At 37.6% G+C, this 288,358-nt stretch overlaps 1 protein-coding gene across 3 annotated transcripts; it reads left to right on the forward strand.

Annotated features, from left to right (window-relative positions):
- The first annotated feature begins 91,242 nt into the window (after positions 1-91,242).
- Positions 91,243-236,795, forward strand: efemp1 (EGF containing fibulin extracellular matrix protein 1). Of its 3 annotated transcripts, none has more exons than XM_028820153.2 (11): positions 91,244-91,499; positions 92,169-92,256; positions 92,999-93,044; positions 99,365-99,580; positions 193,492-193,614; positions 199,016-199,135; positions 206,641-206,760; positions 220,079-220,198; positions 232,193-232,322; positions 232,581-232,776; positions 233,466-236,795. In XM_028820153.2, exons 2-11 carry the CDS (start codon positions 92,179-92,181, stop codon positions 233,625-233,627), a joined length of 1,311 nt encoding a protein of 436 aa, XP_028675986.1. In that variant the 5' UTR covers positions 91,244-91,499; positions 92,169-92,178; the 3' UTR covers positions 233,628-236,795. The 3 variants fall into 3 exon arrangements, with proteins under 3 accessions (XP_051775583.1, XP_028675986.1, XP_028675984.1); XM_028820151.2 differs by having other exon boundaries at positions 91,246-91,499; positions 92,996-93,044; XM_051919623.1 differs by lacking the exon at positions 206,641-206,760 and having other exon boundaries at positions 91,243-91,499; positions 92,996-93,044.
- Positions 236,796-288,358: the final 51,563 nt, after the last annotated feature.

The raw sequence follows: 288,358 nt of genomic DNA on the forward strand, positions 1-288,358 counted from the left end.
ACCCATAAAGCGGATAGTAGACGTGACGTATTATATGTGTACCGCATTTCAAGTGTATAGGTGAAACGGTTTGCGAGCTACAGGTCATTTAAAATCCTGGACAGACACACAAATTGCCACGGTAGCAAATTACAGAAGAAGATTTTACTGTTTAATAATTTATATTTATATGAAATGTGCTTCTTATATATTACTTCATATTCTCATATGATAATGATGTTAATGTTTATATTGATTTCTGTGTTATTAAAACTGCATGTATGTGTGTATATGTATATATATATATATATATATATATACTAGCAAAATACCCGCGCTTCGCAGCGGAGAAGTACTGTGTTAAAGAGGTTATGAAAAAAAAAGGAAACATTTTAAAAATAACGGAACATGATTGTCAATGAAAGCCCGTTTCAGTCAGTAAGTCTTATGTGTGTGTTTATGTATGTGTGTATATAAATGTAGATGTGTATATGTAGATATGTATATATATGTATATGTATATATATGTTTATGTGTGTGTGTATATTATATATATATAATATATATATATATATATATATATATATATATATATATATATATATATATATATATATATATATATATAAAAAGACAGCAACAGTTATAACAATGACAACACAATTACATTGACAATCATGTTACGTTATTTTTAAAATGTTTCCTTTTTTTTTCATAACCTCTTTAACACACTACTTCTCCGCTGCGAAGCGCGGGTATTTTGCTAGTATGTAATATACGGTGGATGCTGTAAGTGGCATAGGGGAGTAGCTGTTTTTGTGACGCCCTATTCTTTTTTCTTTTTGGTTATGAAAGGAAAATTAAAAAAAACTTCTGTGTCGCCCCTACGTGCCTCTGACTTGACTGTCCTTGACACGATATGGATAAAGACAGATTCCAGTCAGGTACATAGTACAGCCACTAACACAGTTTCCACTTCTACTCTTAGCCTCAAAGACATTGCTCCTGGTGAAAACTGCCAATGTCATCTCTACCCTACCACAACTTCTCATTTCCTGGCATCATTAGTTGACAACAAGAGGACACAGGAAGTCAGCATCAGTTTTTGATTAGCACAATAAAAGACACAAAGGTGCCATCAATGCATTTGCTTTGTTGTTGTAACCTTTTTATGCCTCTTATAGACACATAGACATAACAATTAAATGGGGTTATTCCAGATTGGACCCCAACTCTTTTACAGGCCTTTTGTTTATTTACAACAGTTACAATGAACAACAGAAACACCAACATATACAAATATAGTTGGTGTATAGTATGAATATAGTTTTGAACTTTTTATGCATTTTACTTGTGGCACTGTTTGCATTTTGTTTAAGTCACCGGTTAAATTTTCTGCTGCTTGTACTTCAGGACAGTTCCTTTCAGTTCCAGTTTCTCAATCACACTCTCTCATTATCTATTTGTCATAATCTGGTACTCTCTTCAGGCCATAGGAGAATTGTTTTACCCCCTTTATGTGTGACTTTCTTGGAAACATCTCTATTTCCACTTTGAGACAACATAATAATAAAGACAAAGCCAGTACTGGAGCACAATTCCACATATTCATTACAACTGAATGGAGTAATAGCCCTAAATCCTTGCTGGGGAACATACTGGGCCCAAGTGATGCAAAGGAATGTTTTAGATTCTTTGTTCTATCCCTTGCCATGGAGAAAACAATGATGAAAAATGACAAGAGTAGCAGTAAAACATAGCATTTCCTCCATAGCCGAAAAGCAGGACAAATTCTCCTTTAGCAGGTAAATGGCATAGAATTGGTGTTTCAAAAGCTGGAGGTGCATTCCAGCCCAGCAAAAAAAAGTGAACAACACTCAGTGCTCATCCATTCATCAGGTACTGTGAAAACAATAGGATGCTCCTGCAAAGCTGACCAGGAAACATTGTGCAGCCACACCACTGTGAATTTGTGATAAGTACAGCCAGGTTTTGTAATTTTCACAACACATAATGTTGTCTAAATAACATTTGTTTGGGTGTGGGTAGTTAGTTACCAGTATACTGAGCAAAACTTTAAAGGTGTAATGTAAGTTTCGATAAGAAAGTTGATTAAACAGAAAGATGGAAGTTGTGATCATTTAGGCATATTTACTTTGCTTGTCATATAAATGCCTTTTGCAAGTGTTTTTGCTTTCAAAACACAGCTCAAGTCAGAAAGGCCTCAAACATCCATCATTTCCTTCTTGATTTTATTTACTATTGGGAGGCTCAATCAAGCCAGCTGTGGTCAGGGCACCAACCCAAAGGATAGCACACACAAGTATCTTGGCCAGTTTAGAACTGCATGACTTTCAGATGTAAAAAAAAAATAATACACAATAATAAGGAAAGAACATGCAAACACTACTTACTGTTTGAGTCAAACACAGGAATTTGCAGTAGTGACGCTATCCTTGCTTGATTTTTGGTGAGTGGTACAAAGCTGGCAAACCACTGGAACACCATTTTTCTACATACCTTTACTCTGTGCTTCCTTAGAATAAGGACATCATAATCAATTATTTAGATTATTTAAGGTTTTGTAAACAATTAGCAGTATTTTAAAGTCAATTCTGAAAGGCAATGTAACAACATCAAAACTGGAGAGATGTGCTCAGATTTTCTTTTCCTAGTTAAGATTCTGGCAGCTGCATTATGCACTATTTGCAATTGATTGATGTCTTTTTTGGGTAGTCCTGAGAGGAGTGCGTTGCAGTAATCAAGCCGACTGAAAACAAAAACTTGAGCTAATTTTTCAGCATCTTGCAAAGTTATAAGGGATCTAAATTTTGCTATGTTTCTTAAGTGAAAAAATGCAGTCCTAGTAATCTGAATAATATGTGATTTAAAATTTAGGTCAGAGTCAATAATTACCCCTAAATTCTTTACCTCTGACTTGACTTTTAAGCCTAATGGATTAATTTTATTTCTAATACCCTCATTATATTCATTTTTCCCAATGATTAAGATTTCTGTTTTCTCTTTATTTAGTTTGAGAAAGTTACTACTCATCCATTCAGAAAGATAAATAAAACATTGGGTCAGTGAACAAAGAGAGTCAGGGTCATCAGGTGCTATTCATAAATACAGTTGTGTGGTATCGGCTTAGCTGTGGTAGCTCATGTTATGACTTGATATAATCTAACTTATGAAAGCATAGCGATCGAAAAGAGCAGGGGACCCAGGAGAAATCCTTGTTGAACATCATGTAGAATATCATGTGTCTTTGAAGTATAATTAGCATAGCTAACAAAAAAGATTGCAATATATCTTAGTTCTATGTATTTTCCTTTTAGCTGTATTTTGAACTAACCCCAGAGTAGTAATCAATTACTCTAGAGAGTATCAACCGCAAAACAACATGTCATATAGCCTCTTTGGTCTATTTATTGATTAATATTTTAAATATGATTGAGCAACTACCTTATGTGAAAATTAATTAGATGACCACTGAATCTGACGTTACCAGCAAAGAATTCTCAATTTAATCCTTTGACCTCCCTGCATCCTGTGAGCCATCACCCAAACTCACTTCTAAACATTAGACTTTCTCGATAAGTAATACTTTCTACCTTCTTCCTCTGGCCAGTTTCAGCTCAGGCTCCAGAATCATTTACAGGGACATGGATGGTTCTCTTTGGCAGTAGGATTAGAACCCCATACTGACCTACACAACCTTGTCATGTGCAGCTCTTAAAGGACCAGGTCTGTCACATTTTTGTTTGCATAAAAGTATGATTTTTTTAGGCAGGAAGTGTGGTTAAGATTTTGGACTTTGAACATTGATTTTTGTGGGTTCAAATCCCACCATTGACACTGTGTGAACAAAAGCAAGTCACTTCAACTGGCTGAGCTTCAACTGGAAAAACAAACGAAACTTAACCAACTGTATCAAATATTGTAAGCCAACTTGCCTAAAAATGTAAGCCAAATAACTAAAAAAAAATAAGATTTCACTCATCCCATTGAAAACCTGTGTTGTCATCTAACAGCCTGGTAGTCATCCAAACGCCCATTGTCTCTCTCTCTGAGTAGAAGGCCCGTGGCATATAGTGATGAGTCTGTTGACTGATGATATCAGCTTGCTGTCCTCTAGCATCCTTTGACACTTTCTTTGGGTGTTAGGATGTCTTTTTCACTTTTTCACATTTCCATGATGTAAATTTTGATTGTCTAAATATAGTATTAAAAAGTGTTTACCTGGAATTACAATAATAACAGATACCTACTTATATCTAAAAGGCAGACACAGGCATAAAATTATTGAATCAATATTATGTATAAGAGGAAAATAAAGGATAGCTACACTATACACAGTAAGTGAATGTAAATGTTTAAAGGACATTAAATAAAAACACAGATGAAAATGAAACTTGTAAATTTGACTTTCAAATGTCATAGAAACTGAAAAATGTATTCACAGCAAAAATACTAATGAGAATATGGAGGTGTTCAAATTCTTAACACATTACAAACTTAAAAACATATAGATTAATGAATGAGCCATCAAGAGGGGATCCTCGTCTTGATTACTATATTCTATAATACAGAAAATTTCTAAAAAAAAAACTATTACATTTATATTCAAAAAGCAAAATTGTAAGTAGATGTGGGTGTAAATTGAAATAAACTTTTGGATGTATAGAAGTGGCAGCTGAGGACCAATGAGTTGGAAATATTAGATTCTAAACCTGCAAAATGACTGTAGCATGGTACATTGTCAGATGCTGCATGTAATGTCATGGAGGCTTGCAGTTTTGACATTGTGGTGGACAGCCAGGATCCCCTGATTATGGAAGGACTGGGGGGGGGAGAGTTTTTGCAAGACTGTTTTTCCTCCGGACCAACAGAGGGCAGCCCCCCTGGCTTACAGCAGGGCCACGGGTTATAAGCATGGAAGCTCAACCCTGCTGGGGCTCATGGCCACCGCCAGGGGTCACCTGGACGTTTGTGTGAATTAGAGTGCAAAGTTATAATTTTGACAGATTTAGTGCAAACTGAAAATTGGACTGGATCTGCCTGTTTAGATTTTTCTGTCATTTCTGATTTAAGTCCTTCAAGTGACCTCTGACTGGACAAATAGAACAGCAACACCAATTCAACCGCATAATGAGCAGATCCACTCAGATGGGCTCCCAAGTCCTCAAAAATCAAACTTCCTACATCCAGTTCAATGATTTGGACCCAAAATAAGCATTAACCATTCTGCAACTTGTCTCTTGATGCTGAAAATAAATCTCTCATAAATTGTGATTTCATAGTTGTGTCTGTTTGGGTTCCTAACTATGACAACCCAGCAATGCAAGTTAAATCTTTTCCAGGAGACAGAGTCCCTGACATTGAAAATAAATTCTATTCATGATCAAAACAGACTGAACTTGCCAATGATGAAGTAGCTACTTTGATATTTCCTGTGGGCGCTAATTACATTTCTTTTAGACAAATGGGTATTAAAGAATAATGTTGTTTTCTTTTGCACACAAACTAAAAGACAATGTCTTGGGAAAATCCTGGACTATTCAAGAAAGAATCTCTCCATCCTGACTTGAGAGGATCATTTATTTTTCTGGAAATACAGTAGCACAACTAACTAGTTGACCAATACACTATCCACGCTCCAGCTCTATTTTTCTGTTCCAGTTTCACAATCTGTGAATAATTTTATCCCAAATTGGGGCAAAAAAAAACTTAAAAACATTTAATTAGCTGGTTTCTTTTTTCTCTTCACCAATGCGGCATTCAGAAAAGCTGAGACTTGAAATTTTTGCATATATAAGACATTTCAAAATATCTGTACTTTTGTTATAGCTTTCAATGCTTAAGTATGTTTTGTTGTTTACCTATTCATTTGTATTTTTTCTGTACAGTTTTCTCCTTTAATTGTAACTTAATAATGTCAATTAACAATAAGCAAAACAGACAGAATTTGACCTTCCCATCAAGTAAGACTTCTGATTTTTTAAGTATCTTTTATGTATTTGTTAGTATATTGTTTTGAGCACAATGCCTTATATCTGTTTCCTTATCGAAAAATGAGTTATCCAATAGATAAAGATACCACTCATCTAGTTGAGTCCTCTCCTGATGGTTCACCTACCTTTATATTTATAAATCACAAATTAGAAGCAGTAGTTCTTTGAATGGCTATTAGTGATTTATTCTGAATATCACCAGAAAGAGTAGATACATCTATGGAAGTTCTGATGTTATGCATGAAAACAGAAATAACCATAATTACAGTGTACTCCTAGTTTACAGACTTTTAAATTCTTATGCCACATTCTTTATTGAGATAACCAATCTTTTATCAAAATTAGCTATTACTTACAAAAAACTTAATCATGTTGTGTAAGTTAACATTCCCTTAGACGTATAAACTGATTTTCTCTCTCTCAAATAGTTTCTGCTGGATTTTCCAAATTATGTTACATTATAATCATACTTTATTTATCAACCTTAAGGATAACAGTCAGAAAATAATAATCTTTCCTTTTAATGAAATCCAATTCCACCTAATTTGTTGAAAAACTCACTTGCGCAACTATTACTTTACATAATTAATTAATCATTATTAAATGGCACTAGCCCTTACTCGTCTAAAGTACCCTTTGTTCATTCTTTCTTATAAAGATTACTTTCATATCCAAATACTCTTAAGAATTGAAAATTAATTTCTAAAATACTTTTTCACTCAAAAGTGTTAGTGAAAATACTCCTAATACAACTTAAATGTTCAAAGCACATCCTTAATGAGAAATTTCAATCTTTTGACCCAATAAGATTCATGTTTATACTACTGATGTTAACTGTATAGCCTGAGAATTTAATTGAACTATTGGGCACTGTTCTTTTTGGGATTAATTCATATTTATTAAACTGTTTACATCATATGCAAAAGTTTTAAGTTAGTAATCAGTCTTTTCCAAAATTAGGAATGGTGTACCTTAGGTGCCCTGTTCAATTTCTATAGATTGTTTCTTCAGTTACACTGATAATTATCTTTTTCATTGATGTAAAATAATTGAAGAAAATTTAGATGAACTGCAGATGGTAAGGCAATATTAAATTCTCTTAGGTGTTATTTTTGACACTGATTTCACCTTCAGTCTTTCCATTTCTGTGCTTTCTAATATTTTCTTTCTTGAGTTTAGACATAAATCCAAAGGTACTTCATTCATCTCAATCAGAACATATGATTGTAATGGATTCAAAATTTAGAAGTGGTTTATCTAGAGAAACTGAAGGTGACCTAACATGTCAGACTGGGGTTAAACAAAATACAACTGATGCAACTTATTAATTCGAAAGAGCACCACTGATGGAGACCTTTCATGTTAGTTCCTTGTTTTTAGTCTGGTGCTAAAATCAGTAGGAAATGATGCCAAATGGTCATGTGTATGCAAAATTTAAATAGATGATTATGCTTATGTTAAGAAAACAAAGTACAAAATAGTAATTGGTCTCTAGAGCTAATGTATAAAAGGCGTCACACTTGAAATATTAGATATTTAAACTATTATTGTCAGGAGTTCTGTTTTGGGCAGGTGGAATAACCAAAATCAGCCTTCATTGACTTGGGTGTAATATATTCATTCTGGTTATTCAGAATAATGGAGTAGTATACATACTGTACTGTATTAGGCCTTTGTACATTTTAAATAATAGCCTTAGATGAAGTAGACTTTTCTTATTTATCAACTACCAAATATTCTTGGGTGCCATGGCTGAAACAATCTAAATCATTAACTAACTGATAATAGAAGGCAATAAATTCTTGTAGAAAAAGTGGAATCTGGTGCACAACAAAATTTAATATAAATATTATCTGACATTGCTTCAACAAGCACACATTCTGTCTCCATACCCATTAATTTATAACAATGCTCACAACTGCCCAAGGGTTACATTTATATCCTGTCATTTTTGTTGGATAAAAGTACAGAGCTTTAGAATTGCTTTGTTTGTTAAGGAGAAATATAGCAATTTTAAATTATGTATTAATTATTGGCTACTCAATAAAATCACAGTTATGAATAACTGCTGATCACACTGCTGCGCAAGTAAATTATGCAGTAAAACTATATTTATGTAATGTTCATAATTTAATATGTAAACAGGAAGGGAGCTAAAGTTTTCTTTAAGGCAATTACATGCACAAGATAAAGATGTTTTGCCTTGTTAATGCACAATAAAATTTATGTTGTGTGAAATAATCAGACTTGACACACACAAAAAGGTTTGGGGCAGCCACCCGTATATTATCCCTGGCTGCAAAAAGGGTGTGAAAAGTCACACTGAAGTGAATTGTTTGGAGTCTAAGATTGAACTGAGCAGAGAAGGAAGTGGTCTGCTATTTAAGGCAGGGGACTGGAAGTGATGTCATTGAGGGCCGGAGCCGGAAGTGATGTTCTTGAGGCTGGAACCAGAGATGACATCAGTCTTGGGGCCGGAAACCAGAAGTGACATCAGTCTTGGGGATGGAACCGGAAGTAGTGTCTTCAAGGTTAAATCAGGTAGAATTTCCCGTATTTGGTCTGTAGAGACAACAGAGAAAGGTTTACTGCGCACTGCCAGCCCCTGGCCTGGCGTGCAGTTACCTTTACTTGGTCCATTCATCTTCCACTTATGCGCACGTGTGTGACAGTTGTTATCTGCTGGAAATTTAAAAATATATAAAAAAATGTATAAAAATATATTGTGGCTGATGACCAGGACATTTGTCTGGCTGGGATGCCTTCTTACAGGAAGGACCAGGGGGGAGAGAGCATACACATTATGTCCCTCAGAGTGCTAGATGGCATCCCTCCTGGGTTATAGCAGTGCCACAAATTCCTAGTGGGCTCCATGGGAGCTTGACACATTCCTTTTGGGTTATGTTGGTGCCTCCCCAGGGTGCTGCAGGGACTGAAGAGCCCTACTTTGTCAGGCTTTTGCCTCACCTGGAAGTGCTTCTGGACCACGCTAGTGGGCCATTGGAAGTACTCCCAGGTACAGCATAAAAGAAGCCTTCATTAACAGAGCCAGGGTAGGGAGGGAGAAGACGAAGTTTGCCAAAGGAGTGGAGCTGGAGAGAGAGAGAGAGAGAAAGAGAAAGAAGATGAGAGGAGAAAAAAAGGCAAAGTAATAATAATAATAATAATTCATTACATTTATATAGCGTGGTATTATTGTTCTTTTGTACTGTGTGCAGGCTGGAAACTAAAAGTAAGTGTTACCTACAGCAGAAATAAGGCATTTCTTATACTGCAACTTTTATAAATATATATACTAGCAAAATACCCGCGCTTCACAGCGGAGAGGTAGTGTGTTAAAGAGGTTATGTAAACATATATATACATATACATATATACATACAGTATATATACATATCTACATATACATATATATACATATATACATATATATATATACATATACACATCCACATATATATATATATAAATATATATATATTATATATATATATATATACACACACATATTAACATATATATACACATACATATACACACATACATACACACACACATACACATATATACATATACACATACATACATAGTGCGTTGTAACACGGGCTGTGATTGTTACATGGGAGGGAGACGACAAATCACAGCTTCCCGCTTTCTAATCGGGCCTGTGATTGGTGCTTTGACGGATGCCCAGATCCCACAGTATGTCCCCTTAGGAGAGGCGTTAGGCAAGTGTAATTGAATAGCGGTGCTGCAAGTTTAGCTTTACACCTGTTTTTAAGGCTTATTGACTGAAAGGGGCTTTCATGAAAAAAGTTAGGGCTTTGCTACAGGATACACCCTCCACAAGTTAAGGAAGAAAAAATAAAGGTATATATTTCTGTTTTATTTAAACCTTTTAAGTTTGTATGCGTTTCAGTCAATAAGTCTTAAAAAGAGTTGTAAAGATATTGACAATAAGCTACGCAAACCCACCAAGACATGCAATCGTTTAAATTAAGGCGCGAGTCGAAAAACTCCATCCCATACTATTAGTTAACGATTAACACATTTCTATATGTATTGTAAGCATACAATACAACTGATAATATGTTGCGCTTATTTATCTGGTGTACCGACATTTTTGCGCGTTTAACAGCTGAAATCTAACGTGGTTTGTGCCCTTCAGAATGAAAACAGTTTGCATTTACCTTTTTAATAAAAGGCGAGCTTTTAAGCCTGAGAAATCACCCCATAAATGCACACGTTTAATTGCACATGTGTTAATATGTATGCTTACACAGTATTAAAAGACACTCAACAATTAACGTCATTTACCTTCGTTCCCGCGTTTGAGTCATGCTGTAAATCTCTTCCTTGTTTTCAGTTCACGTGATTACATAGGAGGCGTGATGACGCGATACGTGTCTCCGCCTCTTCTATTACAGTATATGGACAAAAAAGAGGTTCCAGTTATGACCATTACGCGTAGAATTTTGAAATGAAACCTGCCTAACTTTTATAAGTAAGCTGTAAGGAATGAGCCTGCCAAATTTCAGCCTTCCACCTACACGGGAAGTTGGACAATTAGTGATGAGTGAGTCAGTGAGTCAGTGAGTCAGTCAGTCAACCCCCTTAAAATTCAGACCTGTGGTCAACCTAACAGATGGACCAACTTACAACTTACTGTATCTAAAAGACATTTTTATATACTCAAACATTTAACATATGACTCAGATTATTCTGTTAATAGTGATGAGATGGAATTACAGTGCCTGAGAAATGTATCCATTGCTGGTCTCTTTTGATGTTGTGTCTGACAAAACTAAACAACGACCTCACCATAACGGCACGAACAAAGGTGACCACTAAAGATATTAATGCATTTAATATCACTCTGCCAAAATACCCACTTCCATTTTAACGGAAAATACTATACACAGAAAGGAGGCATGCCAATGGGATCTCCGTTATCAGGACTCTTAGCTAAACTGGTTATGCAGTAATTTGAAAGCGCGGCTTTAACTCAGTTCAGACTTAAACTCTGGATACGCTATGTCAATGACACATTTGTCATATTAAAAAGTAATAAGCTGAATGAATTCAATAGCCACATCAGTTCAGTATTCCCTGCAATCCAATGCACGATGAAAAAAGAAATGAACAGATGCATCAATTTCCTTGATATTTCTATCGAAAGAGGTAACCATGCCGGTTTAATTATGAGTGTTTATCGCAAGGAATGTTATGCAGAGAAAATACTACACTTTTCCAGCAACCACCCTTCATCACATAAACGGAGTTGTGTTAGGAGTTTGTTCAAAATGATTAACATCCGTTGTAACAAAATGGACACAAAAAAGTATGAAAGATGTTATCTGTAAACATCAAACAGTTACCCCAAGGCATTTATTAACCAATGCCTATATAGGAGACATCCCAGACCTCAGCAAACAGTTGACTCCAAATCAGTCCTCACTGTACCTACCACACCCTCCCTTATCATTGTGGAGTGTCAGAAAGTACAGCATGTGTCCAGTCCAGATCTGGGATCAAGATAACACACAAACTGGAAAACACTTTATGGACTGTCCTTTTCAATACCAAAAGCAAAAAGCCGACCACAGATGCATGGAACACAGTTTACAGCATTCCATGCTGTTCATGCCCAGCAGTATACGTGGGACAAATGTCAGAAAGACTTGCAACATGTATACAGGAACATCACAATGCCGTCAGAAGGAAAGACCCACAGTCTCTGATTTACACACATACAAGTACCACTGGACACAGTGACACTGGGACACAGTGAAAGTAAAATTCAGGCCCAAGACTAAGAGTGCCACAGAGCAGGCTGAATCGTGGTTCTCTAATGAAAATGCCATTAACTGACACTTGGACTTGAACCCAGCATACACATGCTTAAAATGAAGAACATCCAAATAATAAAAAGATTTTATGACCAACACCTTCCAAACTCCACCTTATTAATCCACAACCCCATCTTACAATCTCCCCTTCCATCCCCACCTTTCACCTGTTATATATTACCTTTGATTCCTGCATTTCTAATAATTTTCCTCTGATGATGACATCAGAAGGTTGTAAAAAGATTAGGAATAAAAAACTTTTTTAAGATACGTGACTCATTTTTCTCCCTTTGTGTATTTCTAGATAAAAATATGCAAACCATATCACAGACCTTTGCTTCCTTATATCTATATATATATATCTATATATCTATATATATATATATATATATATATATATATATATATATATATATATATATATATATATATATATATATATATATATAGGTACTCCTCACTTTACGACTGAGTTTTGTTCCGACGATTACGTTGTTAAGCGAATTGGTAGATAAGCGAGGAGCTTGCGCCGGGAATATAGGATCGTTGTAAAATTATAAAATTATATAAAATTATGCAACAAACTTCAAATTTATTCATAAAAAGACATGTATATGTACATATTATCATTTGTAAATGATTCTGGCGATTTTTTGCCTTCAAAGTCTCAAAGATACTGCGTGCCATAGCTTGAATTATTAAAAGACTTATCGGCATATTATTTTGCATCTGGTTGTCAAACCAGATCGCCAATAATTTCTCCATCTCATTAATAAGACCTTTTCGTAGCCTAGTTATTATGGCTTTAAATCCTGTTGATGATTTCACTGCCTCTTTCACTCTAACTTTATCCTTTAAAATCGTTGAAATTGTCGAATGCGCCAATTTCAAGTCACATGCTATTTCATCCATACATCCATCCATCCATCCTCTTCCGCTTATCTGAGATCGGGTCTCGGGGGCAGCAGCTTGAGCAGAGATGCCCAGACTTCCCTCTCCCCAGCCACTTCTTCTAGCTTTTCCGGGTGAAACCCAAGGCGTTCCCAGGCCAGCCGAGAGACATAGTCCCTCCAGCATGTCCTGGGTCTTCCCTGGGGCCTCCTCCCGGTTAGACGTGCACGGAACACCTCACCAGGGAAGCGTCCTGGAGGCATCCTGATCAGATGCCCGTGCCACCTCATCTGACTCATCTCGATGCAGAGGAGCAGTGGCTCTACTCTGAGCCCCTCTCGGATGACTGAGCTTCTCACTCTATCTTTAAGGGAAAGCCCAGACACAATACGGAGGAAACACATTTCAGCCGCTTGTATTCGTGATCTCGTTCTTTCGGTCACTACCCATAGCTCATGACCATAGGTGAGGGTAGGAACATAGATTGACTGGTAAATTGAGAGCTTTGCCTTGCGGCTCAGCTCCTTTTTCACCACGACAGACCGATGCAGAGCCCGCATCACTGCGGATGCCGCACCGATCCGCCTGTCGATCTCCCGCTCCATTCTTCCCTCACTCGTGAACAACATCCCGAGATACTTGAACTCCTCCACTTGGGGCAGGATCCCGTTTTACCAGCTTCGTAGTCTTGTATGATTTTTATTTTCATTTCAAGGTTGATAGCTTTCCTTCGTTTCTTAACAATTTCTCCAGATGATGCCATACTTTTTCTTTTTGTCGACATCTGTACTATTTTGGGGTTACAAATATGTAAAAAAAAAACAAGGTTACACAGTGACTGCTTGCAGGAATGAAACTGACTGAAAAAGCGCATAGCAAGCCTATAGTATGCTCAGTGCGCATGTCACCATTCGCCACTGACCGACACTCAAGCTGAGAAAGGGGATTCCCCAAATTGCAGGTCAAAACTCGATTGGTCATAAATACGAGTGGTTGTTAAGCAAATAGGTCGTAAAGTGAGGAGTACCTGTATATATATATATATGTATATATCGTGAACGCTAGGTGGCACTATTGCCCTGTTATACCCAACAGACAGACACACAGGACACAGGTTAAAAGCACCAAGAAGTTGTTTAATTCTTTTCTTCTTCTTGTACAGTGCTCCGCAATCACCACAGTCACACTATACAATCACATAACACAATAACACTAAACAATTCTCTCTATACTTTCTCCTCAGACGGAGAATTAAAGTTTTTAATCAGCCTGGAAGTAATTCGGGGATTCTGTTCTTGTGATCTATTAGTACTTCTGGGCTAGGTGAGGATTTATTCTCCCACCATCTTCCCACAGCGTTCCCTGGCAGTCCTTGAAAAGTTGCCTTCCCCTATCCTTCCATCTCAGGGGCATCCCAGCTGGGTTGAGCTGCCGGCCGTCCCTTACAAAATATATATATATTTATATATATATATATATATATATATATATATATATATATAGAGATAGAGAGAGAGAGAGAGAGAGAGAGAGAGAGAGAGAGAGAGAGAGAGAGAGAGAGAGAGACAGAGTAAAATAAGACATAGATACATAGACAAATATGACGATGACATTAGAGATGTTAAGGTTGTCAGTTTTCCAGTCTGCCCAGAGAGGAAGAGAAAGGGTATCAATTAACAGTACCCCCTGTTTTTCTGGTGGGAAATTACTATTATATGAACCTTTAAGTTGCCCCCAATGTGCTTGCATGTGACATGTTCCTTCATTCAGCCCAGACCAGTTGAGTCTGGCATTCCAAACTGTGAGGTCATGAACCCGGGAGAGAACATTGGCACTGGCATGGAGAAAACCTCGATGAGGAAGGACTTTGAACTGAAAAGGTTGCAGAACCAAGAACCACCTGCTCACACGAGGATTCGACTCCTTGTGAAGAGCCATCCACTGTAATGGATAATGGTCAGTCACAAGAGTGAACTCACGATCTAGAAGGTAGTAACGCAACTGGTTAATAGCCCATTTTATTGCCAAGGCCACTCTTTCCACTGCTACATACCTGGTTTCCCGATATAGCAGTTTCTGGCTCAGGAACATAATGGGGTGTTCTACACTGCTGATGCTTTTGCTCAGCATGGCACTAAGACCTATGTCCGAAGCGTCAGTCTGTAAGACCTGTAAAGGAGAAGAAAAGTGTTATCAATACTGGTGCTGATGTAAGGGCCCGTTTTAAGTCACGGAATACAGCCTCTGTTTTACCATTTTATACCAACATGTTAGGTGCCATCTTCTTTGTAAGATCAGACAGGGGCACAGCTGTTGCAGAAAAATCTCTAACTCTGCTAATCCTCAGGAAGCCTGTGCCCATTTCTTCTAATGTGATGTGCAATATTTTGGAATGACAAATGACAGAGACATAGCAACTGGTCAGACACTGTAATAAGTGTATAAGTTTAATATGTCACTGTGCTCTGTGCAAATATATTTTATAAATCTGCCTTTTTCTACTCACATGCACAGTTGACACAGGGCCAGTCAGCATGAAATTGTATCCTCTGTTGCCTTGTTTGGAATGGCATGATTCACCTAAGTGGGGGCTTGCACATGAAGAAAGAGTATAAAGCCTTGGAATATTGTCCGGCACACCTTTGAAGCCGATGGACGGATGGAAGCTAATGTCATCTGATCCTAAAAATCCTTCCAAAGCAGCGGCGAAAATGGCAGACTTTACACATCGGGCCCCCACTCCCGAACTGGGTTCTTGTCATTGGCTTCTTTCGTCTGTTATGCAGCATAAGCCGTCATTAAACAAAGGTACGTAAGTTATTTCTCCTATGTGATTTCTTTCCGCCGTATCACTAAGGGAGGGGTATCACCTTTTAATATCATATCTATATTGATTCGGGTTATGTAACACGCCGCAATTACAAAAGAACTCATTCCAACAAGGGAGCTAACGCCCCCTGCTGGATACAGACACACACATATACCCACATTTTATTAAGGTGGATATATACTAGCCACATGACCTGTAATGCATCTCTTACCATCTGTTTACTTTCAGCACTTTTCCTCAGTATCCTTGTATTCTGAACCTCTCTGGCATGTTCCCATAAAGCCTGCTTCTCAGTCTGTCATTTCAAAGTGGCTTGCTCACCTCGTTTCTGCTTTTTTACTTCTCATCTCCATGTGTCTCCTCTATCTTTACTCCTCCTCATGTATTGCACACTCACACTTCCGCTTTAAATTGCACCACCAAAGCTGAACTAACTATTCAGACTATTCTGAAAGACCAGACACACTCACAGTTCTTAGCGTTTTATTATATAGTAGATAGTTCAACAAGTACATAAAAAGTTGTAGGCTTCTTTACATTTTATTTTTTTACATATAAGGAATAACTAAACCAGCTGCCATGAAGACCCTTCTTTATTGTTTGTTTTTTCCATTCCACCTTCCACTATACAGGTTTTGTCACTTTCTTTACATCTCGTTATTTAATTAACAATATAAAATATATAATTTTATGTTTAACACTAAAATCACATTTCCCTCCCTAAAAATATAACCATTTTATGCACAATGTAAATTAACATCCAGGTTCACCTACACTACGGAAAGGTTACCAGCACTTCACTTCTTCCATTGTTCATAAACACTTGATCAGGCACTGCATATCATTCAAACAAGATTTCTGTTATGACTGTTTTGCTTATAGTTGTAGACAAAGTCCCTTAATTGACCAAACTGGCACATTTGCTAAAAGTGATCAGCGTTGTTAGATACTGATCAAACCTTTCACCTTTTTTCTGAGGGGGCTGGGCAGTCTCATGGTCTGGAACCCCTGCAGATTTTATTTCTTTTCTCCAGCCGTCTAGAGTTTTTTTGTTTTTTCTGTCCTCCCTGGCCATCGGACCTTACTCTTATTCTATGTTAATTAGTGTTGTCTTATTTTAATTCTTACTTTGTCTTTTTTTTTTCTTTTCTTCATCATGTAAAGCACTTTGAGCTACATTATTTGTATGAAAATGTGCTATATAAATAAATGTTGTTGTTGTTCTGCACACAAGAAAAAAATATGTTATCGTTCATACTGTAAATCTTGTTTTTCTTTGGAACAACGTACTCTTCAAACTTTTTAAATCCATATTTATAATTAAAATAATAAATTAAAAATAATTATAGGCCTATTTCAAATTTACCCTTTCTCTCTAAAATACTAGAAAAAGTAGTCGCCAATCAGCTTCAGTCACACCTTACGCATTACAATTTATTTGAGAAATTCCAGTCTGGATTCCGCACTGGTCATAGTAAAGAAACGGCACTAACGCGGGTTGTAAATGACATTCTGATATCATCTGATGAAGGAAACTCCACTGTAATTATGTTGTTAGACTTAAGTGCAGCATTTGACACCATCGACCACTCTATTTTACTGCACAGGCTAGAAAATGATGTTGGGCTTACAGGCACCGTGCTCGCTTGGTTTAGTTCTTACTTATCAAATCGATTCCAATTTGTACAGAAAAATGTGCTGACAGTACTCCATCATTATACACAGAAGTTCAAAATGGTGTCCCGCAGGGCTCAGTACTGGGACCTTTACTGTTTTCACTTTACATGCTTCCACTGGGATCTATCATTAAGAAACATGATGTTAATTTTCATTCGTATGCAGATGACACCCAATTATACCTTTCATTTAAATCAAATGAAGTTTCTCCAATGCTGTCTTTAATTAGTTGTGTTAGTGAATTAAAGGAGTGGATGGATGAGAACTACTTGTCTTTAAACACAGATAAAACAGAGATGTTAATTGTTGGAGGGAATGACGCTGACCACAACAATATTTTGTCATCGTTTAACTCAGTTGGAATCACCATTAATTTTACAGAATCAGCCCACAATCTAGGAGTTATCTTTGACTCTAGCATGTCATTTAAAGCGCATATTACAAAGATGTCCAAATCATGTTTCTTCCATCTTAAAAATGTTGGGAAATTAAGGTGCTTTTTAAATAAACAGGATTCTGAGAAATTAATTCATGCATTTATTTCTAGTAGGATTGACTACTGAAATGCAGTGTTCACTGGACGTTCAAACTATTCTTTATATAGCCTCCAATTAATCCGAAATGATGCTGCAAGACTTATTACAAGAACAAGAAAGTATGAACACATAAGTCCAGTTCTTAAATCCTTACACTTAAGTTTAGGGCAGATTTCAAAGTCCTCCTTTTAATATATAAAGCATTAAATGGCCAAGGTCCAGCTTACTTGTCTGAACTTATCATGACTTACAAACCAGAGCGCACATTAAGATCTCAAGATGCCGGTCTGCTTATGATTCCAAGGATTAATAAAATAACAGTGGGAGGTCGAGCTTTTAGTTACAGGGCCCCTAAACTGTGGAATGGTCTGCCTGCTACTATAAGAGATGCCCCATCATTCTCAGCTTTTAAGTCCCGACTGAAGACTCACTACTTCAGTTTAGCATATCCTGACTAGAGCTGCTGATTAACTGTACAGACTGCATCTCTGTTGTTAGTCATTAGCACTAAAACATAAGTAACATGATAGTTAGAATTTGTTACTAACTCTCACCTATTCTGTTTCTCTTCTCGGTACTCAAACATGGCACTTGGTGCCAAGGCCCACCTGCCAAGTTGTTTTGCCTGCCTAAGGAAAAGTCATCCCTGATGGAGGATCGCAGGAATTGTGGGGTAGAGGGGTCCTTTCATTGGATTGGCTGGCCAAGCAATGTTTCAGCTGTGGAATGGTCAAATGGGCGAGGCAGCTTGATGGTTGAGGTCTCAAGGACTCTAAACAAATCCAAATCATATTATGTGATATCATCTACTGTTAAATTCTGGTCCGTACTTGTAAAATTTTTATTTTTATACTGAATTGAGGATTTGTTCTGTTCTGTGTATTGTATTGTATTGACCCCCTTCTTTTGACACCCACTGCATGCCCAACCTACCTGGAAAGGGGTCTCTCTTTTTGAACTGCCTTTCCCAAGGTTTCTTCCATTTTTTTCCCTACAAGGGTTTTTTTGGGAGTTTTTCCTTGTCTTCTTAGAGAGTCAAGGTTGAGGGGCTGTCAAGAGGCAGGGCCTGTTAAAGCCCGGTGCGGCACTTCTTGTGTGATTTTGGGATATACAAAAATAAATTGTATTGTATTGTATTGTATTGCATTGTATATTTACACCTTCTCTGAACTGAAAGGAATTATATTTATCCAGTGTTTCCTCATCATTTGCATGAAGGAAAAGAGAAGCCTTTGGTTTATAGTCTGCAGCTTAATTCCACTCGCAATCAAGAAGACTGAAAATCTTTGCTTAAACATTTTCCAGTTTTTAGATGGATCATTTTTTACACACATTGCTGCTAGTGGACTCTGATGAACGTTGTCCATTTTCTCAGAATAACTAGTGTACTCACAGCAAGCTTCTTGAAAGTTCCACTACTCCAAGCTTCTCCAGCAGCAGAAAAAAAAATGTTTTTGTGGAAAATTCACCATATATTTTAAACACTACACCAGTGCTTCTGATACCTAGCTATGCCTCCTATATATATTTCATGAGGCAAATAAACTGTCATTTTTTTTTCATTTTATTTATTAACATAAACAATAAGCAAACCAATTGCCAACAAAACCTTTCCCTATTCTGCCTTTTTTCAGTCCTTCCTCTGCTATGTATCCTACATCATTACATATTCCTATGTAATTAACAATATAAAGTGTTATGTTTAACAATAACACCACATATGCAAAATCAATTCTTTGTTCTCAAAACTTAAAACCAATATTAACGTAATACAAGTGGTGTGAATTTTACATAATGCCTTCTGAAGTTTCTCATATGGAATCTTGTAAAGCAGAAGTTATAGAAAAACTTGTAGTGCCTTCTTATTTGAACAAACTGAGAAAGGTCTGGGGTTTGCTATTAATGGATAATAAACAGGGGCCTCATGTATAAACGGTGCCTATGCACAAAAATGTTGCGTATGCCCGTTTCCATGCTCACATTGCGATGTATAAAAATTAAATTTGCCATAAAGCCACACACATTTTCACGCCAGGTCAATCCCTTGCATATGCAAGTTCTCCGCTCGGTTTTGCATCCTGCTCATTTGGTTAATATAGATAGTCAGTGTGTATGTATAGTATCAGTATAGTAAAGTATAGTATCTGTAGCAATATAACAGTAAGTATGCATGATGCTATAGACGTTTTAGTGTCGGGCGATATGTCTCATCAATGTCGTAACAGCCGCGATACATTCTGCTGTATCTGTGGCGAATATAAACTTGTGCCTCAGAGACGTTGGATGACTGCTCTTGTGAAGAAAGCTTATCATCTGTATTTCGGCTGCAAAATTGGTGATCAAGACAAGGTATGGGTGCCTCACATTTGCTCTGCGACATGTGCTGTCAGTCTGAGAGCCTGGCCCAGAGGCACTCGAAAGACAATGCCATTTGCTGTACCGATGATATAGCGAGAACAGAAAGACCATGTGATGGACTGTTACTTCTGTTTGACTAATGTGTCTGGTTTCTCTGCCAAAAACAAGAAATCAATTGAATATCCTAATCTGCCGTCAGCAATGAGACCTGTGCCATATGACAACAATCTTCCAATTCCTAAATTCATCAGAGGATTGGATATTAGATGAACCAGAGAATAAACTGCAATGCAGGGTACTGACAGTGACATTGGCCCAAATTTTGAACTGTACTCATCAGGCGATCCACATCTGATAACACAGTCCGAATTGAACGATTTGGTCAGAGACTTGGGTCTGTCAAAAGCAAAAGCCTAGCTGCTGGGTTCAAAACTGCAGGAATGGTGTTTGCTGTCACCAGGTACAAAAATTTCTGTGTTACGAGGCCGACATCATGATATGACCAAATTTTTTGCACAAGTCGACAGTCTTTGTTTCTGTTGTGACATTGAAGGATTATTCTCGGCCTTGGGTTGTGATCACAACCCGGAAGAGTGGCGTCTCTTCATTGATTCGTCAATGTTAAGCCTGAAAGCTGTTCTGCTACACAATGGCAATGTTTATCCTTCAGTACCTGTTGGCTATGCAGCACACATGAAAGAAACGTATGGAACTGTTGCTGAAGCACGTCCTGTATAGCAGGTACAACTAGAATATCTGTGGAGATCTTAAAGTCGTTGCTGTTACTAGGACTGCAGCTCGGCTATACAAAGTACTGTTGTTTCATCTGTGAATGGGACAGCCGTGCCAAAGAGTCGCACTATTCTCAACAGAACTGGCCCATGAATCGCTTGTTGACCCGGCAAAGATATTTTTGCCTCCTCTTCACATAAAACTAAGACTCATGAAGAATTTCGTGAAAGCACTGAATAAGGAAGGCAAAGGTTTTCATTATTTAAGACAGATGAGCTTAGAGGAGTTTACTGTGTTAAATACTGAACTAAAGTATAAGCAGCATTTGCACATAATTCCCTCTCCTGTTGTCCATGTCGGACAGTACTACATGTAGGATCAATGTGATGGCATCATTAGTGGATCTACTGGAGCAATATGCAGACTGAAATGAAAGCAGGTCTTTGGGTAGTGAAGATCATATGTTATTCTTAACTAGCCTTTCAAAACACTTCATTGCTATCGGCACTAGTGTAACAAGATGGTAGTCACTCAGGAAGGTTGGATGTGATTTCTTAGGAGCAGGGACAATGCTGAAACTTTTGAAGCATGTTGGTGCACGAGTGATCACCATGAACACTGGTGCAAGCTGATCGGCACAGATTTTAAAAATACAATACATCCGGGAATGCCATGTAGTCCTGCTTTAGCACTTCACAGCTAGCACTCTTAGCACACTGATAATGCTGTTAGTCCAAAAAGTATGTTAGATGGAAAAGCGGAGGGTTGTCCCTATCAGGTTTTGATGTAATCAAAGTTGTGGTTCCAATGCCATTTTGAACAAAGAGCAAGGGGGATCCCCATGGGTTTTTATGCAGTCAGACATGCCAGTCAGAATGCCGAATGGGAGGAAGAGGGAGCAGGGCTCTCGAAGATAAGGGTCTAATAACACCGCTGACTTGCTGTCTTCCTAGTGTTCAAATTCATAAACAATCTCATAAGATTGTGTGCTGACAAAGTGAATGCTGGTTCCTTAGTGGGCAGAGCTCTTGTTGCAGATGTGTTGTACCGCTGACCGGCTTTAAGGACATGCATATTGAAGTGTGCATAGAAATCATTAAGCCTGTCTTCTAGAGAGGTGTTTGTACCCTCACATTGGTGAGGATAGTTGATTTATAGTTGTTGGAAGGGCTACCTTATTCTAGTGATCACAGGCTTCACAAAGGCTAAATTCATTTGCCTTACTTACACAAGCAAAGATAAATTATTATATAAGCAATTGTGAATTGCTGCCAGTCAAGCTGGCACTCAAAGATTGGTGACATTGATTAAAACTGGCTTAACATTCTTTTCAAGTCAAGTCAAGTTTATTGTTAAGTACATAGTGCATAGAGTACTATGTTCTTAACAAAGGGCCTTCAGCATAGGGTCTGAATACTTATATGAATATAGTGATTTCAGTCTTTGATTTTTAACATTTCTGAAAACATGATTTCACTTTGACATTATGGATTATTGAGTGTTGATTGATGGACAACAGTGGTAAATTTATCAATTTAAAATTAAATATACAACATGATAAACTTCAGAAGCTGAAGGGGTTAAGAACTGTATGAATCCACTGTTTATGCTCCATGCTAAGTATAGTTTTTATTTATTTATTACTTTTTTGTATTGTATCTTTGTCAACTGTCCTGATTAGACATGCAAGTATGAATTTCATGGTACTGTGTATGTATGATAATAAACTTGACTGGAACTCACAAATAGTGTGCTGATGGTTAATGAAATTCATATTGTTCTAACTGGCATACAACTACTTTGCTCTTAATCACACTTCTCTCATGTGTATAATATAACTAGTTAACTCAGGAGAAACAAAGTGAAATGCCGCCTACTCAGTATACAGAAAGAAACTAGAAAACAGCTGATGCATTACCATATGGTGACGATGAAATAATCATAATGTCTAGTAAACTCGGCTGCATTCATCGATTGTAAAATAAAATTACATGCAATTTAATAAGTACACTGGTTTCACGGATGTGATATAGCAAGGGAGCAATCAAATGTAGAGAGTAATTGTTTTAAATTGTAAAATTTTAAAATTCTCCATAACTGACATATTGATAAACATAATCACTTTTTTCTTGCAAAACAGAAATGACTATAGCACCAACTGGAGTAATTGAAGGCTATAATGTTAAGGATATTAGGGAAAAAACAACCATTTATTAGATTAAATGTCTGTTCACTATGGCCAGGACAGAAGGAGAGGTGCTAGGTAGGCACTGGTCTGTTACACATAATCAGAACACCTCTTTACTAAAATTCTACATGCTAAAGCAAGTCATTGCCTAACTAAACCTTGTTTTCGTTTCTTTTTTTTTGTTGTTGCTCTAGCTCTTGATATTAGTTTAATTAATGTTCTAAAAATCAGAGTTAAGGCAATGTGCCACCATCTTTTGTACCAGTGGCATGTTGACATCACATGCAGCACCGATGCAAGCCCATAAGGCTAATGGGCATTGTTCCTAGCAATAGCATGGCAACACCCATAAAAATAATATCCAACTAGCAGTTAAAAAATCTGTCACCAAATGATAAAAGTGAAATACAGAAAATCAAGATATTGTAAAGCAAGAATTTGTTAAATAAAAATAACAATAACTTGAAATGCTGATGTGAAAAAAAATTAATGAATTTGAATATATATTAATGAGATCTTAATGTATTAAAAAAAGGTTCCCAAAATTTCATTAATTTATTGCCAATTGGCTTAGTCTCAAGATTACGCAATGGATATAAGTATCTCTTAAGGAGAGGCAGGTGGTCTACAGGATCTTTGTGACCTGGAAACTCCAGTGCTTGTTTGTTTGTTATAAGCACCTTGATAGCCAAGAGTTCTTGAGGCAAAGACTGCTGTAATTGCCGCAAAATTTTGGTTTAATTGATTCTAAACAGAATTTGAAACAATGCTCCAATTATGATTGTAAAGCTTTAGTATCCCAGTTAATCCTGGGATTATACTCATACAAACCAGCATAATTGAGAACAATCTAATGAACTGACAAGTCAACAATGAACCAAGGTCTTGTCACCCTTTGTCTGGTCCGGTAGCTTGACTTTCCGTCAATAACTTGATGTTCTCCCTCTGTTTAGTTACTTTTAGGTCCACACTCACATGGATAAATTTGAAAACACACTGTTGCACATTTCGCTTGTCTATCAAGTAATAAGGACGCAGGAGAAAGCAGTGTTATTTTTAGGTCCACATTCACAGATAAATTTGAAAACACCTTTTTTATTTGTTTTGCCCATAAATCCAGACTGAAATAGCATTTTCAACCACTGAAAATTAATCATCTTAAAAATGCTGTCAAAGAGTATAATCCAAAAACAGCAGGTCTCGCGTGTTGAGAAAACGGAGCTTTTCAAAATCACACTGACGTTTGATTGTCATGTCACCAGATGCTAACTTCAGTTTTGTTGAGGTGGTTATGTCTGGGATTTCCTCTTTAATGTGGGGTCCTTTCCTAACTTGTATCAGTCACCATTCACTGCACAGTGAAACACCCAGACTTTAAGAAACATGCTGTATACTCGTTTGTAACCTTTAAATGAACTACAACTTCAGTGTCCATTGACACAAAGAAATTTACTTTGCTTTTTACTTGTTCTTTCAGCATTTTGATTTACTTTAGGTTGGCTTCTCAAGCAAACAGCTCTCTTGGCTGATAAACCATGCTTTCCCAATAAAAGAGCTTTATACCTTTTTTTGATGTTTGAGTGATAAACCTCTAGAAAATAATATGAAAGCACCAATGTGGACAGAAAATGCTTAAAAAGAAAACTGCACTTTTTTATCCATATTAGTGTGGACTGAGACATTCTATCATAAAATTTGAATTAATTAATTAATTACTAACGGCTATATGCTTCGGGCTGCAAATAATACATATAGCTGAATGACCTCTTCTAGTGAACCGCCTGCATCAAGCACAAAGAATCTCAATAGCTTCAGGAAAAACCATGCATAAACAAACACATATATCTGACTTCATTCTACAAAGTTTCAACTGCCTGTGATCATTGCTAACATTTCATCATTTTTTTGCACAAATTCCTGTTTAATTATTGACAAATCGTGTATGCTTTATAAGGTTTTGAGACACAGGAAATAAAATATTAATGTTTAGTTTTGTGTAGAGTACTCCTTGACAAGTTTAATATTTAATAACACCTTATTGCAACAGGATTGTGTTTTGCATAGTTGACACCAAGGGCGGCACGGTGGCGCAGTGGGTAGCGCTGCTGCCTCGCAGTTGGGAGACCTGGGGACCCGGGTTCGCTTCCCGGGTCCTCCCTGTGTGGAGTTTGCATGTTCTCCCCGTGTCTGCGTGGGTTTCCTCCGGGCGCTCCGGTTTCCTCCCACAGTCCAAAGACATGCCGGTTAGGTGGATTGGCGATTCTAAATTGTCCCTAGTGTGTGCTTGGTGTGTGGGTGTGTTTGTGTGTGTCCTGCGGTGGGTTGGCACCCTGCCCTGGATTGGTTCCCTGCCTTGTGCCCTGTGTTGGCTGGGATTGGCTCCAGCAGACCCCCGTGACCCTGTGTTTGGATTCAGCGGGTTGGAAAATGGATGGATGGATGGATAGTTGACACCATTTTAGGCATTTGTGTCAGCTGAGGTCATGGTGATCTTCCAAGAGTTCCTAGGATGTGCTTTAATTATAAAATATATATATAAAGATTATATAAGGATTATAAAGATTAACACTTATTTCACTGTGTTAAAAGAATATTTATTTCATTCTTCCTGGTTTTTGAATTTCTGCTCTTGTTTTTGTCTCTGAATGTTTGATTGTGTATTGGTTTTGATGAAAGATCTCTTTGTCTCCCAACTTTGACCTTTGGCGTCTTCTTTGACTTACGAATCTCCAAGTCATTTTCATCTTTCTTTTACCATTTCTTGTGAGTCACTTTACTGCCAAGTTTTTAAAGTCTTCTATATACTAAATTCCCCTTTCTTGGCCTCTGAAAATGGATTATTGTTAATGTTTTGCCAGTCAGGTACATCACACACACACTGCATGAAACTCATGCAAAAATCCCAATTATGAATCTGCATACTGGTAACAGTTGATCCAACACTACTGTTGTACAGTTCACTTGTCTATCAAGTAATAGGGAAACAGTGAGCATTATGTACCATGTCAGTGAGTAAAAAAGTGTAGCGAATGAATAAATAACTGACATCGCTGTCATATTGACCGCTACCATAATAAGGAGTTTAATATTTATTTTAAATTTAATTAAATTAAATTAATTTAATTTAATTAAGCACCAGAGGTGGCTTACATATTTTCAAATGTTGAACCGTAATGCTTATTGAATTCACCTGATGCTGAGATACTTGATCACAGTCTACATTTAATCCAGCCAAGTGAAAATATATTGTCACCAGATCTCTCATAATTATACTCCTATGCTACCAAAAAAGAAGTATTAATAGACTGGTACCAACATGCTACCATGTTGCCAAGGTTTTAGTAGTGACAGACAAAAGACACTATGTGATGTAAAATCCCAGCAAGATTAAAAAATAGGAAGCTGAATGACAGTACTATGTGTAGTTCCTCACAAGAAACTGCACAGTCAGAGTGGGCATACACCTAAAAGGAACAAAAAGACCTAAAATGAAAATCCAAAGACCAGTCCATAAAAGAGAAAATAGATCACAAAAACTAAGAAATCCAAAGAAATGACAATACTCACAAAAAGACTCCTGCAACTTTCACTGATCCACTGCTGCGATTCTCTCACTGTCTCAATAAATAGTCAGAGACCCAGCAGCAGTGATGCCAGGGTGCTCCCACCTCCTGGGACTCCACCCACAAAGTACACAGAATAGCGTCACATTTAAAGTTACAGTACACAATTACTAAATTATCCATCCATCCATCCATTTTCCAACCCGTTGAATCCGAACACAGGGTCACGGGGGTCTGCTGGAGCCAATCCCAGCCAACACAGGGCACAAGGCAGGCAACCAATCCCGGGCAGGGTGCCAACCCACCACAGATTACTAAATTATACACAAACATATTAGAATGTAAATAAAAACATTAAACTGAATAATTCACAAAATCAATGAAAAGAAAAAAAAAATAATAATAATAAAATAAATACAAGCCAGGGAAAAAACTCTGGCTGTATAGCGCAAACATTCCCTATTTGGTGTAACCACTACAGTGCAGAAAAAGAAAAAAGACAAACTGCTTTAAACAAACAAAAGGAGCACTAAAACTAAACATGCCCAGAAAGAATTTTTATGACTTAAAGTTATTCTTCAAGCAACATAATATTTTTTCTATAGGAACTCTATCCAAAGCCTGCTGAACTTCCCTCGTGTTCCAGTACTGTCCTCATGTTCCATTATTTTCGGTCCCTGAAGTGTTACTGACCAGTTTTAATGTGCAGGTGAAATTTCTAGATTCTACCAGCAAATTAAAAAAATGTACCCCTAGGAACTATACAAAAAAGGATCTCTCAAATAAAATTTCTTATAAGGAATGGACTTTAATCATCAGAAGAACACATTCTGCTTTAGCTTGTCTGTAGCTTACACACATATGTGATTTAAAGCTGTCTAGAATGTATCCAGGACACAATTCAAATTGCAAACAATCTCTTATCAAGTGTAAGACTAGTTTGGGTTTTAATATTCAAATGTATCTCAGTAAATCAGTTTAGGGTTTGTTTCTGCCTTGCTCCCTGTGCTAGCTGGGATAGAATCCAGCAGACCCCCGCGACCCTATCCAGGACTAAGTGGGTTAGACAATGACTGACTGACTACTTTAACAGCAAAATCTGAAGTAACAGTAGATATAATGAAAAGATATATTATGATATTATACACTATATTACATCCAAAACTAAACGAGAAAACGATGATTAATACCACCTAAACTGAAAAAAATACAAGTTACCTTGTGAGTAATGGTTCAAGGTATTTTAGAATTTGGTCCAAAATCACTAATAGTGTTCTAAAACAAGTATGCTGGGTCTCTGCTAAACCTATTCTGTTTCCTTAATGTATGTGTGGAATTACATAGACTGGGATCTCTTGCCATATAGCTGCCTGAACTGGGTAATGAAACTCAGTGTCTATGTCAGTCAGTCAGTCATTATCCAACCCGCTATATCCTAACACAGGGTCACGGGGGTTTGCTGGAGCCAATCCCAGCCAACACAGGGCACAAGACAGGAACAAATCCCAACCCACCACAGGGCACACACACACACACACACCAAGCATGCACTTGGGACAATTTAGGATCACCAATGCATCTAATCTGCATGTCTTTGGACTGTGGGAGGAAACTGGAGCACCTGGAGAAAACCCACGCAGACATGAGGAGAACATGCAAATTCCACGCATGGAGGACCCGGGAAGCGAACGCAGGTCTCCTAACTGTGAGACAGCAGCGCTACCACTGCACCACCGTGCCGCCCCAGTGTCTATGTTCCTGTCTTAATTGTAGCTTTGCTTAACTGTTCTTTACTGTTTATATTATATTCTCTTAGCATACTGACTACATTTTGTTATTGAGCAAACCTCACAATAAAAACAATGTTATTGATGGAATAATATTTGTAACAAATCCAGTATGTCAGATGATCGCTCCATCTATGTTACAGTTTTTGGCCACAAGGAAAATGAAACTCTGCAACATCTATGATTTGGGTATGTTACAGTCATCCATTTCTTGAATTCTCCACCCTTACAACACATGATTTATACATTTCTCCCCCTCTCTACATAAGGCAATGTTAAAGAATGCTACATTCATATAAACCAGCATGTAAAGATCAGTGTTCTAAGTGTGGATTGCCATGCATATGTGAATCACCAGCTGTATCACGGTATAAACATACAGGTGTACATGGATGTAAACTGTAATGTGGTAGTCAGCATACTACCCTGAAAATAACCAGGGATGAATGGGTGATTGACAGCAAAATGTCACACTGCATTCCACAAACCTCTGGAATTTCTGTGTTACAGTTTACATGCCCTGGGGCAATGGATATACAGTATAGTGCCTTACTGAAGATATGAGCAGAAATACAGCATGCAACTCTTGAAGATGATCAGGAACATTGGAAGAAGAGAATGTTACTTAAGAAATTGCCAGAACAGTTTTAGCAACTACTATTTATGAGGCGTTTTCTATGTCCATAACAGCAGGAAAATTATTCTTTTGAAACTGTGAATGTTTCATTGTTAAATAAACATGTCCATTACTGTTATTTGGTGTGTGTGTCACTGTCTTTTGATCTCAGTGCTCATTGCAGTACTATTCTTGATGCTGTTACAAAGTGACGACAATTCCATGCAGCTTTGTATTACCTTCTTCTTCTCCTTCATATTATCTTTGCTGTGAAGCCTTATTGTTAATATCAGAAAACTACAAAATATCATATTGAGTATCATTTTGTGGCTTGGGTTGCCATAAAATCATTACATCATTTATTCTCAAATGTAATCTTCTATTCTTTGTTAGAAGTTGGTGTAGGACACTTCATAGCTACTTCTCATGTCCTACTCTGAGGAAGGACAAATTGTTATCCTAGTCAGGCTTTTCGTGTAATTCCTAGGAATAACTCGGACATGCTTGATGAATATGGGCACACATCTCAATCCAGCAGAGAATTTTAGCAGGACTTGAAAAAGGCTGTTCAGTCATGGTTCCCACATAACCTGACAAAGCTTGACCAGTTTTACAAAGAAGAATTGAGAAAAGTGCAGTATCCAGATGTGCAAAGCTGGTAGAGACTCTTGCACATAAACCCAATGCTGTCATGGTTGCCAAAGGTGCATCTACTGAATACTGACTTAAAGGGGGTGAATACTTCTCTGATCAGTTGGTTAATGTTTTATATTTGTAATTAATTTAGACCACTTTGCAGAGATCTGTGTTCAGTTTTACAGTAGAGTCATTTTTGTTGAGCAATCTCAAAAAAGCCAAATTAAATCCAATGTGATTCAATGCTCTTTAATAAACTGTGAAAACTTCCAAGGGGGTGAATACTTTTTATAGGCACTGTAATCTTAACAAAATAACTGAGACAGTTCTGTAAAGTGTAGTAATAAAGGGGTAATGACCATAAATAAGCTTTATTCCCACTTCATATCTGCTCATTTAGGTATACAGATAAAGCAATAATGAATACATCTTGCAAATTAATGTTGAACATAATGTCCTGAACTTCTTCTTTCCTTTCATCTTTTCCCACTTCTTTGTGAGGGCGATGTGCTTGATGAAACTTTTTCAAACTGCTTTTCCTTCAGATCAATAGCTCTACCAGCAGCCTAACTTCTGAATCCTGATCCTCATTAAACCTCATATATTCTGCCTTCTTCCTATTTATCTTCAATCCTCTATAGTCCAACCATTCTCCATTCTTCTAACTTCATCCACTCTTCCTCTTTTCTTGTGTTACACAACATAATGTCATCAGCAAAAAGCCTTCACCAGGAAGATAGACCTTTCATCCATTGAATCAACAATCCATAACCAGATCAAAGAGGTAAGGACTTGAAGAAGACCTCTGGTGCAGACGTACTGTAATTGGAACCTTGACTGTTACCCCGGCATTGCTTTTAACTCAAGTCCTCAGTACCTCATACATATTCTGGACAATCTGCACATACTCCTCTGGTACTCCTTTCTCTCTCAGGTGTTGTCAGACCAGGCCAGTTTGTTGTTCATTTGAACCCCAGGTCCTTGTAGCTCTGTACAACTTTCATGTTCTTCCCCTACATGGTGTCTGGTCTCAATGTCTCCTTGGCTTGGTGGACATCCACCACCATAACTTTTGTCTTGCTGATGTTGAAGACAAAGTCCTCCACAACTTCATGTACTCTGATTCGTTTCCATTGTTAATGCAGCCTATGATGGACAAGTCATCTGAAAATTTCTGTAGATGGCAATCACTGGTATTGTACTAGAAGTCTGTTCTTTAGAAATTAAACAGAAAGGGAGATAGAACAGTTCCCTGAGGTGTCCCGTACTACACACAACCATTTCTGTCACGCAGACCCTCAGCCTCATAAACTGCTGTCTGTTTACCACGATGCTTCTCTATGAGCTGTCTCAGTGCAAAGAAAATGTTTTGAACATCCTTCTAAAATAAAACCCAATGAAAGACACCATGAGGGCAGCCAAAGTTATACATTAATGAAAGGAAAAGACATGAATCAAGAATGAGACAAGAGCAGAAAGACCTTCTGGACTGTGTCCATTTTAGGACATTGTATCAGCATTAGCTCCTGCCATTTCTCACTTTTCAATCTCCAAATTTCATTCTGTATTTTTTTTAGTCATAGTTGCACTTTGGAAAACTTGATGTGTAATTTGATTTGATAACTTAACATATTAATGCCTTGGGTCTTCCTTGAGGCAAAATACCAATGAATGCTAACACACTGAAAATTATTCAGGCATTTTTGTGTGTGTGAATACTTTCCTGAGTGTCACTGTTAACTGAGGGGTTTCCTTGTGGAAACAGTAAATCTATAGGGTAGAGAACAAAAAAACTGAAAGGAAATACTGTATGTTGATTGAAATGCCAAACTGTTAATAAGCAAATTGTAATGTGTGCTGTTGTTGCTGTTCTGTTTTCAAGAGTCAGGTGCTAGGCATGATAAAAACTATTGGTGTCTCCGTTCACAGCAAATGTTGCAAGGTAGAAGGCTGTTCAGATAACACATTTTCACTATTTAGAGGTAACAATAAGCCTGAGTGTACATTTATGATAAGACTGAAATTACTGGACGTACTGATGCATAGAAATTAAAACTCTTAGCCGGAACCAAATTTCAGAAAACTCGGGGTACAATACTGAATGCTGAATATGTTTTTTCATTTATTTTTCTGCCCATTTGTTGTGGATCCATTGCATAAGGCCTAAATTAAATAATTTCCCTTTTGATTGATGCATTTCAAGTCAGTTTGGAGAGCATGTACTGGTGTAGTGCATTGCTGCACCCACCACACGACAAAATAGCTTGGAATCCTGGTTGGCATCCCGCCAGGCAGACCCACGGTCCAGTCCCACCCCCTAGAAATGACCATCTATCTGCTGTAACCAGCTGTTATACATTTCCAAAGGGGCTCACAGATTTCAAATTCTTGCCCCCATTCCAACTTCATGATCACCAGAGGCCTTTTGGGATGGATAATGTCATTGATGGTAGAAGACATCTGTATTAGTTTGTATTAGTTTAGCATGAGTAGGTTGCTACACATTGGTAAACACATGGTCCTTGGAAAGATAGAATACCCAATAGAATGCTGTGACTCTTCTGCCTTTATAGACAACTAGCAAAATACCCGCGCTTCGCAGCGGAGAAGTAGTGTGTTAAAGAGGTTATGTAAACATATATATACATAAACATATATACTTATATACATATCTACATATACACATATCTACATATATATATATATATATATATATATATATATATATATATATATATATATATATATATACATATAGACATCCACATATATATACATATATCAACATATATATACACATACATATACACACATACATACATACACACATATATATATATATATATATATAAATATATATATATATATATATATATATATACACATACAGACACATATATATATACATATAGCAAAATACCCGCGCTTTGCAGCAGAGAAGTAGTGTGTTAAAGAGGTTATGTAACCATATATATACATAAACATATATACATATATATACATATCTACATATACATATATATACATATACACATCCACATATACATATATATATATATATATATATATATATACATATACAAATTTACATATCTACATATATATATATATATATATATATAGATATAAATATAGACATACATATATACATACATACATTCACATATATATATATATATATATATATATATATATATATATATATATAATAGCAAAATACCCGCGCTTCGCAGCGGCGAAGTACTGCTTTAAAATTTTAAATAATAAACTGAGGGAAATTATACCAATAATTATTTGTTAAGGATCTCTTTGTATACCATGTTGTCAGTTCGCCCCTCCGGTTGTAATATGACGAAGTTGTGCGCTGAGCTTACTCTTGAGCATGCAACGTATACTTGGCCATGTGAAAAGCAAATCAAGAACAGCAAGACCGCGCCAGCTGCGGAGCTCAGCTCGGAGCGAAATGAAGTGAATGAAATGAGGTGAATGGGAGGGGAGATGATCACGTGATGAACACCCGCCTTAACTCTCCATCCCTGCACAAACACACAAACACAGTCTCTCGGATCCCAACTCTCCTTTATATATATAGATAAATAGCAAAATACCCGCGCTTCGCAGCGGAGAAGTAGTGTGTTAAAGAGGTTATGAAAAAGAAAAGGAAACATTTTAAAAATAACGTAACATGATTGTCAATGTAATTGTGTTGTCATTGTTATGAGTGTTGCTGTCTTTTATATATATAATATACACACACACACACACATAAACATATATATACATATACATATATATACATATCTACATATACACATATGTACATATACATACGTATATACACATCCAGATAAACATATATATACATATACAAATTTACATATCTACATATATATATATATAATTATATAGACATACATATATACATACATACATTCACATATATATATATATATGGAAGAGAAGGTCTGTGATACGGTTTGCATATTTGCAGTTGGGGATCCACAAAGGGAGAAAAAACGAATCACGTATCATAAAATAGTTTTATTCCTGAGCTTTCAACCCCTGTCAGGGGTCTTCATCAGAGGATAATGCTTAGACTTACAAGAATCAAAGGCAATATATAGCAACACATTCAGGGGGGGGGTGGGTGGAGGTGACTAAGTCCGTACACCCCCCCCCTTTTGATCATACGGACTTAGTCACCTCCACCCACCCCCCCCTGAATGTGTTGCTATATATTGCCTTTGATTCTTGTAAGTCTAAGCATTATCCTCTGATGAAGACCCCTGATAGGGGTTGAAAGCTCAGGAATAAAAACTATTTTATGATACGTGATTCGTTTTTTTCTCCCTTTGTGGATCCCCAACTGCAAATATATATATATATATATACTGTATATATACATATCTACTTATTGGCTCCTGTATTTAGGATATGGCAGATTGGATAATGGACGGATGGACATTTGTATGCATAGCCCCATTTGCCCGTTTTCGTTTTTTTTTTCTTTCTTCAGTAATATTTCAGTAAACCCGGAGCTTGTCAGTTCAAATCCTGGTACTGACACCACTGTGTGACCCTGAGGAAGTCACTTCACCTGCCTGTGCTGCAAAAAACAAAAGTAATGTAACAAATTGTACCTCAGATGTTGTAAGTTGGTGGAATAAAGGCATAAGTAAAATAGATAAATATGTATTATACACATAGGAACTATTCATTTATTTTCAGTTAAGTCATCTGCAGCAAACTTTTATAAATGAGGGTTTCTGAATTTTAGATAGTGCAAACTGTTTCTTCTTCGTTGACATTTTCTCTTGGAGAGCTTTTTTCATTTCATTGAAAATGAAAGCAGCAGCTGCCAAAATATGTAGCTTTCTTATTAATTTTTCAACATTGTGTAAAATAAATGTATAAAGTAACATAAAAGGTTTAAATACTGGTTATTCTTTTACAGTAAAATATTACTAAAGAGATACAAAAAAAGTAAAATGGATATGTTCTTTTTCTTTAAGGAGATTAAATATTACTGAAGAAAGAAAAAAAAAATTAAACAGCCAAATGGGGCTATGCATATGAACTTAAAAGGTTTAAATAAAACAGAAATATATATTTTATTTTTACTTGCTTAACTTGTGGAGGGTGTATCCTGTAGCAAAGCCCTAACTTTTTTCGTGAAAGCCCGTTTCAGTCAATAAGTCTTATGTGTGTGTTTATGTATGTGTGTGTATATATATATGTAGATATGTGTATATGTAGATATGTATATATATGTATATGTATATAAATGTTTATGTGTGTGTGTATATTATATATATAATATATATATATATATAAAAGACAGCAACACTTATAACAATGACAACACAATTACATTGACAATCATGTTACGTTATTTTTAAAATGTTTCCTTTTTTTTCATAACCTCTTTAACACACTACTTCTCCGCTGCGAAGCGCGGGTATTTTGCTAGTATATATATATATATATACATACATATACACATATACATGCAGTTTCAATAACATAGAAATCAATATAAACATTAACATCATTATCATATGAGAATATGAAGTAATATATAAGTAGCACATTTCATATAAATATAAATTATTAAACAGTAAAATCTTCTTCTGTAATTTGCTACCGTGGCAATTTGTGTGTCTGTCCAGGATTTTAAATCACCTGTAGCTCGCAAACCGTTTCACCTATTGACTTGAAATCTGGTACACAAATAGTACGTCACGTCTACTATCCGCTTTATGGGTGATGATTGTATTACTCTTTTTATCTTTATTTTATTTTATTGTAGAATCAACTCCTATCTGCGCACACCAGGGCGGCCATGGGCGGATGCGTATGGTGTATTCACTCCATGTTATCGTGCATTGCGCTGTCACTGGTATTTTGATAAAAGAATTTGAACAACATATAAGAAGCATATAAATTATTAAACAGTAAAACATTAACATTTAAGAAGTAAAGTTACATTAAGTACTACTGCAGTGCTTTCGGGTATACCTCATTTTTTGTTTGCCTATTACATGCTTAAATGTATACATTTTTTGGTGTACCTACCCGAGAACACGCGACATATAACCGAGCGTGGGAGAAGCATGGATTTTAAACACGCGTTGAGTTCATCTGCTGGTCTCCCTCGTGGAATAACTGGTAATGTTTGACTAAAATCTACAGCGAGTAAAACGACATTACCTCCTTTTTTTTTTTTTTACGATCTCTGAGATCTTGCTTTTTTTGGTTCAAGGCTTCATAAGCTCTTTTATGTTGTATGGTGTACTTATCCCAAACCATCATTTTTGAATGTTGCAAGACTTTCGCCTTGTATGTAGATCGGGGTAATTACATTCATTGCATTCCTAGTCTGAATCACAATCTGATTGTATGGGTGGTTACCTGGCACTGTAGGGTTGCCACCCGTCCTTTAAAATACGGAATCGTGCCACATTTGAGAATGAAATTGCGCGTCCCGTTTTGAATCAATACGGGACGGGATTTGTCCCGTATTTTTTTTATCATTTTTTTTTAAAGCAGCGTCTCATGCAAATCATCCCACACGCATTTTATGAAGATGCCTCCTTCCCTACTTTTGATTGGGTAATACTTGATGTCATCGTTAGTTTGATTGGTCTTTTTAACTGTCCAGTGAGGAGGGCGGGTCTTTTAAGTAGAGTCTGCAAACTATTGGCACTGAGATGTGGCACCCGCTGCAGTATGCGTCCCTTATTTTTTTGTATTAAAAGTGGTAACCCTACCTGGCAGGTAACACTTAAGTTTGGTCATGAAGTCGTCTAAAATCCGCCACGTGCCCTCTTTTAATTGCGAGAAGCAGATATATATAGCCAAATTCTCGCGGTTCGTTGCGGCGAAGTACTGCTTTTAATTTTTTAATAAGAAAAGAAAACCTTTTTAAACGGATCGAAAATATACCAATAACAATTTGTTAAGGATCTGTTTTTTTCTGAACCTCGCTTTTCACAGCTGTCGCGCTACGGCGTGTGTTTCGTTTATTTGACAGTATGTAGATCGTGGTAATTACATTCATGGCATTCGTTTTCTGAATCACAATCTGACTGTATGGGTGGTTACCTGCCAGGTAACGCTTGTGGTTGGTCAGGAAGTCGCCTTACATCCGCCACGTGCCCTCTTTCTGTTTCCAGAAGCTGATCATAGAATGGTTTTAATAGTTTACTTTCAAATAATGCAAAGAGTATGCGACACGTGTTTCTCCCTAATTCTGGGCTCATCAGGCATACACACTCACTAAATCCCCTCTCGTGAATCGAATCTCTATCGTCAGCGCCAGAGTTGAAGCCCCTAACGTTGCGGTCAGCAAGTCGGCTAACATCCGCCATGTGCCGTCTTTCAGTTGCGAGAAGCAGATCATAGAAAGGTTGAAACTGTAGCCCCTAACGTTGCGCCACGGCGTGTGGTTCGTTTATACCTCGTGTCTTCTCATTAAACTTTTATCTCGCGAATATGTTATTGCAATCCGCAGCGGGAGCGTTTCTATAAACTTAATTTAAACTTACGTTTTACACCGTGCTTTGTTTCCCTTATGAACATGCTTGTATGCTTCACTCGCTCCCTTCTCAATTGTTTAATGAATTTTTTGCTCTTCGCTGTTTGCGGGTCTTCCTTCATTTCCCCCTACTTCGTTCTTTTATCTCGCGAATATGTTATTGCAATCCTTAACGGGAGCGTTTCAATAAACTGATTGAAAATAGTTTTGCATTTACCTTTTTAGTAAAAGGCGAGCTTTTAAGCCTGAAAAATCACCCCGTAAATGCACACGTTTAATTGCACATGTGTTAATATGTATGGTTACACAGTATTAAAAGACAGTGAACAACGTCAGTTACCTTTGTTCCCGCGTTTGATAAAAGGCGAGCTTTTATGCCTGAGAAATCACCCCATAAATGCACACGTTTAATTGCACATGTGTTAATATGTATGCTTACACAGTATTAAAAGACAGTCAAAAATTAACGTCATTTACCTTCGTTCCCGTGTTTGACTCGTGCTGTAAATCTCTTCCTTGTTTTTAGTTCACGTGATTACGTAGGAGGCGTGATGACGCAATATGTGACTCCGCCTCCTCCATTACAGTATATGGACAAAAAATATGTTCCAGTTATGACCATTACGCGTAGAATTTCGAAATGAAACCTGCCTAACTTTTGTAAGTAAGCTGTAAGGAATGAGCCTGCCAAATTTCAGCCTTCCACCTACACGGGAAGTTCGAGAATTAGTGATGAGTGAGTCAGTCAGTCAGTCAATCAGTCAGTCAGTCAGTCAGTGAGTCAGTGAGTCAGTGAGGGCTTTGCCTTTTATTAATATGTATAGATTAGGAGGTTACTCCTTCCAAGCTTAGTTTGCCATTGAGAACGTAGTAACTACTCATTCCACTGGCAGCAGATGCTACCTTATAGAAGAGGTTGTACACCCGAAGCCTATAGCCCCTTTCAGGCAGGTACTTCGTTGACTGGAATCTGATGGGTCACATACCCCATAGTCTATGACTACTCCAGGCACACAACTCTGGCCAGTTTGAAGAGAGTAATTTCACTGCTACTGTAATGATTTAGATGATACTGCCAGCTATTGCATTAGCACACTGCCTAATGTCTACAACTGATTGATACAAGCACACAAGTTGCTGTTACATTGTTCTAAAGTTGAATGCATGGTGGGAAATGAGCCTTTTACTTAATTGTGTTTATTCTATGAGTGACAAGTTTTAAGATCATACAGTTTTCAGACTGTATGTAGTAATGTAGTAACATAAAGAAATTTAATAAAGACACAGAAGCCTGAAATTGAAACATCACAGAAAGAAATGTATTTTTCTGTGTATTAAAATTTCTCATCAATTTTTTGTGGCTTGTTTCTGCTTTGAATATTAGGAAAAGTTAAAAAGTGAACTGTGGAATTTCTTGTATTATACATCATGTTTTTTGCTTGAATCTTTGCCTTATCAGTATCAGTACAGTTTGGAAACACCACTACAATGCATGAAGCCCAAGACACCACTGTCAGGTTCTACATTCATTTTCATTTGATTTTTTTTGTTTGCTAGTATTCTCATGCTGTTTTCCTTGATCCAAGATGGCTACCACATAACTGTAGTATTTGATACCCTTTTGTACAAATGTTTCTTGAGGAATCTTTTGCCAATATTTTACCTTTTTTCTTTCAGTTATAAATGCTGATTTTCATTAATATCTTGGATTTTTTTTTTACGCAACTCCATTTTTGCAGATCACTTGACCGTGTTCAATGCGCAGATAACATAACGTGCATTACTCTATTAATATGGCAGAGCTGACCATACACATTACTTATCAGTGGACAAAACAACTTCAGGAGAAACGTTTGTGTCATTTAGCTTAATTCACAAATAAACCCTTGTGGTAGGATTTTGGTTTTTGTTTTCAGCTTTAATTTTATGTTTGACCCTCGAGTTTTCACCTTGTCCTTTTGTTCTTAGTAGACATACAGTAGTTTAGTTTTGATCTCACAGTTGTGGTCCTAGCACTGCCCAGTCATGTTGTTTGTCCTTGTGTTTTTTTTAGAACTCACAATAATCTCTGAGGACTTTAATGTGTTTTTAACTTACATGACATAATTATGGGGCATAGTCTCGTGGAATGTTGGTTGCAACTGTGTGGTAAGCCTGTTATTTCCCAAAACAGTTATTTATATAGTGATTAGACTTTACCCAGGACATTTTATCATGTTATAGACAGTGATTTGGGGAAATACATAAGCTGCATTTGAAGCATATCATATTGCTGGGTCTGTTGAGGTTGTTATTTTAGCTGTGTTGAGAATGAGCTATTATCATGGCAGGGTTCACTTTAGACAGAAAACCATGAAAATGTTGCTTTCTGTTAGAAAAGACCAGGAGTTGGTAAGGCCAAAATAATAGTCAAAAGAATAGCTGAGGTCAAAACATAAATCAAAACAAAACTGAAGGTGAACTAAGCCCAATACATAAATCAAAAATCAAAGTAGAAAATAACAAGCGAAAAGGATTTTACCCTGAAAAATCTTTTACAAAGCAAACTCTGATCTACTAACACCACATGTAGTTGTTTTTTTTGGAAATCTCCTTATGAACCTCTTGGAAAAGACAACATAACATGCAACTTCTAGCATCATGTGATGGCAATGGGGATACGTTCCTATGCACAAAATGGCTCAGAAACCAAACAGAATCTACAAGACGAAATGTTACAAAAATATCAAAAAAGTAATATTACTAAATGTCCAAACATACAAAATTAAGAACTAAATTCAAAATCTTAAAAAATTGTTACAGGCGTGAAGTTTAGACTGGGAGATTAGTAATGGTATGGACTAAAGTTTAGTTTACAGTATCCAAATTAGTTATTGACAATGCAAACAATACCGATCATGGCCAAATATAATGTCTTATCACAAGACTTAGCATTTACAAAATGAAAGGAAATTAGCATTGTGTTAGTTATGCTAGTTAAGTAGGAAGTGTTCATGGTGTCTGCGTTAAAAGAGTATGGGATAAGGAAAGCTTGTCTAAGCTCTGTTTACTACTACTGTTAGCACATTTTAAGATTTGGCACCACATGTCATTTTTCCATTAATTCTTATGTCTGCCTGTTGCTTCTAAAATCCAAGCATATTTTTTAAGTATGTTAATTTTTGATTTTTATATACAAGATGGTTGTGACAATTAATAGGCATAATGTTTGACCCAAACTAAAACATTTTGTAAATCGTGCTGATATTGAAAAATGTGAAAAAAACTTATGCATAATGACACATTTCACTATTGTTTTTCTTCTAGTCTGTGTCCAATAGAGATGATCAAGAAAAGTTTTCAAAGCGTTTTTCACAGCAAATATGCTGTGTTCACTGGTGACCTTGACTGACAAATATATTCTTGAAAATTCACTGTGTGAAATTCGACACCTTAGGTGAACATTTTTTTCCAAGTGCCCCATGATGCTTTACAAGGCCAGTGTGACATAATACATGTCTATTAGCCATGCACAGAACTTTCATTCATGCTCAGTGTAAGATTGTTGCTGATAGGGCCATCTGTGACTTGCAAAAATACAGGGAAATACAAATTCCATTTCAGCTACTGAGATGTGCCTAAACCAAAGCTTTCTGGACCCTATCCACTGAAGCTCTTGGCAGTGGTATGCAATATCTTCCCCAATTTCTAACTGCACTCATTTCTTCTTTGCAGTTTCTGTATGTGGGTTGTCAATGAATTTAGAAAGGTAAAAATTGTCCTGAAGTCACAAAGAGTGAGAAGCTCTGTCAGATATTCATCCTACATCCATTTAAAAAAAAATAATTAATTAAGAGTACTGCTCCAGATGTATAACACTTATCCCTGTGCAAAGTCAGCTTAGCACTGCATGGCTAATTATGCATGCAGACTAGCCATGTGCCCATCAACAATCTCAAAGCAAGCCTTAAAGGAACCGTCTCTCTCCTCCTCCTCTCATCAAAAAACACAAAACACGCTGTGAGAAATTAAAAACAAAAGATTTATTACTATTTACAAGGCGATTTTTCTTCTTGATAGAAATGAAAGTGTCAGACATTAGCACAGATACTTATGAAATAAAAAAGATGTTCCTGCTGTGCCCGGACAATGGAACAAGCCAATCTCAAGCTGCCACTTTATGGCAAGACCAAAGTGTACCCAAAATTTAACTCTGTGAGTGCAATGATTTATATTGCTATTTTGTGGCCATTTGTTGCATCTTTTTTTGAGGTTGAGCAACAAAAGGAAACTGATGGAGTGGCACTGAACATCGAAATGTCAACATTAGTCTTAAAATTTCCACTTTAATCTTGTAGTTTATTTTGTCATTAGAGTAGAACATTAAAAACAAATTGATGTTTAATTTACTACAGTTTCTCAAATCCCATCGTAATTAAAGTAGCACATTAAATGCTTTGTATTCTGTGTTCCCAACCTAGTTGTTAATTGCTATGTGCTTCTTAAACTGGCTTTCTCTTACACCGTCAGGACCACACAGGCAGTGATTGCCACACAGAATACATTATATTCATGATATTACAGCTCTCTGAACATTTTAGAATATAAGATGTATACTCAATATAATTTTCATAATGTGCGACCCTGGATGGAATAATTTATTGCAGCAGTACTGTGTCTGTCAAATGTACCAACCCAATTTATACTCCCAAATTGGTAAGTGCTAGCTCTCTGAACTTGAGCTCTCAAAGAATTGCTCATGAGCAAAAAACATGACTTTAAAACAAATATGGCAAATGATAGTTAAGTTCAACTTGTTGTGATACTCTGTGTATTATTGGGGTAGTGAAAAATCAAAGAGAAAAAAGTCTACCTTTTTTATTTAAGTTCTGCTTATTTCCCATTGGCTATTGGTTTAAGATCTGCTCATTTCTGATTGGCTTCTCTCTATGGTGCTTTCAGGGTACAATGACAAAAGACTTGTCATGCACATATCATGTAATGGATATCACTGTTTACGTTGATACGTAAAATTGTTTTGAATGTATTGATAAATAAAATTAAAAATATTATTGATACGTAACAGTTAAAGCTTGCCTTTTCTCTTCAAAAATGTGCTAAGGAGTTTTGTCCTTATTCTTGGTAATCAGATAGCAAAATGGTATAATGATTCATCCAACTATGCAATACACAATTTCATCCACATGTTATCAGTCCCAAGAAAAAGGTGTGCAGATCATCACAGCAGACAATCTGTTCATGCCAGGTCATCCATAAAGCACCACAAACTGGTAGAAATAAACAATAGGGTTCAGTGGAGTGAACACTATACTTTTCTCCTTGAGGGCATGCAGGTGGTGTCAGAATTCTTCCACAAGAATGTATTGAAGATGGGAGTCATTGATTTTGAAGGGCTGACATAATGTGGGCGAACAAAGACAGTCATATGCAGTCTGTCATGAGGAGGATTTGAAGGAGGTGTACCAGGAGGAGTGGAGGCAGGTGACTGGAGGCTGGAAACTCCATAAAAACTCAGAATGTGCTGGGTTAAGTTGAACAGTGATGTATCAGCAGTTTGATGATTTTGAGCAGATGCTGGAAAATGTTGATAAAACGATTAAAGGCTCATCATTTAACTCAAAAGGAGTTTTCCTCTTCTTCTTGAATGTCATGTTTTAAGATTTTAAGATGTTAATTGTTATTCAAAACATTTGTGATTCTTGTCTAAATTAACAGTCATGCTCACCTCATTATGCAGTTAAGAAATATTTTCCATTCTGCAGTTTTATTTAACATTTATATTCATGTTGTATTTTTTTGCCCTCATTTCTTGCATCTTTACTGTTAATTTTGTTTTTCTTTTTCCTTTTCAACTATTTGAATGCCTATTTTTATTGTGCATAACTATTTTAATGTTTAAATTATGTTTGATATTACAAGAATGGGAAAAATAGCAGTAACTGGTTGTAAATTATGTTCTCAATTACCAGTATTAATCTCATTCTAAAAATCTAGCATATAAGTATTACATATGTTCATCATGCACATTTCAATTTCTTATTGTTTACTAGGTTACTGCTTTATAGTGATGTTTTTAGGACCTTTTAAAATTCTTATTTGTGTATTGTTTTTTCAAAATATGGTTATTTTTTTCTAGTAAACAGTATGTTTATTTAATATAGGTATTTCAAGAGGCTGTTGTAACTTTACATATAGAAATATAAACATACATTTAGTACTTCACTAAAAAATGCAAATGTAGCATTAAATGACTTCTTTTTCTCTATAAATATTCTAAACCTGCTTTTTTCCAGTCAGTATTTTTTTATATAGTCAAACACTCAAAATGTACAGTCTGCTTCTGCTGATAAAACACAGGATGTTTATACCACTTCTGAATTAAGGAATCTGCTTTGAAAGTATTTGCCTTTGTTGAGGGGAAGTATTTGGAAGTGGCTAGTGTTTGCCACAGGGCAGACTAGTTAGGAAAACTTTCTTTTCAGTGCACACTAAATTACGTAATGGTATCTATGAAAACATTTCCGTATCTGAATTGCAACCTCTGGAAAAAATGTTACATGAAATAACAGGAATTGCATGGGCAGTAAGGCCACAAGTGCAGAAAAGCTCTGTACAAGTGTCAGCTGTCAACACAGCATGTTGTTAATAAGTTGTTGCTAAACAATTTTGATATAAAACACTGGTTTCTGGAAAATGTGAATTTGAAATGAACACACCAGTCTTATGAACATTCTCAAATGTTCTTAGAGTTTGGAAAATAAAATTTTACATTACAGTCTACAAATATTTGAAGATAAAGTTTACTGTAATATATGTCTTTCTTACTACTGGCTCTCAATTTAAATTACAGTGCATCTGAAAGTATTCACAGCGCATCACTTTTTCCACATTTTGTTATGTTACAGCCTTATTCCAAAATGGATTAAATTAATTTTTTTCCTCAGAATTCTACACACAACAATGACATAATGACAACGTGAAAAAAGTTTACTTAAGATTTTTGCAAATTTATTAAAAATAAAAAAATTGAGAAAGCACATGTACATAAGTATTCACAGCCTTTGCCATGAAGCTCAAAATTGAGCTCTGGTGCATCCTGTTTCCCCTGATCATCCTTGAGATGTTTCTGCAGCTTCATTGGAGTCCACCTGTGGTAAATTCAGTTGATTGGACATGATTTGGAAAGGCACACACACTGTCTATATAAGGTCCCACAGTTGACAATTCATGTCAGAGCACAAACCAAGCATGAAGTCAAAGGAATTGTCTGCAGACCTCTGAGACAGGATTGTCTCGAGGCACAAATCTGGGGAAGGTTACAGAAAAATTTCTGCTGCTTTAAAGGTCCCAATGAGCACAGTGGCCTTCATCATCCGTAAGTAGAAGAAGTTCGAAACCACCAGGACTCTTCCTAGAGCTGGTCGGCCATCTAAACTGAGCGATCGGGGGAGAAGGGCCTTAGTCAGGGAGGTGACCAAGAACCCGATGGTCACTCTGTTAGAGCTCCAGAGGTCCTCTGTGGAGAGAGGAGAACCTTCCAGAAAGACAAACATTTCTGCAGCAATCCACCATTCAGGCCTGTATGGTAGAGTGGCCAGACGGAAGCCACTTCTTAGTAAAAGGCACATGGCAGCTAGCCTGGAGTTTGCCAAAAGGCACCAGAAGGACTCTCAGACCTTGAGAAAGAAAATTCTCTGGTCTGATGAGACAAAGATTGAACTCTTTGGTGTGAATCCCAGGCGTCACGTTTGGAGGAAACTAGGCACCGCTCATCACCAGGCCAATACCATCCCTACAGTGAAGCATGGTGGTGGCAGCATCATGCTGTGGGGATGTTTATCAGCGACAGAGACTGAGAGACTAGTCAGGATAAAGGGAAAGATGACTGCAGCAATGTACAGAGACATCCTGGATGAAAATCTGCTCCAGAGCGCTCTTGACCTCAGACTGGGGCGACGGTTCATCTTTCAGCAGGACAACGACCCTAAGCACACAGCCAAGATATCAAAGGAGTGGCTTCAGGACAACTCTGTGAATGTCCTTGAGTGGCCCAGCCAGAGCCCAGACTTGAATCCGATTGAACATCTCTGGAGAGATCTTAAAATGGCTGTGCACCGATGCTTCCGATCCAACCTGATGGAACTTGAGAGGTGCTGCAAAGAGGAATGGGTGAAACTGGCCAAGGATAGGTGTGCCAAGCTTGTGGCATCATATTCAAAAAAGACTTGAGGCTGTAATTGCTGCCAAAGGTGCATCGACAAAATATTGAGCAAAGGCTGTGAATACTTATGTACATGTGATTTCTTAGTTTTTTTATTTTTAATAAATTTGCAGAAACCTAGAGTAAACTTTTTTCACGTTGTCATTATGGGGTGTTGTTTGTAGAATTCTGCGGAAAAAAATGAATTTAATCCATTTTGGAATAAGGCTGTAGCATAACAAAATGTGGAAAAAGTGATGCACTGTGAATACTTTCCGGATGCACTGTATGCCTTCAACATTTAAAGATTCATATAACCTCTGTTAACTTTCTAACAAACTTGATAGGCTTGTGAAATGTTTAATACTTAATTGTATAAAACATAAGTGAGGAAAATACTGTATGGTCAACAGTTACCAAACAGTTTTATAACTCCCTTTGAAATTACAGCTTTCATTATGTCATTGCAAAACAGAAAAGCAAGTGATCTACTTACTTGTCAGAACTGAATAAAGAAATTTTTCAGCTGAACTATTACTCTCAATGCTAGCTATTATCCATGAAGCTAACAAGAAATGGATCCTGACTAAAACTTGACGTTAAATATCCATATCTGTTACTCTCAAGGAAAGTAAAATTCTTCAAAATATTAATCTTATAGACCGGTTTCACTTTTAAACATGGATGTCAAGATATTTACAAAGGAACTATTTACGAGAACATAGAAAGTACTCCTCTCCATTATACTCACACAAACAAACCCACTTTTTAAAGAGCAGTGTGGTGTAGGATGCCTTTACATAGTAAAGCATGCATCATGTAATAGAGTCGCTTGAAGTATTTAATTTCTGGAAACAAAAGTGCAACTTATTAAGCTGCACTGTATATATTTGGCTTCTGATTGTAAAATAACCCTTATGTAACAGCTTATTTAAACAGAGCAAGACACCCAGCAACACTTCTCTGTGCTGCCAGTTCTGTACACATCCACCAGGTAACACGTTGGATGTTTAAAAGTTAAAATTACACTTTATCACAAACCAAGCATTTATTTCCTATCTAGCTAATCCATAGTATTTAATATGCCTTTATGCTTAACTTTTTACTGTCAGTGCTTGAAGCGGGCTGCACCAGTACTGACCTATTCCAATTTCATCACAGATTTCATGCACCATTTCTTAGCATACTGTATATATACAGTATTTCTCCTCTTAACAGTTGGCTTTTGGTTGCTGATAAGAGGCCTGTGCAGCTCAAGTTATTTTTGCTACTTTTTTCAGCTGCAAAGGAGCAATTGATGCACATGTGAGTGAGAACAGCTAAAGAGGTTTGTTTTTGCTTCATCACATGTGTAAGAAGTAGCGACAGCCAGCAGGACTGAAACTTAAGTACTTCACGGTCATCATCACCCCGTATACTAAAAAAATAACAAAAAAGAAAGAATTGTAAAAAAAAAAAAAATGTTATAAAGGTGGTGCAGTGGTAGCGCTGCTGCCTCGCAGTTAGGAGACCCAGGTTCGCTTCCCGGGTCCACCCTGCGTGGAGTTTGCATGTTCTCCCTGTGTCTGCGTGGGTTTCCTCAGGGCGCTCCGGTTTCCTCCCACAGTCCAAAGACATGCAGGTTAGGTGGAATGGTGATTCTAAATTGGCCCTAGTGTGTGCTTGGTGTGTGGGTGTGTTTGTGTGTGTCCTGCGGTGGGTTGGCACCCTGCCTGGGATTGGTTCCTGCCTTGTGCCCAGTGTTGGCTGGGATTGGCTCCAGCAGACTCCCGTTACCCTGTGTTCGGATTCAGCGGGTTGGAAAATGGATGGATGGATGGATATAGGGTGTGAAGGTAAAGTTTTAATTCTGAGGAGGGGGACAGATTTAGACAATGATGTTTGCACAAGAAGACAAGACAGAGCAAAACAGAGGTAAAGATGCTATCAGAAAAAAATGTTGTAACAGGGGTGAAGGTCCTGAGGCGGTTAAAAGTAACAGGGTGGACTTAGATTGCAGTGGACTAATATTAAAGATTTTTGTGTGATTTTTATTTCACTTATGAGCAGAAGGCAGCAGAAGTTGTTGGGACAGGGAAGCACTATTTCTTCTTCCACTGGCTACATTTGCTGCCAAAAAACACTTTCTAAGGGTTTTAAATCTATTGTGTGAGTGATCAACTGATACTGATTGATAACTGGTATTACCCTTTCTCTGAAGGACGATGTCTTTCTCTGAATGTAGTATCTGTTATTTAGATTATTCCAGAGGACATGTGTCAATCTCATCACGCTATAGGAGTGCAGTTCTGACAATGTCTTACATTGAATTCTAGTGAATGAGGCAATACATTTTCTAACAATTACCAAGCAGTTTTTTTTTTTTACGATTTTAAGTTGTTTTGGAAACTCCACAATTCTTCTGCCAGTTCTCAAATAAAGTTTGATTTACATTGATTTGCCTGCAAGTTATCTGTGTAACACAGAGCCTCAGAATATAATAAGTGGTACCAAGAACAGGGTGTTGCATAATGGGAGCAGCAACAATGCTATGTGCACAAAGTTTCTATTCCCTGGAATCCAATAAATGTTTAAGCTAAAGGTCTCCAATATGCACTAGACATTTGCTCCAGAATATTTACATCCAAAACGTGCTTCTTTCTAACCTTTTAGAGGGCTGTTGGGTAAATGTGCTGGGACTGTGGTGGGTGGGTACCCTCTCCTCGCTGCATTGTGGACTAGACTAGACATGTACAATAGTCTTTCTAAATATTGCTTTTGACAGGGTTGAAAATGATAATTTCTTCAAACAGTAGATCCTGCCTTGTACCTTGTTGAGAATCCTGCCACACATGTCCAATTTGTGTCCAAGCCCAAGATGTTGTGATTCGTGTTTACTGTTGATGGTGAGATAATACCATCTATGGAGAAGTGGTGTTGAATGGTGTTTTGTTGTCTTGGCTCCTATGGTTACAGTGATTTCCCATTTATATTCTTTATTGTGTAGATCTTAACAAAATGTTTTAAATCCCATAAACTTATCATTCTGTGGTCAGGGACTTAAGCACTTCCTCCCATCATCCCTTGTATGTTTGTAACCTCTGGCAATTAAACAGAGTAAAGGAAAAGGTAGGAATTAAGTTACACATTAGTTACGCATTACAGATAATATTTCAAAAAATGTTAAAGAAGCAGCATACAATATGAATGTTGGCACACTATATCATTTTGGCCTAAGTAGAAGTATATCTTACGTCTACATGGCCATTGAATGGACTATTAAAACAGGCCACCTGCCTATCTCAATATGGCTGCCAGGTTGAGTTACCTTCATCATGGCCTTCTCTTCGTGGCCAAATGGTGAGAGAGAGAGAGAGAGAGAGAGGTAAAGGCAAAGTGACCAACTTTATACCATTCTTACCACAAAACACAAACCTATGGGCTATTGTGGTAGAGAACGGGCCCCGATTCAAAACCAATCATAAATAGCCACACTTCAGACCAACAGAATTAGTTTACCTGACTCTTCCTGGGGCAGTTACCAATGAAAGCGCTCAGGTACAATTCATCAACCAGTTACTTTGTTTATGCAGTTTATAGCTTTACTGCCAGGGATGTCTTATTAGCTATTATAGGTTCTTGTTAGCTCAAGTCGCCTTTTTCAAGCTGGTTTGATACATGCTCAATTCTCTCTTAACTCTCCATAAATTTAGTAACCTCAGTCAAAACACCTTGCGGGGGGATGGTTTGGGGGGCGCGGGTGTGGTTTAACAGGGACGGGACAGGTTGGTTAGTTAAACATCAGAGCACGGCTTTTCTCATGAATAAAGTAAAACATGCCTCCTGAAACTCTATCTAAAGTAACATTTGTTTTGTCTAGCTTACAAATATTTATGGATTTTTATGCTAGATATCGCTCTACCACAAAGGGATTAGTAACGAAATCCACGAAGAAATACTCACAGCTTCTTACCTGTTGATTTGGTGTGTGATTAGGTACAGAAGCCATAAGGGGTTTTCCAGGCTTGAATCGATTTATTTATGATGACTTGGTGCTTTTGCTTAATGGGGTCCAATAGTTTGCCATACACACAGTGGGACGCATACAACTTAAAAATTCTACATTTTAATTTAAAATTTTTTTTTGTAGTGTGTGATTTTTGGACTGCAAGGAGGCGATCTTGCACCCTGCTGCCTCACAGGTGGATATATGTAGACTGAAAAAAATGAGAGAGGGGATTTTTTTAACATTTCCATTGTGTATACCTTGCTAAAGCAGCAGAATAGTTTTTAAAGTCCTTTCCTGACTGTCAAACAGAATATGCCCATTAACGTCCATGGTCTCCACTTATACCTATGCTGATAAAAGATGTCCCCTTTGAAAGGGTGGGGATGGATACTGTGGACCCATTGCCCAGGAGTAAACATGGTTGCAAGTACAAACTGGTAATACAGTAATCCCTCCTCCATCGCGGGGGTTGCGTTCCAGAGCCACCCGCGAAATAAGAAAATCCGCGAAGTAGAAACCATATGTTTATATGGTTATTTTTATATTGTCATGCTTGGGTCACAGATTTGCGCAGAAACACAGGAGGTTGTAGAGAGACAGGAACGTTATTCAAACACTGCAAACAAACATTTGTCTCTTTTTCAAAAGTTTAAACTGTGCTCCATGACAAGACAGAGATGACAGTTCCGTCTCACAATTAAAAGAATGCAAACATATCTTCCTCTTCAAAGGAGTGCGCGTCAGGAGCAGAGCATGTCAGAGAGATAGAGAAAAGCAAACAAATCAATAGGGCTGTTTGGCTTTTAAGTATGCGAAGCACCGCGGCACAAAGCTGTTGAAGGCGGCAGCTCACACCCCCTCCGTCAGGAGCAGGGAGAGAGAGAGAGAGAGAGAGATAGAGAGAGACAGAGTTTGTTTTTCAATCAAAAATCAATACGTGACCTTCGAGCTTTTAAGTATGCGAAGCACCGTGCAGCATGTCGCTTCAGGAAGCAGCTGCACAGAAGGTAGCAACGTGAAGATAATCTTTCAGCATTTTTAGACGAACGTCCTTATCGTCTAGGTGTGCAAATAGCCCCCCTGCTCAACCCCCTACGTCAGGATCAGAGAAAGTCAGCGCAAGAGAGAGAGAAAAGTAAGTTGGGTAGCTTCTCAACCATCTGCCAATAGCGTCCCTTGTATGAAATCAACTGGGCAAACCAACTGAGGAAGCATGTACCAGAAATTAAAGGACCCATTGTCCGCAGAAATCCGCGAACCAGCAAAAAATCCGTGATATATATTTAAATATGCTTACATATAAAATCCGCAATGGAGTGAAGCCGCGAAAGGCGAAGCGCGATATAGCGAGGGATTACTGTATTGAATTATGTAATAAGAGATCCAGAGATGGTCACATGACGCAAGGCAAACCTGGCCAGTGTTGTGGAAGTATTGGCTGAGGTTTTCATTTGCATTGAGAGAATCTGGACCAATCAGAGTACACCTTTTATTTCAAAGATCATAAGAGAGTTGTATAAGATCACTTGCTATTAAGAAGTCAACCACTACTGTCTATCATCCACAAACTAATGGTTTGAATGAAAGATTAAATAATCTTTGATTATATGCATTGCTTATGGATACTGTTTTACCATTTCTTACGTATACAGTGAGGGAGTGACCAAAGGCATCTACTAGTCTCAGTACATTTGTATTACTTGACCTGACGCTTTTAAGGGAGAGCATTGGAAGACAGTTTTCTAGATGACCATGAGCCCAGATTAAGCACTGAGGTTGTAAGTGTGCATGAAAAATCTAAAGTCCTCAGATTCATTCTAGGGCTACAACTGTGGCTGTAGGTTTTCATTCCTGCAATGGGTCAGCCTTTCTTGTAATTGACCACATTGTGTAATTAGCTAGGTCTTTCCTTCTCTTATTCTACATTTAGAACAATTTGGTAGTATGATATTTACATGTGAAAGATATTCAGAAATTTCCCCTCATAAAAATCTAAAGCCCCCTGCTAATGTTTTTTGGTGCTGACACTGATTTCAATTCATCACAATTACTATAAGGGGATCTACAGCAACTGTAAACACTTGAATTTTAAATGTTATTTTACATCAAGGGTACAAACATTTTCAAAACATTGTAGTAGAAAGGCAATGTACCATTAAATAGCTTCAGACAAATGCATGATTTTGTGATATTTTACTTTCTTATTTATAAAAACACTCCACCGATGACAGCCACTGTATACATACAAGTGAACAGAAATGTATCTTTATCTCAGCATAAATAGGGCTACGAAATTGGTGATAAAATATATTACTTCCAATGTCCTTCTGTTGTCATAGGCATATCTCAGAAACATGGAAGACTGGTTTTCTGAAATCGAAACCTTTGCTGCTTTAAATGGGATATATTTATTAAGTTTTAAGGCTTTTTTCCATATTTGGACTAGTGCCCTGCAGACTCCATTTTGAAACCAAGAAAAAAGGCATGGTAATTTTAAATGCTTACTTAAGAATACAACTTCAAATGGCAAATTAATGTATACCATGATTGAAAAACATATTAATTTGAAAATTAAAATGCCAATCCTATCCCTTAATATGAAACCCACTGGAATATTTCTGTCCAGTTTTTGCTTTTGGCATGCCATTTACAGTCATCTGCTTCCTAATGATTGTTATTAGAAGTCCAGTGTCTGATGCCCACACGCTACTGCAGATTTAATCACCCCCTATCAATTACGTATTCTTTAAATTTTTTAACTTTTCAGATTACATGAATAATTATCTAGATGATATCTAACTAGGACCATTAATTATTCTAAAAAAGTAAAAAATAGTGCCAGAAATTGTTTTTAAGCGAGATAACCAAGGTACACAAAATGGTGTTCCTGTGGCCAACTGATTAGATGTTGGATGAAGAATGGCCACAAAGCACACTTCACAGTATTTACCCTTTTGTTGTTCTGATGCATTTCTGGAAGACTGACTACCTGTGTGTTTCAATGGGCCTCAAACCGTTTGATCACTGAAGCCCTTTTTAGATACTGGCTCAAATTGGTCTGATAGAAAAACCGGTCTCTATAATTGTTTCATTTTTTCTAATAAACTTGACATAATGTGCCTAGACTGTATATGCAGGCACCAGTGAAAGCACACCCTAAACCAGATCTGCTCAGTTATAGTCCTGGAGGTCCACACTGGCTGCAAGTCTCTTAATTAGAACATGTTTTGCTTACTGATAATGCAATATTTTTCGGGGCTTTGTTTTAGTTCACTTACTTGTTACAACTAAGAACATTTAATTGCCTTTTTTAGTTTTAAATTGCTGCATTCAGGTTTTAATTGATGCTTCTTTTCTTTACCAACCATCAGTTAATAATGAGGTGCAAATGACAAAAGAACCACCAGCTCTCCAACTAACGTGCTTCCATTTAAACCTGTGTACATATATCATGAAGTATCTGTGTTAATAAAATGTGAGAGAGAAGGGAAGGGACACAAAACATATGGATAACGTTCTCAAAAAATAAAAATATATACAGTTTTTGTCTTGAAAGAATGAAATCACTAACAAGCTAAAATAATTATAATTTCATTATCTGTTGGATCTGGCTTCTAATTACAAAACTGGTTGGAACAAAAAATTGCTGCCACTGCCGACCTCCAGGACAGTAATTGAGTACCCCTGCCCTAAACTCACATCTGCTGACAATAAAAGGCAAAAAGTTAAAAGAATATATTTTCTTCTGTTCAGATATTTAACTTTATGGTGTCCAAAAACATTTGGATTTAGAAAGAAACACAAAAATCAAACCCAGCTCAGATTTTAATTTAGAATAAAAAGCTTTATAATTGAAGCTAAAATGAACGTAGACATACCAACCTGTCTGATCATCAATCAAGATGAACTAAAACCAGAAAAAATATTCACTGACACCATCCTTAATAATCAAGGCTGTCTTTGAAGGTCACAGTCTAGCTCTCCAATTTCAAGGTAAATTTCCCAGCACAGATTTTATTAAGGGTCAATTATGAGGCTGTATATTTTCCTGAAGTGTTAAGAATTTCATGTTGAAGAAAACTGAGAAATGAACCAAATGTAAAATGAATGCTACTAAGGTAAAAAAAGCTACTAAGGTAAAAAAAAAAAATAATATATGAATTATGCTTCATCAAAAAAAAAAAGACTTGGATACAATAAAATTGGAAAAAATACAATCAATGCATTAATACATAATTTCTATAATAGAAGCAACAGATTACAGTTTGAGGAAGTTTCCCTGAGTTAGGCGATGATGAAAGTGTCCCTCAGCCATCAGTGCTGGGAAGCACATCAACTTAATAAATGAACTTCATAAAATGTGACTCCAAAGCTGGTCCTTATCCTATAGTCGTAAAATATTGAAGTGGGACAAAAATCAAACTTGACCAGATATGTGGCAGATGAAATATAATATATTGGACATAAATAGAAAATTGATGTAATTACATAATTTGTGATTAAGGTGTAAATATTAAAGTACACTTTGTGAGAAGCGGTTAAGAGTTGTTGTAGGGCCATGACTTTCTTCATCTAAAGCAGGAAAGAAGACTAATAGGGTTTAAGGATTTATAGTATAGCCAGCTGTGGGTAGTGCATGTCAAGAGATGTTATTGACAACACACTTTGTGACATGATCTTTAATATTAGAACAATCTAGACAAGAACATACCATTCAGTCCAGCAAAGCTCACCAGTCCAATCCACTTAATTCTTCTAAAATAACATCAAGTCTAGCTTTGAAACCCCGTAAAGTCTTTCTGTCTACTACACTACTAGTTAGCTTATTTCAGGTGTCTATGGTTCTCTGTGTAAAGAAAAACTTTCTAATGTTTGTGTGAAATTTACCTTTAACAAGTTTCTAGCTGTGTCCTGTGTTCTTGATGAACTCCTATTAAGACAACACTCTTGATCAACTGTTCTAATCACCTTCATAATTTTAAACACTTCAATCATCTTAATCTTAATCTTAACCTCTTAATCTTCTTTTGCTCAAACTGAAAAGGCTCAGCTCTTTTAGTCATTCCTCATAACTCATCAACTACAGTCCTGGAATCAACCTAGCCAATCTTTTCTGGACTTTTTGTACCACTGCTATGTCCTTTTTATGCCTTCGCTACATACAACTCCAATTCACATATTTTAGTTTTGCTACTTCTTTTTAATGGGCTATTTATTTTACTTTTGCATTTAAATATTGGGTTAGAATTTACATTACTATTCATTTTTACACTATTGTTTGTTCCTTCATGTGTAGTTCTAAACTTGGCCTGTCCTAAAGTCCCTGCCCCCCTATACTCTAATCCCTGAGCTCAAAGATGCTGGATCAGCTGGCATCTTCTGCAGATGTAACACTCATAAAAGACTGCCTCCTCCAATCCATCCTCTAAAAAGTCCAACATCCAAGAGGACTTGCATTGCACTGGCCTCATTATTAAAATTTGACTTTGAATTACTAAAACTGCTCAGCGTTTTTAATTAAAATTAAACGACTTAATTTAAAGTGGTAAAACTAAAAAAATTTAAGCCAAAAAAATTTGATTAAAGAACAGCTACAGTTATTTTATATCTTCTGACTCCTTACGCTCCTGTAATATTCCCCTGCTGGATTGCTGGATGTTTGTCCTTCTATGAGGCAAACTTTACTTTTCTTTGCTAGCTTAACTTTGTGTTCCTCTTATTCCTTACTTAAAAGCTCTCCACTCACACTTCCTAGTAATGAACCCTTATGCTGTCACCCTCTTAACTGCTCTGTATTTCTGAGTGCTTATTTTAGTTAATTTCTCAAAGACTTGTCTGCTCCTAAATCAAATCAGCACCTAGTCGCCTGCCTATGTACCAAAGAACCCTTCTCTTTACTGCTTTGAAGTCAGCCACTGCCTTTTTTTCCCTCTAAGGAACTGTTGTTTCGTTGTTCTTTTTGCTGGTTATTTACTGCACTTACAGAGATACCGGTGTCACTTACTGCTGTTTACAGTCCTGCCTTAGTTTCAATACAAATAACAAGAACAAGTACAAGTAACTTTTCTAAAAACTCAACTACTTTTGCTCCTGTGTGGACAAGAAAAAAACAAAAAACTCTTCTAAAGGGAAAAAAGCTTAAAAAATTCATGCACAACTCCTTAGTGGCATCTAATACTCAAAGTTATTAGCAGCAAAGTATATTTTTTAATTAACTCTCACACCACAGAACACAAAAAATCTCAGCCACTACACTTTTATTTGCAAGGGTGACGTCAGCAGGTCAATATGTCTCAGTCTCCAAGCAAAGAGAAAAATATATTGTGTGCAGGATATAACAGAGAAAGACTCCACACAAGAGCTGCTAAATGTATTTGAAGACTGTGGGATATGAGCAAAATCCATATCATAGTATAATTAAAAATTCTAAAAATTTCAGTGGATATCACCATTATGTATTTGTATATATTGTTCAGATTATAACATAATTTATTTTAACAAACAACAACCGTTTTGATGATTGAGTGTGCACACAGGAGAGCTTCTTGTCTGTCAAAGTGCTTGGTAATACTCTGCTGCTCAAAATGGTTTAACAGAAGATTTTCAGCTCTCTAGCTTGAACCAATAAAAAAGCGGCTTTTTTCATTCACTCATTCACCACCATCAAGCTAGCACAGTATAGGTTGTCTTATCCAACCTCCCTGTTTCAAATCGCCTGCTTTATATATATAAATAAATTGTGAAACTCGCTTATTCCAATAAAGAGCTGCAGGGGACTTGAGCCAGAATTGACTTACCAATTTGGCCGAACTGCACATCACTCTGGGCAGTAATCCTAGCAGGTGGGCCCACTTACTACACACAGTTCACAGAAAAGTCTGTACACAAAGACGTTACATTTAAGACACTAATACACTGACAAAAAGTCACATCTACCATTTACTTTTGCATGTACAGCCAATGGTAATAGAAATTGTTTTATGTTTAAATGTGTTTGCATAATGGTAAAATGATTTTTTTCCTGAAATCCACATCAGAAGAATTTCACCCACTGTACCAGATCAACAAGTTTATCACCCACTTTTAGGCTAAACAACCTGTTCTTGTCAAACTTTTTCTTATCTACACACAGTACCTTAATAAACACACTAGTAAATGTAATCATTGTCACAGTTTCATACAGTCAGTATATACTAAATATGAAGCAGTATTTCAAAACTGAAACCACCTATTTAATTTTCTTAGACTGCTTTATACAGCAATAATCAGGGTAATGGAAACAAGGCAGGAGTCCAATCTAGATGGAATGTCAGTCTATCAAATGCAGTATACACAAATATTATGAATTAAAATCACATTAACACTGGAGCAGAGTATGTTTAACCAATTCAATTACAAAATTTAAACTCATTGGAATTCATGTAACACAGAGACTGCATTCTCACCTCACTAGAAATGCAGACTGGTTTTCACTCTTAAAATTCAAGTTCTGGCAATCTGTAGTGCCCCCCTACCACATCATTAATTGATCTCAAAATAATAACTAACTTATTTTAAGTTATGAGGAATGATGAAGGTCTAGTCTAACACATACTATTTGTTCCTCAGAAATGTCAGAGGTTTTCCTACTGCCCATTACCTAGCTTTTTATTCATTTTCTAAACGTCTTTCTTCATGTATACTGTAATGTTGAGAAGACTAAGTGAAGACTAAGTATAGTCCTATACTATATATTATTATATATGAATAAAGCGGTCCAAAAAAAATAACACATTTCTGAAATAATATGACAGTCGATCACTAAATATGCTGTTGTTGTGCATGCCTTTCATTCTTTAATTGGTCCTGAAAGATATGAAAGTCTGTGTGTGAAATTCAATCTGTTCTCATTGAACGTACTTCCGCTTCAGGAGCCCAGAACGTTATGCATTAAACACAAAATTATTGTCAAGCATGCAGGTCTGAGGATTACCTTGCTGGCTCTGACCAGGTATGTGGTACCACCCCAGAGCAACAGGGGGCACCATTGTTAACAGTCTTGTATCTTCCCTCCACAGCACATAGGAGGCAACCCAGGAAGCTGACTGACCACACCCCCATCCCTTCCTCAACCCCACCCTTTCCAGTCTGAAACATATAAAAATGCCATCTCACTTTGATCCGAATCTGCAAGAGGATGGAGCTCCAGGTCATATGAAGATGAAGGCACTCATGTGCAACTGTTTATTTAACTGCGGCTTTTTGATTTTGTAAGTAATATTAAACATGGTGGCCCAGTTGGCACCCCAACTATTTTTGGGATTCTGCAATTTCAGTCATTCTCCACAACAAAAATGTGACAATAATGACCCTGTAAAGAAATATATATAGTATACCATGCATACATAAGAGAGTATATATAAGTATTCAATTGCCATAGGTCAGCTGTTTTGTGAAATGGATAACTCCTTAAGATTTTCGATTTAAGTGTTCAGGATTGCATTACAGTTTAAGAGTTAAAATTGTGTATCTGAATTACATTTTGTCATGGAAAAGTAAGCAAAGAAAAGGAAATTGATTCTAGTACTGAACCTGTCATAATTTGTGCATTTTTAGGAAATGAAGAATTTAATTCTGATATTTTCATATTATCATTTTGAAAATGCTATTTTTTCATATGACTTCATTTGTGGCCATTTGTGGTAGTGGCCATGTTATCAAGTCTATTGCCATATGTACTGTACATACTACAAAGATATTATTACATTCATGTCTCTGCAGGGGCAGCACGGTGGCGCAGTGTGTAGCGCTGCTGCCTCGCAGTTTGGGAGACCTGGGGACCTGGGTTCACTTCCCGGGTCCTCCCTGCGTGGAGTTTGCATGTTCTCCCCGTGTCTGCGTGGGTTTCCTCTGGGCGCTCCGGTTTCCTCCCACAGTCCAAAGACATGCAGGTTAGGTGGATTGGCGATTCTACATTGGCCCTAGTGTATGCTTGGTGTGTGGGTGTGTTTGTGTGTGTCCTGTGGTGGGTTGGCACCCTGCCTGGGATTGGTTCCTGCCTTGTGCCCTGTGTTGGCTGGGATTGGCTCCAGCAGACCCCTGTGACCCTGTGTTCGGATTCAGCAGGTTGGAAAATGGATGGATGGATGGATGTCTCTGCAGAATAAAGACTATAATGCTATACCAACAAAGACACACACACACACAAATAATCATACATTGTGTGCAGCATACATAAGTACAATTACAATATACAGTATGTTATTATGATTTGTTGTTTACAACAACATTTATTTAAATAGCACATTTTCATACAAAAAGTAGCTCAAAGTGCTTTACATAATGAAGAAAAGAAAAATAAAAGACAAAATAAGAAATTAAAATAAGACAACATTAATTAACATAGAAAAGAGTAAGGTCCAATGGCCAGGGGGGACAGAAAAAACAAAAAAAAACTCCAGGCGGCTGGAGAAAAAAATAAAATCTGCAGGGGTTCCAGGCCACGAGATCGCCCAGTCCCCTCTTTAGCAACCTTATGTTGTGTGGAGAGAAAGTGCCCCAGAATCTTCTGGTGTGCCAATAATGGCTCTGTACCTTTTGCCAGAAGGAAACAGTAAGAAAAGCAACTGTGCAGGATGGCTAATGTCTTTAATGATCCTGTTTGCCTTGCTAAGGTAACAAGTGCTGTACATGATATGCCCTGAACAAAAGGCAGCTGGGTGCGAGTAATCGTCTGTGCCACATTCACCACCCCCTACAGAATCTTGAGCTGAGCAGGTGCCGAAGCGGGTTGTAATGCTGCCAGTGAGGATGGTCTCCACTGTTCACCTGTAGAAATTGGTGAGTGCAGATGGAAAAATCCAATCTGTGCAGATGGAAGAGAGGTCTGCCTTTTGCTTTCTTAAGTCTATGGGTAGCTCATGGGTTTTGCTAAAATTAAGGGTGAGATTATTGTTCCAGTTGTTCTTCCTGAGTCAGGAGGTAGACCTCTTCTCTGTTAGCTATCTAATCCTTGTTGATGATCTGGCTAATTAGGTTGATGATGGAACTGAAGTTGTGTCTAAAACACAGTCAGAGATGAACAAAGAGTACAGAGGAGGGCTCATCAAACTTCCCCGTAGAGTGCCTGTGTTTAGAGTCAGTGTTGAGGATGATCCAATCCATACATGCAGAGGTTTGTTGCTCTGAAAGACCAAAATCCAACTGCACATGGTGGCCCTAAGCCCTTAAATGAAGAGCTTGGTGGTCAGATTGAATGGTACAACAGTGATAAATTCTGAGCTGCAGTCTATTTAAAAGGACTATGGCATAACACTTTTTATTATCCAGTTGGCATGGAATACAAGGGATATGATGATATGCAAACTGGACTATTCTGTTTAATGCATCCCAGTTCTAGTCTCTCAAACCTCTCCATCACAACTGGAGTGAATGCCACTAATCTCTAGTCATTTATGCAGGAGACTTTTTTTCTTTGGGACAGGAATAATTGCTGTCCTTTTGAAGCAAGGTGGCATCACATATTCTCTCTGTGAAATATTAAAGATGTCAAAGAAGACATTAGGACAGCATGGTGCTGTGGTAGACACAGTAAAGAGACCAGGGTTTGCATTCCGGGTGCTTCCTGCATGGAGTTTGCATGTTCTCCATGTGTCTGCATGGGTTTCCTCCAAATGCTCAGGTTTCCCCCGACAGTCCAAGAACATGCAGGTTAGGTGGATTCACAATACTAAATTGGCCATAGCATGTGGTTGATGTGTGTGTGTGTGTGTGTTCACCCTGTGATGGACTGGTACTCTGTCCACAGTTTTTTCCTGCCTCATGCCCTATTCTATCTGGGACAGGGTCCAGCACCCCCCGTGACCCTGTTCAGGACTAAGCGGGTAAGAAAATAGAAAATGATGTCATTACCTATTTTTTTATTAATATTATGACTTTTGCTGGTCAGGTTGACATTGTTGTCACATGACAATTTGAGTCCTCATTCCCTGCCTATAAAAGATAGCACTGCTAGGCTTTTTCCAACTTTCCAGTGTGGGGACATAAATCAGACAATGATACACTCATAAAGGTTTGGGATGGAAGCCCCATATAGTGAAAAGGTCCAAGTAATCTGTTTAGACTGATACACCAGAATGGAATCATAACAAGGACAACATCATCGTGAAATGACCAGATTTATATACGGAAAGGACAGGAAATGATGTACAGAGGGGATGATGGGTAAATCCAGAAAACCCTGGAGATGACATGGAAATTCGAGGCCGGAAGTGATATCATCAGGTCAGGTCGGAAGAAAGGTAGTTATTGTGAGTATGGAAGTGGAATCATCTGTGAATCTTCCGAAAGGTGCATTTATTTGTCTGGTTTTCTGCTAAATAAGAGAGAGAGGTGTTAGTACTCTGTTCCAAACCCACTTTCTTTGTACTATCGTGCTTCGTTGAGCCCGTCAACTGCTCCCTAATCACGTGCATGTGACACCGGATACACTGTGAAGTTTCATGGTAATATTTAGTTATTTCAGTTTTGTTCAGAAAGTTTTTGCGCATTCTCTTTGACTTTGATTTTTGGTTTGCATATTAGGTTTTGCTGTTTTGGCTCCAAACTCCCATTTTATCTGCACTTATCTACTGGTTCTTGTGGCTTCTTCTGATTTACTCCTTTCTTCCATTGTGGCAGAACAGAACCTTAAGCCTTACCATGTCCATCTTCAGACAGGAATGAGGAATGAGGAAGTCTGTCTTCAGACTTCTTCACATTGTGAAAATTATTTTATAAGTATGATGTAAAAAAAAAACTAAGATTATGCCCATGATAGGGAAAGCCTGTGTAGTGAAATGCTGTGATCAATATGCTGAAAAGCAGCTCATAAGTCTAGAAGCATAATAATGGCTGCATATCCTGCATTGGAATATCATTTATAACATCGGTAATAGCTGTTTCTGTGTTATGACCAAATAAAAATCCTGGCTTGAGCTCCATAAGAATTTAACTTTTTAAAATAAGATTCTAGATAAAATGGAAAATGGTTTAATGAAAGTGATTTTTTAACACAATACTTGAATTTTTATCCAAAAGAATTATTGTAACCATAATTCTTGAAATTAAACATGATATCGCCTATCCTGTTATGCATCTAAATTAGCTAAGGTAGTAGTTTTAATTATAAAATAAATTTTGAAATTCTATTGTTATTGAAATATCTTATAGTTTTAGTTCTAAATTGAGTATTTACTACAAGAGAAATGACCAAATCAAAGGTAACTCAATAATAATCTGAAGTGGTTACATTGACAGGAGGCATTCTGAATGTGTACCCCATGGATAAGAATTAAATCTAAAGTACGATTATGTGAGTGTATCAGACTTTTATAATTTGGAGAATCTCAACCAAATGAATTTAACTTATGCTGAATGTGTCAATTTGCCCATCTATAAGAATATTAAGTTATCCTACAACAATCAATCACTAATCTGAATAAAGGGACCTATAGGTCTACTTGACTAATAGTGTAGAATAAAGCCATAAAGATCTGTGAATTATTATTATGCTGTTACTATAAAATTAAGAGATCAAAAGATATCAAATCATCTAGAGTTTTGGGGACATTTAAAGCCCATCAACAAAAATAAGGTGGCACAGTTGGAACAGTTTACCTCACAAATTCAGATTTCTGGGTTCAAATCTCATAGCTAATCACTCTCTGTATGCAATTTGCACATATTTCTTTTAGCTATGGGTGCCTTTTAACAGGGTACTTCATTTTTTCTCTTACATGGAAAGGCATACATGTTATGTTAACTGAAGATTCTACTGTATGCAAATGTAAATTTGGTTCTGTAATGGATGGGCATCCTGTCAGGATGTGTTTCTTTCTTCTGCCTCATACTGCCATATTCAATAGGTCTGGTCCTGTGCCCAAGATCCTGAAATTGATTAAGAAAGATTTTAAAATGTTATGTTATGTTGTGGTACAATTAAAAATCCCTCCAAAGTCTATTCATAACATCCGATTTATGAATATAAGGAAAACCATCAGGAGAAATCTCAACTAAAGCAAAGGTGTCTATATGCTTAAACTGTGTTTCAGTAACAAAACAAATATCAGACAGTGCTCAAAAATAATACAATCAACTAAAACTGCTTTATTTCCTAATGTTTTTTATTTTTATTTTTTTTATGTTATGCCTTAATATTTAACCAAACATTCCTCTAATGGGAATAGAAGACCTGAATTTAATTTAAGTTCATGGTATGGTTTTTGTATTTTGGCTCTTCTTTTTTTACATAGAGACTATGGGTATAGATAAATAATAATGCATTTTATTTATAGGGACACTTTACATTAGCAGTAAATCTCAACGTGCAACATAAAAAGTTTAAACAAAGGCAAGGCAAGATAAAAACACAGATAAAACAACAATAATTATAGCATTCTTGTTAATAAGCTTTCCTGAATAGAAAAGTCTTTAGCTGTTTTTAAAACAGCCCACAATCTGCTGTGTTCTCAGGCTCTCTGGTAGGGCATTCCAGAGCCGTGGAGCAGCAGCTGCAAAGGTTCAGTCACCCATTGTATGAAGTTTGGTCACAGGGGGGCGAAGGCGGTAGGTATTTGTAAAACGGAGGTTTCTTGTAGTGGATTGTAATAAAAGGAGTTCTTTAAGATATTGTGGAGCATTTCCATGGATACACTGGTGAGTAAACAAACAGAGTTTGTATTCGATATGGAGATGGATAGGGAGCCAATGAAGTGATCGAAGGATTTGTGAAATGTGTTCATATTTCCGCACCCTCATCAGGATTCTTGCAGCACTATTTTGAATATGTTTTAGGTTTTGAAGGCTCTTGTTGGGTATCCCGATGAGGAGTGCATTACAATAGTCCAGCCCGGATGAGACAAAGGCATGAACCAGCTTTTCAGCATCACAGAGGGAGAGGTAGGGATAGAGTTTGCCTATGTTTCGGAGATGAAGGAATGCAATTTTACAAAGGTGATGGATATGTATATCAAATAACAGATGGGAGTCTAACTTGACACCCAGATTTGTAACAGAAGGGTAGAGGGTAATGGTACAGTCAGAAAAGGAAATACAATTTACAGAGGAACGAAGTTGATGGGGGGGTGCCAATTAAAAGAGCTTCAGTTTTGGTGCTGTCCAGCTTGAGGAAGTTCTTGGACATCCAGGCCTCAATCTCATCCAAGCAAGAGGAAAAAGTTGATGGAGGTGTAAGAGAAGTCAAGTCCACTCTCACATAGAGCTGCATATCATCGGCATAGCAATGGAATGAAACTTCATGCTTGCAGATGATGTGACCCAGGGGTAGTATATAGATATTAAAGAGGGTCGGCCCAAGGACTGGTCCTTGTGGGACCCCACAGGTGACAGTGTGGGTATGAGATTTAGCATCTCCCAAGGCCACATACTCAGTCCTGTCTGTAAGATAGGACTCGACCCACTCCAAAGCTGTGCCAGAAAGTCCAATTGTATAGTGAAGATGATGAAGGAGAATATTATGATCTACCGTATCAAATGCAGCTGGAAGGTCCAGGAGGATAAGGAGTGATGGAGAGCCATGGTCAGCAGCCATCAGGAGGTCATTGGTGACTCTGACCAGGGCTGTCTCTGTGCTGTGAGGAGTTAAGAAACTAGACTTCAAAAGATTGATTTTTTTTTGAGGTGATCCTGAAGCTGAACCAACACAACCTTTTCCAAAACCTTAGACAAAAATGGAAGGTTGGAGATCAGACAATAGTTTGCTATCACTTCAGGATCCAAAGAGGATTTTTTTAAATGAGGTCTAATTTTTAAAAGGCCAGTGGGACTAAGCCACTCTGGAGAGAGTGATTAATGATATCAGCAATAAGAGGGCTTATATCTGATACATTAGCTTTTACCAGAGGAGTAGGAAAAGGGTCCAATGAACACGTTGAAGGTCTCATCCTCTGTATGATGTCCTCAACTTCTTTAACTGTGGTACAGAGGAACTGGGGAAGGCAGCCCATTGGCTTTGATGTAGAAACATCCACTGATGGAGGGCTGGAGGCAGACAATGAGGAATGGATGCTGTCCACCTTAGAGGTGAAATATTTAATAAAATTATTGCACTGCTCCTCTGTGAAATTATTACAGGCTTAGGTGTGAGGATTGAGTAAATGGTTTATCACGGAAAAAAGTTGTTTGGAATTTCCAGGACTGTTGTTGATTAAATTTGAATTGTATTGAGATCTGGCAGTGGTCAGTGCCCTGGTGTAATTTTTTTGGTGTTCCCGATAAGCTAATTTGTGGACCGTTGAACTGGTTGCAACAAAACACCACTTGAGGGCTCGCCCAGCTGTTTTCATCTGTCGAAGCTCACTTGTAAACCACGGGGCAGATTTTACAAAAGAGACCACTCGTGATTTAACTGGGGCATGGGTCTCAAGGATGTTGTGAAGCCCATTGTTGTAGTAATCGACTAATTCACTGACAGAAGAAAGGTGGGGAGCAATGGAGAAGATCTTAATGTCAGCATTTAAATCAGCCAAATTAATTTTTTTCAGGTTCCTGAAGTGGATACAGCGCTGTGGTTTAGAGTATAGTGAATTTGTGGGTAAATCCATTGAGACAATTTTGCGATCGGAAACACCCAGATCAAGTACTTGGAGGTCTGAGATGAGGACTGAATCAGTAATGACTAAATCGAGGGTATGGCCCTTGTTGTGAGTGGGGACCTCTAAGAGCTGGGCAGCAGAATAATTAGAGGGAGTGTCAACATGAATGTTCAGATCTCTAAGAATCAGTACATTTGATGATGTTGTACAGAAAGATCAGAGCAGCTATTCATTTCCGTAATGAAATCAGGGTGTTGTTTTGGTGGTCGGTAAATAAGAAATATTTATAAATAAAGAGTAATTACAACGACTTTGCTTTTAAATACTGCTCAAGTCTATAACTAACAGTGGAAAGGGAAGCAATCTGCTATAGACTCCTTTATGTAATTTTGAAAGAGACCATCCACAATTAAATTCCAAGATTGTGCTCTTGCTTGGGTGCATGTATATGACCAGCCACTTTATTACCTTTAACTGCTAAAAGTAAATATAAACAATAAAAATATGCAACATCGTGCTAGTAACCTTACATTAGACAAGTTCAGTCTTTTTTTCTTTAATGGCAGGAACCCTTGTACCTGGAAAATATTAAATGTGCACTATTGGGCTTTTATAGATAGCAGATATCTGTGTAATTGCCAATTAGGGGATATTGAGTGCTGAATACCTATACATTCTTGTAAATGGCATATGCTTTTTTTTGCCATTTGCTTCTCTATTTTGTTTTTGCACTAATAGCTGCTGTACTGACTGCACTAGGTGACAGCTGTATGAATTTACTAATCAACTCAGGAGCAAATTCACAAACAGGTCTATAGCATTATTAAGAAGTTAGATAAATTCTATTTAATAAAACCAAAGATGTGAAGCAAAAGTCATTGTGAAAAAAGTGTAGCGAGTGGGTCAAAAGATTTAAGTTTTTACAAGTGACCAAAGCTGAAATAAATGACGTAATTCACAGTGGAAAACAGCATGGATTTGCAGTCAGTAAATCAGGTACAACTAATAAATAAATGCTAACAGTTTTTCTTTGAAAATATCCAAAAACATGGATAACCAAGAAGTGCACAATGCTGATATTCATACTATAGTGGCATTGATGTCATATGTTGCACACACCCAGTTAAGCAACATGCTGGCAACCAGATTAATCTAAACTGATAGAATGACAGCACCCATATCATAAACAAAATATTGCTGTAGACAAACATATTTAATCTCTAATCTAGTTTAATTTGTGGCCAAACAAAAAAAAACCCGATATAACTATTGGATTCCTTGGTCTCCAAAACCTGGAAAATGATGATCATGACTGTATATAAGAAACATCACCTGGATGCACTAGGACACATCATCAGTGATGTATCCTGAGCTCATCGGGCGTTTCGGGTCTCGCAACATCATACACCCTCGCTCAGGTGACCCAGCCGGGGTTGATCAATCCTCAGCTTGTATCCCAGTAGCGACCCATGGATCAGCCCTCTTCATCCAAAGCCACCTTGAGGCTTTCTCTACGGCTTCACTTACGGATTTAATGGCCCTCTTCAGTAGTATTGTATTTAAATACAACATTCAGACCTGGAAGTGTGACCATCAGCATTGCAACAGCTAAAGTCATGGCACAGTTGTAGGATGGCAACATATTACATCTGAAAACTAAGCATTAAATCAATTTTGTTCTTTTTTAGCGAAGTAAAACTTAAGTGCTTCTGTAGTGGGATCTTTTCTTGTTTTACACTCTGACTTTGGTTTCGTTTTTGGGCATATGATAATTGATTTGGGTTTTTCCTTTGGGTTTGTAACTACTGTCTGCCAGCAACAACATTACCACTTCCCTTCTGTGCTTTCCATCTTCAGGTCATTTCCCACGGGTTCTCTATCCCTTTGAACACCTGTCCATGACAGGCAGGCATAACAAAAAAAAAAAGATTTCAGGCATGTGAACTTGTTTGTATTTTCATAGTTTAAGTAGTTAAGATGAACATACCATAAGACATATACATCACACATGTGTCCAACAGAAGATGGGACTTACATTAACCTGAAATCTGCAATCTATCCCACAATATTGTAACCAATACACATAAAGAGTGGGTTGCTGGAAGATTATAAATATTCTGATCTTTGGTGTCAAGTGAAGTTGCAGTCTTCTGGAAACTCTTAACACATCTCTTTTGTCAGAGATCATAAATGCTGACTCTCCTGTGGATTTTTACTGAGGTAATTTCAGATTCAATGATATTACAAAGTGTTGAAGTGTATCTCAGTTGGGAAAGTTTTATTGAAGATTATTTATAATACATAGAAAAAAAGAGCTGCTTCTGTTGGAGCTAATAAGCATCATAACTTCATAAAAGTAAACTGATGTTCCATTAGAAATGCTGAGTCATTTTAGCTCATCTTCAAATCTAATTATTGCTCAATACAAGTACATAAGTTCTATACTTTTATTATACAATGCACAACGGGAGAGAATGATTTTTAAATACTTTTAAGAACTCTGACTGACCATAGCCCTCCATTAATAGTGTTTAACATCATCCTTTTATCTACTTTGTACAGTAACATCACTAATTAAGCTATCCAGGTTGACCCTTTTTATTTAACTATACTAATTATCAGAGCATACAGACAGTGAAATGAATTTAGTTTGGTTTACATTCAGTATTAATTTAAAGTCCATAAATTAACTCTGTATATACGTAAGACAAAACCTACAACTTGCAGTTACGTATTTAAAGATGGGGTACACTACAGTTATATGTACCAAGCCAACAATCTGCACCTCTATGGGTGTCTAATTTGATATGTCCTTTCCCACCTCCTTTGGATTTACTGGTAAAGATTCTACTATTATCACCTATTCTGGCAAATATTAAATGGTGGTATTATAGACATAATGGATGGTCTGGCATCTCGATTAGGGTAGCGAGTGGAGTCTTACCCAGCAGGAGGGCCAATATGGTAAGACAATGGAGATGGATGAACATCTTGGCTGAGATGATTGCTATTCCTTTTCCACTTTGGGAGAAGATGTAATGGATGGACTTGGGGAGACTGCCAGGCAAGAATAGGTGTACAACCAGTTTGATAGATGGCAGTGCTCCTCTGGTCTGACTCCATTGCCCATGCACAGGGATGCTTGGGATTTTAATTTTGAGAAGGCAGCCCTGTTGGATTCTTCAAGGGCCACTAGAAGTCTTCTTCATTCTATGGCAGTTCGTCCTGACCCAGAAGTGATTTCTGGGCATGATATTCTGGCACCAGAAGTAATCCCTGGTTCACCATGTAGGCAGCTGACCTGCTTCACTCACGTGAGTTGGAGGCAGAAGGAGGGGGACAACGATTGTCTATGAGGAGAGGAGTAAAGAAAGAAAGTAAGTAAGTAAAGTCAATGAACTGTGCATTGTGAGTGTGACGACTTTGGGAAGAGATGCCTGTGTAAGGCATATGTTTTCAAAAGCAAATGGCCATTTGAACGTGAGACTGAGTCTGTGTCGTTATATACAGGATTAGGGGCTCTGCTATGCCCCCTATAGGCCACAGTAGTAATGCAACATGCTGTGCCACCTCAAGTAGACATTTTTTTAAATAATGTTTATTTTCTTAAAGACTGAACCCACACATATATAAACAAAAATATCATGATTTAAAAAAGTAAAATTAAACTGATAATGTACTGTATACATTTAGTACAGTTAGTAATTTAAACTTTATCTGCAGTACTGATTTCATTAAAAATATATGTTCCAATATTCAGTATGGTTGTTAAAATAATGAAAGTAAATATTAATCAAGAGAAAAAGACATACTGAAGTTCACAAATGATTAATAAATTATACACTAAATATTAATGAGTAATTAGAACTAATTATTTTGTTCTATTGCAGCACTGAAAAAGGTCCTATCCCTTCAGGCCTTCTAATAGTAACTGTTAGATTGTCTCTGTAACACATTCTTTTTTTAATTAGTGTTCATGGCCAATTTTGAAATTGGAGGTAAAAAATGTGGGTTGCTTTTGAAAAAGAAAAAAAAACACCTAGAGAAGAAATAAAAAAGTTAAACATTATTAAATGATAACATATAAATATATTCATGCATTTTAAGAAGTTTCATGGAGTGGTTAGGGTACTGAACTTTAAATCACAGTCTCCATTTCAGACTCAAAGTGTAACTATGATCCAAGAATTTTATCTGCAAGACCTGAATATGTAAAATAAAATAAACAATTCTAAAATATAATCTTTTATGTTATCATTGCTAAAGATATCTTCCAAATATATTTGGCATAGTGCCTAAGTCTTTGGACATCAGACCTTGAGGGTGGGGGTTCAAATCCTGCTGCTGACACTGTGTGACCATGAGCAAGTCAGTTCACATACCTGTGCTCCAATTAGATAAACAGAACATATGTAACCAATTGTATCTCGTCTTGGATAAAGGCATCAGCCAAATAAGTAAATGTAAATAATAATAATGAGCTGTCAACTTTGTGACATCACTCTGATAACTGTACTCCATTCAACACTGTGCTAATAAAACTGTCAATGTTCTGTTAGTCACAGTGGCTATTGTAAATAAGTTGGTAAATTGCAGTAAATCCAATATGACATTATTACCAGATGTTCAGCAACTTTTTTAAGGCTACAGTGAACAGATTGTTGCTTATTGGAAGTGATCAGGACTTTATTACTGTGGAGAGAACACACAGGTAGCTTAAACATACATGCTGAGGCTCTGTACCTTAATGGGTTCCCTTGAAATTCTTCCCTGTACAAGTCACATTGTGATCACACTCCTGACAACATACAGTAAATGTATGTTATCTCCACTTACCTTTATCTTTTGATTATTTGTATTATATAAAGAAATATTAGTCTTGATTTAAAATGCAAATCATTTTGCTGCCACTTTTATACTCTGAAAAGAGATATTTATGTAATATAATGCTGATTTTCCTTTGAATTTGCCTTTAAACATAATCATTTTCATGCAGTTTAGATATGAGAGAAGAACACTGACCTTTCCTATTTATGGCATAAAGTGACTAGAAATTACAGGACAGGATTTTTACGTGTTGTCAATCCATCTTCATTTTTTTAGAGATCATTTTTGGAGTAGTCAAAAAAACGTGCCTCATAGCTATACCCCATGGGGCTTAATTAGTTAACTGAGACAATAGGCAAAAATGTAAAAAAAAAAAATCTGTAAAGCAAAGATGCTTTATAAAACAATGACAAATTTTTCAAGATGAAACTTCATAAAGAAGAACTATAAAGAGCCATGAACAGTAAAAATTTAAATCAGTATTTGATTAGACTTCCATTTGCTATTAAAACTGCTTCACTTAGGTCCACTGGTGTGCACATTCATACAAAGGTTGGCTGGTAGTTTGTTACAAGCATCCTGGAGAACCTGCCCCAGTTCTTCTGTAGACTTTGCTTATGTCTCTTGAGGTAATCCCAGATGGCCTTAATGATGCTGAGGTCAGGGTACTTTGGTGGCCATATTATCTATTGCAGAATTACTTGTTATTTTTGCAGGTTAGTTCTTTATGACCTTGGCCATGTATGTGGGTCGCTTCCCTGCTGCAGAATGAAACCGATCAAGCACCTCCCTGAAGGTATTGCATGATGGATGAGCATTTCCTTGCACTTCTCAACATTGAGGATTCCATTAATTCTGAACAGATTTCCAAATTTATTTATAAAAATACAGCCCCAAATCTACAGGGAACCTCCACCTTGCTTTGTTGTTGGTTGCTAACACTCATTCATGTAGTGCTTTCCAGCTCTTATATAGACAAACCTTCTCCTTTTTGGGCCAACAATTTCAAATCTAGGCTTGTCCATTTAGGACATTTGCTGCTATTGCTCAGCACCTAAATCCTTGTGTTTATGTGCATAAGTGAATCTCTTAGCTTTGTTTCCACATCAGAGCAGTAGCTTTTTGGGAGACACACTCCCATGAAAAGGCATCTTCAGACAGTAGTGTTGTACTTGGTTTCCAATGGTTTCTGTGGGTTCAGATTTGATAGCAGTGATGGACTTCCTTCAGTTTTAGAAGGGCATCACTTTGATTTATTTTCTGTTTGTTGCATTCAATTTCTGCAGCCAACCACTGCATTTCTGGTCCTCAGCCCTGCCCATTTCCTACTGCTTCTTCACATGAGCAGCACATTTTGAAATACCTGTCTGTTTGGGAGAGACCTTGCCAATAGAGGATGACAACTTTGTGTCTTCTTGATAGGCTCACTATTGTCATGGTGTATGAATTGATGATATGAGTGTTAAACTGTCACATCTGCCACACACTTACTTTTTAGATTGGTTGTCCTTCATTCAGTTTGATTCTTTTCACACCTGTTTCAGTTAATCAGTTTGTTCCAATCAACTTATCATGTCATAGATCATTAGCCCTTGTTTGTTTTCTTTGATTAATCATGCACAGTGTTATAGACCTACAAAGTAATCACATTTTTATGTGAAAAGATATGTTACTGTCTGTAATGAAATTCAAAATTTTCTTGAAAAAGAATGTTTTAAAGGCTGAAATTTGCCTTTTTCTAGTGACATTAATGTAGAAGGAAAAAAATAAAATATATTTTTGGTTCCTAAGATTGTTTTCATAGAACTATAAATGCATTGACTGAAAACTTCTGGAGAAGATCATTAAGACATGTTGGAAAGTTTAAGAAGCAGGTTATGGTTGCTTCCAAATGCAGCTGTGGAATTACACAGAAATAATCCAAGGATAAGACCACAACAGGTAGGAGAAGGTTGAAAGTCTGTGTATACTATTTTAAACAAAATCAGTCAACGGTTAGGATGCAGCTATATATACTGTACATATACTGGCAAGGAAGAAGTTATCATTAGCAGAATGTACAAATTACTGGACAATAAAAAAGTATTTGACCATCAAAAGCCAATGGAAGAAAGGTGATCTCCACTCCTGCTCCAATAATTACAGCACTATTCACTTTCTAGTTTTGTGATTGTAAATTGTAGACTGTTTAGCTTACCATATTTAATTTTGTTTTGACATATACCCTTAGTTTTTATGTGAAAAAATTGTAGATGACATATGGAAAACATAATTCAACCTCAGATTAATGTCAGATCTAGATGTGCCTGTTTAAACAATTCGTTATATACTAAGGTTAGTCTCACAATTCCATAAATAGTTATTTATAAACAAGATTCTGAGGTTAATACTTGAGGGAGCTGCCCACCCCTTGTCCACAGGGATGAAGCTGCTTTTTTCTGGGAAAAGAATTATGAATTCAGATTTGGAGGTGTTAATTCTAATTCTAAATGAATTCAGCTGCAAAATGTTCCAGTGCCCTTAAGAGATCACAGTCTGATGAGTTTATGAGGACACCATCCACAAACAACAGAAAGGCAACCCTTACGTTCCTAAACCATCAAAATCACAAATTAGGCAAGAAAATAAGATGCACTCTTATTTGAGCCCCATGGCTATACTGAATGGACTTGACTTAAAGGCAAATATGCAAACACAACTCTTGCTTCTCTCATTTTCACTTCACAACAATATACCTTGTTGAGGTAATTTCATTTACCATTCTTGAAGTTTCAGATGAATTGCCAAAATCTCTTCCAGGCTCTCCAAACTCCATTTATACATGAACCTTTAGTTTCTACGTCTGGGTCTTTTTATTACTTCTCAGTCAAACACTGAAACTGTCCTGTTAACACTGCATGTAAAGCCATCGTCTTAACTATTTCCCTTACAACTTATCTCTGCTAGAGGACTTATGATTGCCACTTTGACAGACTGCAATAGCCTTTTGGCTGCAACTCCTGTTAGCTGCCTCTACTATTGAGACTGTGAACAGGGTCTTTTCAATCTATTAGCTACTGACCCCTCTCATGATGCAGAAAAAACATCTTCCAGAGGTGAGGGTTAAACTTATCCCACACAGATGCATCCATAAGTCAATCCCTGCAAACCTTCTCACTCATTTCAGTCTCCCAGATGGGTTCAGTCTTCTTCTTCCCTGTGAGTTAGTTCACTTCAAGTAGGAGAGATAGAATTGTCTATACTAAGCTCTACATACATACAGCATCAGGGGCTAGGATAAAAGAATCTTTTTTAAAGCAAACCTAAAGGCAATATGAGAAAAGAGTGTTTGCTTTCAGCTTTGCTATTCTTGATGAAGTTAGAAATGATTGATTTAATTGACTGAGAATGCTGAAAAAGGAATCAGTGTAGTAGGTGGGCTATGGAAAGACGTGTAAATTGCACATGATTAAGCACTCTTACAAATTCTATGGAAGAATAATAATGTTTGATAAATACATTCACTGCAGGCAAGAGAGGGTAACACAAGGAAAACTGAGTTTACCCATTTTAGGCAAAGAAAGAGAAAAAGGCGATATTAAGGCCAATGTCCAAAAGGTATTTTCAACAAGACAAAAGGTCTGATAACTAAACGTATTATCTGAGAGCTGCAAAACAAGATCATTAAAACTGGTTTGGTGCAAAGCATTACAGAGTTCAGAGCCATAAATGTCGAAGTAATCTTAACAAACAAGTTAGAGTTGCTTCACATATACTGTAGATATTAAGTACTTTGGAGGGACTCAAATGATATGACCATAACAGGTACAGTAGGTGAAAACAGAAAGATTTTGTAGACTAATATAGACAAAGTGAACGCAGGATTGGTTTGCAGCTGTATGTTGCTGCCTGGCAAGCAAGAACTCCTCAGGTGCAGAAAGTATATTTGATTGGCACAGTAATAAATAGTGGCCCACCAGAGACCTAGGAAGAGAAATTGACTAAAATAAGTGACTGGATAACACCTCCATGTGCCAGTCTGTAAGAGTCAGGAGTAGTTACTTAAAAAAAGTAATAAGTTACAAATTACTAACTACTTTTGATAAATTGTAACCTGATTACTTTATTCATCGTTTCTTGAAAATGTATTCTCATTACTGATTAATTTACTTTAATTTTACTCTCTAAACCCATGCAAATATGTGCCAATAATAAAATACAAGGATGACACCCAATTATCCTTTCAGCATTTTAATAATGAGGAAATAATCCATATCTTTAAACATGAACTGCACAGTTAAAAAAAGTAAATGATATGACTAACATTAGTATTGTGCCATTTCTAAAATATGAGTCAGCAATGTAAGAGATCTTTGGTTCTCAAAAGGAATTATTAATAAAAAATAAATCACTATAGCACTTGCAAACCCGACATCAATATTAAATTAAATTATTGCTATTGCAATGGCTAATAGATGAGAGCAATTGTAGATTTGGGGGCTCAGTTACCTCAACTGTTTATTGGGCAAACAACTAATACATCCATATCTCTGTGTCTCTCATGTTCTTGCTGTTTTCTGAATGGCATGTGGCAATGAAGAATGAAGAATTTAGATAGATACAGTTGATTTAGAAAGTATGCAGATACCCTTCACTGGGCTGTACAAAAATAAACTATTGAATTTCTAAGCAATTTACTATGTTACAAATTCAATTTTGAATGGATAAACTTGCCATTTTTCTCATCAATATACACTCAATAAACCAGCTGATCAGAGTGGTTAGGATGGATATGGTGGAAGCGAAGCCTGCATTATTTCAATAGTGAAGTAAATGACAGTAGAAAAGCCCACTTTAGGTCACATGGAAGTTAGCTGTGAATCAAAAGAGTGAGTCAACCCACAAAATATCAAAGATGGCTTCACTTATATTGATGTTTTGGTTTTAGACATCAACAGAGGGCAATGTGGCCTGGCAGTACAGGAATTAGGTGATGATGGGCAGTTGTAGTGATTTTGGACCCCATGAAAAAGTATTACATTAAGCTCCCACTCTAACCAAACCAACCATGTGTCATGGCTATATCACCACCACAACCTCCACCCCAACCAAAAGTACTCAATTGATGCTTTTGATACCTATGCAGGCTGGTATAGCTTTAGTTGAGTCCCGTACTTGCTAGGGCTGTCAAATTAGCCGAAAAATAAAGTTTGAATAGTCTAATAAAAAATAAATAAATGTTCAAATTGAAATTAGGTTATTGATAGTCTAGGTGTTACTTGTACATACACACTTTTTTATAAGTTATAATGGTAATGGCAACAACATCAAGAACAAACGACATCAGAAAAAATTAATAGCGATACTCAGGCAACAGTTCTTTAAATATAAGAGTCATCAAAATCCTATGCAGGTGCACTATATAAAAGTGAAGCATTTACACAGTTGTCTTGTGTTCAGTGTAGAACTGACAGCTGAGTAAGCATTGACAACTATTTACACTACATTTACTTATTTGGCTGATGCCTTTATTGAAGGTGACTTACAGCATTTATGATATGATTGGTTACTTTTTTTTTTTTGATTTTCCAATTGGAGCACAAGCAGGTCAAGTGACTTGCTCCTGGTCACACACTGTCAGTACCAAGATTTGAACCAACAACCACGGGGTTTGAAGTCCGTTAAAGCCATGCACGCTACATTATTTTTAAGGTTTTTATTAGTGGTATGTCTGCAAAGTATGAAGTGCTTATGATAATGTTGCATGGACACTGCAGCCTTTAACACAAGAATCCCTGAAGCATGCAAAAAAAATTTGTAATGCCGGGCCACATTAAATTCCTTCACACCTCTTCATCAGCGTCTTTGTTTTGAAAATGTGTCAATCAGCACAAACAGCAAGCAGCCTGCTATCCCATCTCCCACTCAGCTGAAGTCATTCACAAAGTTCACCCAGCTCAAGTCTGTTTATCATGGTGTGAGGTGCCTTGAGTTGTATAGGGTAAATAATATATTGTTAGTTGGAATACATACATTTCATGGGTGTTCCGTGTCTACAACAATCTGGGTAAATGTAGGATGACAGGAAATGCGAGGCAAGAAATGTTGAACACATAACTAAAACAGAAACCTTTTTCATTTTCTACCAATAATTGGTATATGCTGACGTTAAGTGTATAATCTGTGAAGACTGAAGTCCAAATATCAAATAAACACTTTCAAAAAAGGTATAACAAAATAAGTGCACTTTTGTTCAAGAATACAACCAAAGAAAAATAAATTATTCAATGTACATGTTGCTGTCAAAGAGTAAAAACCGAAGCTCAAATATCAACTGACAGAAAGTTGACTGTCTGCTTGGCTAGTGTAAAGATAAGAGCTGCTGCCACATAAGCAAAAGTTTGCAGGTTCGAGACTGGGCTTTCCTTGTTTTGAGTAGTGAGCTGCTATTATAATTATTACTATAATATAATAAAAACATACATTTGATTTGAGTCTGTAACATCCGGTGTAAATTTTTGCTATATGTAAAAGTTAGCATTTTTTTTATTCAGTTTTATTCTTTCAGTCACATTCACGTGTTACAATGAACTTGCCTTGCATTTATCTCCATTTTTTTCACAAGAGCAATGATGACTGCAGGTGTTGCTGTGGTTGATGCCTGCTCAGAACTATTTGTTGTTCAGGCAATCAAAGATATAATGCCCCATTACTGCTTTCAGACTATAATTCGGCATTTGAGATTGGGCAAGATCAGAAAAAGACCATGTTCAAATGATAACTCATGTTCAAATGATATAGCATTTTCAAATAGTGATGTTTTCATGCATGAATGTGTGAGTGCATGCACAAAAGAGGCAGAGACAGATTTAATGTCATTCAAGTGGTTACTGGAATGCAAAATAAACACTTTCACAAAGGTATAATGAAACAAGTGTGTTTTTATTGAAGAATAAAACTGAATAACAAAAAATTAAAGTGACAACAAGATACCAAAAAGACATGATTCACCAGCGTTTGTGTGTCTGCTTATATCCTTTTTACAGGTAGCAAAAACCAGATGTTACAGACTTAAATTAAATGTATGTAAATATGAATAATTTATTTTTCTTTGGTTATATTTTTGAATAAAAAAGCACTTGTTTTGTTAGACCTTTCTTGAAAGTGTTTATGTGATATTTGGACTTTACACTCACACACATTATACACTTCATGTCAGCATTTTGCCAATTATTAGTAGAACATGAAAAAAGTTTCCTTTTTATTTATGTGTTCAACATTTCTTGCCTCATATTTTCTGTCATCCTAAATTTACCCAGATCATTGTAGACACGGAACACATGTATGTATTCCAACTAACAATATATTATTTACCCTATACAATTCAAGGCACCCCACACCCATTTGCAAAACAAACACTGATGAAGAGGTGCAAGGGAATTTAAGGTGGCCCAGCATTACGACTTTTTTTGTAGACTTCAGGGATTCTAGTGCTAACTGTAAAGGGCGCTTGAAAAGATCTGCACATACTAAGTGCCGTGATCGAATAGAAATTTATACATATACGCATTACTGCCTGTAATGCACATATAAAGTCCAGACAAAATCCCTCAGGATTGCTTAAAGACGTAAATACCATCCCTATATTATTTTTCCCCAGCTAAGTGGCTTTTTGCTCCTAAAGGTAAGTAGCTGATCTCTTTCATATAAACTGAGGTCCTGTGACTCAATTGGTTAAGATGTCTGTGTTTGTTTCCCACAAATGAAGTATATACTAAATTTTGCATTGTAATAATCTGTACACGGCTAGTCCTCATCATAAATTTTATTTAGCACATGTTTTCAAATCAACTTAAGTTGTGTAAAATTAGTGTAAGTGTTTAATAGGAAAGTACTAAGTTAACAAACATTAAATTTCTGTCTAGCATTAAAATGTTTAGCCACAGAAATGTGTTGTTTTCTATTTACTGCAATAGAGCAAATTTATTGTGGATCACTTATTAATAAGCGTATGCCTGCATGGATTATTCAAACTGGCTCCTAATTACATTTTTTTTTTTTATCTTTTGGTTGCTGGGTTAGACTGAGCAATCCTGTAAAACTGATGTGTTTGCACCATGTATTGAGAATGGACTAACATTAATAAACTGACCATTTTTGAGACAAATTGGGTAACCAACTGCCACTCTCTCTTCTATCGTTCAAGCTTTTCTTGCCATTTTTTCTGGAACCTGAAATTTGGCTTTGTCATTTCAAATTAAGCAAAACAAAACTCATCTAAACCATTGGCTAGCAAGTGTGAGGATTACTTCTCTGTGATTCAAGTTTGTGAGGACCAGGTTGATCCATTCTGGCTAAATCAGCAAGGGGAAACACAATGTACAGATAGCCTGGAGTGCCACTTTTGGGACCAAAACATCCATCCATCCATTTTCCAACCCGCTGAATCCGAACACAGGGTCACGGGGGTCTGCTGGAGCCAATCCCAGCCAACACAGGGCACAAGGCAGGAACCAATCCCGGGCAGGGTGCCAACCCACTGCAGTGGACCAAAACATTTGTTTCTAAATTTTAAGTAAATTATTATTTTAAATTTACTTTCAATAACTGGGTAAAATTATGTTTCAATGTTTTTGAAGGTCCCTGTCAGTCACAGGCCCATGGAACAGATATAATTTTTCCACTTTACGGCACCCCAGTCTGTTATTCTAGGATGAACAAATCAAATTTTGTCAACTAAATACAAAAACAATACTGAAGTGAGTCTGTTACTTCCAAAACCCCTAAAACATAACAGAGAATTATGCCTTAAAATTATTTTATTAAAAGGAACACATACATTAACATTGAGTAAATGCCTGGAAAGAGAGGAATGGAGAATTAGAATAATGATGTACAGGATTTAATACTCTGTTTTTGTTTCAGTCTATTCTCTAGGGTGTTGGCTAAAAGATGTTATTCAGCTTATTAAAATGTTCAAGATTTTGCAACATATTTTAAGTTTTTGGATAGATTTTTAATGGGATGCTTGAGGAGGCTGCCAGTTATTTTTGTCAACACTTAAATATATTTTTTAAAAATTTCCATTTAAGACAAAGTAAGAAGAATTGTGTAACTTAATTGGTGGCAAAAAAGAATTAAGACAATATATAAATCAGATCATAACCATCCCACTTCCAACCACAGTGGCAGAGTAAGGAAAACCTAAAATCCATGGTTAAATTAACCTTTGCTAGACAGATAAACAAAAAAGAATATACTGTAAAATACAGAACAAAAATTAAATGTTTCTTCTTACAAATATCATTTGTATCTGATTTACATTTAAATGTGTACAGACTGAATATTACCTGTTCTTTCACAAAGTTAATTACAAATTTAAAAACTAACAAATAGATGCTATGTGTAATAAAAGTATATCAAAGAACATGGTGTGAACTTTAAAAATACTTTGGAAAACCTATTGATTAAAATAAATGAATCATATTTTGTTATTTGAGGGATGTCCAAGAGGATGTTTTTTCTTGCACTATGCCAGTTGTTTCCTGACACATTGAGAAATGACAGATTTATAACTATCAACCTCAATATGTCCTTTGGTTGCCTTGGCAAAGTTCCTATTAAAAAAACACTGTAAGGCCTGTGAATGTGAGTCCCTTACAAGTGTGCAGCAGTCAAGTAGACAACAACATTGCGTTTATCTTTTACCTGGAAAAGTATGGTTCATTGTGGTGATCACATAATATTATGTACTGCCTGTAAATTCAGTACTGAGTTTCCATTAAGTTGAACTGACTTATTTGATCTGTTTCTATTCATTGCAACAGAAAACCAAGGAATAAAAAATATTTGTTTTACACCTTAGATTTTTGAATATGCACAAACTACTACTAGGAACAGATTGTTGTATTCTACTCTGGTAATCTGAGAAGATGATATATGTTTTACCTGCATCTGCATTTTCAAGTGTTCAATTTTAAACATTTAAGTAACAACATAACTATTACATTCTGTATTTCAAATTGTGTAATGGTTTAAATAGCTTACATGTAAGAACTCAATAAGACATACAGCTCTTAGTAAACCAACAAGACCTAGAAAAGCAGCTTAATTTGTTAAGTATTCATCCTAAAAGGATAGATATTAAGTTTATTTTATCTGAATAGACTATACAGTATATTGCTTATGTTTCAGTTAGAGCCGCCTCATCACTCCAGACTCCTGGGTTCAGTACAATGTCAGGGCAGTGACCATATGAAGTTATCACATTAGGCTGATGCATAGGCTGTAAGTAAGGCTTTTCAACAGACAGGACTGGTTCCTCTTTTTCAGCTAACAGTGTCAGAACAGGCTTAGGCTTCTGACCCACCTACCAAAGACTAAATGAGTTTGAAAGATGAATGAATCAATGAATGAATCAATGAATGAATATTACAGAGCAGAGTGGTGAAGCAGATAGCATTTCCTTCTGAGAAATTCATTCATTCATATTCTAGTTGTACTCATGTTCCAACTCTTCTAAAGACTCTGATTTTATCCTACAGTCCAGTCTTTATTAAAGCTTTACTCTGTGATATTCATTCATTCATTCATTTTCCACTGCTTACCTGGGTCTCAGGAGTAACAGTCTTAGCAATGAAGCCCGCGTGCCCCTTTCCTCAACCACACTTGCCAGCTTATACTCTGGGATCTTAAGGCATTTTCAGGCCATCTGGGAGATATAATCCTCCCAGAAAACCCAGGGTCTTCCCAAGGGTCTCCTCCCAAATGGTCATGCCAATTAGACCTCCACAGGGATGTGTTAGGGAGGCATTTGTATCAGATGCCGGAACCACCTCAGTTGGCTCTTCTTGATGTGGAGGGTCAGCAGCTTTACTCCAAGCCTCTCCCAGATGTCTATGATTCTTACCCTTATTCTTACTCTCTTAGGGAGAGCCACTTGTACCCAGCCTCTCATTGTTTTAGTTATTACCCAAAGCTCATGACCATCGATCACGTTAGGGACATAGATTGAATGTAAAATCAAGAGCTTCACCATCTGGCTCAGCTCCTTCTTCACCACTATGGATCGGAATTGTGACCTTATAACTGTGCTCGCAGCCCCAATTCATCTATCGATCTCACCATCCCTTTCTCCTCAATTGTAAACAAGACCCCAAGGTACTTAAACTCCTCCACTTGAGGCAGTAACTCACCTCCCACTCAGAGAGGACGGTCTACCTTTTTTCTTCTTTTCACACTGATAGATGACATTAAATTGCTCTAATGTGTGTGAGTGTATCATGCTGTGGTTGGGGGGATATTGATACAAAATATAAATATAAAAATAAAAGATTATTGCTGGGTGAGATAAACACTTGTGACATCTGACCATCTATTTTTGTAACTTTTTATTAAATTACAGGTTAGTGGCGAGCTGCAGCTTATCCTGACTGAATCGGGAATATACAAAGACCAGCCCAGGGCAAGACACAAATTCTTCACAGGACTCACACATATACTTAATGGAGATGTTGATTTACTTTGTCTTGTAGATTTTTAAAATGTCAAAAGTAAAATGCAAAGTTCGATAACCAGAATGTCAACTGATTCTTAACCAAACCCAAAACAAAACCAAAACTCAAAGTCAAACGTCTTTTACCAGAGACATCAAAAATAGGAAAATACTATTACAGATTTTTAAGGATTTAATCGCAAAATTAGATAAAATTATTTTAATAATGTTAAATACATTCAGGGGCGGCACGGTGGCGCAGTGGGTAGCGCTGCTGCCTCGCAGTTAGGAGACCCAGGTTCGATTCCCGGGTCCTCCCTGCGTGGAGTTTGCATGTTCTCCCCGTGTCTGCGTGGGTTTCCTCCGGGCACTCCGGTTTCCTCCCACAGTCCAAAGACATGCAGGTTAGGTGGATTGGTGATTCCAAATTGGCCCTAGTGTGTGCTTGGTGTGTGGGTGTGTTTGTGTGTGTCCTGCGGTGGGTTGGCACTCTGCCCGGGATTGGTTCCTGCCTTGTGCCCTGTGTTGGCTGGGATTGGCTCCAGCAGACCCCTGTGACCCTGTGTTCGGATTCAGCGGGTTGGAGAATGGATGAATGGATGGATAAATACATTCAAAAACTGATGGAATTTTTTAAACAATATTGCAATTTAACTCATGTCTATAGATCATATGTCATAACTAAAAGTAAAGCAAAAGTATTGCATTTTGCTTAGGGGCTGCTTCAAGCATATTGCATTTTGAGTCAAGACCATGCATTAATCATTCCAAAACTGAATTTATTTAACTTTTGCATGAATAATCTTCTGTACTTAAACAAAATTAGAATTTTGCATAATTCAAACCTCCACAAAGAGACAAAAATTACAGAAAAAATGTGTATTCAAGTAAAGAAAACTTAAAAACAAGATGGGCTCACAACACACACAGTGGTCTTCAAGGGTGAACTTTTCTTGTAGCTTTAGGGTGGTGATAGTGTTGAATGCCGAGCTTATGTTAATAATCAGTGTTCTGCAAACCACTTCCTTATACTTGCTGTAGGTTAGAAATCTGCATCAACCCTATTCATAATGTGTCAATCAGGATCCAGCAATATTGTGTTTCATATCAAGAAACCTCACTAAAAGTATCAAATCAATAACATTTTAGAATAAACATTTAAACTGAGGAAGCAGATTCTTTCCCCTTTTTATTATATTTATTTTTATTCATTTAATAATTTATCTAATTACTTATTTTTACTAGCTTAAAGTTTTACTCTGTTGGCCTAGCTCTCTTTCTCATTGTGGGTGTTGATTTGTTTTGAACCTAGTTTTGTTAAACTTGACTTGCTTGTATGGAATATTAGTTAATTTTAATAAAATCAATAAATGCTTAAAAAAAAGAAAAAGTATCGATTTGTGTCAGCCTGGCATCAACACACAGATCATCTCATTACTGCCTGGACTGGAGACAGACATGATAATGCTTCTCCCTCTGGTCCTTTGATTTAAAAAGATTGCACACATTAGATGATGGTACTCCACACACTTGTATCATGTTTGGCCAAGTTCAGATAAACTTCATCATCAAGTATTGTTTGTACTGAGTAGTATTACACTCTATGAAGAAACATTTGACTTTGCTTTTTCATGTTAATTAGTTATACAGTATAAACAAGATGACATTTACCTTTACAATCTTCATGGGTCCTAAGACCTTCTAGCAAGGCAGAAGGCCTGTAGAACAAAAAATGTCAACTTTCCAAAATAGTTTTCCCCAAACTTGCTTAAAAGTTGAAGTGAAAAAAATGGAGCTTCCTCAATAAGATTAAGGTACCAATATGTGCTTGATACATGTGGTAACAACTGAAAAGTTACACCTGGTAAAAGGCTTATGCATTAGAGAAAGACATACACACTTGTTGTAAATTTCACCAGGCATCCAAAAAACTTAGCTCAAAAACAATAACTGAATACTTGCACTAGTGATGGTTGGTTAGTTAAATTTTGAGTGCCTCCCAGAATATAGACTGTCATCCAATAGAAGTAATGAAATATTTTGCTTTAAAAATCCATGCTGAGAGGTAATCTACACTCTTTGTCAGAAAGACACAATGGTAACGAGAAAGAAGCCAGCCATTCTGTTGATCCACACGAGGAAAGGTGTGCTAGACTCTACAACAGTGGGATACTGCCTAGTGGAACTTGATGTGGAATTAAATATGGCACATATCACACCGACAAAGAAAAGTGATGGTGCACAAAAGGAAGAAAACTGTACAAAAGGAACACATTTGCCATGGTGAACAAGAGGGCCTCTGAATAACCAAGTGAAAAGAGAGGGCCAGATACAATGAAAGGAAAGGCTGATCCTTAAAGTTAGACTTCTGGAAATGCTTGAAAAAATACTAAAAGCTTTCCTGCTTTGTGCTGGCTAGAGAAAAAAGAAACCCTTATAATGGTGTTTACAAGAACATGGATGTGATTGATCCAAATTTAAAGGGCAATGAGAGCTTAGAAGATTCTGCTCTCCTACATATTTTGATAGACACTTTGTTGGCAGGATGAACTGCAAGGAATTCAACATCCCAGACTGGGTGTTAAGTGGAGCAGTTCCTGGATGGGAAGATAAATTAATGAAGAAACAGCATTAGTAGTAATTGTGTTTAGTTCCCCAGCCCAATTGAAGGCATCAACAATCTGACATGATTATGGATCAGACTTCCATGAGGTTGTCTGACAGCTGTAGTTCCTGTAGGCAACCATAGTGTCAGCCATGCTTTTTTACACTGAAAGGCACTCACATGGAAATGGTCTCATTACTTTTGTGAGGATTCAGCTGTTCCTGAAATGATTGTTAGGTATTTAAATATGGCAGTGGAAGTAGTTCCAGGTATCCACTCCCACACAGAGAGTTTGGAGTTGGGTGGAAGATGAAGGCAAGAGAAGCTTGTCTTATGTGGTCGAGAAGGAGTCTAGAATCAGAGAAGGAGGGTTAGAATATAAGCACTTGTTTAGGGAATCTTTGCCTACAGTTAGGACCAAGTGGCACAGTGTTTGTTGTTTCCTTTTTATGTTGTCCTGTTTACTGTCCTTCTGCAATCCACCCTGTGTACTTCCTTACTTTCATTAATTAAACCCTCTATCTGGATTTGCTTGTTTGTGCTCCTGGATATTGGGTTTTCTCATAATGTCCGCTTTACATGTATATGAGCATATATTTTTGTTATATAATGACCTCATTTATGACTAAAAAGGAATTAATTTACCTCCCTTGTTTCTCTAAATGAGTGTGGCTGAGATACTCATGGTAAAGTCTATACGACTAAGATCTCAAGAGCCAATGAATGTTACATTTTAGTGTGGATTCAAATAAAGACAATAAATGTACAATTTTTTTCCAAAAACAGGGTACAATAATCAGAGTAGCTGATATGACATTAGTCAAATAATTATTAGTAAAGTAATTAAAAAATAATCCAACTATAAACAATGAAAAGGGAAAACTGTTAAAATACTGAAGTCTCTAAATGTCTTGTCTTGTCCTATGCTGATAACACTCTGCCCTAGAAATAAAAATTTTCTACCATTCTATAATTGCTCTCTATTTCAAGACATTCTCAAGAAGATAACCTTCATTTCAGTTTATCCTAAAGTCCACCATCTCTAATTGTGGACTATGCACAGAGGACACCCTGGATTTAAAATGTTGTTTTACCATGTTTGGCTTAAACATGTATCTCAAGTGCTCATAATAAAAGCAATGTTTCTTATAATAATGATTTAAAAATAAATACATAAGAATCCAAAACTAAATAAAAAGCAGTGTCCCATTGGTGAGGACACAGAGAGGGAAAATGGTCAGGAGAAAAGCATAGGCAGAAACAGGCAGAAGACAAAACCAGAACATCAAGTGAATCAAACCATCAAAATATAGAGCACAAGATGGGAATCAGAAACCAAGCAATGAAAGCACAAATTCAAATACCGGGAGATCAGAAATAATTAAATTGCAAAGACATGGCACAGAAAGAGATTTGGAATCCTAAATTTGGATGCCATAACTTCTTTTTGGATGATCTTTAAACCTATTGACAATTGAGATGTCATCAGCCCTACATTTCCTATGGAATGCTGGGATTGTTCCCATGGATATTGGAGATGCAGACAACACAAAATCATGGCTCTTTTTGTGATTTAAGATGGTGTTGTGGTAAACAAAAGTAAATAATTAGCTTTAAAATTAGGTGTTACATTAGAAAACAGATGGAATCCTTAATCTAGAAACCCCCCAAAGCAATGTATAAATTGTGGCTAGGGATTTTGCAAAGTCAAAGAAAAATAAACAAGAATAACAAGCTTAACAAGAGTATTCAAAAATAATTGCAAAATACTTCTTAAGAAAGAAATCCAAAAGCAAAATGTGTCCAAATTCAAAACTAAAATCAATATCCTAAACAAGAACAAAATAATCAAAAATAACAATTTACAATGCACAAAGGGAATCCAAGAAGATGAGCCAAACAAACACAAGCAGGAAAGCAAATGTCTTGGCAGTGAAATGAGGACTCTTCAGGCTTTATATAGGTCAATGGTGGTCCCCAGGGAGCTCTATTCCCATCAACTAAAAGACAGGGAATATTACACACACAATAACTAACAGAATTAGCATAAAATATACAGTAACACAATTGATAACCAAGCCAATGTTAATTAAAGAACTATACAAAACAAAAAGAAATATAGGGTGAGTCAAAATTATGTCAACATTTGAATGGCGGAAACAATTTATTCACAAAACATACTTGTGTGCAAGATGATTTACAGGAATGTTTCAACCTGTTCGCCATCATCTTCAACACATGTACCATATGTGGCACATAAATTGTCCACAAAAATTGTATATAAGTATATATACTGTGGTGGTCGGCTGGGGTTGTGCCCAGTCGCCATGCCTGGATGGACCAGGAGAGAGACTGTGCCTTCCCAGGACCACTAGAGGGCAGCCGCCCCGCCTGGTATGGGGGCCACGGGGTTCGAGCATAGAAACTCAACCCTATCAGGGCCCGTGGTCACCGCCAGGGGGCACCCGGAGAATTGTGTGGTCTCGGACATCAGCACTTCCGCCACACTCGGAGGTGCTGGTGGAAGGACTACCGGGGACACCCGGAGTGCTTCTGGGTGCTCAGGCAGCACTTCCACCACACCAGGAAGTGCCGCAGGAGGTCAATCAGGGGGCACCTGGAGCATGTCTGAGTGAGAATAAAAGGGGCTGCCTCCCTCTAGTTCTGGAGCTGCAGTTGAGAGGAAGAGGACAGAGCTCGGTAGAGAGGAGAAGGAGGCGGTGCAGGACCGTTGGAGGGCCCTTAAAGAGGGTGTGTGGTTCAGGGGCACCGTGAGCTGTGTGGACTTTGTGTAAATAAACGTGTGCTTTTTGTAGACATTCAGGTGTCTGTCTGTCTGTCTGTGCTCGGGGCTGGCTTCCACAATACATAGCAGTACTATTAGTGTTAACATAATTTTGACTCACCCTGTAAATCCAAAATATGTTCAATCACATTGGAACACCAAGATTTCCTGAAAATTAACAACATATTGCAATGGCATTAACTCTTGCATCAGCAGGGGATGTCATCAGTTCTACGTCAGCAGTAAAATAAGCTGGCAGTTCACGTTCAAACAAGTGACTTCAGCTGCAAGGGAGCCTATAAAAAAGGATGTGTCTGCCAAAGACCCATAATCTTTATTTTATTAGTGCTAGGATAGTCATAGACAGAGTACAAGTTGAACCAGAACAACTGCAAGTAATATACTACAGAACTGTTTGAATATACTCATATGATAACTAGATGTACTTTCTGCACTCCTCGTTTTTGTACATACATTTGTGCTGTCTCAGCAAGATACCATAAAAATATTTTAAAGGATCAAGAGATGAAATGTGCTCAAATATATATAATTGTTGTCAATACCAAAATGACAAACCAATCTTACTTCAAGCCAGAAATGCAGGGCAAGTATCAGAACCTGTTGAACATAAAGAAAGTCAGAATGCATGTAAAGTATTTCTGTCCAAAACATAGATAAATGAGAATCACACGGGCTGGAACTTACAAGTCATGCTGATGATGACATGCATTGCTCACTCCAGTAGAACTCTGATAGTGTTGCCTAGGGAATGGCTGATGCTCCTACAACAAAATTGCAGTGGTGTAAGCAATCCAATATGCTGAGGCAAGAAGACAATAAACATAATTTGTTTTAAAAGATGTCAGACAGAGAAAATCAGATGTCAAAATTAGATGCCTTGGGTATAAAAACCCCATCTTAGTTGCATAGATCACCAAAAAAACACAAAGGGAAAGGCACAAAAAACAATAAAATGTACCAATCATAACAACAATAGTCAGCCACAACAGCCTTGAATGAGCGAGAACCAAGTTCATGTAACAGTTTCAAGAACGAGTTGGAATCTTGCACTCACAAATCCCTCCTTCACTAAACACTTAAAACTTGTCTATTGGATGGCATCTTTGAGATCTTCAAGACTTTTAAGAGATCTTTTTTAACCGCCCATATATGTTCATTATGGATACCTACATAAGGATACATAATACATAAGAATTTCAGCATTGAATTTCATTACAAGGGCTAATCATTGCACATTGCCATTTTAAGGCAAAGCTGCTCAAGCGCTAAATCAATTGGCTTTCAGGTGAAATAGGAAAAACCACAATAACATGGAAAGAATAAGCAAATTACATGCACACACTCTAAAAAGAGAAAAAGGGCTCTTTTTGAATTAAGGTAATTTTAGTAGTTGTAATGAACTATATTAATATGTTTGTTCACCTAACATAATTTTTTGCTTTACTTCAAATTGAAAAACCTTGCTGGCGCTTAATGTAACTTCTTCGATTTAGTCTAAAGCAAAAAATCGCTTTGGAGACTTTGCCAGCTCCAACCCCTGTGATGTCACGTCCGGGCTTGCACCAATGGCAGAAGACCTACATGAGCCCGACCCCTTTGACTTCACTTCCTGTCTCCCCCTTTAAAAGCCTCCACCTTTTCCCTATTCCCTCAGTTCTATTTGGACTTGGTTTTGTGCACATCAGTGCTGTATTATTTTGAAAAGCAACTTTGCAGCCAGGAAACCAAATTATACGGGTGGCTGCCCCAAACCTTTATATGACTCTGCCTCGAGTTTGTGAATATATATATATATATATAATTTAAGTTGGCATTACAGTGAATAGGGCGGCACGGTGGCGCAGTGGGTAGCGCTGCTGCCTCGCAGTTGGGAGATCTGGGGACCTGGGTTCGCTTCCCGGGTCATCCCTGCATGGAGTTTGCATGTTCTCCCCGTGTCTGCGTGGGTTTCCTCCGGGCGCTCCGGTTTCCTCCCACAGTCCAAAGACATGCAGGTTAGGTGGATTGGTGATTCTAAATTGGCCCTAGTGTGTGCTTGGTGTGTGGGTGTGTTTGTGTGTGTCCTGCGGTGGGTTGGCACCCTGCCCAGGATTGGTTCCCTGCCTTGTGCCCTGTGTTGGCTGGGATTGGCTCTAGCAGACCCCCGTGACCCTGTGTTCGGATTCAGCGGGTTGGAAAATGGATGGATGGATGGATTACAGTGAATACAATAATGGACAAAATTTTAATTTGAGTTCATCCATCCATTATCCAACCCACTATATCCTAACTACAGGGTGACGGGGGTCTGCTGTAGCCAATCCCAGCCAACACAGGGCGTAAGGCAGGAAACAAACCCTGGGCAGGGCGCCAGCCCACCACAGTTAATTTGAGTTTTTAAAGAAATTTGGTTTGAGCTAAATACATTTTTTGCTTTTATTCAAGTTTTTGAAAAGGTTAAAACAAACTCAAATGAATTAAGTTTACTCAAATATTTTTTTAAATTTGAAAGAAATCAATTAAATTGCTTGTTACCTTGCAAAGTAATTTATTTAGGTTGATCCAACAAAACATTTTTTACAGTGCAGCACAACCCGAACTGCACACTGGCACCAGCACTGATTACCAGGTAGTTGCTAAACTTTAATGGTGTGTACTGCTCAATTGGGAAAATCTCAAACTAGAAGTGCAAGTGTGGAAAAAAATCAACAACAGGTGGCACTTATTTTAATATGAACAATGACCTTCTCTAAACAGGAAACTTCAGATTGCCCATGCACATGCATCCCTACAAAAGTGTATAGTGAACACTGCAGGGTCAATTGTTCTACCCAGCATATAGACAATTTTACATACTACAAAAAGCAATACCTTTTTGAAAATATGATAGATTCTTTTTAAAAAAATGCTCCAGAACACAAGGCTAATGTTTGTTATAAACATTATATCAAAAAGTTACAATTTTGAAATAATCTTGTTACTTATTATGCACAACGTCTCACTGGGCTGTGCTCCACTGGCACTTAACCTAGAAACGCCACTGAAAGATACAAGATTCCTTAGCAGTATGCACAAGTTACATACTTACATTTACAATTCTCTGCTTAAGTAATTTGATTTATATAGCTCAATAAAGTGTAATCAGGTGTGTGATCTATCTATCTATCTATCTATCTATCTATCTATCTATCTATCTATCTATCTATCTATCTATCTATCTATCTATCATTTATGTAAAAATTAGTTATATGATTTAGCAAGATTATGTTTATTTTTGGTTTTATATACAACAGGGAAAATAAGCATAAGGTTCAATTATGTTTATTATGTTAGGTGAAATCAAACTAGCCATGCTCAAAAGTAATAAAAATAAGTAATGTGGAAAAACACTAACTTTTTGATTTTGAAAAGGAATGCAGATGTTATTTGCTTTTTACAAAGAAATACGTAAAACTGAAGAATTTGAATAAGTGTGGAAGGGGGTAAAAAGGGGTGTTTTGATCTGTTAATAAAGAAATATGAATGGCTAACTTCTGAACTCTATTGTCATACAGTAATGAACTGTAACTGAGAGTTGATGCTCAGGCGTAATATTGGATAAGATAAGGGTTAATCCAAAAATAGGGAGTTGTTCAAATGTTTTTGTTTATATGGCATTTACCACATATATTTAGGTACAAGGCAATTCGGATAATTTAAATACGATAAGCAAATTAAATTGCCTAGTAGAGATGTCGACTTTCGCAGATGTATTTCATAATGATCAAATACATTAACAACCATGGCAAATTAGTTAAAAACAGCAATAATCAAAAGGCACCATATCCTGCCCTTTACCTCGACCATTCAATACAGGTGCATCCTTGCCACGGTTGTCTTTCTCTCGCTTCCTGTTTTCTCTTATTTTAACTCTTAGTTGGTGGTTATAGATGTCCAAAACTAGAGCTTGTTTTTGAATGATGTCTGATCTTTCGGTAGAAAAACTGGAGTAATCAAGACTGACAATCATACCCTACAGGTACAGTAGATGAAGTAATACATTTAGAAAAAACATACGAATGACATACTATTGTTTTCTTGATGGCAATGAGGCAATTATAACGGATGAAACAGAGTTAAACAAAAAGTCCCTCAACTAAAAACTAAACTGCAGTCACCACCACCGAATCTGTTTACTGTAGAAACATTTATTTCACAAGCGTCATCTTACGAAGAGACTGATCTAGTTATACAAATAATACCCCTAGTCTGTTGTGCAACACAGTAATATTACATACCTACAAAAATGTAGAGTTTTAAGTGCAGTACTGCGTTCTTGAGCCGTCGATGTGATTCACCTTATCCAGGTTAAAAACATCCGTGTTCACGGTACACTTAAAGGCTTAATAACATCAGACACTTTCCAGTTTTTAGGATCACATAAAAAATTAAATTGGACTTTATTAGGTCTTTTCCTAAAATAAATGTTCCTTTCTAGATAAGTTTGCACTTTTTCTGAGTTCTTTCGTTGTAAAAGTTATGTTCCTTGTTATTCGGCCTGTAGAGGGCGATCCTGCTTACGTTTTAACGAGAGGCCCGAACGCTGTAAATTCATTCAGGTTCAAAGATGACACAAGTGATCCTCGCGTGTAACCTGCAGGGAGCGCCGCCCCCCGCATACCAGAGAAACCGCATGTTCGCCGCGATTGTAGTGGGTAATAAGCCTTGAAATTAAAGCGCACATCAGTGTATTGCTGTGCCGAGACGAGAGGTGCGGAACCAAGGCAGCAAGCACTCTTATTCCAGTGCCTTCTGAGACGGCAGCGGGACAGACTGGCGCTTGGAATAAGGCGGCATTAATAAAGTGTGTCGTGCAGGTATTGGTGTTTACGTTTGTTACTTCAGTATAAGGGGGGCGTGCGGTGCAGCGGCGGGCTCGAGCCGCGCTCTCACACGCAGACCGATCAGACACTTACTGAATTGTCTTAAGAGCTTGAGCAGATCAACAATGCTTAGTGCTGTTATATTTCGGGCAATGGGAGCACATGTCTTGGAGAGGATCAGTGGGGTGCTTATACATCTCGTTGTGTGTAAGTGTATCGTTGAGAGTAACATAAAGAAACTACGGAATTATGCCGAGAAAAACGTTGGAGCATCAAGAGCAACACTCGGGTCATTCCGTTTTATTGAGCTGTAATCCAACGTCTTCGTTTTCCTTCAAATTGTATATTATTGTTTATGCTTCTTTTATTATCCCCTTGCATTCCTGCTTCTCTGCTTTCTTTTAATTCCTTCCTACATTTTCTTGCGTATTTATTCATTAAATTACATATTGTCAATAAAAGAGTATTTCGAGCTCAAAAGGCAGCCGTTCTCATAAAACCAGCCAATCAGCAGAGAGGCAGCCTAATACTAAAAGTCCACTAGCGCAGACCAGCCACTCTTAAATGCCGTGTATTTGTTTTCACTTGCTTACCTTGGATCCTAATTCATTGCCTTCAAATGTGGTTATCTATAAACCAATGATATTTTTTCCTTTTTATTAGAATTGCAGAAATGAAGACATACATAATCTTTAGTGTGATTCTGAGATGTGTTTTCTCACAAGAAGGAGATGAATCCATCACATATACAGTGAGTCGCCTTAAAAAATAAAAGTATGTCACTGGTGTGAACAATGGGGTGATGTTTAAAGATTAATATTGTTTTGTGAAGTTTTCACTTCACTCACATTTATAGTGTACCATACACTGAAGTGTTTATTTTTGATTGACTGTTATGGTATGAATGTGCGGATGAGTGACCATAATTGCAAAGATGTATTGGTAATTAGTTTTAGTTTAATTACAGAGCTGGTCTCAGACTTCTCCACCACCTTGCACTGGATAAGTAGATTAAGAAAATGGATGGATGGTTGGAAGGATGGATATATAGCTCATGTTATGTAATTTGCTGGCATTACATCTGTGCCTTATCATTCTTTGTGATAAGAATTAAGTATTAATTAAGAATTATTTATTATGCTATCATTTAATAATACAAGACATTTGACAGTGGCAGTAGTTTAGACACTTTGAATAAAGGCGGCTTTCCATTAAATTTGATGTGTCCTACAATTTAAATTATGCAGTTCATAAAAATATTTGTTTCAAAATAATTTTTAATAATATTTTGAATACTACACTATGTACTTTTACAGAAAAATGAATAACAAATATGAAGAGATAGCAATTCATAGAGATTTATTGAGTTTTTATTTTTATCACTTTTATTTCTAAATTAATTCACATTAGCCATATTTATTGAGACAGGCAGTGTGGTAATAATATACAAAAACTGTGTTTTATTTTTTTGTTCTTTTGAAAATAAACAGCAGTGCACTGATGGGTATGAATATGATCCAGTCAGACAGCAATGTAAAGGTAAGGCAACAAAAATATGCATTGTAGCATAACTATATTACTTAAAAATAATTACTAAGTATTTTTTTATTGTTAATTAGAAATGTTATATGACAAAAAGAGGTAATAGAAAACATTTTAAAATATTTGATATTTAATATCTTTTGCCTTACATGAACTGTCAGTGTTTGTCCTACAACTTTCTTTGTATCCTTGTATGTCTCAGCCTGTCATGTTTGGTGCTTCAACACTTGATCACGTTCCTGTAAAGTCTTTTTCTCAGACTATTGTCATTTTGAGGTACATTTCCTGCTTCCTGTCTGCTTTTTGACTACCACCAATGGTAGATGGACCACCATTATCCACTGTGAAAACATATTTTCTTGCAAATACTTCCTGTATTTGAAGGCAACTCTTAGCATTACTCCTACACCTTTCCTTGGTATCCTCATCTGTGTCAACCTCTATTGACTGGTGGTTCCTGTGTCAATCGCAAAGTAACAGTGACCAATCAACCCAAAGCCAAACTGATCAATCAAATTGCTTGGAGGGACTGGACACACACACACAAACATACACATACACAGAGTAGTGTTTTATTATATAGTCAATTTATTCTAAAATAATTACATTTCTAATAGAAAACATGCAAAAAGTGTGTCAAAAAAAGAACTGGGGCCTCATGCATAACGGCGTGCATAGAATTTGCACTATAACATGATGTAAGCACAAAAGCAGAAATGTGCTTACGCACAAAAAAATCCAGATGCATAAATCTGTGCAATCGCCAATTTCCAGGTTCTTCCGCTCCATCCCAGTAAGTAATGCATGTGCACGCGCCTTCTGTCCCGCTTCAACTCCTTCCAGAATTACGCCTCTTTGAATATGCAAATCAATATAAATAGCCCTTAAGCTCAGCCTTCTATGAAAAGGCAATGGCAAAAGCAAGAGGGAAAATAGAAGAATTTCAGCGAGTACCAAGTGGAGGCAAAGAAAAACGTATTATTTGTTGGTTTAAACAGTGGTGTAAACAACAAAAGGAAGTTGCTTGATTGACATAGAGTGTCAGAGAAACTCGAAAGCTCAAGTTCACAAAGTCACACAGTGCCCAAAATAAAAAAGAAGTTGTCATATATCAAAGTCGCTTTGAAAAGGTGAGTCGTAGCCCACTTTAATCACGTAGTTTATTTTGTCATTAAAGTAGAACATCATAAACTTCATCTTAGAATCGTTTAGTTTACTAGTAACTAAAGTAGCACGTTAAATTCTTTTTTTTGTATTTGATCTTCTATGTGCTCTATGCGTGTGAATCACTACGTGCTTCCAGGCTTTCTCTTCCTCCGACAGGACACAGAATCCATTACATTCATGATATTACAGCTCTTTGAATAATTAAAATACTGAGATGTATACATGATATCATTTTCATGATGATAGTAGTTAAAGCATGTTATTAAACATGGGAACACGGTGGTGCAGTGATTGTTCATGTCACATGCAAGATGCTTGCTGCGCCATGTGCGACCTTCGATGAAACAGTTTATTACAGAAGTACTGTCTCTTTCAAAAGTACTAACCCCCAATTCCTGTCTTTACTTTTCTTTCTCCAAATACCCAATCGCCACACAATCAGCTCTGTAATAGACATTAAGCCATCTGTAAGCTTATAACGCCGATTCTTCAAAACTTTTAAGGAACATTGAAATATCTTCGTAGTAGGTGTTTAATTATTCTATCCATCTGTCATTCCAGTGTCGCGCCAGCACCAGCAAGAATACAGCGCGAGGCAGGAACAATCTGTGAACGGGGCACTAGCGGCTCGCTTGCGCTGCGGCACCGTGTAGTTAAAGTTTTATCAGTATAATATAATAAACATATTTTGCTGCATTTCATCTTAAAAATGATATCATCATCATATGTAAATACGGGCTTTATAAAGTGGCTCAGTTTGTGCAATATTATAACTGTATCGCAAGTTTAACAGTGAGCTAATTGTACTTATAAGTACAGACAGTTCTACAAGGAGCACTTGATGGACTGATTGAGTGCGTTTAGAGTTCTTGGGATGAAACTGTTTCTGAACAGCGAGGTCAGTACAGGAAAGACCCTGAAAAATTTGTCGGATGAGGGCAGTTCAAATACCGAATGGCTGAGGCAGCGTGTGCTTGATGCTGTATACCAATAATTCTCTTTCCGATCAGATGCTGTACAGCTGTGATTCACACTCAGATACAATGATATAATTACTTCGAGTGGTACAGTGAGAGTAATATGGAAAAAGTTGATCCGATGTGGCAACACCTAACGTGAGCAACTGAAAGAAGAAGAAGAAGGTGCAGTAAGAGTAACAACGCTAAAGCAGTTATGTTATTTGGAATAGTTTGACCATTCTGTGTACCATTATATTGTTACAGGTTAATTACAATCAGATGCATTAAACTAGTAAACAATATGCGGTTAATTTCAGTGTATTTATAAAGCCGCGTCAGGGATGTGAATCTAAAAAAGAATGGGTAACCACACAGGAACAGTAGCACTGCTTTGACACTGGGTGCTGCCAGTCTGCAAAACCGAGCAGAGAACTTGTGTACGACAGGGTATGAGCTACTGTGGAAATGTGCGTGGCTTTACATCAAGTTTAGGTTTTATACATCGCGATTTGAATGTGGAAACGTTGTTACGCAACATTTTTGTGTGTACGCACCGTTTATACATGAGGCCCCTGAAGCCTACTTCATATTGAATTCATTGAGAATGAAAAATCCCTGGAAATAGTTAGGTTAAATTTACATAACTGCAGCAACAACAACAATAATAATAATCCATATTTACAGAACATATTTCAGTCTGTTACAAAACAAAGTGATTCAAATAAACAATGAACCAGTTAATTTCACTGTATATTCATAAAACTGAAATATAAAACCTTTTTCATCTCCTTATTTTTATCAATACTCTCAAAAACATTAACCAGTCTTACATACAACATCCTTATGAAGTGCTCAAACTACCTTCCATGGCTTTTCCTAATGTAGAACAATAGTGGCACTTCTCTGAGGTCCTTCTCTTAGAAGAACAAGCTATTCAACCCTGAGGAATCTCATTTTGGCTAAATGTAAATAAAATCTCATTGCTTTGATCACTACCGAAATCTTGTGACCATACTTGCATTAGAAAGTGGGCCACTTGTTCTATACTCTTAAGCGGACGTAGCCACCAGTGTGAGGATCAAATGAGACATACCAAAGGTCCCAGAATATACTCTTACAGTCCCTAATGCTATACATAGTAATAAGCCTTATTTAGGGCTATAAAACACATTATCTTATGTTTGCTTCTCCTCAATCCGAGGTTTGACTGTGTATTTTAGTGTTTTTTTTCCAGCACCCTGATTTAGATCTGCTTGAAAGGTGTGTGAAGTGTGTGATTTCTGGGCAACTGGAACATACCCTCTAGTTCCCAGACATCCGTTCAGCAGTAACCAAGACACTCCCACCAGTATGCAGTGTCTTCAGCATTTATTACCAAATATCCAGCTCCACCTCTTTCTGCAGTTCCTAACTACTACACTGACATATGATGTCTGTCGCTACTTGTTCTGAAAATAACACATTTAGTCATTTTCCTTAGTAATTGTCCATTTTTCTTCAGCTTTCTCATCTGGGTGAAGTCCAGTCCTGACCCTTCTAATGTTTTTTTAGGATCTGAAATGTACAACGTATATGTAATCTCTCACGAGACTTTTCTCATCCCAAGGCCTTCACTTAGGCTACTGTCACAGTAGCTATACCAAAGATTCAAATATCCAGACATTCTCATACTGATACTGCATGGAAGGCTTTGATTTTTCACTTGATGACTTTGCTTATAGCTGGTGTCCATCCATAGGTGTTAGGATTGTCTTAAGTATAATAACCAACCACATTTCAGTTATAGAGTTTGCAAACACATACTCTGCTGAGGTCTTAAATTAATACTGCACCCAAAAATAGTATTTTTTAATGTTATTTACCCCATGTGATTGCAGAATTTTTTTATAATCTAATGGTTTAATGTAGAGCAGAGCTAACAAAGTTTATGCTTCAATGGAGGGAGGAAGTGACAAATGCTGCACAACAGTAAACAATATCAAAAATGTCCATGAAAATAAATGTCACGTTACTCATGTAGCATACAGTAATCTATTCCAAGTCATCCAGTCCTATACTCAAAATGTACAAAATGTATATATTTTTTTAAAAAAACATTGTTAAATTGATTCCTCTAATAAAATGAAAGTAGCTCACAACCGGAAAGCCCTTTCACACAGGGTCGCAGTTTTGAATTGAAGACCAAACTCTCTCCCGATACATTGCCCAAGAGTCCTGTCTTCTATTCAGAGCTTTGAGCCAAACACCGTACACCAGCATAATTTAAATATCAGTGTCAAATCTGTGATTTTTGGTGCTCTCTATTCTAATTGTCTGAGGCATGTTTTCTATGATATGCTTGTGAACAGTGTTGGGGCCATCCTACAATAAATTCTTTCTATGTGAGCTTCTTTTCTATCATGCAGCAAGTATATTTACAACACCATTAACAGATAATATAGAAATAATTGTCAATGCCAATGTCAATTTATTTATATAGCACATTTAAAACAAAATATAGTAATGCTGTGGCCAAAGTGCTTTATAATAATGGAATAAAAGAAAAACAAAACAATTAACATAAAACATGAATAGAAATAAAATATATGAACATAAAATAAAATACATAATAAATAGAAGTAATGTTATATACATAAAAAATAGAAGTAATGTTATATAATCACAAAGAGGAAACCATCAGTATTACTGAAGGTCACGGAATGCAAGTGAATAGAAATAAGTCTTTAGTCTTGTTTTGAACAGTTCAATTGTAGACGACTCCTTTATATGATGAGGTAAAGAGTTCCACAGGCAAGGAGCAGCAGCTGCAAAAGCCCTGTCCCCATTGGTTTTACACTTGGTACGAGGGACAACCAGAGACAGCTGACCAGAAGATCTAAGCACTCTAGATAGCTGATGTAAAACACACAGTTCAGATAAATAGGCAGGAGCAAGCTCATGTAAAGATATAAAAACTAGCAGCAAGATTTTAAAATCAATTCGAAAACTGACAGGCAGCCAGTGTAAAGAAGCTAAAATAGGAGAAACAAATTGTATCAAATGATGCAACTGAAGCTTCAAAAGGATTTTTTTAACATTTATACTGTTAAAACATGTCAGTTCACCATTAATAACATCCAAATTATAATTAAAGATTCCCCATTTTTTAGGTCAATAACTCTGCAATTTTTTCTATCAGGATATAAAATTTTGATTTAGAGCATATGTTTTTTATTGCATTTAAGCTTTTACAGTTAAATCTCAAAAGTCTTTTATTTATATTACTTTTTCCTTGTGACTTATTGCACTTTTACATGTGAGAAACATTGCCATATTGTAAAAAAATGAATAATGAGAAGCAGTAAAATTATCAAATGTACAGAACACAGTAAAATTCTTACCTACATGTGTGACCAAAATGCTTCCTGGCAATAAAATTTAAAATAACTTGCTAAATATAGTCAGTCAGTCAGTCATTGTCCAACCCGCTATATCCTAACACAGGGTCACGGGGGTCTGCTGGAGCCAATCCCAGCCAGCACACGGTGCAAGGCAGGAACAAAACCCGGGCAGGGTGCCAGCCCACCGCAGGGCACACACACACACACGCACACCCACACACCAAGCACACACTAGGGACAATTTAGGATCACCAGTGCACCTAACCTGCATGTCTTTGGATTGTGGGAGGAAACCGGAGCACCTGGAGGAAACCCACGCAGACACGGGGAAAACATCCATACTCCACACAGGGAGGACCCGGGAAGCGAACCCAGGTCTCCTTAGTGCAAGGTGGCAGTGCTACCACTGTGCCAGTATTATTTATCTCTAGAATTATTATTTCACTTTTCATTAAGCTTGCCAGTATCACTGAACATAAATATTATGCAAAAATTAATCTGAACATCATTTTAATCTTTAATGAAGAGCGTCCTACACTTGATATCTAAGTTTAAAAAAATAGGTGCAAATACATAACACCAAAATAATAACCACTTTTAAAACCTTTTTTGTTACATGAATGACATCAAAGCAAATCTCTTGTTGTTTTTTCAAATTATTTTTTTGATATCCACAAATGTGGTCACCTTATGTTAATTCCATGTATTGGATTGGTCTGATGATACAGAATATGGATTTGTGAATTCTAGTTATATTTTATCTATTTTACTTGCATAGAAATCTAAATTTTAATTGTTTTCTTAATTTCAGACATTGATGAATGTGGCATATTTGTGGATTCTTGCAAAGGAGGATTGAAGTGCTATAACCATTATGGTGGATATCTCTGCCTCCCAAAAACAGCAAACATAATTGTGTCACCACCACCAGCACCTGCAGACACTACCACTACAAGGAACCCAAACTTACCAAGGCCTGTGCCATGCGCAGTAGGGTTTGCTCTAGATGAACAGAACAAGTGCCAAGGTAGGTCTCATAGTGTTAATCTCAATATAGCAGCATTTTGCTTTGAAGCTATGGAACCGAATCAGAGACTTGACATGTAAGCTATCATTCAATAAATAGTTATGCTGTTTGTGCAGTGATAATGCAGTTGAAGATCTAGACTGAGAGGGCAGAACAATTTGTCTTTAGAGAAGAGAAAAGCTTGTAAATATCTCGCCTGAAGAAGAGGCCTGAGTTGCCTCAAAAGCTTGCATATTGTAATCTTTTTAGTTAGCCAATAAAAGGTGTCATTTTGCTTGGCTTTTCTCTACATTCATAATGGCTAACACGGTACAACACTATAGTTCTTTAGAAAAGGAAATAAAGTAGGTGAAGAATTTTGTCCCTTAATATCTAGCAGTTATTTTTTTAACAAAGTTAATCCTTGAAGTATAATGGTGAAATTGTAATATACTGTATTAATAAATGTTTAGTGTGTTACCCTAAATCCTGTCAAACATAGTATATTCATATCTTGAATATTTTGTTTTTTTTCTCCTACAATGAACAGGTTTTATGGTTTTCTGTTTAATGTATCTACAGTATGTTTATGAGTGAATGTTATTTCATGATTAGTTTTAGTTTTTAATAAAATAATAATAGTTAATTCTAGAATTAAAATGTATAATAAATTTGTTTACACACCATTTCAGCTATCAGATCTATGGGTACAATAAAGGTTAAGTAGTGAGGAGTTTGTGGCAAATGTTTGGGATCCTGATAGAATAGAAAGTAACATCGGATTAAGAAAGTAATACTTTTAGTCTTCAGATCAATATCTTTGCTTGTGCCTAAGTATGTCCTTTTGCTGATGCTAAAGTTCTGAATCTAATTTCTGGTAAAGAGCACAATCTTGCATACTATACATGCCAAATAAAATAACTTATGATACTTATGACTTATGTTTTGTCACTTTTTAAGCAAGATATAATAAATTGATATTTGCGTGTTTTGCAAGAAAGACGAGACAGAGACAATTGGAGTTGTTGTTGAATGTTTGTAGAGTTGTATGTTGTTAGTTGGTGTTAGAATGTCCCAAAAGTGAAGGTCAAAACTATATATACAAATCTCCCCAAAACCAAAAACACAGTTTTTCAAATAAAAGTATTGAACAGTGATTAAATAAACAAAACTATAGAATACTGAATCAAAATTAACAAAAAAATGGATAGATTGTTTATTTCCATTTTTAAAAATAAACTAATTTTAAAAAGGTAAGACATAAAGAAAATGTGTCAATTAATAAAGTGAAATCAAATGCCTAAATACAAAGTCAGAATTCAAAAAGGTCAAATAACATCCAAATTTTGAAGAGTAAAAATTAGTTGCAAAAATCCAACCAGAACTACTAAGACAAAAACCCAGGAAATGAGCCATAAGTCAAACCAGTAAATTCTTGCTTAACAAGATATGGCTAATTTAAAAAATACTTAATTAACCAATTCTGAGAGATGTGGGCCACCTGTTTGGACCCCACAGCACATGATTCAAGGGACCTTAATGAATAGCCCTAAGAAACCGATGATTGTATTGTTGAAGCAATTTTGTCAACATGTTCTGCAGAATACATATATACACTACTTGTAAAATCTTAATTTATAAGCATCTTTTACTGGTAAATGTGAATTACTCTGAAAGTCAAAACATAAAAGCTATTTTTTAAGGTTGTATTTCAGTTTCCTTTATAATAAAGAATTAAGAAAGTAAAGTCTTATTTAAGGTGTATTTCTTTCATGTAATTAATAGTGTCAGGCTCAAACTTGCTGAAACCACCTTGAAATCCTATCATATCTCAATGCAATGCTTTAAAAATGGTTCCTGTCAGATCTTTGTTGGGGGACAGTGATCTGGCACCCTTCCAAACACTCCTAGTTGCATGAGACTTCACGAGGCAAATCAGCATGGGCTATATGTAGAAATCTAGGGGGATGAACCATGTTGTAAAAAATGGACAGACACAAAAGTAAAACTACACCAAGCAGATTATAAATAATTTTCTCAACAATCAAAGTTAGGAATAAAATCCAAAATAGAGGCAGATGGACAAAAACAAGCAAATGTAGACAAAACATGATTCCTTGTCAAGATTCAAAAGTGCTTGGTAAAAAGCCCACACACAAAAAAGAAAACCTAAAACCTTAATATAGTTCTAAATATTCTTTACAGAGGTATTGAGGTATTTTGCTGAAGCACTCCCTTTGGGGTATGATTCCTCATTTTCCCTTCATCTTCTATCAAGTACCTGCCACATAATTTACATTAAGTATATAGATTCTTAAGTGTCTGTGTATTAGAACACTACCATAATAAATTAAGAATGGGAAATAAAATGGGACAGAGCTAGTATTATGACATGCATGGTGCCAAGGATTATTGTGGGCATAGAAAAATAAGCAAGAGATGATCAGATGTAGGCGGCACGGTAGCGCAGTGGTAGCGCTGCTGCCTCGCAGTAAGGAGGCCTGGTTTCGCTTCCCAGGTCCTCCCTGCATGGAGTTTGCATGTTCTCCCCGTGTCTGCGTGGGTTTCCTCCGGGTGCTACAGTTTCCTCCCACAGTCCAAAGACATGCAGGTTAGGTGCATTGGCGATCCTAAATTGTCCCTAGTGTGTGCATGGTGTGTGTGTGTGTGTTTCCTGTGGTGGGCTTGCGCCTTGCCTGGGATTTGTTCCTGCCTTGTGGCTTGTGTTGGCCGGGATTGGCTCCAGCAGACCCCCGTGACCCTGTGTTAGGATATAGCAGGTTGGAGAATGACTGACTGACTGATCAAATGTAAGAAAAATCGTAACAGTATCAAATGGAGCAAAACAAAGTCAAAAATACTGAAGAGAGGTTAAACACGAATACCACAACCTAATTCTAGGGCCTACTTAAATGTAAAGTTGACTAGAGAGATGTGAAGACTTGACCATCTATTGGCATCTTGTTCAGTACTTTCCATTAAACTACCAAAGCTGTGTTTAAAGAAATCTGTAAGCATTTTGTAACTGTAATTCTCAAATATTGGAGCTATTCTGAAAGACTCATTGGATAGACATCTAATATACTGTTAAGTGCTAACAAGTTACTGGGAAAACATGTTTTTTCCTAATTCATTTTAAATTAATAGATTTTGTAAAGGTCATTTAGTACATTTAATAAGATCAGCAGTGATGCAGTTTTGTCAGGGATATACATAACTATATTGTTCACACAGATAGATATTTTTATACCAATCATTCCCTACTAATTACTTTTATTTCAGAATTTTCCCAAAGACAAAGAGCCAGTGGTTCCATTGCAATTGTAAATAGCATTGGACACAGTGAACAGAATTGTTGTGCTTCACATTCATATATGAAATAATCTGAGTTTATGCGGTTTACCCACCCAATCGAGGTGATAACTTCTGGATCACACAGATGTTTGCACAAAAATCAAAGGGATATCCCCATTCTACTGTAACAAAAGCTTTTTTTTTGCATCTAGAGACACTTAAAACCTCTGGGAGTTCGGTTACTGAGGGAGTATATTGTATGTCCAATAAGCACTGCACATTTGATGATAGCTCTTATGATGCAATCATAAAGAGAATTGTTTTCAATTCTTTTTACTAGAACTTTGGCCAATACCTTGACATCATTATTCAGCAGTGAGACTGGTCTTATCTATATGATGCACATTCCAAAAGGTCTTTATTTTTCATTGAAAAGAAAGTGATTGATACTAAGGTATTGTGTGGCATTAAAAGTGTTCTCTTTTGCTTCTTCAAACATGGCTAGCATTAAAAGAGCAAGATTTGTAAAATTCTACTGGATAACAATCTGGATGTATAGCCTTCCCACTTTGTAAGGAATTTAAAACATCCTGAATTTAAATAAACCTTAGTGGTTTGTAAAGGTCCACTGCAAGCAGTATTCTATTCTAATTCTTTTTTTAGCAAGGACAATATTAATATGAACTTCTACTTCATTACAGTCTGATAAGTATAAAGACTTGTAATATTTGTTGACTATGTTGGTCATTGCTTTATGCTCATTAAGTTTAGTTTTATATATATATATATATATATATATATATATATATATATATATATATATATATATATATATATATATATATATACATATATATATATATATACAGTACTGTGCAAAAGTTTTAGGCAAGTGTGAAAAAATGCTGTAAACAAAAAATGCTTTCAGAAATATAAATAATGATTGTTCATTGTTATCAATTTACAAAATGCAAAGTGAGCGAACAAAAGAAAAATCTAAATCAAATCGATATTTGGTGTTACTACCTTTTGCCTTCAAACCAGCATCAATTCTTATAGTACACTTGCACAAAGTCAGGGATTTTGTAGGATTATAGTCAGGTGTATGATCAACCAATTATACCAAACAGGTGCTAATGATCATCAATGTCACACGTAGGTTGAAACACAGTCATTAACTGAAACAGAAACAGCTGTGTAGGAGGCTTAAAACTGGGTGAGGAACAGCCAATGTCTGCTACCAAGGTGAGGTTGTGGAAGACAGTTTCATGTCATGGCAAGATTGAGCACTGCAACAGGACACAAGGTAGTTATACTACATCAGCAAGGTCTCTCCCAGACAAAGATTACAAAGCAGACTGGGGTTTCAAGATGTGCTGTTCAAGCTCTTTTGAAGAAGCACAAAGAAACGGGCAACGTTGAGGATCGTAGACGCAGTGGTCAGCCAAGGAAACTTAGTGCAGCAGATGAAAGACACATCAACCTAATTACCCTTCGAAATCGGAAGATGTCCAGCAGTGCCATCAGCTCAGAACTGGCAGAAACCAGTGGGACCCAGGTACACCCATCTACTGTCCGGAGAAGTCTGGCCAGAAGTGGTCTTCATGGAAGAGTTGCAGCCAAAAAGCCATACCTCCGACTTGGAAACAATGCCAAGCGACTCAAGTCAACTCAAAACTCATCTGTTCAGGAAGGCTTTTAGCTCTACTTGACTTTATTACCTTTCTCTCAGTTTACTTCTCTGTCAAGATGCTCATGTAACCTGTATGTGTGTGTGCTAGACCATCAATTATGTTGTCTGTTTTTTTTTCAGAATTTACTGTCTTAATCTTCTTTATTTATTTATGTGGTTTGTACAATGCTATATACTGTATATTCTGCCGTTCTTTATTATATTCTGTAAGTGCCTTGAGCATGGGAAAGGCACTATATAAATAAAATGTATTATTATTATTATTATTAAGTATGCACGAAAACATAGGAACTGGGGTGCAGAAAAATGGCAGCAGGTGCTCTGGACTGATGAGTCAAAATTTGAAATATTTGGCTGTAGCAGAAGGCAGTTTGTTTGTTGAAGGGCTGGAGAGCGGTACAATAATGAGTGTCTCCTGGCAACAGTGAAGCATGGTGGAGGTTCCTTGAACGTTTGGGGCTGCATTTCTGCAAATGGAGTTGGAGATTTGGTCAGGATTAATGGTGTTCTCAATGCTGAGAAATACAGGCAGATACTTATCCATCATGCAATACCATCAGGGAGGCGTATGATTGGCCCCAAATTTATTCTGCAGCAGGACAATGACCCCAAACATACAGCCAAAGTTATTAAGAACTGTCTTCAGCGTAAAGAAGAACAAGAAGTCCTGGAAGTGATGGTATGGCCCCCACAGAGCCCTGATCTCAACATCATTGAGTGTGTCTGGGATTACATGAAGAGACAGAAGGATGTGAGGAAGCCTACATCCACAGAAGATCTGTGGTTAGTTCTCCAAGATGTTTGGAACAACCTACCAGCCGAGTTCCTTCAAAAACCGTGTACAAGTGAACCTAGAAGAATTGATGCTGTTTTGAAGGCAAAGTGTGGTCACACCAAATATTGATTTGATTTAGATTTCTCTTTTGTTCATTCACTGCATTTTGTTGATTGATGAAAATAAATGATTAACACTTCCATTTTTGAAAGCATTCTTTGTTTTCAGCATTTTTTCACACCTGCCTAAAACTTTTGCACAGTATTGTATATATATATTTATATCTCTCTATTATAGTAAAAAAATCCTGGGATGAGACGTGACTTTTTCAGAAAGATACTTTCACGTCCCACGAGATGAGACGTTGTGCCAAGAGATTTAACCAGGCCTGGGGCCAGAAATAAAAGACAAAGAGTAGATAACAAAGTAGAACGTCGTAAAGATACACATGCAGAGGAGGTTAGAAATAATGAAAGTACTAAAATTTGAAAGTCTCAAAAAAATGAAAGTAAAGATCTCATTAGCGCAAACAAACGGAAAATATTACTTGGTGAAATAACAGAACAGTGAAAAGAGATTGAATATATTGTTTGGATTTAAACTTTAAGTGGGAGACTTGTAAATTGTCTAATTCGTGTTGCCATCATGGAAAAGTAGTGTTTCTTCCCAATGAAGAGGCGTATTCACTGAATCAAAAGATTTGTGGTTTGGTGAAAGCGAAATCCACATATGCAAGCGGCAGAGACGTGAAGTGGCTGGCGCGAAGTGCAGGCTGGGTGGGTTGGTGAGCGAAGCGAGCAGGGGGCACAGCCCCCTAGTATTTTATATATATTTAATCTCTGCTATTCTGTACTACATTTCTTTTTTATGTATCTGTTGATCTAAAATCTTGTTTACTTTTTCTGCATGCTCGTAACAAGAGTCCTGTGAATTGAAGATTAACTGCTCTGCTTCTCCTGTAGTCAAAAGATTAAATTTTGTTTGTAGTGACAACCATTTCTATGTGGTCTGTCATTAAGTGAGCATGCATTTTCTTGTCAACTTTGAAAATACCAATGCTAATGTACATCTTGTTTTCAGGTTATTTTTATGCAACATGAATGATATAGTTTGCCCCTTAATATACTGTATGCTTTCAGTACCCTCCAAAGTGTTTCCCCAGATACATTGTGGTTTGCATTGGTCTCCATTACAAAAGTCAATATAATATTTAATAAATTACTTCCTTATAAAGAAAGCCTTCATTGCACGGAATTAAAGGGTTTAGTCACAAACAATAGAGCCTAGTAATATAATTCCATACCCTCAGAAGTAAGTTTTCTTGAAAAGAAGACACATAGGTGAACTTAATCTTTATCCAAATATTTTTGTGACAGCCTTGCCTCCATCCCAATACTGAATGTGGCCACTTGAAATTAATTGATTGGCAGGGTTAGGGTGTCTCAGAATGAAGACTGAAGTGAATAGGGATTGTAGTTTACCAAAAGCTTCCTATGCTTCTGGGATTCAGGCAAACCTTATTTTTAGTGAAGCGATAGATGAAATAACCAAACTGGAACTGAATTTCTATAGTAATTTGCAAACTCTTTGGTGTTGCCCAATGTAGAATTGCTGACACTTTAGCCTGATCCATAGCTAAATTATGTAATTTACTAACTCAAGAATAACAGTCAATTCATAAGAAATTTACATTTTTGTAAGTTTTACAAAAAGGTGAATAGCTCTGAAGCATTTCAGTTGATCACAGATATATTGAATATGTGTTTCCATATCTTTAGAGAAGACTAAAATGTCATCAGTATACACCATCATATATAAACCAGTAATATCCCTGAATATGTCAGATGCAAAAGACCATCGGTGTGTTGGCAAGCCCATATGGCATTACTTTATAATGTTTTCCACTGATCTGCTTTCCGTATCCTAATTAAGTTGTAAGCGCTTCAGAGATATCATTTGGCAAAGATTGTGGCACCTGTAACTTGATTAAGAAAGGATGAGATGAGTGGAAGAGGCTAATTGTTTTTAACCTTAATTTGGAGATTTCTGTAATCAATGCACAGTCTTAACCCTGCGTCTTTTTCCTCAACAAAAAAAAGCCCGCCCTCACTGGACTACAGGACAGAAAATAAATCCATTCTGAACATTTTCTTTATTATACTGTGGTCTCAAATTTCTTTAGCTTCAGGATGGGTTAGAGCATAATTTTTTCCCTTTGGAAAAAGAGGATTGTGTAGAACATCAATAGCACAGTCATATGCGTGACATGGGAGAAGAATTATATTCAGTACCTCTTGAAATTCAGACCGCTTGTTAGGAAGGATACTAATTTGAGCATACAGAAAAGGAGCTCATAATTGAATGTCAAGACATCTCTCTCTCTTTACATTTTCATTCTCAACCCTTTATATCTTAATTTCCCCAATCGATAAAGGATTATGTTTGCTCAACTTGGGGAGATCCAAAATAAGTAGTGAAATCAATGATAGTATTACTAAAAAGGAAAACATTTCTTTATTAAATTATCCCACCTTTAACTGTAGAGGTGGAGATATGCAATCCTAAAACCGTCTACTCACACGTCTACTAATCAGTGGACAATTTGCATATCACTGATTAACTGGCCCTTTGTCAATGGTGCTAGTCTCTGTGATTAAGCAAAGGTACTGTTTATAAGGTTGGGGAAACCTGTAGTCAATTGAGACTGAGGAAGAGACTTGGATAAGTCTCGAAATATTTCTCCCACTTAAAAACTTTGTCCAGATGAACAGAATCAAATTTCTAGGAATCCTAAAACCCATTTCCAATAGTCTTCACATCAACTGAAACAACTCTTAGTTTCACCTGTAAGGATATAAAATACATCCACTTGCTCTTTTAATAACATAATGGATTTAATTTCTGCCAGACATTCAAGATAAAGTACTCAATTATTATTTAATTCAACCAGAGGATTTTTGTTACCTCATTCCAATCCAGTGCGAACCACATTCCTTCTTAAACGCGAGATGCTGCTTTTCTCATAGTAGTGTTCAGTCTTAGTTCTTTCCTGTTGACATTATATCTCTGTATTGCTGCAGACACTGTTATCTGTCTTGGCCATGAAACTCTGCAATTCTGGTGGTGGTGGTCATTCGATTCTGTTGTCAATTCTTTTACCAAGGTATTTCTTTACAATATGATTACTCTGGGACGATAGTGCCCCAGTGGCATAGGAATATGGTTGACTTCATGCATGAGGTAGGAAACTCCATACAGACACAGGAAGAGCATGTTATTCACTCAGCAGTCGGACAAGGGTTTTGAACACAGGCTGCTAGATCAATAAGGGAGACTGCTAACCCATGTAATCTGTTATTTATTTATTTATTTTTCTCTATTTGTTGTAGTTTAACAATGTATCTTTGTTGAACCCTTTGTTTTCTGTGATGCATATTATGTGTATTTTTGGGATTACTGACAGTCTGGCCTGTTGCCTATAATTTAACTTTAACCATTTAATTTGGCCTTTTTGACAATGATAAACAGAAAAAGACTCTTTAATGTCAATGTGAAAATAAAACTTGCAAAGTAATCTAAATTAATTACAAATGTAAAAAACAAACAGTGGCTCTCATATGATAATATGATACACCTAAATCACCACTGTTATAGGCAGCTGGTATTCCATGTCAATAATTAGTTAAGTAGAGATCAACTGTCTGTATTCAAGGGATTCAGTTGATTGCAGTATTAATGCATCTGTATCTGGAAGGTTCTGGAAGTGGTGAATCAGTACCATGGCCTAACCTACACAATGAGGACAAGACATTTCACATTGACATTAAAAAGCCTTCTGTTATCAGTGTCAAAAAAAGTCAAATCCACTGTGATTCAATATTGTATATTAATGAAATGTGAAAACTTCAAGGGGGATAAATACTTTTTACAGCCACCTACCAGCTTACGCAGTTATTGCAAGGTACCCCGGGCACATCTGTGCCTAGACTGGAGCTTGTATAGTGTATATAGTATGCTGTATATGATTAACACAGCCATGCTTAATAAAGACTTTGTTGTGATTTCATTTTGTAAAAAAAAAAAAAAAAGATTCTCTGAATGCATTTTCATATAAAATGTAATAAAAAGAAAGAAATTAGCATAACATTTTAGGGCACCAAAGGGAGAACCCTGTTTAATGGCAGGATGTTTTGCCAAGAAATTAAATGAACAAAAATAAAGTATGACCAGGTCACTGGTCAAGCATATCAATAAGTGGTCAAAATGTTGAAAAACATGCATCTTTTCCAGACTTGAGTTCAGAATGACTGATTACTTCCAGTGTGAGCAATTCTTAAGTAGGACCCAGTCCAGAAGAAGCAGAGGTTCCAGTTATTTGGCAGAAGTGATGTCAGAGCTCCTTTAGCCTGCAATCTTCAGATCTGAGGGCAAAGGAGAAAAAAATATAAATAAAAACGTCAACCCATGGGCCTGGGTTGAATTTCTTTGCAGTTGTTACAAAAGCCCCAAAGATTCCCTCTATGCAAGGGTGCCTAAAAAATCTGTATATAGGAACTTCATTAATTCAATGTTATTTTTATTTATTTTAATGTTTTAAAACCTACAGTAATAGCAGTCAATCATGATTATAATATGTTTGTGTATATTAGAAATTCAGAAATATAGTGTATGATTTCATTGTAGCACACCAAAAATTGAATAATTTTTACTATGTCATCTTTTTCTTTGTTTTATTCTAGCATTTCATTTGAGTTCATTAAATCTTCTTCCATTTATTAAACTACAAATTATGTAGCAGGTTAACAACAGCAAGTCATTCCATTTTCAAAGCCACACTACAAATTATATTCACAAGCCATTAATATTTAAAAGCTGTCTTAGCACTCATTTCCAGATGTCATAACACAGCATTTTGTTTTGTGTTAACAAAAATCCTATCCAAACGGCAACCAGTGGAAGTTGTGTCAACCACCTGCCGACCCCATTTGTAAGAGTTTATTAGAAACAGGGATTCCTGGTGGAGTTGTTAGTAATGAATGGCAAAATAAAAAGAAGGTACTTTTGACTTCTGTAGTTTTCTAATATTGAATGCCAAACAGCACTGACTCAGATCTGTTCCAGTAAGATATTGTTGGCTGGTGTGCTGTTTCCTTTGACAACATGAGCATAAAATTACTCTAAATCTTTTGAAGATCTGTTACATGGGTATGATTCACAGTTTCCATTTCAGAACACCTCTAACATGAAGGAAACTCTGTGCTTGCAATAAATTCAGCTGGAATCAAGATTTTTTTTTACTAAAGTGGATTTCATATTCCATGAGTACAAATTATGATTATATCTATTCAATGTAATGTCAATATGTAGGTTTTAAACATGCTGCTTAAATATTGGAAAACCTCACGTGAAATCTACACCCATGCACAATATGTAAATTTAGAAGAAATGAATGTCTTTAAAATGTGTTCTGTTCGTTTTGATTTAGATGTGTGTGTTTTTTGAGATTAAATAATAGTTTTAATATTGGAAACAGGTTTAAAAATTTTACTAAGGGTTTTGATGCCCAGTTCTAACATGATTCCGTCTGATCGTCGATATGGATGTGTGCGTGCAATGGACTGCCACTTTTTTCAGAGGTGGCTCCTGCATTGCACCTGATACTACCTGAATAAGCCTATGTGACCATAAATTAGATAGATAGATAGATAGATAGATAGATAGATAGATAGATAGATAGATAGATAGATAGATAGATAGATAGATAGATAGATAGATAGATAGATAGATAGATAGATAGATAGATAGATAGATAGATAGATAGATAGATAGATAGCAGTTTGTCATTAAATTAAAGATTGATAACAAATGCAGGTAAAACAGACAATAACTTTGTATAATGGGGAGTCTGTCAGTGGAGCAGGACATTGACAGCAGTCTGTCGCTGAAGCTGAATGAATGAGCAGGAGAATGCTACTGCATGTTTTGTTACTGAATTGCTCACACATGTTGTTTATTGTTTACAAGCAGACTGCAATGCTTATAATTGTGATAAAAGTGGTTAGATTAACTCAAGTTTCTTAAAGGTTGATGTCAATAAGCACACTCTACTGCTGAATATGCACACCAAGCTCATCTACTGTGGGATATGTGTGCGTCAGTGCATGAAGTTAATTAATTGACAAAGATGTACACAAATCAACCTTCACTTTCTGTTTGTGCTTTGAAAGTAGTGATAAACTATTTTCAAAAAATAATCCAAACATGCTTGCTATATAAAAAAAAGTATTTTATTCATCACACAAGGCTAACATATATGCCATAATTGTTGTCTAAAATATAGGTTAAGGAGACATTATTCATTCAGAACAGGCTTTTAAAAGCTTTTGTAAGAGTTCTGCTTTTTTAGCTGGTTAGATAAATCAGCATTTGTCTAGTTACAGATTTCTCATCATCTTCCTGTCTTCATAATGGTATTGATTTTGTTCACAGCTCTCCTGCACTTGTTCTCCTCACGTACCACAGCTACTCTTTGGATATCTGTTTATATGTGTGTGTGTCACAGACTGAGTAAAGCTGTTGCATGATTGTTTGAATGCTTAGTTGCTCTGAATTTAGTTTCCTATTAAATTCAGGAGAAGAAAATTATGACAGCTAAAGAATAATAATCCTATAGAAAAGATATTACTTTTTGTTACAGAACACCCATTACCAGAAATTCATGTGCTTATCCATTTCTTAGCTTTACCCTAAACAACAACAACAACAACAACATTTATTTATATAGCACATTTTCATACAAAAAGTAGCTCAGAGTGCTTTACATAATGAAGAGAAGAAAAATAAAAGACAAAATAAGAAATTAAAATAAGACATTAATTAACATAGAAAGGAGTAAGGTCCGATGGCCAGGGTGGACAGAAAAAACAAAAAAAACTCCAGAAGGCTGGAAAAAAAATAAAATCTGTAGGGGTTCCAGGCCACGAGACCGCCCAGTCCCCCCTGGGCATTCTACCTAACATAAATGAAATAGTCCTCTTTGTAGTGCGGGTTTTTCACGGAGTCACTTGATGCTGATGGTCATACAGACTTCTGGCTTTTAATCCATCCATCATTGTTGGAACATCATGGTGCTTTGGGTAGATGGTGGTGGCGCACGCCACCACCAACAGGACACCGGAAAAGGAAACAGAAGAGAGAGTAGGGGTTAGTAGAGATTTTGAATTAATAATTATTATAATGAATTGGATATACAGTGTATCAGGATTAAATTACTGTGAAGTTATGAGAAGGCCATGTTAAAATAATGTGTTTTCAGTAGTTTTTTAAAGTGCTCCACTGTATTAGCCTGGCGAATTCCTACTGGCAGGCTATTCCAGATTTTAAACCCAAAGGAATAAACAATTCAATCTCAGAACCGAAAGTATTTAAAGCAGTTTACTACGTCTTTGTTTAGTTCCTTCTGTCTTAGCAGATTGATGCAATGCTTGATCTGGTTTCTTGAGAATCCACAAAACGCTTTCTCTGAAAATCGAGGGTGTGTTGTCCTTTTTTATCCATATGCTTTTCTCTCAGTTGGCTTTGGTTAAATCCTGTGGTTGCTGGTTGTACTACAATTACAGTCTTTGACGTTTTACATACAGTGGTGCCTTTTTGCTATCAGGGAGTTATTGATCAGGCAACACCTTTCTTCAATGAGATGGACACGTTACTTTTAGATAAAGTCACTTTTGCTTGTGCACCTTTTTGTCTTTAAGCAAGGATGGACTAGAAAGGGCAACCTCAGTCAGCTCCATTGTGGACAGCCTTCCTTTCTTATGGTCTAGCACTAAATTACGATTTGGAGCAGAAAGATCACTCCAGTCTTTGTTATTGTCACACCCTAGACAATAGAGTTCCTGCTTTGCTTGTCAAAGCAGAGAATAGGCAGAGAGTCCGAACTAGTACTTACACATTACTATAAAGGAAAAAGTGGACATTTTGTCATTGGTATCTTGGAAGTACACAAGTCCAGGCTTTTGGTTGATAATTAGCGCAAAGTTTTCTGAATCCAGATTGGAAAAAGGTATGATTGTCGTATTTATGTGCCATAGTAGTAAACTGAGCAAAACTGAGACATCTTTTTGCCTTGCATATAACATTACCAGTGTCACTTGATTCTGATTGATGTAGTTTTATGAAATGGACAGCTAGATGCTGAATTCCAATGGGAAGCACTTTGTATAGCAATTCTGTAAAATTCTGGTTGACATTGGTTAACTGTTACTTGACAGTAAAGGGGAGCTGACGCTTTAAGTCTCATGCCATGCCAAAGAAAACTGCCTACATAACAAGGTAGTTCTCACAGCACATTAGAATAAAGTACATTACATGTTACAAAATTGTGTAGCAGTTGGTATATTAGTAATGCCAACATAAATATCTATATGTGTTTTGCATATTTAAAGTAGAATATAAAAATAATTAAGGAAAGATGTCTGTCTTACACTGGCTCCAAGAAATTGATTTTTCAACACTGTATACAGTATTTAACATACTGCTCAGAAGGATTTATACAAGTATTTTCAGTTTATTTTAAACAGGTTTAAAACATTAAAAAACTAAGATACGTTTTACAGATATCCAAAAATAACCATTTGTAACCATCAAGTGAAGTGTTCAACTAAAAAGAATCATTGTAAATATTCAATTGTTTTATATATCTAAAACTTTACTTATTTTTTCTAGTTTTTCGGCATTATTCTATATTATAAAAGCCAAACACAACTGACTCACTCATCACAAAATCTCCCGAACCACGAGGACTTGGGACTTGAAATTTAGAATGTAGGTTACCCTTGGCCCATAGGTGCTCGCTAAGAAACAGTTTTAAAAATTTTGTGGTCCAAGCGCGTTCTGTCTGTATGTCTGTCCGCTTTTCACAAGAGCATTACTTAACAGATTTAGATGTGGTTGTTTTCTATAATTTGTTTAAAATTTCCAGTTGATTTTACGACTTCTCTCATCGCACTAAGTACCATAGTTCGCTTGCGGTACCGATGTATTTATGCAAATCCAACAGAGTGGCTGTGAGCAGAGAGCAGGGGGGGCGGGGCCTTCCTCATTCACTCGCCAACTCTGTTCAAGTTGGTCTACGTCTCGCCACATGTTGGAGTGCACCTTGCCTCCACTTAGCTAGCGATACCTGTTTGTTCAACAGACATTATCATCTACAGATTGTTAAGGAGCAACGTTTGATGTTTTTGAGAGAGAGAGATCAGAGCTCAATGTGTTTTACAGGGTAGATGCTGATTGCCAGAGATATCATGGGTATGTGCTTTTCTCCTCAACCAGGGAACGCTCTCCCGTCAGACCTGAACATGATCAGATATAGTGACATCTATTGATTTTTAAAGTTTGTCCTGTTTCATTACTATGTGGACACAGCCACGGGGTACAGCTAGTATACAATAAGTGTGTCTTCATTTTATTGCATATATAATATGTTTAGAGCCCTTGTGATAACTGGGCTACTTATTTATGGTTCAGTGGTTCTTTAGAACATGTTCCTAAGAATTTAACAATCAGAGAAGTCAAGCAAATTGTACAATTCAAACTAATTGCAAGTTACAGTGGTGTGAAAAACTATTTGCCCCCTTCCTGATTTCTTACTCTTTTGCATGTTTGTCACACAAAATGTTTCTGATCATCAAACACATTTAACCATTAGTCAAATATAACACAAGTAAACACAAAATGCAGTTTTTAAATGATGGTTTTTATTATTTAGGGAGAAAAAAAATCCAAACCTACATGGCCCTGTGTGAAAAAGTAATTGCCCCCTTGTTAAAAAATAACCTAACTGTGGTGTATCACACCTGAGTTCAATTTCCGTAGCCACCCCCTGGCCTGATTACTGCCACACCTGTTTCAATCAAGAAATCACTTAAATAGGAGCTGCCTGACACAGAGAAGTAGACCAAAAGCACCTCAAAAGCTAGACATCATGCCAAGATCCAAAGAAATTCAGGAACAAATTAGAACAGAAGTAATTGAGATCTATCAGTCTGGTAAAGGTTGTAAAGCCATTTCTAAAGCTTTGGGACTCCAGCGAACCACAGTGAGAGCCATTATCCACAAATGGCAATAACATGGAACAGTGGTGAACCTTCCAAAGAGTGGCCGGCCGACCAAAATTACCCCAAGAGCGCAGAGACGACTCATCCGAGAGGTCACAAAAGACCCCAGGACAACGTCTAAAGAACTGCAGGCCTCACTTGCCTCAATTAAGGTCAGTGTTCACGACTCCACCATAAGAAAGAGACTGGGCAAAAACGGCCTGCATGGCAGATTTCCAAGACGCAAACCACTGTTAAGCAAAAAGAACATTAGGGCTCGTCTCAATTTTGCTAAGAAACATCTCAATGATTGCCAAGACTTTTGGGAAAATACCTTGTGGACTGATGAGTCAAAAGTTGAACTTTTTGGAAGGCAAATGTCCCGTTACATCTGGCGTAAAAGGAACACAGCATTTCAGAAAAAGAACATCATACCAACAGTAAAATATAGTGGTGGTAGTGTGATGGTCTGGGGTTGTTTTGCTGCTTCAGGACCTGGAAGGCTTGCTATGATAGATGGAACCATGAATTCTACTGTCTACCAAAAAATCCTTAAGGAGAATGTCCGGCCATCTGTTCGTCAACTCAAGCTGAAGCGATCTTGGGTGCTGCAACAGGACAATGACCCAAAACACACCAGCAAATCCACCTCTGAATGGCTGAAGAAAAACAAAATGAAGACTTTGGAGTGGCCTAGTCAAAGTCCTGACCTGAATCCAATTGAGATGCTATGGCATGACCTTAAAAAGGCGGTTCATGCTAGAAAACCCTCAAATAAAGCTGAATTACAACAATTTTGCAAAGATGAGTGGGCCAAAATTCCTCCAGAGCGCTGTCAAAGACTCATTGCAAGTTATCGCAAACGCTTGATTGCAGTTATTGCTGCTAAAGGTGGCCCAACCAGTTATTAGGTTCAGGGGGCAATTACTTTTTCACACAGGGCCATGTAGGTTTGGATTTTTTTTTCTCCCTAAATAATAAAAACCACCATTTACAAACTGCATTTTGTGTTTACTTGTGTTATATTTGACTAATGGTTAAATGTGTTTGATGATCAGAAACATTTTGTGTGACAAACATGCAAAAGAATAAGAAATCAGGAAGGGGGCAAATAGTTTTTCACACCACTGTATATGGCAGAGTACCACTTCCAGATACAGAAACTTGTTCTCTGGCAAGAAACATATCATGTGGCCTGAAACTTTTCTTGATCCAGAATTTTCCAGAATATATGTAGCAAATTTCACGTGTCTAGACTCTTCTCTGTTACTAAAATAGCCCTGTGAACACTGTAAAATGTATCGAGCTCCTTAGTGTTCTGACACAGTCAATGTCTTAGTCCAGACTTGAGTCATAGTCACAGTTTCATCACTTCATTTTAGGCAAGCCAGTTGACTTCATTGTCACAGCAGTATTGCCACATTAAGAATAAACTTCAGCCACAACATGTTTCTTTTGAAATAAATTAGCAATGTGTTATTTTTTTAACCTGTTCATTGGCTATTTCAAGTAACTTAAAAAATTGGAAGACAAGTTGTTTGTCTCTTCTCTTGTTTTTTTATTATTTTTGACAGTTTCATTGGCAACATTAAAGCCTTGCTTCTAATATAAATGACCACTCTTATAATCCAGCACAAAGAGAAGCCAGCTGTGGAAAAAAATCAATCACCATTTAATAATTGCTTTGAACATAACTATTAATTTTAATTTTTTTTCCAGTGCACCTGATTTGAGGTGTTTGGAGAATCTTTTTATGTTGACATTATTCAGTGGCATAGTGGTTACCACTGCTGTCTTAAACCCTTAATTTCAACTTTAAGTTTAAATATTATCTCCCAGCACCTATTTCTTTTTCTAGGAACCTTCTTTCAGGGGTTATTATTGCATATGGCAGTCGTATATAAATTGCTCACCCACCCTTTATAACATCATTGGACTGACAGAATAGAGTTCTTACATATTATCGTGACAGGTGACTCTTATTTGGGCCAATATCTCTGTGGGTGTCTGTGTAATGGACATGAGTATGGGTGAGGGGGGTGAGTTGGTTTAAATATGTTTTGGCTTATTTTGATATTTGTTTTGCCCTTTCCACATATCCTAGTGCCCTCCGAAAAATTACATTCTAGTAATGCATCTGGTCAGAGTGTTGTGTCATTTCATCCAGTGACAGCTTTCAGGAACAAGTCAGTCCTGTAATCAAAACAAGTTATGTGGGAATTTTATGGATAAATGGGATCTTTTAAGTTATTTAGATATTTTTCTATGTTTCCATGGTCCTGTAATTCGTGACATCAGTGTTAATGTCAGGATAACCATGAACCTACAGAAATATGGCTTCATTCTAAAGATTCTGGTAAGGTATTTTTGCACAAGTACACGATAAGTGATTTGTTCTGAATTCTAAAATATTTATTTACCTTTAATGATGATATGAGTAAGAGCTTGTTCGCATGTGTGTCGATTAAATACAAAGGCTTCACAAAATCCTACTAATTTAGAAAGACTCTGTCTCTTTTTAAGATGGTCATTTAAATTCTGTAGTTGTGAAAAAATGAGTGGTGAGACATTATACTCTTAAAAGTTATTGATACTTGCTCATATCTTCTGATTAACTTTGGATTTTAGATTTAGGAATTTAATTCCTTGATAGTTTTGAACAAATCGTGTTATTTCTTTTACTCAGTAGGTTATTTTAATGTGCATCTGGAGGATTTAACATTTATTGTGCAACAAACTACATTGCTGCCTAACACCCTAGTTTAATTCCTAGCTGAGGTGCTTTCTGTGTAAATTTTGCATGTTTGCCTCATGTTCACATAGGCTTCGCTAAGCAATCTGCTTTCTTCCCACAATTCAAAGACATGATTTAATGTTGATTGGCTGTCCAAATCTGGCCAGTTGTGCGGTTAGTGAGTGTTACCTGTAAAGGGTTGTGATATTATTGTGCTCTCCATGATCATGAACTGTTAAAATATGTTCACAAACATGATGGACAGAGGAGTGGAAGAAATCAGCATAAAGTTACTATACGATCCCCATGTTTCTTAAAGAGGACCAGTCACCTTTTTCATGGTGGTTAGGGGATGGACTGTCCATGTATGGCATAGCTTAAACTACTGTGGTGATTCTTGGGATCTGAGTTCTTGCACCAACTAAATACTAGAATAGTTTTGACACCAGTCCACTCTTCTCTGTCTAATTATACATAAACGGCTGAACTGTGCCACACTGTGATTTTCTCTAAAGCCAAAGGACTAATCACTGGTCACCTTCACTCCTTTCCAGCATTCAGCAAGTCAGCACTTCCAAAGGCAACTCCACCATTACCCCATGAACTGATTCTGTTTTTCCTAATGTGCCTATGTATAAAAATAGAATTAAAAAATGAAGAACTTATATACAATAATGATAAATGAGAGATATCATTGAAATTAAAACAGCCTTTCTAAACAGTTTCACATCTGTTGGTCTGACAGTCTCTACTTCTTTCTTTGTATACATATGCCACTTTAATTTTCCTAATATATACTTGTTGAAAAAAAGACAGTGAATAACAACTCAGCAGAAATGTCAGCTTTAATGTGCTATATATACATTATCATTGTACCTGCAGATTTGACTTTTATGTCTATTGACTTTTTATAAATAATACCCATACCACAGATTTGCTTCAGTTTGCTTTACTTATTAGTTACCAAAACATGCAGCTCAGCCTATTCCATAATTACTTGCAGATGTTCTTCATTTTCTTTCCGGTCAAGCAATGTTGAACTCCCTGGAGACTTTTTTTTTTTTTGAAAGCATATTTTACTACAAAATGTTACATTTAAAAATCACTGCTCAAAACAGAATGATACTCTAAGGACCTGTGACGCTGACTTCATTTTGGAGGTCATTGAGCCTTCTGTGTTAATATGCAGTAGATGTCCCTTTGGAATCGTGACACCATAATACAGTCACATTTATTTTGGCCTTATAGAATAGTATACATGCTGCCTAGGTATGAGTCACATGTACAGCTGTCTTTAGACTTGGTAGATACTGTTGTTTATGCTCAGTTGAGATACATTAACGGCATTCTGTTTTCTAAGAAGATTTTGTTATTAAGGTTACAAAACGTTTCACTGTTTAAATGGCTAAAATTAGGTCTTTTTTGCAGATTTTACTTTGGAACATATTTGCAACATGGTAGGGCACGGTATAGCTGTGCTTCTTCACAAGCTTATGCCTGTGCTGATTTTCTCTTGACCACTTCAGTTTTCTTTGACACCTTGAATATGGTATATTACAGTAGATTAACGGGAATCTTTAATTGGGCCTGTTTGAGTGACTATGGGTGTGAGTGTGCCTTGTGAGGGACTGGTGTGCTATCAAGGTTTAATTTCTATGTTCTGTGTGACATTCTGTGTACCTAATGTGTCAGAAAAACCTCCTTCCAACTCTGTTATGTACAAAGATGACTCTGAAGGTAGATGGATCTTTCAATGCCCATAGTCTTGCTTTTTCGATATTATAGTATAAAGATTAAAAAGCACTTCATTTTTTTTACTTATTATTGTTTTACCTTGCAATTAGATTACCTGTGACATGCACCTAACACTAAAAGTACCAACCAACCCTTTAGGTTATTTTCTTAATCGGGATAAGAAGAAATGTCAAAACCTGCTAAACAACTGTTTCCTGCATCCTCTTACCTGTCTAACTCTGTCTAAATATGACTCAGTGTATTGAACCATAAAGGTCTCTGTCATCAGGCTGCTTGCTGACTGAGAGTGTCTTTACCTTCAATACTTTACTTCAATCCAGTTTACCATCAGTGGAGGACTTCACAAAGGCATCCCCTTGTGCCCCCAAGAGACAACGAATGATCACTCTTACTGTCGACCATGCTAGTAGTAATTCAGACAGAGACATTGATTTCAGCATTCACTTAAAACTAAAATTGCATCAAAACCAATATTATCAAATATAAGGAATACAAAGAATTATGTGCAACATGAACAACATGGGTGGGTCACAGGTGACAATTCACAGATTATTTTTTTTCTTTGGTTGGAAATTATATATCCTTAATTGGAAAATTTAAAGAAAAGGATTTCTTGTCTAAGAGAGAGCTCCATGAAAATGTCTGTAGCTACAAAAGATAGAAAGCTGTATGAAAGTGTCCATTTCAGGTGACGCATTATTGGTTATGTTTTTTCTATCATCGTGGCTGCCGTTTTGTGTAACTATCATTAGTGCCACTTCCTGCTTTCCTAGGGGCTTGGTCTCCTAGGTTGTGACCTGCGATTAATCGGCTGAAGGTTCCTTTTTCTGTTCAATTTGTATTTAAAAAAGCTTTCTAAAAGAAATTACAATTACTATTCATACTTCTCAAGAGCTTTGTTCAGCTTGAACTATTTCTTTGTCCTTGACTTAGATGCTAGTCTCTCATTTGAAGTTGACTGCTATTTTTTCAGTTTTGTTTTGGTTTCCATTTTACAAATATCTCCTAGTTTACTCAGTGAAATTTTACCTGCCCTTTCATTGGCGGTACATTTTCAAGTGTCCATTTTTGTGATCTGAAATGAAGATAAACTTTTTAAAAAATGTCTAATATAAAGGCAGTCACTCTTCCCCTCCATTCTCAGCTGAAACATCTGATTTACTTGTATTCATGTCTCTTTACATTTTACAGTTTCTTAAAACACACAGAAAATGTAACAAAGTATTTATCACTAAGCTCAAGATTATTTTCTTATGGGAATCAAAAGCAAAGTATTCTTTATCCTGCTTTGTCTTTAATCTTTCCCCAAATACACTGCACTCCTGTTCAGCATGGCAAGAGTTTCAGGTCTGAAGTCTATCACCTGAAATATGATGAAAAGGTTAAAGTATCCCTTATACCAGGCATGTCAAACTCACTACCATTGGTATGGTACCATCAGCGGGCCCCACTGTAACAAATACTATTATACTATTATACAAAGTTACTGTAGCTTTCTTTCCAATACTGAAAACTTTAAAAAATGTAACACTTAAAGTTTAAAGTTTAAAGAAAAGCAATTTATTTCCATACAGTCTCCATACAACAGTGTAGAATTAGAGTCTTAGCCTCTTAGCTAGGTCCTTATTATATTCATTATATTATATTCATTGCTTATATAGGAGCCTTACAGTGTGAGATTTATTTCTTTTGTCCCGACACTTGGCATCTCTTGTTAGTAACCAGTTCGTCAATATCAGGCTTGAAATCTTGTGCAGCTGCAACTTTTATGAGGGATGAAAGGTGCTCAACGGTAAGTCTTGAGCAATGTGGGGTTTTTGTAGCTTTCATTAATGAAACCAATTGCTCATAAATGTAAGTGCTTCAGAACATACAGTACTCTCGATGCCAGCTTACGGATCTTCACATACGAGGGTGGCAGGTAAGCATACAAGCCTGGCACACCAACTTCGTTGTATTTTGCCTTCAGAATAGAATCTGATTGCACTTCAATCAATTCTATTTGGATATTCTCAGACGCATTCTCAACATTGTAAGAGAACAGCGCAATGCCCTGTTTGTGTGAACTGAAATCATGAAAATGCTCACTGAATTCATTGCTCAGTAATTTAAGTTGGAAAACAAATCCTCCAAAAATCAAATTTTACTTTACTAAGTTTACTTCAAAGTTTATATTGTAAAATAAGCCAATATGCAAAAAGCCACCTGACCTACAATAATTTTACAAACTCAAAATCACAAAAATATGTTAATAAACAACTCACCAACTTCTCGCGTCCACTTCAGATCTTAAGCTGTAGTCTGCACTAACTGTTCGTTACAATACTAGTACAAAATGACATGAAACTAGAGCAAAAAAACGTGAAAATATGCAGGCTATATTCTGCCCAGTGGCCAGTCTCAGCAGCCCAGTCAGTAGTGTAGCCTTAGCAGGGGCGGCTCTAGGCTTGTGGCGGCCCTGAGCAGAGAAAGAATCGGTGGCCCCTTCGCCTGGCAATGTCAATACGGTATCTTATGCACGGCGGATGGCCACATCCGTTGCGGACACTGCATAGCCGCCTTGTGCTCATGACACGCTTCTATATGCGCGTGTACATAACTTGAAAACCAAGTGGTGGCCCATGATATTCTCATTACAGCAGAACGTTATAATACTACATGTCGCTTGAGTCGGAGCAGTAAGCTATATTAGTAAATACAGCATACTAATTAACAAGAAACACAATGTTTTTCGGCCACATTGCCGTCAGCTGTGTCGTTATTTTCTCTTTGTTTTATATTCAATATATATTGGCGTGGCGGCCCCTGGGATTTGGCGGCACTGTGCAGGTGCACAGTTTGCACATGCCTAAGGCCACCCCTGCTGCAGCCTAGTACTTCAGTTGTGACGCTGTGGCTCATTAACTTTGGTCAAGGCTTGTGGCTATACTAGCAGATGACGTTTCCGGTGCCATAATGCCATAGGAAAACGCGCTTTTGTCAGAAGGCAGAAGAAAGAAAAGTCAATAAGTAACACCGAAGATGCAGAATGATTCAATCACAAACAATAGTAATCATTTTGTACAAGTTCAGTGCTAACTAGGATCTGTCATGCGGGCCGCACAGATTTCTGTTGCGGGCCGCATGCGGCCTGGGGGCCGCGTGTTTGACATGCCTGCCTTATACAATTAACAACTAGAAATGCCTGAGTTAATGCAAGTTTAGACAACTGCAACTTTCTTTTATTTTGCATCCACTTCAGTAAGACCTGGTTTCAGAATATTTTGCTTAGTTAAAAAGTGCAGCGTTTGGTTCCAATGGGAATTGACCGTGAGCTTGGTGATAATGCAGTAATACAATTTTACGTGTTTTGAGAAACTGCCAGCTTTGATAATGGAAAGAAAGCCAAATGTGTGCACTTAATTTGCACAAGAAGGGGAGAGGAGAGTGGATGCTTTTTATAAGACTTTTTTTTTAAAGAGTTCAGTTGTTCAGTTTAGTTTGTGCTTTGTTACAAAAATGGAGTGTTTCTTACAGTACCTTGCTAACACTTTTGTAAAGAGCACAGCTCACTGGCAAAAAACGGACATTTTGGAAAACGCTGTGGACAGATAAAAGGAGCTTGCTATCTGCTTGGCTGTTCAATACTTCCCAAGGAGCTCTGTGTCCAGCAATAAATCTTTCATTTTTTTTCAATTAAGGATGTATAGTCTGCAACTAAGAAACAGGACCACTCGGAGCATCTTACTGATATGAAAACTACATGAACCAACACAAGTTGTATGATTCTTTGTACTACATATATTCTGTGCTGTTGGTTATTATGAAAATATGATTTTATAAGTAAACACTGGAAACCAGTCTGTCTCTGAATTCCTTCTAGCAAGTGCAGACTTTAAGATTAATCATTCCTTGTCTCTTAGGGGTTCAATGGGATGTCTTTGAAAGTAAGGACTTAAACTTAAAGACAGTCCAAGTCAGCTACACAACCTGCTAATAGATGTTCCTAGGGTTGAATATGAGGGGTACAGCTTGAACTGTGAGACAGGTAAGAGATTACAGGTAACAGTTGTATAGCCAGTTTTCACATGTCTTCCTATGTCCCATCTACAAAAAAACCTAAGAAGGTAGTTGGTACCTTTCTTGTTAGGTGCATGTCATTGGTGATCAGACCGGAGAATAAGTTAAATAGGCCTAACCAATTGGTTATGCCATAACTGTTGTTGATTTATTGCTAATTGCAAGATCTTACACACCCAACAGTGACTGCGCAAAGCAAAAATAAAAGCAGATTAAGTGTATTTTTCCAAAATGTATTCTGAGTTAATTAACTTAAAAAACCTCTCTGAAAATCAAATCAGCAGTAGATTTGGAGTCTATTAAATGATGTAGAATGATTTTTGTATCGCTTCAGGCTCATTTTTCAGTAAAAGGATTATTTAGATTCTAATCTTAATTTTATTTAAAACTTAGATAAATAGAGTGTATTTTCATATTGACAAAAATAGCAAAGACATTACACTTTATATTATGAATTCAACTATATATAGATAGATAATACCCACAGAGATATTTTTTCTCTAGATTACTGCAATGTTTAGATGAAAGACTACTATTAAAATTCTAATTATTTTAATGTATTTTTAAATAAACATTTGTGGGAAGCACAAAGCATGCAGCATTCTAGATATTTATAAATCTCATTATCACTAGATGACATCCAAGAGAAGTAGTCAGCTACCGTATAGCTTATATTACAGCTATGACTAAAAACGGAGGGAGCATCTAATAACATAACTGCCAATTGTGGTCTTGTATATTTAAGTAAGAATTAAGTTTCAAAACTGTTTCCTGACTAAATCAAAAACCTCAGTTATTATGTGTATGCCAATGAGTGTAACAAGAACCTATGCACTGAATTGAACGAGGCTATCAGTGAGCCCCAAAACACAAACACACAAATAGTCCTGGGTTCAAATAATGGAAGGTTTGTTCCACACAATACCTCCAAAAGTTGCAAAACCACAAACAAAAGTTTTACTTTCTCTCTCTCTCTCTCTCTTTCCACAATACTCTCTTCTCACCAACGCACTACCCCCCTCTATTGGAGTGTTGCTCCACGTGCTCCCAGCTCTGACTCACCTGGATAAGGGAGTGCGGTCCCTTTTATTAAGGACCTGGGAGTACTACCGGTGCTTCCAGGTCATATGAAAGTCCGATTTATTAGGGAGCACAACTCTCTGCAGCACCCCCTTGTGCACCCATGGACCCCAGCAGGGCTGTGTTGCCGGACTACACTTCCAAACATGCCCTAATGGGCACCAATATCCAGGGTCACTGCCATCTAGTGTCTTGGAGGAATAAAGAGTCTCCAGCAATATCTTCTGGTGGGCTGTCCATCTACACACTCCAGCCAACACTTCAGGGTCTGGTTCCTTCCTCTCTCCTGGTCAGGAAGCCCATCTGCCTGCTTGAAGCTTCCCATCTGGGTAAGGAACCATCCCCTTTTCTGGTCAGGATGTCCGTTCAACTCATGTGGTATTTACAGCACTGAAAGTACTGATTCCCTTTTGCCAACAGTTTTTTTGCTTTTTGTTATTTTTATGCTGTCCTTTAACCATATACAGTGGTGTGAAAAACTATTTGCCCCCTTCCTGATTTCTTATTCTTTTGCATGTTTGTCACACAAAATGTTTCTGATCATCAAACACATTTAACCATTAGTCAAATATAACACAAGTAAACACAAAATGCAGTTTGTAAATGGTGGTTTTTATTATTTAGGGAGAAAAAAAAATCCAAACCTACATGGCCCTGTGTGAAAAAGTAATTGCCCCCTGAACCTAATAACTGGTTGGGCCACCCTTAGCAGCAATAACTGCAATCAAGCGTTTGCGATAACTTGCAATGAGTCTTTTACAGCGCTCTGGAGGAATTTTGGCCCACTCATCTTTGCAAAATTGTTGTAATTCAGCTTTATTTGAGGGTTTTCTAGCATGAACCGCCTTTTTAAGGTCATGCCATAGCATCTCAATTGGATTCAGGTCAGGACTTTGACTAGGCCACTCCAAAGTCTTCATTTTGTTTTTCTTCAGCCATTCAGAGGTGGATTTGCTGGTGTGTTTTGGGTCATTGTCCTGTTGCAGCACCCAAGATCGCTTCAGCTTGAGTTGACGAACAGATGGCCGGACATTCTCCTTCAGGATTTTTTGGTAGACAGTAGAATTCATGGTTCCATCTATCACAGCAAGCCTTCCAGGTCCTGAAGCAGCAAAACAACCCCAGACCATCACACTACCACCACCATATTTTACTGTTGGTATGATGTTCTTTTTCTGAAATGCTGTGTTCCTTTTACGCCAGATGTAACGGGACATTTGCCTTCCAAAAAGTTCAACTTTTGTCTCATCAGTCCACAAGGTATTTTCCCAAAAGTCTTGGCAATCATTGAGATGTTTCTTAGCAAAATTGAGACGAGCCCTAATGTTCTTTTTGCTTAACAGTGGTTTGCGTCTTGGACATCTGCCATGCAGGCCATTTTTGCCCAGTCTCTTTCTTATGGTGGAGTCGTGAACACTGACCTTAATTGAGGCAAGTGAGGCCTGAAGTTCTTTAGAAGTTGTCCTGGGGTCTTTTGTGACCTCTCGGATGAGTCGTCTCTGCGCTCTTGGGGTAATTTTGGTCGGCCGGCCACTCCTGGGAAGGTTCACCACTGTTCCATGTTTTTGCCATTTGTGGATAATGGCTCTCACTGTGGTTCGCTGGAGTCCCAAAGCTTTAGAAATGGCTTTATAACCTTTACCAGACTGATAGATCTCAATTACTTCTGTTCTCATTTGTTCCTGAAGTTCTTTGGATCTTGGCATGATGTCTAGCTTTTGAGGTGCTTTTGGTCTACTTCTCTGTGTCAGGCAGCTCCTATTTAAGTGATTTCTTGATTGAAACAGGTGTGGCAGTAATCAGGCCTGGGGGTGGCTACGGAAATTGAACTCAGGTGTGATACACCACAGTTAGGTTATTTTTTAACAAGGGGGCAATTACTTTTTCACACAGGGCCATGTAGGTTTGGATTTTTTTTCTCCCTAAATAATAAAAACCATCATTTAAAAACTGCATTTTGTGTTTACTTGTGTTATATTTGACTAATGGTTAAATGTGTTTGATGATCAGAAACATTTTGTGTGACAAACATGCAAAAGAATAAGAAATCAGGAAGGGGGCAAATAGTTTTTCACACCACTGTATTACTTGATACCAAAAGTTTTTGTAGAACTACAATGTGCATTAATAGGTGTATTGTATTTTATGTTTATAAATATCTTATATAATTAAGTTGTTATTCCCATCTGAAGGATTAATCTAATTTGATCATTGGAATGTTTCCAGTTCCTCCTCTCTTGTTGTGTTTGAATTTATTTTCATGAATATATCATCAATGTCAAATAGAATAGATCATGTATTGTTTTTTGTTATGGTGGCCTGTCCTTGGTTAGAAAAGAAAGTAAGCCAGTGGGAGCCACAGTACCCAATTAAACTTGTTGATGAACTAAAAAGGGTGTCCATGAAAAGTAAAAAAACAAGGATTTGCATTCTGTGTTAATCATAAATAAATATTTTTTAAAGTAAGTTAAAAAATGGTAAGCTGAATGACTATTTTAGAGTAATCTTCACAATATGGGGCGGGAGTTAGAATGTTATTTACCCTCCAGTTATTTTTATTGGTTTATTATAAAATAATGTACATATGGCTGGCACTCAGGGATTGATAATTTTTCCTGTAATATACTTAAGTACTGTAGATGTATGTTTACATAGCAGCTGCATAAATTACAGTGCACAGTATTCTTAATGAATGCGAAACCTACTGTACATGCAAATAAGCTAGAGGAATTTTGGAGGAAAAATGAGACATGGCTTGATAGTAATGGTATGTTTTAATTTAAGCTGCTTACATATGTAATCACCCATATCCAATTCACTCAATCAGATTTATTCTTTCAACATCTTTTGCAGTACAGCAATACAGAATAAAAATGTTCAGTACAAGAAGTGTAGTAATGTAATTATCTGCAAGGCACCATAATGAACTATAACTCAAACAATATCAAAATTGCTTCACAGTTGATTTGGTCAGTTTAGCTGAAGCTATGTTGGAGGATTGCAAAGCACTGGTGAAACATATGAGCAGTCTTAAGGTGCTTTTAAAGAGGAGCTTCTTCAAGAGGTGCCTGAACATCAGTAGACTGGGGGTAGTTTAAATGGTTGTGTGGAGTTCATTTCACAGCTGAGAAGTATTGCCTAATTATATCAATGACTGGAATGAAGAGGTTGAGTTAGCTGACAGACCAAAGTAGAAGACCTCTTTATGGAATATATGCAGAAACCAAAAACTGATGGTTTAAGTAGCAGAACCTGACAGAGACCTGTAGAATTTTCATCTGGATCCTTGCTACATTTAGAAACCAACTGAAAGAGAGGGGAATAGGGAAAGTGTGAAATTAAGGAACAGTAAAGAAGTCGGGCAACTGCAATCTGGAGGAGCTGGAAATGGCTGATACCAGAGGCTGGGAACCTTGATAGGAGACACTTGCAATGGTTTGATGGTGTCACAATTTTCATTTGGGTGTATTGCTTTTGTTTTGTTGATTAGGATCCAAAACTTATTTAATGTAGTTTGCATACCCAGAATCCTGGTTGTTTTTTTGTGAACAGACTTATGACTCACATGTCACTTTCTCTTGATTTTTCCTGGTGAGGGTTGCAGTGGTTAGTTAGACAACAGTTCCCTAAACCAGTAACAGTCATTGGCAACTAGTGGGACACTCCCATGTGCTCCCACGCCATCTGAGACATATAACTGTCAAAGTGTGTTCTGAGTTTGTTCTTGAGCTCTGCAAGCAATAACAGTATACAGTATGATTTTAAAAAATGTTGTACAAGAAAAAACTGACACTGGACACAATCTTGTACATAATTCAAATATGCATCCATATTATATAAGCACAAGTCTATGTGTTTTAAGATTCTGTAGGGAACAATATCAGTTTAGTTGAAAAAATGAAATCAAATTGGAACATACATGTTATCTCTAGAAAAATACTCAGTGAAGCAAATGATGGTAATCTTTTCTTGCCTTATTCTGCTTTTTTTATCAATTATTGTGTTTTTAAATTTAAATAATGTCCATTCCTTTTAACAAACACATATGGTAAGTACTTAAACACATACTAAAATGGCTCTTTCCATTGTTTTATTTAATTCTTTGAATGTACCTTTATTTTTTTTCATGAATATTCCACCCAAAAAGTAATAGGAGTGTAGAGGAATATAAGTGTAGATGACACTTTGATCTACAGTGCATCTGGAAAGTATTCACAGCGCATCACTTTTTCCACATTTTGTTATGTTACGGCCTTAATCCAAAATGGAGTAAATTCATTTTTTTCCTCAGAATTCTACACACAACACCCCATAATGACAGCGTGAAAAAAGTTTACTTGAGGTTTTTTCAAATTTATTAAAAATAAACAAACTGAGAAATTTGCTATCAAGAATCACTATCTGTTTGTGAGCAGTTTTTAATTCCTTGTCATGTATAAAAATGTTTAAGGACAAATCTTTTTTTGTAAGTGTAGATGTTTGGGTTTTATGGACATCTTGAGCTTTATGCAATTTGATTTCTGCTTTGTTTTATTGTTATGCTGGTAGCCTCATTTTGACACAATCTTTGGATGTTTGCTTTTCATATTTTCTGCAGCCATATAATTTAAGGTTGGCTTCTCCTGTTGCCAGTCATTTGACTTGGAAGTTTTGTGACATAATATGCCATTACATACAACCAATTCAAGACAGAAGCACCTAGCTTCTGGTATCCTAACTTCACTTCAGTTAGAGGAAATTTAATATGAGATAGCATTAGGATTTTCTGGTTACAACATCTTTGCTCACTATGACCTTAGTTCTGTATTTTTAGTTTGATGATTGACTCTTGTTGTTTCTTTTGGTATTTCTTGCCTTTGCCTTCTCCCTGACCAAGACTTTTGCCTGTCTTTCTGAGTAATCTCACTTTCTATTTTTTCTTTTACTGTTTATTTTTTGACGGTTTCATTCAACAAAGTGCTCATAATAATTAGCTGTGTTAAAATACTGTATGCTAACCTGAGACAGTATGGTTGTACCTAGAACTGACCCCCTGGCTAGTCACAATCTGTGCAAGGTAGCTGCACATTTTCCCACAGTTAAAATGGTTTTTCATATTTCCATATTTTTAAAGATTGTTAGCTATAACTTTAAATTGTAAAGTCTTTACTGAAGTGCTCTGTTCTGTTCTGAACTGGTTTCTATGTTGTGCACAGTGTTTACAGTATATGCTTTGGCACCTCAATATACTGAACTACAAAAGAGGGAAGAACATACAACTTCAGACTATTTCTAAATTAAGCTTAAAGATTTGAGTAGAAAAACTACTTGTATTCATGTATCTAACCATCCATCCATCCATCATCCAACCCGCTATATCCTAACACAGAGTCCCGGGGGTCTGCTGGAGCCAATCCCAGCCAACACAGGGCGCAAGGCAGGAACAAATCCCGGGCAAGGCGCCAATCCACCGCAGGGCACACACACACACACACACACACACACCAAGCACTCACTAGGGACAATTTAGGATCACCAATGCACCTAACCTGCATGTCTTTGGACTGTGGGAGAAAACCTTCAGACACGGGGAGAACATGCAAACTCCAAGCAGGGAGGACCTTGGAAGCGAACCCAGGTCTCCTTAATGCGAGGCAGCAGTGCTACCCACTGCGCAACCGTGCCACCCTGTATCTAACCTATTTCCTGTATACTGTAACTAGTAACCATATTTTGTCCTTCTGCATAATATCTGTGATTACAGTAGTTAGTTTTCTTATTGCCAATCTTGTACCTGGTTATGACTGCATTCTGGCAGTAGGTTGTTGTCTGCACAAACATGTGCAAAATATTTTTTTTTAATTTTGTTATTGTTACTACTCTGGTGAGATTTCCTTTTGTATTATTTTCCATAATAAGAAGTTAGGTTCTGTGCATCTGGAGAAATATTTGATCTTTAGTAATGTAATCCTGAATTTTATCATATCTCATGAATTTTATCATATAATCATACCTTCATTTAGTTATGTATGACCTTAACTGAGCTCTTCTTGCGTCAGAGTGATCACGACTTTGTTTTACACGGATTGTGATTGCCACCTCCTGGCACTTATCTGTATTTAAAGATTTTGATCTCGTTGTACACTTGCGTGTGGAAATTGATTTCATTAATGCAAGGTTCTTTGAGGATGTTAGAATTTCATATAAATGGGTGGTACATTTTACATACAGTATGCCATGATATTTTTAACTCTGTTCCTAGCACTTCAGCTCTTGTTATATAGTCGATGGTGCCTGATATAATTTATTCAATGAATTTACCTAGCCATGATAGAAAAACAAATGAAATTTTTTACTTCACTGAAATATAATTTAAATAGTAATAATATATGTTCTCCCCGTGTCTGCTTGGGTTTTCTCTGGGTACTCCGGTTTCCTTCCACAGTCCAAAGACATGCAGGGCAGGTTAGGTGCACTGGCAATTCTAAATTGTCCCTAGTGTGTGCTTGGTGTGTGTGTGTGTGCCCTGTGGTGGGCTGGTGCCCTGCCTGGGGTTTGTTTCCTGCCTTGCGCCCTGTGTTGGCTGGGATTGGCTCCAGAAGACCCCTGTGACCCTGTAGTTAGGATATAGCGGGTTGGATAATGGATGGATGATAATAATATAGCTATGTCTTGGGTCTTTGGATTTACATGAAAACCAAGAGAAAAATTCATATTCTTATATCAAGCTCAATAAAAGGTACTATTTGCTAGTTAATTGTTAAACATTAGATAATTTGACAGGGCTTTGATTTTTCAGTGGCAGAGATTTTTAGATCTTTGTTTTTTTAGAGCTACATCTTATAATTATCCAGTTCTAAACCAATTGGGCTTCTGCTGCGAATGTTACTTAATGATCAAAATAAATATGTAAGAAATCTCATACTTAATACATAATACTGTTTCAATAAAAAGTAAGGGTATTGACTGAAATGGGAAAGTTAAACAGGTATATAACTATAGGTTGCAAACTTAAAGTCTACAGTATATGTCAAAAACATAAATGGAAATGATGACTGAAACAGGAGAAAAATACTCCAATCACTAATGAAACCAGGAAGGATCCAAGCACTATGTGTATGTTCCATTAATGTTGTTTTCTAATGCAAATTTATATATTTCTGTAGCCTTTCAAGCTATGTCAACTGTTCACAAAATTGCAGTATGTTACTTAAAATGCCTTACTGTGGCATACTTTTAAGTAGAGTTCAAATCCTTCAAAGTCAGATTTCAAAGACTAATATTATTTCTACTCATTTTCAGTAAAAAGGAAATATTAATGTTTTGTTGATTTCCTTTTCTCTGGATTCATGAGTCAGAGATAATAATTATAAAAATCAAATTTAAACAGTTTCTCCTACAGCTGTTTTATGTTATGATTGAAGCTTACATAGCCATAATATCTAATCCTTAGCTGACTAATCACACTTGAAATGGACCAGTGGTTACTTTTATAAAAGTGTACAGGAAACACTTGTCTTATGTTGCCTGCTGTGACAATTATGATCCACTCAGCATATGTTATTAATAATTTCTTAAAAGAAAAAGGTTATAGCTAGCTGTTCATTTTGTAAATGGATAAATCTGTGTAATATTATTCAGGAGATGTAGCCTTGTTAAGAAATGTTTAAGAGTGTAACAAACCTCTCTTCGCATCAGTGCAAGTGCTGCATTTTTCATGTTTGCTTTTGTCTTAGCACACTCTTCCAAGTAAAGTCTAACAGGATAAGTAGAACAAAGCAGCCTTAGAAGTAAGAGTTTACATGGAACTATGAACCAAGACTTGATTAATGTTTGTAAGTTCCAAAAACCTATAAGTAGGCGATAAATTTCTAAATGATGTTTAAACAACCTTAGCCAAGGATTGGTGCAAAGTAATGAAGAACATTTTTGGGTGACATGGTGGGATATCAGTTAGTGTTGTTGCCTCACAAATCTTCTGGGTTCAAGTCATGGCCTAATCACTTTCTGCATTAGTTTTATTCTGGGTCTTTCAGTTTATCCCCTGATCATGCTAGTGAGTGGGTGTATGTGTATGGCCAGCAGTAGAGTGGTATCCCATCAAGGGTTGGTACACCATATGTTTAGGGCTGCTGAGGCATACATTTGTTTCTCACAGTTCATCACTGAAAAAGTTTAGTTCAGAAACGGAATACTCAAATGCACATGAAATAGTAATAATCAGCAGCAAGTACTTATTCTACTTATGCTGACAGGGTTGTGAATGTGTTATAGAGGAAGACTAGCATGGAGCATATGAATCAACATGCTGGTGCAAGGTGGATGATCGCTGCAGATAGACAGCTCCCTGCAACCCTGTACTGAATAAAACATCTGAAAAATGGATGGCTAGAGGTTTTCTTTGTGCATTTTAGTGAAAATAAAAAGTAAAATGCAGTGTTTTAGCTGAATAAGATGGATGGATATATTGATTGATAGACAAATAGTATAAGATGTTAAATTTTATTGGATAGGTATTGTATATTAACTAATTACAGGCCTATACATTTCCATGTTGTTGTAGAGTGACCATTAATGCTAGATATAACTAAGTATATTCATGGCTAATGGACATGATATTTTTAAAAAAATGATGGGAATTAAATGAAAACTTATTGTCAGATGCAGAAATATTAAAAATGTTATAGATAAATACCATTTGTGTTTAAGTAATAGTTCTGTAGCACAGTGGGATGTATTGTTTTCCTGCAGACCCGGAATTACCCTTAATTCTTGCATTATTGTTATGCACTGGTTCTAAAAACAGTAATTACTTTTTAAAATTATAAAGAGCGGAGTTGAAGTGTTTGCTCCAATGACTTTAATTTCTGGGTTCAGCAGCAGTTTTTGTTTATTTAAAACAATTTATTTAAAAATACCAGTGCCTCCTTTCAACTGTATACTTGTATACTTATTATTTATTTACATTGTTAATATACGTCTAAAACTGTTATATTTTAAGACATGCATTATTCCTTTAGATAATTTATGTAGAAATGAGTTGGAAGCACTCATGTATTCTGACTCACAGCTCTGCTGCTCAGCTGCAGTTTTAAAGCCATGAAACATAAAGATGCATGAACATGGATACTTCCATGTAATGTATTTTTATTTAGGCAATGCTGCAGTGCTACTATGTGTAGAATATAATTCACTAATAAATAATTGTGTGTTTCATTCATTTATTCAGCAAGTTATTCATTGACTAGTTATTTTGAATATCATATAGAACATATCTGAAAGAACTCTTCAAAGTAATTAAAACTGTTGTACATGAAAGTAAATCCAGTCTTATGGTTAACTTAAAAAAATATTCAGAGGGCTGAATTTTTTAAATAAGTATAAAGTAAAAATCTGTCAGTTCTATAATTCAATTGAGGAAATATTGGTTATATATAATTGTAGAAAATATGGCATGATGTTTCCAGTGACTGAACAACAATAAAGATAAATCTGATATTACTAGGTACTTCCAAGCATAAAACATTTAAGTCTTCATCAGCAAGTCTAATTTGTTTTATAAGCAGTGAGGTCGAAATTCCGTGCTCTTGAGGAGTCTTCTTAAATGTTTTGAGGAAGCAAAGAGATTTTAATGTTTAACCATTTTACATTCTACTTCTTCTTCTTTCGCTGCTCTTGTTAGGGGTTGCCACAGCAGATCATCTTCTTCCATATCTTTCTGTCCTCTGCATCTTGTTCTGTTACACCCATCACCTGCATGTCCTCTCTCACCACATCCATAAACCTTTGCTTAGGCCTTCCTCTTTTCCTCTTCCCTGGCAGCTCTATCCTTAACATCCTTCTCTCAATATACCCAGCACCTCTCCTCTGCACTTGTCCAAACCAATGCAATCTCACCTCTCTGACTTTGTCTCCCAACCGTCCAACCTGAGCTGACCCTCTAAAGTACTCATTTCTAATCCTATCCATCCTCGTCACACCCAGTGCAAATCTTAGCATCTTTAACTCTGCTACCTCCAGCTCTGTCTCCTGCTTTCTGGCCAGTGCCATCGTCACTAACCCATATAACATAGCTGGTCTCACTACCATCCTGTAGACCTTCTCTTTCACTCCCGCTGATACCCATCTGTCACAAATTACTCCTGACACTCTTCTCCACCCATTTCATCCTGCCTGCACTCTCTTTTTCACCTCTCTTCCACAATCCCCATTACTATATACTGTTGATCCTAAGTATTTAAACTCATCCACCTTCGCCAACTCTACTCCCTGCATCCTCACCATTCCACTGACCTCCCTCTCATTTACACACATATATTCTGTCTTGTTCCTACTGACCTTCATTCCTCTCCTCTCTAGAGCATATCTCCACCTCTCCAGGGTCTCCTAAACCTGCTCCCTACTATCGCTACAGATCACAATGTGATCAGCAAACATCATAGTCCACGGAGACTCCTGTCTAATCTCGTCTGTCAACCTGTTCATCACCATTGCAAATAAGAAAGGGCTTAAAGCTGATACCTGATGTAATCCCACCTCCACGTTGAATGCATCCGTCATTCCTACCGCTGACCTCACCACTGTCACACTTCCCTGGTACATATCCTGTACAACTCTTACATACTTCTCTGCCACTCCCGACTTCCTCACACAATACCACAGCTCCTCTCGAGGCACCCTGTCATATGCTTTCTCCAGGTCCACAAAGACGCAATACAACTCCTTCTGGCCTTCTCTAAACTTCTCCATCAACATCCTCAGAGCAAACATTGTATCTGTGGTGCTCTTTCTTGGCATGAAACCATACTGCTGCTCACTAATCATCACCTCACTTCTTAATCTAGTTTCCACTACTCTTTCCCATAACTTCATGCTGTGGCTCATCCATTTTATCCCCCTGTAGTTACTGCAGTCCTGCACATCCCCCTTATTCTTAAATATCAGCACCAGTACACTTCTTCTCCACTCCTCAGGCATCCTCTCACTTTCCAAGATTCCATTAAACAATCTGATTAAAAACTCCACTCCTAAACACCTCCGTGCTTCCATAGGTATGTCATCTGGACCAACGGCTTTTCAATTTTTCATCCTCTTTATAGCTGTCCTTACTTCCTTGCTAATCCGTTGCACTTCCTGATTCACTATCTCCACATCATCCAACCTCTTCTCTCTCTCGTTCTCTTCATTCATCAGTCTCTCCAAGTACTCTTTCCATCTGCTCAAGACACTCTCCTCGCTTGTGAGTACGTTTCCATCTTAATCCTTTATTACCCTAACCTGCTGCACATCTTTCCCAGCTTGGTCCCTCTGTCTAGCCAATCGGTACAGGTCCTTTTCTCCCTCCTTAGTGTCCAACCTTTCATACAACTCATCATACGCCTTTTCTTTAGCCTTTGCCACCTCTCTCTTCACCTTGCGCCTTATCTCCTTGTACTCTTGTCTACTTTTTGCATCTCTCTGACTATCCCACTACTTCTTTGCCATCCTCTTCTTCTGTATACTGTCCTGTACTTCCCCATTCCACCACCAGGTTTCCGTTTCTTCCTTACTCTGTCCAGATGTCATGCCAAGCACTCTTCTTGCTGTCACCCTTACAACTTCTGCTGTAGTTTCCCAACTGTCTGGTAACTACCACCCAGTGCCTGTCTGACCTTCTCCCTAAACTCAACCTTGCAGTCTTCCTTTTTCAACTTCCACCATTTGATCCTTGGCTCTGCCCTCACTCTGTTCCTCTCCAATGTCATCCTACAGACCACCATCCTATGCTGCTTAACTACACTTTCCCCTGACACCACTTTGCAGTCTTCAATCTCCTTCAGATCAACTCTTCTTCATAGGATGTAATCTACCTGTGTGCATCTTCCTCCACTCTTGTACGTAACCCTATGTTCCTCCCTCTTCTTAAAATACGTATTTACTACAGCCATGTCCATTCTTTTGGCAAAATCCACTATCCTCTGACCTTCTTCTTTCCTCTCCTTGACACCATACCTACCCATCACCTCCTTGTCTCCACTGTTCCCTTCACCGACATGCCCATTGAAATCCACTCCAATCACCACTTTCTGTCCTTTGGGTACACTGTTCATCACTTCATCCAACTCACTCCGAAAATCTTCTCTCTCATCCATTGCACACCCAACTTGCTGTGCATATGCACTAACAACATTCATCATCACACCTCCAATTTCCAGCTTCATAATCATTACTCTGCCTGACACTCTTTTCACCTCCAAAACACTCTTGACATACTGTTCCTTCAGAATAACTCCTACCCCATTTCTCCTCCCATCCACACCATGATAGAACAATTTGAATACACCACCGATCCACCTGGCCTTACTCCCCTTCCATTTAGTCTCTTGCACGCACAATATATCAACCTTCCTTCTCTCCATCATATCTGCTAACTGACTCCCCTTACCAGTCATACTGCTAACATTCAAAGTTTCTACCCTCAGTGCCACTCTCTTTACTTTCCTCCTCTCCTCCTGCTTCGTCTCCCCCCTCTTCTTCTTCTCCTTCTTCTTTTTCTTCGGCCAACAGTAGCCCAATTTCCACCAGCACCCTGTTGACTAACAGTACTGGTGGCGGTTGTTGTTAACCCGGAGCTTGACCGATCCAGTATGGAAATTTGTATTGTTGTCTGCATATTGATTTGGCAAAATATTACAATTCAAGCATCAGCTTGTTATTCCAGTACACTATAATAACCATTGTTATTTCACAGCTTTTATATTCACTCAAACAAATCAATGAAAACATATTCTGAATTCCATATTTTTCATGTATCTTACTAAGAACTATTCCAAATATTTAATAAATACACTTTATGATCAGCTCACTTCAACTTGTAACTATGATATTAGTGGCCTTGTCAAACACTATCAAAAATAGCTTTACTCAATATTGAAACGTTTAGTGCCACTGTAAAGGTCTCAGTGAACAACTAAACCGTAAAGAAAGATTTTTATTTGCTCATGATCTTCCTGTTTATTATCAACAATTAAGAGGTAAATGAAGATTTTATTTGATATTTAAAAGTAAGCTGTTTTATGTTGCCGGGAATGTGACATTGGCCACAAATATACACTTATATGGGTACATACACCACAATTAACAATCCTAAACTAAATACACTATAATCAACAAGTCTCTACCCAATGTTATCATCCCTATAATTTAATTAGAGGTACAGAATTTTGAAAATATTCTGATTTTCTTAAAATCTTTAACAGGGAGTTGATCACTTCCTCAACAGAAATATCACAAAGTTCTGTTACCATTAGTAAAGTGAAAATTCAAAGCACTAAGTGCAGCAAAAAGAAAAAAGCATAATTAACACTAGAATTCCAGAAGCTTACAATTTTTTTGTTGTCTCTGACCTTAAATTTTCGTGACGTATGCCAAGAAGCTCGTAGCTCCTTATCCTTATCACTTCACTAATAGCCTGCTTTTGTTTTGAAAATGTATGGATTAGTAGAATGCAGCCTACTACACCCCCCACCCCCCATGTTGTATTTATCTGGCAATGTGTTTGTAAGGAATTATATAGGTAATGAAATACCTTGGTTTGAAATACATACATTTCATGTGTGTTCCTTGTCTATAACGATTTGTGTAAGTATAGAATGACAGAGGAAATGTGGGGCAAGAAATGCTGAACACACTGCTTAAACAGAAAATGTTTTAATGTGTTATAGTAATAATGACATAATTTTGATGTGAAGCATAGAATGTGTGAAGCCCAAATATCCAACAAGCACTTTCACAAAAGGTGTAACTAAACAAGTATGCTTTTATTCAAGAATAAAACAGTAGAAAAAGAAATTGCTCAGTTGATATGTTGCTGAATCCGTCTGTCAGTACAAAATAAAAGTGTTCACATATGTGTGCTTGTGCGTTTTATTTTTCAATCAGTTGTCACAGTGGTAATGCTACTGTTTAGCAATGGCAAGGTAATAGGTTCAAATACTGTGTCTTCCTTGTATTTAGCACTTTGAGTAGTAAGCTGCTCTTCTTCTTCTTCTTCTTCTTCTTATTATTATTATTATCATATAACAAAAACGTACATTTGATATGAGTCTGTAACATCCTGTTTAAATTTATGGTACTTGTAAAAGATGTTACTTTTCCTTGCACATGGAAATTAATATCAACATGCCATTCGAATGATTTTTTTATTCAGTTTTATTGTTGTATTCTTGAATAAAACTTAATTTGAATGATTTTTTTGTTCAGTTTTATTCTTGGATTCTTGTTGATGTGAATGTCTGTGTGCAAGGAAAAGTAACATCCACCATAGACACTGCGACGTCTGTTTGCTCAACAAGACACCAAGAAGAAATGATTGAGCTGCATTTGTGTGTCTGCTTTTATTCCTTCAGTGCTAACTTTTATAAGTACCATAAATTTACACTGGCTGTTACAGACTCAAATCAAATGTACTGTATGTTTTTATTATATACTGTAATAGTAACAATAATAGCAGCTCACTATTCGTAATGGTAAATGCAAGGAGGATCCGGAATCAAACCTGCAACCTCTTGATTATGAGGCAGCACTCTTTACCTCTGCACCAGCTAAGCAGACATATCCACATCTTATGGATTGATAGTTGGGCTTCAGTTTTTGCATATTGCCAGTAACATGTAAATTGAATAATTTCTTTTTCTTTGGTTATATTCTTGAATAAAAGTGCACTTGTTTTGTTAATCCTTTTGTGAAAGTGTTTATTTGATATTTGGACTTCAGTCTTCACACATTATACACTTCATGTCAACATTTTGTCAATTATTACTATAACATGAAAAAAGTTTCTGTTTTAGTTATGTGTTCAACATTTCTTGCTTTACATTTTCTGTCACCCTACATTTTTACAGATTGTTGTATTCCAAATAATAATATATTATTTACCCAATACAATTCCAGACACCTTATTCCCAGCTCTGAGAATTTTGCGTCTGACTTGACTTAGTCTGCCTCGGTGAGGGATAGGATACCAGGCTGCTTGCTGCTTGTGCTGATTGACACATTTGCAAAATTTAAGCTGGCCCAGCATTATGAATATTTTCATTGACTTCAGGGATTCGAGTGTTAAAAGTATATCCATGTCTATCAAAATGTAATCACATGGAACACCAGTTCATCTTATTCTTATATAGCCTCTTAACTGAGTTACAACTCAGATAACTTACATACATTTTAAATTATATTATAATGACTTAACCTTATGGGATTTGCAAACATAAACACATTTAATAATGGGTAAACAGTACTAAAACACAAATACTAATATAAAGAACATCAACATATGAATTTAGATAGATAGTTGATGATTTAGGTGAAGAAAACAAAATTTCCATTAAAAACATTCCTAGAGAACATAAGCCTCTGGGGAGTCCACGATCTTTTAAAACACACAGAGCTGAAGTTCTAGTAACTTAGACCATCTGTCCTTCCTTCATCTATCAGCCATTATTCAGTACCAGTAACGGTGGACTGCACGATAACGTGCAGTGAATATACTTGACTTGAGCATTCCTAGTTTTCATCCTCTTTCTCTGTATGTTTAGCATTCATTTGCTCAGAGGTTGATGTGCTTGCTGTTTCCTGAGCAGTTCTTCTTTTCTCCATCCTAGCGGCCCGATTCTTCTCTTCTTCCGTCGGCATCTTTTCGCTTTAAAACTGATGAAGTCAATGTTTGTGTTGCAATTACTTTGTACGTTTTCTTTAAGTTTTCACTGAAGCTGAGACTTATCTGCCTCAAGAATGGTTTAAGATATGAAGAGGTAGGGGAAGTTATGGCGAAGGTGGTAGGGATGAGAATGGCACCCGTATGCATGCGTCACCCTGCTGGCCACTGCTGAGAGTTGATTCTACAATAGAATAAAATAAAAATAGAAAGAGGAATAGCCTTGGAGGTCAATCATCACCCCGACGCAGACAGTAGTATATGTGTACCAAATTTCAAGTACCTAGGTGAAACGGTTTTGCGAGCTACAGGTGATTTAAAATCCTGGACAGACAAACGAACAGCCACGGTAGCATATTATATATAAAGATTATAAACACAAGATGAAATCAGCAAAGTTCTCATTGTGCAATCAAATTACTGAATTCAATAGTGAGGTGCAATGTCATGACCAATTTGATCTTTTTATAATGAGGACAGATTAGATCTGAATAGTTTCACAGTTATTAGTTATATAACAAAAAATGACTCTCATGAAACCAGATTAATCCTGAATTGCACAGGCCACTACTCAAATGTCTAGCCTTGTCCTCAAAAAACATAAAGCAAAAGGAGCATGAGATTATTTGTAACATTCACAGAGATGCAACTCTTTTATACTGTCCATTTCTTATAGGTAGCTGTACTAGGATATCTTTATCTAATGTTCAGATTACATTCATACTGTATGTGTTTATGTTGTATACTTTAGGTCCCATGAACACTTGACATTGTCTTGTTTAATGCTGAGGGGGCTATGTTGTTAAAGGTGATTCCTCAGCATACCTTGCCTGCTTTTTCTTCTGACTGAGGTGCCTAGAGATTCAAGCTATACCTGAATACTTGCTCCTTACTAAATAACACATCTTGATTAGCACTTTCTTACAATTCCTTTAGATCAAAAAATAAATTCCAAGTGGAACAACAGTCTGAACTACTTGTTTAAAAAGAAACAACCAGAAAGAGTATATTAATAAACAGAGAAAAGGATTCATAAATGTATATCAATCAACCCAAAGATTTGGCTCACCTGGCTTACAACTTGTGGCAGTTTCTAACCCTAACTCTAATCCTAAACCTAACTTTTGTGTGATTAAATTGCTGTTGCACAGTGCTGACAATCTATTCTGAAAATGTGTAAGATTAAAATGTATATAAAAGTAGTTAAATTCATTCAAGACAAATTTCTGCATAATGCCAGAATATATCTAGGAGCCAAAATAAAGTATGCAATCATTAAAAACATAAAGTGCTGAGTAATTGTTCTAAAATGTCACAATTGATGGTCATACACAGTATAATAAATAAATCCTGGATTTTTCCTTGACTAGATTTTTTTAATGCATTTCATTTCTCCTCCACCAAGGTTTTGAGGAAGCCTATCTTTCAAAGAGTGCCTTAAACGTTTATTTAGTTGAGGCAGTGATTTTCACTCAGATTGTTTAAATATACGGTGGTGTATTTAAAAATAACACGTAAGGCGGCAGTCTCCTATTGAATTACAATGTCTGTATTCTTCACAAATAACTAAGTATGAAAAAGAAAAACAATGAACGTTAACAAATCAAGCAAGGCAATGTCTCCTAGGAAAAAAGATTTTTTAAAATTTTTATCTGTGTTCCCACATGCATATTCCGAGCCCTTTAAGTTCTGGTTTGCTTTATCTGGAATAATTTGTTGTGCTTTGCTAATTTTTTTGTGTTTGTTTTATTGTAGTATTATTTTGCTGATGTCATTGCATCACCATTTTCTGTCGTTGTTTTTCATTGGTTGTCACCATTTTGTATATGCCTTGTCATGATAATGCAGCATGACTGTTAGGTATGTGATGTTTGTGCTGACCTCTAACAGCATTGCAGACTTTATTTAATGTTAAAGATAAAGATACAGAAGCATGTATCTGAATTTTAAAACACCAAAGGGAATGTCTTTAGCTCAAACAAATCTTTGACAGAAAGGGTTGGGATTTGATCTTTCCTTATTCAGCTTTCAGCCTTTGGTTGATAATTTGGTTTTGGCTTACACTTCAATAATAAAAGTTTTTTAAAATGTCTCATTGTGGTTTAGTTTTCCCAAGGGACAGTGCTTGATAAGTTTTTTTTTTATAGTGGCAGGATGCTTTTCACTATCAGGAAATGTATTTATTGATGAATGTTATTTAACAAGGCTGCTAATATGAGTTTTATGAGTTCCTAAAATCTTTCTGTAAGAACCATCAAAAAGAAATGCAACTACATTATTAACATTTTTTAACTATGTCACAGTACTCACTGCTTTACTTTGCAAGTTGCAGATAAAATATTTAATCTCTTATGTTATATCTTTTTTATTCTTTTTATTGTTCCATTGATTTTAAACTGCACCTCTGTAACATGGAAGATCAATGATTTCTGTAATTTTGCAGTAAAACAAAAGGTTCAGTACAGTTTATATATTACTTATTATTATGATATTACACAGATCTCTTTATCCAGTGTGACTTATAAAATTAGGAAATGGTACAGTAGTATATTTCAATTCATACTTTAGTGTGTTTACCTACATCTGCTTGTTGGAGTCTTAATGCTATTTTGTCATAACTATGGCAGAATAGACCTCTTTGTTCATGTTGAATGTTAATGCACTTTACCAACAAGAAGAGACTCAAACATATTCTTTTCATTTATTGATATGCTGCCTATCAGTCATGTTGAGGAAAACTTCTGACTGAAGCAAGACATGGTTTTCCTTGTCAAAGAGAAAACATTTTGTATTATTTCAGTTACATTCATGCTAGCTGACTACTGCATTGTGAAGCTGTCTCCTGCCATGTTTAGACAAGTCCAAGAGTTAGTTTCACATCACAAGTTTGGTGAATTCTTGGACAGATGCCATATCAGAAAAGTATTGATTGAATTCAGATGTAAGGTTAAAACAAACAATAATAGGTGTAGCAAGGATCTGGAACAGGAATTTGATCAAAGCAGAGGTAAGCAGGCAAACAAAGGTTTATGTACAAAATTATGTATAAAGACTAGACAGAAGAAAATCCCCAACAATGCAAAAATCCAGAAGTGTGAACATTACAAGAAAGTGCTCAGACTAAACAGTAATTTCTTTTACAAATGCAGACTGTAAGAATATAGGAACATAAGGACCCTGGCAAAAGCTTGTTTCATTGCATAATTGCTAGGGTGTTTCAATATATCTTACTAATACTTTTTTAACATTGTCAATGTTTCTCGTTAAGCTACATATTTTGATACCTTGTATGTGATTCACTAAAGGCACAGTACATAAGGAACCCTAGAAGGGTTTACTCCTCTTTTATTGTAATCTGTTCTGTTTTATGATTGTCAGCTAGTGCTGCCTAGAAAATACAAAAAGATATGGGTAATAAACAAGCATCCTGTGAAAGAGGCAGGTGCCAAGTTCATATCTATCATTCTATGGAATATTGAAGACAACCTGATGTAGTAAAACTTGACTTGAAATAAATATTTAAAAATTAACATAAAATAATCAGTAATCATAATAATAAGGGTAATTAAACAAGTTTGTGTTTGGACCTTTTCATTACCTTTTGACAAAGATTCCTGCTCATATATTTTGTTATTTTGGCTCCACCCTTCCCCAGTATTGTTTTCATCCTTTGATCACTTAATTGCACCTTGCCTGAAGGCAGCTCTTACAAGATCATGACAGATGAGGTGGACACACAACATGAACAGATCCATATAGTATCCCATATAGTATCTGTTTTCTCACTCAGTGTCATTCTACTGTACAATCCTCCATTGTGATTCACTGCATAGTTGTAGTAACATTTTCTACTTTTATTTGATGAAGGATGGTGTCATGGTTTTATGGTTTTTAATAACCAGAACCGAAATGTTGTCTCGTTTTGTAGGTTAATGATTTTTTTGGACACAGAAATATGTCATTTTTTTAACTTATTTTCTGCAATTACATTTTGTGTCACACTTTCATTTATGGGCACTGTAATTTTGTAAATTTGGTGAGCCTTTTGTAGCTGGTAGTGTCAAATTCTTCCTGGAAGAGGTGATACCACCTCTGTGATAGTGATGTGGTGATGTTTAAGTTGGCACTGCTCTGTTGTACATTGTCCAACATTGTGAGTAAATCTAAACAAATTTTACAGTGCTAGATAGTGATTTTCTTAGGATTTAAAGACTTTTCAATTGTAGCAAGTTGCTGAAAATTATCTTTGGTTAGTGTAAAAGGTGTAAATGTTTTAGTTAATTTGCTCTTTTTGCTGTAGCAGAACAGTTGTTCTGGACCATATGTCATCACTGAGAAACATCCCACCACTACAGAATTCTATAGCTCATGTGTTCACTGTGAAATATGAAGGGGACTGGTCATGTTACAAGTTGACTAGGCAAGAATGGATCTCCAAATGAGTATTGTTCTGTAGCATTAGAAATTCAGTGATTTTGTTATACTTTTTAGCATCAACACAGACTTGGTTCTGAATCAAAAATATACTGTATAAACAAGAAACACTAAAAACCTCCAGTGTGTTTCACATAATTTGGTACACAGGAGGTGGCCTGCTTGTAAATTCAGTACCACAGAATATACTTTAGGTGCAGCCTAAAATCTCTTTAATCACCCCTAAAATGTAATGGAGAATCATAAACTAATACATAAAGGATAAGTTTGGTATTTTTCAAGTCACAGTTATTTCTTCACTATTGTGGCATGTATTAATTTAAGACCTCAAAAAATGTTCTCAATTGAGGCATATATTAAATTAATTTTAAATAATACCTTGCCTGTTCATACATTTTAAAGTTGGGCTTAAGGGTCATTAGTCCAAAGGTGATAACAAAAGCCTTAAAACTTAACTTAACCAAATAAGTCCACATATTAGAAGACTAAGAAGCAGAAGACTTGAGAAAGTCCAGAGAAGACCTACTAGACATAATCAAGGACTGCACTGTGACATCTATAAGGAAAACTTGAGTGATTTTGTTGCTAAGTGAAATGAAATGAAATGAAAAGGTGACAGGGTATAAGTAGATATCATGAAGAAAATATAAGAAAGGTGTCGGTGGATGTCTGATGCATCTTTAACACAAACTCTTCAGAAAGAACATTGAGACACCAGTGGATATTAGTTTAGGGTAAAGTTCATTAAAATATTAGATATTTCCTCAAATAAAGAACTGCAGGTGCATAGAATAAACTAACTAGTAATGTACTTTAACCTTGAGGGTTTTCAGATTTTGACTCATTGTGATTTTGGATATCTTAAGAATGTAAGAATGTATTAGCAATGTTAGTGTGGCCTATTCTTGTCACAGATTTCCCACTGTTCAAGGGATAATACTGCTTACTGAACTAATTTTACATAAATCACGCCAGTTTTTAAATAAATTGTTCCTTCTTCAAATATATGAGAAGTCAATGAAAATGTTTTAAATGCAAGTGAAGTAAGAAGTAAACTAAGCACAGAAAAAGTACATTTTTAAAGAAAGTTATAAGAAAATGCAGTGAAGCAGTGAGTCAGGATTGCTTCTGTTTATTGCTTGAACCCTATGCTAATACCCAGGCTTGGATTCGTTCTTTCTTGGTTGTGTGTAGCGGTTTCATCTTGGACCTTCACCTCGCTTGTTTACCAAGAGTCTATTTCTCTTCCTCATATGGTATGCACTAGTGTTCATGATGGAATACTTGGCATAGAGAATGCCAGTGTCTGGCAGTGTCCATTTTTCTCGGCTGGTGTATTTTGCTCAAGGTTCAGGAGGTTATACAGTCTTGTCTTAAACCACCTTTTTTAACCTTTGTCTCATGTTCTGACAGAGTCTTCACGTACAGTGTCTTTTATTGTACATTTTGAAATTTTTTGGGCATACTTTATATAGCTTTTGTACTTCTGAAGTTATTTGGATTTCCCGCATTTTTTGTATTTAACATTCTGAGTTAATAATTTATATTAGTCATATTTAGCCTTGATAATTCAAAAAGAATCCTTCCCAAATGACAGATTTTTACATATCATTATGCACATCACACTTGATTCATATCTGTATCATAACCATATAGATGTTTATGCTGGAGGATTAGAAACATCTCAGTAAAGTATGTCTTTAAACAGATCTTAGATAGCAGGTAGCACATAAGGGTGTAGCATATAGATGACTTCTAGAATCAATCAGCATTACATCTTCAAAGACATTTTTAAAAGGCTGGAATACAGTCAGGAATCTGTCTGTTTACACAAGGAATTGTGGAGATCATAGTGAGCTGGTACAGTCAGCTGATGTCCTGGACTGTGCACAGAAAACATCAGTCAGAATAACTCATGTCTATAACAGGCCCTGTTATATGTTTAAAACTTGCTCAACCATGCTTATCGAGCTGTGACGCAAGAGGCTGTTTTTTCTAGCAAGCTGCATACAGCCTATTATTGTACCAAAGGAAACAATTGTGTAATTGATAAAAAAAATGTTAACATAATATTATTTTAAAGGGCATGTGTTACATTAAACTATCCTGATTTCTTATTAAATTAAAGAAAATGTTTTTATAATGGCACATGAAGTGGTGTGGATGTGAAGAAGAAACATTATTCCTTATGCACTTTGGTATAGGCATAAAACTACTGAATGTGCTAGATTCAATATGGGTGTTCCAATAAAGCATTAGCAGAAGTATCTTCTATGTTGTAATCTTTAACTAAATAGGTCTGTTCTAACAACTTGTCATTGCCTTCTAAGATATTTTGAATATTAGAGGTCGGTTGGTGTCAGTGAGGCAAATCTTGCGGTAAACTAAATGCTTTTTCACCCTGTTTTCACCCTGCATAATTTGCTTGCTCTAAAAAGGCCTAACTGTAACATCATATACTGTCTGCTTACATTTTCTGCTAAACTATGTAACCAGCAAGAAAGCTTTACAACCGGTCAGTTCTGAGAGAAGTACATATTCATTACATATACATTATTTTTAGATCTTTTTTATCAAATGTTTATTGAAAAACTGTACAATATTGTTTCTTGTAAATCTGTACAATAACAATGATCCAAATAAAACAATATTTATGAGGTTATGTAAAAATGAAAAATTAAAATTAAAAAACCCTCTGATGCTCTCCTGCTCCCCACTCTCATCCTCTTCCTTCAAGTTCATATTGTATGAGGAATAAGATGGCTGATCTGACTGAAGAATTGAGAAGAGGCAATGCTATCCCAGGAATAATTTTCTCATCCTTTAAAATTTTCTCACTCAATGCAAAATTCCTCAAAATTGTCTGAGGGTCTTTTATTTTCTGCTCAAGCTATCTTTTTTGAATACTCATAAGGTTTATAAGCTTGCATATAAACAAGTAACAAATAACACAATTATTCTAAATATTATTTGTGCAAAGTGTAGAAAACATGATGTGGCACTGCTGTAAGCACTTTGGTCATCATTGATGCAAAAAGCTTATGTTTGTTCCCCAGAATATGTTATCCATATACTGTACTTAAAAATGCTACAGGTTGAACAACTTAGCATACAGTGCATCCGGAAAGTATTCACAGCTCATCACTTTTTCCACATTTTGTTATGTTACAGCCTTATTCCAAAATGGATTCAATTCATTTTTTTCCTCAGAATTCTACACACAACACCCCATAATGACAATGTGAAAAAAGTTTGAGATTTTTGCAAATTTATTAAAAATAAAAAAAATGAGAAAGCACATGTACATAAGTATTCACAGCCTTTGCCATGAAGCTCGAAATTGAGCTCAGGTGCATCCTGTTTCCCCTGATCATCCTTGAGATGTTTCTGCAGCTTAATTGGAGTCCACCTGTGGTAAATTCAGTTGATTGGACATGATTTGTGTTCTCCCCGTGTCTGCGTGGGTTTCCTCCGGGCGCTCCGGTTTCCTCCCACAGTCCAAAGACATGCAGGTTAGGTGGATTGGCAATTCTAAATTGGCCCTAGTGTGTGCTTGGTGTGTGGGTGTGTTTGTGTGTGTCCTGCGGTGGGTTGGCACCCTGCCCAGGATTGGTTCCTGCCTTGTGCCCTGTGTTGGCTGGGATTGGCTCCAGCAGACCCCCGTGACCCTGTGTTCGGATTCAGCAGGTTGGATAATGGATGGATGGATGGATGGATGGATGGACATGATTTGGAAAGGCACACACCTGTCTATATAAGGTCCCACAGTTGACAGTTCATGTCAGAGCACAAACCAAGCATGATGTCAAAGGAATTGTCTGTAGACCTCCGAGACAGGATTGTCTCAAGGCACAAATCTGGGGAAGGTTACAGAAAAATTTCTGCTGCTTTGAAGGTCCCAATGAGCACAGTGGCCTCCATCATCCGTAAGTGGAAAAAGTTCAAAACCACCAGGACTCTTCCTAGAGCTGGCCGGCCATCTAAACTGAGCGATCGGGGGAGAAGGGCCTTAGTCAGGGAGGTGACCAAGAACCCGATGGTCACTCTGTCAGAGCTCCAGAGGTCCTCTGTTGAGAGAGGAGAACCTTCCAGAAGGACAACCATCTCTGCAGCAATCCACCAATCAGGTCTGTATGGTAGAGTGGTCAGACGGAAGCCACTCCTTAGTAAAAGGCACATGGCAGCCCGCCTGGAGTTTGCCAAAAGGCACCTGAAGGACTCTCAGACCATGAGAAACAAAATTCTCTGGTCTGATGAGACAAAGATTGAACTCTTTGGCGTGAATGCCAGGTGTCACGTTTGGAGGAAACCTGGCACCATCCCTACAGTGAAGCATGGTGGTGGCAGCATCATGCTGTGGGGATGTTTTTCAGCGGCAGGAACTGGGAGACTAGTCAGGATAAAGGGAAAGATTACTGCAGCAATGTACAGAGACATCCTGGATGAAAACCTGCTCCAGAGCTCTCTTGACCTCAGACTGGGGCGACAGTTCATCTTTCAGCAGGACAACGACCCTAAGCACACAGCCAAGATATCAACGGAGTGGCTTCAGGACAACTCTGTGAATGTCCTTGAGTGCCCCAGCCAGAGCCCAGACTTGAATCCGATTGAACATCTCTGGAGAGATCTTAAAATGGCTGTGCACCGACGCTTCCCATCCAACCTGATGGAGCTTGAGAGGTGCTGCAAAGAGGAATGGGAGAAACTGGCCAAGGATAGGTGTGCCAAGCTTGTGGCATCATATTCAAAAAGACTTGAGGCTGTAATTGCTGCCAAAGGTGCATCGACAAAGTATTGAATAAAGGCTGTGAATACTTATGTACATGGGATTTCTCAGTTTTTTTATTTTTAATAAATTTTTTAAAAACCTCAAGTAAACTTTTTTCACGTTGTCATTATGGGGTGTTGTGTGCAGAATTCTGAGGAAAAAAATGAATTTAATCCATTTTGGAATAAGGCTGTAACATAACAAAATGTGGAAAAAGTGATGCGCTGTGAATACTTTCCGGATGCACTGTATATTTCATTGACAATCTGGGCATTTTTTGTACTTTTATGTGAGGTGTTTGGTTAAACAGATGAAAGACTTACCCTCTTGCATCTATGAAATTTTATTTACATTTGTCTGGACTATAGGATTATTGTTGTAATGAACCAAAGGATGATGGGAGTCCACAAAAATAGGGTCAAATATTCTCACTGGGAGTCTTCTTGGAGCTGCATATGAAAGAAAAAGGACAGTTAGCGACATTTCCTCCTCATGGTTCAAGGTTATGGTATTGCTTATCTCTGTTGCACATTGAAAGTGACCCCCAGTCTCACATGAATGACAACACCATTCTGTTAAAATTAGGCTAACTTTAACCTTTCTCCATCTGCAATTAGATCTTTATTAATTTTAAATAGTATATCCTGGGTGATTTCAGTTAAAAGAGGTGCCTCTTTCTGAAGTATGCAGAGTGCAATGTTTCTAGTTATGCCACAAACACTAAAACCTGAACGGTTCATTTATTTGTTTATAATTAGAATTCCAAAGTATTCTATAAATGATTTTTTCATGTCTTGATTGAATTAAATGCAAACAAAGAATTCATTTAGCTTGGCCATTTTCCTTAAATTGTAAGAGCATATCTAGCTAATGCAACAAACTTTAACCAGTTTAAATATTTTATAATTTGTTTTAGCACCTGTGGCAGGGATGCATTAACTGCATCAAATGAATTGTCATGTGTACCCAGTACAATGAAATACTTAATTGTATGTCTGCAATAGTACAATACAATAGTAGACAATGAATAAAACAGTGTATTCAACATCATATGTTCAAAATAATATCAGATAGTTTTAGAACACTTCAATTTTACCGTTTTTTATTGAAATGTAAGCGATATAAGTCCAGTGAAAAATCTCAAATGTTACAAAAGTAAGTGGTATACTGCCCAAGGCTCAAAAAAAAGTGCAGATTACCAAAAACTGATAAGTAATGTAATTTTTAGAGATATGCAAAAATGCCCTTTTCAGTGAACAAATAATGGCTTAACAAATTACTCTATGACTTTTCTGCAGCAATTGAAGTTAATGAAACCTTGAAAGTCAATACAAACAATTCCTACAGGTGTCTGAGCTTTTGTCAATTACTTAAAGCCCTCTTGCTGTATAAAAGCAGTGTTTGAACAAATGTAGATGTGCTCATTACAATCAAGGAACAGATGGGGAGCTTCCATTCCTTTATCAGAATTGCATAGGACACCATATTAAAAGCGATTATTCCCTCCTTCATTTCATCTGCTGTAACAAATGCACTGCAAGATAGACCGTTACAACCCACATCTGAGGCTAAGCACATCTGATCGCGCTGTCAAAGCTGCACAAATCCATTTCTCAAGTAACTCTTAAAGTGGTAAAACTGGCAATAACAAAAGGCTGTGTGTGTTTGTGTGTTGACTTTTTTTCTTTAAAAAGCACCTTTTCCCCAATTGCATGCTAAAATTCTCAAACAAAGACTGCGTACAGTAAATTTTGTTAAAATGACATCAATAAATTCCACTTTGTTCTTTGTTACTTCAGTTGTTTTGGCCTGTGCACTATATGTTCTGTTACCAATAAATTCTTTGCCCATCAACAAAGAACCATGAAAAATAATATTTTGTAAAATATTAATTATAGTAATAATTATAATTGGGCGGCACGGTGGCGCAGTGGGTAGCGCTGCTGCCTCGCAGTTGGGAGACCTGAGGACCTGGGTTCGCTTCCCGGGTCCTCCCTGCGTGGAGTTTGCATGTTCTCCCCGTGTCTGCGTGGGTTTCCTCCGGGCGCTCCGGTTTCCTCCCACAGTCCAAAGACATGCAGGTTAGGTGGATTGGTGATTCTAAATTGTCCCTAGTGTGTGCTTGGTGTGTGGGTGTGTTTGTGTGTGTCCTGCGGTGGGTTGGCACCCTGCCCGGGATTGGTTCCTGCCTTGTGCCCTGTGTTGGCTGGGATTGGCTCCAGCAGACCCCTGTGACCCTGTGTTCGGATTCAGTGGGTTGGAAAATGGATGGATGGATAATTATAATTAATAATTCATTGTTTCACCCCAAAGAACTCTGTACAAAGACATTTAGAAGAGAAATAATTAAAATCAGTGTACTAATCCGTATGTGGTGCCTTGTTCTTAAAAGTTTACTGAGGTAGTTTTTTTCTGGTAAAAAAAAGAGGAAAAATAACATTTCCATGGGAAAGGCTTTGTTGTGGAACTCAAATTGTGTGATTAAAACTGTGTGAATGAAATAGTTATAAAGTTCTATCAAAAAAAGAAAAAAGAAAGAAAAACCCTTGCCTATCATATCGCCTTTCACTTGGCAGATGGATATTATTTTCACAACAGCTGTTATTATCCTATAAAATTTGTTTTCCTGTATATTACATGTACAGTTGATTATGGCAGGTTGAAACTGAGCAAATGTTTTTAAAAACTTGTAGAAAGCATTCAATGGTAATCTTTAACTGTTGTGCCCCTTTGCAAAATGAACAGTGGGTAGTTAATATAATGTGCAGTGTCTTTAATAAGCCTATCAGGCAGTCTCCTATATCATGTTTGGGAATGCATGTTCCATCTGGAATAATTCCTAATGGAGCAATTAGTAAATGATAGGATTCCAACAAGATGGTGAAATAGATGTCTAGTAACATTTAGGAATAAATGAAAATATGTGACCTCAGAAAAATGTAATATATTCTTTGAAGAGTCACATTTCATTCATTGTCTTTGATTGCAAAATTGAAATATTAATCCAATCATGTATGTGGGCCTGTAAATCAGATGTTCTTTGGTTTTAATCTGATTAAGAGATTACTCCTTTGTCTGCAGGACTGTACTGTAATAGGGACCCTACAGTAGGGGCATGGAGGGAATTAATTACATGGGGAAATGAGAAAGTAAATGAAATATACTTACATTTATGTTTACTCAGTTGTACCTGTCATAAAATATTAGTGGGGGGACAAACCCTATGTTACTAATTACTGTCCTATTACCCCTGCCACTCCCCTGACTACACCTATACACTACTGAGGTATGGTACATTGTCTAAAATCAATGTCACTTGTAGTATGAAGAGTTGTATCTTAGTACAGTATATATGTATTATCAAACTATGTTATGCACACAAAGTGTGTTCTGTAAGCAAACTATACATTCTGTACTCGCACAAAATACTGCATATTTCAGATAAGGGAGAGACATATGATTTCATGTTAAGGGTATAGTCATCAATAATAAAACATGTTTCGAATGTTTTGGTTTTGGTACCATGTTCTGAGTGTATTTAAAACCTAAATATTTTTACTATTACTATGGCTATTTATAAGTTGCACTACACACAGTAAAAGCACTCAATTAATTAGGAAAGAATAACAGATTCTGTTTCTGTAGTAATCCATGCAGACACCAGTCAAGAGGACACCACAGCCTACACATTCACAACCTCTTAAGACAGCCAGGTCATCTTCTCTTTTAGTTCTGTGAAGCAACAAATTCTTAAAAAGGGATGTTATTTTATTCCTCATAAATGTAATTAAATATACATTATATTATTATATACAGATATAGATTGAAGGCGATGTAACAACTCTGCATAAATGTTAACTCTGACTGTGGTAATTCTTCTCACTAGTGAAACAAAACATTAAAACATTTTGAACTGTTTGATACTTATCGATAAAGAAATGCTTGAATATTTAATTAAGGCCTTATGTAATAGTAGGTAATAAATTTATAAATTTAATATTCAATTAGTGTGGCACAAGGAAGACAACCTGTTGAAGCTTAAACTGAGAAATGGGTTTTACCCACCTTTATCCTGAAACCTGATATCTTCTGAAATGTGTCCATTATATGTAGAATGTGTGAAAGTAAATAGTTTGGTTTAGAACATAGCATATCAGGAAACTTCTTGTTGTAACTTCTCCATTCAAATAATCCTTACATTTTCTCTTTTGTGGATAATGACAAAAAAGAGAAAGAGGGCATTGATGTCTTCTACCTCGCCTAAGAGCAGAAAAACAGCTGGTCATTTGTATGTACTATTGTTTTTCCAATATACATGCAGCAGTCTTATCCAGTCTACAACCTCTGGGCCAAAATGAATTAAACCTATTGTAACCCAAAATGTTTCATTCAGTTGTATTAAAAGTTTTTTCTTTGTCTAGAGATAATACCACTCCCATGGATCTGAAATATAGTACGTGAGGAGTATACTATACATGACTGAGACTGAAAAAGTGCCTGATCTGAATGAATCTGGCCTGGTCCTGTGAGATATTTAGTGCTTTAGCCATAATCTAGATGGCAGTTTCTAAATGTGAAATAACATTCATAGTGAAAAAGGGGCCTATTAATACCAATAAGGAGTAAAGCAACAACCACACTGATATTTCCTCTGAATTTTACGCAAATGTGCTGGCCACGTTTAACCTGTCATGTCAATGAAATTGTGCTGTGACCACCGAGGCCATGCCCCTGACAACCAACACTGCAGCTTAACAACAGCAACAGGACTACTACAAAGATGACATGCATGACAATCAAGATGGTGTCAAAATAACACACAAAAAATGCATAACTCTCTGAAAATAACATTTTAGAAAGTAAACAATGTCAAAAATCAATGCTGTGACCCCCCCTAATATAATTGAATATAATGATAAAAATAGGTTCAGAAAAACACTTAAGTGCTTTAGTTTAGTGTTTCTCAAGCCAGTATTACAACAAAGTATTACTTTTATTATTTGAATGTGCTTTTTTGGCTTCATTATTCTTTTTTATTTATACCTTAGGTCGTTTCCAACTCTCTGATTCTGATTCTCTGTTGACTTCCTGACCTAATTCAAAATAAGACTTGTATCTAATTTTTCAACACTTGCAGAATAAAAAGAAATGATTTGTATATCAAAACTCCAACACAAAGAGTTTTGGATTGAATGCTGCACATGGACATCTTCCTCTTTCCCAGTTCACAGTTCACTCTTTGTTACTTAACTATGTTTACTGTTACATTGCAGTCATATGTAGCACTTTATCTTTTGTCTCACATAGTTCCGGCTCAAAGTGAACCCTTGTGGCCGCTGAAGTACACAGCCATATACTAAATGTCCAAGATAGTGCTTACATTTGACAAGACACTTTAAACATAATCACATGATGATTTTAAAATAATTATCTTGTAAATATCTTTATACCTGTGCTTAATTGTTAGATTTCACATGCTTGCCTTAATATTTAGTGTAGCACTTCAAGCTTGTTATCCCCTCATTGTTAGTACAGCATATCTCATTGGAGAAAAACATTGTGTTTTGTAGCATCAACATTATAGCCATATTTTCTGTTTTTTCAACTATCTAGTAAAAGGAGATAAAGCAATTGTAAATACTCATGTGGAAAATTCCACGTCACCTAAGTGTTTTATGATCCAGATACAATCATTTACATACAGTAACAGTAAAATATTACAGTGGATCACATGTTTTTTATAAATCATAATATCTTTATTAATTTTCATCTCTATAGTATTAATTTAATTTAAAGGCAGCAAAACACATTTGAAATGTGGGAATATAAAATAAATCTTTTCTTAATCCAAAAAGCCACAAATGCACAGAAATATGAGAGAATGGGTTAGTTATTTCCTATAACAGTATGTTTGTATAATAGCTACACATCAGCTTAAATTCCCCAAAAGTCAGTGGTGCAGGCATCAGGGTTGTGATACCCACTAGCAAGCTCCTTAATAAATAAGCAGAAAACCTGAAACAAGTGAAATGAAAATCACTGTGATAGTAATGATACGAAAAACAACAAATTATCCCCATGCTATACATACATTCTTGCTACATTCCAATAAAAAATAAGTAAATACAATTTTGTAACCTCTGGATTGACACCAAAATATAGAAAATGGAAAATAACAATTTGCTTATTTAACTTTAGAATGTCCCTGACCTTCTTAACACTAGAATCCAAGAAGCCTATGAAAAAAGTTGTAATCCCTGGCCATCTTAAATTCCTTCACACCTCTCCTCATCACCAACATGTAAAGGAAGTACTTTGTTAAATTAGACAAATGTGAATTTTCCATTAAATTAATTTTACTTCCCGGTTCCAAAATAACTTGTAAAGAATTGGTAATGGATCAGTTTAATGAGATTTGTAAGCTTTGGTAACTATTGCCGCTATTTCATTATGACTTCTACTTCAGTGATTTCTCATATCCCGTCTTTAACTAAGAAGAGTCATAAAAAATTTTGTATGTACATTTGAGACACAAAGGGCATTTAAGCATCTATCCACTAAATGAAATTTACTTCCTCAAAACAAAATTATGATGTTGGAAATATAGAACTCCTGACTAATAATTTATCCTTAAAAAATGAGACAGTGGCTTGAGGAAGATAAGTTTCCTTTTACGATATTTACTGATCAAATCAGTTTTAAGTATCTGAAGAATGTAAAATGAACACTTGACAGGCTAGATGGGCTGTATTTTTTAGCCATTTTAATTTCACCATTTACTACCATTATGTTGACAAAAATGGTAAGCCCAATGCTTGATCTAGGCCAGTGGTCGGCAAACTCATTAGTCAAAAGAGCCAAAGATCAGCAGTACAACGATTAAGATTTCTTTTGAGAGCCAAATTTCTTTTCAAGAACCATGTTTTTAGGAGTCGGTTTAAACTAGCTACTAACATTAAATAAAACCAGATATCATAATAATAATAATCTTATTTATTGACAAAAAAATATTTTTTACATTAAAATAAAAATATGACAAAACACGCATTTAATGTGAACAATGACCTTGCATTTCCTTGGAAAGTTTGGATAAGTCAGGCTTGTATGTCGTTGTTTTTAATTTCAAGCAGGATTCCAGGTTCTCATCAATAAGACGATTTCTCAATGTACTTTTGATAAGGTTCATGCTTGAAAAAGATTGTTCACATGAATATGTAGAGCCAAAGAGTGAAAGAACAGCAAATGCTAGTTTTTTTAACTGATCATATGAGTCAGGAATACTATTCCAGGTGTTGAAAATTATCATGTCTTCCTTCTCCAGGTCTTTCAAAGCAGACCACTTGTGCTGTGAACTAAAATCACATTTATTTTTCTCCAATTTTTCCAGATCAGCATTAAGGCGTTCAAATTTCGAGCTCCATAATTCTTTGTTTTTTAACTCCAGTAATTGCATTTCAAAAGCGCCAATGTCAATATTAAAAAGAGAAAAATTCAATTCTGTTACATCAGCACTGAGAGGTTTTTTAACAAAGGCTAATGTAGCCATGATATTTCTGAATTCCTGAAACCTCCGTAGAAAAGCTTCCCTCATATTTAAAATTGCTGTTTTGAAATAGTAAATGTCAATTACCGAGTTATTTTCTTGGTGATGTTTCAGCAGGCTTGGAAAATGAATTAATGTTTCTCTTTCAAAATCTTGAGCAAAAAGGGATAATTTGTTTTCGAATGAAATGACTTCTTCCAACATCGAAAAAATTGTGTTTCCTTTCTCCTGTAGTTTACGATTAAGATTATTTAGATGAGACGTAACGTCTACCATGAAATAAAATTTTTGGATCCATTGATCGTCCGTTAGTTCAGGATAGTCAACACCCTTCTCAAGGAGAAATGCCTTAATTTCTAATAATAAGGAAGTGAAACGTTTTAAAACGTTTCCTCTTGAAAGCCAACATACCTTATTATGCAGCAGAAGATCTGCGTATTCACTCTCCATTTCAACTAAAAATTCTTTAAATTGGCGATGATAAAGAGCTTTAGCTACAATTGTGTTGACAATCTTGATCACCAATTCCATAACATTGCAAATTTCTTCTGGAAATGTCTGAGCACAAAGTGCTTCTTGATGAATGATGCAATGGTAAACAAGTATCTCGTGATTAATTTTTTCCGTCAAAATAGAAACAAAACCTTTTCTCACTCCGGTCATACTTTTTGCCCCATCTGTTGAAATTGAAACAATTTTATCGAGTGGAATATGATGTTTCTCCATGCATTCAATGACAGCATTTGCAATATCCTCGCCACGTGTTTGACCTTTCAGTGGCAATAGTCCTAAAAGTTCTTCTTTAGGACCCGTAGACGAAATAAATCGAACAAAAAGTGAAACTTGTGCTGTGTCATTTATGTCACAAGACTCGTCAACAGCTATTGATAAAGCTGAAACCAATTTAAGATCTTCGATTTGCTGATTGGTTATATTCGAAGACATTTTGACTGTCCTATCTTTTACTGTTTTAGCAGACAGTGGTAACTCTTTAATTTTGTTAAGAATTTCTGCCTTGTTCTTAAAATCCCGGAATAGCTCTTCGGATGCATTTATAAAACAACGTTTAATGTACTCACCGTCTGTGTATGGTTTGCCTCTCTTAGCAATCTCTTGACTAACAATAAAGCTTACAATATTAACATTGTTGGAAGATTGCACCCAATAATTAAATACAGAACTTGATTTTTGTTGACTCTTCTGAAGTTCCTCAACAGCTTTCTACCTCGCATCACCGGCGGGATATTTACTGCCAAATGATGCGTGTTTAGTTGTAAAGTGTCTCTCCAAATTTGATTTCTTGTTATGCGCCAATTTTTCTTGACAAATAAGGCAGGTCGAAAGGCCATTTGAGTTTTGTATAAACGCGAACAATTCCGTCCATTCAACTTTAAATTCACGGTTTTCGTCTTCCGTTTTTCTTTGCTTCTTCTTTGTAGCCATGTCAAATGGGTGACACCTAAAAACATGTTTTGTTTTATAACAATAAAAGCAGCAACACAAAGTTAGAACAACTTATTAAATTGATGCCAAAAATACCTGTGAGATTTGCAGCTGGTTGAAAGATACAAGTAGCTTAATGCGCTTAAGGTACTCTCGTCGCTCGCATGAGACTTTTCGGTACGCTAGGCACTGACCACTGTACACTTACTGACAAGCTGTGACTGGCTCACTCTCGCTCAACTCGTGCGTTAGTCGCGTGTGCCTCCTCCGCGCCGCATACCCCGCGCCCGCTTGCGTTACGTCAACCCGACTGACACCCCGCTCGCCCGCACGTAGTCGAAATCAATTTGTGGCAGAGCCGCACTCAAGTGGCTAAAGAGCCGCATACGGCTCGCGAGCCGCGGTTTGCCGACCACTGATCTAGGCTATATAATCCAGAATAAGCATCCTAAGGCCCTGGGGGGTATTTTTCGTATGTCACTTAAATCATCCGATATCAGGTGCCTCCTCTTGGATAAGTTAATGCCGGTGACACTCATCTGAGATAGGTTGGTTTTTCAAGCACAGCCGTGTATTAGATTAGTCTAGCTGGATCTAATCATACAAGATGAATGCGCGCACCTGCACTGAGTGAAAAGCCCATATATGTTGAGTCTAGAAAACATGATATGCAAGTCTTTGATAGGCTGTAACAAAATGACGAAAGAACGGGCGCATTTTTTTTTCACACACGTGGCGCAAGACCTTTTATTCAAAGGACATGAAGAATTTCAAGATTTAATATTCACAAGGGGTAACACTGCAAAAGCAGCCCAGACCAGAAAAGACGGCTGGCAAAAAGTGGCCGACAAATTAAACGCTAAGTAGTGTGCAATGTACTTACTGAATGCAGCGTTTCATTTCCTATGTGTCAGATTAATTATTATTTAATATGTCATAATTCCAGATCAAACATGAGCACAAGGAGAACATGGGATCAGGTTAAAGTGAAGTACAAGAATATATTTCAAACTGGTAAATATTGGTATATAACTATTTAAAGAATTGTTGACATATATATATAATATAAAAAACATTAATTTTAAAGCTAATAAGAAGGCAGACAAGCAAAAAACAGGTGGAGGTCCACGCGGTCCAGACCTAACCCCTGCAGAAGAGTTGGCTGTCCAGCAAAATGCCCATCGCCCTGTTTCTGAGGGCATTCGAGGGGGAAGCTCCTCCTCAGAACAAGTGGCAGGATGCCGTGGTCACTTCATTTCAGGTAAAGGGTGGTCATTGCATATATTTGTCCTCCATGTGTGTCATAGGTATGTTCCATATAGCCCTCTTTTTTGTTGGGTCAGTTGCAGGGAATGTCATATCTCTTGAACCTGTGTCTGACCAACGAGATATTGACGAAGGTCAAATATTTGATGAAGACACTGTGTCTGATTATTCATCAGGAGAAGAGGTACATTTTCCAAATAATGTTTGATCAAACTCCACTCTGATCAGTCCCATGTGCCCCAATCACATTTGGAAATCCTGGTAATGAGAATGTTAGGCTGATTGAGATTCTTCATGGAACTCTGGATGTTTTTGCCTGTGTATTACCTACCTGCAATGGCATGAAACGCTTCTTTTATTGTCTGCACACGCAGGTGTCCAGGAAACACTATGAAAACCTGAAGGACATATTTCAGAGCCAAACAGACTTTATGAATTGCCTGGCAAACTGCACTTTTAGTTAGATTTTCCGCATCGCCTACAGTATATAAAAAAGTGCCGCTTGTAAAAAACCTTAAAGCAATGCATACTGTCTGTGTGGTTGTGAGAGCCTGACTTGACCTAGTTTGACTTCGAATATAAGGTGCTAATAAATCTTTGAGGTACAATATTCCCCGGTATCTTTCGAAAAGAATTTCCTCCAGGAGCAATAAAGGATCTTGCCGATCGCACAAAGCCCTCTCTATATGAAATTCTCTTCGTATAATTTGCGCACCAGTATCCATTGGTCGCTCATTCATGAACAGCGAAGCCATGACTGGATGACTTCCACGCACCATTACTGATCGCGTGTGTAAACTAATCCTTGTTTACGTACAACAAACCTTCTCCGAGCAGGTTTGAGGATTAGGATGTGTTGCTATGACAACACTTCCAGCAAGAGTTTCGAAAAACCGACAGATCCAGGATCAGGCCAAATTGTCAACAATTACATCCAGCTAAACGACTAATCCACGTACGAAATATACCCCCCTGAACCAATTCATCCACCAGAAAAATATTTTGGATGCTATTCTGACAATCTCTTCAAACCACTAAGATATTTTGGCTAGGTCAGTTCAGGATAGGGCACCTAATCTGAAGAAAATAACTGCATGAAAATATAAAGTACCTCCAGAATTTAGAAGGAAATTATTTATACAGGTCCAATATGTTTAGAAATCTGGAATTTTTAAAACCTTGAATATACAAAAAAGCTACTTTAGGTGGGAAAATATGCACAAAGAAGCTCATGATTTCATTTCTGTATATTAGACATGTTCTTGAGCTAAATCGTTTCACAGTTTGCCAGTGGGTTACTGCAACCTAAGCCTGCTGCTTATTGTCTTTGGGAAGCAGTTTCCTCCTTCTGATGGGCATATGACCATCCTTTTGCTGGCTGATAAATTCTCTAAGTAAGCTAATTTTTCCAAATATTTAAAGCTCCGCTTCACTCTGGAGTTGCCCAATTTTTTTCTTAAAGCCATAGTTTGTTTACATGGATTTCTTTCTTGTATTATTTCAGACCACAATCCTCAATTTTTTCTTATATCTGGAGATTCTTTTGTGATTGTATGGTTTGTGTAGTCAATATAATAGATCATTTTAAGATTCCTTCCATATTTTATGTTTAGTACTCAAACCTATTTACTATAGTTCTTATTTCGGCTATTTGGAACATTGAAATGGATCAAGTCGAGTTAATTCAAGTTGGGGAGCTTGCACTGGTACAGTGCGTTGCCATACCCACTACACGACAAAACAACTGGGGATCCTGGTTGGCAACCCCCCAGGCAGACACGTAGTCCAGTCCCACCCCTTGGAAATGACCCTCTATCTGCCACAGCCAAGTGTTATGTGGGCGACCCCTTGGCCTGGTCCAGCCACTCGGGAACCTAACAATGAGGATCTTACGAGCTGGATTGACCTCGGGGAAACGCGCCACATGACCGTAGTGCCGTAAGTGACGCTCCCTCACAATGCAGGTAATGTGCCTCATTCGGGACTCCATGAGCAACCACTCATTCAGCACAAAGTCAAACCAACAGTACCCAAGGATTTTCCAAAGAGACGCAGTACCAAAGGAGTCCAGTCTTATCTCAGGTCACTGGATAGTGTCCATGTCTCACAACCATATAGCAAGACAGGAAGCACCAGGGGCATGTACGGACAAAAGCAGAAAAGTTCGTACGCACAAAAAAATCCAGATGCATAAATCTGTGCGAACTCCAACTTCCACATTCTTCCGCTACATAAATCCCAGTCAGCGTGAAAAGTAATGCACGTGCACACGCCTGCTGTCCCGCCCCAACTCCTCCCAGAATTACGCCTCTATGCAAATCAATATAAATAGCCCTTAAGCTCAGCCTTCTGTGAAAAGACAATGGCAAAAGCACTGGGGAAAATAGAAGGATTTCAGTGAATGCCAAGTGGAGGCAAGGAAAAACTTACTATTTGTTGGTTTAAACAGTGATATAATCAACAAAAGGAAGTTGATCGAGTAACAGTGTCGGAGAAACTCAAAAGCTCAAGTTCACAAAGTGGCACAGTGCCCGAAATAAAAAAGAAGTTGTCAGATATCAAACTCGCAGTGAAAAGGCGAGCCGTAGCCCACCGTCTGAGTGTCATATGAAAGCTTATTAGGGTACAGAGAAAAAATATAGGCACACAGTGGGAAAAAAGCACGAAATGTCAACTTTAATCTTGAAATTTCCACTTTAATCACGTAGTTCATTTTGTCATTAAAGTAGAACATCATAAACTTCATCTTAAAATCGTTTAATCTACTAGTTTCTCAAATCCCATCGTTACTAAAGTAGCACGTTACATGCTTTGTTTTGTATTTGATCTTCTATGTGCTCTATGTGTGTGAATCACTGCATGTTTCTTAAATGGGCTTTCTCTTCCTCCAACAGGACACAGAATCCAATACATTCACGATATTACAGCTCTCTGAATAATTAAAATACTGAGATGTATACTTGATATCATTTTCATGATGATAGGAGTTAAAGCATGTTATTAAACATGAGCACATGGTGGTGCATTGATCGTTACTGCCTCATGCAGGATACTTGCTGTACCGTGTGTGACCTTCGATGAAATAATTTATTGCAGCAGTACTGTCTCTTTCAAACGTACTAACCCCCAATTCCTGTCCTTACTTTTCTTTCTTCAAATACCCAATCGCCACACAATCAGCTCTGTAATAGACGTTAAGCCATCTGTAAGCTTAGAACTTGTAGTACATGTTTAATTATTCTATCCATCTATCCTTCCAGTGTCGCGCCAGCCCCAGCAATAATACAGCACGAGGCAGGAGCAATCCGTAAACGAAGCTCCAGCTCCTCGTTAGCGCTGCGGCACCGTGTCCTCACATGTTTAATTATTAACAATATAGAATTGTTTAAATGATGTTAACATTTTAGCTGTAAAATATAATAAACATATTTTCCTGCATTTCATCTTAAAAATGATATCGTCATCATATGTATATACATGCTTTATAAAGTGGTTCAGGTTGTGCAATATTATAACTGTATCGCAAGCTTACAGTGAGGTGATTGTATTTATAAGTACAAACAGTTCTACAAGGAGCAGTTGATGGACTGATTGAGTGCGTTTATAGTTTTTGGGATGAAACTGTTTCTGAACCGCAAGGTCCGTACAGGAAAGGCTCTGAAGCGTTTGCAGTATGAGAACAGTTAAATAGAGAGCATGGCTGAGGCAGCGTGTGCTTGATGATGTATACCGATAATCTCTTTCCAATCATGTGCTGTAGAGCTGTGATTTCCCTACTCAGATTCAGTGATATAAATATTCCAAGTGGTGCAGTGAGAGTAATATGAAAAAAGATGATCCGCTGTGGCAATCCCTAATGGGAGCAGCTGAAAGAAAAAGAAGAAGGTGCAGTGAGAGTAACAACGCTAAAGCAGCTATGGTATTTAGAATAGTTTGACCATTCTGTGGACTATTATATTGTTACAGGTTAATTACAATCAGATGCATTAAACTAATAAACAGTATGCAGTTAATTTCAGTGTATTTATAAAGTCGTGTCAGGGATGTGGATCTAAAAAAGAAAGGGAAACCACACTGGAACAGTAGCACTGCTTTGACGCTGGGTGCTGCCAGTTTGCAAAACCGAGTGGAGAACTTGCGTACACCAGGGTTGGAGCTACCATGAAAATGTGCGAGGCTTTACGCCAAGTTTAGGTTTTATACATCGCGATTTGAGCGTTGAATCGGGCTTACACAACATATGCACCGTTTATACATGAGGCCCCAGGACTCTAAAGAGTTGGACATTCGTTCTTTTGCATAGATATCAGGAGCACCACACACCCCTTTCCAGCGACCTCATGACCCCCCATGCTCTCCCAATCCATCTATTGATATCATAGGAACAGTCACCAGAGATACGAATGTCACTGCCGAGGTAAGTAAACCTATCAACAAGGTCGACACTCTCTCCGCAAACAGACACACTGCTGATGGCTGTGCCCAAGAGGTCATTAAAGGCCTGGATCTTGGTTTTTATCCAGGACACTCGCAAGCCCAGACACTCTGACTCCTTGTTCAGTCTCCTGACCACCCTGATCAGAGCCTCCATTGACTCCGTGAAGATCACAGCATCGTCAGCAAAGTCAAGATCCGTGAATCTTTCTTCACCAACAGATGCCCCACAGCCACTGGACCCCATGACCTTGCCCAACAACCAGTCCATACAAGCACTGAACAGAGTAGGAGCAAGAACACACCCCTGATGAACCCCAGAATCAACTGGGAAAAACACAGAGGTTCTGCCTCCACTCTGCACAGCACTTACACTACCAGTGTACAGGTCGGCCATGATATTCAGCAGCCTCGAGGGGATCCTGCGAACCCTCAGGATGTCCCACGGGGCAGCTTGATCAACCAAATGCTTTACGAAAATTGACAAAGGATGCAAAGAAACTGCCAATATTCACTTTTGCGTTCCATGAGAACCCTCAGTGCCAGGATGCGGTCGATGGCAGACTTTTTAGGCGTAAAACCAGACTGTTCCGGTCGCTGGTAGGTGAACAAGTGATCACTGATCCTATTGAGGACGACCCTGGCAAGGACCTTACCCGGCACTGAGAGCAGTGTTATCCCCCTGTAGTTGTTGCAATCCAGGCGACCATCCTTCCCTTTCCAGATAGGGACGACAAGACCCGTTTTCCAGTCAGTTGGGATGATGCCAGTCTCCCAAATGAAAGCAAAGATTGCTTGCAATGCTAGGAGGACAGCCTTACCGCCAGCCTGGAGAAGTTCACCTCAGATACCACAGATCCCTGAAGCCTTTCCTCCCCTCAGCTGGTTCACCACCTGTGCAATCTCAGTGAGACTGGGGGTTTCACAGCTAATTGGAGGATCAGCCTCAAGGACCGTGGACCCAGAGATATCCAACGTCCTAGCTGGAGGATCAGCTTTGAACAACTGCTCAAAGTAGCCAGCCCATCGTATCACAACTGCAGTGTTATCTGTAAGGACCGTATTGAATTGGATATGGTCCTGAAAAACATTCTTGGGTGTGGTCTAAGGATATTCATGCCCCTCAGCTGTTTTCCATGTACACTTCATAACCTGATAGTGGTTAGTCACTGTGATTATGATCAAGGAAAATTCTGTTGTCTTTAAGTATATTATTAAATACTTTATTTCTATGACTGCACTCAGTTAGTACAGAACTCTCATTAATTTATTGCATGGAGAATTATGTAATGCATTTTTTTAATGAATTTTATTGATTTTATTGAAATCACACGATATTCCATACAAATAGACCAATTTTACAAAAATAGGATTGAAAACAAATCAACCCCCACCCCTGAGAAAGAGAGCATGGGCAGCAGAATAAAACGTAAAGCTAGTAAAAATAAGTAAATAGATAAATTAATAAGTGAATAAAGATAAATGGAGAAGAAAAAGAAATGGGGAGAGAATCTGCTTCCTCTGTGCTTTAAAAGCTTATTCTAAAATGTTATTGATTAGATCCTGCCAGGTTTTGAAAATTTTCTGCACAGATCCTCTAAGTGAGAATTTGATTTTTTCCAATTTCAAATAATATAAAACATCAGTTACCCACTGACTTAAAAGAGGATTATTAGGATTCTTCCAATTTAGCAAGATTAGTATACGTGCCAATAGTGAACTAAAGGCAATTACAGTTTGTTTGCCCTTCTCCACTTTAAGCCCCTCTGGGAGTACACCAAACACAGCTGTTAATGGGTTAGGAGGGATTGTGACACCAAGACTGTCTGAAAGGCATTTAAAAATTTTGGTCCAGAATGATGTTAATTTGGTGCAGGCCCAAAATATGTGACCCAGTGAGGCTGGAACTTGATTGCAGCATTCGCAGGTTGGATCTTGCCCTGGAAACATTTTGGACAATTTTAAATGTGACAGATGTGCTCGATATATAATTTTGAATTGAATAATTGTATGCTTTGCACATATGGAGCTTGAGTAAATTCTGTGCATTCTACCTTCCACTCCTTTTCTGAGATGTTGAGTGAGAGATCCCTTTCCCATTGTCCTCTTGGATCTTTGAAAGGGAGGGACTGTAAAATGGTTTTATATATTGCAGAAATGCTGTCTGAGTCCTCGAAACTGAGCAATATTTTTTCCAGCATAGAGGGAGGTGGGAGGTGAGGTAAATTGGGTGGGTTCTGTTTAACAAAGTTTCTAATTTGAAGATAGTGAAAGAAATGTGTTGCTGGAAAGTTTAATTTAGAATGTAATTGTTTGTAGGATGCAAAGATGTTGTCTATATAAAGATCTCTAAGTGATTTAATCCCAAGTGTTTTCCAGATATTAAAAACTGCATATGTTTGTGAGGGTTGAAAAAGGTGGTTCTCGTGCAGAGGTGCCACCGATAAAAGATTCTCTATCTTAAAATGCTTCCTACATTGGTTCCATATTCTGAGTGAGTGAAGCACAATTGGGTTGTTAGTATATTGGTGATAACTTGCATTTATTGGGGTACAAAGCAAGGAATGAAGTACTGCAGGATTTTATTTCTATTGCGCACCAAGCCTGTATATGTTAACCTATTTGTGTCCATGTCCAGGTTTTTATAGTTTGTATGTTTGCTGCCCAGTGATAAAACTGAAAGTTAGGTAGAGCCATGCCACCTTCTGCCTTTGGCCTTTGTATGGTCGCTCTTTGGATACGTGGATGTTTTGAATTCCAAATAAATGTGGTTATGGTTGAAGTAATGCATTTTTAATGGATCAGAATAATACAGTTCATACATTAAGTTGCAACATTCAAAATAATGGAAATGCCTTTATTCTTTTGTATCCCGTGTCTTGTAATCTTGTGAGCTAAACTCTAGGCATACTCAAATATATTCATATTTTCTTAACTTGTATGGCCCTAGCCAACTTTTCTTTTAATTTCCAATTTTGTTTTGTAGATGACTTCAAATATAAATGCATAAAAAAGTTTTAATGTTTCTTTTAACTTAATCCAAAATGGTAAGGCTAAAACTGTAAAAATAAAATCCCCTCCCAACACCAAGAATAATGAAATTACCCTTACAATTAACCTTGGTAAGTTTGTTAGTTAATTAAATTAAAAAAGGAACAATTACAGAAATTAAACAAGAGGATTAGCTTTTCAAATGAATTACATTAAATAGAAATTCAACAGTAATGTTCTTAAATACAGAAAAAGATGCTAAAACAAAATTTAAAATGTTGAGAAATATTACAAGAGCCAAAGAACAGTCTAAATCTTGAAAACCTAAACACTAATATTTTTAAGTCAAAAACACAATTACAAAATGCTTCATTTACATTTTTATGACACCTTTTCCAAGTTGACTTACAACATTTATGATACAGTTGGTTACATTTCTTTTGGTTTTCCAGTTGGAGCACAGGCAGATCAAGTGACTTGCTGAGGTCACACAGAGTCAATAGCAGGATTTGAACCCACAGCCTCAGGGTCTGAAGTCCAAAGCTTTAACTACTACACCACACTGCCTGTCTGTTTCAAAAGAGTACACTATTATTTATAAAGGGTCTCAAATTCATATAAATTTGTAGGTTTTTATTTTATTTTGTATCCATTGTTTTGTAATGTTATAAGGTTTTGAAAGATCTCGGTTCTATTTTTATTTTGTACTTTTTGTATCATTTTAATATAGTTTATATTTTATTTTTTGCATCTGTACATTGTAATAATTCAATTTTTCTCTGACACTATAATTTTATCAGCAAAGCTCCACAGCTGCTTTATTTCATGGTCCAAAGCAGCCAACAATTTAACTTTGAGACTGAAACAGCTTTTAACTGTCCATAGAGTACTTCTTTCAAAAATGTAATGTTTTAATAAATTTGAACTGCAATTAGTCACAAATCGTCCACAACCATCAACTAACAATAGAACATCAATGCATGCCATTTTTACATTAATTTGAAAGCTATTCCACTACTATAACCCTATTTATGCTATGTTTTTAACTACATTATATTAGAAAGTACTGTTAAAGAGTATGTACAGCATTTAAAATTAATATGGTCTAGTAATGCATGTAATCGCATTCACTTATTGCTGTTCTTTCCAAATATGAATCATTGTTATAAAAATATATAATAAATTACAATGTAGTAACAGACTCTTTGATGACATAACTAAAATAAAAGTATGATTTTCCAACTTTCAAATCAGTCAGCTTAGTCCTTAAAAACACCTGAATGTTACACCATGCATACATTTTCTAACTTGTTTGATTTTGAGGTTTGTCATAGCATATTGCTTTTTGACAGTCAGGCTTTTTGATTTCTTTGGTTTTGACCTAGGCCCATTTTAAGACTTTGCATTTGCTTTGCCCTTCTTGGTTTTGCAAACTGGCGGCACCCAGCATCAAAGCAGTGCTTACTGTTTCTGTGTGGTCTCCCTTATTTCAGATTCACATCAATGAAATGGGATTCATCAAATATATCAAAATTAATTGCATATCGTTTACAAATTTAAGGCACTTGATTGTAATCATTCTGTAACAAAATAATAGTGCCTGCAATGGCCAAATTATTCCAAATACCATAGCTGCTTTAGTGTTGTTACTCTCGGTGCACCACTCAGAGTATTTTAACCCATTGTATCTTTGTGTGGAATCACAGCTGTACAGCAGCTGATCGCAAAGCCCTGGATGAAATTTATAGCACATGCTGCCTCAGGAAAGCTACCAGCACCTGCATGAATTTCACTCAGCCATGTGCACAGTCTATTTGAACTTCTCCCATCTGTCAAACACTTCAGAGCTTTTCCTGCACGGACCTTGAGACTCAGAAACAGTTTCATCCCAAGAGCTATAAACACACTCAATAAGAATAATAATTACCTAATTGTAAAGTTGCACTACGATTGTAATATTGCACAACCTGAGCCACTTTATGAACCATTTGCACATCTGCAATATATGTACATGTATATTGTACTTAGGCTTTCATACTATATATTTTTAATTGCTTTTTATTGTATTATTATTATTATTATTATTATATCATTTAATAGGAAATTAAGTTTATGAAGGATTTTCATATTGAATCTCATTGTTCCATACAATTAAAATAAAGGAATTCGATTCAATTCAATAGAAGAGAGCATGTATTTACAAATGATGATGACTGGCTTCTATGTTGATTTAGATTTCCAAAACTTATCCTCTTGGTGCTGTGAGCTGTTAGAATGCTAGGATGTATGCTTGATGTAATTTTTATGATGAAATGCATTAAAATATATTTATTGTACAAATAAATTGTTAACTTCATTTAAATAATGTACAGGTAAAATTCCATCACAACGAACTGCCAGGGACCTAAAAAATATTTAATTGTAATGAGATTCTGTATTTGTTGCTATAGTGTTTTCTTTAACTTGTGTCCAGGCATTTGCAATCATTTCAGTAGCTTCTTTCACGTTAATTTAATCTTCTTCTGTCTACAAGTTATGCTGACAAGAATTTTTCTCAGCATTTCCTTGCGATAATACACTTTCAGGGTGTGAATGATTCCCAAACCCAATGGCTGAAGCACTGCTGTGCAATTGGGTAGGAGGAATTCAACATGAACATTATCTAAATGTGGAAGCATGTTGTGGGCAGTACTGTTATCAATCAGAAGCTGAATCATCCTTTTCTTCTTCTTCATATTGTGAGGTTTCTGAACTCTTTTGGGATCCCTCCACCCAACAGAAACATCACGCTGAAGTGTGTTCCGAAGCGCCATTGCCGCGTCAGAGATGTGCCACAGAAGCGAATCCAGATCGTGGCCGTGGTTTAAGTCCCTGTCATACACATAAAAACACAAGGCTGAGTCTCAGTACTTTAGCAAAACCAGCTTTATTCAGCTTGAAACAGGAACAGCAGGGTTATTTATTGTAGCGGGATCTACCACTCTCCAATAAACAGACACAGGAGTCAGGCAGGGTCGTGGCCAGGTTAGTGGCCAAATTATACTGTGCCCTGCATTTACAATGTTCCTTGCATCACCCATCGAGCTCTTTTCTGTTTGCTTCAGTGCCGAGCCGCATCAGAGCTGTGAGCCTGCTGTTGCCCCAGCAACAGATAAACAGTCTTCCACAGACGTGGTGATCGCACTTCGGAAGCTCTTCAGAAGCTCTTCGGAGTGTTGTCCAGTTAGGGGAAGTCCCAAGAGTGTTTAGAAACCTCACATTTTCTTGAATGAGTGCCGCATTAATAGGAATGTTTCTTGAATGAGCATCACTGAACCAGATACAAACTGCTTTTTCTGCGTCTTCAAATGCAGTAGTTTGCATACATTTGCAACCCGGGATTTTTCTTCTTTTTTTGCTCGGTCTTTCAAGAAAGTTGACAGTGTCGATGGCAACGTCTATTTATTTTTTCCGCAATCGAGAGCTACAAAAATGTAAAGTTTTTTTTTTTCTAATATGAACTGTTATCATTTTTTCGTGTTTGCCGTTTCTATAGGAGGGTGACGATGAGTTAAATTCCAATGGATGTTTTTCAAATGTTGACGAGCAATAAGCAAGTGGTATCACTGAAAACCAAAAACAAAAACAGCAAAAAAACAGTATGAGGAAAGTCAGAAGAAAGAATTTTTTTTTACAATGTTTCTGTTTGGGGATCATTGTGCACAAGTGAGCAGTGACTACAGAACTAACTGCTTTGTGGATGATTCATTCAAGCATTTCAAGGTCTTTTGGGCGTTTCGTTGTAATGAAAGTATCTGCTGAATGTACTTTGTAGTAACGAGATTTCTATAGACTCGTGTCATATGGGGAAACTGTCGGGAACATAAAAATACTTCCTTGTAATGATAATTTTATTGTAAAAATATTCATTTTAACAGAATTTTACCTGTATACGGTTAATAATTAAACATTTGGTGACACAACAGTAGCAAATGAGCTGGTGCCCCATCCAGGGATCGTTCCTGCCTCACGCTATATACTTGCTTGGACTGGCACAACCCTGGATGGATAGATGGATGGAATAATTAAACATGTATTATGAAGATTTTTCAGTGTTCCTTAAAAGTTCTGAAGAATTGGCGTTTTAATCTTACAGCTGGTTTTACATTTATTACAGCGCTTATATTGATTATATGAAGATAAAAAATGGATGGACAGGAATTGGGGGTTGGGTCATTTGACAGACACAGTACTACTGCAATAAATTATGTCATCGAGGCTTGCGCATGTCCCAGCAAACATTTTGCAGGAAACAGGAACAATCCCTGGATGGGGGAGGCAAGAACAATCCCTTGCAGGGCATCAGCTCATTGCTACCACTGTGCCACAATGTTTAATACATTCTTTAATGCATTTCATCATGAAAATTATATCAGGTATACATCTTCGTATAATAAAATGTTCAGAAAGGTATAATATCATGAATATAATGTATTGTGTATGGCGATCAGTGCCTGTGCGCTCCTGTCTGTGAAAGAGAAAGACCAGTTTTAGAAACACGTAGTGATTCACACACATAGAATACATAGAATATGAAGCATTTAACATGCTAATTTAGTTGCGATGGAATTTAAGAAACTCTAGTAAGTTAAACATCAATTTATCAATTTTAAGATAAAGTTTACAACATTCTGCTTTAATGACAAAAATAATCTACGAGATTAAACGGAAAATTTCAAGATTAAAGTCAACATTTCAACCTCTTTTTTCTTCCCCCTATTTTTTTCCTTTTCTGTGTGCCGTAACACACTTCTATATGACACTCACATTTTCACATCAATTTTGACATCTGTCCACTTCTTTTTTTATTTCAGGCACTGTGCAACTTTCTGATCTTGAACATTTGAGTGTCATTCCAACTAGTTCCTTTTTTTGCTAATACCACTGCCTAAGCCACCAAAAACTACTTTTTTCCTTGTCTCCAGTTCACTGAGTAGGACCTCCACTTTGCCTTTGGTGAAATTCTTGTTTTATATGTGCTTTTTCCATTGTCTTTTAACAAAACACTCAACTGAAAGGGGTATTTATATTGATTTTCATATTCAAATATGCAAAATTCTGGGAGGAGTCGGGTTGGGGTGGAAGGATTCCTGGACGTATGTTACATTGCACACTGACTAGGATTTATGAAGCAGAAGTGCGTGAAAGTTGGCTTATGCACTGTTTTGTGCGTATGATTTTTTTTGTACGTACATACATTTCCACTTTTGTCTATACACCGTGTTTTAGTGTGACTTTAACGCATGATGTTATACATGAGGCCCCTGGTCCTTACTGCTAATATTGGTTCTTCAAGACACAATTTTTCCATCAAATTACAATACAAATGAGACAACACCTGAATAAAATATGTACCATAATTCATAAAGAAAGAAAATAAAAGTGTCTGAAAACATAGTAGCTAAGCCTGCTAATGCCATAGCAATTTGCAAGTATATTATTTAGGACTCTCCGGTAAGTAAATCTGTAATGATTACAGCATCCAAGAGTCCAAATACATAATACGTAAAGCTCTGCCCCTGAAAACACACAGAGTTTCACAGAAGGTAATCAGAGGGAAATAAATAACACAATATAAAATGTAAACAAGGCAACTGTTAGGCAAAAGGTTAAAAATGACAAATTCAGAGAACATAAACAGGGTGACACATTGTACTAATCCTAACATCATCATTTTGTCACATGTATTTTACTGCCTATCAACTTCAATGAAATTGTCGGACTCGCACAGAGAATTAGTGGTGGCATTTGAAAATGTGGTTTCATGATAGCCAGCCTGAATTCTTAGCAGCACTGTCTTCTTTAATACACTAATGGTTGACAGTACAGTGTCTTGAATATTTACAAATAAATGGAGCATATATAAATTAAAGGTCTTTGCTTTAGATTTATTTACAAAATGTTTTAGATATTTCTTTATACTTAGAGAAACACATTCAAATGAATTAATAATAAAGCATGGTTACACTGTAAATGGGCTTTTCTACCATACTTTATATATTTTGTCACTATCTGTGCCAACTACAGATCAGGTTTAAAAATGAAATATCAGTTGCATAAATGAGCACAATCTGTACACACTGTAGACTTTGGTGTAAAGAAAACTGCAAAAATTGCATAAACATTTTTATAGACTAATCTTCAGATAACTTCCAATAAAACATGAGGGGAATGAAAATAAATAAGTTAATATATAAACACCTGACCATCTGATTTGTAGCTAGAGTATCAACTGAAACATATTTGCACATTTGTTTTCCTGATATGAATGTATAGCAGTATGCCCTAGTGAAGAATCATGCTTTGATAGCTTTACATGTGGTTTATGTCATCTTTGAAATGCTGTGACGATTGGCCACCCATGAGTATACCTTAAGCATGAAAAAGTGTTTAGCATCTGGGAGACAGACCAAGCACATAGAAAATGTTTATTTCTTATATAAATGAGAGAAGAAAGGATAGTTTCATGTTGTATCTAAAATACAGTATAAACCATACATCAGCTTAGTATTTTTTTACTCAACTTAAAGAGATTTATGAAATAATAAAAAAAATTATATGCTTGATTTTATAAATATACAGCATGTGCGTATATTGTGGCATGTAGGGGAGTGTAACAGCACCCCAAACCTCAGACATAACTACAAGAGACAAATCCAGTTCTTTTTATTTAATAACAAAGTGTACCTTTTACAGGCTTCTTCCAACAATGCAGTGACCGGTTCCCACTGAACAACCCAGCACAACAATTCCTTTGCTCCTTCTTGTATTCCTTCCATCTGCCTCCGCTCCTCCCTGCTTAGTGTTGCCTGTCTCCTCTCCAAGCTCTGTCTCCCTGAGTCAGGTGGAGTGCTCTCTTTTAACTTCTGACCTGGGATTACTTCTGGTGTTCAGTCTATTTCCTCCTTGAAGCATTTCCAGTTTAGGCAGGACCACAGTGGTTCTTGTATAGCCAAAATATGACAGTTCCCCTTGGTGGCTCCCAAAACACCATAGAGGCAGCCCCATGAGACCACAACTCCCATGTGACATCCACAATGGGGTTTGTCAGACAGGACACTGTTGCACAATGTACGGGGAACCCTCTGCCCATCGCAAGCTTTCACCCACTGTCTTATCCTTCCAGCCTCCCAAGCCCAACCAGTGTGTTCTTGTCAGCCCCGATACACTTGCTACTGCAGCATCCTTCCATGTCTGTGTCCTGCATGGAAGAGTAATAGTGTCACTTCCTCACTGACCTTCCTTTATAATGGCCTCCTGTCCTGGAAGGGAGAAGGTCCATCTCAATTGGAATGATGGTTCGTTCCCCACATTATGTATACAGTAAACAGCAACAACATTAATCCCACCTGCCTAATATACTCTGACCCATCGAGATAAGGACTCCACAAGACCTCTGAAGGTATCCTGTCATATCTGACACCAAGATGATTGCAGCAGATACTTTAAATACTGTATGTTTCAAGGTGGGGCTTCTATACATTGGATTTGTTTTTCCAGCACATCTCACAGGTGCTTGATTGGATTGAGATCTTGGAGATCTGGAGGCTAATTTAATAACTTGAGCTATTTGTTGTATTCCTCAAACCATTCTTGAACAATTTTTACATTGTAGCAGGGCACATTATCCTTTTGAAAGAGGCCACTGCCATCAGGGAATGTTATTGCCTTGAAGGGTTATGCATGGTCTGCAACAATATTTAGGTAGGTGGTATGTGTCAAAGTAACATCCACATGAATGCCAGGACCCAAGAATTCTCAGCAGAATATTTCCCAGAACACCACATTGCCTCTGCCGGTTTGCCTTCTTCCCATAGTTTATCCTGTTACCATCTCTTCCTCAGATATTGTAAATAACATGTCCAGCCCAGAAAATGTGATTCAGCAGACCAGACCACCTTCTTCCATTTCTCCATGGTTTAATTCTGATTCCCACATGCCCATTGTGGTAACTTTCAGTGGTGGACAAGGTTCAGCATGGGCACTTTGACCAGTGTGCAGCCATACAGCCTCATACATAGCCAGCTGTGATGCATTGTGTGTTCTGGGACCTTTATGTCATTGCCAGCATTATGTTTCTCAGCAATCTGTGCAATGATAGCCCTTCTGTAGGATCCGATCAGATGAGCTAACCTTTGTGGCCTACTCACATCAGAGAGCCTTGGGAGCCCATGACCCTATTACTGAGAAGTCGTGGAACTTCTGTTCTAACACAGAATATGCCAAGATCCTAATATTTAAAGATTTATTGAATAAAGAATTAAAAACAGAAAAAGAAAGGCAGGATCAAAAACTAGAAAAAATAGGTTTTAAAAGAGAAAAACTAAAAGCAAACATATGCAAAATACATGAACCAGAAACTGTAGCTTATAATAAAAACAGGAGGTCGAAAGCCAAGAGAAGCAACGTTCAAAGCGCCGCATGAAATGCAGATCACACCGCACAGGAGCAGTGGCAATCCAGCAGCTGATCGAGCAAAGAGCAGGTAACAAAAACAACTATGCAAGAGGGGTTTCGGAGGAGCAAATGCTTCTCCTTGGAGTGAATTCAGCCCCACTCTTCACAAGGGTGCTTAGTGCCTGGGGGGGATCAGGAGGTGGAGTTGGGGAAGGGGTAGGCAAGCGAAGTGAAAAAAAAAAGAAAATTGTTTCCCATTGTGTCACATTTAACAGGGGTTTTAGAGGAGCGCCTGAATCTCTTTGTGGTGTGTTCAGCCCCCCTCTTCACAACGTTGCATAGCGTTTTGGGGGAGAAGGGGTTGGTGAGCGTAGCGACCAGGGGGCAAAGCCCCCTAGTATCTTTATATATAATCTTCATTTGGATCTTGATCTTTGTTTGTCCGCGAATTCACTGCCTTGTGTGGTGTTCCTGCTGTGTTCAGTAGAGGGCAGTAGTGATGGAGGAGGAGAGGAAGTGAGGGGGAGGATCGTTGGATGAGGTTGGAGTGTGGTGATTAAAGAGGATTGGATTAAAGGAGACTACGTGCTGTTTGTACTGGCTGAATACACAACACCTTGGTTGTTACTTTTTTTTACAAACACTGTCGATACCACTCTTTGTGTTTAGATCTGGCGTTGACACCATGCTTTGTGTTTAGATCTGGCGTCGACACCTGCTTCGTTGTCGAGACTGGGGTTTTTTGTGTTTCTATCGACCGTCATTGGCAGCACTTTGTCCAAATAAAATGTTCACCCACTTCTTGGAGTCGGCAGTCAGAGTATATAAGTCGGACACACTTCTGTGATTTTCCATCAGTCGGCGTTTGGAGTTCAAGAAAGAAGCATTGGTTCTTCCTTACTCTTTGGATTGCCAGAAAGCAACCTGCGAGATTGGAGAAAGGTTGAGAAGAGATTGTGAGAGGAAACAACAGCGTCATGAAAACGAGACGGACTGTGAACGGAGAGAAGAAGAAATGCTCCTCCACCACCACCATAATTACTATTCGGACAGTGATTTCGAGTAGGCCGTTCCTATCGAATCAATGTCCAAGGGTTTTGTTTTGTAATTTTGTTTCCCTTGTAAAAATCATAATGCTGTGCGACGAAGGACCCAATTCACGACTGGCAGCCGCGTTTAAACAGGGAGCCCTTCACAGACAACTTTAACACGCGCAACGTAGTTGGACGCACATGGCTAGTGTGTATATATATATATATATATATATATATATATATATATATATATATATATATATATATATATATATATATATATATATATATGTTGTGACAGACGACCGGCTATGGACTCCGCTCATCACCCCCAGGCCGCTAGGAGGAGCCCTCCGGACAGCATATTTGTGCCCCAAGTTCCAGCAGGGCCTCATGGACTTTGTAGTGTTTTGACACAGCCCTGCTGGATTCCTTGGGGGCCGCCAGGTGTCGCTGTAGGGGGACTAGTGGATACCTTGGGGGCCGCCAGGAGTCGCTATAGGGGGGCTAGTAAGCTCTTGTGTGCCCTATAACCCGGGAGTGCATCCCAGTCACGTGACTGGAAGAAGCGATGTGCTCCCGGGATGAAGGAAAGGACTTTGCCCTGACCCGGAAGGAAAACAGACTTGTGGGTTTGGCTTGGAGCCACTTCCGGGTCAGGGGCTTTAAAAGGACTCTGGGTGAGCCCAGACATTGAACTGAGCTGGGAGGTAGGGTGGCGACGTGTCTGGGAGTGGAGGTTTGTTATTATAGAGAATTGTTTATTGAGTATATGAGTGTGGTGTGTGGAGTGCTTTGTGCACTGTACAATAATAAAAATAGTTATTGTACTTTCACCTGGTTTGAAGAGTGGTACCTGAGGGTTCGAGAGGTGGACAACACGCGTATCTGCTACAATGTATATATATATATATATATGTATATATATATATATATATATAGTGAGGTTTCTAAACTGTTTTGGGACTCGCCAAAGAGCATCCCAAAGTACGATCACCACGTCTGTGGAAGACGGTTTATCCATCGCCGGGGCAATCGCAGGCTTCCAGCGCTGTAGCGGCTCACCACATAAGCAAATCCAAACTGACCGCAGTCACGCTATAAGCACTTATTGACAATGGGTGATGTAAGGAACATTATAAATTCAGGGAACAGTATTACTTGGCCACTAACCTGGCCACGACCCTGCCTGATTGCTGTGTCTGTGTATAGGAGAGTGGTAGATCCCACTGTAATACATAACTGTGCCATTCCTGTTTCAAACTGAATAAAGCTGGTTTTGCTAAAGTACTGAGACTCAGCTTCATGTTTTAGGGTGCATGACAGGGACTCACACATCACTATATATATATAGTGATAAGAATGAGTCTTCAGACATCATAAAGGTTTGGGACAGCCACCCGTATATTATTTCCCAGCTGCAAAAGTTTTGAAATAGTTGAACAGAGATGTTCACAAGACAGAGTCCAAAACAGAACTGAATATTTGGAGGTAAGATGGCGGTTTTAAGGGCTGGGGAAGGAAATGATGTAATCTAGTCCGGAAACCGGAAGTGATGTCATCAGAGGTGTTGGAGCCGGAAGTGGCATCATCAGAGGTCCCGGAGCCGGAAGTAACGTCATCAGAGGTGCCAGAACCTGGTGACATTTCCCGGGAATGGTCTGCAAGAAACTGAGAGAGACAGTTAGCACACTCTGCCACCCCTTGCTCTGGTGTAGTATTACAGTTCCCCAGGCCCTTTAGCTGTCTCCTAAATGCACGTGTGCGACAATATATGTACATAAATATGTGTGCGTGTGTGGGTTTGTGTGTGTATGTGTGTGTAGTATATATTAGGACTGGGAATCCTTTAAAAAAATTAACTAATTAATTGCATAATTACATGGAATTAATCAAAATTAATCGCATCTAACATTAAAACATCCATCCATCCATCCATTTTCCAACCCGCTGAAGCCAAACACAGGGTCACGGGGGTCTGCTGGAGCCAATCCCAGCCAACACAGGGCACAAGGCAGGGACCAAACCCGGGCAGGGTGCCAACCCACCGCAGGACACACACAAACACACACTAGGGCCAATTTAGAATCGCCAATCCACCTAACCTGCATGTCTTTGGAATGTGGGAGGAAACCGGAGCGCCCGGAGGAAACCCATGCAGACACGGGGAGAACATGCAAACTCCATGCAGGGAGGACCCGGGAATCGAACCCAGGTCCCCAGATCTCCCAACTGCGAGGCAGCAGCGCTACCCACTGCGCCACCATGCCACCCACATTAAAACATGTAATCATAAAATAGATTCATAAATCATGAAGTAAGTATACACTGAATCATAAAAGTAATGTAGAATCAACACAAGGAATTTTTAAAATTTGAATGTCATAGCTTAAACTTAAACTTCGACCTGAAACCTGACCTTTTAACACAATACTACTTGAGCAAGTACAACCTGAATTTGAATGCCTTCCTAAAAGGCAAATTGAAAAGAAGGCAATAAGAAAATGAGGCTAATGTATTACTCATCAAATTGGTATAGCAAATGAGACACAGACGTATCAAAGTAAAGTTAAACGATCCAAACGACTGTAGACTTTGAATGCACTTCTAAAGACTGTCTTACTTGAAATAAACATATCTTTAATAGACTTATGCTAATACTTGTTTTAAAACTCCACAAATGCCATCATCAACTGTTCATCACTATCAACGACTTTATAATTATACTGTAACCAAGTATTTTTCTATGAATGCCAACCTCCAAGCTTATTTTTGCTGGCATCTCTGATAGTCCTGCTCCTTCGGACAGTTTAGCACGTCAAGGAGATTTAATGTTTATGTGGTTAGTAGAATCGTGGTGTGCCTTGGGATATTTTTGGGTTACAAAAAGTGTATCACCACAGAAAAACAGTTAGAAAACACTTCTCTACCTGCACTTTTGCTTCTGGCACACTAACAAAAGTTCTCAGTAGCAGCTATCAAACTTAACAACTGATGCCTTGCATTACTTGGGTGGTTATGTTGCATTCTTTGCATTAAATTGGCAAAGATACTGCAAACTGGAATAATGGGTAGGAATAGTCATTACACTTCTGCTTCATAGAATTTTTTCATTATATTAGGGCAATAAGCACTGTGCACTGTAAGTTACCTGGGAGACTGGCAAGTTAGATGCAGAGGTACTGGTGACTTATTTTAGGTTTCAGTGCAACTCAAAGAAAAGGTATTTTGCACATATATGATAAAACATTGATTCAGTCTTCTTACAGAAACATCACTTCAAAAAAAATGAGAAGATGTAATGTTTCTTTCTTCTCTACTTTTCTTTAGTATTGCTCCAGAACTACCATAAAAACTCCCTTTCCTCCCACCCCCCTGCACCTGTTTTGGTATATATAAATCAAGGAAATGAATACCAATACCACATACTGACATGTGACATGGCATTTTAAAACATGTAAGACGTCTGAAAACTTTTAAATGCAATTTTATTTCTCAAAATTTTTAAAGGTAGTATATAAATATGGTACTGGATGTGTATGTAATTCTTTAAGTTCACATGTAACTTTTTTGTATTCGTAATGTAAAAAAAAAAGAAAATTACATGAAAATGCTATCCTGACCGAAGCACTGCCTGATGCAATTGCCTTGTTGCCAGCCCCAGATATGACATTTTTAATGTGTTAAACAGGCCACAGTAATCACAAAAATTAATGTATAAACTGTATGTATATATGTATGTATATATATGTGTGTGTGTGTGCACGCGTGTGTGTCTGGTATGCAGCATTACATCTCTGCCAAAAATTTGCACACCTCCCTCATTTGATGAAGAGAACACCGTAGATTATGTGCCAATCCAAAATGTTTACCCTGTGGGCATCTTTGTGTTTTTCTTTCCCCTTTTTACTACTATTTAAATGACAGTGCCACCTGGTGGCTCAGACCAAATGATACACCAGAACAGACTGAAGCCAGACTAACAAGCAAACTGACCAGAGCTTAAAATTACTTACCTGTGCAATGCCAAATCTCTGTTTATAGTTATTTATAAACAACAAAAAACAAAACAAATAAAAAAAAATAAATTTATGTCAGTGTAATAATAACGCTGGCTGAACCATAGCAGAAGAAATTTGTAATGTGAGTCACTAACTGTAGAAACTTGTTTATTAAAAACTTCAAACATGGCTTTTCTGTCACTGCTCCCCTTCTAAATATTATATTCATGAATTTAAAAGCCTGTTATGCTGGCATGTCTAGGAGAAATCTGGAAGACTTTGGGTTTTTGTTGGTTGTGCTATTAAAGTACTGCTCAAGTACTGCTCAGTACAATGCTAAGTATCTCCCTGCTCTCTATCATATACCCATGTGTCTAGGGGATTGCCTGGTCTTTTAATTCAATACAGTACTCCAGGACTACAGGGAAACTTGGGACCACTTGAGGCCATTGTGAAAGGATTATCCCAGGAAGTACTTTGTCCTTTTCAGACCCAGAATGTTGTAGTGCTTCCATGCAGGAACTTAAAAGGTACTTCAGTTCATACACCGTTTGAACTTAAAGTCATATGGAATGTGTATAGAAATTCAACTGGCATAAGGAAAAGAAGCAGAAGAAGCAAAAGAAGTAGATGTAAGAATAAGTCATTTAGGAACCACACAACACAATCATAGTTCAAACCCTAGATTGGATAAGCCTAAAAGAGGGTGGTTTGTTATATTCGGTTTTTTTTATATGGTGTGTACCACATCTCTGTACCTACTGCTACTTATTATCTATTATGCAATAATTTCTTTTTTATTTTCATACTTCGGTCACCTTGGACTATTTTTGGGTCCAGGGTCTACTCTGGAATCCCCATACTGACCATAATACATAAACATACTGAATCTATAGCTTTTTTAACTTGATTCTGACAGAATCTAAATATCACTACATTAGTGGCAAAATATGCATATACAGTACTAGCCTGGGTTACTAGCCTAACCTAGGTTTGCTTGGCTATAAATAAACAAGGGAAAAGCTCTCCTTTGGAAATTCAAAATGACTAAATAAACCCCACTATGAAACAAAAAACTGTAATTGTGCAAGACAATCTAAATTAATTGAGAAGAAAAATACTGTACATACCTATGGTCGATGATGTTCCACTTTGGCTGGTATAAAACTTTGTATGTATTGATGGCCTATTCGTTCTGAGTGAATGCTGGCGGGACTGGTCGCCACTGCTCGCCGGTAAATTTTAAACTTTTTTTACAATTAGCTTATGATCTAATGGACTGAGTAACTGTTTTCATTTGGGCAGATTTATCCTTTGAGTATTATTTTTCAGTCATTTATAGATAGACTGATGATTTCTAGCTCGACTGGTGATTTTGTTGACACTTCAGTGCGGCTGTATATGGACTAGTTTCAGCCTAACCCTGTTTTGAGACTTACCTGACTCTGTTCTCCAGATATCTAAGTTGTCTGTATCCTTGCTTACAATGTGGACTGGTAGGATATTTATTTGGTTCGTGTTTGTTTGGTCCCGATTGTCGCTCGCTATCCAACTTGCAATGGGCCTGCTTCAGTACTCAGCTACTAAGCTCCTCCAACTGTGCTTCCACCTGTCCAAGCCTCCACTGACTAGACTGTATCTTGACCTGGACATCATATTTCTCCCCCGTCGGAGATACATCCACCCTGGGTCCCACCGGAGTCTCCAGGCTGACACTTCGAAAATAATAAACTCCTATCCGGTACAATTCTTGACGTACTCCACTTAACTTAGGCAGGATCGCTGACCACAGTGTGTTAGTCAGCCTAGCTCGGTTGGCTAACACTGTTGCCAAATGTGATAACACCATTGTCAACTTCGGTCTGTTTAATATCTGCTATCTTACGAGCAAGGGGCATCTCATCCAGGATCTCCTCACTGATCATAAGTTTGACTTTTTCAGTCTAACCGAGACATGGCAACGACCTCTTGACTTTTCCCAACTTAACGAATCCATTCCCCCAGGGTTTGTTTACATCTGTCAACCCCGTGGCTCTGGCCGGGGAGGGGGTCTCGCAATAATATATTGCAAGAAGTGAAAAGTCGTGCCGTTGTCTGTTCCTGCCTTCAGCTCTTTTGAATCCATTGTGTGTCAATTAACTGGACCTATTCCTACTATTATTGCAACTGTTTACCGCCCCCTAAATCAAATACTAACTTTTTGAATGACTTTGCTGTTGTTCTTACACACTTATCTACTGTTTCATCAAACATAATACTTCTGGGGGATTTCAATATACATATGGATAATATCAATGTCCCTATTACTAGAGACTTTACATCCTGCCTTGAGAGTTTTGGATTCCAGCAGCATACTGATGTTCCCACCCACTCTAAAGGACATATCTTGGACTTGATTTGCTGTTCTGGAGTTGCCCCTCTTGATTGTACTGCAGATGAACTCCCCATAACTGATCATTTTCTTCTTTCATTCAATGTTAAACTTGCTCTTTCCAATACTAAGCTTCCCCATCTCATGTCTTTCTGTAATATTAAGAATATTAACTTGGTTATTCTTTCCTCTAGTATTGATTCCCTTATGAATATTCATAATTTATCCACTCCTGAAGACCCCTCCTCGAACCGCCACCCCCCTCCTCGAACCGCCACCTTACCGTGGTGGAGGGGTTTGCGTGTCCCAATGATCCTAGGAGCTCTGTTGTCCGGGGCTTTATGCCCCTGGTAGGGCCACCCAAGGCAAACTGGTCCTAGGTGAGGGATGAGACAAAGAGCGGTTATACAAACCTCCTATGAAAAATCCATATCATAACAAAAATAAAAAATGGTTTTCAGTATGAACCGGTATACCGCCCAGCACTACTTTTCAGTCCTACATTATTGTTTCCACCTGTGTAACATTAATCATATTCACCCCTCCCTCACTCCCCACACCACTGCTATCCTTGTTCATAGCCTTGTCACTTCTCGTCTGGATTATTGCAATTCCCTTTTCTTTGGACTTTCTTGCAGATCTCTTTATAAGTTTCAACTGGTCCAGAATTCAGCTGCCCGCATCATTACCAGAACCTCTCTATTCACCATATCACTCCCGTTTTGCAGAAGCTTAATTGACTTCCAGTTAAGTTCCGTATTGAATTCAAAATTCTTCTGGTAACTTTTAAGGCTATCCACAACCTTGCTACCCCATATCTGTCTGACCTCCTCCATATTGCTATTCCCTCCCAAACTCTTAGATCCTCTTCCTCCATCCACTTGACTCTCCCCTTCGTCCGTCTTACCACCATGGGGAGCAAAGCATTCAGTTGCTCTGCTCCCAAGTTCTGGAACTCATTAACTTCCAAGCTTAGAAACATTGGTTCATTCTCACTTTTAAAATCTAAACTTAAAACTGATTTGTTTAAGACTGGTTTTTCTCTTTGACTACAATTGCTCTGTCTCATTTTAAATTTTGTATTTTTAGTTTTGTTTATAATGTGTGTTTTATCTATCTGTTCGGTGTCCTTGAGTCTTTAGAAAGGCACCTATGAATGAATAAAATGTATTATTATTATTATTGATGAGGATATTTTCAAGTCAGTCCCAGCACACTCCTGCTGCCTGAATTATAGGTGAATTATATAAATTAAACAATGTGAGTAGATGGTCTAACCACCATCTCACATTAGTAGGTAGAATCAACACTGTTAAGATGAATATCCTTCCCAAGCTTCTTTTTCTATTTCAAGTTAACCCCATATACATTAACAAATCTTTGTTTAAGAAATTAGATTCAATCAGAACCTCATTTATTTGGGATTCTAAACATCCATGTATCCAAAGGGCAACTATATGATGACCTAAAGAAGAAGGGGTCATGGCACTACCTAGCTTTCAATTTTTTTTACTGGGCAGCGAATATACAGGCCATAAAGACCTAGACATCATCTCAAATTGATAACCATATGCAGGCCTGGTCTACAATAGAATTAAAATCTTCCAGTACTTCTTTATATTCCCTGCTCTGTACTCCAGTAACTACAAACTATCATCAGTATCGTCAGTAATAATTGCCCATCATTCACTCAGAATATCAAACCAATGTAAGAAGCACTTTATGATAGAGAAGCTCTTATCTGTTGAACCTCTACATGACAATCACTCTTTTCCACCCTTTCAAACATATACAGTATTTAATGTTTGGAAAATGTCTGGGATTAGAACATTTAGAGACATAGAGACTTTTACATCAATAAACATTTCTGCATGCAATGAGCAATTAAGCTTCAAATTATCTTCTTTTGAACACAATTTTTACATTACTTTCATGCTAGAAACTTTGCTAATCATGTGGTCGTCGCTGCTCTTGTGAAAAGAATGGAGATAAATACCATCAAGAGGGAGAGGCAAGTTCATTGTACCCCGTGAACATCACTGACAGAATAAAACTAAATAATAAAAAAGCGCTAACTTTTACAAGTAGCCAAAATTGTTACAGCTAGAGCTTCAAGAGATGCGGCAGGAATATAAAGACTTGGAAAACACATATATAATCGTTTTGATGCAGCCTTTAAAGGTATTCTGGGAGAAATTGAAGAACACATTCAGGAAAATGCGTCTAAACTGAGAGAACTTGCAGATCAGCTGGAAGACGTTAAGCAGACATTCACAACTCGAATTGAAACAGCGGAACATCTAGCATCTACCGCCGATGGAAAAGCTACAGCTGCGAATTCCGAATGCAAAAAACTCGGAGACAGACTTGCGGCTTTGGAAGATGGATGCAGAAGGAATAATATTAGAATTGAAGCTCTACCTGAGAATCGTGAAAGTCCAAACCCAGTGAAACTCGTAGCTGAACTATTCTCAAAAATAATTGGAGAGGACTTTAAATCAGATACCAAGATAGTGGCAGCTTATCGCATACGTGGATCAAATACCTCTAAACCTAGAACTTTAATTGTCTGCTTTGAGAGATTACAATTTAAGCTTAATGTAATGGCACTTCTCAGACACAAACAAGAGATTATATTTGAAAATATATATATATAATAACCACATTCATATTTTCCCTGATTTCTCACCCTCAACAGCTGCTAAACATGCAGCTTTTTACAACATTAAACAGCGGTTACGGAAATCCGATATCAGATACAGCCTCTTGTATCCTGCCAAACTGAAAGTGGATATTCAAGACAAATATTACATCTTCTCCTCCATGGAGGAAGCAGAAAAGGAATTAAGAAAGCTGATTCCGACACTTTTTTGAAATACGATAGTGAGTCGCATCCTGTCATGGCATGGCAAGAAGATATTACCTGCTGTCCGATCCGCTTGCAACGATACGGGTACCATAATTATACATCCTTTTCTCTTCTCTGCCACTTTTTGTTTATGTTTTAATTACAATTACACACGTATGTGAGGAAGAAATTAAAGTAGTTTTTATTTTTTTTATTATTCTAAAGGGGACTGTTTAACATCATATCCTTGGTTTATCCATCCATCCATCCATTTTCCAACCCGCTGAATCCGAACACAGGGTCACGGGGGTCTGCTGGAGCCAATCCCAGCCAACACAGGGCACAAGGCAGGAACCAATCCCAGGCAGGGTGCCAACCCACCGCAGTCCTTGGTTTATTGTTATTGTTATTATTGCATTAGGGTTTACTATGCTTATCCAGGGCCACTTTTTAACACCATTCCCTAGGTTTACTGTCTTAATATTTCAAGACTGTTGAAGATTATATTTTATGCTTATAGTATTTAGACTTTATCGACAATAGACATCTCTACTTTTTAATCCTCAAACGCCGCTGCTGGGGGGCTTGTTTTGTTTTAGACGTGCTCTGTCTCTAGGTATGTCAGAGGACTGGGACGTTGTGAAGTGGGGTTCAGCCTCAGGCATAATGGGGGGGTGGGGGGATAAGGGGGGAAGAGAAAGAGAGCAAGCTATATCTAATCTATCCTTTTAATACTTAAAATTATAACTTCCAATGTAACAACAGGCTGCATGGCAATAACTCATGGGAAAATTGTAAATTAAGGTTAAAGCTGTCTCACTTCCAGTTAAGACTATAATATGACATCAAAATTTCAGAATCAATGTCTCCATGATGGGACAGTTACCGTTGTGAGCTGGAATGTTAAAGGCCTGAATCACGAATTAAAGAGAAAGAAAGTATTCTCTCACCAAACAGGTCTAAACATTAAAATAGTATTTTTACAGGAGACCCACTTATTAAGCAAAGATCAGTTCCGGCTGCAAAAAGACTGGACTGGCCAAATGTTCCATTCCAGCTTTACAAAGAAAACTAGAGGTGTGAGAATTCGTATACATACAACAGTCTCATTTGTAGCATCAGATGTGGTATCTGATACTGATGAGAGATATGCGATTGTCGTGGGCAACTTATTTAACTGTAAAGTGATTTTGATAAATGTTTATGCACCCAATGTTGATGATAGGGAATTCATGCAAAATGTATTTGCATCTATTCCCAATGTGAACACTCATAAAATTATAATGGCTAGGGTCTTTAATTGTATTTTAAATCCACTCTTAGATAGGTCTCCTGTCACAGGGGGATAACATCTAACACTGCAAAGACAATTACACACTTTTTAACTGACCACAACTTATCAGACCCCTGGAGGTTTCTAAACCCAAACTCAAGAACATATTCCTTCTACTCACCAGTGCATCATTGCTACTCAAGAATTGATTATTTCTTTATAGATAATAATTTCTTGCCTACAATTATACCTTTCAAGTACAATGATCTTGGAGCTAAAATCATTATGCCCCACATACTCATCTCGCAGATGGCGTCTGAACCCACTTCTGTTAGCAGACAAGAACTGTACAGAATTTATATCAAAACAAATCAGTTTCTTTCTAGAGACAAATACATCCTCAGAGGTATCTGCAGGAATACTGTGGGAAACTCTAAAGGCCTTCTTAAGAGGAGAGATTATTTCATATCTTTCCCACAGAAATAAATTAGAAACCAAGAAGGTATCAGAGCTAACCAGCGAAATTACTAGAATAGATCAAGAACATGCCAGGTGTCCTGTCGAATTTTATAAGAAATTCTCCACTCATCTAGCTCCCCTCTTATTAGCAACATTTACAGAAGCTAGAGACAATCAAATTCTACCTCAAACTTTTCGTCAAGCATTAATCACCGTCTTTCCTAAACAAAATAAGGACTTATTACAATTTGCATCATATAGACCAATTTCACTTCTGAATAATGATGTTAAGATACTCTCCAAGATCCTAGCTAGAAGGCTGGAGAAAGTGCTGCCTTCGGTAATATCACAAGATCAAACTGGATTTATTAAAGGCTGACACTTAGCTTCCAATCTCTGACGCCTGTTTAATGTAATATATTCACCTGCAAAGTCAAACACCCCGGAGATATTATTATCGTTGGATGCAGAAAAGCATTTGATATGATTGAATGGAACTACCTTTTCACTACCGTAGAGAAATTTGGGTTTGGCCCGAACATTTGTGCATGGATCAAACTACTGTATACCAATCCAGAAGCTTCAGTTTGTATTAACAACATTTGTTCAGGCTACTTTAAACTAGAACGTGGTACCAGACAAGGATGCCCCTTGTCACCACTGTTATTTTCAATCGCCATTGAACCATTGGCAGTTCACTGCCGAAATGCTTATCAGATGAAGAGGATTATCAGAGAAGGACTTGAACAGAAAATTTCTCTATATGTAGATGATATGGTTTTGTATATATCAGACCCACAAAATACTGTGCCTGCAGTCTTAACAGCACTTACAGAATATCAAAAGATCTCTGGTCTCAGAATTAATTTGAATAAAAGTCTGCTCTTTCCAGTGAATTCTTAAGCATACAATGTTAGATTGGATACCTTCCCTTTTATTATTGCTGATCAGTTTAAATACCTAGGGGTAAATATCACAAGTAAACATAAAGGTCTTTATCAACAAAATTTCGCTGTCTGTATGGAAAAATTAAGCAAGACTTGCATAGATGGTCAACCCTTCATCCCACTCTCACTCTGGAAGAACTAACATTGTTAAGATGAATATCCTTCCTAAGCTTCTCTTTTTATTTCAAAACATTCCAATATACATCAATAAATCATTCTTTAAGCAATTAGATTCAACCATAACCTCATTTATTTGGAACTTAAAACATCCACATATCCAAAGAGTGACTCTACAAAGACCTAAGGCAGAAGGTGGCATGGCTCTACCTAACTTTCAGTTTTATTATTGGGCAGCAAACATACAAGCTATAAAACATGGACACAAATAGATGAACATACACAGGCTTCGTCCGCAGTAGAAATAAAATCCTGCAGTACTTCTTTATATTCCTTGCTTTGTGCCCCAATAAATGCCAGTTATCGCCAATATACTACTAACCCAATTGTACTTCACTCACTCAGAATATGGAACCAATGTAGAAAGCATTTTAAGATGGAGAATCTTTTATCTGTGGCACTTCTGCATGAGAACCACCTTTTTTCAACCCTCGCAAACATACAGTATGCAGTCTTTAATATCTGGAAAACATTTGGGAATAAATTGCTTAGAGATCTTTATATAGACAACAGTTTTACATCCTATGAACAATTACATTCCAAATTTAATCTTTCAGCAATACATTTCTTTCACTATCTTCAAATTAGAAACTTTGTTGAACAGAACCTGCCCAATTTTCCCCATCTCCCACCTTCCTCAATGCTGGAAAAAATATTGCTCAGTTTTGAGGACTCAGACAGCAGTTCTGCCATATATAAAATTATTTTACAGTCCCTCCCTTTCAAAGGTCCAAGAGGACAATGGGAAAAGGATATCTCACTCAACATATCAGAAAAGGAGTGGAAGGTAGCAATGCAGAGAATTCATTTGAGCTCCATGTGCGCAAAGCATACAATTATACAACTCAAAATTATATACCAAGCACATCTGTCTTGCTTAAAATTGTCCAAAATGTTTCCAGGGCAAGATCCAACCTGCGAACGCTGTAATCAAGTTCCAGCCTCACTGGGTCACAAGTTTTGGGCCTGCACCAAATTAACATCATTCTGGACAAAAATTTTTAAGTGCCTCTCAGACAGCCTTCGTGTCACAATCCCTCCTAACCCATTAACAGCTGTGTTTGGTGTTCTTCCAGATGGGCTTAAAGTGGAGAAGGACAAACAAACTGTGATTGCCTTCACTACACTATTGACACATAGTCTTATTTTGCTAAACTGGAAGAATCCTAACTCTCCTCTTTTAAGTCAGTGGGTAACTGATGTTTTATATTATTTGAAATTGGGAAAAAATCTAATTCTCAGTTAGAGGATCTGTGCAGAACTTTTTCAAAACCTGGCAGGATCTAATCAATAATATTTTAGAATAAGCTCTTAAAGCACTGAGGAAGTAGATTCTCTATCTTTATCCACCTATTAAACTCATCCATTTATTTATTTTTACTAGCTTTAAGTTTTATTCCGTTGGCCATGCTCTCTTTCTCATGGGTGGGGGTTGATTTGTTTTCAATCCTATTTTTTGTAAAAATTGATCTATTTGTATGGAATGATTACAATAAAATCATCCATCCATTCATCCATCCATCCATCCATTATCCAACCCGCTATACAATAAAATCAATAAAATTAAAAAAAAAATGCAATATTTTGGTCATAATACTACAATTAGCAGTTCAGCCATTGGCACCCCGTTCTCTTCACAGATGAGAGCAGGTTCACACTGAGCACATATGATAGATGTGAAAGAGTCTGGGGGCACCGTGGTGAATGTTATATAGCCTGCAACATCATCCAGCATGACCTGTTTGGCAGTGGGTAAGTGATGGCTTGAGGAGGCAGATCTTAGAGGGACTCACAGACCTCCATGTGCTAGGCAACTGTACTGTGACTGCTGTTAGGTATCCTCAGAGACACTGTCAGATCTTATACTGGTGAAGTGGGTCCTGTGTTCCTCCTAGTGCAGCACAATGCCCTACTTCATGTTGCCAGAGTGTGTAGTCAGTTCCTGGATGATAAAGACCTTGATGCCATTGACTGGCCTGCACATTCCCCAGACCTGAATCCAACTGAGAACCTCTGGGACATTATGTATCGGTGCATCTAAATAGGCCCAAAGTCTGTCCAAGAACTCACTGTTGCCCTGATCCAGGTATGGGAAGATATCCCTCAGGACACCACCCGCTGTCTCATCAGGAGCATACCCAGATATTATTGAGAGTGCATACAGGGACGTGGGGGCCATACATACTTCTGAGTTAGATTATGAGTTGCTGTGATGAAATTCACACTGGTTGAATTAGCCTGTGATTTCAATTTTTGACTTTGATTTTCAATGTGATGTTGAATCTAGCCCACAATGGGTTGGTGATTTTGGTTTCCATTGACCATAGATACATCATTTTGTTCTGAACAAATTACACAGTATTACTCAGTAAAGATTTTCTAATTGAATACTTTGTTCATCTGGATTCGATGTGTGATTTAAGTGTTCCCTTAATTTTTTTTGAGCAGTGTACTATGCTAAAAAATCAACTTTTAGCCATACCTTAAAAAGTGAAACTGATACAACTTATTAATATTAATAATGTAATATTGGCATTCCATGTTTTGGGCCACTAGCCAAAGGCTCAGCCAACCACAGTGGTTTTATTTATGCAGGGAATTTTAAGAATACCTGGATTTTATGATTGTAATGTGTACTCTTAAGTGTAGTCTTTAATACGTTCTCTAGGCTAAAGTGATATAGTATTAATCATGTAATTTGAACAGCCTGACAAAGCATTACAATTCTGTTTGATACAAATGAATGAAGTTACTTATGTGTATCCAAATTATTAAGAAGCTGCTTTCATTTACAATGTGCCTAAAGCAGGGATAGGTTTAGGGTTTAGGACTAGCAAGTAAATTTCACATCAATTAGGACATAGTAAAGTTTACACCCCATTAATTAAGAATTGTCTCTATTATCGTGCTGTTTGCTGAATTATCATCAAGAAGTAATGTGTGGGTCGGCACGGTGGCTGAGTGGGTAGCGATGCTGCCTCCCAGTTCTGAGACCTGGGGACTTCGGTTCGCTTCCCGGGTCCTCCCTCCGTAGAGTTTGCATGTTCTCCCCGTGTCTGCGTGGGTTTCCTCCGGGCGCTCTGGTTTCCTCCCACAGTCCAAAGACATGCAGGTTAGGTGGATTGGCGATTCTAAATTGGCCCTGGTGTGTGGGTGTGTTTGTGTGTGTCCTGCGGTGGGTTGGCACCCTGCCCAGGATTGTTTCCTGCCTTGTGCCCTGTGTTGGCTGGGATTGGCTCCAGCAGACCCCCGTGACCCTGTGTTCGGATTCAGTGGGTTGGAAAATGGATGGATGGATGAAGTAATGTGTGTCTCCTCAGTGTAATCATTTTCACTCATTATTTTTAACCACACAAATGTAGTTAATTATGTAAATAAAGGATAATTGTTTTTAATTGGTTTTAATGTTAAATACAGCTGAGTGTTATCAAAATTAGATACTTTGTTCTCAGTCACTGATCCATTAGGCATCTCGAAGTAGTTACACTTACTGTATGCTTTCCAAAAGGCAACACAGGTTTGGAATTAGATGAAATTTATGAAAAAAAATCTATAGAGTTACGTTGAGATTTAGCTCTCACATGGTCACATCAGACTGACTTGTGATAATTTTTGCCATTGATTAAAGGTTATTATGTCTGTTTCAAACTCAGTTACCTTCTGCTGCATAAGTGACAGCTATTAGTTTAATAAGTATTAGTTTTACTCTGCTGATGCGTGGGAGAGAGTACCATTGCTCCCTTACATATTTTATCTCATTCAGTTTATATTAACTTTTACGGCTCACAAATAGTTTTAAGTACATGTGATGAGTCATTTTAATAGGGATTTTGTGTGTCAAATTTGTTAGTTTATAGTGGTATATTAGTTTTTCTTATTTCATCTGGAGTTAATTCACGTCTACCATGCTAAGATGTTTGTGGAACTGATATACTGTTTAATTGTGTGAGCCTATTATATTGTGGATTGATAACCTTCTTTTTATAGAAGTCTTTATGAGAAATCAAAACAGTGTGCTTTAATGTTATATTTAATATGGCTAAATTCAAGGTGTGATTCAGCCTTGGTCAAAATACCTTTGCAGATTCTGAGCATTATATTAAACCACCACCTTGTAACAAAGATATACTTTATTCCTTTAAGTTGCTGCTTACTTCATTCAGTATTAAACTAAGGAGCTGAAAGTGTATTTTTTAAATCTTTTTAATTCTTATATTGTATAATCCTTTGTTGCATTATTCAATCTTTCTTAATTTACTTTTACAATAATTTATCCTGGCTAAGTAGTAAAAGTATGATGAGATGGCTAACAAAGGTCATTGATTTGCATTGATGTTTGTTCCTTTGTAGATGTAGATGAATGCCAAACAGGAACTCACAACTGTAGTCCTGGGCAAACTTGTTATAACACAAGAGGTTCATTTACTTGTCAATGCCCCCCTGGATATCAGAGACATGGGGACCAGTGCATAGGTGAGTAGGTTTTTCCCAGTATGCTGGTGATTCTTATCTTGAATTTTATCATATAATGATATAATTATCACATAACTAGAGTTACAAAGATATACCTCAAAACGCATTCACATGTGAGGGCAGTAGAATTGTGACTGACAAGCAAATTGGTGCAACAACATTTAATACAATTTCCATTACATTTGTAATTTGCCTTTGTATACAAAACCATCTTCCACAGTGAGATGCTGTGCCGGTGCAGGTTGGCCCCATGCTGCCAGGTCCTTTCGGGGGAGCCTCTTGAACCCAACACCATCAATAACGTAACCAGATGAGCCAGGCAGATGAGTACACACACACACACAACACGCTGCAAAGGGGTATGTGCAAAAGTGCTCCAGTGCTTTTATTTAAAGCAAGTCAAAAACAAAGTGTCCAAAAATTCAGTGCAAAATTTTCAATAAATAAATAATCCAATAAAAAAATCAATGTGCTGGTGGAGGTTAAAACAATCAAATAAATAATCCTTTAAAATGAAGTTTAAAAAGTGGCAGGAAACTGTCCTTGACAACATGAACTCTGGTGCACTCATTTAAATGCTGACATCTCCTTGATTTAACCCTAAGTGGATCCTTCTACCCAAGGAGGTGTCTAACTGGCAGTTCAGCCCATCTTCTACGCTGCTAAAAGACTCGTGCCCCTGTAGCCGTCTCTGGCTTCCAGCAGGACTCTATCCATGTAACTCCCACTGCCAGGCTTGCGGTCCATGGTTCCCTTGCCTCACTGAGCCTTCTGATTCTCCTGCAGCTGTGCTGCCTTTCTCCCAGCCTTACACAGAGTCATTCCAGCTCATTAATCGCTCAGCTGGAGTGGCCTAATTCAACCCCTGAGCATCAGCCACATGCTCCCTCAAGGGACTTCCTTTCGGCCGTCTGCCTTCTCTCTCTCTCATTTACTCCCACCAGCTCTCTCGCTTTTACCTTTTCTTACCTTCTCTCTCCATCTTTTAACCTACTTTTTCTGATCATCTCTATTGTTTTATGATTCTCCAAATTTTTTTTCCTGATCTGGCCAATTAATTATTTATTAAAACGACCACCTTTTTCTGAGCCGCAGACCCACTATACCACATATGCATGTGCCAAAGAACACACCAATACCATATTACAGTCCATTATGTGTGGTATAGTGGTTAAGGCTTTAGACTTCAAACTCTGAGGTTGTGGGTTCAAATCCTAATACTGACACTGTGTGATCATGAACAAGTCACTTGACCTGCCTGTCCTCCAATTGCAAAACCAATAGAAATGTAACCAATTGTATCATAATTTTTGTAAGTCACCTTAGATAAAGGCGTCAACCATATAAGTAAATGTAAAGTAAATGATATCTTCAAGTGTACTTGCCACAACATACATTCCTCATCTGTCTTACTGATTCAAACCTGTGACACTTCACCAATGCTTTTATTATTCACTTTGTAAACTAAGATTAGTTAGTGATGAGATAAGATCATAGGTAATAGATGTGGAAGTGGCTTTTCAAGTATTAATAAGCTTACTCCCATTAACTGGTAAGCATCTCACAGTTTCAAGAGTCCTCACAGTAAAACTACTGCTCTTTTTCTGAATGAAAGGATGCATATTAGGAGATAAAGGCTTTAGTAAGGATGACACTTTAGGAACCCCTGCTGATGGAGAACCCAGGAGAAGCTAGAGGGATTTTCCCTCAGCTAGCCTAGAACTATATACTAGAAATCAGTGTTCATCTCTTGAACTGTGACGTTTCTTACAAACAAAAATATAAGGAGAAGTTTATTCTATTTACAGAAGCCTTTTGCTAGTTACCATCATGTTGACACAGTGAGTCAGTGCTGCCAGATCCAGCATCCTGCGTGCGAATTTGTTGGAATTAGTGATTTACAAGGGTAAATCAAAAAGTAAATGCAATTTGGAAATTACGCCGTAATTGCAACTGATAGAAGCTGACGCAGTGTAGTATGTTTTCAATGGCTTATGGGCAGTCTGAACACGCACAGCACTCTGCTGTTTGTCTAGCTGAAGCCAAGGTAAAATGAACATGGACACCTTGTTGCAGGGTTGCAACATTTTTGGACAACGCACCATAGTCATATTTCTTTGGGCAGAAGGAGTGAAATCTGCTGAAATTCACTGAAGAATGTTGGATTAGCACAGAATTGAAAACAGCAAGAACAAATGTAACCAACAAAGCTCAATCTGGTCAACTGTCAACATTGAATACACAAGCTCACATTGACATGGTGAATGCCTTCATCAGAGAAAATCGGCGGATTATGTTGTCCACTGTTTTTCCTCATTTGGATTTCAACTACGGACCTCTACATGCCATAGTGTATGATGACTTGTGGTATCGTAAAGTTTGTGCAAGATACGTACCCAAACAGCTTACTGATCTGCACACGTCAACATCCTTCGGTAAATTTCAGCAGGCTTCACACCCTCTGCCCAAAGAAATCTCACTGCGCCGTGTTGTTCAACTGTGGATAATCCGGCAGTGGTGCGTCCATGTTCATTTTACTTTGACTTCAACTAGACTAAAGGCAGTGTGCTGTGCTTTGTGTGTTCATAGTACACATAGGCCATTATGTATATTGTGCATTGCACTCATTTTGCGTTAATTGGTTAATGTTCAAAATGCCTTTACTTTTTGATTTATCCTTGTAGTTGATCTCTTGATGTTTGTTGCTTCAATGAATATTGCTTTGTGTAGGTTATCTATAACAACATTTATTGTACTGTACTTGAATTGCTCAATCATATGTTTTTGCATTATTAATAAAGAACCCAGTGAAATAGATTCAGGTCCATAAGTATTTGGACAATGACATAATTTTCATCATTTTGGCTTTTTGTGCTACCGCAATGGATTTGAAATAAAGCAATCATTGTATGATTGAAGTGTAGACTTTCAGCTTTAATTTAAGGAGTTTATCAAAAATATTGTATGAGCTGTTTAGGAATGACAGACATTTTTCTGCATAGCCCCACCATTTCCAGGGGCTCAAAAGTATAATTTTCCGATAAGCTGTTCCATAGCCAGGTGGGAGCAGTTCCCTCATTATTTCATTAACTACTAGCTGTCTCCCACGGCTCCACCTGTGTAGTAGTGAAACAGAACAAACTTTAAAAATCAATAAACAAAAAGATATCGATATCTAAGCGGAGGCAAGGTAGACTCCAAAACGTGACGAGAGGTACACCGACTCAAACAGAGGCTGGCGTGCAAATGAGGATGGCCCCGCCCAGCTCCCCACTACTGACGTCACGGTTCCCTCCCTCCCCTCAGCCCGCAGCCTCTGCTGTCTTGGGTTAGCATGAATAAATAAAATAAAACTGATTCTGGACTTCAGGAGTCACCATCCCATTTGCATTAATGGCAAGAAGGTGGAGACAGTCCAGAGTTTCAGATTGTTGGGAGTTCACATCATCCAGGACCTGTCATGGACATCAAACACAAGAGCAATGGCCAAGAAAGATATTCAGGGGCTTCACATTCTGAAGAGCCTGAAGAAAGCACAACTCACACAACAGCTGCTGGTTAACTTCTACAGGTGCAGTGAGGTCATCACGTACTGCATTACAGCTGGCACTCTGACTGCACCTTTGAGACTAGGATGGCACTCCAGCGTATCATCAAAATGGCTCAGAAAATTATTGGCGCTCAGCTACCATCACTGGAGGATAGCTTCACTACCCGCTGCAGCAGAAAAGCAAAGAACATTTGTTGAGATCCAACCCACCCTGGAAAAAACATTTTCACCACTCTGCCTTCTGGCTTGCACTTTAGGGCCCTGCATGCCTGCACTAACCATGCTGAAGAAATGCTTTTACCCCAAACCAATCAGCCTATTAAATGCACAGTGATCACTGCTCCTTCCTATAACAGACACCACACACTGATTGAACTAAACTTCTGCATCAACCACACATAGTTACACAATTATACGTGACCCATGACAAACTCTTTGACTGTAATTCTCACTGTGACTTCCTTTATTGTTTATCTATTTATGTTTTGCATATTTACCTTTACGTTAACTCTGGGTATATTTGAAACTGCTAAAAGTAACTGTGCTTCTCATAGTTTAATGTTTACTTTTAAATTTGTGTTTCTTGTAGTTTAGTGTCTACTCTTATATACCTTTATCTAAGGCATCTATAAGATGCTCCAAACAATATTTCAATGTATTGTACTGTGACAATAAAGGTATTTTACATTTAAACAATCCAAGAACAGGAGGTAGACCTATCAATGCCAAGGTTTTCAATCAAGAGAAAACATCATTAAAGTAAAGAAGAGAGGGTTTGCCACAAGGAGCAAACCACTGGTAAACCTCAAGCAAAAGAAGGACAGATTAGACTTTGCCAGAAAAAAATTTTAAAAGCATGTCCAGTTTTGGAACGATTTTCTTTGGACAAAGGAAACTAAGATGAATATATACCACAATATTGGAAGGAGAAGAGAAGTAATGGCTCATGATCAAATGAATACAACATCATCTGTGAAACATGGTGGAGGCAGTTTTATGACATGATCGTGCTTTTCTGTGAATGGAAGTCAGTCACTGGTGTTTATTGATGATATGACTTGCTCACAAAAGTAGCAGGATGAATTCTGTAGTGTGCAGGGCCTGTATTATCTGCTCAGATTTAGCCAACTGCTCCAAAACTGATAGGATGACGCATCACAGTACAGATAGACAATGAGTCAACACATACTGTGAAAGCAAACTAAGGCAAAGCTCTGGAATATTCTTCAAAAGCCAAGTCAATCAGCTGACTTAAATGCAGCTAGACATGCATTTCACTGGTTGAAGACAAAACTGATGGCAGAAAGTCCAACAAACAAGCATCAACTGAAGACAGCTGCAGTAAAGGACTGGCAAAGCATCACTAGAGTGGAACCCCAGCACTTGAAGATGGTCATGGGTTCCAGACTCCAGGCATTCATTGACTGAAAAGGATTTTCAACCAAATATTGAAAATGATCATTGTATTTATGATTATGTTAGTTTGTCCAAATACTTTTGAGCCTCTGAAAATAGGGAGACCATGTATAAAAATGTATTCCTTTTCTAAACAGTTCATACGTATAATATTTTTGTTAAACCATTTAAACTAAAGCTGAAAGACTATACCTTAATCTCATCTTGATTGCTTTGTTTCACATTGTGGTGGTGTACAGAGCCAAAATTATGAAAATTGTGTCACTTATGGACCTGACTATATAATAGAGCATTATTTGGACTAAATACTTCATTATTTCTCAAGTTAATTGGATTACTGTGTTGGGACTGCACTTTTCAGCAGTACTGTATGTGTATTTTAAGGACTTAATAGTAAGAGCTATATAATCTGTTTTTGTTTACATTACCACACAGACAAAGATGAATGCAGCCAGCCCCCTTATTGCCTTCATCGATGTGTGAATACACCTGGTTCTTATTACTGTCAGTGCAACACAGGCTTTCAGTTGGCAAGTAACAATCACACTTGCATAGGTAAGTGAGTTGATTTCTTATCTGGAACAAAGCCTTCAATACAGAGAAAATGTTAGTCTTTTTTGTGGTAGGTTTTCATATTTTATGTTTTATAATCCACCTTGCCAGCAGTGGATTCATAACATTTTTTCCAGTGATGTTAGGGTTGGTCTTGCTCCTTTGATCCTTGACTTGGGCTTAGAAAAGTGGTGCATAGATTGCTGAATGTTTAAAACCTCTCCACATTTGCACAAATCAAAAATCAAGCCATTTAGGAAAAGTTGGCAAAAGATTAAAGAAAAAACATTAAGTGTGTTGGAAATTGAAATAATTACAATATTATTATATGAATTATGCACATCAATACAGCAACAGGTAGATCAATCCTCAATTAAAAATTATAGTATTCTGTCATCTGTGGCTTATTTATTGTAAATGAACATCTAACCTGTGTTGTTAGAGTTAGAGCTGTTAGAGTAGCTGTTATTGAAAGTTGTTTTTCTTGCTCTTCTCTGCAGGTTCAATTCATAATCAGAATGTATTTTACATATACATTAGACCATAGTTGTTTCCCAATTTTTTTTTTTTTTTGCAAAATGGCCTATATTTCTCTTATCTGCATATTATATTTACCATAGTTTACATTTTTCATCTTCCTTTAAGTGTAAAAACTTGTGAAAATAAATCTCCTTCACGTTTTATTCCCTTTTAATTTTCTCCAATATTTTGGATTCTTTCTTTTAGTGGCATCTTGGCCACACTAAATTCATGGACATATTAGGATAGCATGGCCTTATCTTTTAATGTATTTCTTCCTTTCAGGGGGAACAAGTTCAACAACACAAAATATATTTCTACTACACAGCTTATTTGTGTTCTCCAAGTTATATAGAAGGTATTATACAGTTTAAATAGATATTAAAATATAGTAGGATGCTCATTGTTTGGGTTACAAGTGAGAGTATTCAGTTACTGTATAAAGCAAGGGAAAAAACATGAAATAAACATCAAAAATAATAGTAAATGAATAAGTCATAAATAAACTGAAGAATATCATACACATAAATACATGCTAAAAGTGAGAGTATTCAGTTAAAAAGCAAGGACAATAACATGAAATGAACACCAAAACAAAAAGCAACAAATGAACAGTCATAAATATAGTAAACAGAAGTATACCATATATAAATATAAATAATACAGCATAAAATCAAAAGGAGATGTGAGTATTTAACATAGAAAAGTTGAAAGACAATGATATACTGTATTAAAAATGACCAAAATACACAATTAAATAAGAGGTAAATACAAATGTGAACAAAAATTATGATCATATTCCCATTGTGTCTGCATTTTTTTTTTCTTAGGCTATTCCAGGTTTCCTGTTTTACCTCGAAAGAGCACAGTTTATGTTACTTGATGGCTTCCATATGAGTGAGTGTGGATGTGTGTGTGCAGTGGACTGGCAACTCTTACAGGACTGGTTTCTGACATGTACCTGATACTGTTGGGGTGGGCTCCAGCCCCATTACCATAAAAGATTTAAGCAAGTTTGATAATTAATTGATAAAAATAAAAAACTCTCAACTGTAACAGAGTTACTAATAAATTCATGCAATAATTAATATAAGATCACCAAGTTTGAAGTCTACCTTAATGTTACGTTTGTGCCTAAGGCTCAAATGGTGAGTTGCATTGACACTGGTACTAGAAAAAGGAGAATTTTTAACAAGCAAAATTAGGTCATAAGGTGTCATTCTAGGGAAAATGGAGAATTTTCTTATTATAAAATTGCAGCATATGGTTGTTTCAGAGCAGACATAAAGGTCAATCTTGAAAAAAAAATAAAACAAAGTTGGGCTACTTTTTCCTGCATGGTTCTGAATATATTAAACAGACGCTTTCAGTGTTTACCTTTTTTGTTACAAATTCTGAACTTTTATTTGGTTTTATTTGGAAATGGTTCTATGGCAAATGTAGGCCTGTCTACCATGAATATTTGTGAAAGAATGGACCTATATTTTGTGAAATACTTCTCTATCACCACCAGACAAATGTGTATAGCTCAGAAAAAAAAAATGCTGTAAGAGATCGACATCAGCATCATAATCAGATTTTCAGTACTCAGGCCTAATGAATTCACACTCTTGCTTGATATATTTCAGCTAAACATGCCAGCTCCGCAACTTCTTAAAGAATGTCAAAAATTAAACAGAAGTAAAAATCCAGGAAGGCAGTTCCAGCACTGGGTCAATTTCAATACCTCTTTTACAGTGAATATTCATTTAATCAGAAGAGAGCAACCTGGCAGCACATACGTAGTTGGTGGGACAAAATACATTATTTTTACAGTTTCTTTTGATTTAATAAATACTAGTCATGTGGCCTTCTGTGAAGCCTCTATTTAATGATATATGAATGTAATAAATCAGTTTTTAGTGAAACTGAATGCATGTGGTTTGAACCTGAGCTGGAGTGAAAGTGTATAAAAGACATTTTTGTATTTACCATGAACTGGACTAAAAAAACAAAACATAAATACAGGGAGAATATGCCGACCTCAGACTGATACAGGCCTGGTGCACAATTCCAATCCAATACTCTGGATTTGTGATAGAGCAGCACTAACTGTTTTGCCAACATGTCATGCTTATTTATTTTTTTCTTATTATGGGGAAACATTCTGTATTTAAGCAGTATAGTTTATAGTCCATCTTAAAAATGAACTAGAAGAATAATCTGTAAAAGGGATGTACAGGGATGTGAATTTCCCCTTGGGATTAATAAAGTATCTATCTATCTATCTATCTATCTATCTATCTATCTATCTATCTATCTATCTATCTATCTATCTATCTATCTATCTATCTATCATGCATACAGTGCATCCGGAAAGTATTCACAGCGCATCACTTTTTCCACATTTTGTTATGTTACAGCATTATTCCAAAATGGATTAAATTCATTTTTTTCCTCAGAATTCTACAAACAACACCCCATAATGACAATGTGAAAAAAGTTTACTTGAGATTTTTGCAAATTTATTAAAAATAAAAAAATTGAGAAAGCACATGAACATAAGTATTCACAGCCTTTGCTGTGAAGCTCGAAATTGAACTCAGGTGCATCCTGTTTCCCCTGATCATCCTTGAGATGTTTCTGCATCTTAATTGGAGTCCACCTGTGGTAAATTCAGTTGACTGTTGGCATGACAAAGGCACACACCTGTCTATATAAGGTCCCACAGTTGACAGTTCATGTCAGAGCACAAACCAAGCATGAAGTCAAAGGAATTGTCTGTAGACCTCCGAGACAGGATTGTCTCGAGGCACATATCTGGGGAGGGTTACAGAAAAAATTTTGCTGCTTTGAAGGTCCCAATGAGCACAGTGGCCTCCATCATCCGTAAGTGGAAAAAGTTCAAAACCACCAGGACTCTTCCTAGAGCTGGCCGGTCATCTAAACTTAGCGATCGGTGGAGAAGGGCCTTAGTCAGGGATGTGACCAAGAACCCGATGGTCACTCTGTCAGAGCTCCAGAGGTCCATCTCTGCAGCAATCCACCAATCAGGCCTGTATGGTAGAGTGGCCAGACGGAAGCCACTCCTTAGTAAAAGGCACATGGCAGCCTGCCTGGAGTTTGCCAAAACGCACCTGAAGGACTCTCAGACCATGAGAAAGAAAATTCTCTGGTCTGATGAGACAAAGATTGAACTCTTTGGTGTGAATGCCAGGTGTCACGTTTGGAGGAAACCTGGCACCATCCCTACAGTGAAGCATGGTGGTGGCAGCATCATGCTGTGGGGATGTTTTTCAGCGGCAGGAACTGGGAGACTAGTCAGGATGAAGGGAAAGATGACTGCAGCAATGTACAGAGACATCCTGGATGAAAACCTGCTCCAGAGCACTCTTGACCTCAGACTGGGGCGACGGTTCATCTTTCAGAAGGACAACGACCCTAAGCACACAGCCAAGATATCAAAGGAGTCGCTTCAGGACATCTCTGTGAATGTTCTTGAGTGGCCCAGCCAGAGCCCAGACTTGAATCCAATTGAACATCTCTGGAGAGATCTTAAAATGGCTGTGCACCGACGCTTCCCATCCAACCTGATGGAGCTTGAGAGGTGCTGCAAAGAGGAATGGGAGAAACTGGCCAAGGATAGGTGTGCCAAGCTTGTGGCATCATATTCAACAAGACTTGAGGCTGTAATTGCTGCCAAAGGTGCATCGACAAAGGCTGTGAATACTTATGTACATGGGATTTCTCAGTTTTTTTTATTTTTAATAAATTTGCAAAAACCTCAAGTAAACGTTTTTCATGTTTTCATTATGGGGTGTTGTGTGCAGAATTCTGAGGAAAAAAATTAATTTAATCCATTTTGGAATAAGGCTGTAACATAACAAAATGTGGAAAAAGTGATGCGCTGTGAATAATTTCTGGATGCACTGTATATTTGTACCAGTAATGACAGGAATTCATTTCAAGCAAAATGTTCTTTTTAAAGTAGGAGATGCTTTCTAAGATTTTAAGTAATCTTTAGACGTGCTCGCATTGGTACTATTAAACCTTTCCTTCCCATGAAAACCCCCAAAATATTATCCTATAACAAAGACATGCCTATTTCACTTTTGAAACAATAAAGAATAAATTGTACCTCTGAAGTTACCCTGTCTAATGTCATGAAACAAATGATTGATGAAATCAAATTCACTTCATTTAAAAATCAACACCTGATGAAATATGGTAATATCAGGCCACTGGAAAACAATCTTTGATTAGGTGTGTAAGCTTGGAATGGACCTACTTTTGAACAACAGTGAGAAGCTGTCCAAGTTTTACTTCTTTCCATCATAATCTGCCATATTACACTATGACATTCTCCTACCCTTTTGGGGCAAAACAAGAATGTAGTCTGTTACCACTGTTTTGTGCTCTTACAGTTGAACCTTGTGACATCTGTATATTCTGAAACACTTTAATTTCATTAGAAAAACAGAATTCTTATGTTTTGGATTATAGCCTTAACCTGAGTAAAAGAAAACTCTTGACAGCCTTTAACATGAGTTCCTCATAATATCCATGCATAATGGTCAAACATTAAATCATATGCTTGGGGGTAGCTATCATTATGTTGTAAATGCCTTTCTTTAATATATTTTAATAAGTCTCTCCAATGCAAAACTGTAAACCTGATAAGCAAACAAAGGGTATGGACTTGTTTTCAGTTATACTGGTCTTTAAGTGAAGTAGTCTAGGAAATTGAACGATGAAGGATTTGCTGTAGAACCATATGTTCTCTAAAGCAAAAATAAACCAATATATTTATGCATTACAAATCCCCATTGTTTTTCATGTTTACATGATTGGTAGCAGATGGTCTGTAGTGAAAATTGTGATGATATAACGATATATTTAGAGCCCAGGAAGCTAAAGTTTTACTGCCATGGATTTTCTAATTACTCCATTCCTGGCCTATTCTCTAAGCTATTACACGCAGGGTTGCTTTAGCCTGTTTGACTATTTATACCAGGGTGTATTACTGGCTTATTTTGCAGAATCTAAAAATATTGTAAGTATTGTTATGCACATTTCATAGGAATTTAGTCATGGATTAAATTCAAATTGGGCAACATTCCAAAACTAATTCCACATTTGAAATTGTTTAACCAATAAACAGTTTCCCTGAAGGAAAAAAATTCATTCTTCATAGTATGTATCCTTTTAATTACTGTTAACCTAAAGTTTAATGTAATCAGTTCAGTGCTATACATAATATATATTTAAGATCTATATTAGATTACTGATACTTTTAAAGGTGAAAGATTATTGTCATGTCATAGTACAATAAAATTACATGCATGTCTACCACAAGATAGTAACAGCAGTACAATACCAACAACAGTAAAAGGGCAAAAAATCATTATATTTTGAATACAACATAGATATACACACACACGTACATATATTGTACAGTGCCTACAAAATGTATTTACCCCTTTGAAATTTTTATATTTTATTCTCATAGTCTTTGTGAGATTTTTAAGTTTCAGTAATGAATCAGTGCTCACATACACTACAGGTATAATTGGAATATTTACTATTGGTGGAGGTTAGTACAGCTATCACACATTTTCAGGGATCTGTGTTTTATTTACAGACACTGTTAATTTCTGTGTATTTTTTTTCCTGGGAATTCATGTTTCTTTGAATTTTTCAAAGATGAGCATGTAAAATGAATTGATAAATCTAAAGTAAGTTTGAGTACATACTGTACGGTATGCCATGCAGTGAACTGAAATAGCTTCAAAGGTTTAGTTCCCATCTTTCTCATTATTGCTGGGTATGGCTGCTGGTCCATGTTGCCTTGTAAAGTAACTATTGGAGCAGACATTATTTTCCTAGGGACGTTATTGAACTTTTTGTTCTTCAGATAAAAAAAGAAAGCCATAAAATATTTTCTTTTATTTAACCGAAATATCTCAAAAATTCTATTGTTATTTCTCTGCCATACACAGTATAATACAAAATAACATTTTCAAGCTCATTTAATCCAATTCAAGGTCACTGGGAACTGGAGCCAATCTCAGTAGCACAAGACACAAAGTACTGTACTAAATACAGTAACCTCGTACAGTGCACCTGTCAATCACAGAGCCCCCTCACTCACAGTGTGGCCAAGTTTGAGTTATCAGTTAACTGAACCTGTATATCTTTGGAAATATGGGTGGACAAACAAACAGGAAAACCCATACAGATATAGGGAGAATATGCAGACTCCACATAAGCAGTGTCTCAGCATGAAATTCAACCCTAGGACAATGAATTAAACTAGAAAGAACTAGCAATGAAGAATGCAGGAAGGCAAGCTATATTGTCATCATTAAACAACCCAGAACAAAATCCTACTTATTAAGGAACAACAATGGCAAAAATCTAAAAATAATATTTAATTGTGTCTAAGACTATAATGTCCAAGTTTAAAAGAACAATGGCTGAATACAAGAAAAATTGAACAAGTACCATGAATTTTTTAGCATAAGAAAGGAGAAACCAAAACTATAACTATTACTGAGCATATTTTTGAATCACAATAGGAGACCAATTCATAGATGGAAGGTGGGTCGCACAAACAAAGTCAGCTCTTATATTTCCTTGAGATGACCGTGTTCCTAATTGTCACAGCATCAGAATAAAACAGCTACATTTCATGACTAAACTGATCAAGATAACAAGGTAAAGGAGAACAATTAAGGAACAATGAAAAGAGAACAACCCAAAAAAAAAGAAAAGCAAATTATGTTTGAGTACAGCTCTTTTTTGTTATCAGTTGAGACAATATGCTTTCCCAGGAAGTACATCTTAAGACAAAACTGCTAGAATTCCTTTATGCTCAGAAGATTGTATTTTGCAAGATGTTTCACATTTCAACTATCAAATTAAAATGATTTTTGGAACAATGCAGATTTTTATCTGAATTGGGACTTTGTGGTTCTTTTTTATTTACATATACAATTTCTACTTTCCAGATGTCAATGAATGTGAAGTAAATAATCCCTGCCAGCACCAGTGCTATAACATCATTGGTTCATTCATGTGCCAGTGTGACCAAGGGTATGAACTCAACAGGGATCTTACAACATGCAGGGGTATGTTATTTCCTTGTATAATTTCTATAATGTGTATTTAACTAAATAAATAATTAAAAAGTACTTAGAACTAATTTCCTTTAGTTTATTATATACTTGTGTAATGTGTTACACAGCCCGTTGTCTTTTAATCAACTCTTTATTGAATTTTTGAAAAATCAGAACATTACAGAATTATAATTATACCACAGTATACGGGGAGATTCTAATGGTGGGGTCTCCCAGTTATGATGTGTAATAATGAAGCGATGGAAGCAAAATAAATACAGTGCATACCTTGATAGATGTATAAATGATCCCATCACATTCGGTGTTGGAAATGGCCACCTTCTTCTTGCAAACACAGATCGACAGCATTGTAGGGGTGATGGAAGCAATTTCCTGTTTAATGCTTCACTGTCAGTCTCAACACCTCACTTGTTCGTACATTTATCCAGAAATACTGTGATCTTTATTTCATTTGGATTGCTTCATTATTAGATAATAATACATCATAACTTGGGGCCCAACCCATTAGAATCACCCAATACTTTTCTTTTTTTTTGATATCCCCCAATCATTTTCTTTTTCCTTACCCACCACTAATTGGGTGTCTTTGGAATCACCAGTGTTGTATGAAGTACTCAACAGCCATACTTGAGTAAAAGTAGAGATAACTTTCTTGAAAGTTACTCAAGTAAAAGTAAAATCTGCCCATAACCAAATCACAAGCACAAGTTTTAAAGTATCTAATATGAATTGTAAATAAGTAAAAGTAAATGTAGGATCACTCCCTGTTTTATGTTCATTCTTTTTCTAAATCCATTTATCTAAAGCTTGGTACTGGGGAAGCTGAAAGCTATCCCAGCAAACCCTGGCCACAAAGCAGTAACAAGTCCTGGACAGGGTGCTAGCCCATTGAAGGGTGAACACACACAACACTGGGGGAAAATTTAACATCACAAATCCACCTAACATGAATATAATTAAACTGTGGGAGGACACAGGAGCATCCAGAGAAAGAAAACATTTTGAGAACACATTCAATGCAAGGACTTTTGCTTTGTTGTTTAGCAGCTGTGGTATGACTGCGCATATGTGCCATTTTTCTGGGCTATATCTAGTATGAGCCAAGTATTGGCAACTTGAAGCAGTGCCATTCAACATTTGTGGACATCTTAATGATTGTATCTTAATTCAGTCGGGTAGGTGATAATAGAAGAGGCATAAAGGCTTCCCTGTTTAAGAAGGAATCAATCCATTCCTTAAAACCCCTTACTAAAGTAAATTTTCAAAATATGTGTACACATTATTACAATTCATTTAATAGGAAATATTTTTGAAGTATTCCTTAACCTCATAAATGACTCCCATTTTTGATCAGATAACCTCAAACTGCATGAACATTGACAGAATTAGTTTAATAAAAGCATTAGTCATCAATGCAAATCCTAATAATGTTTATTAAATTGCTTTACTTACACATTATCACTTCTACTTTCACATTCAAAGAAATGGCCTTTCAGTTTTCCTTGGGCTTTACCAACTAATTGACAATCTGTTTTGGAGTATTGCTGCCCAGAGCAACACACTTGAAAAAGTGAGTGAACCACAGCACATGACTGCACGGGTTCATCTTGCTGCAGCCTTCTGAACAGGGCTGACCCAGGGCTGTCTGAAAACAGTAGCATCAGCTCTCAAAATAACTGAGACTGGGATTGCATGTCTTCATCATCCAGCTTCATCCGATTACGCAGGCTGCCATTAGGAAGGTGTCTGAATGTATCAGCATTAGCTGTGGCAATAACTGAAACATTTGGAAATCTTCCCAGATTATTTATATACAAGAGTTTTCCTAAAAAGTGGGAAGCGTGTATTTTAAATATTTGACTAAGTAAAACATTGAGAGTATTTGTGTAGTCGTTTGGTTTTCTGGTTTAATATTGCAGTTATGAATGTGCCCAGAAAAACATACTGGAGTAAAAGTAGCTATTTGCATTTGAAAATGTAGTGAAGGAAATAAAATTTTATAATATAAAGTACTAATATTCTCAAAAAATGCTTGAGTCCCATAACAAAGTATTGCTACTCCATGACTGTGCAACACTGTAAATCCCAAGTCCATTTCAGATAAAATCTGGGTGCTATTATGACTTTTGATGAATAAAAGGTCAAGGAAATCATGACTGACAAAACAGACTTCATTTAAGTAGTATTGACTAATTAGCTATTGTCTTAATTTAATAATACAAAAGAAACAATAAGGCCAGCTTTTAAAAAAGTACAACAAAGAAGATAGTCCAAAATACAGAAAGGTCCAAAATGATAAAAGTTGAAAAAATGCAAGAATCATGAAATTCCAACATACTAACAAGCCTTAAATAGGTGAAGATCAGGAATTACAAAATACCTAGGAGGTATGGGCCAAAGAGTTAAAAATACTACATAAAATATTAACTGCAAAAAATGGATAATGGCAAAGGCTCAAAATACTATAAGCCAAAAACAAAAAAGGCCCATAATTAAAAAGGCCAAATACAAATAGCCTAGAACTATAAAAATGGCCCATTGAGATACACAGGTGAAGTAATAGGAAGCAGCCCAGGCTCATCTTGAAAAGGCACAAAGACACAATGAACAATTACAAAACCAGTACACGAATATTGCAAAATAATTAACAGAAACAGAGTAAAACTTCCATGACCTGCACTTCTGCCTAAAACTGTTGAACTTGGCGTGTGGCTACTATCAAAGCCTTGGAAAGGACCCTATAATTGATTGGCTCATTGCATTAGAACTTACATACAGAATATCGTGAAAAATTGGAAAAAATGTGATTATGTTGACTAAGTTTAGTCAGCTGAGAACCTTTAAATAACACAGCACAATATTTTTTTTCAAATGGCTTGCTTCCTGAAAAGTTTTTGCTGATTGTGACAGGTACCTACTGGTTATGCACAGGCATTGTCTTTCGAGTGGATCTGAGCCAGGCTCTCAGATTTACAACACATGTCACACAGCAAATGTGAGGCATCCATTCCTTGTCTTGATCACCAATTTTGCAGCCGAAATACAGATGATAAGCTTTCTTCACAAGAGGAGTCATCCAACGTCTCTGAGGCACAAGTGTATATTCACCACAGATATAGCAGAACGTATCGCAGCCGTTACGACATTGACGAGACATATGAACTGACACCAAAACATCTATAGCATCAAGCTTACTTACTGTTATATTGCTACAGATACTATACTTTACTATACTGATACTATACATACACACTGACTATATTAACCAAATGAGCAGGATCGGTGTATGCAAGCCACCTTTATAGCATGCTGAGACAGCGTTAAGCTCATTCAAACTCTGCCCAGGCATGCCCAGGGTGTCAACTTCCACAGAACAGCTTCCAACCTGGCCTGATTCTATGCCTGGACATTCCCAGGCTGCACAAACTATTGTTGATAAGTCACTTACGGAGCGAAAATGTTTATACAATGCTGTATAAGAAAAAATCATGACAAAACTGAAGATTTCTCTGAAACGGTACGTGTGGTTAAAGTTTGATGTGATCAGCACCCAAAAATCTATAAGAAACACCCAACAGTGTTCAAGAAGCAAAAACTTTGTTGTGCAATGTATTGTGTTAAATTATTTAGGTGAGGTTAGTTCTTATTTAATTTTTTTGCACAAGAGCACCACCTGCTGGAATATGGGAGGCAGTGCCCCACTTACCCTGAATGCAGAGATGCCATTGCACCTGAGACACCTCTATTTGAAGCTCAGTTCTCCCCAGGCATCATCATTTCATTTTAGTCACTTAACCTGCAATGATCCTTTTTAAGATATAAGACTTTTCTGTAGTTAATTGTTATAAGTTTAATTTAAGAAATTGATTGTTTTTATTTTATAACCATTTGTCTTTGTCTGTGGATTGTCCTTATTATTAATTTAGCTACAGGGTACCTTTGGTTTACAATGGTTTTCTCAGCATTTTGATTAATGATAGTTCTTGGTTTTTGGAATTTGTCCATAATGTGTTGTTTACTGTATTGTTACTGCTTGACTACTGGGACTCAAAATTAGAGTTTTTTGGCCATACGAGTGGTATTGTTTGTTTAAAGATTTGTTTATACTATTCTTTTCAGTAACTTTTTATTTTTAGTTTTTGCTTTTTTACTTTCTTTAGTTAGTTTGTTTCAGTTAGATTCTTGTTTGATAATTAATCAAACCATTTCCTTATCATTCATTTTGTAGCTGCATTTTTCTTCATTAATTTTTCTGTTAAATAACAATCTAATTGAATGATTGTTGCTAGTATTGAGTTTAGGATGGGGATTCCCTTTGGAGGTTATTCATCCCATCATGGGTGTGCCCATTAGAAACTAAATCCTAACAGAAAAAGCAGCTTCAGAATATTTACATAATTCTCTGTTGGAAAGAGGTGGACTTTATCAAAATATGTCATAGTAGCTCACTTCTCCTGCTGCTTGAAAATCGTACTGGGTACATGATCTTCATGATATGAAAGTAAAAAAATGCAAGCAGCTTAATTTATATAGATATGAATGGAAGAGAAAACAAATTCTCTAGGTTCAGTGATATCTAAAGCACATAGTGTATAAACATGTACTAAGTATTTTCGTTACTTAAAAACAACCTCATAATCTACTTTATCAGTAGATTATAAAAAAATCTATATTTCTATGACACTGCATTTAATTTGCAAAGTAACACAATAACCTTTTATCATGGTCCTACCAACAATTTGGCAGCCAGTTATTTTAGCTTGTACTTCAACACAAGTTTTACCTCTCCACTGTGCAGTTCTTTAAGAAATTTTATGTTTAAAAAATGTGAACAACAATTAACAAAAGCACATCAATCAATCCAATCACTTGAGTTGAATTCTGCTGTCTATAAAAGCTATTTCATACTCCACTAGACTGTTTTTGCTCTGTTTTAACTGCATGATATTGTATTTTATGTATTCCATGTACACTCAATCCTCGATATACGACCGGCCTGACATGCGAACAACTTGGTTTACGACCAAAATTTTTGTTTTGAATTACGACCAACGTCTTGTGTTACGACCCGAATGCGGTCACGTGTATCCGCTTGTGCGATTGTAAACAAACAGCCGAGAGCATTCGTAAGCGTCAGTTGGAGCCCAGATACATGTGTTTGAGGATGTAATTTCGGTCAGTGCAGAGATTTATATAATTTATTTCGATAATTGCTATCAAAATGGCCCCATAAAAGCTAGAAAAGAAGCTAAGGAAGGAAGAGAAGGTAACGAAGGTAAAGGAAGTGATCACAATTGAAACGAAGAAGGAAATTGTGTGGAAATATAAGAGTGGCGTTCGTGTGACCGATCTCGCTAATATGTACAGCATGTCGAAATCCACCAACTCGACAGTTTTACAAAGAAAAGATTTAACCATCTTCCATTTCACTCTCCTCCTCCTCCCTTCCTGCAAGCCAAAGATGTCAACTTAAATGGTGAGTACAGTATGAAATTGTTGTTTCTGGTAGGCTAGGCACTTTTTATAACTTTTTGGTTAGTACATTACAAAAATTATTTGTGTTTTTGGTAAATTATGCACATTATACAACCCTTTTTTATTATGAAAAGGTTAAGTAAGTATTGCTGTGGGAGGTTCGGAATGCATTATGGGTATTTCCATTATTTCTTATGGGAAAAATAGTCTTGACTTACAACCAACTTGAGTTACAACCAGCCCTCGCAAACGAATTGAGTTCGTAAGTCAAGGGTCCACTGTACTTTTCTAATAAATGTTATTAAATTCACCTATCGCTGTTATTTTTTAATATGACTCACTGTTACAGAAATTTTTAATAAAAAAATATGATCACTTATTCCTTGATAAAGAAACTAAAAGAATTACATTCATGGTCTTCATCTGTCAGTGCTTCATTTTTTAATTCTATATATATGTTATGTTGATGTTATTGTTTTGCTGAGTTTGTATATCTGATACTCTATTGTAATTGTATTTGTTTTGTAAAGTAGCAAATAACAGTGTTTGCAGGTGATTATCCTGTGTAAAATAAGTAGTGTATATATCATTAAATTATAATTAAAATAGTAATCAGTACTCAACATTTTCTGTATCTTTAGGATAGTTATTAGTGTTATTTTGCTAATAGTTATTTTATTTTAGTTTTTTTATTCAGAATGTTTATATTTTGCTTAGTTTAAAGAAAAATCAAAGATATTTAGAGATTGTAGCACAGTGGCTTTTTTTTTATCTCAGTTCTTATCTTAGTTTCTTTGTTGTGGTTTACTAATAGCAGTGGTGAAACAGCTGCTTTGCAGTGCCACAGAGGTAGAACAGGTGATTTATCCCAGCTAAATGTGAGGATATGTCTTTCAGTGGTGCTGCTTGCTCTGACTGCACAAAGACCTAATGCTCTTTTAATCTACATCTTTGCTTTGTTTGGGGTGTAAGAAAGGATTTGGTTTTATTGTTTTTGTACTGCCTTATTATGGTTGGCTATGTATTTCACTTTATTCAATACACACACTTCCTTCTGTGGACTTGGATTTGAAGTTGTGGAGTTGGCTATTTTTTGACAGAGTTGGAGACTTGAGTCTCAAATGCTTTAATAAGCAGGATTCCTGCTGCAGGACTACAACTCCAACTGTGACATTTCTCCATTTTTATTGGCTAACATACTTACAAAAACACCTGAATATGCCAACTGCAACATACACTTAATTTAATAATAATGACTTCTGCGCCAAGGTGGCTAAAATGGCTACAGCACTTGCACAGGGGATGCCACATGATTTGGGTTACACAGCACATTAAGACATGCAAATAAAGTAATGGAGCAACCTTGAGTGCCAGTGCAGCTCCTGGATGTATGTATATGCATATTATGGACATGCACAGATCTGATTTCAATACATTCCGACCAATACTTTGACTGCTCTTGTTTGCCTCATTGTTTTCTGAAGAACTCAGTCCATTCCTCAGAAATAAAGGTCGGGAGGATGCTGTGATGGATTGAGACCCAAGTGTGGTGGGTGACACCTCACCACCACACTGGAACAGTGTGAGGTTTTTTTGCAGTGGCTGGAGTGCCAATCCTGCCTCAACCTTCAAGTTTTCCCTGTAAATTGGAGGACCTGGATGCAGATTAACATCATACCCAGGACAAAGCAATTGCAGGTTAAGAGCCTGCTCAAGGGCCCAACAGAGTAGAGTCACTTACGCCGTTTATGGGATTTGAACCACCAAATTTCCAAACACATTTTTGTTTACTGAAAGTGCTTGTTTAGCTTGAGGAAAGAAGTTTCACTTTTGTTTACCAGTGTTTAATGGGGAAATCACATGATGTTCAACATTACTGTGTTCATGATGAACGGACATGCATTGAAGATGCATCACATTGTCCCTTACATTGCTGCTGGGAATTTTAAGTGTGCATTGCATTTAGAAGCATTTTTCACATACAGATATCGAATCTGCCATGTTTTGCAACCATGTTAACACAATATTGAACAAGCTGCACAAATCCTTTACCAGCTACAAAACCATATGGATGAGTACCTTCACACACAAATGCAACACAATTTACTATTATTTCCTTGCTATGAGAGAGCACACCTTGCTTCTCTCTATAACACAGTTTGGTTTGGCTGTGGTACAATAAACACAGCTTAGGTCTTCTTCTTTCAGCTGCTTCTGTTAGGAGTTGCCGCAGCGGATCATCTTCTTCCATATCTTTCTGTCCTCTGCATCTTGCTCTGTTACACCCATCACCTGCATGTCCTCTCTCACCACATCCATAAACCTTCTCTTAGTCCTTCCTCTTTTCCTCTTGTCTGGCAGTTCTAGCCTTAATATCCTTCTCCCAATATACTCAGCAACTCTTCTCTGCATATGTCCAAACCAACGCAATCTCACCTCTCTGACTTTGTCTCCCAACCGTCCAACTTGAGCTGACCCTCTAATGTACTCATTTCTAATCCTCTCCATCTTCGTCACACCCAGTGTAGATCTTAGCATCTTTAACTCTGCCACCTCCAGTTCTGTCTCCTGCTTTCTGGTCAGTGCCACCGTCTCCAACCCATATAACATAGCTGGTCTCACTACCGTCCTATAGACCTTCCCTTTCACTCTTGCTAATACCCGTCTGTCACAAATTACTCCTGTCACTCTTCTCCCCCCATTCCACCCTACCTGCACTCTCTTTTTCACCTCTCTTCCACAATCCCCATTACTCTGTACTGTTGATCCCAAGTATTTAAACTCATCCACCTTCGTCAACTCTACTCCCTGCATCCTCACCATTCTACTGACCTCCCTCTCATTTACACACATGTATTCTGACTTATTCCTACTCACCTTCATTCCTCTCCTCTCTAGAGCATATCTCCACCTCTCCAGGGTCTCCTCAACCTGCTCCCTACTATCGCTACAGATCACAATGTCATCAGCAAACATCATAGTCCATGGGGACTCCTGTCTAATCTCGTCTGTCAACCTGTCCATCACCATTGCAAATAAGAAAGGGTTCAGAGCTGATCCCTGATGCAATCCCACCTCCACTTTGAATGCATCTGTCACTCCTACTGCAGACCTTACCACTGTCACGCTTCCCTCGTACATATCCTGTACAACTCTTATGTACTTCTCTGCCACTCCCGACTTCCTAATATAATACCACAGCTCCTCTCGAGGCACCCTGTCATATGCTTTCTCCAGGTCCACAAAGACGCAATGCAACTCCTTCTGGCCTTCTCTATACTTCTCCATCAACATCCTCAGAGCAAACAATGCATCTGTGGTGCTCTTTCTTGGCATGAAACCATACTGCTGCTGAATTAATCACCACCTCCCTTCTTAACGTAGCTTCCACTACTGTTTCCCATAACATCACGCTATGGCTCATCAATTTTATCCCCTTGTAGTTATTACAGTCCTGCACCTCCCCCTTATTCTTAAATATCGGCACCAGTACACTTCTTCTCCACTCCTAAGGCATCCTCTCACTTTTCAAGATTCCATTAAACAATTTGGTTAAAAACTCCACTGTCATCTCTCCTAAACACCTCCATGCTTCCACAGGTATGTCACCTGGACCAACGGCCCTTCCATTTTTCATCCTCTTCATAGCTGTCCTTACTTCCTCCTTGCTAATCCGTTGCACTTCCTGATTCACTATCTCCACATCTTCTCTGTCTCGTTCTCTTTATTCATCAGCCTCTCAAAGTACTTTTTTTATCTGCTCAACACACTCTCCTCGCTTGTGAGTATGTTTCCATCTTTATCCTTTATCACCCTAACCTGCTGCACATCTTTCCCAGCTTGGTCCCTCTGTCTAGCCAATCGGTACAGGTCCTTTTCTCCCTCCTTAGTGTCCAACCTTTCATACAACTCATCATACGCCTTTTCTTTAGCCTTTGCCACCTCTCTCTTCACCTTGCGCCTTATCTCCTTGTACTCGTGTCTACTTTCTGCATCTCTCTGACTATCCCACTACTTCTTTGCCATCCTCTTCTTCTGTATACTGTCCTGTACTTCCCCATTCCACCACCAGGTTTCCGTTTCTTCCTTACTCTGTCCAGATGTCATGCCAAGCACTCTTCTTGCTGTCACCCTTACAACTTCTGCTGTAGTTTCCCAACTGTCTGGTAACTCTTCACTACCACCCAGTGCCTGTCTGACCTTCTCCCTAAACTCAACCTTGCAGTCTTACTTTTTCAAATTCCACCATTTGATTCTTGGCTCTGCCCTCACTCTCTTCCTCTTCCTGATCTCTAATACCATCCTACAGACCACCATCCTATGCTGCTTAACTACACTTTCCCCTGACATCACTTTGCGGTCTTCAATCTCCTTCAGATTGACTCTTCTGCATAGCATGTAATCTACCTGTGTGCATCTTCCTCCACTCTTGTACGTAACTCTATGTTCCTCCCTCTTCTTAAAATACGTATTCGCCACAGCCATGTCCATCCTTTTGGCAAAATCCACTATCATCTGACTTTCTTCATTCCTCTCCTTGACACCATACCTACCCATCACCTACTCGTCCTCCCTGTTCCCTTCACTAACATGTCCATTGAAATCTGCTCCAATCACCATTTTCTGTCCCTTGGGTACACTGTTCATCACTTCATCCAACTCACTCCAAAAATCTTCTTTCTCCTCCATCGCACACCCGACTTACGGGGCATATGCACTAACAACATTCATCATCACACCTCCAGTTTCCGTTTTCATAATCATTACTCTGTCTGATACTCTTTTCACCTCCAAAACACTCTTGACATACTGTTCCTTCAGAATAACCCCTACCCCATTTCTCCTCCCATCCACAGCATGATAGAACAATTTGAATCCACCTACGATCCACCTGGCTTTACTCCCCTTCCATTTATTCTCTTGCATGCACAATATATCAACCTTCCTTCTCTCCATCATATCTGCTAACTCTCTTCCCTTACCAGTCATAATGCCAACATTCAAAGTTCCTACCCTCAGTTCCACTCTCATTACTTTCCTCCTCTCCTCCTGACTCCGGACACGTCTCCCCCCTCTTCTTCTCCTTTGGCCAACAGTAGCCCAATGAGATTTTGAATGATAGATTTAAAATTAAGAATATTATATTGGTGTTTGATTTATTGACTAAAGGTATAACCATGAACACATTGAAGAAATCAAATTGTGACAACTGCTAATACAGAGGTAATCAATATATTAACAGTGTGTTTTATTAGCATCGCAAGGGAGTTTTTTTACAGTTTTTTTGGAATGAGATGTGAGGCTCAATTGATAGATTGCCAAGAGAAAATCTATTTCTAATTTAATATATTCAGTTTGCTTCCCTGCATTTGGTTAGAGAAGGATAATTGTATCTTTGAAAGATGTTGACTAAGAAGTTGTTAATTCTATACATTTTTGCTCAGCAGTAAAAATAAAAAAAATGAAAAAGTGAATCATATACTGTAATCATCTCTGAAATGTTTTCATTACTTAACAAGATAAGTGTGTCAGAAGTGCATTAAGTTGATGGTCGAGGGATTCTGTATTATAAAGGATTGTATTCTGCTTATTTGTATTTCCAAATTCACTTTATAAACTTCAGAGTGGCAACTAATGTTATATTTATTTACAGAGTTGAATTAATATGCATTAACCATTGGTCATCATATAGTTGCAAATGCTGCTTAATATTATTTTAATTTAATCCAGCTAATAGCAATTCAGCCTCTTCACTGTCCCCCTTCTAGCCTTTACTCCTGTATTCATTAGCACATCTCAACAGCTCAGCTCCAATGTGTCATATAGCTGTTGTAAACTAACTAGTGATATATCTCTTCATCAAACAGTACGTTCACCTCACCCCACAGATAATTAATTGAACTGAGAGCTATATTGTGCTGAATTCAATTCCATTTTCCTATGACTAGCACTTTAACCTGCTGGAAAAGCCCATTCACAGATGGTTTCACTGCTGTCATGAAAGGATACATCTGACTGGCACTGATGTTTAGCTTTCGTGTGACTTTCTAACATTACTATGCTTGTATCAAAGAACTCAATGTGTGGCAAGAAAATACACCCAATAACAGTATGCTAAGACCACCCGCTCACATCCTTTACACATAAAAGGAAGTTGTCATTTCCAATATCTGTCTTTTTAATACCACTGTGTGTTAGGTTTTTATGTTGGGAGTAGCCAATTTTCTCTGCAATTTTTAAAATTAATTTATAGTAACTACATTTGGAAAAAAACAATTAAAAAATAAAAAAAAAATATTAGAAATTAAATTTAATTTGCATTGAGATGAGGAAAAGCAACCTTTACATGATGAGTTTGCAGAGAAACATCAATTTCTTTCCAGGTCTTTGGGGAATCTGAGCCTCTGTCAGCAGGTAATTGGCAAAAGTTAATAAATGTCTCTTGACAGAACTCTGACCAAATTCAGCATATGAGAAAACTCCAGTGTTCCATCTTTTAAACTACAAAGTGAATCCAAATGCTTTACAGCCAATGCTCCAGTTCCTCATGCACCTTTACTAAAACACCATGGATTCATAAAATGAATGGAAGGATGAATGTTTATAAATGGATACATAGGAAGTAAAATCTGATTAGATATGGTACAACATCTTGGAACAATGGCTCCCTCACACCTCCAGAGTCAGATTTCAGCCCTGATCTGTATGGAGTTTTTCTTCCATGTACTACTCTAGCTTTACTTCCACGATGTTTGTTAGGTTATTTGTTAACTCTAAATAGGCCAAGAATGGGAGTAGGTGTGAATGAAGGTGTGAGAGTTCCTCAGCAATGGAGTGGAATCCATGGGTTTCCTACTGCCCTGCACAACATGCTGCCTGTTCAGGCTCCATCATCTGAAAGCAATAACAAATAACAGATTGAAAATTTTATAATTTATAATTTCTTGTATATTACTCGTATTCAAGCATTTAAAATATTAAGTGTGTTTTTATTTATTATATAATTATGTTTATCATCTGGTGAGTCACCCATCGACAATAGCAAGTGCATTAATAAAACTGTGAAACAATTGTATCAAAGTGCATATAATACATGCTGTTACTATTAACATAGCATAAAATTCCTAAATTCACGTAACCCAATACTTGGGATACTTTTATTATTAAAGGTGTAGAATTCACAAGTACATTTTTTCCTCTTGGTTTATAGTGTTCATGTTAATTTTTACCTAAATATTCATCTGTTTTTGAACTTGTAAAATATCAAAAGAGTATAATATTTATTAGTATTAGTGAGTATTAGTAAGAATACTTATTTGGCTGAAGAGCTGTTATATTTTAATATTTCCATTTTTAATGCTGAATTCGTTTATTTAAAAGTAAAACATAACACAATAGTGGTCATTGTTGTGTAAAATGTAGTATGTCAATATAATAAACTTTTTTAGCATTATTTGTAATTGTAAAAATATATTTTCTATTTTGGCATTTCCAGTAGATCAACATCAATTTTTTCTCCTGCAATAGAAATCCCATAAGAAATACATTAACTTATAATGACTTTGCTAGTGCTGTTATGGCAAATACCTAAAGTTAAATCAAATATCAGCTAGTTATTTTGTATCCTAGTGATCATTTTCTCTGTATTTGCATTCTGGATTAACTGCATCTTGTTATGTCATGGAAAGCCTAGCACGTTAAACTGTTTTCTGAAGTTTGTGATTTTGCCAACATATAATACATAGCTGTGCATCTACTTAAAAGTGTGATTAATGTATGTGATATACGACAACTTTGTATTACCTCTGTTCATTGTGTGTTCTGTTTTCTAAAGATATTGACGAGTGCAGTTTTTCAAGTTATATGTGCCAGTACCAGTGTGTAAATCAGCCTGGATCCTACTCCTGCATCTGCCCTGAAGGATATCAATTACAAGGAACAAGAATGTGCAAAGGTATACTTTACTTAATTATGCTGGAATACTTTTCACAAATTTTATTGCATAATTCTGTTACCAGATTGTTCTATTAAGGAAATTTATCTCTGTATCTTTTAAGCACAATCTAATTATTTGTTCTTTGTTTTCACACCACAGCCTTTAAATTTGACACACAGGTACATCTCGCCATAAGCAGGGCTTCTGACATATATCTTTTTGCTTCGTAACCCCTCATCCATCCCTGGGTGGCTACAGGTCAGAGTTAGTAGCAAGAAATGCTACAGTATGATCTGTGAAAATAATATGCTACAAGCCACAGTTATAAAATAGTTTGTGGTATGAAATACTTCAGTGTGAAGTATCAACACAGAAACAGTGCCACACACGTTGTGATGGTGGTGTGATGGTTAGCCCACTTCCCTTTCAACCGACAGATCGGGGTTAGATTCCTGCTAATTACATTTAACTAACATTTCCCTCTGTTTTTTGTATTTGCCCCAATCTGTCCTGAGTGGGGCCATAGTGTCTCCAAATGTATTTTTTGGAATTTGGTGATTGTAAACATATTCTTTTGCCATTAGACCATCATCTTAACCCATCTAGCACTTTCTCCCTATCATATTTGAAACTGCTCAAGTCAGGGTTTTGACATAAAACTTTTGCCATTGTTCCTCAAGGAGTGGTAAGGGCGTTGGAATAAGTGTTTGTAACTGCTGACTCAAATCTGATAATGAAGTGATATTTAGTCTAAAAACAGTCATTTGGAAATAATACCTGAGAAAAGCCATGCAAACAGATATACAGTTACAGTACAGTGAATGGAATGAAGTACTTTGACCTAATGACAGAGAAACAATAACATGCACATTATGATGTTTGATCGACACCTGGGCATCAGCAAGCTCTAACCCCAACACAAACACACAAGCACAGTCCCGGGTTCAAATAAAGGTTAATTTATTAATCAAATCCTCTCACATATGTCATCACAAGCACAAAATACAAGCTTTCTGTCCAGAAATGTTTCTTCCTACCACACTACCTTCCTCCATTCAAGCGTTGCTCCACTACCTCCCAGCTCCAATTCGACTGTATAAGGGAGTGCGGCCCCTTTTATGACAGACCCGGGAGTACTTCCGGTGCCAGGACAATTGCCCGATGGAAGCACTTCTGGGTCACACAGAAGTCCATCATAACATGGGAGCTTGTCTCTCTGCAACACCCTCTCATGGCCCCCAGTGACTCCAGCAGGTCTGCACTGCCGAACTACATCTCCCGGCATGCCTTGCTGCTTTTCTAGGGGGCACCGATATCTGGGGCTGCTGCCATCTTGTGTAATGGAGAAATAAAAAGTTTCTAGCAATGTCTTTCTTTCCTAGTGAGCTGTCCGTCCATCCCTTTTTGTCCTTTTGTGCGGGTAAAGAACCATCATCCCCTCTCCTGGCCGGGATGTCCGTCCAGCCCACGTGGCATCTACAGATGATATTAATGAGGTGTGATGGTTAGGACACTTGCCTTTCAACCAAGAAATCAGAGTTTGATTCTTATCCATTACATTTAACTTTCTTAAAAAGTTTTCTTTGATTTCCTTTAAGTATTTTCTCTATGGCCCAAAGCAGTATTGCCTGTGGAGGAAGGAAAAAAGAATAATACTTCTTACAAAGAAGACATGCTGTACTTACAATAGCAATAGCTTTGTACTATAGTGAGAGAAGAATCTCTTCAGCATCACAATGCCTGCAGTCTAGTTTTTCCCAACAATGTCAAAATTACAGCCAAAGAAGGCAATTTAAAATGCAGTGCAGTAGAGTAATCGGTGCTTGCGGAGGCAGTTAGGAACTCAATAAACAGAGGGAATAAAATTACAAATTAAATTACAGCAAATAATGAAAAAGCAAATGAAAAGCAACATCTGCAGTATTTTATTTGATGTAGACTTTTAGGTTTTCATTTAGTTTCATGCTAATTGTTTCCTTGCATAAATCTTAAGTATTTTAGATTGATACAGCCTCTGTTTAGAATGTTACAGTGTGATCCTACAAATCCTGTTTGCTGTAATATGTTGCTTATGCACTCCCATACATATTTTTCTGAATGAAAATTATTTTTGTTTTATTTGTATTATAATCACAAATTGATACACTGTGAAAATATAGTGCCTGCCTACTAAATTGGTCCTGGTGCCAACTTGCTTTAGGCATTATAATTTCCACAGCCTCTGGCAGATGGAGCGTGGATATCAAAACTTAATAAAATTGATGCATTTCGAACTTTGATATTTTTCTGTATGATTTCAGATAATTAAGCTTTTAAATAACGTAGTGACTTAAACTTTGAGTATAAGTAAGCAGACTAAGAGTTAAAATTACCACTCCTAGCATTTTAGCATACAGACCAAATGCTGCAAGTTTCAGGTTTATAATGTGTGGTAATATATCATTTGTAATTACATTTTAGCTTTCCATCCTTTCATTTTTCCAGTCAGATAATGCTGGGTAACTTAGCTAGTATACATATAATTCATTCATTCATTTTAATTACCCTTTGCATGGAGAAGGTTGTGGCAGTAGCATGCTTAGCTGGGCTGACCAGACCTCGCTTATCCCTTTCTTTAGACCTTTCTGAGGATTAACCAAATGTTTCCAAGACAGTGAGGAGCCATACCTTGTACAGCTTTCAAGTTAAGCCCCCAGGGAGCATCCTAACTACATACCCAAAACACCTCAGTTGACTCCTGTTGATGGTGATGTAGTCAGAACAGTAAATCAACAGCTTTGTAAAAGGACTTCACCACATCGGTCTGATACAAAATTCACAAAACTTATGCCACTGCATCAATTCATTGGTCAAGCTAACAATCTCAATTAATCATCACTCATGAACAATACCATATGGTACACCAATTCTTCCTCTTGTGGCACTCTCTTACTCTTTACTATTTTTCATCACTATTTTCTAGGAGAGGACCATGGCTTCAGTGTTGCAGATGTACGTTTTCATCTCAACCACATCATACTCTGATACAAATCTTTCAAGTGCACAATTCACTGGTACACTAATACATATTTTTACAGTTTCTCAAAACACACTGAAAATGTTTTAGAATCCTTATCATTAAGCTCAATGTAATTTTGCCAAGGAAATAAACAGCTGCAGAATCGAACCAAGCAAAATACTAGAAATCCTGCTTCAAGTTTTAGCTTTTCCAGAATCACTGCACTCTTGTTCATCTTCAGCTTGACTTGAATTTCACACTAAGGCCTATTACCTGAGATTTATCAGCTTAAAAGGTTCAACTATGTGCTATAAACCCAGTAAAAGCTTTTCCAGGGAGGCTGAGAACTGTGATCCTTCCATAACTGGAACACACCCTCTTATCTGTCTTTTAACAATGGAGACCTCTACCTCTGAAGCATTGTCACTACCATGTTTTCAGCATTTCAGTTTGGATCTCCTGTACTTCAGCAACCTGCTGCAACAGAGATTTTTAGTAAAACCAGCATGCTCAGCCACAGTGATGGAACCAGCAGCAGTCAAATGCTCCTGGTACAGCCTCCTGTGATGCTGTCATATCTACCAGGATCAGGTAATCCTTGTAGTGTGCTTTCCAACTTTCATGTGATATTCCTGGTTAAGGTCAACTTTTCTAGTCCTTGTTTAGAACAGCCTGGGTAACAGCCTTATCAGGTAATTAAATTGTTTGCTGGAACCTCTTTGATGTCATCGTAAAGTCATTCTCCATGGCCTTAGTAAGCTCTGTTTTAGCAGAGAAACATACTGCCCACAAACATTTCTTCACTTTGGCCATTGTTGCTGCTGCCACCTCTTGACCTGCCAGCCTGTCAGTCAAATTTGTAAACACTCCTGCTAACATTGTATGGGAGGCCTTCCTGTTCAACATTACAGCGTCCATTACTGTTGGTGTCCACCAGCAGGTTCCAGGTTGCCCGCCTGATAGCCAAAAACAACCTTTTGTCACAGGCTCTTACAGCTGCCTCCAGTACTATGATCTTGAACAGGGTTCATTTGGACTCTACAGCCTCTCTCCTCTCCTGAGATGCAAGAGAAACTCTTTCGGAGGTAGGATTAGAAATCATTCTGAAAGTAACATCCTCTAATAATTCTTTCATTCCTCATTTGGGTCCTTCAGTTTAATCTGGCTGATGCTTTACCCGTCTAAGTCAAATATTAACTTTCCTTCCCCATGAATCTCCCTTGTTGAAACAGTGATGAGAAAAGGTGACACAAAGCTGACAAGGGATATTGAATGCATATAACATTCAAACATGCCCAATGAAAATGTGGAGGGAAGATATATTTTTTGATAAAGTATTGATATAGTCATATTTAGTACAAAACACCTACATTTTAGTTGAATCTGTTCATAATGAAAAAAGCAAGTTCCCAAGTGGATGGATAGCTGGACAATAAAGTAGAAACATTTTTTGATTTCCTGATTATTACTGTAATAAATTACTTTCAACTACTATCTCTTCCTCTGTTTTTTCAAAGGATGTACTGTACTGTATCAAAGACCTTTCAGAAATGCATACCAAATGATAGCAAATTAACAGTATCAACTTGGGATTGTAACCTGAATATTCTGGAAAAAAGTAAACTTTTACAATTTGAAACAAAGTATTACTTTTCTCTTCAAGTGCTTTGGAGTACAAACATTTTCAAGCAAACCCTTGAAAATCATCATGAGGAGTTTATTTAAAGCAATAAAAATAAATAATAAGACATTAACAATGAAGTTAAATAAGAGGCTTGCCAAAGCATTTAGGATTAAAGCAATTTTGGCATCAGTTATGACTATATATTTTCATTAATGCATGTGGGGCAATGTGTTTAGAAGCGTAAGTATTATAAATATATTTTATCTTTTCATGGATGTTTGCAAGCATATTTTAGGCTACAGAGCTAAAGTATTGACTTCATGCTGCATTATCCTCAAGGCAATACCCAGAACTGACCCCATAAAATCAGTTCTTTCAGCATCAGTTTGAATTATAGATAATATTGAAATAGTCACCCTACCCTGATTAGGTTTTTGATATAGCTTGTATATTTGGTGTTACCTTTCAACTCTGTAATCGAAAGGGGTTCAGAAAATGGACTGATACTATACATGAACTAGGACTTTTTAGTAGTAGTCTTGCTCTTGTCAACTCTATTAAAGCCAATAAGAAGCTCTGTCTGATTAAATGTTTTGGATATTTATCCTCTCTGTAAATATGTCTTCCACTGAAACCAAAAAAGAACTTCAAAGTTTCTCTAGAGGGATAGAGTATATGAGTGAAACTATTTTGTGATGAATCCTATTTTACAATATCAAAATATCATTTGAGAGTTAAAAGTAAAGGAGAGAAAACTGACATTCAGCAATACCAACAACTACAGAATGACTGGACAAGATAGGAGTGAACCCTGGGAACAAATCCAATCATTATCTGCATTCACTAGGGGGCTCCGCCCCCTGCTCGCTTCGCTCGCCAACCCCTGGTGTTGTGAAATTACAAAGAGCGTGATGTATGAATGAGATATAGCATAGTGTGAAGGTGTAGATGACGCATATAGGAAGCAAATAAAGTTGTCCATGTCCAAAAACGGGCTCAGAGAGGTAGATGCTAACTTTGTCTATGGTTTGTCCTTGTGATTTGTTGATGGTCATGGTCAAGGTAGGTTTAATGGGGAACTGTCGCCGTTTAAGTGTAAAAGGTAATTCCAGGTCAGAAGTTGAAAGGTAATTGTAGGAATTAGAACAGTATTGTTAGCATGTGATTCTGTAAGAAGTTTTGCTTTAATAACATTGTGTGGCATGGTGTTGACGACTAAACGTGTACCATTGCATAAACCCTGTTTAGTGTCAAGGTTTCTTAATAGCATGATTATTGTTCCGTTTTAAAGGCTAAGATTGTGTTGTGGTAATCTGGCTGGGTTAATAGTGTTCAAATATTCTAAGGGGAAATTAAGATGGTCATTGTCGTCATCAGAGTCAACTTTGTCAGAGCTTAAAAAGAGCTGTGCCACTCCAGGAAGTAATGAAATGACCTGGTTATTAATGTGATCAACATTAATATTTTTTGGACATAATATAGTTCGTTGTGTTAAAAGGGGTATGTGGTGTAATGAGATTGTTGTTCCAAATATCTCTGTAACTCTTTTGAAAGCAATGCCAATTGTCTGCGTATTTTAAGGTGGACTGAAGAATAGCCGAGCGCATGGCATGTGGAACAATAGCTAAGCACTGTGTAAAATCTCCTCCTAATAAAAGTACCTTTCCTCCAAAGGGAATATTATTATTCATCAACGTTTGTAGAAGTTTATCAATGGTGTTGAGTAAGTGACTAGATGCCATTAGATGCAAAAGCAAATGAACTATTGTAGGATCTAATGCAGTTCATAAAGTTTTTACTTTCAGGTACTTCGTTAGTTAGAAGCTTCTGTAGATATGCAGGATATGAATGTAAAGGAGGCAGTCAAATTTGACCCTTTTGACAATAACGTGTAAATTCATTACTTGTATTGCCAGTTGTTTCTTCAGGGAAGTTAAGTGAATGACAATGATTGCAAATGACATTCATTAATCCCAATGAATTTTCATGAATAGTGGACTCATTATTGAATGCGTTGTCAGCTAACTGGCGCAATCGTTTAGCAGGTGTCTGTCGTTGATGTCCTTGACGTGTATCTTTTGCTTGTGCCGTTTGAGAGGCGCGTCGTTGTATGTGCAGGATTTGGGACGTGCTATTCTGGAGCTGTAATCGATTTGCCTTTGCTGTGTGAGAAGCCCGTTGCAGTTTACGGCGTTCATTGTTTGTATTGAGCCTTGCCCATTTTTGTAAGTCGGTTAGTCGTCCGACATGTATTGTTTTTTTTCATGCGGGTTCGTGTGTTTGGTCCCGTCACTCGAGCCGTATCATTTTGTACCCGTGAGCGTGAATTCATGACTTGTTTGTTCTTCAGCGTTAGAAATATGGATAAGTAATAAGGAGGATCGCACTCACTGTTAATATGGAGCCTTTTCTGTGGCTGAACGGTTAATAGTGTATCAGTGTAATGAGATCGACCTATGCTGCATAATTTGAATGTGTTCAGATGACGTATATTTAATACGGACGGTTCGTTCAGTAATGGGGCTTTGTGTCTAATTTCTTATTTATGTTAGTGTGGTCGTGGGTCCGAATCCTGCTTTTTGTGTATGTTTCGTGTGCTATGTCCGTAGTCTGTCCCGTTTTGTGTCCAATGGGTTTGTGTGGAGCTCGCATCTGACTTCTTTTTTTTTTTTTGTGTGCTAGGGGGCGTTGCCTCACTTTATTTTATCTCTGTTAGTGGAGGGGGTGTTTGTGTGTCGTGGGTCTCAGTTCTCTTCTTTGTGTGTGTTCCGTTTCGTGTGCCATGGGCTTCGTGCGGCGCCGGCATCTGACTCCTTTTTTCTGTGTGCTATGGGCGCCTCATTTCTTATTTTACGTTGCTTTGCATCCGGTTTCCGTTGCTTGGAAGGGGGGTTTTGTGGGGGCGCCTGCGCAGTACGTCTTTTGCGTCCACGGCCCATGGCCGGATGTCCCTGCGTCCATCCGGTTTACCATTCTCGGTTAGTAATATGGATATACAGTATATGTACAGTGCATGCCAGTTAAGTACTAAAAAGATGACCCTATTTTGAAACAAACACCAGGTTATTCGTGTAACAAATGCCAGAAGATCAATGATTGCCTTTGTAACTGTGTTGACTAATTAGAAAGTGTATATTCTGAATATTTAAGCAGAGAAAGTTGACAGAATCTCCACTGATGAGCACTTATGTTTGAAGTTAAACTAACAAAGCATCTGATAAACAAAACTGAGTGACTCAAGCAGATTGTGAGGGAGTACAAGAAATGGTGAGTGAATTACTCTGTTCAGGATGACTCACATTTTCATATATGGAAGAGGATGTTCTGCATATTTGAAGAGTCAAGTTACATAGAACCTGAATGGACCTGATTAATGACCTCAGTAATGGAGGCCCGCTGCAAAAAGCTTTGGCAGAAAATGCTCCATGCCTTGAATAGTGACATCTGCAGAACTTTGTGGACAGGAATGGTTGCAACTGTTTTGATGGGAAAAGTAAAGGTGAGTGTAGGATTACTTTGAGGAGGCCTTGGAGAGCACATTTTAAAGTGGTCTCAATCAGCCTCTGATGAATTGTTGTCTCAATAAAGGTATATAAATTATCACATAAGCTGTTCTGAACAAGTAAGAGGAAATGCTAACTTTGCCTTGGTATATAGTCAAACTTTTCTTTTTCTGTTAATGTAGAAAATAGTAGTTATGTTAAAAATGGCCATACATAAGATCTGTGGTATCTAGAAATTAATGATGACCTCTTATTGTCCTTGGAGAGCAAAGTATACAGCAGGATCTGAGTGGTTATTACTTATTTTGGTAGGAGGGATGCCCCATCAGAAAAGTAAATTATGAGAACATTTTGGTGCTTGATAATGTATATAAAGCATATACTGTATAAAGTAACATTTTCTTTTAAAAATCCAAAACAGCTCTGTTGAAAAACTAAAACAGTAGATTTGCCGGAATACAGTATTTTTTAGTGTTTTTTTTTATAGGTAGCAGTTTTCAAAGTTTGTACTTTATTGGCACTGTGTCTCACATTTTTTGTAATGATAATAATTCATTTCTTAATTCAACAAAAATGCTTTCTCACATTGCTACTTCAAACACAAATGGCACTCTTATTATAACCCAGGGACATCACTAGCATGAGTATAGAGTTGAGGAGGTCTATCCATAAATTATTGTTTTGACTACAAATTATAGTTTTTATGCTGTCTATTACTTCTTAAAAGATATATTTGAAATGCCTTTGTATAGTTTGTGATAATTAGCTTTGTTACGGCAACTTATCTTATTCTAGTTAGGTTTTCAAAAATAAGGAAAGGTCAAACCTTTAGTTTAAAAGGCCTTGAAGCATGAAGAAATTGTTATAATTAATCAGGAAAAAGTATTTTAACGCCCTTTTTTAAAGAATCATGTGATACAAAATATAGTATTGCCTAATGTTATTAAAATATATTTAAAACATCTACTGTCTGTTTGCCTGAAACTGCTCATCAATGTTCTGTCATCATTTTTATACTTTGTTATTGGTGAGACTATTAGTTAAACCAACTACAGCCAGTAACATTTGCAGGTTCTGTGTCGAAGTCTGAAATGAATGTAAAATAAAAATGAGCCTGTTATTATTGTATATGTTTTAATGTAATGCATTTTTTCACAGATCTATGAAAACAAACAGCACCAGTGTTTAGACATCATAGTCCATAGAGACTTCTGTCTAATCTTGTCTGTCAACCTGTCCATCACCATTGCAAATATGAAAGGGCTCAGAGCCAATCCCTTATGTAATCCTACCTCCATGTTGAATGCATACCGTCACTTCTACCACAGACCTCACCACTGTCAGACTTCACTCATACATATCCTGTACAACTCTTACGTACTTCTCTGCCACTCCCAACTTCCTCATACAATATCACAACTCCTCTCGAGGCATCCTGTCATATGCTTTCTCTATGTCCACAAAGATGTAATGCAGCTCCTTCTGGCCTTCTTTATACTTCTCCATCAACCCCCTCTGACCTAATATTGCATCTGTGGTGCTCTTTCCTGGCATGAAACCATGCTGCTTCTCATTAATCATCACTTCCTTTCTTAATGTAGCTTCCACTACTCTTTCTCATAATGTCATGGCTCATCAATTTTATCCCCCTGTAGTTACTACAGTTCTGCACGTCCCCCTTATTCTTAAAAATTGGTATCAGTACACATCTTCTCTACTCCTCAGGCATCCTCTCACTTTCCAAGATTCCGTTAAACAATCTGGTTAAAAACTCCACTGCCATCTCTCCTAAACACCTCCATGCTTCCACAGGTATATCATCTGGACCAACGGCCTTCCCATTCTTCATCCTCTTCATAGCTGTCCTTACTTCCTTCTTCCTAATCCTTTGTACTTCCTGATTCACTATCTCCACATCATCCAGTCTTCTCTCTCTCTCATTCTCTTCATTCATCAGCCTCTCAAAGTACTCTTTCCATCTGCTCAACACACCCTCCTCACTTGTGAGTACACTTCCATCTTTATCCTTTATCACCCTAACCTGCTGCACATCTTTCCCAGCTCAGTCCCTCTGTCTAGCCAATCGGTACAGGTCCTTTTCACTCTCCTTTCTGTTCAGCCTCTCATACAACTCATCATATGCCTTTTCTTTAGCCTTCACCACCTCCCTCTTCACCTTACACTTTATCTACTTGTACTTTTGTCTACTTTCTGCATCTTTCTGACTATCCCATTTCTTCTTTGTTGTCCTGTTCCTCTTTATACTCTCATGAAATTCCCCATTCCACCACCAGGTTTCCTTTTCCTCCTTCCTCTGTCCAGATGTCACGCCAAGCCCCCTTCTTGCTGTCACTTTTACTCTTACTTAGTTTATTTTTGGTGTTTTATTACTTAATTGCCTATTAATAGGATTTTCTTTAGCATGTAATTGTTCTGTTTCATATTTACTATGTGGGAAGCAATTTTTATTTACCTGGTGATCACTTAAGTCCTGTGTCAGTTTCCATCTCTCTGTAGCTCTCTATACATATACACTATACGGCCAGAAGATTGTAGCCACCTGTCTTTCCCAGTCCAAAACCAGGGGCATACAAATGTCTTTGTATGCTGTAGCATTAACAGTACCTTTCATTGGAACCAAGGGGCCTAGCCCTGCCCAGACCATTATTCCTTCTCCACCAAACTTTACAGTGGGCACTATGCAGTACAGCAGGTTCTGTTCTCCTGCATCCAGTAAACCAAAATTTATTAATCAGACTGTCAGATAGTGAAGTGTGGTTCATCACTCAAGAGTAAATGTTTCCACTGCTCCAGAGTCCAATGGCGGCATGCTTTAAACCACTCCAGCTGACAATTGGCATTGCAAATTGTGATCTTAGACTTCTGTGTATCTGCTTGACCCTGGAAGTTTCATGAAGCACTCAGCACACAAGCCTTGTGCTGTTGTTGCTCCCGGAGGCAGTTTGGAACTCAGTTATGAATAATGCAACAAAGTATAGGCGATTTTTACATGCTATGCACTTCAGCATTTGGCGGCCCTTGGTGACTTTGCATGGTCTACCACTTTGTGATAGAAATGTTTTTGCTCCTAGATGTTTCCACTTCATAATAATAGCAGCACTTGCAGTTGACTTGGGTAGATCTAGCACAGCAGAAACTTTACATACTGACTTATGGAAAAGGGGGCATCATACAGGACCATGTTTAAAGTCACAAAGCTCTTGAATAGAATCCATTTTACTGCCAGTGTTTGGCAATGGAGATTGCCATACCATGTGCTTGATTTTATGCACCTGTTAACAATCTGTGCGGCTGAAACACTGGAACACAATACTTTGGAGAATGTCCACATACTTTTGGCCATACATTGTACAAATGCATAAAATATAGGAGATGTTAAGACAAAACAAAAGCAAGATGTCTGTTTTATAGAATGATTTGGAGTTTCACTGAAGCATCATCATTGGGCAAATAAATAAGCGTGGCAAGTTGATGAAGTTGTACTGACCCCCCATTTGTGCAAAGTGTTGTTGCAAATTTGTCGATGAAGATGGCAAAAAGGAGATAGATTAAGTGGTATTCACTTGGTTTGGTTTTAGATAGCAGGGGGAAATTGTTTGGAATCAGCCTGAATGACCAAATATCTCATCAACTTTTCTTTGAAATGAAAACTTTACAGGATTAACGCAATAAAACATCTACAATTAAATGATTAGTCAATTGAAATGCTGCATGTATGAAATGAAAAAAAAGGATTAATATTATCATAATATTAGTGCCAATATATTCTGTATAACAAAACATATGTGGATAATGATGATCACTTGATTTAGACATCAGGTCATTAATAAATGGTTAATTTTGTTTTCTTTTTTTTTAATGCACAGATATAAATGAGTGTGAAACAGGAACAGGAAATGTCTGTGGAGAGGATGAAATGTGTTGGAACTATTATGGTGGTCATCGGTGTTATCCAAGGAACCGCTGTGAGGAACCATACATTCGTACAGCAGAAAAGTAAGGATACAGTCAAGTTAACTTGACTCTTAGATTGTTAAACGTAACACTTATATGTATGTCGACTATAGTATTCACAATTAAAGTTTTATACACATGTAAGGAATATATTAAATTAAGTAATACATAACTGTACTATAGTACAGTAGGCTTTCACCTCTGTTCATACAGTAGCTAATTAAAGTCTATTTGTTCTTGTTTATTTTGTGTACAAGCTCAAGGCCAGTAATATTACCTTTTTTATTTCCTTTTATACAGCCGCTGTGTCTGTCCCTCAGGAAATATGCTCTGCAGGGGTCTGGCACATTCGATTGTCTATAAATATATGAGCATTCCCTTAGACAGAGCAATACCAGCAGACATCTTTCAGATTCAGGCAACCAATATCTATGCAAATACTATCAACACCTTTCGGATAAAATCTGGAAATGAAGGGGGAGAGTTCTTTCTCAGGGTAAGACATAACCAGATGATCCAATCAAACTAGAATATGGTATTTCCCTCAAAATCATATTTTTTTAATTTGAGCCTACATTAAATAGGTGGTTTTAGTAAATGGATGGATACTTTAAACTGTTTCAGTTATCCTTATCAATAAAGCAAGAAAACAGTCATTTTCCAGAAAAATAACAGATTGAAAACTGCTTTCCTTTTCTGTTGGAACTTCTAAATCAAGAATAAGTAACATCAGTGGCTTCTGGAATGTTCTGCACCCAGCCCAATAGTTAGTCAATATGTTGAAGTCATTAAAAAGCGCCTTACTGAAGAGGTTCAATTTAGCATAACTGGTTTTCCTAATATTTTAGAACTTGGGCCGATAATATTTATCCATCTATGCCTGTTTTGTAATTTGTCATTTTTATATATATATTTTATGTAATTGTTCAGAAGCTGAATACAGTATTTAAATCTGACATACAGCAAAACTATTGCACTATATTTCTAATTCATAGTAAAAGTGTGTTGATTTTTTGATGAATTTTTGAAAAAGTAACATTGTTTAGTTAGGTATTAACTTTAATTAATCAGTTCTCCATTGACTGAGTCCCTGAGGCATTGAAAGCCAACAGCATGTGTTCATCTATTCCAGAAATATTTCATTTGAAATGAACATTTGTGTTTTGTGTTTTCTGTGTCCTTTAGCAATCCAGCAATGTCAATGCCATGCTTGTTTTGGTCAAACCTGTGACTGGACCGAGGGAGTACATCGTTGACCTTGAGATGATCACATCCAACACTCTTCTCAACTATCGGTCGAGTTCCTTGTTAAGGCTGACAATAATAGTGGGACCATATCCATTTTAATCACAATGTCACAAAACCAAAAAACACAGTAACACTAACAAGTATTCAAGACTTTGTGGTTTTTATATTGGTATTACTTTATTTTTAGGGGCAACTAAGAAACATGCTGATATACAGTAGTAATTATTTCAGATATTACAGCTCCTGATTTACTTTATCTGGAAATCTGAGACATGTCCAATTAACAAATGATGTTTTTGTAATTTTATGTTGGAAGGTATGTTGATTTTGACATTTGTAATCGGTAGTTGTAGCTGCTGCTTCCTCTAGGCAATGCATCACTGGATCATGGTATAGATCCATCAGCCTGTATACAAAATAGCAATAATTTTACAAAGATTTTTTAAAAGTTACTTGCAAGCAACTGTGTCATCTTAATATCGATTTTAATGTACATTTTGGTGTACATAATGAAGTAGACAATTTTTACAGATTGATGTCTAACTGCTTTTAAAATCATTAACTTGTGATTTGTGTATAAATTCTTATGCATTTCATGTTTGCATAACTGAATTTACTACGCTGATGGAAAGAAAATGCTTTGTTGTTATTAGAGCTTGTTTTGAACCAGAGCTAAAATTACAGCTTTGAAGCAGAGTGCAACATGTAAGTCTAAATAAATGTCAAATGTTGGTGTTAGTGTTACCAGCTCTATCACTTATAGTTAAAATTGCACAAAATGAACAAATGATATCAGGAACTAAGGTATTAGTTTTAAGAAATGATTCATCTGTTCTTCAGCTGAAAAAAGGCAATTACTTACATGTTAGCGACAAACGTTTTTCCACATGTCCATTGAAAAAGTGTACAGTAAATACTGCTTTAGCTGGCACCTACAAAGTAGCCCAATTTCTAACCTGTCAGTTTTGTAGTATGGTGTTTTACATGACAATATCATGATATCAGCTCACTCATCTATGACTTTCTGTCTAGGCTGTTTTAATGCCATGTCACATTATTCAACTTTTCCAAGTGATTTCCAGTCATAGCTTTCATTTACATAATTTTAGCAAGTCAGAGGAAGTTGGAGAAATGCACCCATGAAGTCAGTCATGTAACATGCAGTGTAACCAGTCTGCGACTTACTCAGACAAAATCAAACAGGTAGGAGTGACTCTGTGTACATGAGAGTTGACAACCAATGAATGCTCATCTGGAAGGACAATGCATATAATGCAGCAACAAGGAATAAGCAACGCAGGCGTTTTGGACTACACAAACAGAAGATGTCCGATGTCTTGTGTTTTTTTGTACCACAACAGAATGGAAAAATAGAAAAAAGGGTAGAGATTGCAGTTGAACTAACCATAGCTGTTGACCCTTCATACAGCATCGGCTACATCAGACAGTACATTATTGGCTGTCAGAAAATGGGTTGAACACGACTGTGCTAGAAGGTCGGCACACAGTCAGTAAATGTGACGGGGGCAGTAATTTTCAGTCGTTTAAACTGACATGGCCCAGTGACAAGTCGTGACATATCCTATGACTAGAAGCCGTGTAATATGACATTGGCTTTACTTGCTGATGGCCCCACTAACTTTGGTGCCTGTGTTTTCACTTGGGAAGTGTTCAGATCGCCCAATGGTTAGGGCATTGACATCCTGGGTGTAAATTCTGTGCCCGATCTGTATGTCTATAGCGTTTCTACATTCTTGCCATGTGCCTTTGTTTTTCTCCCGATATTTCAGTTTTCCACCCACATCAGAAAAATTTTTGCCTGTTAGGTTAAAAATCAAATCTAACAATTTAATCCGAGTGAGTGTAAGTGTGTGCGTAGGCCCTGCAATAGGGTCCCACCGCACCCAGGGCTGGTTTCTACTTTGCACCCAGTGCTGCCAGGATGGGTTTCTGTGGATTTAAGAATGCTATGCTACTTCTGATAGTATCTTTTTCTTTTTAGCCCACAAAACCCCATGGATGTCACATTGTAATTGGTTCCAAAGTTTATAGACTGGCACCATCCTGCTCTTGAAGGTGCTGTTTATTGCAGTTTCTACTGTACTTTCTATAATTTTAATAAGGCACAGTATTGATGTCCTGAACTGTCCATATGTAACACAGTTAAGAAAATAATTTGAAATCTGGTTAGACTTCTTAAATTTTGAGTTTTGAAGCCAAATATCTTCATAAAAACGATATACTGTTTTAACATGCAATTTTATGCTCTCTGATTCTCGATCTGTTAGTCTGTGAAAGGCTCAGCTTTTGTCATCTTCATTAGCAAATGTCCTGTTGATTCATGAAAGGCAGGCCATTTAGGAACGCATGAAGTGTTTCAAAGTATTTATTGCTGCATGCCAAGGAATGCAGAAAATTGGAAAAATGTTGAACAGTTGAGCCAACATGCACCTTTACATTTATTATACACAAGCTTTGCTAAGGATTGTTTATATAAGATAAAGACATGATATAATAAAATATCAGGTTTCAAGACTGAAGTCATACCTATCAAGTACAGTATCTTGTAACTCTTTAATGTTATGTAAAATCCACACAGAAGGCTTAGGTATTTTCTGCAGCAAACACTTGATACTTTTACAGGGGTAGCATTTATTAAGTGATAAGAACTGTTTGGTATTTGCTTTGGATTAAAAAGGAATGCGGATTCACATTCATAAGTTCGTGGGTTTTGGCGATTAGCTGCATTCTATTCATTTCAAAGCACTGAGCCCCATGCCGATGCTTAATTGGAATCGTTTAAACACAGTGGCTCATTATACAGTATATTTTGGTAAAGCTCTTACAACTTGTGGTTTTCTGTCACAAATAAAAACGAGAGAGTCAAACACATGTAAGGAAAGAAGGAATTAACTTTTACTTGGGTCCTGCCCATGGTGTAACCCCTTGTTTCGCAAAGTGTTGACTCTGAAAAGGCTGATGTGTTCTTACAAAGAGGTAAGCCTCACAAGTGGATGGAAAAAGAATCTTCTTGAAAATCTAAAAACACCACATGTTTTTGGAATTAAGTATTTGCTGAATATTTTACAATAGTCGGTTCTTTTCTTGCAATAGTGATTTTTTTCCAAAGGTGCCTTATGTGTAAATTCTGTCACCATGATTTCCTAAAACATACACCAGGCATGATAAAATCACAAAGTAATTATGTTTTGACCAGTGTAATTCTTTTTTTGTTTTGTATTTTTACATACCAAAAATTGATACTTTCTTTTTTTTTGTAAAAATACTTCTTTAACGTGTATTGTTCATTAATTTGGTTGAAAGTTTTGCAATTTATATAATAATATTTAAATTTTTTCTGTATTCTTGTCTTAAATTTGAAGCTTTCTCCCTTGATGTACAGTGTTATTTTATAATTAAATGTAAATCTTATTATAGTCTCTCTGTGATTCATTTACATTTAGAAATGTGGCTACAATTAATGTGTTAATGGTTAATGCCAGATGGTATTATGGGTAAGATCACTTTCTATCTAAATACTACGTTTCTTTGAAAGGTAAGCACTTCTGATGAGCTGAGGCAAAAATTACAAGAAGAGAAGAGAAGTGCATTCTTTGCCATCCACACTAGTCCATAATCACATCTGCCAAAGAGATCAACCAAAATATAAGAAAAGAGGTCTGAAAGTCATAAAAATACACAGTATACTGTAATGCGTAGGGTATTGTAACACCATTAGTTTTATGAGTAGGCCGTGCTCATCTTGCACTTTTCTGGCCAGTTGCCTAATAACAGTTGTATACCTGATTTACACAACTGATTAAGGTGCCATTTACAGTTAGGTCCATAAATATTTGGACAGAGACAACTTTTTCTAATTTTGGTTCTGTACATTACCACAATGAATTTTAAATGAAACAACTCAGATGCAGTTGAAGTGCAGACTTTCAGCTTTAATTCAGTGGGGTGAACAAAACGATTGCATAGAAATGTGAGGCAACTAAACATTTTTTTAACACAATCCCTTCATTTCAGGGGCTCAAAAGTAATTGGACAAATTAAATAACTGGAAATAAAATGTTCATTTCTAATACTTGGTTGAAAACCCTTTGCTGGCAATGATAGCCTGAAGTCTTGAACACATGGACATCACCAGATGCTGGGTTTCCTCCTTTTTAATGCTCTGCCAGGCCTTTGCTGCAGCGGCTTTCAGTTGCTGTATGTTTTGGGTCATTGTCCATCTGTATCATGTACCGCCGCCCAATCAATTTGACTGCATTTAGCTGGATTTGAGCAGACAGTATGTCTCTGAACACCTCAGAATTCATTCAGCTGCTTCTGTCCTGTGTCACATCATCAATAAACACTAGTGTCCCAGTGCCACTGGCAGCCATGCACGCCCAAACCATCACACTGCCTCCACCGTATTTTACAGATGATGTGGTATGCTTTGGATAATGAGCTGTTCCACGCCTTCTCCATACTTTTTTCTTGCAATCATTCTGGTAGAGGTTGATCTTGGTTTCATCTCTCCAAAGAATGTTTTTCCAGAACTGTGCTGGCTTTTTTAGATGTTCTTTAGCAAAGTCCAATCTAGCCTTTCTATTCTTGAGGCTTATGAATGGCTTGCAACTTGCAGTGCACCCTCTGTATTTACTTTCATACAGTCTTCTCTTTATGGTAGACTTGGATAGCGATACACCTACCCCCTGGAGAGTGTTGTTCACTTGGTTGGCTGTTGTGAAGGGGTTTCTCTTCACCATGGAAATGATTCTGCGATCATCCACCACTGTTGTGTTCCGTGGACATCCAGGTCTTTTTGCGTTGCTGAGTTCACCAGTGCTTGCTTTCTTTCTCAGGATGTACCAAACTGTAGATTTTGTCACTTGGAATATTGTAGCATTTCTCGGATGGGTTTTTTCTGTTTTCGCAGCTTAAGGATGGCTTCTTTCACCTGCATGGAGAGCTCCTTTGACCGCATGTTGTCTGTTCACAGCAAAATCTTCCACATGCAAGCACCACACCTCAAATCAACTCCAGGCCTTTTATCTGCTTAATTGATAATGATATAATGACGGACTTGCCCACACCTGCCCATGAAATAGCCTTTGAGTCAATTGTCCAATTACTTTTGAGCCCCTGAAATGAAGGGATTGTGTTAAAAAAATGCTTTAGTTGCCTCACATTTTTATGCAATCGTTTTGTTCATCCTACTGAATTAAAGGTGAAAGTCTGCACTTCAACTGCATCTGAGTTGTTTCATTTAAAATTCATCGTGGTAATGTACAGAACCAAAATTAGAAAAAAGTTGTCTCTGTCCAAATATTTATGGATCTAACTGTATGGGTCTTTTAATATCCATCCATTTTATGAACCCGTGATTCCAGCAATCATAGGAAGCACTTCAGGAACAACCCCTGGACAGAGCGTCAGTCCATCGCACGTTGATCACACATACACACATGGGGACCAATTTAGCACCCCCAACCTATCTAGCCTGCATGCCTTTGGACTGTGGGAGGGTATTTCCAAGTCCTTTTAATTAATAATTCCCTGAGTTCCTAAACTTTTGTGTCTCTCTCGTCTTCTGTTTTATTTAACCTTTATATACTTTTTTGTTTACTGATTACTTTATTGTTTTACAGTGTGTTGAAAACATTTGTTCCATTGTTTGTTTCATTGTTTTTTTTTTGTTTGTGATCTTTAAATGTTTCAAAGGAAAGTATACCAAAGAAGATGATTAAGACAATTTCCTCTTTTGAATGTTTTGATGAAGCAGTTGCATAAACTTGAATACAAAAATCTAAAAAATAAATAGAACTGAAGTACAGAAGGTACAAAACCAGAATCTTAACACTATGCATTTTCCATTTTATTTTGCTCAAGTACTATTTTTGTGCTCCTGTGTGACTGTTTTGCCTTTTCCTTTCATCTCTGTGTGTTCTTTGTTTGCTCTTTAGGAACTGATTTATTTCTGACAAGTACTTGCATCTTTCCATACAGGCAAGGTGAATGATATATATTCTTGTGGAGGCCTGTATAATTAGTTCCATTTTTCTCAAGCTAGGATTAGTGCCTGTTACAGATATTAAACACTGCCATGTCATTATGTTTTGCATTAATTTTTTATGGGATTTTCTAAAGTCTTTTGAGCAAAGTACGTGACTGTTTTGTTTTACGTGAACAATTCAATTCCAGTCTTTGTTTTTCTCTAGAATTCTTCCTGAAAAAAGTAATTAAACTGTTATGCCACAGTGCCATTTTGTTTGGTCATGGGGGCCATTTTGAGATACCCGCTTTAAAAGTTGCTATGGTGGTCTACCTATGGAGCTCCAGAAGTATGCAATGCATAACCATGTAAAGATTGGTATGTGTGTTTTAAACCACCCGAGATTGGATAACTTTAGCGTTAATTTCTTGATTGTTATTTTCTCCTGGTTTAAGAACTTACTTTTCTGGTCCTAAGTACTAAGATTATTAATTAATGTTTTGACTTTTTCTAATGACTATGGCTCGTATTAGTAACTTTGTTTCATCTGCCAATCCTTTTTATTCAGATTTCTTATCATCTCTTTCTGAGCCAGCACAGCATGTTGCTGAATATTTTAATTTATTGTTTTAGTGTATTTATTTTGAGGCAGCTGTTTTGGTAGGTGATTTTTCTTCAGCTTTTTCAGCTTTACACACATTCCTGATAAAACTCGATTTCTCCTTGTTTTGTGTGTTCTGACCTATCTTTATCCTATGCTAAAGTTGTCTTTCTTTGTTTACTTTATATCATAAATGTCCACATGTGCTCAGAGTTCAGCTGGCAGCTTCTGGTGGATGTATATGGCCAAAGATCATATTCTTCAGCCCAAGGTTTTCAGCTTAAGTCTGTAATGATGGGTGTTATATAGTGCTAATTTTGCCAGTGGCTAACGATTATCTCCTGCATATTAAAATATGTAGTTTATAGCATTTGGAATTTATAAACTCAAGTATCATTCTACCATTGAATTTTGAAAGCTACGTACATCTTTCTAGTTTTATTCTAGCGTAGTCAAAATTACCATTCCCAGTCATACACCATAGTCAAGAGTTAAACTCCAGAGGTCAATCATGGCTGGACATCTTTCAAAGATAACCCAAGGTCTGGCTGACAGAAGAAGTTGTTGCCACATTCAATACGATACCCCGTAGCAAATTGTAATGGAGACACAGAGCTACGGTGCATGAGCTGGAATTATACTGAATAGCCAGAGGTCCAATTAAATCCATTATTTTTGAACAATAAAACATGAGCAAGGTCTCTGCCCAGTTGATTCCACAAATGAAGACTAGCCCAATCCAATGATCCAAGGAGAACCTCGAGCTAATGAATTTGGACTGGGAAATTTAAGCAGTGTTTCATTACCACGTTTATGGTAGGCACGGAGCTAGACAGTTTGACATCCGTGGCAGAGGGACGGGCACTGAGCAGGCTCCTGTCAATAATGGAGAATCCACTGCATCCACTAAACAGTATCATCTCCAGACAGAGGAGCAGCTTCAGCGACAGACTGCTGTCAATGTCCTGCTCCACTGACAGACTGAGGAGATCGTTCCTCCCTCACACTATGCGACTCTTCAATTCCACCCAGGGGGGTAAACGTTAAAATTATACAAAGTTATTGTCTGTCTGTATACCTGCATTGTTATCGTCATTGTTATTACTCTTTAATATTGTTCTTTATCAGTATGCTGCTGCTGGAGTATGTGAAATTCCAATTGGGATTAATAAAATATCTATCTATCTATTATCAGTGTTCAAACTTGGCCCAAACCCCAAATGAGAGTCAAAACAACTCAAGCATGATGTTTCTCCATCACCAAAAAAATTAAGGTCCCAGTCAGTGCCGACAAGATCATCTGCAAATTGTTAAAATGGCACTGGTTTGCTGCGTCATTAGCAGCAATCATTAAAAGAGAGATAAAAATCTGTGGACTCTCCCTCTTCTTGTGCATGACAGTGCCTCCACTCACACTGCAAAAGTTGCAGAACTGAGGATGCAGAGGTGACACACCCATCCCATTCTGTAGACCTGCTCCCCGATCTAAACGGCCACCTTCAAGGGATGTGCTATGCCAATGACAAAGGCATCAGATACAAGATAAAGCATTTAATTTGCGTGACATACAAACACTTTGTGAATGTTCTAACAAGTATATTCGTGTTCACAGTGATTATGTTGTGTGGCCTGCAGAGAGCATTCCTGCAGACGCAGGACACAAGTTCAGCACACACATTTTTATTTTTTTTCCCCTTTGTCCTCTTTCCCACCTGTACAGCACAGTACACAGCATCAAAGCACACTTTTCTTCTTCCTGTTTCTTTCTCTTCCTCTCTCTCTTTGCCTCTACTCCTCTGCCACCAAGCTTTGCCCACCTCCTCCTGACTCTCGCTCCTGGAGTAGTAGCAGTTGGCTTCTTTTATAGGGCACCAGGAAATGCTTCAGGTGCTCAACGACCTTCTTCCGGCACCACTTCTGCAGTACCTGCAGCACCCCCTGGTGGCGCCTATGGAACCCAACAAGGATGCACCAAACTCCCATGGAGCCCTGTGGAAGTCCAAGGCACTGCTGCAACCCAGGGGAGCTGTCATCTATCACTCCGGGGGAGTAAAGCTTTGAATCTGTTCCCTCCCCAGGTCTTTCCAGTATGAAGATGTCCCAGCCGGGTAAGGGACCCAGCCGTCCACCACAGTTGACAAATATTTGGTTTTACAGGCATTTTTCTTAATAGGTCAGGCTGAAAACGTTTTGACTGCCCTTTGTAGACAACATCAGTGTTGGCGGTTTTAATGCTAAATAAGTGATCTTCATTTTAAATGTGAAGGCAAGCTGACCACCACCACATATACCACCATATTTTTCTAATGTTCAGCACTCATGTAACTGAAGGCCATACCAAGTGTTATCATTTTCTTTATCCATGGAATAATAACTTAGTGTGCATGTTATGACTGCAGACTTCACTTAGCTGCATAAACATTAATAAGTTCACAATGGTAAATTCAAATTATGACTATGAATTATCTCACCCAGTGTTAACACATAAGATTGGTGCCAGAATTTAACCTTTTTAAAATTAACATTTAACTTGAGACAAAAATAAGAGACAACTATAATCATTTTACACCTTACACTATAATTACTGAAACTATTTCATAAGTGGGTCGCCTATTTCCGGGCCTGAGAGTCTAACATGGTTGTTAGATTTACCGTTCCCACTGACAGTACTGGAATGGCAAAGCCAATTCATTCTTTTTACAATACACTGAAGACAATTGGTTTTGAGATCAAACGATGAGCATGAGACGAGAATTCAGAATTTCAGCTTTTCTGTCCTGGTATTGACATCTAGATATGTTAAACTATACAGAAGATAGCACCTTTTGTAGGAGACCACACAATTTTTTTAAGTGAGCAAAAGTAGAGGAACGTGTAACTGGCAGGTGTTTTTATTACCAAGGTGACATTTACTTTTTTGGCTGACACCTTTATCCAAAGCGACTTGCAACATTTATGATATAATTGGTTCCATTTCTTTTGGTTTTCCAACTGGAGGACAGGCAGGTCAAGTGACTTGCTCAGGGTCACCCAGTGTCAGTAACGAGATTTGAACCCACAACCTCAGAGTTTGAAGTCTAAAGCCTTAACCACTACACCATACTGTTAGATTGACAGTGTTGTCTCCTTAGCGTTATGTGTACCCTTGGGAAAACAAACTAAAAGCATTGAAAAAATGTAAATACCAAAACATGGGCATAATCTCAGTAGGAAACTTATGTCTAGTGTCAACTGCTGCACTGATGCAGATTCAGCGCACATGCTTTGTGTAATATGCTTTGAAACAGTCACCAACACATAGGCATTGCTTGAGCCCAATTTTGTTTTGTAATATTTTTTCTGTTGCTTGCGCATGACAGGATAGTGTGACAGTGCCAGACCAGCACGATCAATGCAACCCGTGTGTCTGTTTAACCTACCACAGCGTAAAGGCATTGCGACATCTAAATTTCCACCACCATCGACAGCAAAGATGATGTAGCGACGCTGTATTGACTTCCACTTATGGAATCACTACCTGCTTTCACCAGTGCAAATTGTTTAGATTATTTCCATGGACTACTAAAAGACCACCTGAGTATTTCAAAAAAGCCATGAAAGAACTAATTTCATTTTGTAAAGCATAATTGCGGAGAGGACCCAGGGTCGAACCTGCAACCTCTTGATTAGGAAGCAACCGTTCTTACCTCTGTGTCGATTGATATTTTGGCTTCGGTTTTTACACATTGACATCAACATGTAAATTGAATAATTTATTTTTTTTCATATTCTTGAATAAAGGCACACTTGTTTTGTTATACCTTTTATGAAAGTGTTTATTTGATATTTGGTCTTCACACGTTATAGATTTCACATCAATGATTTCATCATTATTACTATAATATGAAAAAAGTTTCTGTTTTAATTATGAGTTCAATATTCCTTGCCTCACATTTCCTGTCATTCTACATTTACACAGATGTAAATGTATGTATCCTAAATAATGATATATTATTTACCCTATACAATTCAAGACACCTTACTCTCAGATAAAGAGACTTCAAGCTCTGAGAATTTTGTTCAACTTCAGCTACCTCTGTGGGGGATGAGTGAGCAGGCGGACTGCTGCCAGTGCTGATTGACTTATTTGCAAAACAAAGACAATGATAACGAGGTTTGAGGAAATTTAAGGTGGCCTGGCATTATGACTTTTTTCGGAGGCTTCAGGGATTCTAGGGATTCAATGTGTACCATGAAAACAAATCCCCATCACGATCCTGCACTGTTGACACCAAGTATGATGGGTGAATGGAATCATGGAGTTTTCAGCATATCATGTTGTTTCCATCAACATTAATCAACACAAACTGGAACATATCCAACAGGCACCTTCAGTGTCTGGCCTTTCAGTTACCTCACTGCACCTTCTTGTTTTCCACATGTGGAACTTGAGTTGTTCATCACTTGACAAAATAGGTAATCTTGAGTGAGGTATGAAAAGTTGTGTGTTGCTATATTCCTCTTTTGGGCCCACTGTCATTGTCACCTCTGTAGTTTCTTTATCTCTGGTAAAAATGATAACAGTGGTAACAGACGTGAGAAGGTAGCATTTCACACTACCTTCTTACATCACGAGAGTCCTGGATTTGAATCTTGAGCCCAGTCTCTGTCTGTGTGGTTTCTGAAAATTCTCGCTTGGTCAGTAAGAATTTTTTTTTTCTGGATTGTACAACATTTTAGTATACTTTGTGCAATTCAATGCGGAAATTATTAGGATTTGGGCAATGATGAGCAGATTTCCACTGTTTCAGTTTAACTGTCTGTTTCGTTGTTTGTGTTTTGATTTTGTTATCATGCTTCAATGAGTCTAGGCCGCTGGAAAGTGGAGGGTGGCTGAATTCAGTGCAGGGTTACTGGCATCAGATTTAAAAAAGTGGGACACTAACATGTAGAGTGTAGATAAGTAAAAACAAAAAAATGGCTAAAACACAGAAAGCAGAAGATTAAGAGTTGAGGAACCTTATTAGAATTAGGCGCTGTTAAGAGTTCTGTCCCTTAGGGCTTAGTGCCACAGCCACTGCTGTTTTTAAAATGTATACCTGATTTGGATTGGAATATAAACAACAAGCTGGTTATGTTTGTAGAGGATACTAAAGCATATTGGCATAAAATTTTGAACCGTTGAATCATTACTAGGGGATTTGGACAGTAAACAGGCTTGGGCAGATTTGTGGCAGATGAAATTTAATTTTAGGTAAATGTAAAGAAAAGAAAAATGTTAGATTTAAATATGCAATGGGAGGTCTGAAAATTGAAAGTTCATCTCATAAGATGGATATAGTAGTCATAGTGGACTCATCACTGTCAACTTCAGGACGGTGTTTAAAAGCCATTAAAAAGACTAATAGAATATTAGGTTACAGTAATCCCTCCTCCATCGCGGGGGTTGCGTTCCAGAGCCACCCGCGAAATAAGAAAATCCGCGAAGTAGAAACCATATGTTTATATGGTTATTTTTATATTGTCATGCTTGGGTCACAGATTTGTGCAGAAACGCAGGAGGTTGTAGAGAGACAGGAACGTTATTCAAACACTGCAAACAAACATTTGTTTCTTTTTCAAAAGTTTAAACTGTGCTCCATGACAAGACAGAGATGACAGTTCCGTCTCACAATTAAAAGAATGCAAACATATCGTCCTCTTCAAAGGAGTTCATAGGGCTGTTTGGCTTTTAAGTATGCGAAGCACCGCGGCACAAAGCTGTTGAAGGCGGCAGTTCACACCCCCTCCGTCAGGAGCAGAGAGAGAGAGAGAGAGACAGAGTTTGTTTTTCAAAAGAAAATCAATACGTGCCCTTCGAGCTTTTAAGTATGCAAAGCACCGTGCAGCATGTCGCTTCAGGAAGCAGCTGCACAGAAGGTAGCAACGTGAAGATAATCTTTCAGCATTTTTAGACGAGCGTCCGTATCGTCTAGGTGTGCGAACAGCCCCCCTGCTCAATCCCCCTACATCAGGATCAGAGAAAGTCAGCGCAAGAGAGAGAGAAAAGTAAGTTGGGTAGCTTCTCAGCCATCTGCCAATAGCGTCCCTTGTATGAAATCAACTGGGCAAACCAACTGAGGAAGCATGTACCAGAAATTAAAAGACCTATTGTCCGCAGAAATCCGCGAACCAGCAAAAAATCCACGATATATATTTGAATATGCTTACATATAAAATTCGCGATGGAGTGAAGCCGCGAAAGGTGAAGCGCGATATAGCAAGGGATTACTGTATATAGTGCCCTGATGTGGACTCCAAGGAGGTTATACTTAAGCTTTATAACACACTGGTGAGGCCTCATCTGGAGTCCCGTGTGCAGTTTTGGTCTCCAGGCTACAAAATGGACATAGCAGCGCTAACAAAAGTCCAGAGAAGAGCGACTGGGCTGATTCCAGGACTGCAGAGTAAGAGTTATGAGGAAAGATTAAAAGAGCTGAGTCTTTACAGTTTAAGCAAAAGAAGATTTAAAGAAGACATGACAGAAGTGTTTAAAATTATGAAGGGAATTAGTACAGTGGATCGAGACTGTGACTGATAACTGTGAGTTCATCAAGAACACGGGGACACAGTTCGAAACTTGTTAAGAATAAATTTCAGCCAAACGTTAGGAAGTTTTTCTTTACACAGAGAACCACAGACACTTGGAATAAGCTACCAAGTAGTGTGGTAGACAGCAGGACTTTAGGGACTTTCAAAACTCAACTTGATGTTATTTTAGAATAATTAATTTGATAGGACTGATGAACTTTGGTGGACTGAATGACCTGTTCTCGTCTAGACTGTTATAATGTTCTAATACATGTATTACAGTGCTGTGGCATAACAACCATCTATGTGCCCAACTGTGTATGTGAGGTTAGGAATGCCAAATCTAAATTAAATATGGTGCTCTTGCTGCTTCTTAAATGCTACTTTTGTTTGTTCTATGGCAGAGAACTGCAGGCTGAGATGGCTGTCTAGAAACTTTTTAGCTCAGTTTTGTAGAAGGTAAAGAAAATTAAGCATATTATGTTTCACAAAATGTAAAACTTGTATATAAGACAGTGCTTTCGAGCCTTTCATCTCATGAGGTCAGAGAGAAGGTTTTTGCAGGACAACATGTTGAACAGTAAACTTTAATCTCAGCTGAAATTAAACTGGGGTGGTCAAATGTTTCACTTACTTTCAGCTACTGTGAAAAGACCAAATGAGTCAGAATTAAAATTCATAAAGCAATTCTATCTAATGCCATTAACATTGCATCAGACCCTGCATTCTTCATTTAAATAGCAAATACAGGTTTTGAAAGACTGATCTCAAGATAAGACGAGATCAAAACGTAATGAAAAGTCAAATCTGTAAGATTGAAAACACAGGCAACCAGTGCAGTGATGTGAGACAAAAGTCAAAGTGAAAACATTAAAAAAAAACAATATCATTACTGGGAAAATCACAAGGATTTTAAGATAGCAAAATGCTCACAAAGGCAGGGTTTATCAGCAAACATGGATGTGGAAGCACTGAAAGGGTGACCTTTTAACCTGTCGTTAATCAGCATGGGGGTCATTACCTATGAAACCTCACTGCTTATCTGAGACACAAACAACATGTTGCAACATAATTTTGATTAAAAAAAGATTCCTTGAACTAAAAAAAACAAAATAAATTCAATAAACAAAAGAGCTTAAAGTATTTAATTAATTATCTTATAACACCCTGAAAGTGTGGGGTTGGACAGTCATGGGGAATCTGTATAAATCTAAATTGACTTATTATTGTATATACATCAATTATCAATAATAAAAAATTCTTGGGTAAATTCCAAATATAAATGCTCAAACACGCATCACAGTGGGAGGTGTCAACTGTGTGATGAGGCCTTTTGAAGATGGGGCTTTATCAGCTGTAAATGCAAAATTGTGGCAGTCATCACACAAATTATTGAGGATCATAAGCTCAATGATCATTTGGGATTTTTACATCCATATGTGAGGAAGTACACTTTTTTTGTGCAAGTACATCATATCTTTCATGGATGTAGTGCATTTTATTTATTAATATTAGCTTAATACTCACATTTGAGTTTTAACTGTTTTAGGGCCGAATTTTTCCTTTTTCTGTTTTTTGAAAAGCACATAAAGCAATAGTTTCTCACATATATCAACATCTGCGGTGGGTTGGCACCCTGCCCAGGATTGTTTCCTGCCTTGTGCCCTGTGTTGGCTGGGATTGGCTCCAGCAGACCCCCGTGACCCTGTGTTCGAATTCAGCGGGTTAGAAAATGGATGGATGGATGGATATATCAACATAAAACATCTGTTGCTGTGTACTGTGCCCTGTTGCGGTGAGTTAGCCATCTCTGCCTGCCACAACAGCGTTGGCGGTGGATTAGCTGGGGACCAATTAGCTGATGCCGATACCACCCTTTCATTTTAGATCTCGATCTCTGGATCACTTGGACCAAAATCAGAGTCCAACAAGTCAGAGTCCAATTCAGAATAAAAAGATATATGCAAAACGTTGTCCACTGAGTACTTTGCTTTGCACTTTGCTACACTCTCTTGCTTGATGTCAATTCCATTCTAGGCGATGTTTACTCTATGCTACTCACAGTCATGCAGGGATTTGATGTCAAGTCAACAATTCTAACATTCCTCCGAGCAAAGAGGGTCTACCTATAAAGTAATGGTAAGTTGTGTCTACTTTTACATTTGATTATCACTCTCTACTCATTGATGTCAACTTTAGTCAACATCCACCTTCAACCCCATTGTCAACAGAAGTTGACATCTGCCCTAAATGAGTTAAACAGAATCTGTGACAGCACTTCACTTAATCTAAAGATCAGTGCCCATATTTATCAACTGTCTTACAGCAGTGAAACAATCCTAACTGGTTCAAAAATCTGAGTGCTGCAAATTTGGTGCTCTTCTTACAACTGGGAGTAAAAGCAATTTTCCTAACTTAGGAAACTAGACTTGGTTCTTTTTCATTCTCTCAATCTCCTCCTCCTCTTAATTTCATCTGGATTTAGGAGAGGTTGTGAGTTGTCCTAACTCAGTAAACACAAACATCTCAACAATGTTTTGGAAACACTGAACAACAATGAACTTGTAAGAAGATATTAATCTGACAGAGATGGAATAATATTTATAAGAAATCTTGTATGTTACATTATTGGAACCTCTATGTCAAGAAGCCATGTGCTGTTTGCCAAACTTAAAGAGTTGGTAACGTTAAGTGTAAATTGCAGGTTTTCAAGAGCGATGATATGGGTATGTCACAACCAATCATTTCTCGCATTTTGCTCCAAACTTTGAATGTCCTTACAACTCGTAAGGTAATATGCAGATTCATACATTTCTGAACTAGGTACATTCATGCAAATTGGCACACACATAAAGATCACTGCTCCAACATGTGTTTGAGTGTGCATATGTGATTCGCAAATGATATTACAGTATCAACACATGGGTGATCATGGATGCAAACTGTACTGTAGTAGCCAGCTGTGACAGATAGGGGGCGCTGTCATCCTCTTGAACCCTCAGACACCACGTCAGACACCAGATAAAAGTCCAAAGACTTTTATCTTATATATTTATTATAATAATGTGCACAAAGCACCTCCACTCCACTATACTTAAATCACAATAATAAACAATAATCAATCACATTTCACAAATCCTCCACTCCCAGCAGCTCAGTCACCCTTCCTCTCAACTCAGCTCACTGCTGGGATTTTCCATAATCCTTTTAAAGTGCTTGACCCGGAAGTGTTTCTGATCCCTCAGTCCATGTGATTCTTAACACTTCCGGGTCAGGTGAAAAACTCCTGTTCTTCATCCTGGAAGTACTTCATTTCTTCTGTCCCTGTGACTAGGATGTACTTCCGGGTTATAGTGCAAATAAAAATCCCAATGCCTACCTGCAGCGTCCTCTGGCGGCCCCCATGGTATCCAGCAGAGCTGTGAAGGAAAACTCCAATGTCCAGGATGCCCTGCTGGAATTCGGGACACCTCCATGTTGCCGGGAGGGCTCCATCTGGCGGCCTGGGGGTATTGGCCGGGATGAACGGCCAGCCATATCCCACACAGCATATTACCCTGAAGATAGGTGGTAGAGTATGGGTGATTGAGAGTGAAATGTCAGACAGGTAAGCCGAGATCTGCTTTCCAAAAACCCCTGGAACATTCACATTACACTTCACAAGCCTTGAAATATTCAAGAAGGCAGGAGGAGACTTCTGAGGCACTGGATAAAAAGAGCCTGACAGAAGGAGAGAGGCATGGCACGGCTCAGTGAACGACGGTTGGGAACATGAGAATAGAGGGCTGTTTGCATGGATCACTGTGGGAATGACTGACACTAACTCAACAAACAGTGGCGCTCTATAAATAAACAAAATGGTGTCCTGATAAGATGTTATATACTTCAACTCAGTAGCCATTGCAAATCTTACAAAATCAATGTGAAATTCAAATTCTTCTGGCCTTAACATCTCAAATCCATATAAATATAAGCCCAACAACAATAGAGAAGGCAGGAAAAAGAAACAAAAAGAACTCATTATACCAATTTCACAACTGAGATCCCTTTATGACAGAAAAGACTTCATAGGTACAATGGTCTCGGAGGTTGCACATGTAAATTGGAGACTTTACAGAGCCACCCAAAGTGTCAGTGAGCCTAGAAGCAGGAAGTGAGCTGTGGTGTTGAAGAGATGGGTGAGTGGACAAGTTAGTCCTCCATACAACTGTGGTTCAAGACCTCATTAAAAGGGCCCAAAGAGATAGCACAGTTTGTTCAGTTTCTTCCCCTTGTTTATCACTGTTATGTGAGTTTTAGGCTGAAGGTTCATATTTCCAAGTTTGGTTCCAATAAATTATCACAATACATATGCAGAATATTGTCATTTGAAATTTCAGAATGTCCTGTTTAAGGTTATGTTCTTATCTTCATTTTCAAACATATAGAATATGTTTTTTAAGGGTGCTGGTGAGAGTTGCCTTCCCTCTGAGTTAGTCAGTTCTTTCGTTTGTTATTAGCTTATTTGATTTTCTTTTTCGAAGAATGCTCTATTGAAACCTGTATGAAAAGTAACTGTTGAAAGTGAGGAAATGTTGGTTATTTTATTTGTGACCAATGATTTACTTTTCTGCCATCTGTCAGCAAAATACTGCTCTCTTAATTCCTCACATGCCAGATGTATAGACTGCGGTTTTGGCACTTCCTTTTCGTAATGTAGGTGGTAAGGAAATGTTATTGAAGAAGAAAATAAGATGGTTTGTAAAATAAAAAAATATGTCACTCCATATCAGCAGAATGTTTTAATATGTAGCAGATCTATCCATTGTCAATACCCACCTCTCACCAAACAACAATTCACCCTCATAAAAACAAAGAGATCAAGCAAATACAGGAAAGCAAATCAAGGGTGATACTACCTGCCATACCAATGCATAGCCTACTTGTAGAATCTTAAAAAGTATGCACTTAAATTAAAAATAACTGAAAATACACCCAATAAATTAATATTATGAAATGTTAACAGCCACACCACATGCACTTCAGAACAGGTCATCCACCTGAAGCTAAGAATGTTCAGGCCCAGCCAGTACTTGGATGGGAGACTAATCAGGAAAAGCTTGGGTTGCTGCTGGAAGAGGTGGTCATAAGACCAGGAGGGGGCACTTACCCTGAGTTCTGAATGTGGATACCAGTGCTGCAAAAAATGTTGCTGTCCTTTAGATGAGACATAAAACTTAGGCCCTGACTCTCTGTGGTCATAAAAGATCGCTGGGCATCCTTTGTAAAGTGCAGGGTGTATTCCGATGTCCACTACACATAAGTGGTGATTGAAGTGGCTCCCCGTTCACTGTGTAAGCTCTTTGACTAGTGAGAAAAGTGCTATATAAATGCAAAGAATTATTATTTTATTATTATTTCCTTTCTGTGACAGGCATTACATTTCAGATTTGCTCAAACTGTCTTCAAGCGGCACTCCTTGTTAGACCACACAGCTACTGGAAATGCTTCTTTCATACAGCAGGCAACTGCATCAAGATGGCAAACTTTAAAATTGAAAAAAAAAATGCTAACAAACAAAACCAGAAGCAAGATGACATACCCAGATGCAAAGGATCAGATAAGCACAATGTCTAAAAAAAAACGACAATACAGCCATTACTTATTGACACACACAGTGCCAATCGAAGCCTATTTGGAGCTCTAGGTAGGGTGGTCAGACATCACCCTTCATTGTCCATAAGGGATAGTCAATATTACTGACTTTGATGACCTTGAAGAGGGGTATTGTCTCCCTTAGTGTTTGGAATGCACACCCTTTCTGTAGCACAAAAGCGCCCCTTTGTGTATATACCGTAGACATTAAGGAGAACATGCCCACACATTTTTATTTTCACAAACGGCACCCGGGAGCTAACAGCACCCATTCAGTATTATCAGAGGGCTTTTTCTCAGTGTCTGGAGCACACACTCTTTAACTTTTATTAATGGCACCCCTCAGATGATTGTGCTTATGTTTCCTAATGGATTGTCCAGTGTGCTAAACATCACCAAAACAAAAACTGTGGTCCTGAAGGTCTGAAGCAGTAAGTGTAATGACTTTTGGTTGCTTGTATGTTTTACCCAGTAGAAAAAAGTGCAGTGAGAATGACTTTACGATTTGGGTTTGTTTTAAACATTTTTCTCATTATTCTGAAAGTTTTTCAGGGCTTTTTACTACCACTTCTGAAATTCATAGTTTGTTGTAAAATAACTGCAATGTATTCTTTTCTGACACCATTTTGCTTTTTCATGGGTGTCGTCATTTTGAGTCACTATAAGGAAACTTCTGGAGTGCGCAATGTGTGACACTGTAGCAAGTGCCACTTGTACTGTATTGTTCTCAATATGTTAGTTTGCTCACTCCTTGAATGTATACCTGGGAAATTGGGTTGGTGTGGGTTTACTTTATATTTGGGAAAAATAGGAATCTGCACCTTTAAGCAGGAAACACTGCATGGATTTAACAGTTTGCCTAAAGGAGATTTAACCAGAAAAGTAAAAGGAGAAAGTGAGAAAGACACCTGGAGGAGAAGCAGGAAGTAACAACCTACAAGCGTGGGAAACACAAAACAGAAGCCATCTACTAGAAGTTGGATTTTTGCCCAGTGGTACAAGTGAGATGCGTCTCAGGAGACAAATCCTTTCTTTTTACTGATAGGGCAGAGCATTTATTTTATATTTGTAACGGCTTGGTGTGGATTTCTTCCAGCTATCATCTTCTTCTCCAGGACAGATTGTTATTTTCTTCTGAACTGGGTTAATAATCTCAATGTTTTCATACACCCTAATTTGGTGATTTTGAGCCTTGATTTGGGATTGTATTTGTTGTTTGGGGGGTTGTGTTTTAACTGATTTGTGTCTTTTTGCTTGTGGAGTTATTAAAAAATGTTATTTTTTTATATGGTTGATAGAGGATTTTTGGTGAATGAGTTAAATACTGACAACTGTTGATCACTAAGCACCATATTCAATATTGCTGAAAGTGAGACAGCAGCATTTGATCATGCGATTGCTGTGTTTTAATGCTGTTCGATTTGGCTGATCATTTGGTGAGTCAGGGTCAGGTTCATCATGCCACATCTCTTCAGGTACGGACTAACCACAATTGTGTGCCATATTATGCTGCATGCTACATGCTTGCACAATGCAACACACTTTTGTGGACTATAGAGCAGCACATTAATAGAGTGGAAATACTTTTTATTTACATAAGCAAATTAATTCTCTGAAGGTGCCTTTATAGTGTAGAGTCAGCACCAAGCACCAAAATGGATCAATTCTCTTCTCTTCACATGGTACTTTGAGGTGACTCACAATCTTTAAAAGTACTGCTTGCCTTTTGCTGAGTAGTTGGCAAAAAATTGCATGCAACAGTGTGGAGTTGCTGTTTACAGGTGTATAGGCTCTCCTGCTATAGATGATGCAGTGCCAGCTCATTCTTTTGGTGATTCATCCCTGGCTAATGTAACCTGTCCAGGGCATTGCAATAGCAATGTGTGTGCAGCTGACCTCTCTGATTACATTTGGAAAACCGAACGTTGCTGTGAATTTCACTTTGAAGTTTCCCAGTTCAGCCACAGTGTAAGAAAATCTTATATATCTGAATGACAAGCGAATAATACCATCCCATACAGCTGGCATGGCACAACTTGGTGATGATCATGTAGAAAATTTCCTGTGGCTAAAAACTTGAAAGTGGACAGAACTTGCAAAGGAGCAGGTAGAGTACAATTACTAAAAGTCTGCAATTGTAAAGCTGGCTTCAGTTGAGCACACAGTTCCAACAGGATAGCTCTTGGAAATCGAAATCAACTTAGAAGCCAGTCATCATCATCTATAAGTTCATACTATCTTCTAACTCTTCTAACAACGCTAAGGCAGCTATTTGATTTAGAATAGTTTAGCCATGCCATGCACCATTATATTGCTACAGAATGATTACAATCAAGTTAATTAAATTTATAAACGATTTGCAATTAATTTTGGTGTATTTGATAAATCCTGCGTCATGGATGCAAATATGAAAAAGAAGGGAAACGACACGGAAATGGTGGCACTGCTTCGAAGCTGGGTGCTGGCAGTTTGCAAAACCGAGCAGAAAAGTGTGTGCGCACGATGTAAGGCATGGTGTTTTTATACATTTCAAAGTGAGCATGTAAATGAATGTATGCATCATTTTTGTGTGTACACACCATTTATATATAAGGCCCCTAATCATACAGCCCAGGTTAATAATGAAGACTTAGTCAAGAATACACTTGGCCTTTGGCTTAGAATTGTGGCTACTACATTTTACCAACCGAAAGCTGTTGACGGCTGACCTGCTCTTGCCCTATTATTTGCACCAAAGATTTGCCTTCAAGGCACTGTTGCTTGGGAAATGTTTAAGTTGGAGAATTAAGATCATTTGGAAAGAAAAAGCCATATGTGTATATTAAATTAAACATTGTTCTAGATCACAAACGCACCCCAGAAGATGCCGAGGTATAAGTGATTTCGCCTAAAAACTTACCTGACTGCATATGGTACAATAAATAATTACATGAGTGATTATTAGAATTATTTCTTTCATCTTTTTGATTAAATGCCCACTATGCCTTGAAGGATTCTCTTGGAGGAAAACATTTGGGTGAAACTCAAATATTCTTGAACATGAATCCATAGAATATCATCACAGTAACATTCTAATATGACTGCAAAAAAATGCCATGATTTATTTTGTCTGGTATGGAGTTATTCAAAAGATCTCACACTCATAAATTATAAATGGTTATTCAAAAATTCATAACGTGAAGGAGCAGCCAAGTGCTGATAAATAGCAGAATGCTGAAACATTCCTGGGGTCATTTAAAGCCCAAATGGAAGCATGAGCTACTACAATTGATCATTACGGTTGATAAATAGCCTTTTTTTCTTTTTTGCTTTGGCTACATTCATAACAAACCGGTATCCTTAAGTCTGCAAACATTTTTTTTCTGAGCCCTTCTATGGAAATTATATGCTAATCCAAGTCCTCCCTGTTTATATATCACTGAACAAAATGTGCATCAAAAATAGTTTTCAATATTGGCACAAAACATTCACAAAATTTCAAAAACATTTGACAAGCCTTGTATTTTTGGATAAAAACTGATAATCACATCAATTTATTTGGACTTCAAAGCAAGTCATGTATGTGTTGCAATGGAAATTATTCAGAATATTGCCTGGCATGATTCATTGTGAAAATTACTGTATATGCTCATGTCTTTGAGTTGTTTTTGTGAGTCATCCAACTTAAACCATATTGCTATTCTCAAAGGAAACATTCAGGGTAATTGAAAAACAGGCTTTAGCAGTGCTTGGAGCATATACAGTATTTATGATCATTTTATTTTGCAAGTTGACATTTACAGTAAAGCATGAGGTTTATAAATGGCCGTGTTTATTTGTACTAAAGACAGAAGTACTCCCGGATCAGTCAATCTAGTTTTAGTCTAAATACTTAAAAGACAGTGAAGGTAAATAATAATCCATGTTTGTAATTGTTCTTAGATGAAGCCCATTACCAGTAAAAATCAAAACAGTGAGGTCTGATAACATTGCAGCTTTTGGAGTTTCTTCTCAAAGTAGCAACACCAATGGCTGAAACACTACAAGTGGCAGGTGAAGATCTAGAAAATAACCATAAAAGCAAATATATAAAGTCTTCTGCTATCTGATAAAAATGAAAATGCTCCAGTGTTTTTGAAAATATATTTTGGCCAATATGGAACTAAAGAATGAGCATTTAGGTAGAACTGAAAGCTGCGCAAACAATGCATTGCTTTTGTAACACACTCCAAAACTGACAAAGTGGCCAGGGTGTGACAACTTTTCAGAGCCTTCCTAAAGTCAGCTGCTTTGTGAAATAAATTTCACTGAAAACGAAGAGGAGCACTAAGGCAAAATGCATAGGCCACCCATCACTAAATCACACTACAAACAAAGTCAATTTATTTCATACCCAAAGTGCGCGGATAATACAAAACATACAGTAAATCAATACTACAAAACATACAGTAAATCAATACTACAAAGAACATGGAACAACATAAAGGGCTTTAAACCATCAGAGCAGCATATTAAAGCAAACAATGCACCATATGTTCTCAGTAGATTATTCCTGGAGCTCCAACTCAGTCCAGAGTCGCGGGGTTTTGACTGTTCTGAGTGAGAGATTGCAGGACCAGGGGCCTCATGCATAATGCCGTGAGTAGAATTCACACTATAACATGACGTAAGCACAAAAGCCGAAATGTGCTTACGCACAGAAAAATCCAGATGCAGGAATCTGTGCATTCGCCAACTTCCGTGTTCTTCCGCTACATAAATCCCGCTCAGCGTGGAAATTAACGCACATGCCTACTGCCCCACCCCAACTCCTCCCAGAATTACGCCTCTTTGAATATGCAAATCAATATAAATAGCCCCTTACCTTCAGCGCTTCAGCAAGACAATGGTGAAAGCATGTGAAAAAACAAAAAAAAAAAACTTCAGTGAATGTGAAATGGAGGTCCTGCTAGCTGAAATAGAGGCCAGGAAAAATGTTTTATTTGGCAACTTAGGAAGTGGCATTAGCAACAAAAGGAAATTGATGGTGTGGCATAGCGTGGTGGATGCAGTCAAGAGAGCTGGAGCAGAAAATCGTACTGTGACCGAATTAAAACATAAGTGGTCAGACATCAAAGTTGCCGTGAAAAGGAGAGTCGCAGCTCATCGTCTGCATGTTAGCTCCACTGGAAGAGGTACTGAACTCCTGGAGCTCACACCGTTTGAGCAGCGAGTTGCAGCAATTATTTGCGACACACTCATTGTTGGTATTTTACCTGCGGGTGAGGGAGATTCTGACATCACTGCAGGTCCCGGTGAGTTTTTATTTCTTTTTTGATTACCATGATCCATACTCGTAAATAATTTGCATGAGTAATAAGACAAACAATCAGGTATTAATTATTGTTTATTTACTTCTAGACAATAGTACAAAAGCTGACCCAAATGAGGAGGACATGGTTCCGGGCGATGGTGGTGCTGCTTCTGCGCTGACCACGTCTTCGGGCGCTGGCTGCTTCTGCGCTGACCACGTCTTCGGGCGCTGGCTGCTTACACACCCCTGCCTCGGAAACTGGTGGGCGATCATCTGGCCGTGTGCTGACTGATGCAGTCCTAGAATCTCAAAATGCATTGGTGGATGCGGCGAGAGATGTGGCCAATGAACTAAGAAATATCAAGGCAATATTGTATGACATTAGGGAAAATTAACTGATTTGGTGAAAAAATAAATGATGCATCTTCTTACCTGTTTTTACATTCTGTTAATTACATTCATTCGACATTGTAGTGCTGTCTGGTGTGGCTGATCATTTGGTGGTCCAGGGTCAGGTTCATCATACCGCATCTCTTCAGGTATGGGCAAGTTACGAATGAGTGCCATATTATGTAGAATGCTACATGCTTGCACGATGCAACACACTTTCTGTGGACTATAGAGTAGCACTCCACCAGTCTTATCCACGCAGCACCAACTGCCCTTAAGCTGCCCTATAGTACGTTCTACCACCACCCAAGCCCGAGAGTGGAGGTCAGTATAACGTCGCTCTTGTTCAGTCAGTGGGTTGGCAAGAGGGGTGAGGAGCCACGTCTTCAGCAGGTACCCACTGTTACCTGAATAATCGTGTTATATGGTTGCATCGTACAGATAACGTACAACTGTAACCAAAAAGGTAATAAATGTCTTATCTTACCAAGAAGCCAGCCATCACTCACAGCACCATTTTCAAGTTTGTTCCCCACACTACTATGTCTCAGGATGAATGAATCATGAGTTGAGCCAGGCCATCTTGCAACAACATTAGTGAGGTGCATTTTCGCATCACTGATGATTTGCACATTAATAGAGTGAAAATGCTTTCTATTCACATAAACAAATTCATTCTGTGACGGTGCCTTTATAGCAATGTGTGTGCAGTTGACCGCTCCAATTACATTGGGAAAACTGGACATTGCTGCAAGGTGCGCTTTGATGTTTGCCTGTTCAACTGTAGTGTACGGAAATCTTATATATCTGCTTGACAAGAGGATAATACCATCCCATACAGCTGGCATGGCACGACTCAGTGATGACTGAGAAATACCGGATCGGTCAGCCAGTTCACGCTGAAAAGCTCTTGTGGCTAAAAACCTGAGAGTGGACAACACTTGCAAAGGAGCACGTAGAGCACAATTCCTCAAAGTTTGCCTTTGTAAAGCCGGCGCCAGTTCAGCACACAGCTCCAAGAGGATCGCTCTTGGAAATCTAAACAGACTTAGAAGCCAGTCATCATCATGTGCCAAGAAATCAGTATGATCTCGGAATATGCATTCTCTTCTAATCCTTCCATTTGCGAGGTCCTCTATTCCACTGGCATGGCTGCTTTAGCGTTGCTAGTTTGGCCATTCTGTGCACCATTATATTGTTACAGGTTGATTACAATCAGGTGCCTTAAATTTATGAATGATATGCTGTTAATTTCTTTGTATTTGATAAAGCCGCCATCGTGGATGTGGATCTAAGAAAGGGTAACCACACAGGAACAGTTGCACTGGTTTGACGCTGGGTGCCGCCAGTCTGCAAAACCGAGCGGAGAACTTGCGTACGACAGGGTATGAGGTACCGTGGAAAAGTGCGTGACCATGGTCCTCAGCCGAAAAAGGGTGGAGTGCCCTCTCAGGGTTGGTAGCGAGATCCTGCCCCAAGTGGAAGAGTTCAAGTATCTTGGGGTCTTGTTCACGAGTGAGGGAAGAATGGAGCGTGAGATCGACAGGCGGATCGGTGCGGCATCCGCAGTAATGCGGGCGCTGCATCGGTCTGTCGTGGTGAAAAAGGAGCTGAGCTGCAAGGCGAAGCTCTCAATTTACCAGTCGATCTATGTTCCTACCCTTACCTATGGTCATGAGCTATGGGTAGTGACCGAAAGAACGAGATCGCGAATACAAGCGGCTGAAATGAGTTTCCTCCGCAGGGTGTCTGGGCTTTCCCTTAAAGATAGAGTGAGAAACTAGTCATCCGGGAGGGGCTCAGAGTAGAGCCGCTGCTCCTCCGCATCGAAAGGAGTCAGATGAGGTGGCTTGGGCATCTGATCAGGATGCCTCCTGGACGCCTCCCTGGTGAGGTGTTCCGGGCACGTCCAACCGGGAGGAGGCCCCGGGGAAGACCCAGGACACGTTGGAGGGACTATGTCTCTCGAGTGGCCTGGGAACGCCTTGGGATTCTCCCGGAAGAGCTAGAAGAAGTGGCCGGGGAGAGGGAAGTCTGGGCATCTCTGCTCAAGCTGCTGCCCCCGCGACCCGACCTCGGATAAGCGGGAGACAATGGATGGATGGATGGATGGATTCTGCACTCTATGTAACATAAAAGTGGAACCTTTTCACTCAGATCTGTTTCATTATTTTTATTATAGATTAGAATTTAGAATATGCTTGTAAATTTTGTAAACTGGCCATATTAAGTGTTAACCCTTCCAATACTTGAATACAGTATTCATGTTTTCTTCTGGAAAATATTAATTTATTTGGAACGTTTACATTGTAACAGGAGGGGGCTTCATGTAATATCTATTTGCCCAGAATAATGCTGAAGAGGCTAGGATATGCAAACATCATGTTTTTCTTAAAAGTAATAAAGCAAACACAAAGGAGGGTACAAATACACAGAAAATAATAATATCTGCTTTAACTCTGGATCTACCTGCACAGGTCTATAATCCTGACTACTGAATAATAATAAGAAGAAGAAGATGAAATTTTATTTATAAAGTGCCTTTCCCACGTGATCATCCCAAAATCTAACTTGCCCTCTCTCATGTCACAGTTCTACACTCAATTCTGCCTGTAAGAAGGCCCAATTCTGTGTCACTTCCAGCTAAGTCCCAGAATAACTTTTTAGCTGTAGACACCAAGCTACATTTCCTAGCAGCCACATGTCCCCTGCATACCCCTTAGCCTTCTGTTGTCTTTAAAAGGCCATGTGTCTACAGAAGCTTCTCAACTCCATACCCTATTACATGGACAGCAGGATGATCACACACGTTCCTTTCTGGGACTAGGTGCCAGAAGACGTTGCCATCATTGATTTCCCCCCAACTGTTTTATTCTCTCTCTCTGACAGGACACTTTCAGATGACCCTGATGTCTGCTAGATCGCCTGCTCTTTGGTTGTGTTTGAGAAGAACTTTTCCACCCAAGCAGTAAATGACGTCAACTCAGCACACCATGATGAGAAAGGAATGGGAAAAAACTTTGCTACAGCCTTCTCCTCTTTCCCACTTTTCTGTGTCTACTTTCCTTTTTCAGCTTGGTGCTCTGTCACAAGTAAATACATGATTTACTTTCTCTTCATCTTGTATATCTGTTAGCAAAACCCACAGCACTAATTTGTGTTATGAACAAGGAGTCCCAAAGCATATAAGATGCAAAAACACTTCCAAAATTGCTGGTGTTGGGATTGACTGTCAAACCATGGCTAGATATTAATCAGATCACTAGGACAGCATTTTTTCACCTAAGAAACATAGCAAAAGTTAGACCTCTTATATCATCGAAAGATGCAGAGAAATTAGTTCATGCGTTTGTTTTCAGTCGGCTAGATTACTGTAACGCACTCCTCTCAGGTCTACCCAAAAAAGACATCAATCGTTTGCAACTAGTGCAGAATGCAGCTGCTAGAATCCTTACCAGGAAAAGAAAATCCGAACACATTTCTCCAGTTTTGATGTCACTACACTGGTTACCTGTGTCATTCAGAATTGACTTTAAAATTCTGCTTATGGTTTATAAAGCTTTAAATAATCTCGCCCCGGCTTATATATCGGAATGCCTGACACCTTATATTCCAAATTGTCACCTCAGATCCTCAACTGAGTGTCTCCTTAGAATTCCAAGAGCAAAACTTAAAAGAAGTGGTGAGGCGGCCTTCTGCTGCTATGCACCTAAAATCTGGAATAGCCTGCCAGTAGGAATTCGCCAGGCTAATACAGTGGAGCACTTTAAAAAACTACTGAAAACACATTATTTTAACATGGCCTTCTCATAACTTCACTGTAATTTAATCCTGATACTCTGTATATCCAATTCATTATAATAACTATTCATTCAAAATCTGTACTAACCCCTACTCTCTCTTCTGTTTCCTTTTCCGGTGTCCTGTTGGTGGTGGCGTGCGCCACCACCATCTACCCAAAGCACCATGATGTTCCAACAACGATGGATGGATTAAAAGCCAGAAGTCTGTATGACCATCAGCATCAAGTGACTCCGTGAAAAACCCGCACTACAAAGAGGACTATTTCATTTATGTTAGGTAGAACGCCCAGAGGGGACTGGGCGGTCTCGTGGCCTGGAACCCCTACAGATTTTATTTTTTTCTCCAGCCTTCTGGAGTTTTTTTTTGTTTTTTCTGTCCACCCTGGCCATCGGACCTTACTCCTTTCTATGTTAACTAATGTTGTCTTATTTTAGTTTCTAATTTTGTCTTTTATTTTTCTTCTCTTCATTATGTAAAGCACTTTGAGCTACTTTTTGTATGAAAATGTGCTATATAAATAAATGTTGTTGTTGTTGTTGTAGATATAAGGGCAAAACCATGTCTTCATAAAATGCAAAGTTTATTATCACAAAATGCTCTGTTACACTATGAAGTGCCGAAGAACATGAAAGCATAAACAAGTTGCCAGCAAACAAATAACCTAGGTGAGTAAAATCCCAATACCATATCCAAAGCAAGGTCAGAAAACAACAACGGTTCAAATTTTCCAGAAATCACAAAGCACAGAAGTAGTCACAGTAAATTACCAAAACTCCAAAGCATTTTCAAAATGAACCACCAGAAACTGTGGGAGACCCTCCAGGTATATTATATACAGTAGTGAGAAGATCCTGATGGTTACCAACTTTTGGGGGATCATCCATTAAACACATGGAACATAACACAAGCAAAGAAAATAAAGCACATAATAACAAAGGTAGAATTAACATAAATAAATCACTCGATAAAGAATAAAAAGGAAATAAAACAGAACTGTGAACCCCAGCCAGGGGAGGAACCCTACCTGAGATATGACGATCTGGGGCTTTCAGAGCAAGAAGCATTCCTATTTAGAGCCCTCTTTACTCTTCCTGTCTTTAACTGCAAGGATAGACATAATAGATGAGTTTCATTTCAAATAAAGTTTTGAGACATCAACATTAAAATTAATGTCATGAGCAATCTTGCAATTGCTGAGAGGTGTTGTGAGGAACCGTGATACCTTTTTTCCACAATTCACATATTTCTGCTTTTCCACCTCCATTTTTACCTCTCCCATAACCACTTCCTCCAGTCCTTTTCTGATACTGATACTGTGTTTGACAAGAATTACTTATGAGCGTTTTGAAAACATTTTAGATTTTTTCGTCTGTTGCCTCCGACTCACTGGTACAAGAAAAGCTCCACATACAATATAGTGTTCGACTTGACTTGACGTCTAGTTATGCAAGACAACAAGCTTTTTGGGGTCCCCCCCCCCCCTATTTTTGACCCTCTTTACCTGAGAAACGTTCATTTTTGGACCTTAATTGGATCAAATTTTGTGCAGAAAATTATACCATTATGATGAACAATAAACCAATAGGTGTAGACTTGAAGTTGTGCAGGCCACATAACCAACCCTTTACTGGGATATGAGGAGTCAAAGTTACTCCTTTTCAAAAAAACTTTACAAAAATGAAGATTTGTAATATAGGAATGTGGAGTGTCATTTTTTGCTATTTTGAGGTTGCTGTTCATGAATATGATATTTTTGATATTTGATTCTTTACCAGTGGTCCTGGCTCTCTAAGGCCTAGTCCACAGGTAACCAGGTATTTTTTTAAACAGGAGTTTTTCTCCTTCCTTCTTAAATAAAATCCCATCCACACACGAACTGTTTTAAAAAAAAATCTCCATCCACATGAAAACACAAAAATCCGCTGTCAGAAGGCCCCAAGTGGATATTGCTTCACACACTTGCCTTACTATTTTAGAAACCACCTGTCTTGAAAACCCGTCTTGCGTAATCTCCCCTTGTCTGCTAAATAGTAGAGCATTCAGGCAACCTTTTTGAGAACACTGACAGGCGATCTCATCACAGTTATCTTTCCATTGATGTGCCGAGGTGAGGCAGCTCACTCAAAGACAACAGCGGTGTCCCTGGCAAACAAAATTCTCTCACCATTCTTCAGATACTACCACTTCCTTCTCAAAGTTGTCCCACCAACTAGAGGTCCGACCAGGTCTAAAACCGATGACATTGCCAGCTGGGCCTGTGTTGGCGGAGTCTTTGATGTAGCGGTGACCTCCACAGCACATTCTGATGCCTCTGTTGTTCAATATAGTGATAAAGTAATTGTACTTTAAAATGTAAATGTGTAAAAAGTCGCATTAACAGGGTTAACACCACCATTATTTCAGCTACACCCGACATGAAATTGCCCCATGTGAACAAAATAGATAATGGCGCACACACTGATATCAAGCAAAGTAGATACCCGCCCACACTCTGATGTTATAAGCCAAAAACTTAGTTTTCCTCTCTACACATAAACATGGAAGATGGAGTTTCTAAACATCTTCACTTTGGGAGGATTTTTTCAAAAGTTCTGTTTTAGGGACCTACAACGCAGATTGTGTGTGGACAAAAAACTAAAACTCATACAAAAAGCTACATTATAAAAAATTCCTGGGTACATGTGGAATAGTCTTAAATGCCACTCTCTGAAGGTTAAAAAAGACAAATTTCAAACATAAATATGTCAGGTATCGTCTTAGACTAATTCAAGGTCAGTGATTAATAATACAAGGCTATTTTTGATTTGTGATTCTTTACTACGGATGTAGCCCTCTATCAGCCTCTACCTGAGGGTGAAAAATGACAAATTTCTATTACAATTGAGAATATTTCAACTTTAAGTTGAAGCACACATTTTGATATTTCAAATATTTGACGCAGGTATTCTTGTATATTATGTACTTCTATCTCATGCAGTAAATCATTGAATTTCTTATGAACGCTCTGAATTATGGCTGCTTGCGCTAATTCAGAGTTTTCTTATTCATGATATCAAAACATCCCACACTGATATCTGTAATGTCCTTCAGGCAGGTGCTAATGACTACACATAGAGATGTGTTTTCTATCAAATAAAGTGAAGTTGTGTATTCTTCCTTCTCACGGTGCTGGGGCCTCATGTATAACGCTGTGCGTAGAACTCACACTATAAGCACAAAAGCAGAATGTGCATACGCACAGAAAAATCCAGATGCAGGAATCTGTACGTACGCAAACTTCCACGTTCTTCCGTTACATAAATCCCGATCAGCGTGAAAAGTAACGCACGTGCACGCGCCTTCTGTCCCGCCCCAACTCCTCCCAGAATTACGCCTCTTTGAATATGCAAATCAATATAAATAGCCTTCTGTGAAAAGACAATGGGAAAAGAACGGGGGGAAATATAAGAATTTCAGTGAATACCAAGTGGAGGCAAAGGAAAAACGTACTATTTGTTGGTTTAAACAGTGGTATAATCAACAAAAGGAAGTTGATCAAGTGACAGAGTGTTGGAGAAACTCGAAAGCTCAAGTTCATAAAGTCGCACAGTGCCCGAAATAAAAAAGAAATCACACATCAAAGTCACCGTGAAAATGCGAGTCGTAGCTCACCATCTGAGTGTCATATGAAAGCTTAGGGTACAGACAAAAAAAATAGGCACACATTGGGAAAAAAGCACGAAATGTTAACTTTAATCTCAAAATTTCCACTTTAATCACGTAGTTTATTTTGCTATTAAAGTAGAACATCATAAACTTCATCTTAAAACTCATTTAATTTACTAGTTTCTCAAATCCCATCGTAACTAAAGTAGCATGTTAAATGCTTTGTTCTGTATTTGATCTTCTTTGTGTTCTGTGTGTGAATCACTACCTGCTTCTTAAACGGGCTTTCTCTTTTTCCGACAGGACACATAATCCATTACATTTGTGATATTACAGCTCCCTGAATAATCAAAACACTGAGATGTATACGTGATATCTTTTTTATGATGATAGGAATGAAAGCATGTTATTAAACATGGGAACACGGTGGCGCAGTGCTTGTTCATGTCTCACGCAAGAGGCTTGTTGTGCCATGCGCGACCTTCGATGAAATAATTTATTACAGAAGTACTGTCTCTTTCAAATGTACTAACCTCCAATTCCTGTCCTTACTTTTCTTTCTCCAAATACCCAATCACCACACAATCAGCTCTGTAATAGACATGAAGCCATTTGTAAGCTTCAAAACTTTTAAGGAACATTGAAATATCTTCGTAGTACATGTTTAATTATTCTATCCGTCTATCCTTCCAGTGTCGCGTCACCACCAGCAAGAATACAACGCAATGCAGGAACAATCCCTGAACTAGCTAGCGCTGCGGCACCGTGTCCTCACATGTTTAATTATTAACAATACAGATTATTTACATTAAGTTAAAGTTTTATCTGTATAATATAATCAACATATTTTGCTGCATTTCATCTTAAAAATGATATCGTCATCATATGTAAATACGTGCTTTATAAAGTGGCTCAGGTTGTGCAATGTTATAACTGTAGTGCAAGTTTACAGTGAGGTAATTGTACTTATAAGTTCTACAAGGAGCACTTGATGGACTGATTGAGTGTGTTTAGAGTTCTTGGGATGAAAACTTTTTCTAAACCGTGAAGTCCGTACAGGAAAGTCTCTGAAGCATTTTGCCGTGGCTGAGGCAGCGTCTGCTTCATGCTGTATACCGATAATTCTCTTTCCAATCAGCTGCTGCTGTGATTCCCCACTCAGATACAGTGATATAAATACTCCGAGTGGTGCAGTGAGAGTAATATGGAAAAAGATGATCTGCTGTGGCAACCCTTAACGGGAGCAGCTGAAAGAAGAAGAAGATGCAGTGAGAGTAACAACGCTAAAGCAGTTATGGTATTTGGAATACTATGGCTATTCCCTGGACCATTATATTGCTGCAGGTTAATTACAATCAGATGCATTACACTAATAAACAATATGCAGTTAGTTTCAGTGTATTTATAAAGCCGCGTCAGGAATGTGGATCTAAGAAAGAAAGGGTGACCACACAGGAACAGTAGCACTGCTTTGACGCTGGGTGCCGCCAGTCTGCAAAACCAAGCTGAGAAATTGCGTACGCCAGGGTATGAGGTACCGTGGAAATGTGCGTGGCTTTACACCAAGTTTAGGTTTTATATATCGCGATTTGAGTGTGGAAACATTCGTACGCAATATTTCTGTGCATACGCACCGTTTATACATGAGGCCCCTGGTGAGAGGTGACATGTTACAAGTCTGCTGGACAAACAAGCACGACTTTCACTGCTCTCTGCACACATGACAGTGCGACTAACATCACATCACTATTACACATACTCTTCTTACTCCTGCTCATTGGCCTTCACAGTCTTGATTAATTCAAAACTCTTTTCCCAGAATCCTCATTCAGACTCACAGTAGCTCTCAGTTTTCAAAAGGTGACCTGAAATCAATCTATATCAGTGTAAAACTAGAACTCTTTTTATGAAATGGATAGAATGATTATGCTCTGGCTTGGACTTTTACATTGCATGGTGTGATGGATGATTATTAATAACGTTTTATTAAAGGTCATAAAAAGAAGGCAAAAAGCAAAACCACAAATTTGTAATTGGCATGAATAAATTAAAAAAGAAATACAACAGCGCCTCAGATCAGCCGCTCCTAACCCCATAGCGCCACAGCAAGTTAACGGGAATCAGATGTAAAATATGCTGAAATAACTTATTATCTTCATCATCATTTAAATTGCATATTGTTCTATTTTCATAGAGATTATAATAAAGCCCCTGATGATGGGGAGGGTTTCATTTCATTGTTATGCCAAAGAGATCCAGTATTTAAAGCAGCTTTCAGGATTCAAGAATGTTACTGACTAATAACATCAGCAAGAATCTATGAGGGGAAAAAAAACAAACAGCTGGAGCTTTGCACCAGGGATCTCCTAAAAGAAACCGTGAACAAAGCCTACTGAGGTCATGGAGACCACCTCAAAGCAGAGTTTATTTACTTGCAGGGCCACAAATAACGATTTACTGTCCAATCTTGTTTCCATGACTGCAGGAGCTGTTTATGTGTTCAACTTGCTTGCATATTTTTAACTCAACAGCCAAGTTGTTAAAACTACAGAGCAGCTGCACAGGGACCAGTCATATGTTAGGCATATGGGGCCCACCAGGGACAAAAACTTGACATTTTTTTCACAACATCTTTTCTGACCAACTGAAAAGAGGCAGTTTATTATCATACCTGACCAATAAATTGTTATCTGTACAACCGACACCTAACCCTGACCGAGCAGACATTTCAGCTTATTTTTATGTAGCATGAGTGCTGCCCTTCTAAAACACAGCAACTGTGAAGACGATGGCACCCAGTGCAACAGACACATCAATAATCACAAAGTCTGCCTAAACTGATTTTTGTTTTTTTGATTTCTGCTGGGAGGGCATGTCACTTGTGTACCGTGTGTGGATTGTGGCACATACAGGGTCCATGCAGACTTGACACCGCAACTTGGAGGCACTGAGCCAACTCTATGGATAAGTGCAGTCATTTAGATTGATTTCAAAATCACCCCATTGTGTAACCGTATTTGAGTTAATGCAGAAAGAATGAGTTATAATGGGAAGTAATTAGCAACAAAAGGTCAAGATAACTGGCACATATGAGGTTTAGCAATCTATAAAAAAGTCATTCATAAAGATGCACTAATCAATTATTTAAAATAAGCAAATATGCAGCTGGGTGCATAATGACAGCTTCAGAAACAGCATGGAAATCTTGGGGTGCCAAGCAAGATGTCCCATTTATTGTCCGAAGACAGCATTTCAGACAAAAACAAAAAAGATGCTTTAGCAGGATCATCAGAAAAAGTGAACCAAGGGTTGTCACTTCTAGTGGAGCTCCATCTGGCAGGTTGCTATGGCCAGTAATGACAACTCTTTTCAGGACGCCCAGGGTTTTATGAGTTAGGAGTTAAGTACCTTCTTCAGGTGGCTTCTTGGTGCTGTGGGGAAAGAAAGAGATGACATCGTTAGGGGCGGCAGTGCCCCCTCTCATTACAGCAGGTTAATACATACCTTGACTGAGCCTGTGAGGAGGTGCTCCAACATGCATGCATGACACCACATTTAAAATGAATATTATTATAAACAAAACTAAATACATTAAAAGTAAGATATGAAGATAGTATAGGCTCTATTATTTTTTTTTTTAATCTACTGTATATGAGTAAAATCATAAGCTGTTTATATCTGTTTATTCAACAATCACGCAAAAACAGCGGAACTAATTTTTCACAAAATTTTGCATGTGTGCTGCCATTGATCCACCTTAAAATATAGGCTAAATGGCATACTGGGGAGAGGGGATATAAAGGGGGAGGGCACCCCAACAATGAACACCGAAGTGGGGACTACAATTCCTATCTGACAGCAGGAGTGTGCTGGGGCTGATGGGAGGACACTGTTATCAGTGCACACTAAAGCGGAATCTCATCTAAGACAGAATGTGCAGCATTTTCTTCTCAACTTATTTTGATAACAATTTTATCGTTGTGGATTACAGGTTATATCTAAGAGTATGTTGTTTCTTCTCATCATGGGTTGTGCTTAGCCATGTTGAATTTCCAAAAGACATTTTTTCCTTGTTCATCTTCAGCTGGACTCTTTTCTGAGAAATAGAAGCTCAAAAAAATATAAAAAATATTATAACAGACCAACACATGAGACACACACAAGAATTACTGCCTTAGACAATAAGAGAGCTGCTTTCATCTAATAATAGACTTGTCAGTGGGACTAAGATGTGGTCAGAGCTGCCCACTTGTACCACAGGTTTATATTTAAAGGCATTTAACATTTGAATAGATCAGGTCAAACTTCTGATGTCCACAAATGGAACATGCTATTAAAAGTTTGTTCCTTTGAAGTTTAGTTATCCTTGTAGAAGTTATAAGCATTCTACAGTCAGAATGATTCATCATTAGAGTGTAGGTAACAGAGTGAGTAGTTTCTGCTTCTGAGTTAATAAACATTAACCAGTTTGATGTTACTTATCTCCCAAGGCAGTAATGTGGACGAATTCAGTCGGTAGTTTAATGTCTGGATTACATATTTTAGTTCATTTTGTAATGTGCTCACCAGAAGGTGTGAAGGAAAGGAAAATAATTGCATTGTATCTGAATTGTGGAAAAAGTATTTTGTTTAATAAAAAGGTTGTTTGAACTTAAGACTGTCATTGGGAAATTGTGTCCAAGGTTTGGAGGCCCCTATGACAACCCCTAGTGGCCACTCCATGCAATTTATATGTATTTTTTTCTCTATTTTAGCTCTGCATGATATCTGACATTGTTACCTTCACCATTGATCTGCTGTGACCAAGAGACATTCCCTGCATATACAGGAGGCAGACAAAAGAAAGGAAGCACCTAACAGTTTATTAATATCAAGGGCCTAAAGGAGTAAGGCCACCCTTTATTGTCCGAACACCTTCAGTTCTTCATGGAATACTGTCATTTCACTCCTGAACTGTGCTGTGAGTAGTTGGACTATTCATTAAGAAGAAAAGCCTCAAGTGTTTTTTTCAGAATGAAAGAAGTAGAAATCGACTTCATTCTCTATCCCTGAATTTCCCAAAAAAGTACACTAATGTTTTATCAGGTGATTTGATGTGGCCATGGAAAGCATCTAAGTTCATGAAACTCTTTTGAATATGTTTAGCTTTGTGCATAGGGGCCGTACCATTATTAAAAAAGGGAAACAAGGGAAAAAAGGGAAGGAACAGTGTTTGCACTAAAGGGTCTGTAAAATGGCCTTATACAAGTTAAATCACAAACGTAATGAAATTTTCAGAATAATGAATACTTTTTGTTGGCCTGGACAAATGTTCATTGAACATCATGTTAAATGAATCACATTTTAATGAAATGTTAAGCTCAGTATAACAAACGTTTTTTCGAGCAAAAAGGGCCACTGGACATAATAATGCGATGCAAAAAATACTTAAATCTGCTCCTACACTTTCCGTGTCGAGTCTCAGGAACAAACAGGCTCTCAAACAGAGAGAGAGAGTCTGTTGCAAAATTTCTGGAGTCTGGCAATCTCAGTGAGCATGTAAGCATGGCATCATACAGGTGCTCCACTGAGTGTCCGCATGGTTAGCTGTATTGTATGCGGATCCTGTACTGATTGAATCTCAAAACGCTTCTCAAAGTTTTCTTTGAGTTTAATAAAAAAAATGGCATCACTTTATATTGAAAGAAAAATTAACAATCCAAAAAAAGTTGATTCCGGAATGAAAGAAAATCACATGGTGAAAGCATTTTGGAATCACACTTTTTTTAAAAAGTGTTACATCTAACATCTTGTTTTCATTCTGTATTTTCATACATATACTTCTATAAAAAAGTTACATCTAATATATTGTTTTCATTCTGTATTTTCATACCTGTTCAGTTGTTGCCAAAAGTTTTGAAAATTCCACAAATATTGATTTTAACAGTTTTCTGCCTCAGTTTTTATGATGGCAATTTTCATATATTCCAGAATATTATGAAAAGTGATCAGATGAATTGCAATTAATTCATCTATCTTTGCTATGAAAATGAAGTTAATCCCAAAAAAACATTTCCACTGCTGTTGTGAAGAAGGCTTCAGGGCACCCAAGAAATTCCAGCAAGCGCCAGGACCGTCTCCTAAAGTTGATTCAGCTGCGTGCACCACAAGTGCAGAGCTTGCTCAGGAATGGCAGCAGGCAGGTGTGAGTGCATCTGCACGCAAAGAGAGGCAAAGACTTTTGGAGGGTGGCCTGGTATCAAGAAGTGCAGCAAAGAAGCCACTACTCTCCTAGAAAAACATCAGGGACAGACTGATATTCTGAAAAAGGTACAGGGATTGGACTGCTGAGGACTGGGGTAAAGTCTCTGATGAATCTCCTTTCCGATTTGTTTGGGACACCTAGAAAAAAGATTGACCAGAGAAGAAAATCTGAGTGCTACCATCAGTCCTGTGCCATGCCAACAGTAAAGCATCCTGAGACCATTCATGTGTGGGGTTGCTTCTCAGCCAAGGGAGTGGGCTCACTCACAATTTTGCCTAAGAACACAGCCATGAATAAATAATGGTACTAAAACATCCTCCTAGAGCAACTTTTCCCAACCACCCAAGAAAAGTTTCTCGGGGACCAAAACATCGAAATTTTGGGTCCATGGCCAGGAAACTCACCAGACTATAATCCTACTGAAAACTTGTGCAAGAGGCTGGTGGTCAAACAAAAACTCACAAATTCTGGCAAACTCCAAGCATTAATTATGCAAGAAAGGGTGCCATCAGTTAGGATTTGGCCCAGAAGTGATTGACAGCATGCCAGGGAGAATTGCAGAGGTCTTGAAAAAGAAGGGCTAACACTGCAAATATTGACTCTTTGCATAAACTTAATGTAATTGTCAATAAAAGCCTTTGAAACTTATCAAATGCTTGTAATTATGCTTCAGCAAACCATATAAACATCTGACAAAAAGATCTAAAAACACTGAAGCAGTAAACTTTGTGAAAACCAATATTTGTGTCATTCTCAAAACTTTTGTCCACGACTGTATTTCTATTAAAAAGTTACATGTAATGTCTCATTTTGAAATAAAATATTTTTTGCAGTTTAAGAAGCACTGTTTTTTTGTACGAGTATTGTCAAGCTTGGTCACAGAGTTGCACGACAGACGGGAAGGTCAGTCCAGGTTTTCAAGGAAAATACAGGTACTTCATTACTGTATAGAGAGGTCAGGTACAGTCTCAAGACTTCATTCAAAATAGGAACTGTTAGGAGCTGCGACACTGGCAATCGTCCTGCTTTAGCTTCCATCTTCAGATTAGAAGAACACCAGTAGCTCGGAATCACCGCTGCAGCAGAGTTTGAGGAAGAGCAGATCAAAGCCTGGTGTTAAATGTTAACCATTGTGTAACAAGTATGGCATGTGGTAAACCCGTTACTGCAGAGGACAACAAATTGCTTTGCCCTTGATTTACTGTTTACCAGATGCAGCAGAGCAGCAACAGAGTTGTCCTTGCACTACTGCTGTTATACATGGCGAATCACCGGTGGCCCCGTTCACAATACTACAGTATAAGGTATTTTCCCCATATTTGTTATAACGAAATTTCCATTATAACAAAATATTTTAATGTTCCCGTGAGTTTTGTTGTAATGGGATTCCACCTGTGTTCCTTTGTCATGCAGAGCAATCTTGGGACGTAATGATACCTCTCAATGTTTATAACGTGGCTTCCTCCAAATGTAAACATCTCCAGATGGAGGAAATAGGTTGAAAGGTGATTCCTCAGAGCATGGTACTTTTTCCATTGCTCCAGATTCTGGTTTTGTGGTTCTTACACCAGGTTATGTGTATTCATGCCTTGGCCTTACACGTGACATAGCTTCTCCTTGGTATCTTGAAATATTTTTGTATGCATTGAGAGTCTTTTGTTAAGGCATTGGATTTATTTTTCCCAATTTGCTGTTTCTTACTTGTAAAATAATTATTTTTATGTCATCCTGACACTATTTTGGTTTATTACAGTTTAATATGCACATAGCCATTTTAAGCAGCATTTTTCATGGCTGCGGTCATCTTTTTTATCCCCTTTTTTATACCACATGATTTATGTCACATGATGTCCTGGTCCTTCAGTATTTAAGATGGTGACACGTAGCACACGGCATTCATGTTTTTGGATTGAAAACATCAGGTCAGCAAGGAAGTGGTCACCTAAGGCAGTGGACTTTTTAAATAGCTGCTTTGATGCTACAGACTGGGAGGAGATCTACAAACAATATGGTGAGGAGATTTGTGGACTTACTGAATGCATTCCTGAGTATATTGATTTTTGTATGGGCACTGTTATTGCATCAAGGACTGTTCGCTGGTTACCCAACAACACACCATGGGTCACCAGTGAAGTGAAGGCTTTTCTTAAACAAAAAAGCAGATCGTTCAGGGCTTGAAATGAAAAGGGTGCAGAGAAAGCTGAAGAAAACAATTGAGGATGCTAAAGAGAACTGCCGGAGGCAACTGAAAGCCAATGTGGAGCAAAATAACACACAGGAGGTGTTGCAAGGAGTGAAAAACTGATATCAGAGGTTGTAAACAGTTCAGTTGCAGAGTTCTATAACATGTTTGACTGTGGTCTTTCTGCATGCAGTTATCTCACTCAGGTGCCTGGGCAATCTGTGTGGTTTAATTCCCTTTCCACCTACTTCGCAAAACCATATACCACTGTCCACACACCCTGCTTCCCCCTCACTTTTCATCCATATTTCAACATACTAATTGCCGGTTTTTCTGTCCTCATGCACCAGCTACAAAGATGTACACCCACGATTTTCCCAGCTTCCCTTCTATCCAACACCTCAGGCAAGGGAAAGCTGCAGGACCTGATTGTGTTAATGTTAAGGTACTGAAAGAGTGACTTGGGCACCTGTGTTTAGTTTTTTAGCATGTCTTCAATCCCACAAAGGGTCCCAGCAGTATGGAAAACATCTTGTGGGGTCCCAGTCCCCAAGATAGTGCAGTTGAAGGCCTTAAATGACTATCGACTGATGCCTCTGACTTCACACTTTATGAAGACTTCGGAATAGCTAATTTTGTTTCACTTTCAACCCCTGGTCAAAGCAGAACTAGACTATCTGCAGTTTGCCTGACACAACCATATAGAAGTGGATAATGTTGTCATCTTTCCGCTGAACAGAGCCTACTCCCACCTGGAAAACAGGGCAGCAGGGTGAGGATATTGTTCTTGACTTCTCTGGTGCATTCAACACCATACAGTCCCAACTGTAGGGGGAGAAGCTCTTGTCCATGAGGGCTAATGCTACTACAGAGCCATGGGTAATGGACTACCTAAGAACTGAGTATAGGACATGATCTTGAGTAGCATGTGGGAATTGTATTGGTTCCATTCCTGTTTACCCTATACACCTCAGACTTTACAGACCATACTGAATTATATCATCTGCAGAAATTTTCCACTGACAAAGCCATAGTTGGGTGGGCAGTAGAATGAATACAGGGCATTAGTGAAGGACTTTGTTGAATGGTGCAAACTGAATCACCTGCAGCTCAATATCAGTAAAACAAAGGAAATTGTAACAGTGATCAAGAAAAGTGCTCATTGGTGGTGAAGATAAGGAGGTTGTGAGGACATTTAAGTACTTGGGGGATCATCCGAATGAAAGATTCCAGTGGAGTACCAACAGAGAAACTGCATACAAGAACGGTCAGATTTGTCTCTGTTTTCTAAGGCAGTTGTCATTTGGTGTATGTACACCACACTTACACGTTTTCTACCACTCTTTAGTGGCCAATACCATCTTCTATATGGTTGTACACTATGGAAATGGCATTAGTGCAGGAAGATGCCAATCTACTATATAAATTGATTTAAAAGGCTGGTTCAATGTTGGAGATTAGACAGGACTTACTTGATGAAGTGGTGGGAAAGATCAGGAGCCTCATGTATAAATGGTGTGTATGCGTGTGCCCGTTTCCACGCTCACATCGTGATGTATAAAAACTAAACTTGGTGTAAAGCCACGCACATTTTCACGCCAGTTCAAACCATTGCATAAGCAAGTTTTCGGCTCGGTTTTGCAAACTGGCGGCACCCAGCGTCAAAGCAGTGCTACTGTTCCTGGGTGGTTTCCCTTTATTTTTTAGATTCACATCCCTGACATGGCTTTATCAAACACACTGATATTAACTGCATATTGTTTTTTAGTTTAAGGCTTCTGATTGTAATCAACCCGTAACCATATAATGGTGCATCGAATGGCCAAACTATTCCAAATATTATAGCTGCTTTAGCGTTGTCACTGTCAGTGCACCACTGAGTATTTTAACCCACTGTATCTGAGTGTGGAGTCACAGCTCTACAGCAGCTGATTCGAAAGTTCTACAGCAGATTGTGTCAAGAGCGCAGAAAATTATCAGGGTACAGCTTCTAGCACATGCTGCCTCAGTCATGCACAGTCTATTTGAACCTCTCTCATTCAGCAAACGCCTCAGAGCCTTTCCTGCACAAGCCTCGTGGTTCAGAAACAGTTTCATCACAAAAGATATAAATGCACTCAATCAGTCTATCAAGTGCTCCTTGTAGAACAGTTTGTACTTATAAGTACAATTGCCTCACTGTACACTTGCATTATAGTTGTAATATTGCACAACATAAGCCTCTTATGCTTTAATATTGTATATTTTCATTTTTTATCGTATCGTTATTTTTATAATTATTGTTTTTGTTGTTATTATTTCACCATTTTATAGGAAAATAGGTTTATGGAGGATTTGCATATTGAATCTCATTGTACCATACAATAACAATAAAGGAATTCAATTCAATTCAATAGAAGAGATTTACAGATGATGACGACTGGCTTCTAAGTCGATTTAGATTTCCAGGCGCTATCTTCTTGGAGTTCTTGGTATCATGTTTCAGATGAAATGTAGTAAAGTATGTATATTACATTATACAGATAGGGATTGTTCCTGCCTCGCGCTGTGTGCTTCTTGGAATAATTAAACATATACTATAAATATAGTTCAATGTTTCTTAAACGTTTTGAAGAATTGGCATTCTAAGCTTACAGATGACTTGACATTTATTGAAGAGCTGATTGTGTGGTGATTGGTTTTTTGGAGAAAGAAAAGGAAGGACGGAAATCGGGGGTTAATACATTTGAAAGAGATAGTACTGCTGCAATAAATTATTTCATTGAGGGTCGCGCACTGCGCAGCAAGCAACTTGCAGGAGGCAGGAACAATTTCTGGACGGGGTGCCAGCTCATTGCTAATACTGCGCCACTGTAGCCCCATGTTTAATACATGCTTTAATTAATTTCATCATGAAAATGATAAGCATACAATACATCTTAGTATTTAAATTGTTTAGACAGCTGTAATATCATGAATGTAATGTATTCTGTGTCCTGTCAGCGTAAGAAAAAGCACGTTTAATAGGAAGCAAGTAGTTATTCACACACATAGAGTACATAGAAGAACACACAGAATAAAAAGAATTGAATGTGCTACTTTAGCTACGCACATTTTAACTTTTGTCCGTATGCCATGTTTTAGTGTGAATTCTACGCATGGCGTTATGCATGAGGCCCCATGTCACTCAGGAAGCTGCTTACTACCCTGGACAATGACTTTCATCTGCTTTACGAGGTCTTGGCTAAACAGAGAAGCACATTCAGTAACAGACAGAGGCAACTGCATTGCTCTAAGCAGCACTAAATGAGGTTGTTTCTCCTCTTTGCCATCAGGCTCTATAATGAGACACCCCTTGCCTGAGGTGGTCTTGAATGATACTGAGCTGGTCTAGCATATATCTTAACAGACTGTGACAGCATGACCTATACTGTGTAATTGTAAGTGATAAATACAGTATGTGAAATTCTAATCACTTTATACTAAGTAATTGCCTACACTTAAAATACCTATAGGTCATTTTTTTACACTGTACTAAGGGGCTCTGCCCCCTGCTGAATGCATGCTAAGGAGGTGCCGTCGGATCATCTGCTGTAGTGCTGCTATCAGTCTTCCGTGCTGTACTTCGCCCTCCATCAATTGTACCTAACAGTCACTTAACACAAAAAAGGCTTCAACCTGGCTGGGACGCTACAATTCTTTCGAATTTTACTGCTTTCATATTCTTTACCTTTCTCTGCATGTGTATCGCGCCATCGTTTGTTTGAGCCTTTCGAATTCCACTGCCTTCATAATCTCTTATCTGCCTTTTTTTCTCTCCTACGCTTTTGGGTCTCTTTTCTCCGCACTGCTCTTTCTTCTTTGCTTAACATATTGTCCTTATACACTTTATATGTGCTGAGAGCACAGGATCTGTGTGTGCTACATGCCTTTACATGACTGGGTGTTCCGTGCTCTTATTTGATATTGTTTGCGTCTCAAGGGTCTTTTAAGTATCTTCCGAGAACTTCTGAGAAGATCACGTCTTGTTGACTTGCTTTTCCTTTCCAGGATTTTTTTTTATAATAGAGAGATGTGTATTTGTGCCTGTTTATTTCTGCTGCTGTAACTATCCAAGTTCCTTCAAGATTAGTAAAGTATCTATCTATCTATCTATCTATCTATCTATCTATCTATCTATCTATCTATCTATCTATCTATCTATCTATCTATCTATCTATCTATCTATCTATCTATCTATCTATCTATCTAAAAGTAAACACAGATTTGTGAATCCTAATTTAGTTAGTTAAAAACCATTTTATTTACAATCAGTCCACTACGAGTTCTGACTCATGTTTTTCTTTTATTATCAGCTACACTTTTGTTTTCCTCTTTAAATCTTCTTGTCTTCTGATCCATTTCTCCCTTAATGCAGGCAGTGTGTTGTAGTGTTTAAGGCTTTGGACTTCAAACTCTGAGGTTGTATATTCAAATCCCATTACTAACACTATGTGACCCTGAGCAAGTCACTTGACCTGCCTGTGCTCCAGTTGGAAAACCTAAAGAAATGGAACCAATTGTATCATAAATGATGGAAGTCACCTTGGATTAAGCCATCTGGTGAATAAATAAATGTAGTGCATCTGTCCTATGGATAAGCCATTATTTCTATCTTGGCTACAATTAGACATAAAGGGTTTCTGAATGTCCTTAATCCAAACTCTGTGAATATCATGAAGGACAGCTTGTCTTTAAACTTGATCAGAAAAGTGCTGATTTAATTCCATGATAACCAAGGCTGTATTTTTTACCTTATGAAGTATCAGTCAATTCCCTTGACTAGCTCCCACCTTTCCCTTGGTCATGATTGGCACGTTGTCTTTATTTTGTTTTCCTTGACATGTTAACTAATATTGCCGCTTTTGTGACCAATGCACTGGCACTTTGGGCACCAACTACATAGTCTGCTTGGAACTCTATTAATCGCCTTATGCTGTTTTGAAAACTCCCATATCGAAGTGGTAATTGTCAGACCTCTTTTATAGCTGACACATACTGCTAATTGGCACACGACCTGATATGACTCACTTTTGCAGCTGCATTTATAATTGTAACTTAGTTACTTCAAAGTTACTCTTTTTTATTTTCCTGTGATGTTTCCGTTATTTTGTATAATCCCTGTAAATTGGCATCACATTAAATTTCCTCAATGTAACTCCTACCAGAATTTGTCAGTAAGTATGGCATTCTTGACTATTTGTACTTTTGCACATTTTACTTTAACTGAAACTTCCACACTTTAATGCTTAGTGACATTTTAAGTTTGAGAATTCTGTTTCCAAAATTCTTTTCTGTTATTTCACAGTGTACAGTAGAGAGCCTTTCACTATTTTGTCATCATTTTTTATATTTGCTTTTTGCCCCTATTTTAGGGGCTTATTGGTGAATTTTTCATAAATCCAAAACTACTTCTGGTTGGCATAGTCTAAAAATGTATGAATATGATTGTGTTGTTGCTCTGTTTCTTTGATTCTGCCTTGAGATGTTAGATTGGACTTTCTTGCCTTAAGTTGTTTTTTTAGATATATTCTTAATTTGATTATTTTTGTAAGGTCTTTTTAAATCAGTTTGTGTTAATTTTCTTTGTTTTATAAATTTTTGAAAATATAATGAACAATAATGTTTTGTTTTTCTTAGGAAGGCCAGGGTTTTAGGTTGTCCCCTCTCCTGAAGGAAATTTTTGAGCATTTTGAGTTTTGCTGAACTTTAAAAGCCTTGTGTTTTGGGGCTTGCACCTTCCATTTTGGCCCTTTGATGTTGCAACATCGTAACAGTTGACTTCTTTGTTAGTCTTTTTTGTTTGTCATTCTATCAGTTTAGGGCTATAGACAGACATGTGTTTTAAAATCTGACTATATTTGTAAATGAATGCTTCTTTTGTTGCAATGGGCTGAACTTGTGCCCATGCTTGGTTCCTGACTTGCATCCCATGTTGCAAGGATAGGCTCCAGTCTGGAAACTGGAATAGGCATGTTCAATGAACAGATGGATCAACTTGCTCAGAGTCACTCAATGAGCTACAGTTGGGAATTCAACATTCAGTTATGTGGTTTAGAGTTCAATGCCTTAACAATAATGCCACACTGTCTGCCACTAATTAATCTATATATACTGTGTATATACGAGGGGGGACCCAAAAATAACCGGAATTTTGCTGTTGTTAGGTTGGTACTTGTAGTACGTGGTTGGGCCGCTAGGGCGATCTAGTTACACTCCTCACAAGTCAGTCTGCCAAGTGCCATCAGTCTGGAAGTTTGTGCTTGTGTTCAGTGAATTTTTTTGTAAAAGTAGGTTGCGCAACAGTGTGCGAAGGAAACGCCCTGATTTGTGGGAGTCGGGCAATTGGTTCTTTCATCATGACAACGCTCCATCTCACACTGCTCTCAGCATTCGCCAATTTTTGGCAAGAAACGGTATGACAACCCTGAACCACCCACCCTACTCACCGGATTTAGCTCCGTGTGATTTCTTTTTGTTCCCTCGGATGAAAAAAGACTTGAAAGGAAGGCGTTTTGCTGACGTCGAAGAGGTAAAACAAGAAACAACCAGAGCATTAATGGGCATTACTTCAGACGAATTTAAAAAATGTTTCGAACAATGGAACAAACGGTTAGATAAGTGTATTTCCGCCAATGGAGAGTACTTTGAAGGAGACTAATTGTAGTTTGTACAGAAAATTAAATTAAACACGTTTTAAAAATATTTCCGGTTATTTTTGGGTCCCCCCTCGTATATATACAGGTGCTGGTCATAAAATTAGAATATCATGATAAAGTTGATTTATTTCAGTAATTCCATTCAAAAAGTGAAACTTGTATATTAGATTCATTCATTACACACAGACTGATGTATTTCAAATGTTTATTTCTTTTAATGTTGATGATTATAACTGACAACTAATGAAAGTCCCAAATTCAGTATCTCGGAAAATTAGAATACAGTATTGTGAAAAGGTTCAATATTGAAGACACCTGGTGCCACACTCTAATCAGCTAATTAACTCAAAACACCTGCAAAAGCCTTTAAATGGTCTCTCAGTCTAGTTCTGTAGGCTACACAATCATGGGGAAGACTGCTGACTTGACAGTTGTCCAAAAGACGACCATTGACACCTTGCACAAGGAGGGCAAGACACCAAAGGTCATTGCTAAAGAGGCTGGCTGTTCACAGAGCTCTGTGTCCAAGCACATTAATAGAGAGGCGAAGGGAAAGACAAGATGTGGTAGAAAAAAGTGTACAAGCAATAGGGATAACCGCACCCTGGAGAGGATTGTGAAACAAAACCCATTCAAAAATGTGGGGGAGATTCACAAAGAGTGGACTGCAGCTGGAGTCAGTGCTTCAAGAACCACCACGCACAGATGTATGCAAGACATGGGTTTCAGCTGTCATATTCCTTGTGTCAAGCCACTCTTGAACAAGAGACAGCGTCAGAAGCGTCTCGCCAGTGCTAAAGACAAAATGGACTGGACTGCTGCTGAGTGGTCCAAAGTTATGTTCTCTGATGAAAGTAAATTTTGCATTTCCTTTGGAAATCAAGGTCCCAGAGTCTGGAGGAAGAGAGGAGAGGCACAGAATCCACGTTGCGTGAGGTCCAGTGTAAGGTTTCCACAGTCAGTGATGGTTTGGGGTGCCATGTAATCTGCTGGTGTTGGTCCATTGTGTTTTCTGAGGTCCAAGGTCAACGCAGCCGTCTACCAGGAAGTTTTAGAGCACTTCATGCTTCTTGCTGCTGATGAACTTTATGGAGATGCAGATTTCATTTTCCAACAGGACCTGGCACCTGCACACAGTGCCAAAGCTACCAGTACCTGGTTTAAAGACCATGGTATCCCTGTTCTTGATTGGCCAGCAAACTCGCCTGACCTTAAACCCATAGAAAATCTATGGGGTATTGTGAAGAGGAAGATGCAATACGCCAGACCCAACAATTCAGAAGAGCTGAAGGCCACTATCAGAGCAACATGAGCTCTCATAACACCTGAGCAGTGCCACAGACTGATCAACTCCATGCCACACCGCATTGCTGCAGTAATCCAGGCCAAAGGAGCCCCAACTAAATATTGAGTGCTGTACATGCTCATACTTTTCATGTTCATACCTTTCAGTTGGCCAACATTTCTAAAAATCCTTTTTTTGCATTGGTCTTAATTGATATTCTAATTTCAATCCGAGATACTGAATTTGGGACTTTCATTAGCTATCAGTTATAATCATCAACATTAAAAGAAATAAACATTTGAAATACATCAGTCTGTGTGTAATGAATGAATCTAATATACAAGTTTCACTTTTTGAATGGAATTACTGAAATAAATCAACTTTGTCATGATATTCTAATTTTATGACCAGCACCTGTATATATCCATCCATCCATCCTCTTCCGCTTATCCGAGGTCGGATCGCGGGGGCAGCAGCTTGAGCAGAGATACCCAGACTTCCCTCTCCCCGGCCACTTCTTCTAGCTCTTCCGGGGGAATCCCAAGGCGTTCCCAGGCCAGTCGAGAGACATAGTCCCTCCAGCATGTCCTGGGTCTTCCCCTGGGCCTCTTCCCAGTTAGACGTGCCCGGAACACCTCACCAGGGAGGCGTCCAGGAGGCATCCTGATCAGATGCCCGAGCCACCTCATCTGACTCCTCTCGATGCGGAGGAGCAGCGGCTCTGTTCTGAGCCCCTCCCGGATGACTGAGCTTCTCACCCTATCTTTAAGGCAAAGCCCAGACACCCTGCGGAGGAAACTCATTTCAGCCGCTTGTATTCGCAATCTTGTTCTTTTGGTCACTACCCATAGCTCATGACCATAGGTGAGGGTAGGAACATAGATCGACTGGTAAATTGAGAGCTTCGCCTTGCAGCTCAGCTCCTTTTTCACCACGACAGACCGATGCAGAGCCCGCATTACTACGAATGCCGCACCAATCCGCCTGTTGATCTCACGCTGCATTCTACCCTCACTTGTGAACAAGATCCCGAAATACTTGAACTCCTCCACTTGGGGCAGGATCTCGCTACCAACCCTGAGAGGACACTCCACCCTTCTCCGGCTGAGGACCATGGTCTTGGATTTGGAGGTGCTGATTCCCATCCCAGCCGCTTCACACTCAGCTGCGAACCGATCCAGAGAGAGCTGAAGATCATGGCCTGATGAAGCAAACAGGACAACATCATCTGCAAAAAGCAGTGACCCAATCCTGAGTCCACCAAACCGGACCTCCTCAACACCCTGGCTGCGCCTAGAAATTCTGTCCATAAAAGTTATGAACAGAATCGGTGACAAAGGGCAGCCCTGACAGAGTCCAACTCTCACTGGAAACGGGTTTGACTTACTGCCGGCAATGCGAACCAAGCTCTGGCACCAATCGTACAGGGACCGAACAGGCCTTATTAGGGGGTCCGGTACCCCATACTCTCGGAGTACCCCCAACAGGATTCCCCGAGGGACACGGTCGAACGTCTTTTCCAAGTCCACAAAACACATGTAGATTGGTTGGGCGAACTCCCATGCACCCTTCAGGACTCTGCTAAGGGTATAGAGCTGGTCCACTGTTCCGCGACCAGGACGAAAACCACACTGTTCCTCCTGAATCTGAGGCTCGACTATCCAACAGACCCTCCTCTCCAGAACCCCCGAATAGACTTTTCCAGGGAGGCTGAGGAGTGTGATCCCTCTGTAGTTGGAACACACCCTCCGGTCCCCCTTCTTAAAGAGACGGACCACCACCCCGGTCTGCCAATCCAGAGGCACTGTCCCTGATGTCCAAGCGATGTTGCAGAGACGTGTCAACCAAGATAGCCCTACAACATCCAGAGCCTTAATTAACTCCGGGCGTATCTCATCCACCTCCGGGGCCCTACCACCAAGGAGTTTTTTGACCACCTCGGTGACCTCAGTCCCAAAGATGGGAGAGCCCACCTCCGAGTCCCCAGGCTCTGCTTCCTCATTGGAAGGCATGTTAGTGGGATTGAGGAGGTCTTCAAAGTACTGCCCCCACTGACCCACAACGTCCCGAGTCTAGGTCAGCAGCGCACCATCCGCACCATATACAGTGTTGATACTGCACTGCTTCCCCCTCCTGAGACGCCGAACGGTGGACCAGAATCTATATATATATAATGGTAATGGCTACCTGACTGTCATGTTAAAACTTGAAGCTCCATCATTGGTTTCAATGGACAGCTTATGCTGTGAAATGAGCAACGCAGCCCACAAATTGGACCTCCGACTTACAGAAGCCCCAAAATTGAACTGCAGCTCTGACTCAGTGCCTGCTGAGACCTCAACTTGTGTGAACGTGTGCATGCATGCATGCAGCATTTCTGACAGGAAACACCACTCTGTGAAGCACCTTCCACAGGCTGGTTCTGGTCCTCACAGCCTTAACTACACTCAGGACTGTCTCTGACAGTGAGATGCATTACACATGTCAAAGACACGTGCATCAACTACAGGATACAGAATGCAGACATGACAAACCCTGACAGCTTCCTATGCAAACTTACGCTCTGATCCCAAAACAAAGCCATACACACTGTTTGCCAGTGGAGATGCGTTACCATGGACGGCTTAGCTGACAACTACAGGACATGAAATGCAAGCGCAACAAACACTAACTGCTTTCTACGCAAGCTTACACTTTGAGCCCAAAACAAAGTCAATTTTAAGTTCTACAAGAAGTACAAGACACCACTATTTACAACAAAGTACCAATAGCTCCTTATCTTCTGCATTTGTGGGAGCCTCTATTGATAATCCTGCATGACATGGTGCCTGTGTGTTAAAAATTCATTATCAAGCTTATCAATATATTGTTTGACTACACTCCTACAAAGGTCAACCTCCAGCCCACACCAGTCTTTACATTACAGATCCCAATAAACCATTTAGACAAAGACTTCCAAGGCCTGAAAATGAAGACATCTATTTTCATTTGCTTCAAAAACTACACGATTTCATTGAGGCTAACAATCCTTACACCTGAATGATTTCAAATATGAAGAAAAACACAAAGCACAGACAGAGGGCAGACAAGTGGAAGAAGTAAAAATGCACTTCCAAGCTGATTTTACTCAAGACTGACGGCGTAATAATGTTCCAACATTAAATGCTCTTGTTGTCATATACACTACAAATAATGGGCAAACACTACCACAAACAGAGTTAGTCATTTACCTCAAAGAAGACAAACCCTGACGCCTATCAATTTTGACACATTGGCACAGGCCCAAAAATAAAATATTACAACATTAGAACAATCTGGATGAGAAGAGGCCATTCAGCCAAACAAAGCTCACAAGTCTTATCCACTTAATTCTTCCAAAATAACATCAAGTCTAATTTTGAAGGTCCCTAAAGTCCTACTGTATACCACACTACTTGGTAACCTATTCCATTTGTTCATTTGCACTATTTGCCCATTTGTCTATGGTTCAAAAATTTAAAAAGGTTAAAAAGTTTAAATTATACTTTAAATGTTCAAAATATGGAAAAAAACGCCTCTCCAAGGAGAGGAACCATTAAACCTCTGGCTAGATCAGACAATGTGAAACAAAATAGCATTGTAAATAAATAATTTTATTTAAATAATCAAAACTGAGCTCAAGTAAACAGGAAGAAGTACAAAAATCAATCAAAGTGTTTTTTCTTAGCTAAAGCTAATAAGTCCTAATACAAAAATCCATTAAACATCATCCAAAAACAGAAGAAAAAAATAATCCACAAAATAAGAAAATCAAAGAAAATCAGTCCTCACGAAACTCCAACAATAACCAATGAGCCAGGGACCCTCTTTTTGACATCAGGGTGGCTCTGTCTCCTGGGGTCCCACCAACAACACCCAAGAAACTTTTAAAGACTCTGTACATTAATAAGAAAAAGTAAACAATCATAACAGATATCACATAAAGCTTAATAATAATTCCAAAATTACCAAAACAATAATAAAACAGAAAATACACATAAATAAATCCTGCTTGCAGCATAAGAGTTATTTTCTTGCTAGTCAGTTTTGTTGCTTTGTTTTTGTAGTCTGAATACTGGATAAGGAACTGGACTTGTAAGCCTTGGGTTGTTTCTTAGGAAAACCTTTTTTGCTGTTTTATTTTCTTTTTATTCACTGTGCCTGCCATTTTCGTTTTTTTCTTGATTCGCTTTTAGTCATGTGGTACTGCACTTCCATTACAACATGGCACAGTTATGTGACATCACAGTGACATTTTCTCTCCAAATGAAAGTAGAGGTGGAGCAATCAGCTGTTTTAATTCTTTTTTTTTTTTTTTAATTAATTTTATTGTAATCATTCGGTACATATATTGTAGATCAATTTTTACAAAAAATAGGATTGAAAACAAATCAAACCCCACCCCTGAGAAGGAGAGCATGGCCAAAGGAGTAATACTTAATGCTTGTAAACATGCCTACATTATTGAGTTTAATAGGGCAAAAAAAGATAAATGGAGAAGGAAAAAAAATGTGGAAATAATTATTTCTTCTTATTCTAAAATATTATTGATTAGATCCTGCCAGGTTTTGAAAAAATTATGTACAGATCCCCTAACTGAGAATTAGATTTTTTCCAATTTCAAATAATATAAAACATCAGCTGTTTTAATTCTATTTGAAAAATCCAGACTTATTTTAACACTCCTTTTATCTAAGTTTTCAACTTGAAAAAAAATATTTTCCTGTGTTTTTGCACATGGTATTTTTGGCATTTCGTTTTTTGTGCTTTGTATCTAATTTTGATTCCTTTGTTCCATGCTATGGAGTGTAGTTGTTTGTTAGCAACATGTAATCATTACTCTTGTTTTGAATACAGCAAAAAATGACATATCAGAGGAGTTCAACCAGGAAGATGGAGAGTATGGAGCAAGCAAACTCATAGTCTGTGACAGGCAGAATACTGAGAGATAAAGCAGGTAATACCAAGCAAAAAATCTGATTTGCAAAACAAGAATTTGAGTCAAGGAAAGAAAGCAAACGGCCTAACACTAAATCTTCTTGGAAGCACATTTTCTTTTCCTCTAAACACTAGAAACATAGAGATCAAGAGCTGTAGTGAATCATAATTAGGTTTGGTACACATTTTCTGCCATTTTATATACTGTAGCATGCGGCCGGGGCCCTTGCCCGGCCGGGATGCCTCCACACTGGCAGGACTGTGGGAGCAAGCGTGGCCAGAGCGTTACCTCCCCCGGGACACTAGATGGCAGCCTCACTGGATTACAGTGGTGCCTCAGACTCCTGCAGGGCTCCATGGGACTTGGAGTTTAATGCATCCCTGTTGGGATCCATGGGTGCCGCCAGAGGCTGCTGCAGCAGGAACTGCTGAGCCCTTTTGGGCAGTTCTTCCACCACACCCAGAAGTGCTGCTGGAAACAAGGTCATCAAGCACCTGGAGCACTTCTTGGTGAAATATAAAAGGAGCCAGCAGCCACTACTCAGGGAGCCAGAGTCAGAAAGAGGGAGACAAAACTTGACAGGAGGAGTGAAGGAAGAAAAAGAGGAAAAGAAGAAGAGAAAGAGAATTGTGTTTGTGCTAGTGCTTGTGCTGGGAACTGTGCTGTACTTGTAGGAAATGGGGAAGCTGTTTCCAACGAGGTAAAAAGAAAATAAAAAACAACGTGTGTGCCTTGAACTTGTGTCCCACGCTTGTCTATGTTGGGTTGAGGCGACAATGCCAGCCTGGGTGGTCCACAATAGGCAGACCAAGATGACACAATAAGCCCTGGTAACGGGCATAGTAACTATAAACAGTATAACTGCAGCCATGCCAAGTTTTGTAAATAATGAAAAGAATTAGTACCATGGATCAAAGTTGTTACTTTAAAATAAATTCTGCAACGTGAACACAGGGTCACAGTTGGAGATTTCTTGAGGGAAGATTTTGTACAAATGTTAGAAAGTTTTTCTTCACACAGTGGACCATATGTGAATAAATTATCAAGTGGTGTGGCGGAGAGCCGGACTTTAGGTACCTTCAAATCTCGACATGATGCTGTTTTGGACAATCTAGGTGAATAGGATGGAAAAGGTGGTGTTCTCATCACAATTGTTTTAATGTTCTAACTCTGCTTGTGCAAGTCAACAAGCTCTCAAGGCTGTTGGTGAACTCCTCAATCGAGAATGTATGGGACTGGTCTGAACCATCCATCCACTCCCTATGTAAGTTGATCGGATGCACCTCCAGGCCATAAGCGCCTAAACAAACATTCTACAGGAGAACATTCATCTTCTGTATGATTGTTTGCATGCCAAAGTGCAGGCCTGGGGGGTTATACCCAATAGTAATGTGAGTATCCTGTAACATGTGATACTCTATGTACTCAATAAACCACCTTGTGTGAGTGACCATGTTCGACACAAACATAGCTGATTCTCCTACCTGAATCCCATTTCCACAATATGAAGTCTGCATTATGCTCTTTTTTACTTTCCACATTATTGTACACACAATTTTTTTTACACCAGAAAAGCCTTTCATTTAGTTGTTGAATTCTTA

Source organism: Erpetoichthys calabaricus, chromosome 15 (genome assembly GCF_900747795.2).
Source record: "Erpetoichthys calabaricus chromosome 15, fErpCal1.3, whole genome shotgun sequence".
NCBI classification, from domain to species: Eukaryota; Metazoa; Chordata; class Cladistia; order Polypteriformes; family Polypteridae; genus Erpetoichthys; species Erpetoichthys calabaricus.

Bases quoted from the DNA above. Each gene is read 5' to 3' on its own strand.
- efemp1 (XM_028820151.2), top strand. From the start codon at position 92,179: ATGAAGACATACATAATCTTTAGTGTGATTCTGAGATGTGTTTTCTCA. The intron at 93,045-99,364 runs GTAAGGCAACAA...TCTTAATTTCAG, and splicing joins AGTCAGACAGCAATGTAAAG to ACATTGATGAATGTGGCATA. The intron at 193,615-199,015 runs GTGAGTAGGTTT...ATTACCACACAG, and splicing joins ACATGGGGACCAGTGCATAG to ACAAAGATGAATGCAGCCAG.